This window comes from Lycorma delicatula, chromosome 8 (assembly GCF_047948215.1).
Source record: "Lycorma delicatula isolate Av1 chromosome 8, ASM4794821v1, whole genome shotgun sequence".
Taxonomy (NCBI): Eukaryota; Metazoa; Arthropoda; class Insecta; order Hemiptera; family Fulgoridae; genus Lycorma; species Lycorma delicatula.
The window spans coordinates 82,765,279-83,053,636 of NC_134462.1; the positions used below are offsets into that span (position 1 = coordinate 82,765,279).

At 27.7% G+C, this 288,358-nt stretch overlaps 1 protein-coding gene across 1 annotated transcript; it reads left to right on the forward strand.

The window, feature by feature from the left end:
• Positions 1-8,721: 8,721 nt before the first annotated feature.
• On the forward strand, positions 8,722-236,006 carry mirr (iroquois-class homeodomain protein mirror). Its single transcript, XM_075372815.1, has 5 exons — positions 8,722-9,383; positions 84,093-84,395; positions 111,176-111,279; positions 220,969-221,270; positions 235,169-236,006. Exons 1-5 carry the CDS (start codon positions 9,345-9,347, stop codon positions 235,705-235,707), a joined length of 1,287 nt encoding a protein of 428 aa, XP_075228930.1. The 5' UTR covers positions 8,722-9,344; the 3' UTR covers positions 235,708-236,006.
• The last annotated feature ends 52,352 nt before the right edge of the window (positions 236,007-288,358 follow it).

The window sequence follows — 288,358 nt, forward strand, 5'->3', positions numbered from 1 at the left end:
GTATCATCTTCACGAAAGACATGTTCAACGATAAAAATGAGTTCCTCTACCGAAAGAACGATTACGTTTCTCACAACTACTGATTCTGATAAAGGAAACAACACGAAACGGAACGAAGCACGTTCAACCACAAATCAACAATTGACGCCTTGGGTTTATTGTTGAGCAACGCCCAACGAACCCGCAGAGCAACAAACCTAACGCCGAAAGAACAGAATGCAGCACATAATTCTAAAGCATATTGCTCAGCGACTTTCCGAACGTACTGTATGTATGGTAATAATATTTCGTTGTTACAGAAAAAAGATCTATGTAAAAATGTATAATAAAAAAGTATTATTCTTGTAATTAATGGAGAATTATATATTAAAAACATATTAGAATTAATGATAATTATAAAATATTAACAAAATGTTAATATCACTTTAATATGATAAGAAAAAATCCACTATGACCCAATAAAGAGATGATATTAACAGGTAGGAACAAATATAAAGCCAATTCAACTTAAGAAATTAATTAAGTTAAAAAAAAAATCATGTACTTCGTAGTTCAGACAGTTTGTCTAAATAGCGACAAAAATAAAATTTGTCGAATAAATATAAAATTAACATCATTTCCTAATGTAATAACAAATACATATGTTTTACACAAATCATTACATAGTAATCATTTCTTGATAAAGTAAAGTATCCATCGGTCGTTAGGTTATCCGCAGAAATTACTGTGAAGAGTTTTTATGGTTAAATGAATATTTTAATTTATTTAATTTTTGTAACGTAACATTTTTTAATTTTAAAAACTAGCTTATTAGTTTATATTAAAAAAAAATATTTTTTTCAAACCTTGCTTTACTGGAAGTGTTACATTTTTTCCGATGAGTTTAAAACCTACAATTCGCTTCCTATTAAATATTTAAAAAAACTGAGGATTTTTTTAATTTAATACTCCAATAAATTATCGGTTAATTCAGACTATTTCATTTTATTATTATATTTTTTTTTTAATTTAAGAAAAATTAAAGTATCTTTTTATAAATTCAGTAATTTTATTGGATTTAACATCCGTGAAAAACGTGAAAAAGTTTTAATATTTCTTATTCATCACTCTCATTAATATTCTTTTTCATTGAGTTCACCAAATTTAAGTGTTTTGCAATAAATTATTTTCCACCTGTAAGGCATTTAACTACACGAAGTTATTACAATCTGGACATCAATTGTTACATTAAAACAACAAATTCACATGTTTTGGTAAGCTGAATAATAAAATCTATTTAGTAATTAAATAACCCATTATTGTAATCGGAATAAATAGGCATTTGTAAATAAAAAAATGCTGTGGAGAGGAGAAAGTACTGTAACAATGATGTAATAATATAGATTATACTATGAAAACTACTCATAAAATAATTTACCGGCTAATAGTTTTCTTATGCGAATTTATATCCTTATTGGTGCAAATTATTTAAAAATATTTTATTAATAGGAAATTAATTCATTCTCTATGTAAGGATTATTTTTCATTATTACATAAGTATTTTTACTAATTTATTAGTTGTTTTTCTTAGTGAAATATCTAAATAATGGAAAATGCCTAATAAATGAAATACAATTAATTCAAATGTTACATTTTATGATAATAATAAGAGAAGATTAGTTATTAGCATAAATAAATAAATTACCAAACAAAGATAACAAAAAAAAAAGATATATTAGCAGGATATATTTTAAAACTATTTTGGTAGCACATTTACACATATAAAAAGTTAAGTTAGTTTTTTAACCATACAAAAAAGATAAGAAAACCTTAGTTTTATTTTATTGAAAAAGATAAATTAAATAATAAATAAAAGCCCACCTCCGTGGCTGAGTAGGTAGCGTCTCAGCATTTCGTGCGGAGGTCCCGGCTTCGAATCCCAGTGGAGATGGGATTTCTTCATACGCTACCAATTTCACCGGGATAATTACTGTAGCTGTTGATGCCTGATCTTTCATAAAAAATAAATAAATAAGTTGTTATAGATTAACCGAAAAGTGATTTAGGAATAACCAACCTTTTTTACAGTTATCATAAATCTTCAAAATTATCGGCAAAGATATCACATTTAAAAAAACTTTTGCCCATTTTTCATACTTGAGACAAAAAAATTTATTATTTTTCCAATTATTTTTCATGAAAGAATAAAAGTTTGCAACTTCTATATGTAAATAAAACAATAATAATCATGTGGAATCTTTCTTTTTTCTGTTATTACATTTGATAATTTATTTCTTATTTTAATCATTTCGGACTTGAATTGTGGAGTACAGCATACAACTCCAGTATTAACATAGTTGAACGCTACCAGACAAAAACATTGCAAAAACTGCTAAATATATCTTGGTACATAAGCATTAGCATCATATGTAACGATTTTAAATTGTGAACTGTTCAGCAGGAAATCTCTCTCGTCACTCTACAGTATGAAAATCGTTTGGATCGGTACGCGAATTATTTGACGGTCAATTTATTGGATAACACGATCACTGAATTTTTAGGATTGCTAAGGAACAATATTCTTGGTTAGCCTTATCGTTTAAATTAGGTTACTTTATGGTTGGCTGTACGAGTGCTCTTTTGTTTTATTTCTTTCATTTCGTTGTTATCGTCAAGCCACAAGCCGCTGGGTCTGTGATTACTTAATGTTAGTTCAAATATAAATAATATTTATTTTTTGTTCAATTATCTTTCAGAACAGATTGTAAAGTTGTGTCGTTATAATTATAAAAAAAAATTAATCATAATAATTTATCATTAATATTTGACTATTAGATTAATTGTACGTACGCAAATATAAATACGAGTACGATTTTTATTTATCTTATTGTAGAATTAATAACGGTAAAAAAAGAAAATTAGTAAAAGTAACAAATTAACACCTGTGACTCTCTGCGTAAGCACGCATGAAAAATATAAAACTACGCAGTCAACACAATCTCACATTTTTTTCGACCTTAAAAATTAACGTAACTTAAGAAGGACTCAACCAATCTTCATAAAATTTTCACTTGAACAACTTCAAATACAATAGTACAGCATATCTAAATTTCAATGAAATTGTTCGCCTAGTTTTTTATATTTTCTTCTTTTTCTTAAAAAAAAAATGAGTTTCTAATAGAGAAAAAATGAATTAATTTACAATGAGGTACCTATTATAATGAATTAAGTTGCTTTTTTAAGAAAATATTAATGAAATCTTAAAATACAAGAATTTCTAATAAGAAAGAAGTGTTGAAGAATGTCGTATAATTTTTTAACTTCTATACTATATATCTGAACAAAAGAAATGAATGAAATAAAGCAAAACTTTGACAATAAAAAATCCAATGAGATAAAAATAATAAAAACTTAATGATTTAATTCTTTTAACTGAAAATAAAAATCAGTAAATAATCCAAGCAAGAAAATAGTAAAGAAAGGTAGATTTATTATTAGGAGAGAAATTAATTTTTAAATAATAGTAATAGTAAAAGAGCTGATTAATTAAGTAATAAGTTAGAAGAACAAATACTGTAATTTAAATAAAATAATCTTCTTATTAAAATTTAAAAAAAAATAATAACAGTAATATAATATGGAAGATATGTTAAGAGGTTCAGTAAAAAAAAGAAAATCTTACATTCGATATCAAAAAATGGATTTTGATAAGGAAATTATTATTTTTTAAATAACGTAATTCGTAGTAGTATGGCTTACTATTTAATAGTAAAACATTGAATGGTAGGAAGGTTGAAAAACAAAGATAAATAGGGACTTTTAAAAATTATATTTCAGAAGAATTTAAAAAATTAAAAGACCTGATAGTATGTAATGAAGAGGTTTTTAAGATTAATTAGAAAATAGAGTTGTTTGTGGTAGAATAGTGTTAAAAAAAGAACCGGGTTGGTGGGCCGTATATATATATATATATATATATACATTAGGCATCCAAATTAATTTTTTAGATATTATATAATTGAAAGAGATAAAAACGTTAAGGGAATGAAAAAGATTAATCAGATAATTAAAATTGAGGATGTAGTCAAAAAAAAATAAAATAGTTGTATTATATGATAAATAAATTATTCATTTCTATTTCCCGTAATATTAAAAAGATAAAACCTATTTATTTATAAGTTATCTTACTATGTTATAACCATTAAATTATTAAAACTTTTAAGCCGTACAATTAAAATTAAAAAAATTAACCCACCGGGTTGGTATAGTGGTAGAACTTGTCACCGTAAAACAGCTTATTTCGAATCGAGAGTTCTAAGGATCACATTCTAATAAATGTAGTTGCTTTTATACGGATTTGAATACTAGATCGTTGATACCGGTGTTCTTTGGTGATTGGGTTTTGAAGTAATCACTCGTCACAGGAACGGTCGGCCTGAGACTGTTCAAGACTACACGTTTACACCGGTCCACTCACACACATATTGATGAGTCGCTAATGATTTTTAATTGTTGATGCTACTATAAAATAAAAATAAAAAACAAAAATTAAAAATATTTTCTTTTTATTCATCTAAATAATCGTTGCAAAGATAAATCTAGACCGTTGCAGTGAATTTAACATAGGATTTTATATATATAAATAATTTTTGACGTAATAAACATAATTCAAATTTTACACGATATTATTTGATAATTATAATTAATAATTAAAAGGTTGGTCTAGTGATAAATTCGTCGTCGTAAATCAGCTGATTTCGAAGTCGACAGTTCTCCGATTCAAATCCTAATAAAGGTAGTTAGTTGCTTTTACACGGATTTGTATACTAGATACACCGATGTTCTTTGGTGGTTGGGTTTAGATTAACCACACACCTCAGGACTGATCAGCCTAAGTTTATTCAAGACTACACATTTACCGGTACAGTTACGTTTCACTAATGACTTTAATTGTTAATACGACTTACAAAAAAAAAAAAATTATAAACACGTTAGAATCATTCTATAATTTTATACTTTATTATAATAAACACTATTAAATATTACTCACAACTTTTTAAACTAGTTCAACGACAATTCACACGTTGAAAATTGTTTAATAAGAAATATTATTTTAAATGGTACGGCGTAGGATATTAAAAATATAAATGTATTTACAAAATGTTGGAAAATGAATTAGAAAAAAAATCGGTTAAAAGATAACTCAATATTCATTTTAAACTTCTAAAAGTTCTATTAAAAATATAAAATTAAACGATAACGGGATTTTCTAGCGAGATAACGACAGCAGAATAAAAACATTAACAAGTATTAAATTATGTTTATAAAATTTTCAAAAATGTTCCGTTATTGAAAAAATTAATGAAACTTAAAATAAAAGAAAATAATTAAGAATTAAACAATAAAAAAAGGAAAAGCAGTTTACTTATTATGTAACATAATTAAGTGTAATAGTATTTTAGTGTTCATGCAGTAAGGTATACAAGAAAAACAAATTATCTCATGGAAGGAGATATTTTATCTAAGAATTAAAAATAAATTTTTGAAAATATTTCTGCGGGAGCAAAATGTTTTGTTATAATAAAACAAAAAAGAAGAAAATAATACAGGCTTTTTAAATGTAATATGACAAGAGGATGATGGAAATCTCTTCATTTCAAGGAGAAAAATTTGAGACAATATCTTGCAAGGAAATTTACTAGATTTGTAAATCGTACATTAAAACTTATACTTTTAGTTAATTTTATAATATTAAAGATGTCTAGAAGGTAAACCTAAAGATAAAAAGTGGAATATATATATATAAAACATTCAAGAATGTTAGGATTTAGTAAATATTAAACGAATATCATTGAATAAAAGGGAATAAAGATTAACTTTTAGTTAAACGACCGATGACTATAAAAAAAAAAATGTGTTTATTTTTTATCAAAATTGGCACGTACCTAGGGACAGGTATGGGACAATTAAGAATTGATAGTTAATATAATTCATAAAAAATTATATATTTCGAAATCATTAGAATATAAAATTGTTAAATTTTTTTTATATCTTTTTATCGTTAATTTTAAATTATTTAGCTAAAGAATTTTCAAAGATTAAATTTTTAATTTAAACTAAATATTATTCATTTAAACAACAAATCGTTTAATATATATTTCATAAAAATAGATGAAATCATTCTACAGTTACAAAAAGATTAACAGACAAACCTTTTATTGAAATTTATCATTCCTCTTCATCTAAAGTATTCGGATAAAATTAATTAAACTGATAGTAAGAATGAATTTTAAATATTTTAAAAATAAACTTAAGTAATACGTTTATATTTTGTAACTTAGATATATTCTGAACAAATTTACAATTAAAAAACAACAAATTTAAAAAAAAAGCAATGTAAACTAACAATAATTATAAGAAAAAAAGTTTTTTTGTTTGTTTTTTTTTGTACTACGCTAAACTTGATTTAATTTAATTTTTGATTAATCATCTACATAGATTATTAATTTTCTTGATTTAAAAAAATTAACAAGTAGTCAATAATACCTTATTTTTAATCATAATAGCCTAATATCTGGATATTTTACATGCAATAAAACATAAAATATATATATATATAAAACCGTTCCAACACTAACAATATGTAGTACCTGTTTTAATACTGATAAAAAAAAGATATGAATATTTTCTTTCATGAATTTTATATTATATAGATCTTTGAAAAATATAATTAATTTAATAAATATTTATATTCTATTTATAGAATTTATTCTATAAATTTCAAATAATAGAAAACATTATAAAACGATTTTAAAATAAATCTTATCGACTGACCTAATATTTAGATTTATCGGGCACGTACAACTACACTGAAGATTATTATTTTCTTGGCATTTATAACGAACTTTTTTCAAATACTTTAAATCATAAAAACCATAATAGAAACTAATATTTAAATCAAATGTACGCCAAATGTCACGATTATGTAGACAAAATTAGTTATTTAAAGAAAAAAAAAAATTTTTTTTATTTTTATTTATTACAAACTGAATTCTAATTTAGTCTACCGTAAACATTTTTCATCTTCTGAAATTTTGTTTTAGATCTTTTTAATAATATTTTTACAAAAAAATTAAATATATATAAGCCTAAATGTACCAATTTAGTAACATTTTATATTAATTCATGAAATAATCTTAATATGTTGTTACTTATAAAATAAATAAGACTTAAAGTAGGCTCTAATTAGATCTAAATAATCACGATGCCTTTATAAATAAATAAATAATACAGATTTTATACTTGGATGACTTAACGATGAATAATTATTACAGGTCTAGTTGAGTTGTAAATCGATTAGACTATTTCTAACTTGCGATATATTTTAAATTCATATTTTAAAAAGTATAAGAAAAATTGAGTTTCTTTTTAAACTATACTCAAAATTGATTAGAAATATTAATACTCAGAAATTTTTACGGTATAAAATATAATTACTTAAATATTTCAACGACCCAAAAAATTTATATACCATTAATTTAATATAAAAATTATTTAGTATTAATATTTTATTAAAAAATAATGTAATTAAATGATTTTTTTTTAGTTTTACATGTTAGATTGGTAAAAATCATAATCTTCTATTTCTCTTAAAAAACAAAACAAAAAAAAATACAGAGTAAAACCCAAATATAAGCTAAAGTTTGAAAAAATTACATGTAGCTTTTTTTATTTACGTTTTTTCCTTAAACTAGAACTATAAAAAAAAGTATTTAGTTCTGTTAAAAGTATTAAGACATTCAAATTTAAATAAAGTATCATACGCATTTTATTGTGTGAATCTTAATGTAATTAAATCCAAAATTTTTGGTTTTGTTTATTTACTAATTTAAAATATTCAAAGTAAAATCATATTTAAAAAAAAGAACAAATTTAAAAACAAAAAAAACAATTTAAATTAACAGTGATTATGAGAATAATTGCATTTAGTTTGACAATGTTGAAGGTACTGTAGTTAAACGTTTCACTTAACAGTAATAAAGAATATATAATGTAAAGGGTTGTTAATAATAGTTGTAAGAAGTACGTGTAATAAAAGGAACTAGGCCTTAAGTAAGAAAACTTTCCGAGTCGCAACGAACGAGTGCGATAAAGATAGTAAATAAGATAGAAGAAAGAGGTGAAGACGGGTATTGAAGGAGAAGGTACGAGTGTGTGCAAGTAGGTGTGTTTGTGTGCGGTAGAGCGAGGCGGTGTGGATATTTGTAAAAAGGATGTCGGCAATTATAATTAAGCGCGATAGAACGAGATAGAACGACCAGGGATAGGCGAGAGGTGTAGCGGTAGATCAATAGCCGGAGGTCAAAGCTCACAGTCGAGTACACATCACAGGCGGAGGGATGTAACACGGTGTGGACATATTGCCGCAAGAAGATCCATCTGAGACGTGATGCAGCCGCCGCGCGGGACGCCCTGACACGATTGGAGCGCCGTCAGAGTAGGCGGGGCGAGATACGATCGCATAACCTATCAGCCGCCGCTCCCCGCGTTGAAAAAAGGGAGGGAATGAGGGGAAGAGAATCGGAAAAAAGGGAGTAGTAGTACGCGCCACCGTTTAGAGGAGAATTTTTGAGAGACGTGGTAGGGAGTAGAACGTCGAGTGGGGCGATGGGTGAAGCGGAGAGTCCGACCGCCGGTGTCCTCGTGTTTATAGTCGCGTTTTGTAACGGCTTAGAACTCGGCGCGGTCGCTAGTACCAGCAAGACGCGGTGACATGCGTGTCCGGCAGAGGTTCGGGTTAAAACCGCAACGACAAGAAGAAAGGGGGACTCACCGCGTGGTGGGAGTGGGGCGGGCGTAACGATCTGACCTGGTGGAGGGGATCTACAAACTGAGGACAACACCGACTCACACTAACAACCCGGCTCGGTTCTCCTCCTACCCGAAAAATATCGTTTTTTCGGCGGTGTTATCACCGAGTGTTATCCCTCCTACCCCACTACGTTACCGCCGCCGGGTCGGGCGGCTATCACATCGCACCGCGAAAAAATCTCGCTCGTCGTCGTGTGCCAGTGATTGCGTGGGTGTGCGGACATGCAGGTGGGGGCGCTTCTGTCACGTGTCTAAACCACCGTCGATGAACAACCGTCGGTGATCGACTGGGACGTTGAACCTACTTCTTATATTCCGTTCGCTTATTACTACGAAAAGAAGAAAATATGAAGATTTAATAGTTACATGAAACGATTCGTAACGAAAAAAAGTTTATGAAAGTATCAGTGATTATAATTAATAACGATAATGGTTTTAGTAATAATATTATCAGTGTTAAATCGGTGAGTTATTAGGGGGTGGCGATACCTGCCATGTCCACGTTTACATTTAGAGGCTCGCCGACTAGCCAGGTACATAATTAACTAATTAATTAACTTAGCGACTAAACTAGTGAGTAGCGTACATAATAGTTTGTAGTAGCCGTTTCCATTACGTTACAAAACATCCCGTGGGGACTTAACTACCAAACTGAGTAGCTAAGTAATGTAACTTAAGTTAAACAAAGTACTTACAGACAGTTTTAAGTCTATTATTATTTAACCGGATTATTATTATATATCCTTGTTATAATCTATTTCACTTCTTTATTATAACAAGGTGTACAATTTTTTTATAATTATACAGTTTTGTTAATTGTATTTAATAAATCCAAAATAATTTTTAAAAAAAGAAGAAAGATCATTAAAAATTGAATTTTTATGTTAAGTTTATTTATTTTCTGACAGGATTGTAAAAACTGTGTTCATAATTTCTTTCGCCTAAAAAAAATTAAGGTTGGATATATTCGATTACATTCAGCTAATTATAATACATTTATCTTATAAAGCAGTAATCTTTTTAAACAGTAACTTGAATAACATTAAAAAAAAAAATACACAGAAAATATTTTATTACATTTTTTATTTTTTTATTATTATTATTTTGTCAGATGTAAAACAAATAATTTAAGACGCAATACTTAATATAAATATGAGATAAAATATAAATACTTGTCATGTTTAATGTACTATTGGTATTTAAAGTTAAAGCCTAACCTCAAAAATTGAATGTTTTGTTTCCATTCCTTTTGTAAAGTCCATACTTTATAGTATATTTTTTTTGTATAAAACTTTTAAATATTTCTCAGTACTTCTTCAGTTATACAGAGACAAATATAGTTTGATTTAATAGGCCAATATAAAGAATAGAGTATAAATTATTTTCCTGAAATAAACAGCTGGTAAAATTAATAAAAAAATGATATAAACAGATAAAAAATTAGAAATATTTAGAAGTATATAAATCGTACGTTTTATTCTCTTATAATACAATAAAATATTTTTAAAAATTACCATATTTAAGTGTAAATAACTAATACTTAAATACTAAATAATTTTCAATTAAACTTTTTTTAAACTTCAATAAAAAGTTATAAGATAATATATTTCTTTTTTCAATAAATTAATTAAAAGCTTAAAAATTTACACGTTTTTTCATTTGTTCAAACAATTATATAATTCATTATTTTTTACTTTTAAATTATTGAGATATCAATCATAAAATGCTATTTTAAGTAATCACAATCATAGGTAACTAGGCCAAACACGTTTAGTAAATAAATTATTCAGTTATTTAAGGAAAACCTTTCGGAATAAGTTAATTTAATTAATGATACAAAGACTATATAAATTTAATTTAAGGATTACCTCTATTATACATATAATTATATAATTCAAAATATAACCAATCAGATATAAGCTAAAAAATAAATAAAATGATAAATATTTTATTAAAAATAATAAGTTGACGACACAAAAAAATAAAAATAAATAAGGCTGTAAAAATTCCGAAAATAATTTTTTAAAGGTTATTCTTAGTAACACAACAAAAGATTTTAAAGTTATGGGATACATGCTAAAAAAAAAAATCATCATTATTATTTCAATTATAGCATAATTTTAAATTAAGTACATAACCCAGTAATATCATCAAAAGTTCAATCAATAAACATATAGGTTCGTATCAGCTAATAAGTTTACCAAAGAACTTAACTTCACAACTTAACTTGTTGATAGAGATCTGTTCCATAATATTTTTATTTAACGGTCAGTTTTATTTATAATATATTTTATAATATTATTATGATTTAGAATTAAAATTGTCGATTTAAAATACTTATGAAACTATTATGCGAAAAAAAGAGAAGAAGGAAACAGGTTATATTAAAACAAAATTTAACTATCGGTTATATATATATAAAATTATTTACCAAAGTAGGTCCGCATATAATTATGACAATATTTTAATGGGATATGACGTATATCTAAAACAGAAACATCCGTGATTTTCTAAATATAACTTCTATTAACAAAACGCTGTCTCAATTTAACATCATATATAGGAATTTAGATCAATGGACGTATGCAAATATGTTACTGACATAATAAATGACACGTAAGGAACTTGGAGAAATAACGTTTCCATGTTTTGTTTTGTTTTTTAAATCAATAATTACTTTTTTTTTGAGTTAGAGAGCATTATTTAATAAGTAGAGAAAAGCATTTTTGAATAATTAAATTTTTTTAGAATATTTTATCTACGCGTATATTGTGAAATAAGTACAACATAAAGTTATGTAGAAATTCTTTACATTTGGTTGTTTATATTATTAAATCAATTTTAATTGAAAAATATAAAAACTAGATTTCCGTAGGAATAACTAATTAATTTTATACTTTTACGTTACCTTTAAAATGTAAATCTTTAAACGTTAAACTTTAAAAGTAAAAATATTTAGAGATTTTTCATTTTTATTCATATTTTTTTTTTTTTTTTTTTTTAACACTCGTAGATTAAAATTAATTTACATTTATATATATATTATTTTTTTTATTTTTTTCTTATATTAGATAATTCTGATCATTACACAAATTCAGTAGGCCTATAATGAACTATAATATATATTTTACACATTATTAGCACAATAAAAAAATTTAATTGGTTGAATATTTTATACCTATATAAAACTTTTATTGCTGTATAAAATTAATTAAAGAGATCTGAATAGAAACGACACATTAAGTAATGAAAAATAAAACTATAATTAATTTTAATGAAGTAAATCGAAAATTAAAAGCTAACCTGATCTGATTACACTAGTACAAGTTTTTTTTAATAAAAAGATTTAATAAAATATGATATTCAAATAAAATTTCGATTATAGCAAACTGCAATAATAAATTAATAAAAATTAAACCAAAAATTTATGTATTGCCCCAATTTGAAGAACTATAAATTGGTATTACAATAAATAATATCTAAAATTTATTTTTAAAATCTATATTTCTTATTTAAGACTAATATTTATGACCCGCATTTTATAAAGATATGTAATAAATTTTTCCCTTAAAAATCCATTTACGTATATACGGCTGAACATTTATTTAAAATAATATATGTATAATTATAAAATGGGATATTATAAGCTATGTTTTTTATGTGTGCATGTTGATCAGAATTATAAATAAAATAAAAAAATCACTTGTAAGTTAATTCTGTAACAGAATAATTTGAGTTATTTAGAATGACACACTTACTAAAAAATATATTGGAATGATTATTTATATTCTATTTGAAAAAAAAAACGTGAAATTAAATACTAAAAATAACTTAAGTTTCATAATGATATAAAAATATTTTTAAAAAACTTATTGTATTTATGTATAACTAATCAGTACCTGATACACAAAACATGTATATATATAGTGGTCACTTCTTTAACAGATATTTAGTAACATTTAATCTGTTGGAAAAATAATTAGATGAGATTGAAGATAAAATTATTGGTTAATCCAAAATAGTTTTTTACTTTATTATTATTTTTGACTACAATCATTTAATAGGGTAATTATTTAATAGAATAATAGAATAATTAAAAATTATTATGCTTTCATTAAATTAGTTAAATGACAATTAGCATTCATTGAATAGAGGATAAAGGCTTGAAAATAAAATAAGACGTAAGAATGTTAATTATTTACTGTTAAATAGCCTAATTTAATAAAATACTAAACATCTATTTGGTTTTTTGAATTTAATAAAAAAAGTTATTTTAGTTACTATATCAAGAAAAAAATGACTGCTAGAAACTTCTAGAATAATATACGAACAGAAGTTATAACTTAAACTTAAAGTATATATATACTTTATCTATACAGAATGATTAACAAAACATTAATTCTATATTTCTTGAAAATTATATATTTTTATTATGTTTTATATAAATTTATATGACCTATTTATTTATTTAATAATTATAATGAAATAAATATGTAAAATATAATAAAGCTATTATATAAAGTAACTTTTATAAAAACTTTTTATAAAATCTAAAACAGAAAAAAATGTTAGGCCTAATTAATAAAACAAATTAAAATAATTAAACAATAATATAATTAAAAAATAAAGTAAACAGAGCAAGACAAATGATTTTACAATAATTATAATTTTTTTTTGAATTTATTTTACGTATGTAATTATCAATATATTGCAATTACGTATGACATTGGCGACAGAGAGGCGGCAGAATTTTGACAGTATTTTAATAGACAGACGCCGACTAGCTAATAATTAGACTATTTTAATTTTAAAATTATTGAAAATTTTATTAAATGAATTTTAATTATATTCTGATTATAATTAGCCCGAGACTAATAAGAATAAGGTTATATAAGATTAAGGGCGCTATTCTTTGTTAAAACATATATATTTATAAGACGGCGGCAATTCTTTGTAATTACAGTCGGTATTTTTTTCTTTGTACAAAATTAACAAAATCAATCGGTTAATTTTTTTTTCTTATTCAACTACCAAAATATTATTAGAGAAAAAAAAAAGAAATAGATAAATTAAGTAAAAAAAAAAAAGAAAAGAACAAATCTTAATTTAGATATGTATATACAAATTAAATAAAAATATTTGACAAATATGTTTTAATAGAAAAACAAAGTCGATGAAATATTTTGATAATAAAAAATCAACCATTAATATCTGGGTGAAATAATTTCGAACAACTTTTCTTTAAAAAAAAAAAGAAAGTTAAAGAAAAAAAAGAACAATAGAACAATTTTGAACACCTTTTATGAAAGAATACAAAAGAACAATTTTTTCGTATCGATTCATATTATTCGGCATAATAAACGTCAAACATTTTAAAAATAAGTTGCTTTTTTATATAAGTTAGGTTGTTAGATAAAAAAAATAAATAAAAAAAGAAATAAGTAATGTCATAAAATAAAAAACAATATTTATGGCCTCCTATATTAACAATAAATAAAACTGTGCGTTGGCATATATATTTCTTATAAAAAGAGAAAACTGTATTTAAAATAAAAACTGGTTAAATTTATTTTAGATATTATATAAACTTTGGTTAATCATGGGACAATTTTTTTTCAAACAAGTAACCAACATAATTTTTTTATATATGTAAAATTAACTTAAAAGATTATTCGCTTGTTACTTTTTTTATAGTTTTTGTTGAGCGCTTCCGCAGAGATCTCTGCTTCTTCAGAACTGATTTTATTTTTTTATTTTCGTTCCGACCACTATGGATTACATTTAATAATTTTGACTTCTTTAACCAGAATATTTTGATTCTTTTACTCTAAAATGATTTTGCTTCTTGATTTGATTAAAAGAACAAAAATTTAAAAAGTTTATTATTTAAGGTATATATATATGCATTATTTTTTTCTTTTTTTTATAAAACATTTATATAATAAAATTATATTTTCAACAAATTTGAGATAACAAATATTTATCAACTCTGCTAATTAAAAATTTCAATTAAATTATTATATAAAAAAAAAATCATTCTGAAAAAGCAAAGATGTTTACAAAAAATACTCAAAAAGAACATTAAAAATATAATAACTAGTAAAGGAATTAATTTTAGCAAAATTATTATATTTTTTAGTTAGTATTCAGTTTGTTAAACTAAAAAAAAATATTAAATACACATTGCCAAAACCTCTGTAAATCTTTGCAAGAGAAATATATAACAGATTATTTTTTTATTTTAGTAACATACACTGATGAAAAATTCATATAATTAATTATAAGTTGTATAAATATTTATAGCCTGTATTGCACGTACACGAAATAAATCAGAAATATACATTTAAAATGCTGCCTTTTCAGTTTTATTTTTTTAATGAAGCAATTTCGTAGTGTACATTGCATCATCTGAAGTAATATTAATAATAATACGGTTATTTTATAAAATATTAAAATTTATAAAAATAAGTCAAAGCTCATTACATTGAAATCACTCCATATATATAATTCATCTATTGAGATATAAAGCCTCATTTCAAAAACATAAAAACAATTTTAACATAGGCTAAGAATACTTATAAAATATATTGAAGTATTTCTATAATATTCAAAATTCTACAATATGTATTCTTATATAAAAAAGAAACACGGTGTGTTGGCTTGTTTGCTATATGTGCGCACATTTTTAATTTGAATTGAAGTATAAACTTTAATGAACTGTGAACTGTGACTCTATCTCTGTGTGAGCTGGGTTTGAACTGAATGATTCAAATAAATCGAATGAATAATATTAAAAAAATATGTTTTATTATTTTGGAAAATTTATTTTTTTCTGTTGAAAAAAAATAAAGGAAATATATTGAAATTTTTTTTATTATCTTTTCATTGCCTTTGCAATTTTTTTTAAAGATTACTGAAACTGTATACTTCATGCTTATAAATATTTATCTAAAATTATATTTTTGTTTTGGGTATAAAAAATGAAAACATTGGGGGTTAGAGCTGTGTTAAAAAATCACAACTCAAGAAATAGCTAAAAATATTAACTGATTTTGAAACTTTTCGTTGTAAAGGTTTTTTTGTTGTTGTTAGTAAGCTACATTCATGACGTTGTTTAGTTACAATTGGCAAAAAATTTAACAAAATTACGTGTAATGAAACAAAAACTATAATAGTTTTTTTGCGGCGGGCCGTACTCCCGCCTTTTTTCTAGTAAATTACAAAATAATTTTATTTTAAGCATGCAGTTTATTTTAATATTACCGATGATTTTACCCTGTGGTTAGAAAATAAAAAAGATAATCTTTACACATAATGACACTTCTTATCTTTCTGAACGCTACAATTTGCTTATACAAAACTAAAAATCTCTAATCTTAAGAAAAAACGGCGTAGCTTATTATATAAATTTCTTAAACATCCTATTTCAGAAAATATAAAAATTTGTCTAAATAAAAATACTCTCAATAGATTTTTGATGGAATTCACACTGCTGTGTTGTTTATTTCAATATATTGCATCTTATGATATTACTTTAATATTTTAACCCGCATATCTTTATGATATATTGGTAAATAGTCTTAAAAAAATTTTATAACTCTCCATCAATCAGATGTATAGTGTTCATAGTTTCTAATGTTTTATTTTAAATTCTAAAGGCAATAAGTTTTAGATATAAGTAACAAAAACGTAAATAATATATCTGTTATCCTAACAAAAAATTATAAAAATTTATAATTTTTATTTTATATAAAAATATCAAAATCTTATATTTAATTGAAGAAAAAAGTAATAATAACTTTAAGGTTGTTCAAATTAATCCTAAATTTTAAAGTTAATAATAAATGAATAATTTTTGACTAAAAATAAACATTTCAAAAAATTAATTAAAATTTCGAAAAAATTAAATTATTCATTTATACATAAAATACATCGAAGTACTTTTTTATGTACATAATATTTGTTTTTAAAAAAAAATTAAACTTTCATTTGACTATTATAAATTGTTATTTTTATTTTTATCAGCTTCCTTGTAAACCTGACGATAATTTTTTTTTTTTAATTTAATATTACGTAAATTTATTAAATATATTTTTAATTAAAAATAAATATATTAGACTACAAATAATTATTTAATCAGTATGATTTTTTATTATAAAATAATGGCGTTACAATTTTTGACAAGGAAAAAAATTAAATTTTTATATGAAATGTATGGCGACAGTATTATCTACTAAAGTCTCTGTTAGGCAGCAATATTCAAATTTTAATGCTATTTTTATATATAAATCATTATCTGTATTTTGTTGGAAATGATGTTAATTTAAATTCACGAACCAAAGAGCTGATGTAAATCATACTTTTGTAGTTGTAGTTGTATTTATAAAACTTCGAAAAAAGGTATAAATTTATACAGATAATTCATTAATGAATAAGTATTATGTCTTGAATTGACAATTTATTTTTTGAGTATTAATATATTTAGTTGGTATTTAAAATTTTAATTTATTTTGGTAATTCATTTATCAAAATTACGTAACTTTTCTCATCAAAAATTTTAATGGACGTCTTTTAATTCCAAAGTTTTTATGGTACAAAAAACTTATTTTTTGTAATTTGTTCAACAAAACATAAAAATTATTTTTTTACAGATTAATAGAAGTCGTATTTTTTTTTTAATGATGAAACTTTTCAAAGTATTATGTGAGATGAAAAACTTTCTCAGATTACACTGAAAAAGATATAAATGTAATCCACAATACCTTCTTGATCTACTGTGAAATAGATTTTCAAGAAAACTATTTTACAGAATAAATTTTGTATATTGAAATTTAGAGTTCTGACAAGTTGTAGATTGTTCCGGAATTTCACATGAGTAAAACTTGAAAGACAGAGTAAATATTTTTTGAAATTGTTATTAAAACCAATCAATCTGTTCTGTAGATAAAAAAAAAGTAAAAATTTTTTTCTTTCACTTTTTTTCATACTTGGCGAGTGACGAATTTTTTTGTAGGGCCGAACTATATTGCTATCTAAATACTTTATACATAATTGAAGTAAAAACTATTAATTCGATTTTTGTTTTTTTTTACACCAAAATGGGATTACACAAAAAGAGAAAAAAATTATTTTAACGAAACTTGCAAAATAAACTAGTTATTTACGCAACTGAAATTTTAGTTAAAATCGCGACAACTTCAGTTGATATATTTTCTAAAGGATCCCTTTCTTTTATTGAAAAAAACTATTTTTATCATTTTTTTAAAGATACATTTAACAAAATAGAAAAGCACACAGAACTAAAAGGGTAAATCTGTAAAGATTTACACTAATTTGGTGAAATTTTTTTCCTAATTTACAGGTTCAGAATGAACTTTATAAAAAAAAGTTAAAAAAGAAATAGCTCTCAAACGCTTTTTTTTATTTCGATCAGAGTTACTCGCTAATTTTTTTTTTAACTATTGAAAACGTTCAAGAGTAATTAAATAAAATTTTACATAATATTCACAAATATATCTGAAATTTCAATACAGGATTCCTTCCTTCATATCTAGAGGGAAGCATTCTTTTATTATTTTTTTTCCAAAGGATGTATTTTAAATAAAACATTGAAGGACAACAAGAAATAAAGCAACATTTTTTTGGAATTTGACTTGTGGTTTCCTTTTAGATTAATTAATTGACGAAGTTAGTACTCAAGAAACACAGAATCATTCGGTTTGGTTTATTTTTATTTTATTTATTTGATTCTTCGTCGATTATTTCATTTTGTAATCTTACTGGAAATTTATATTTATATATATGAAATATAAATTTTAATTATTAATGTATAATTTATATAATATCAACATCATTGTTTTGTTATTATTAATTTTTTTGTCCTTAATATTACAAACATAAAATAATATACAAAAAAAAGGAATTTAAAATAGGAGGGTAAAATAATGGTTATATGATACTATTACATAGTTACCGTGAATAAACATAATATTGTAAGTAACACTTTTAAAAAGTTGTAGATAGCACACAGCTAGTTAAAAAATCTAATCTTATATACTGCAGTTTGCCACCTTAAGTCACGCACATTACTTTAGATTGTCCGGTAAGTCTGTTTCTTTGTAACATTTGTTTATTTAACTTATTTACCCTTCGTTATTCTCTTGCGATTAATATAAAGAAAATTTATTCATAATGTGTGGTGGTTTTTTGTCGTATTTTTCTTTTGTTTAAAAAAAAAAAATAAGAGCATGTTAAATAACTTAATTCGGTTGTATGTACGAGTAGTAAAATAATAAATACATGGTATATAGAAGCGACATTATCTAAAAAACATGGTCTATATAAAATTATATTATACTGATAATATTTTTACAACGTATATTTACGTGTTAAATTTGTTTTTCTTTGTTATTTCGTTTTTTATTTGATTAACTTAAAAATTGATAAAAATAATATGAAATATTAACATAATTGTTAAAACATAATAGCTTTGCTTTACCTTTTTTTAAAATAAAAAAAAGATATACGAAATGAATTATTATTTACATTCTTAAAAAATAGTTAATTAAAATAATTTATCACAGTTATATTTTATTTATAAAATTATATTACAATTGTTACATTCAAAGCTGAATCATTTTCAAATTGCAGACATTTTTAAATGTATTTCAATTAATTATGAAATTTTTTGTTGAATATTTCATTAAATATTCATTTAACTCTATCAAATAAGTCAGCTGATTTAATTAAAATTATGTAGTAGCTTAATTTTTCATGTAAGTTTTAATAACAGTAAAGAATTAGATAGGATAAAGAATTTAATAAAGAATTACTATTAAAAAAAAACCTAAAATAAATACAAAAAATTAAGCAGTATGCTACAAATGCGTACATAAAAGTATTAAAATAGATTAGAAAAGAATAAAGGAAAGGAAACCTTTTCTAAGAAGTTACGAAAATTAAAAAAAAAATCCACTAATATCCCCAGGCTAAAATATTAAAATAACTTTTTTTTTTATGAAAGAGCGGACATCAGTAGCTAACCCATTGGAAATTAACCCATTGGAAATTCATACCGTATGAAAAGATGCCAAGCCTGACCGGGATTCGAACTCAGGACCTCCACAAGAAAAGGAGAAACGCTACTTTCTCAGCCACAGATGGAGGTTGATACTATAAATTTTAAATAATTCATTCAAACAATTTATATATGTAACTAGAACACAAAATATTAAGATTTAAATAAGTCACTATGCAAATAATAGAAATAAATATAAATATGCAGATAAAATATTCAGGCTACAAATATTCCATACACAATTCTTCAGTTAAAACCAACCTTTTTACAATATTATGATATAATTTAAAATAAAATACAAAAAATAAAAAATAAATACAAAACAATAACACTTGCTGTTTTGTATTTTGTTTTAGTTTGTTATAATATCATAATATTGTAAAATGGTTGTTCTTCCACGAAAAATTATAATATGGAATATTTATAATCTAAATATCTTATCTGCATATATACTTATTTCTATTATTTCCGTAGAGACTTATTTGGATTTGAATATTTTGTGTTCTTGTAACTTTAACATCCAACCGAGAATTTATCATTTATTATTTATATATATTTATTTATTTATTTATTTACCACCTCTTATTAAAATTAAATTTTAAAGAGTAAAACGCATAATAAGCATTTATAAAAATACAAATCTAAAACCGAAATTAGTCACAGATTTCGTTTATTAAACTACCATTACCACTTCAATACAAAAGAAATGAGAAATAAGATAACTAAGATTTCTTTTCTGAAAAATGTTCTTACATCAAAATTCAATCAGTTTTATTATTTTTAATATAGAATTATGTGTTATTTTTATTCGTTAAACTTGGTTTAATCTTGACTTTTTGCAAAATACATATTTTTTTAAAACTTCGTTAAGTACAGGCCAGAATTTATTTATGTGTATTTTATTATTATTATTATTATTATGCTTTTACGGCCAACATGGGATCACTTAAGTCAATTTTAGTTAGATCTTTTCTGAGAAAAGCGTGTTATTTTACTCTTCCGAGCTGCCCAGTATTTCTTCATCCGTTCAGATCTTGCTTTCTTTTCTTCATCTGTAAACACCCTCTTCGTTGTATTTTGTTGTTTGTCGGTCTTTTGTTTAAATCTAATGTTTTTGTCTTTTAGCTTTGTAATTAATTTTTCCAGTTTTATTCTGTAGTCAGTCAGGGAAATTCCCAATTCTTGCATATCGTCTCTAATTTCTGTGATCCATCCTACTTCTACTTCTACTACTTCTAGCTTTTGGAACCAGAGCTTTTCAATGATTTTTCTTGACAGTCTTGTTTCCGGTGTCCTTATGAGATGACCAAAGAAAGAGATTCTTTTTTTCCGCATAGTATCAGTAACAGGCTCTATTTCTCGATACATCACCGCATTTGGCACAATCCACCATTGGCTTTCTTTTTGGTGTTTTTTATTGATACACGTTCTGACAATTCTCCTCTCTATTTTCAGAATTTTATCAATTCGGTTTTTCTGAGTGATTTTGAAAAGGGTCTCGCTTCCGTAGGTGACTTCTGGCTGAACTACAGTCTTTATAATGTTTTTAAAACAGTCGAAAGGCATTTTTTGTTATATGTTGACCAAGTTAATTTTTGGGATTTAATCATTTTATTTGTCCTGTTTTGCCATGTCACTTTTTCATTTAAATTATAAGTTATTATTTCCCCTAGATATTTAAATTGTTTTACTATTTTAATTTTCTAATTGTTTACCGTAATGTGCTCTATTACCAGAGGATCTATGGCCATTAGTTCAGTTTTTTTCGAAAGAGATATGAAGCCCTATCTTTTGTGCTAGGTTTTGAAGGCTCATGATTTGTCTTTTGGCTTCTTGAATATTATTTCCTAAAAGGGCGAGGTCATCTGCAAATCCCAGGCAATTTAGTATGATGGAGTTTTTCTTAGTACCCATTTTATCTGTATTTTATTTATATTTATTTGGTTTTATTTATTCAACAATATTTTTTTATTTTTTTTTGTATACAGTTCTTAACGATTTTATTTTAATAAATATTTAGCAAAATAAGTACTTGGTTTTAATTCTAACTTAATCTTTAATCAAAAACTCCATTAAAATAAAATAAAATTTTGGTTGTTAATATTCTAAACTTTATCGCAGTAATTATTTTTAATAAAATATTTTTTTACGTAAATAACAACATGTTGCATTATTTTCTTATAATATAATTCACTGTAAATTATTTTTAATTCATTAAAAAGATACTAAACTAATTTTATGCTAACAAAAATTCATTTAGATTATTCCAAAACGATATTAATACTTTTATTTTCTGAAGAAAACCTAGTTCAAAATCATTAAAATCTTGTTTGGTAGTTTTCAGTCTATCCTTCTTAAGTTCATAATATTTTTTTTTTGTTTAACCTCCGGGACCACTGTTAGATATTACTACAGATGATGAGATAAATGATTTGTGTAGCTTGAGTGAAAATGACTTGCCTGACCGGGATTCGAACCCGAGACCACCGGATGAAAGGCCGAAACGCTAATTCCTTCTTAAGTTATCGAAGGTTGAAATCTTTGACGATAAATAGCAAATACTTTTAGATATAACCTTTTGTAAATCTTAAATCAATATAAACTATCATTTCACAGTATAATTGTATAAAATCCAGAAAGCTAACAAAAAAAAAACTATAGTAGATAAAAACTACTAACTGTGAGTGAAACGTAATTGAATGAAAATATTATTAATTATTTTAAATTAAAATATTTAACTAATAATAAAATATAAAATTATGAGATAATTTTGGGGAAATGTTTTTTTATCATAGACATAATTTTTTAAATTCTAGGCCACACGATATAATTTATTTATCTACATAAATTTGATACTATTTTTGTAATTTTTTACTAATATTATTAATACAGTTCAATGAATTTATAGATATCTGTTTCCAAATTTAGTTAAAACAATATTTCAGCCGCGATATATTACATTATTTAAAAAAAAAAAACTGAATGCAGAGGAAACATAATCATTAAACATTAATTTTTTTGTTAAAAAATAATAATCATATAATTATGGTTATTAATAGACAATAGTAACCTAATAACAAAAATATTAGTTTACATTTAAATGTAATAAATAAAAGTAATATTTACAATTTTTAAGTTAAAATTTGTTTGTGTTTTTTGTTTTTAGTTAGTTACTGCCTTAATAATAGCATAATTGAAGCAGAATATTAGAAACAAATCAATTAAAATTTAAAAAAAAAATCAGGAATTTTAAGCAAAATATTATTACACAAGTTATTTTTTTATTAATTATTTATGTCGTATATTTTTGTACAGTGCTTTTGTTAGATTAAATAAAGCCAAAAATCTGTTTACATGATAATCAATTCGATTGTATAGTACAATAGCCATCAACTCTTTATACAATTTCCAATTATAAACAAGGTAAGAAATTTATTAACTTTATTTAGTAAAGTAAATGAAATGAATAACAACCTAAGCGAAAAAGTGTAAAAATTTATTAAATCAAATGATTAAGCGTAACTGAAATATTTTTATTTTTAATTCGAATTACGAAATACCTTTATTTTTCGATTAGGCCTCTAGATACCATGCACCCATAGTCAAACAAAATAATTTTTTTTGTTCTTCCAGTATTCTCTCATTCTGCTACTTTATTCTCGTTTTCTTTCTTCAATCCATTTTACGCCTAATCTTTTGGTTTTCTCTGGGGATCCACCATTTTTTATAATATTTTTAATTTACTCGGTCTTGTAGTGTGTTTTCATTTGTGTTTAATATTTTAATGTCTTTATCGACTTCCGGGAACAGTAATGCAGCAGTTTTTTGCTGCATTTATCAAAGATACGTTTTGTAGGATTCGCTTTGAGGATCCATTCTGTACAAGTGGCCGTAAAATAAATTGTAACCTTCTTTTTCTTAATGTGTTGTAGATCTTATCTATGTTTCTGAAAATTTCGTTTCCTCTTTTAAGTTTGTGGATATCGTTTTTAAATTTTGTGTCATAAATGGTTCCTTAGGATTCTTTTTTCCACTTTAGAAATTTCTTTATATGAAAATGTTTGGAGGCATTCGGCTGAAAATATAGACGTCTTCGACTAAAATGACGTAGTGTTTTAGTTTAGTTTTGTAAGATAGTGATTTTTTAGTGTAGATGTTTCTTGTTAACTCAAAGGCGAGATTCATTTTCTTCACTCTTTCTCTTATTGCATCGTTTTCTAAAACGTTAGGAGGTATGATTTCACCGAGGTATTTAAATTTTGGGACTCTTGGATTATCGTCTATTGTAAAACCATTTATTTTATATATATATATATATAAATATGAAGAAATAATGTACGACCCAAGACCTTAAAGATAGAAAACGGTTTTATATTAATAATACATAAATATTTATTTATATTTATTCACTGAAACTGTTGAATATACGTTGTTTGATTACTGTAATGCAAATAAAACTGATTAAAGATTAACATTTCTTAATGAGGAAGAAGAAAACTTTTATACGTTTTTAGCAAAGTTAAAATTTAAAAAACTGATAAAAATATGAATCTGCCGGAAAAAATGAACATTTTATTAAAATGAAGCAAACGTTCTGTATTAGAACGCGTTAAAAAAACATAATGAGATACCTTTATCTTTTATGGTATCTTCCCTTTTTTATTTTATGTTCGGACACAGCTTTATGTTACTATACTCAATTAAACTAAATATGTTTGTTAAAACCCACTGCGGAAAGCTAAGATTAATTCAAGATAAAACGCTAAATATAATATAACGTTTTTGTTAATATATTTAAAATAATATTTTATAAGTAAATAAACAAGTATAGTTTTTTTTCATTCTGAGCTAGAGAAGGAGCATTAAATTCAAAACATAAACGTATATATGTCGTTCAGGCCAAAACGTTCCTAAGCATGCTTCAATTAAAATGGTAAAAGTCAAGAGCCTTACCGACATTTATACCGACATTTATTTATAAACAAAATGAAATTTAAGAACCCTAATTTTTTTTCACTATTTTGGCTGTATATCGTTAAATACTGGTTTTACAGAAAAGATTATCCTTATTAAAAATGTATAGCGGAAAATTCTACAAAAAAAAGTGTACGGACAAGTTAAGATCATATCAAAAATAAACGAGCAAGCGCAAAAAACAGTAATGCTAGCTTAATACTGCCAATGCGGAGAGATATGAGGTACCCGGCGGCACCGATTCAAACACGCGTGCGCGAAAAACAAATACTTTTTGATCTACTATAGACAATGCAAGAAATCAAAATGTCATCGATAAATGATACTAAAGGAATAACTTTTGGTAAATTTAAAAGAATTTGATACATTTAGGAATAACAAACATATTATACCATAATGTTTCAGGTCGAAGTATTTAAAATTTTTTTAAATACATGCAAACAAAAACTAAATTCCAAAAATTGAAAAAATATGTGAATATATTCTTAAGGAGATTATATATGTGTGAATGCAATAAATTTCGTATAAAAATATATTGTTGTTTTTCAAACAGTAGTAATTTTAAAATCATATTTCAAAAAAAATATTTTGGTACTTTCACTAAGTACAAAAAAAACCAATCATAACTTACTAAAATTTTACGAAATGAAATATTAAACGATAGCAAATTTTAGAGAAAAATATTTACGTTTAGACTGTAATATCAGTTTTACGTAAATTTTAATTTCTGAATTTTGTGAGCGCAATATTTCTAAAATGCGTCAGTGCGCACCAAACAGTGAAAATACCAATAAAAATAAATATTTGTAAAAGTTAATAAAAACAGATTTTTATATTAAACTTTCTAAAGTTATCCAGAAATGTGTACTTATTGATTTTTAACCTTTTGATATTATTATTTTTCAAAAATTTTAATTGTTTAAGATAAAAAACCAGTTTGTTTTTGTTTTTGATATAAGTAACAAATCATTCTCACGTTTATTTAAGATATTATGTAAATGTTACTAGAAGTTTTTTAATGTAAAATTCTCCTTTCTACAACGTATATTTGTAATATTTTTCGATAAATTCAATATTTAACTAGTTACAACTTCAAGATGGGACTACGACACGTTTAAATAGATAGAGAGTGGGCCATTTTACTAGATCCACCTGGATATGTCAAAATGTTTTTGGTAATTTTTTTTTTTTTTTTGGTAAGGGTTTCGGCTTTTAGTATGTTAATTGAGTCATGCGGGAACCTTTTCCACCTGGTCTGATCGATATCTAAATTCATGTTTTGAATCTAACGTTCCTGCTCTAAGCAATATTCTGCTTACGCTGTAAAGAAAACTAATGCATAAATTTACTGTCAATTTGTCCTATTCTTCAATCTTAATTTTTTTATAATCTTTATTTTAACTTAGCACATAGGAATAGTAGAATAAAAAAAGAAGATATTTAATTTAAGTTATTTTTAAAACTGTCATTCCTATAAAAGAATTGTCTATTACAGAATTTTTTAATTCTTTTCATATGGTCTGATGATCTCAATTAGAACTCATCATCGCTTGATTTATAGAAAAAAAACAAACGGAAAAATTCTTGAAAATTTCAGAACACTATAATATATTTATAAAAATAATTCAACTATATTAAATTTTAAGTTTTATCGTAAAAATATTAATTAAAAAAAACTGATAATATATCAATATAAATAGGTTATAAAACAGTTGAACTTTTTTAAAAAAACCTAATGAATTTAATAAAATATTATTAACGAAATATAATCTAAATCATAAATCATATTTATAGACCTTTTTATAAAACAACTGAACAAGAATTTTATTACAAATTAAATAATTATCATACACGGAGCAAACACTTTTTCGTTTACAGAAAAAAAAAAATTCCAAATAAAGATTATAATTACAATAACATACTACGTTATCGGTCAAAGTTTCAGTTTAGAAAATAAATCATAACATTAACAATATTTAAAACCATATATGTCTTGTTTAATAATTAGATAATAATTATATTTTTAATTAATAATTTTTGAACAATAATTTACTCAGTTTATTTTAAATATTATAAGTTGTTTAGTGTTAATTTTCGATTATGATATAATTAAAACTAAATTGAAATCATCTGAAAAACCAATAATTTTAAAAACTTTTTATCAGGTATTTTTTTTTCCCTTAGGTATACATTTCTAAAGAAAATTTTTTTTTGCAATGGAGTATATGGTTGAGTCATTTATCGTAAAATTTCGTAATTATATTACGCCTAAAACCAAATAAGAATTATTAACGCTCATATAATTGTTGATTAGTTATATAATTAAAATAAATTATAAAAAATTTCATTAAAAATAGCTCAGAATTTTAGTTTTAAAGGTTAATCTACTGTTTGATTTAAAACACATGATACCATCCCCGCTTTACTTCTATTGGATGAACACATGATTCACAATTATAGAAAAGTAATAACAACCAGTGGCAGCTCGTAGCTAAAATTAGTGGGGATTCTGGGCCAGAAAATCTTTTTCTGGGCCTTTTCAAGACCATGGTTAAAGTTTTCTGTAAAATAAAAGAACCGAAAAAATGAATCAAATAGAATAGCTGGAAGCAGGATAATAATCTAATTCTACACTATTACATTTAAGAATAGTACACGGTTTTATGTGCTTAAAAACCGTTTTCGGTTTAACCGAATAAATAATAAAAAATCAATACAGATAACAATTTTTAGTATTATTAGATAATAACAAAATAAAATTTCTGCTTAAAACACTATAGCCCATAATAACAAAATAAAATTTCTGCTTAAAACACTATAGCCCAACGGTTCTTAATTTAAATTTCTATGTACACAGAAACAAATGTATGATTAGTTTTACTAATCAGATTTGGCAGTCAAAAAATCCTTGCTTTCCGCCATCTTCTGATCACTGCTGAAAAAAGAACTAAACTTTTTTTATATTTTTTCCACCGAATAAACTAGAAAAGGGGACGAACAAGGAACGTTCCATACACACGTGGAGCAAAAAAACTACCTTCCGCCAGCATACCAGGGTCGGCACTGCAAGAGCGACAGTGATCTCTCTCCGTCGTATGCAGCTTCCTATGTGCACATGCGCACAACAGCCAAACACCACACCACTGGAACTGTGAAGCGCACAGTTCCGTACAAAGATTTTTGTATCTTTTTCCTAAACTGGGGGATGACTACTGACATTATGCTTAAGGATTACATATTGTACAAGTATAAACAAAGAATTAAAGAAATAAGGACTCATATTAAATGGTATAGATAATATCAAGTGGCAATAGCGGTTGCTGCAGTTCCACAGTGCCTATACACTAACCGCCATTGAAATTACAGTGGTGAAAACATAAATCCAGCAGTGTTGAAAATATGTTTCGCATTTCTCTTGAAAGATTAAGACTAAATAAAGGTATTTAGACCCCTGGTATAACAATGGTATTTTTCCTTTATCGGGGTTTTTACACATCCATTGAAAGTATAGGAATATTTCAATCTTACTGTTTGGACACACCATAGTATTATTATCAAAAATTACAAAATTTAAAGAAGGTAGCTTTAAGAATTATTTTATTTACAGGAGTTATAGATTTTTAATGTTCGGGATTTTTTGCTTGAATAAAGCTCAAAGACAAGCATCCCCGTCGAGGCTTTCGACGGGGATGTTAATGTTTCTTTTATTTTATGTTTTTTAATCAAGTAACCTGCAGGTACAGCCAGTCGTATTGAACATACAGTGACAGTGGCAGTGGCTATGTTGGTTGATCTACCATGCTATTCACTGTTACATCCCTTAAAAAATCGAAATTCATAAAGACCTGAAAATAGTTTTTAGGTATTTATCTGTCGAGTTTTTAGGTATAAGTCCAAATCAAATGAATATTTCATTTAGTACAATCGGAGATGGGAAAATTTGCAATCATTATTGAAAATTATTTTACCTTTTAAAATCGAATTTCAGAAAATTTAGAAAATGGTTTTTAGAACAAAAATCCGTTTTAAATCTTCAATCTTGGAATTAAAAAAAAAAATCTAAAAATTCGATTTTACGTATTCAAATTAAAATTACACACTCCAAAAATCAAGTTGATATTTACTGAGAAATTCAAGAAATAGTAAATTTCATTGTTACTCCATTTTAACCCTTACACTCAAAATTTCAAAAAAATGCTTTCATAGTGTGCACTTACATTATAAAAAGATGTATACTTATTTTCATCAATTTATCTTCAGTTGGTTTTGCTGGGCGATGATGAATCAGTCAGTCAGTCAGAAAAAGTTGCTTTACAGGTACAGATATCTTTATCAAACGGAAAAATAAATAAAGTTTAAACTGTTTCTGTTGTAACAGAAACAGTTAAACAGTTTTCTGCTTACGAAAAATAACTTTAACATGATAGTTTTAGCATTTTTAATAAATACCGAACCGTTTAAAAGAACTTCTCACCAATTTATTTAGAATAAAGTAAATGATTTTCTCGATTTATGGAACAAAAACAATGTTTCATGTTCGATTAGTTTCTAAATATAACTAATTAAACAAAAAACTTAATTTTCTGTTTCTTTATTTCAAAATCTATTTTAACCCTTTAAACCCGGAATTTCAAAAAGATCAAGAAAATAATTTTTGGATATTCATATGAATATTAAACCAAAAATAAAGTTGATATTTATACATTTACTGAGAAATTCAAGAAATAGTAAATTTCATTTTTAATCCATTTTAATCCTTAAAACTCAGAATTTAAAAAATTCAAATCAAAACAAATTTTCATGAATTTATCTTCTGTAGTTTTTGTTGGACGTTGACAATGAATGATTTACGACATGTTGTTATTTATATATATATATAAATCTTATTTTTTAATTAAAACCCCGGAATTTGTTTTATCTTCAACCATCTTGACAATTCATAATTGCACATATATTTTAACGGATCTAATTTTTAATGTATTTCTGAAACATTTTGTTTTAATAATTAAAAATAAAAATAACAGATTACGATCTATGTTTACGTGGTAAAAATATTTCATAATTTATTTGCTTTACAGTAAATATTTATGAAGTAGCAGAAGTTAATAGTGTCTAATTAACTACAAAATAATAATAACGGTTAATTGCTATGACATTCAAAAAGATGTTTTATTTTAAAATATGATTTTTTTTGTTTTTTAATGGAAAAAAAGAACAATTTTTTTTAGAATTTGAGTAACTAGATTTTAACTAGGTTAAATTTATTTAATGAACAAGAAAAAAACAATCTAAAAATAAATATAACCCAAAAATTATTTAATTAAATACCTAAAAATTGTTATAACCATTATTATTAATAGATGATACCATTACGTAATATAGGATTTAATAATTTATTATAAAAGGCTAAAAGGTTTAAGAATTAAAATTGAACTTAATAATATAATTTCCATGGTTAAAATAATAAAATACAGCAATTAAATTTATACTAAAAATACTATTAAATTTTTATTAAAAAAACCATAAAATTCTTTTTATTGTCTTACTTAAAGGAAAAACATTTTTCGAATCTAAAAAACGTTATCTAATTGGTAGATTATTAATGAATAGCTACATGCAGCATGCCTATTAGCAAAACTAAATTTAAAAAATTGGCTCAGATGTTGAACTTTCACGCTATTTTATAAAATTTTAAATTTCCTTTTCTGATAAATGTGAAATACAATTAATATTCTTATTATTTTAGGTTTTTCTAAATTTATTTAATCATTTTTTAAATTAGAGAAAAAAAATATATTTAGTAATTAGATAAACTTTAATCCCGTGTATTTTACTTTAGCTATCATTAAATATTGTAAAAAAACAAACCTAATTACAATATTATTTTGGCTACTTTCAAAAAAAGAAAAAACTATTTAATAAGTTAAAATTTACTTTTTAAATTTATCATAAAATTTGGAAAATATATTTCCCCCTTCAATAACAACTCATTTAAAAAAATTTCTAGTCAATATTCTAAAACTATAAAAAATTATAAAAATAAAAATATAAGGTGGTATTACGGTTTTCCGACTGAAAAATTTAACAATGATTTTATTCCCGATGGCATTTACAAATGATATTAAAATTTGATCATCTAAAAATTACATCAGAATAAAATTATCACAAACTAAAAATCTCTTCTAGTGTTATGCTTTTTTGAAATTTCTTCATTCATCCATGTTTTTTTAAAAATAATATTCTATTAGTATTAAACTACTAAAATACATAAAGTCAATCAGAGGAAAACACACATACAAATATATACATAATTTTATAATACAGATTTTATTGCATTGGAATACCTGTCATAGGAAGTCATTTCCTGTGGTCAAAAAATAAAATATTTTGGAGAGGTATTTTTTTCATATATAGCCAATATTTATATAAATAAACATTTAAAATATTTTTATCGAGCGTAGTATTTTATAAAAACAATTTATGAAATAGGAAAAACGTAAAGTGTTACGATTTTAAAGCTTCTGAAATTTGAAGTTAAAATACAATAAAAAAAATTGAGTAGCATGATAAAATACAAAATATAAAAAGAGAGAGAAACTCGTAGATAAATTTAAATGAAGGAAAGATATATAAAAAGCACCTGCAATTAGTTAATTTATTAATGAAAGAGCGTAGAGAGAAAAAACTTTTCGCGAAGCAAAAGGTAATACGAACAAACAACTAAAGATACGGATGTATAAAATATTATGAAATAAAATTATTAATTAATAAAGTAAAGGAAAAAAAGCGCATCAAACTATTTTTGAAGTGATTGGAAAAAAGTTTCTTAATGATTATTTTTTTGAAAATAACTTTTTTATTCAGAAATTGTAATTTATATACTTATTATAAAATAAAATATTAAACAAGTATATGTACTTTTAAGTTATTTCTTAATCGATATTAAAAATTTTTAGTTAATAATATTAAAGATAATCCTTTAAATCTCATGTAAAGTACCTGTTTAATATGTTAAAATGTGTTTAGATACACACAGCACCGTTTTGTATGTAAAATGTGGTATATGAGTAGAGTGGGACATCGGTAACGTTTGTAAACCATCGGGTCATTCGGCTGGTTTGTAATAGCGTGTTAATTTATCCAAAACATAAATAATGCACGCCCACTCCGTTACGGCACGTGCTAGTGTACGACGACACAAAACCAAATTACAGGCCTTGACTGACCCATCTAAAATGAGATAGAAAAACGACGTTGCAATGAACTTATTTTTCTTTTTTTAATTTGTTTATAAACAGTTTTAGAATTTAGAGAGAAAAATGATAATATATTAAAACAACAAATTAATACTTTAACTTCATTTTTATCTTATCGTATCCTCACATTAATTTTATGGAATAAAGAAGAAATTGCTTAATTGTAAAGACTTGGATTTTTTATATACAACGATCGTTGGTTCGAATCTATGCCAATTATTATTATTATTATTATTAAAAACTATAAATCCACCTTACCAGCAATTAATTTTGAACTTCTCAAGATCTTTCAGTACTTAGACTATAATAAAGTTACTTTATTTTATAATGTATTTTAATCTCCTGACGATGCTCTAAGGTCTGAAAGATCTTGAGAAGTTCAAAATGAATTGCTGGTACGGTGAATTTGTAGTTTTTAATAATATTTAATAATCTATTAATATCTCAGTAGTAACCATGTTTGACAAATCAATTATTGTTATTATTAATAAGGCCTAAAGTAAACGTTTCTCCTTCTTTAATCTTGAGTACAAGATGGCTTTGCATAACAGCTGTTAGAAATCTTGGTAATTTTTTAGATTCTAACCTGTATTATTTTGATTACACTTTAAATATTGTCAGAAATACCCGTAGAGTTCTCGGTTTAATAAACGAGATTACATAAAAATTAAAAATACTTCAATTTTTTAATAACATCAGCACGTGTACTATTATTTAAACTTCTTGACAGAAGTTTTAAGAATATTGCTTAGCATATCAAGCGTGTCTAAAACAAACCACTTGTTGAGACTATTTAAAATAGGCTTCTAAATCGGTTATATTTCAAATTTAATGTTTTTCATAATTTTTATAAATTTTTAATCGGCGAACAATTTATTTTATTTTATCTAAAAAGAGGAAAACTTATTTTGACCTGCTGTTCTTTTACAGAAATCATTATAATAATAAAAATAAAAGAAAAAACTAAAAAACAATGTAAGTTTAAACTTGGTCACCCTCTATGATATTAAAAATTCATAAAATAGTCAATGGGATCTCTATTGATTCAATAATTGCACCGGTATACGCCGTAACTTACTAAAATAAATTCAACTTTTTGTAGATGGGCAAAAAAATTAAAAACAAAGAACATAAGGAATTATTTAGGAATTAGTCTCAGCCTCCCATATCGGTGAGACCCATAACATGCATTTTATACCAGGCTTATTATGTAAATAAGGAATAATGTAACTATTATATATAATTTTTAAAAAAACAGCTTGCCAAATTTCAGTTTAGATTCGTCAAACGCTTCCGGATATTCTCCCATCTTCAATAGGAATATAATTATGATTAAAATTATAAAACTACCACAATTGAATTATATATATAAGAATTGATCGTCATTTTATTATTCTTAAATAACAATAACTATTACAATACGGACGTAGTCATTTACACTTTAACTTTTGATGAATAATAAAATGACGATCAATTGTTATATATATAATTCAATTATGGTAGTTTTGTAATTTTAATTATAATTAAATTCCTCTTGAAGATGGCAGAATAGCGCTCGAGGAAATTAAAATGGAATTTGGTAAGCTGTTTTTTAAAATTATATGTAATAATTATTATACCAAACGGTGAATGTTTGGAAAACTAATAATGTAGTTTCCCTTTGCCGTTCATTGAGCCAAATATACTTCCGCACATCATCAGGCGACGCACCAAAATGCAAGTGATATTCTACAGTACAAATAATCGCTTTATTCCATAATGTTGACTGGGATAAAAATCTGCCTAGAACAAAGCCGGTAAAGTAAGCAAAATTTTTCCGGCGACAATTTTTTAGGCATTCTTTTTAAAATTCCAATTTTTGAAATCAGCACAAAAAGAATGGAGATAAATATTGTTATTACTTATTTTTAATTTGGCGCCCACTTATTAAAATCGAAATTTAATAAGAGTCGATAAAATGTCATTTTTTTATAAGCAGGATTTATTATTTTTTCAGTTTCTTTTAAATTTTGAAAATTGTTTTAACTTTAATATATAAGCTAAAGATACTAACCTAAATTAGTTTTACAGCATATAATATTAGTTAAAATATTTAATAATTTATTTTAGGTGATTATAATGTAATTATACGGGAGAAAGTTAAATATTTAAAAAATAAATAAAAAATAATAAAACATAATTTCATCCTAGTTTTTTCCCTTAATGTGTACGTTATCTGTTTAACAAGTGAAAAATAAGCAACACGGCCAATGAAATGAAAATGATATGTATGACATGTAAACGGAGTGTAGCTTGTACAAGCTACAATTGTATTGTCAGGCCGACCATTCCTGAGACGTGTGGTTAATTGAACCCCAGCCACCAAAGCACACCGGTATCAACTAAGGTAGTTGATAAGTATTCAACTATACTCAACTAAGCTAGTATTCAAATCCGAATAAAAGTGTCTAAAGTTTACTGTGATTTGAAGTCAGAACGTTCGAATTCGAAAATCAGATGTTGAAAAACTAATTTGCGACGCGAGTTAACCACCCGACCAATCCGGTGGAAGTTCTAATTTTTTATATTAATAAAATCGTAATGTCATAAATTATACATTTAATTTTTAAACAAACTTAAAAGATAGTAATATTCGATAATTAGAAGTTGCCTTCTAGCCCGGTTGAAATGAAAATATTTTTTTTTATATTATTTTGAAAGATTTATTTTTATTTTTGCTAAAGTACTTATTTATTTTATGAAAAGAATTTAACAAGATGTAAACTGTTATTCTTGAATAAATTAACAATTTTAACTAAAATTCTGTTCAAAAAACATATTGTAAAAAATGAAAACAAAAAAAAAACATACAACGAAAAGGAAAACTACAAGTTTCAAGATACATTATTGTATTTTATTAATTTATTTTTTTTTTTACCAGTCTTTTATACAAACTGCCCTTTAAGCTCACACTTTAAATCTGTTGCGATTTATTTATGACCATTTTTTTTTTTTTAATTTTAATCCGGTTTTTTAAGAAGGAATTCTAATATGCTAATAATACATGTAAACAGTAGAAAAAAAGACGATAATCAAACATTTAGCTTTCTGTACATTGAAGTTACAGATTAAATAAAAATAAAAATAAAATTATAATATTTCTACAGTCTAATTGTTTTTTTTTTTCAATAGAAAAATTATATAATTAAAGTCTAAGAAACAAGAAAAATGAAAATAATTAAATATAATTTTACGATTCACAGAATTCTTAAACTAAAAATTAAGAAACCAAATGTTAACAGGTCTGGTGAATAATACTTAATTGGTAACGTACAAACCATAGAAGTTTTAAACTAAAGAATGAATTTTTTGGTATAAAATTTAGGAGAAAGAAAAAACAATGTGAATTATGTTTCGTATTGGTTTTAATAAAAACGAATGGATCGACAATATGAAAAACCAAGAATAGTGATTTTATAAAGTTAAGACAGATTAGATTAATAGAAACTTTGAGGAAATTATTTTGTAAAAGAAGTAAGCAAATTATCTCTTTATTAAGATATCAAGCCTAGATTAATTTTTATTTACAATCGGTTACATTTTTGTAGGAACCTCAAGAAAATTATGTCACATATATCCACGTTACAAAGGATTTCTCGATGAAATTAATATAGAGTGACATAAAAAAGGGAATTTTGGAACTGCCTCTTTTTTTTGTCTTCAGTCATTTGACTGGTTTGATGCAGTTCTCCAAGATTCCCTATCTAGTGCTAGTCGTTTCATTTCGGTATACCCCCTACATCCTACATCCCTAAAATTTTTTTTTACATATTCCAAACGTTGCCTGCGTACACAATTTTTTCCTTCTACCTGTCCCTTCAATATTAAAGCGACTATTCCAGGATGCCTTAATATGTGGTCTATAAGTCTGCCTCTTCTTTTAGCTATATTTTTCCAAATGCTTCTTTCTTCATCTATTTGCCGCGCAACGCCTCTTCATTTGTCACTTTAACCACCCATCTGATTTTTAACATTCTCCTATAGCACCGCATTTCAAAAGCTTCTAATCTTTTCTTCTCAGATACTCCCATCGTCCAATTTTCACTTCCATATAAAGCGACGCTCCAAACATATACTTTCAAAAATCTTTTCTGACATTTAAATTAATTTTTTATGTAAACAAATTATATTTCTGACTGAAGGCTCGTTTCGCCTGTGTTATTTTATATTGCTCCTGCTTCATCCATCTTTAGTAATTCTACTTCCCAAATAACAAAATTCTTCCACCTCCATAATCTTTTCTTCTCCTATTTTCACATTCAGTGATCCATCTTTGTTATTTTTACTACATTTCATTACTTTCATTTAATTCTTGTTTATTTTCATGCGGTAGTTCTTGCGTAGGACTTAATCTTAGGCCTAAAATTGCTTCCCTTGTCCCTATACTTTTCCTGAAACCAAATTGGTCTTCTCCTAACACTTCGTCCACTCTCCTCTCAATTCTTCTGTATAGAATTCTAGTTAAGATTTTAGATGCACGACTAGTTGATGCATGACTAGAACTCCCTCTGTGAACTTTCAAAACTATTGTTGGTTTTGTAAAACAATTTTATGGCAAAAGCACGCTGTTGATCGTTCTACTGCTCCACGATGACCAAGTGGCAATGTTGTCTTTGCAAAAAGCAGTGTTGCCAATTGTACATGGCTGCTATACGCTTTCTAAACTTCCCGTTTTTTTCTGCCACTTTATATTATATAAAACGTCTTAGGGTAGAACGTAGTACGTACATAACGCAATTTTGAAGAACTGTTCAGTGATTAGAATAGTAGAAAACAATAACAAGAATTATATAAATAGCAGATTGATAAAACACAGAGAAGAAAAAGTAAACCAAAAAATAAATAAATGAAAAATGAAAGTGAAAACAAAAATAGAAAAGAAGATAATAAAGGACTAATTAATTCACAACACTCAGCGGGTGTAATTACAGTATGGAGTTAGTTAGTAATGTTCTAGACGTGTAGCCGCTTAAGTCTTCTAACATCCTCACCATTATCTAGGAGGTTTACCGCCAAGTGGTTAACGTGGTCATTAAACCGCAGTTCACATCCCAAATTAAAATGTATTTCTTCTTTGACGTACTGTAGAACCAAATATTCGTGGATTTCGCTGTTTTTAGCAAACTACGGTGCTTCAGCTATACACCTCGCTAGATTGTTCTGAAACCGGTGTATTATTTCAACCTTTGACTTGCTTGCCGTGCCGTGTAGTTGTACACCGTATACCTACATTGGTTTCAAAATAGCTAAGTGTAAAAGTAGTTTATTAGACAAAAATAACTAAGACCTCCTGCACAGAAATCAGTACACCTCCTCCAATACTAGTGTAGAATCGAAAATAACGGGGAAAAATTCTATTAAACTATTTAAATTATCTGTAACGTAAAATATAAACTTTTATTACTGGAAAAAATAGTTTTACCATAAAAAGAATCCATTAATATAATCAACTGCTTCATCGTTTTTTTTTTATTCGAAATGTGTGGAAGTACTCCGCAACGTGTTGTGTATTTCTTTTGTCTAAAAATATTCTGTTTTATTTTCAATAATTTTTAATTTTAGATGTTAATAAAATGACCGAGAAGAACAATACGATTAGTGTCACGTTGATAGAAGATTACAAAAATATTAATGAGAATATTACAAGAATATGTAAATAATGCAGTATTTAACCGAAAAAAAAAACAAATTATTATGTAGTCAGCGGGAGTTGGAATTCTGAAATGTTATGTTTTGTCTTTTAAACTGAAGTGAAATATATGAACACAAGAAAAACAAAAAAATAATGGCTGAAGGTATTTGAAATATGTGTATAATGAAGATTAAAAAAGAAAAAGAAAAAATGAAATGAGGTAAAGTAAAAAATGAAATAACGAAACGAGTGAACAAGAATAACAGCTTAATCAGAATAAGAAAATTAACTGCCGGTATTACTGTAAGAGAATTGAATAATAAAAAGTTGCAAAAAGGAGTAGAAGATACAAAATTGGAAAAAATTAAAAATTATATACACCATCTAAAACGAAATTGAAGCATTAGGATCTTGAAAGTTTATCTAGGATTATAGCAAATTGAAACAGACATAATGTAAGGAACTATTTTCGGATAGATAAGCATATGATAGTGATATGTTTGTTAGTTTTCAAAAGTTTTTTTTTCATTTTTTTTTGTTAATGTTATCGCCATATTTGCTTGAACTTTATGAGTGAGATATAAAAACGGAATTTTTTAACGAATGAAAAAAGTTATGCCTGACCAGGATTCAAACCTGGGACCTCCGGATGAAAATTAATAAAAAAAAAATTGCTATATTAATAGAAATAAATATTTCCGTTTTATAAAATGATCAATTTATATTCTTTTGTAAGTCGATAAGGTATTTAAAAGTAATCTGACTAACCTATATCAATTCTTCTTTTAATTAAAAAAATAATAATTTCTTTACGTACAATGCATACATTCACAAAGCTAAAATACTCGTTTCTTTTTTTCAATTACATGTTTTAATATAAATTTCGTTTTCATTTTAACTGAAGTGATTAAAAATTGTTCAATTTTACTATATTCTCAAAAGAATAACGAAAGAAATTGTAATTGTGTCACTTGCAATGTATAATTTGTGCAATGTTGTAATTATAATATATTTTATCTTTAGTTTCTTTACGTAGAAAAGAAATCGAAATAATTATATATGCGTACTTTACAGAAGTCTTATTAGTTTAAACTGTTAGAAAAACAGATTGGTGTTAATTGTAACTTTGTACTTGTTTACGCTGTGGTATGTATTTGTTTTATACGTTTACTTAAGGTATAATTATGTAATTGTAACATGTATGCCCCGTTTTGTATTGTGTAAACGTTATTAAACAACTATACTTAAAGTAAAACGGGTTAACAAATCATGCATTAAGAATGACAGCTAATATGATATAAATAAAAAATTGTGATTGTATGTAGATATCTATTTTGTTATATGCGGGTATGTTTATTGTAATCGTTACTTAACAGAAAAACAGTACATAATGCAGACAAATTAGATTCTATGTTAATGTAGGTAATGAAATAGTAGCCGTTTTGTAAAAATTACACCTCCTTTATTTCTTACTTTAAAATAAAAATTGAGCTTTACAACCTAATTCAATTAATAAAATAAAAATATAAATAAAAAATAAACGGGAATTTCATATCATAATTTGAGGATTTAGCCAGTACAAAAAAAATTATTGTATTAACAATAAGTAATTATCCGGGACGCAAGATATTACTGACCGATAATTATTACTAAGGTATTTAAAAACAAATAGTTATAACGGGTCCTTCAAATTGAGTGCAAAAATTGATAAATTGAGTCGACGACGTTGATTTTTTAAAAATTGTTCAAACGTCATTTGTTTTCAGTAGTTTAAAAACAAATCATAATGGAACGCTACACGTCTCAACAACGTTTAAAAATAATAAAAGTTTATTATTGAAATATGGAATCGGTTATAGCAACATATCGTGCACTTTATTTATGTTGAGTATAAACGTCCTTTTCATCCGGAGGTCCCGGGTTCGAATCCCGGTCAGGTATGGTATTTTCACACACTCTATAAATCATTCATCTCATCCTCTGAAGCAATACCTAACATCCCGGAGGTTAAACAAAAAAAAAAAAAAAGAAAAAAAAAGAGTATAAACGTCCATCCACCGGGTTGGTCTAAAGGTGAACGCGATTTCCAAAATCAGCTGATTTGGAGGTCGAGAGTTCCAGTGTTCAAGTCCTAATAAAGGCAGTTACTTTATACAGATTTGAATACTAGATCGTGGATACCGGTGTTCTTTGTTGGTTGGGCTTCAATTAACCACACGTCTCAGGAATGATAGAACTAAAACTATACAAGGCTTCATTTCGTTTACACTCATATATATCATCCTCATTCATCCTCTGAAGTAATATCTGAACGGTAATTCCCGGAGGCTAAACAGGAAAAAAGAAAAAAAGTTTAAACGTCCCAATAAAAGCATGCATAATTCATAGTTTGGTTAAAAAATTCAAAGAGTTTGTTTATTACTTGATGTTGAAACACCAATTCATGAAAGGAATGTAAGGTGTCAAGAGATTATTACTGTTATAAGTGCAAATGTTAATGGCATCGAAATTTATCGGTTTCACATGGTTCACAAAAATTGTGAACCTTTCTTCTATTAAAACGTGGTGAATTATTATGCGTCAAGATTTTGATCTACATCCATAAAATATTCAACTAAGTCATGAATTAAAGCCACGGGATCATTCTTTGCCTAGACGATTTGTTGATTGGACTCGAAGCAAATCGAAGTGAAAACAATTTTTTTATAAAAAAAAAAAAAAAAAAAAAATTCAGATGAGGCTCATTTTTAGCTTGATGGTTTTGTAAACAAGCAAAATTGCCGTACATACGATGATTCCAATTTACAAATGATTCAACAGCGACCACTGCATCTGAAAAGATCACTATTTGGTGTAGATTATAAGCTGGTGGCTTCATTGGGCCATTTTTTTTTATTAAAAAAATGTGCAAGGAGATGCTTTTATAGTAAATGGTGAACGCTATCAAGCTGTGATTCATGATTTTTTGTTTTTGCAAATTTCTAAAATTTTGATTTGAATGATATGCGATTTCAGTAGGATAGTGCCATATTCCATGCAGGTGCTGAAAATTTAGTTGGTGGATCAAAAGTTTGGCGATTCGATAATATCAATAAATTGTAATGTTAACTGGCCACCAAGATCGTGTGATTTGACTCCCTCAGACTTTTATTTTCTAAGGAATTTTTTTGTCCCAAGTCTACAGAAACAAGCACTAACGACTGATTTATTGAAAGCAAATAATCGATTCGTTATTAGTGGAATTCAACCTGATTTGTGCGAAAGAATCGTGAAAAACTTTGTTGATAGATGTATCTATGTCAAGCAAAGCTGTGGGAACCATATGAATGGTAATGATGTAAGCTCAAAGTGAAAAAAAGTTGGTTGATATTAGTAATACTTTTTGTTTTATTACATTTTTACTTTATCTATTGAAAATTAGAGATCCTTTGTGTTAATTTTCTTTGTTTTTATTTTTTATGTATCTTTCGATTTATTTAAATAATACATATATAAAATGTACAACAAAATTACAAAATAGTACATACAAAGTGTAACCGTCCGATTGTAGATAGAATCTCAAGCTGGAAACTTCTCAACAATTATGTCCAATTTTGAAAAAAGTTTAAAAAAAGACGCTATACTTAAATCGTTCCACCCAATTTTTTTTAGAAAAGGAACCTTACTGGAAAATTTCAAATAAAACCAACAACGCATTTGGTTATAATTACGTTACAAATACACACAAACAAATTAAATCCCAATAGGTCAAATTAGTTTCCCTCTTTTGTTAAGAATGATAATTTTAAAATTTCCCATTTAACATAAATATTTTTATAAAATCAACTGTAATTTTACTTTTAATTTGAAATTTGAGGGTGTAAAAGAAAGTAAATAATTAAAAATTATCGTTAGTAGTTTTCTCCTTTTAACAGTTAACTAACAGTTAAGTTACTCATGCTTGTGATAATAATAATGATAAATAAAAATTAAACGTATTCAGTTTATAATAAATATCAGTGCATTGGAATTTCATCAGAACAGTTTGGTCAGTACAGGACTGAAACTTTGAATAATGTGAAGAATGCGGGATTCAAAATAGTCGACCTTGATCTTAAAAGTAGTAGTTAGAGCTGGCTAATTGTCCTTTGTACGGGTAAAAATGTATTTTACCCGATTCTTAGGGCAAAACAACAGTAGAAAGTGACCGTAGTTCGTTTCTCATTTTTTTTTAAATTTAAACATTTTTTCTATTTTTTTGTTTTTTTAATCAAGCAGCCAGTCAAGCAGGCAGGTGCAGCCAGTCGCGTTGGATGTAAAGTAACAATAGCAGTAGCTGTGGTGGTTGAGACGCCGCGCCGTACACCGTCGCCCCTGTTATAAAATCGAAATTAAAAAAAAACCGAAAATCTTTTTCAGATATTTATCTGAAGAATATTTGAAAGCCCAAATCTAGTGAACATCTCGTTTAGTATAATCGAAAACGGGAAAAATTTGCAATCATTATTCAAATTCTATTTACCTTTCTCCATCCAATTTACAGTCGAACTTCCGAAAAGCTAGAACCTTGTTTTTAGATATTTACATGAAAATTACAACCTCCAAAAATAAAGTTGTTGTCTTTATTTGTTACCGAAAAATTAAAAAAAAAAAAATACCCGGGTTTAAAAAAAACATTCAAAATCCATTTTAACTCGGAATTAAAAAAAAAATCCTTTCTTAGTGTGCACTTAACCGTAAGAAAATCACGTATACAAGTTTTTATCAATTTATCTTTAATAGTTTTTGCTGTGTGTTGATGAATCAGTCAATAAGTCAGGACAAGTTGCTTTATAGGTACAGACAAATATATATATATCAAACAAAACGTGCTGTGCATGTCTTTGTTGCGAAAGAGGCCATTTACACTAAATAATGGGTTTATATTAATCAATTATTCTTTCGATAAACTATAGAATAACTCTACTTATAATTATTACTATTTGCACGGAAACATAATACATATGTATGAAGCGAGTTTTATATAAAAATATGTTTAATATAATGACAGCAGTAATTCCAAATTAAAATATATTCACCTATTTTATTTATTTATTTTTGTTAAAAAAAAATCCACCACGAATTATTTTTATTATTCTGTTTAGGTTAAAGTAAAAATGATTAATATTTATACGTACATAAGTAAAATAATTACGCATTTAAATATCATATAAAACAAGGTGTGCATTATTTCTTGTATAATTGTAATACCACTGTACGAACGTCGTTAAACTAAACGAGCGATAAGTTGAAAAAAAAATCAATTTCTTACTGTTTTTTTATGAATAAATAAATAAATTTAATTTGCTAATGTTATATTACAAGGACGGGCATTTTTATCTGGAAAAATACACTTTTTATTATAACATTAATGTATAATTATATAGAATAAAAGTAGTGACATGACCCTAAAACAGTAAAAAAAATAAGAATAAAATTTGTTTCGTGTTAGAAGGTCAATTTAAAGTAAACTTACAAATCAACTTATGACTACTTCCCCGCAATAACCGGAGAATTCACATTGACTGTAACAGGACATATAAATAATAATAATGTACGTACATAAAAAGCAAAATAATAACAGGCAACATTAGGTTTATTCGTTCAAGGGAAATATTTTAATAATTTAAACATTGAAAAATGTATTAGACTAGTAATTAAATATCAGGTTTTTTTAAAAATGTCAACTATTACTCATTTTAACAGATAATAATAAACAGAAATTTAGTAAATGAATAAAGAATACAGGTTATTATAATAATAAATGATAATTAATAGTTATGTTTAAAATTTTGTAGTAAAAAAACGAAAGGTTAATTTTAAATTTTTTTAAAAGTTCCAAAATTTAAATACCTCGGTGAATACATAACTCCTAACGTTTTAGAAAAAGAAGCGATGAGAGAAAGCGTCAAAATAATGAATCTCGCTTTTAACTTAACTAGAAACATCTACAATAAAATATCACAATCTTATAACACTAAACTAAAACACTACAAAACACTAGCTGAAGCCCTAAATACAGCTGAATGCCTCCAAACATTCTCAGGTAAAGAAATTTTCAAAGTGCAAAAAAGAATCCTAAAAAATGTTTCTTAGGATTCTATGGAACAAATTTAAAAACGGAATCCACCAACTCCAAAGGGAAAACGAGATTATAGTAACAGATAAAATCTGCAACATAGCAAGAAAAAGAAGGTTATAACAATTTTACGGCCACTTGTAAAGATTTGATCTACAAAGAGTTACAAAATGAACCTTTGATTGATTTAATGCAACAAAAACTAAACTCACATGATTCTCGGAAATCGATGAAAACATTAAAAAATTAAACATAAACGAAAACGCAGTACAAAATCGAGATCAATTTAGAAAATTTATAAAAAACGGTAAACTCTCAGAGAAAGCCAAAAGACCAGGCATAAAATAGACTGAAGAAAGAAAACGAGAACAAAATAGCAGAATGAGAGAATATTGGAAGAACAAAAAAAAAATTGTTTGACATTATGTATGCGTAGTTCCTACAGACCTAAAGGAAAAAAAAGATCAATATTAATCAAAGACAAAATACGACGTTACAATACTACAATAAAGATCTGTTTGCATCTAAGTGTTTTTATCATTGAACAAGAAGGTTGAATTGGAAGAAATGAAAAATAATGAAGAAATCTTTTAAGGAAAATGTTAGGCTCAGCGAAGAGAGAAGATGTATGTAGGACAATACCGTAGACATAACCAAAAATAACATCACAAGTGGAAAACTAAACAATGACATTCGAAAGAAACGAGTAATGTTCTATGGACACCTGGTCTACATGAACAATAGACTAACAAAGAGAATATTTGACAATTTAAATAGCAATGTAAAGATAAGTAACAACTGGTTTAGCCGGCCTCCTTAACGTGAGTGGTAGTGTCTTGGCCTTTCATATGGAGGTCCTGGGTTCGAATCCCGGTCAGGCATGGCATTTTCACTGACGCTTCAAATCATTCATCTCATCCTCTCAAGTAATACCTTACGGTGGTCCCGGAGTTTAAACAAAAAAAATAAAAAAGTAACAACTGATTTTAAATGTCAGGAGTAGATGAAAATTACGAAGGTTCTAATAAAAGATAAAAATAAATTTAAAAAAAAGTTAAATTTTGTAAGGGTTTCTAGGAGAGAAAGAAAATATAATCACTCTAGAAAACATCTAGAATGTGGATTGAGGAACAAAAGGAATTGCACAGTAAGAAAATAACAGAATACTGGAAAAAAAGGACGGAAATAAGAACATGAAAAGTTATTTTACGTGGTCCGGAGTGACAAAAATCAAGGAGAAAGAAAAATAATTGTGAATTTAGGTTGTAAGAAATAAGTTGAAAATTAGCAAAACAAATAGTAATGGGGAATAGCATCAGACGTGAAAAATTATTGATAAAAAAAACCAAAAAAAACATAATTGCAGAATTAAATTATTTTAATCTTTAATAAGTCGAAAGTACATCAACTAAATTTTTTTTTGCTTCATAATATTACCACGTAAGCTTGATGCTTTTGCGTGGGATATGGAAATGTAAATGATATGAGACGCCTTTTTTTTATTTATTAAAACTAAAATTTAATTTTTTCAATTTTCTTACTCCGATTTAATTTCTATCGAAAAACAAAAGAAAATAAACAATCTAATAAACCTAAACTAGTCAATATCAAATGTCAGTCATTAAGTTATTAAAATAATGACTCTTAGTTTTAAAAGTTGTTAATATGTTCAACACGAAAATGATTTTTTTTTTATTTTTAAATCATTAGTCTTATAGTAAAACATGTAGCGTAGGTTATGAATAATATTATAATATGCCTAGTAGCGTGTAAGAAAAATACAGTATTTTGTAGATATTATCAGAAACCGACCGTAAATATTATATATAAAGGAAAATATTATATAGAATTATTAATTGTAAACTGACTTATACATTAATTACATGTAAGCTTAGTTTCAGCGCCTATATTTTAACTAACTAGTGTAATTTTTCTTTTATTAATATACATCTGAAATAAAATTATTTCTCTTAAAAGATAATTCATTAATTATTATAAGTGTAAGAATAAAGGCACACCTAAAAGACACCTCATTATCTTGGAACGAACAAAATTAGATAAAAAAATCTACTCTGTTGTAGTATTTATTTTTCAGAATGTTTGGATTATGAGGTTTGACTACCATTAGGCATTTTAGCAATTACGATTATTATAATATACAAAATAAATTTTTTCCACAAAAGTTTTTTGCTGAATTCTTTATTTACAGTCAGTTTCTATATTGAAGCTATAAGTCGTTTGAAAGACTTTAAATAAGATCACCAGTGATAATCCTCAACGAGTAGAAAAACAATTAATTTCAATAAATACATGATAAATACTATGAATAAATATTAGAAACTATGAAATAAGATAATATTTGATAGTGTATTTGAATATTGTTAAATATCTTCACGCCATTAATCAAGTCAGGTACGTAAATAAAACATTAACTTTGATAATAAACGTAACCATTTAATAAACAATAAACGTAAGCATCCATAAATATGAATATCCGAAAATAAAACAAAAATAATTATAAAAAAAGTTATCTCCAACAGTCATAACGGTTTATCAAGCAGATCAATTACATGGAGTCTTTTCAGTCTCCTAACGTCCTCACTGTTCTCAAGTAAATTTAATGCTAGATGATTAACATACTTCTCCGTATGAGAATGCCTCGTTGAATGCCAAACTAGGCATTCAACGAGGTTAAACTAAGTTGAATGCCTAGTTTCGAGATATCGAAGATATCTCGAAATTTTCTCGAACGAATGGAATTCCTATATAATCGTGGATCTCAGTACTCCTCGCGGACCACGGTGCTTGGAAGGCGGAGGTAGATTTCACCGGTGCTAAGCAGGGGATAAAAAATATTTCCACCTTAAGGTTAAGAAAAACTTCAAATTTACTCAATACGACAATGGATACGTGTGAAAAGAGTTTCACATATTTAGCATATGACAAGCCCCATCTTCTTACAATTCTAGCAAACTTTTGCTCATCCCGTAAGGTTTGGTCATACTAAGAATTGCTTCAGCTAAAAGTTTTAGATAATGTTTAGAGGACTAACGACCGCTTTAAACTGATTCGATACTGTGCCTATTAAGGGAGGTATGATTTTTTTGTCTTTGAAACCTCATTTTTTCACCCCCTGGGTCAATGGTTGGTGATATCAAAAAACTTTATGTCGATAAGTTTTAGGCCCTTATCCAAAGAATATTATGAACTTTAAAAAAAATTCGATATTTTACTAAATAAGAAAATTATAGTGATATTTTGTTTTTTTTTCGAAAAAGTTCTCCCGTTTCCACCCCTATGGTCTGATTTTGCCCAGTAACGAACTCGACAGAGATTTTGGGACAGAGATAATGTGTATCAATTTGAAGGTGATTGGCACAAAAATACGGCAGTTATCATGTCCACAAGAAAGTGAAATATATATATACTTAAATATATATATATATATATACTTTTAAACTGACGGTGGTTTTGGGGTCTGGGGTATGTGAAACGCGAAGATATGTCGTAAGTTTCTGGAAATCGAATCATGATATCCATTACAATAGGTAGCTTTCATATGAAATCCACTTAAACCGGAGAGATGAAAATTTTTGAAAGACGTAGTAAGCATAACAGGAATAAAACAGTTATAAAATTCAGAGGCCGTAGTGCCGTTGGCTGTTGCTGCTTACAATTTGATAACCATTGTATTATATTAAAATAAAAAAAATAAGTTTGATTAAATTGGTAGACCTATACTGTACATTCTGTCATAAATTAGATTAATTAAAGTTCTATTTATTAATTAACTAAAACAAAAAAAAATCTAGGTAAAATATTAATTATAGTTTAATGGTTAAAGAATCTCCCACAACATTAAAAGCCAAATATATAAGTAAATAAATAAATAAAACAAACAAAATATAAAAATTAAATTTAATAAAAACATGAGATCTCACGCAAAGTAACATAACTACTAACAAAGTGAAAAACAAGGATACGTACATATATAAAAACGTAGTTAAGTTTTACGAGATACTTGATGGTTCACGCAACTATGAGAACAGAAAGTCTGTGTAAATTTAAAATAAATATTGTTAAATTATGTTTATCTAGGCTATATTATTTAATAAGCCTAAATAATAAAAAAAAAAAAAAAATCATACAAATTACAACTGAATATATGAGTAAATTATGTTCTCTTGTTATAACAAAATTATGGATTTAATTAAAAATTATTATCAACAGAATTTATGTAAAATTAAAAAAAAAAAAAATAATAATTTCAACCTTAATTGTTTGTAAAATAAAAAAAAAGAAAACGAATTATATGTTGCACAGGATATACATAGTCGACAGTAATTAAGCTACATGCAAGAAGATAAATATTAAATATGTAGAAGGCCTATAACTTACGTATTATAATAACAATAATTTTACATACTAAGAGCAATTAGCTAGTATATAAATAATCAACGGACGGAAAGCAAAATTGTTAATAAAAATATAAAAAAGAAAAATATAAGCATATATAGAAAGAAAAATGAATAATTATCAGATTAGATTAACAACTGATAATTTACAACAAAACTTGTTTTGTGTCAAAATTAAAACAATGGGCGTGTAAGCGTAATACGCAAGACAAGTTATATTTTTTAAAGTAAAGAAAACAAGACTTGTTTTAATTTCAATAATAATTTTAAACATTTAATATTTTATATATATATATATATATATATAATTATAATTATGAATATTTTTAATAAGACAAACTAATTTGTTAATTCACAATCGTTTTTAATTGTTGACAAACGAGTTTCTTAAACATGCCATAAAATTAATAATACCCTACAAAACGTAATAGAGACTAATTTTGTAGTAAACATTACTGAAACTCTGTAAATTGTAAGGAAAAACACATTATACACTTATGAAATCATGAAATTCAAAAACAATTATTTTATATTTAGAGATTAAACGATTTTACAGAGTTTATAAGTTACTGCCATCTTTCTTTTTCTGTTTAACCTCCGGAACTTCAAATTAATTAATTTTCATGTTAGCAATTTATTTGGAGTGTGATGAAGTTGAAACTTGGACGATGAGAAAGATATAAAGAAAACAAACGAATGTAGGCATTTAAGATGCCAGTGTGGTGCAGAATGATAATTGTTAGATGGCAAGACCATGTAACAAATGAAGAAGTATTAAGGAGAATCAGATAGAACATATAAATGCTAACGTGATTGAATATAGGAAAAGGAATTGGCTAGGACATTGTATGTGAAGAAGATATTGATAAATTGGTGCAATAGAATGCTTGGTGAATGGAAGATAAAGAAGAGGAAAAAAGAGATTTCAAATGATGAATTGGATTAGAGAAAAACGAAAATATATTGAAACAAAGAGGTGAGAAAAGGATAGAACAAGTGGGAAAGCAGAAGCCTGCAGAACCTGCTGTAATTGCAGAACACTATGAATTAATGATTATCATTGAAATGGGAAACATAACTCTCTACAGGTATTAGTATTTTGATTAATTTTTAACATAAAAAATAACTTTCAGCTGAAGGAGAATTATTAAACCTGGAGGAAAAATAAATATAATAAATAGATAAATTTTATAGATAAGAATAAATTGTTAGATAGACTTCGTGATTTGGAAAAAGTTTGTTAAAATTTAGAGCGTTAGTTTTCTTTTAATTCCCGATCACCTTGTCTAAAGGAAATATTATGCGAGTATATCAATAAATTAATACTTGAAAAAAACCGCTGATCGATGGTAAATAAGTACAAGGAAAAATGCTGATCAACGTGAACAAATGTCCTATATTCAATTAAAAATATCGATTACACCAATATTGATTTAGACGGTTGGACTTGCCAAAATCATATTTTCACTTACAAATCTTCTTGAAAATTAGAAAAGAAAAATTTATTTGATATTAAAACATTTTGACTATATAGAAGTATATTTATTAAATGAATCGAAAACATTTCATAAATGGTTCAGAACTGTCTGTCAGCATAAGTTTAAAGCATAGATTTAAAATATGAAGATGTAGTATATAAAGGTAAATTGTGAGAGTTACCCATTTCCTTAGAAAATCCTTTAAATTTCATTATTATCATCATCATTCAGTACAATCAGAAAGTAGCATTTTATTTAATATTAAATGTAAATTTATCCAAGTAATTGTCGGACCTATACTATGATTATAAATCATAATTAAAGTAATTTATGTTTTGAAAACGTATCCACCGGGTTGGTTTAGTTCAAATCGAGAGCTCCAACGTTCAAGTCCTAGTTAATTTTATACGGATTTGAATACTAGATCGTGGGATACCGGTGTTTTTTGGTGGTTGGGTTTCAATTAACCGCACATCACAGAAATGATCGACCTGATACTATACAAGACTACAATTCATTTACATTCATATATATCATCCTCATTCATCCTCTGAAGTAATACCTGACGGTGATTCCTGTAGGCTAAATAGAAAAAAAATGTTTTGAAATCGTACACTATATTTCATTATTTTTACTTATCTTTCCAAAGATATTCCTTACATAATTTTTATTGGTTAATTTTAATTTTCGAAATGATGAACAAGATCTGGACTTTTTTAATTTTAATTTTTTTTAATATTATTATTTATTTAAATTATCTTTTTTGTAATAAATAACGCTGATATACGGCTCAGTGTATTGAGCCGTAAACTTAAAATCTGTTGTTCGCTTTTATTCCAGTCAATGTAAACAGGATAATCGAATTAAAACTGGTTTAGGTTAACAATAATCCAAAAAGATTCTTGTTTAATGTTTCTATAAGATCTGCTTTTACAGTTGGTAAAATGATATTTAGATTTAAAAAAAAAAAATCAACAAAACTATGTCGTTGTGAATTTTGAAAATAACTTGGATGAAACAGACGGAGGTTATTAACTTGTAGATTCCCATACGATCCGGCAGCATGTAAGTTAAATAAGAGTCAGTCAATTAAGTTATATTAACTTTCATAAAAATCTTGTACATAGTAAAACCTTTTGAAATAATGGTTATAAACATGAGACTAACATTTTAAAAATAATAATTGCTTTTCATGTTTTATTAGTGGTCACCTTCAAATGTTCACCATTAGAGAGGTCTATTGTAAGTTTATTACAACTATTATTGTACTATCTCTTTCTACTTTATTTTCGGTACATTACCTTTTGAAAAAAAAAATGTAGTATTTTCTTTTCTGTTTCAAATCTATTAAAACAAACTTCTTTTTTAACGGGTTCATTACATTCCAATGAACATAAAATGAATTTATTGTTTTATATATATATATATATATATATATATATATATATATATATCTTTATCCTAAAGTTACACAATAATAATAATTAAGAAAAAAAATATCTTTTAACTATTTTCAGTCATTATATTATAAAGAAAAATATTTTGTTAAAATTTCAGCATTTCTTGAAGCTTTAAGATCCCATGAATCCAAAAAGTTAAAAAGAAAAAGAAAATAATGTTGCAATTCTGCATTCATCAATATGAGTATATTAGTTGTGTTTTTACATGTGTAGGCGTCTGTTTTGCTTAATATCTGTAGAACAAGTGAACATATGTAGTCATGAAATTTAATACTGCAAACTGTATGGTAAATTAAATGTAACGTGTTAAATAATCTTTTTTACTTCCTTGTACGAAGTAAAGAAAGTACTGTGATCGCGAAAAATTTCGGTTTTCAGATTCCAACGGAAATAATCATTATCACCATCCCTGAATCCATTTTGACTAGTTTCGGCAAGACTTATGTACGTACGTGTGTGTGTATGTGTACCGCATAATTAAAAAAGAATTAGCCGTAGAATGAGATTTTGGATTTAGGACTGCTGTATCATCTAGTTGTGCACCTTCCCTTTTGATTGCAGTCGACTGGACTAAGAGTGTTTTCAAAAGCTCAAAATCCAAAACATTTGGATTTTGGACATTTTCTTAATTGTAGTAATAAGTACTCATTGTGAGCTTTTCAAGGATATATCATAAGTACTTATTTAAAATGTTTCATAGTTATAGGAAAATAAAATTTATAATTAATGAAATATTTGGGTCTTACAAGGAGAAGGCAGATAGGTTCATATCCGACTTTATCTCCTTTTTTTAACTTTCTTTTTTTTAATTGAAATATATTGATTTATTAATAATTATTAACCTCTGATAGTAAAAGTAATATTTACAATAAATAATAACAATAAGAAAAAAAATCATAAGTTATTAATAAAACAAAAGTTTATGTACTTTTCAATTAAAAAAAAAAGAAAAAAGTATATGTAATTTAATAGGCGTACAAGGAAGTCATATGGTGTCCAAATCAGATTTTTTATTAATTTTAAATACTTTTTTATTTTATTAAAAAATTATTATTATCCAAGTTAAAGTAATGTTTATTACATAATAAACGAATACGTTCTATTTCCTTAAATCTACATAATAATTTAAGAAAATTACTATATTAATTTCATTTTTTTATATTTCTTAAGGTAAACATAAATAAAATGATTAACCTGGGTTATCTAAAAGACTTGGGGTTATTCTTTCAACCTAACTGAAAGGTTGAAAACGTGTCAAATTTTTCAAATAGTGACGGAAATGAAACAGCCTTTAAACAACTTCTGTTAATGTAATATTAATACGATTAAATTTTTCATGAATCCTGTTGAAATCCTTACTGAATTCATTCCTGTTCTTTCTGTCCTACGGCAATGAATTTTAGGCATATACCTAGTTTTAAAAAATGGGGGTGGATTTAACATAAACAGCCTATATAGCTTAAAGGAAAATACATGTTTAAAAAAAAAAGACGATTATCATTATGGCCTGAAGTTACATACAGTAAGATGATTGGCCAGAGATATTCTCTACGGTAGGCGTCTCTCATCATGCTATTATAGAGATTACCACTTGACAAAGTTTAGCAAGATTAGTTGAAGAGCAGGATGGGATAAAATTTGGACGGGCGTCGGTTTTTAGCTAGCTACAACGTCATGCGATGTTATGATATCTGTATTATATTTCCTCTTCTTTTTTTTGTTAAGTTTCCGGAACCACCGTTAGGTACGGAAGATGATGAAGCTACAGAGGATGAATGAAGATGATATGTATGAATGAAAATGAAGTGCAGTCTTGTACAGTCTCAGGTCGACCATTTCTGGGATGTGTAGTAAATCGAAACCCAACCACCAAACAACACCGGTATACGCGATCTAGTATTCAAATCCGTGTAAAAGTAACTGCCTTTACTAGGCCTTCAAAATAAGCTGATTTGCGATGACCAGTTCATCACCAGACCAACCTGATAGGTCCTTCTATTAAATTACCATATACTATTTCACACACTCCAGTTATAACTACTGCGCATCTACGTTTTTACGCTTTCTTAATTTTGACGAGTAACATTTTTTTATACATCTTGAATAAAAAGATAGGATAACTTCACTTTAATCCATATTAGAATTTAAAAAAGCAACCGGACAAATTTCATAATCACTTTCCAGTGTTTTTTTCTTTAATAATAATTTTCTTTTTAGATCTCGATACGTTAGAGATTGAAAACCCTTCAAAAATATATAATTATAATACATAATTTTGTTATAAGTAAATTCACGTTAAAAAAAAAAATATATATATATATATATATATAGAATAATTTATAGTTCGTTAGGATAAAAATGAACAAAATAAGTTAGTGCTAATATTTTAATACTATATTAGTCAAAATTAATCAACCAACATAAAATTAAAAAAAAAAATTAAACCGGATGAATGTAACTCATCAATATAAATAATTAATTTAATAAATTTGACATATTATGACAGAAGCAGGTGGTAGTATAATCAATATGAATTAACTTGTCTCCAGTTATCTCGATGTGTATCAAAAAAGATAAAATATTTTTATATGGAAACTTCTATAGTAGTCTAATAAAAACTAGTCTTGCTATGTGATATCAGACTTTTGAAATCTGTATCTCTTTATTAGTTATTATTGTCTATATCTATATCTATATTAACAAAAATTCAAAGGTAGCTATTAAATTATTGGTAAGGTCTAATAAAATGACAATTTATTATGTTTAAAATAACATACTATATAAAAGCAATAAATTCTTGTAATTTAAAGCTTCTTTCAGAAGCTGGAAATATTATAACATTTTAATTAAAAAAAAAAAACTTTGCTTGTAAATTTTTTCGAATTAATTTATTGATGAATAATACAGTAAAAAAAATAATAAACTTTAAAATCTTATTCATAGGATATTTTAAAGTTAAGGACTATTTTTCGAAGTTATCATTTTTCAATTGTCAATAAATATGTAAACGAGCCAATACAAAACATGTCACTTCTGAAATTGAATAGTCTTTCTTAAAAAAAAAAAAAACATCTAATATCAGAGATAAATCTCTATTATCGAATGAAGAACGCTGGACTAAAGACTGAAAAAATACTTTCTTGATGTGAAACAAACTCCGTAGTGTGACTCGGAGCGTCGACCCTTTCGTCCGGAGGTCCCGGGTTCGAATCCCGGTCAGACACAGAATTTTCACACGCTGAAAAACTGTCAAGAAAGCAATACCTAACGGTGGTCCTGGAGGTTAAAAATACATGTATAAATAAAAAGTGATTTTTTTCGATACTATCACATGTTATAAATTGAGGAGATTCTTATATCGACATCCGAACGTATATAAGGAAATTAAATGTTCATCGAAATAATATTTTATTAACTTCATTATGACATCGGTTAATTATGTTAACCACTTTAAATTTGTTTTCGTTTGATGCAATGATTATATATTTTTATTATTTATAAACTATTGAACAAGATAGTTTAAAAATACCATAACTGTTTATGTTAAGTAATATTTATGATTGTGTAATTTGTAATCATCATTAATTAGATGTAAACTTTTTTGAATATTATTGTCAATCACAGAATAAATTAAATGACTTTTCATTTTATATTTAACGAAATTAATTTAAAGTATAATAAAAATTAGTGTTGCTAAGTGTAAATAAGAATAAATAAATTTTCAAAAAGGAATTTCCAAATTTTTAATTAAAATTGTTACGTTTCTTTTATAATATTAAATATTTAATATTACACGGAAAGTATTAAAAACTAATGGTCCGGTGAGGCATATAAGCGTTTACTAATAAGTGCGTTTGCTCAAACCAGCGCTCTTAGCAATTCAGTCAACCTGAAAGACTAGTAAAAAAAAAGTGATTTTCCATTACCTTCTTCATTGAGCCGAATATATAGTGTGTGCTGTTTGTCTATTTTAGTAAGCCAATCCTAACGAATTGGAGGTAAAATTTAGCCACACAAATAATGTGGTAAATAATTTTTAGCACAACATCATTACTCTCGGAGAAAGCAAATTAATATACCCTTTTTGTGGTCTTACACCATCTCTATTAAGTAGGAGAGAATATTATTTGTATAAACTGTAAAAAAAAGTTGTATTATGTTTATGAGGTAATTCATTTTTTGTTTATCATTATCACACGATAGAACTAAACATATTAAAGACAGAACAAGTTCTTTCTAAAAATTTCTAAAGAAATTCATTTTTCCAAAAAAAAAATCTTTTATTGAAAAATAAAGGAAATTTAGTTCTTCCTATTAAATTACATATTAATGATTACAACTGAGCATAATCTTTAGTTTTGTAATTATTTACTGAACTGACCATTAATAATAACTCAATTAAATAATTTTAAAAGGAGTTCTATCCTTTTCTGACTAAAAGACTGGTGTTTTTTTTATGATAATTTGCAAAATTATAGTAAAAAAAATAATTATACAAGCGTGAAACTATTAAAAGGTCTCGATTAACAACAAAAATCTGATCTGGACATCACATGACTTCCTTGTACGCGTATCAAATTACAAATGCACATTTTTTTAAAGTAAAAAGTACATAAAATTTTATTTCACTAATAACTTCTGATTTTTTTCATATCATTCTTTTATTGTTATTGAATTATTTATTGTAAAATGTTTTTAATAAATTTTTAAATTTATTATTATAAAATCAATATATTTAAAAAAAAAGAAAATGAAATCTGATTCGAACCTATGTGCCTTCTCCTTTCAACATCCAAATATCTCATTAATTAAAACTTTATTTAGCTATAACTCTGGAAAAAATGAAAATAAATAACACTTATAAATATCGTTGAAAAGCTCGCATTGCAGGTTATTACTGCAGTTAAGAAAAAGTTAAAAATCAATTTTTTAGATTTAGGGTTTTATTGAGCACTTTTGGTCCAGTCGATTGCAATCAAAAGGGGACATACACAACTAGATGTTATAACAGTCCTAATTTCAAAATTTCAACATTCTACGACTAATTGTTTTTGAGTTATACATACTTAAGTACAGACGTCACTACGAAACTAGTCAAAATGAATTCAGGAATGGTTAAAATGGATATTTCCGTTGAAATCTGAAAACCGCAATTTTTCCCGATTAAAATACTTCCTTTATTTCGTACACGGAAGTAAAAATGAGTCAGTACTTCATTATACTGTAATTCAAAAAATAAATTAAATAATTTTCCTTATAAAATAACTGGAATTACTTTCTATATTAATACAAAAATTATCTCAAGTGTTAAAAATTTACTAATTAAAAGCTGATAATTAACGTTTCATCAGTAAAGTAAAATAATATAAAATTATAAAAGAAAATATATTGATAATTTTTTTTAAGTAATCAAATAATCTTATTTTTATATTTTTTAAAGTCGTTTTTAATGAATTTATTGATCCGTGAATAGACCTTAGTTTTTTAACGTTTACGGAAATACAAAAAACAAAGATAAATTTTAACTTTCAAATTATTTTTATTAAATAAAACCTTTTTCATACATATAATATTATTTATAAATAATAAATTATTTTAAATAAATGAAATTCCTAAAATTTTAAACTAATAATAAAACTTAAATAATTTTTTAAAGGTTTATTTTAAATAAAATTGATTTTTTCTGTCTATATAGTATTCAGCATATATTCATATATAATTTTTTCTCTCTTTAATCTACATTTTCTTGTCTGTTCATGGATCAGATTGCAACGATAAATTTTAACGACTTTGTAGAATAAATTAGAATCTATGATCGAAATCTGGCCTATATAAGCTACTAAAATTTTATATCTCGTGATAAACGTTAAAAAATAAATAGTCAAGATATTTTTATTTTCCCCTCTAGATAGCGCTATAGCTCTAGAAGGAAAGTATTGTAATCGGTCCAATTCGGGAAAATGCGGTTTTTCTCCGAATCTGAATGTTTTGACACCTAAGGAACCCAAAAACCGGAAGGAAATTTTCCAGATATATGTACATGTATGAGTTCGGTCATGTAATCATTATATATCCAGAATGGATATATAATGATTATCTTATTGGATATATAATGATTAAATTTAAATTAGACCGATTTTAACCAAACTTTGTCAGATTACATATATATATATATATATATATATATATATATGAAGCATTGATGCCATTAAATTTTCAACTTAAAAGTCAAGTGGGTGAGGCTGTAGAGCAAGTTCCAGATCCAGTATCTCAAGATTTCGCCTGATTAAGGTCATATTTATCTTAGCTACATTTGTTAACAATTAAAAAGTAACAATATTCCAAAAAAAATGTTTTTGCAAAATCGTACCCCCACCCCAAAACAGAGTCTAAACTAGTGGCTAAGTGGACATATTGCATCAACAGTACCTTATGTCACCATAATAAGCACTAGCGTCGCAGTCCGCCATCTTGGAAATTACCTTTTCCCTCATCCTCTTGAACCGGGAAATTAAAAATTCCACAGGTTTGCCAACCAAATTATTTTTTACTCTTTAAATGTTAATTATTTGTGTAATTCAATTAACATTTCAAAGGTTGGTAACAATGACGTAGAGCTCCTGTAGTCGTCTGATGTGTTGTGACAACACAAATGAGCTGTAGAAATAAATAAATGAATAATATTTAAAGTGTTAAAAGTAACTCTGTCTGGCTGGGTCTCAAACTCGATCGCCCGGTTGACTCGGTACCTGGTGCGATAAGCCTCGCGGTTATACCAGTCTGCTGACCGTACAAGCGAAATTTTTTCTATGTAAGTTGTAAAATTACATTAATTTAGTTGATGACAACCGGTCGCCGTTAGTATCGCCACACCCGTGCGAATTAAATACGATATGCGTGCCGCGAGCTTTAGTTAGAATTATTGAATTAAATAAACGGAAAAATATTATATTTAAATAAAATTATAAATATTTTTAATTAAGTTATGAATGTATGTGTGTGTAAGCCGTGCATCAGAAAAAAACCCACAGTCGTGGGGCTTTTTTGGAACGCGGCTTTAACCGCGTGTCAGGAAAGTTCTACTTATGTTATCGGCTATTTTTTTTGTTGAAAACGGAAGTTCGCATCTTTTTTGGAAAGCAGTATGTTGATATTTGTGGTTGCTTATTTTATAACTGTTCGAGAAGAAATTTAAAGTAAATAAAATTTACCATAATTTTTAAAAAAATAGCCTTTTGATGTTACGACTCAAACTTTACGTTCACGATTTATTTAGTCAAATAATATTAAATTATATTTCTATCATCATTTTTTTACCCTCCTAAATTGAGGAAGTTTATAAACAACATTTTTTTCTTGAAATTACAATAGCAGTCTTCTGCATTATTACTATAATAAAGAATTCTTTCTTTGAAAGTAATGATGTTAATCATACAATCAGTCCCTTTGTTGAAGGTATAATTTGCTTCATCTTGATGAGTTTGACATAATGTATAAGAGATTTTTATTTTATATTAGGTCGCCTACAAAAAAAAAAGAAGGGTTATAACATGTAATATTGAAGCTACTTTATACCTGAAAAGGATTTACTTATTTTTTAATTCTTCACTACCAGTGTAAAAATCTGGAATTTTTTTTCTACAGTAGAGGTGAACCAGTTTAATTTAAAAAGTTATAATACTATTAAGCATCAGCAATTTTTTTTGTTGTGTTTGCTTGATGAATAATTTACTACACGAGTTTGAAGCTTGCGCGTGGGATTTTATAATGGAAATTTTTTAGCGTACAATAAAAACTATGTCTGATCAGAATTCGGACCCAGTACCTCCAAATGAAAGGCTACCATTACTCCATGGAAATCAACTTATCATTTATCATGGAAATCAATTTATTATTTCTATAAAAACTAGTCTGATTGAGCAAATGAGAAAAAGAATCTATTTTCAGTTAGTCTCGTAGCGTATCTTGTGTATTACACTCGTACGTTAAATTATAACGTAGATTTTAAATAACTATACGAAAAATTTTTAGTATATTTTACTGAAATCACTTTATGTGGGATTTACAGAAGTAGAAAAGGCAAATCTAAAACAATGTATGATCAACTTGGTTTTTATATTAAACAGTTTAAATATCACAAAAATATTCCAACCAAGGGAAATATCAATCATTTTTTCGTGAACAAAAGATAAAAATAAAAATTTATAATTTTAATGGCAAAAGTTCAAAATAGATTATTATTTACTTATAGACAGATTATAAAACCCTAATAATAACCGAATAAGAAGAAGATGAAGAAGAAAATAAGAAAAAGAAATGGTAACATGTCGGTCTTCTTAAAAAACTAGCCGACGTTGCGGCTTAGACTATATAGGCCTGACTATATGCAAATGGATTCTATTGTATTCAGATTATTCATTGACAGCCGTGTTTATGATAATGTATTTGCTACAATCATTTGATTGTATAACCTTTTAGGTCAAACTTCCAGGCTTCCAGTTATTCTTTTTATTATTATTACTATTATTATTATTGTTATTATTATTATTATTATTATTACACCCCCGCACAATTCCTTTGGATATTTAATACATTACATTTGCCTGCGGTCATATTACTTCCACCACAGAGAAATTCATACAATATATTTTATATCTTCTATAATATGTGTTAAAAAAAAAACATCCTCACAGCCTGTTAGATTTATTTGCAAGTACTTTAATATGTTAGTGGTAAATTACATTCTTATAAATCGTGACTGTGTACAAACGATTATAAGAAACTGACCGTTAAATGACCTAAGGGGATTCCATAAATCACAATGCATCTTAAATAATATTTTTTGAGAAATAAAAAAAAAAATTAAATGGGATTTTCACAGTTTTAATTCGAAGATTCATTTTTAATTTTTTACGATCTTAAAAAAATATATTATCTTGTTTTATTTACTCTTCTTGCTATTTCCAAATACGTTAATTTTTTAAAAATGTAAAATAAATATTCTTAAAAGGTACCATAATTCCCAAACTGATATTTTTTTTTGTTTTCTTTTTCTTTTATTGTTATGAGTCAGGGTTCTTAAACTATAATCTGTACTGTTATAAATTTTTGTAACTTTTACTGTTGCCTTGATTTTCCTTTTCCAGTCCTTCCTTTTGCTTTTGCCTCCATTACCCATTTTTGGATTTTTTTATCTTTAATTCTAATAATGATAATATCATTTAAATCCTATTTACTTTGTCACCATCTACCAGTTCTTATTTCTTTTGCTTTTATATTATGTTATCGAGTATTTCCCTCCTCCCGAACTAATATATATTAATTAATTAAGATTATATCAGACATATGTTTTCAAATTAAAATCAGGGTCTGCGTAACAGTTTGGAATCTATCACTGTCAAGTTTAGTGGTGTCGTATCTAATTTCTTGTTACTTCTCTTTCTTTTTCTTTTTTATTTGTTATTAATGTTTGTTTTGTGGACTATATGGTGCTGAAATTAATGGATTGTGATTTATGACTGAGCTTAAAATTTCATATTTGACTTTAAGTTTGTTTGCAACTATTTATTGTGTATTATTTTTTTGGGGGGTTCCTTAAGGACCTTCTTATCACGTGCTTTTGTCAGGAAACTTACTAATGGCTCCGCAGGAAAGTCGATTGTAATTATAATTGTTACTGAGCAAAAAAAAAAAAATTAAAATCAAATGATACTTGGTATTAAAACACATGATTTTTTTTGTGAATAATTTTTCCCTTACTAATCAGAATTGTAAATTATAATTTTTCTTTTATGATAGACTTATCTATTTCTATTAATGGTATTTTAGAGTTAGTATATACAATAATTTGCCTTATAATTTCGTTATTAACAACTCCATCTATTTTTCTAATATAAATTTACACACATACTAATAATCAGCAACTATCAAAATGATTTTATCTCTTTCCATAAAAATTTTAATAATAAATACTTTAATATATATATATATATATATATATATATATATATATATATATATATATATATATATAAATAAATAAAAGGAAATAATCTACTTATTGGTTAAATATTACATGTTTTAAAATATTAAAATTTTTTTTTAATAAATGATTGTGAGGAAAGTTTTATCAACATAAGAAAATCTGCTGATGACATCATGAAGGGAAGACAATTTAATTTTTATTCCGTTTCCGTTGTAGTTGGAACAAAGAGTTTTAGTAGGCGCTTTCGTAATTTTCTTTCCTTATTTAATATACTACGGGTTTTAAAGGATAGAGTAAAACATAAAAAAATAAAATATCTAACAGCTAGTTAGAGGACAAAAATGAAAATAGTATTTGATATCACGATTGGGGAGAAACTAAAGGTATCTATTACTCAATTTCAAGCAGCGGTGGCCTGAAAACGGAAACTTCCTCTCCGCCCCACTTCTCCATTATTCAAAGATAACAACTGCCATTTTAAAACTGAAAATTTTATAAAAAAGTAATTATATATGTACGTCGTCTTGATTAATAACAAGGAACTTTACAGTATAATTTCATAAACATCGCAAAAGTCGTTTGACCGTAATTACTTCATAAGCAGACAGACGAAGTATCAATTAGGTCGAGTTGCAACAGGAGGACTTTACTTCGCTCCCGAAAGGGTGTACTTTTTTTGCAAGGGCTACAGAGTGATTCCTATTACTCGATGGCCGTACAAAAGATTAACCTGGGTTAGTAGTGTTTGTCGGTTAAACCCGTGCGTCCTAATCGCTTCTAGTGCAGGCATATAACTTTTATACTTATTATAGGCAATTAAAAATTCTATTATCGTTCAATTACAGAGAAAATCTTTATTGAAAATAACTTGAGAAATTTAAGAAGGTATCTTTGAGAATTTTGTATGCTGTTGAAAGCTTTGAGAAAAGATGATAAATTTCTTGATGATACATATAAAAGTTGAATTTAAATTAAATAATTTGTTTAATAGGCAAACAAATACATAAAAGTTAAGTGACCGACTGATTTAGTGAACTATTAATAAAGAGCTGAAGTAGAGGTAGTTGTAAAGGATTTGATGATAGGGGGATAAGTAGATGTAAGTGAGTTGATGACAGGTCAGCCTAACACAGACAGAGAACTTCCTCTTCTTATAACAGTGAACAGTCATAAGAAAAAACGATTGATCATGACGAACGTGAGGGTTTTGATGCCAAGCCAGGCACGGGCCAACACCAAGGAAATGAGTCACTTACAATATCTTTATTCACGGAGTGGTCTACCTCAGGACAATGCCAAGGAAGTGATTATACGTCCTGTAATGTCTCTCTCTTTTTTCTTTAATATTCTTTTTTCCTGTTTTATTATTATTTTTTTAAAACGTGTTTTACTTTTATTTCTTTTTATCATCCATCGTCTCTTTAAATGCTTGTAAACATTTATCAGATTATTCTTTTGGAATATATTTTAGCGTTAGCTATTTTTCTTATTCTTTATTATACATCAGATTTACGTTATACGTCAACTGAAATAATTTTCAACTCAGAAAGAGAGAGATAATGTTAAGAGATAAGATTAAAAGAGGTAATGAAATAATATTAGTAACTAAATTATCACACGTTACACAAATAATAGGTTACTTAAAAATGTGAATCACTTATCTAAATGAGTAAATTAGTTAAAGAGAGATTGATCTAATTAAATAAACTATTACAGGCTAAAATTTAATTCTGAATATATTACAAAATCCACCTACTAAAATTAAGGGATAGTTTACACGGTTAATTCTTTTTTTATTATTTGAAAATTACACTGCCTTATAAATAAAATGTAAGTCGAGTTGTATAATCTGGATTTTGTCTTTGTTTTAGATCGTAATACAATGCAATTAATTAAACCCCATCGATTAAAGTTTAAGGGATGCTTTTATTTTTAAGTGATTAGATTAAGGAAACAAAATCATTGTGTAACTATATCAATTGTGAACAATATGCTCAATGAGATGGCCCAGTGAGAGATAACGTCAGATAAGCCCATGGTATAATATGTAAATGAGTTGAAGTCTTGTACAGACTCAGGCCGACTATTCTTGAGATGTGTGGTTAATTTAACCCCAACCACCAAAATGGGCCGGTATTCAAATCAAAGTTATCATGTCTTTACTAGGATTTAAATCTCAAAACCTTTCTCTTCGAAAGTCAGATGTTCAATAGCTGACGACGATTTTACCACTTAACCAATTCGATGGGTTTTTAAACATGTAATTACACATTTACTGAAAAAAAGTGTAATTTGAAAAAAGTTTTAAAAGATGGTATGTCTTAAATTTTCATTAATTCCGCTGTTATAATCCTGTACATTTTTTTTTTCAAAACTGCACCTTCATAAGCAATAAATCTCTTAAATTATGTTAAATTTTCATATTTAAACTTTTAATGAAAATTTCTTCTTGGATAGACACTCAAAAGTGTCGAGTCGAATAACCCCAAAAAAATCTTTCTGTTGAATTAAAAAATATCTGACAACACAGTTGTAGGATTTTCCTGACACGCGGCTTTTTTCTGATGCTCGTCTTACACACAAAACTTAATTTAAAATATTTATCATTTTATTTAAATACAATATTCTTCTTTATTAAATTCAATGATTCTAACTAAAGCGCAGGCGCATCCTACTTCATTCGCGGGAGTGTGGCGGTACTAGCGACCAGTTTGAATAGATTTTTACACTTTAAATATTATTCATTTACTTAATTCTACCGCTCATCTGTGTTTCACAACATAGCGATGACTACAGCAGTAGTTCAGCCGGTAAGTGTGATGTGGGGGGTTAGTAGGGGGAGGTGGCTGGGTTAAGATCGCACTTTGATGGGAAACAAATTTGTGGATCCAAACGAGATGATAATAGAAAAACTGAACGAAAAAGACCCACTGTACTGCCTTCTACAACGTTTCAAAATTATTACTATTTTTTGGAGTGAGGGTGCAATTTAGTAAAAAACGTTTTACACAAAAAATATTTTCGGTACTTACGTAATAACGCCACCGCAGCTTCAGCTTTATTTAAAAACAAAGTAGTCAATCGGATTTCGGTGGAAAATGAACAGTCTCTTAATTAATTTTAATAAATGGTTATTTATATTTATTTATTTTATAAATATAATTTAACCAAACTTAACCTACGCTCGCGAACCTTGACTAATTAACACCGTAATTTTTTGAGTATTTATTTAATAAATTCAGTAATTATTGCAATTATTTATTATTTAAATAATCAAAACAATCCTGTTAATTAGTCAAGATTAGCGAGCGAAGCGAGCGTAGGTTAAGTTTGGTTAAACTATATTTATAAAGTAAATAAATATAAATAACCATTTATTAAAATTAATAAAGAGACTGTTCATTTTCCACCGAAATCCGATTGGCTACTTTGTTTTTAAATAAAACAAAGTAGCCACCGCAGCTGCGGTGGCGTTAATACGTAAGTACCATATTTTCTTTATAATTGTTCACAAAAATATTTTTTTTTTTAAATGCAACGAAAATCACCCCTTTGTACTGCCTTCTCTAATTCTTCAAAATTAAAACCATTTTTAGGGGTGGGGGTGAAATTTGGGAAACGTTTTATTTACAGAAGTTGTTTATTAATATTCACAATATTATTGAAAAAAATATATATTTTTTTTATATGCATATAAAAACCTACACGTTTTATATCGTATAAAAGGTTATATACGTATATATAACCTTAATATGCAAAATCTGGAGAAGATTTCGTTTTTCTCCTGTATCCCTCAGCCCCTGACCTTTTGAACTAATTAACACCTATTAAAGAATTTATTAGCATCAATACCCCATATACAAAACTAATCTGACCAAGTTTGGTCAAAATCGATCAAGTATTTTTGGAGATATAAGGCGATTTACACCCCAACACAAGTATGCAAATTTTGTTGCAGAAATTTCGATGCCATTTTTTGGTTTTCTGGAGTCCTTAAGGGTCAATTCGTCAAGATTTGGTGAAATCCAAATATGCCAAATTTTGTCCGATCACCATACATCTCTTCTATATATCTATAACTGCTATTTAGACGGGAAAGTAAAAATAATAATTAAAAAATTTTTTAAAAATAAGAAATTGAAAGAACGCATCAAAATTCATATTCAAAAATATAATTAATTTTACTTGTTATAATAAAACAGAAGTAATAGATAAAAAAAGTATGTGAAAATTATTTACGTATATCCAACGGTACATAATAATTTAGTTTAAACAAGCGAAACTACGTGTTATTAGAATGATGCCTCCTCACAAATAAATTAAATAAAATCAACGGAATAAATTAAAAATTAATAAAAAGAAATTAAAAAAAACTTAATTAAAGATACAATAAAGGAATTAAAACACAGCCCGCATTTCTAAAATGCGGGCGGATTCTGAAAAAGAGCCAAAAATTAAAATAAATGTAAAAACATAATATTAATGAAATAAAAAAGAGATGAATGTAATTAAAAACAATAATAAAAAAAAAATGAATTGTAACAAGAGCTGACGATTGCGCTGTTGAACTTTGTATGACGTATAATTCTAAGAATATCAACTAAATGTTTGCATTCGAATATTGTTATTGATAAAAAAAATGCTGCCTTTTAACAGAAAAGTTTCTAAAAAGTAATTTAATTATAATGAAATTTTAAAAGAGTAATTTTGCATTCTTTTAAAAATCATTCTATAATCTCAATCGAGTATTGTATTCTTAATTTTTTTTTTTTCAAATCAGCCGAATTCTTTCTTCACGTGTCTATTATCTACTAATTCATTCAATAAATTTTTATAAACGTGAATTACATTACAAAAAATTAAATGTTTAACGGAAACTAAAATATATTTAATCTTCGTTACAGTATTTATGTGAATGTAAAAAAAGACGACAAACATAATGGATTTTAATTTATAATAAAGTTTCCCTTCGTTATTAATGATATTTCTTGATATGTTTTTAAGATATCTTATCGAAAAAAGATTTTTATCTTGATGTCAAATGTTTGTTAAAAATAATCTTTTACGCTTGGTAGACAAGATGATAAATGACCAAAGTGTTGAGAGAGCTCTACTCCATCCGAACACGCCTACGTAACACAAAGTAAGGGTAAAAGTCTGAGTGTGACCATAATTTGTGGCTGTCGACGGACCAACACAGCTCCCGCCTAACCTATGTAGTTGTTAGCGAGGTATATACTTCTACTGTCTTTACCGAGGGATCGGTGCAAGAACACGAACGTTGGACGATGTTTGTTGTCTATACTCTCTGACTAAACTCTTTTTTCTAAACTCTATATATGTCGATAGTCGTGTTTTTTAAGCTAAAGGTCTTTAGGGCATTTGCCAAAAAAAAGAAACATCTCACACCATCGAAATAGAGGGAGAGAAAAAATAATAATACCTAACACTAGTTGTATCTAACTAAAAAGGACCTACAACAAGAGCTAAAATATATCCTTTTTTTCTAAAATAATAAATCTAACACTGCACAGCAGATGTTTATAGTCCTTTTTCTTGTTTAGCATTTTTAACAGGTTCTGGACAAAGCAATTTATCTAAATTGAGAATGAGACACCACTGTTCAAATCGTAAAATTGTCAATAACATTTTCTTTCGTTTTTTTTCCTATAATAACTTTTATTTTACGATCCGTTTATTGACGTAACTTTATACCCGGATGGATTTTTATGAATCATTCTATTTTTGTTACTAATCTATTAATTGATAATAAAATATTTTATAAGCACAACGATAAATTCTTGTTATTGTATGCCTTTGTATACCTACTCAAGCGCGCGCGCACGTACACACCCACACACACACACACACACACACACACACACACACACACACACACACACATATATATATATATATATATGCAGACAAGAAAGAATTGTATTAAATTGCACTAATCATCTCACTATAATATGTATTTTTACCTAAATTATATTCAATTGTCATAAATTATGACAAATTTATTTTTCAGTAAAATACGTATAAAAAAAGTAAAGTAAATTGAACAGGACCCCAAATGACAACTTCTAATAATTCTACACAATTGTACATATACATATGTACTTACATCATATACACACAACATAACATATGTAACCTCTAATGAGTTACAGGTTAACATTAGACACAAGTCACAACTCCCAAAAATGACGGCAATTTTTTAAAAAAATATCCCTTGCCAGATTTACTTAGTCTGCTACTGATATTAAACCTGCAAAACAACTTAATTGAGAATTGAAACCACTTTCCGTTTGACATCTTTACTGAGCTAAATATGATTTTATTAGCAGTTGTAGTAGATGTGAATACCATTCCTACACATGTGTTATCTTCATTCTATACCCCACACAGAAAATTCAGGAAGAAGATCATTATTTTCACTGAAAGTACTACTAGAGAATTAATTACAATCCATATGTTTTACTTAACAACGATTAAAAAAAAAAGTATTAAAAAGTAAATTAATATACTTATTTACTTTTCAAAATAGTGTGTTATATTAACTGCAACTCAGCAGTGGAAGGTAGCTATTATGTTATTTAGTTTTCGTAGCATCAAAATGTATAAATTATTTTAATAAAACAAAGAAAATAAGTGATATTCATATAAGTAATAAATATACATATATATATTTAAGTAAAACATGACAAGAAAAATCGTGCTATTTTTTATACATTTCATCTTCAGGATAATTCATTTAGAAATTGAATCATGATTTGTTTATAACAGATTCATCTGTAACATATTGTCCCACCAGTGTAAAATACAATTAAAAGTAACATAAAATGAAGAAAAGTTTATTTCTTACTATAAATATTAACCAATTCTATTCTTTATTTTATAAGTAAATAAATAAATAAATGGTAAATAGATAAATGTTCTTTAAAAAATAATAGGGAGTGCAGGAAATTATTTGGGTGCGTAATGAAGATTGTGATTTAAAATATGAACTATATAAAAAATACATAAATTTACCTGCATACACAATGATTAAGTTACCCTTTAATAATATTTTTCAGTATTAGTACGATGATGCACTAAACGTATACACTAATACACATAATAGTAACATAAATAATTACACGTACACTGAAAAACAATTATAAGAGTGTTTAATGTTAAACGAAACACAACCAAGCACATAAGCCACGTGCAACTGACCGTTTCTCTCTCGCTCGTACAATCTCGGCTCTCCCGAATTTAACCGAATAAACGTATCACAACCAAGCCTTACGGATCTTATTTGTTCACTACGCAGCTGACTTTCTCTCTCGCTCGTCTAGGCTCGGCTCCCCCGACTTTATCCGAATGAGCGTTTCTTCTCGTAGCATAACAATTCTTTTTCAATGCGCATCCAAAGGTGTACGGCGCGCCTAGAGAAGTCTTCGCTTCAAAAATATTTTAAAATTTAAGAATTTTTAAATGACAATTTGAACCAACTTTTATTTAACTTAACATTTATTTAAAAAAACGTACTTCAAAACATTTTCATTTTTTTTAAATCATCTTCAACATTATAGAAAAACAAAGATATTTGAAAACTTTTATCTTTGTTTTTTTAATGAAATTTGATTCGGTTTGTTAGAAAATTTTTATTTTATCCCCTAACATCAGGAACAAAATCACAGTAAGCAATTACCCCATAGTGTGCTTTATTATAACACGTAAAGTTATAGTATATATGTGTAGTGTTGTTGTAGTTATGTAGTCTATAGTGTTATAGTCTATGACAGATAGCCGGGCCTCTGTTGCGCGCGTTGTAGCGTCTCGACCTTTCATCCAGAGGCCCCCGGTTCGAATACCAGTAAGGCTTGGCATTCATACGCTACAAATTTGTAATTTCATATGATGGTCTGAAGCAATATTTAATGGTGGTTCCGAAGGCTAAAAAAAAATTATATGACTGATATGTCATTTAAATATATAAACTGTATATTTAATAATAGAAGATAGGAATCAGTATTTTCTTTACCCTTAGACCAATGTAAACATTTTTTCTAATTCCAGGATTAAATTTTATTTTCGATTTGGTCAATAGACCAATTATTTTTGCATCCCAAAATAAAATAATGTTGATCTCTCTAATTAAAAAGACAAAAAAATGATGATTTTCACGTAAAATAAAAAGAATTATTTTATATTAAAAAAAATCAACTGTTTTATATATTTTAACTTCATATTTATTTTATTCTAATTGCAAATATAATTGCAGACTTCTTGTGTTTTATTTTGATAATTCTTTATATGTTTTGATATGTTTTTTATTATATTTCTAATAAATTTTAATTTATATTTATGTATGAATATTTATCAATTTTTAGACGAATATTCTTTGTATAAATCTGATATCTGTTATAAAAACATATCTCAAAACATTGTGATATTAAAAAAAAGAATTGCGTTAGTTCATCTTCTCGTTGGTTGCTTCAATCCACTGATTATTCTTTCCGAAATTGATTCTTATTTTTTAAAAAATAAATAACAGAGACGGTTACAAAAAGTATAGTTATGTAACTAAGCTGCGTTAAAACTAAAAGTTATGAAAACGACCTCGTAAGGAGCTTTACAATTAATGGAAGAACACAGTGAATGAACTATCTCAAGGAGATACTCAGTCACTACTTTTTATCTGCATGAAATTCACGATTACTTTTATAAACAAAAAGTAAGTTTATATATAACCTGTTGCACCTTTTATAAAGGTAAGTTCAAAAGATTATTTATTAAATTGGTGTGTTCACTAAAACTTACATAATCTTTTGGTTTAATTTCTTTTAAATTGATTTATTCCTTTAATGATGGTACGTTATCTTTGATTAAGAATTTGCGAATTCGCAAACTCTTTATTTCCTCCATTTTAATTTTTATTGACGACAATTTTCAAGTCTATATTTTCTTATAATATGAATACGAAGTGTTTAATGTATTCATTGAGAATTAAATCACGGGATTTTTAATTATTAATAAATTCTTATTGTTTTTTTTTTTACTAGGTTGTCAATTTTTACTATCCGGTTACGATCGATAGACTGTTAAATAATACCACTTATTTAATAAAATTGAATTCAAAATTTCCCCGATTCGTTTCCCGACAAATAAGTCAATTTAACATGAAATTTATTGAAATCTTTAAAAAAATGCGGAGAAGAATAATTGGAGTACATAAGGATGATAGAAGATAAATTTTTAAAATATTTATTTGTATTATATATTGGTTTAAGTAACACATATGATACAAGTCGGTGTTAGAAATTAATCGATTCGAACAGGGATATCATCGAATAAAGTAATTAATTATTTATAGATACCTTACATAATAAGGCTTTTCATCACGATACATTCCATCATATCAAATTTTTAATAATTTGATATTATTTATTTTTTTTATGTTTTGAAAAATAAGGTTTATAAGTGATCTCTTCTCAAAGGTTATTGAATTATTCACACTGCTTTTAAATATATATTTATTTGTTGTATCAAATCGCCGTTAGGCAACCATATCGAATAATACAACAAGAGAAAAGGAGACATTGGCAGAGGTTGGTTATATACACGTAGTGTCGTCGGTGGCTCTGGCGGTGTGGCAAAGGGCAACGCTATGTAAACACGGAGCAGCTGCCTGGCCAGCCAAACCTGTCTGTTTCCGCTTTATTCTAATGCCACACGTCGTCCCCTGACCTTGCCGGTTAGGTTTGACTCTAATACCACATACAAGGCGCCAACTTTACCACCACGTACAGTCGCACTACATCGAATACCAGTTTGATCGCACTTAAATTTTCATACGTCTACATTGTATAAACATTCACTCGAACACATACATATAAGTCTATGAAATTGCAAATGATTCTTTTTGGTAAAAGAATGTTTAGAATGTTGATGTGTTGATGTTAGATTTTAAATGAAATGCCTCTACTTATTTTATCGTTTATGTTCTAAGAAATTCATACAATCAATCCATGTTAGTTAATGCAGAAATAATTACGTTTATAATAATGTCAAACGAATCTGCAGGATAATCTTATTTCTAAGAACTAAAAAAATAGCAAATAAACCACATTCTATTATGTTTTAAAACAGTTACAGATTTAATAAAAAAAATGATTACAACTCAAAAGGTTTAATTATAGTCGGTTTAGTTCTCAAATTACTCCCTACGAGTGGGCTTCAGTGTTTTTTATTAAATGTTATCTATCCTTTGGAATCACAAATCTCTTAAGAGTGGGATCATTGAGAGGGACATCCTTAGATGCTGGTGGATCTTTCTGGCATAAATCTTGATAAAACCATGTCAATTACCACCAATCTAACCGTCAATCTTGCTATCAAATGCCGTCAATCTTAGTATATGGTCCGTGTATTTAGAAAACTATTAGAGAAATCGATATGTTTATTGTAGGGTCCTTGAAGACATTCTTAGATATATTTTTAATGGATTATTAGAAGCTAAAGAATTTAGATTCAGATTCTAAAGGTTTTCATCTTTAGAAATTAACTTTCAAAAAATGAAGATGCAATTATCAAATCTATTATCCGGATTTTGGAATTCCAAAGGAATAGTAAACTGGGTCGAAATCGTGGAGCAAAAAATTCAGAATGGAACAAAACAGCCTTGTGGTTTAACTGCTTATTCCCCTTCCAAAAAAAACAACGGGTAACTATACCCAATAGACGTTTTTTTTTGTTTAACCTCCGGGTCCACAGGTAAACAATTTTTTTTCGGCAAAGGATGATATGAATGCTTTGTAGCGTGTGTGAAAAATGCCATGCCTGACCGGGATTCGAAACGAGGACCTCCAGGTAAAAGGCCGAGACGCTACCACTCACGCCACGGAGGCCGGCACCCAACAATAGACTTGCCATTTTGTAATTTCGACAAGTGCTGCCACTTTGTAGTTTCATTCTCTTATTATTAATATTCCAAAAATCTCTAACCTACGCCCTTCCTTTTCTTAGCCACCACTGTTATGGAATCATTGATACGCCTGCTGTGTCAACGCGTCTAAAACAACTTGAATTGATCATAATTTTTACTTCCTTGTACGAAGTAAAGGAAGTATTGTGATCGTGAAAAATTTCGGTTTTCAGATATCGACGGAAATATCCATTTTGACTATCTCTCAATCCATTTTGTTTAGTTTGGCGTGACGTCTGTATGAACGTATGTATTTATCTCACATAACTCAAAAACGATTAGCCGTAGGATGTTAAAATTTTTGATTTAGGACTGTTGTAACATCTAGTTGTACATCTTTCTTTTGACTGTAATCGACTGCACAAAAGTGTTCAAAAAAGCCAAAATTCCAAAACATTTGGATTTTGGATTTTTTCCTAATTGGAGTTATAAGCCCTCATTGAGAGTTTCTCAACGATATATCATAAGTGGTATTTATTTTTATTAGTTCCAAAGTTACAGCCAAATTAAATTTTACTTAATGAAATATTTGGATCTTTGAACGGGAAGGCATATCGGTTCGAATCAGACTTCATCTCCTTTTTTCTTAATTTTTTTTTTAAAACTTAAATGAATTGATTTATTAATAATTATTAACTTCTGATTGTAAAAATATTTTTACGATAAATAGTAATCAATAATAAAAATAAAAAAATATATATGAAGATATTAATGAAATAAGATTTTATGTAGTTTTTATTTTTTTTAAATGTGAATATGTAATGCAATAGGCGTACAAGGAAGTTATGTGGTGTCCATATCAGATTTTTCGTAACGGAAAAAGTGAACGCTGGTGACATTAATTGTTGAGTAAAGCCTATATGTTGAAACTTTTAATCGAAAGGTTTAATGCATCAGATTTTGGTAAATCGAATATTGAGGAAAGATTTCGCACTGGTCGACCGGTTTCTATGACTAATGAGAATCTCCAAAAACATTCCAAAACACCTTAGGAGGCGTATGTCTCCTAAGGTGTTGAATACTAGATTGTGGATATTGGTGTTCTTTGATGGTTTAGTTTCAATTAACCACACTTCTCAGAAATGATCGACCTGAGACTATACAAGACTACACTTCATTTACACTCATACATATCATTCTCATTCATCCTCTGAGTAATACCTGACGGTAATTCCCGGAGGCTAAACAGGAAAAAAAAGGAAGGAGACGTATGTTTCGTGTTTGACAATCAAAGAAACTGGTTATTCTGTAACACGATAATACTCGGCCACAAACAGCTCTTGTAACCGTCGAGTATCTTTAAAGTTGAATTTAAACCTGTTCTTCACCCTCTACACTTACCAGATTTGGCGCCCTGTGATTTACAATTAAGGGTATTCATTTTTTTTTTTGTTTAATGATATCGCCACATAAGCTTGAAGCTTTGCGTGGATTATGGAAATGGAATTTTTTGCCCATGATTACCATGCCTGACAGGATTTCGGGACCTCCAGATGAAAGGTCGAGACACAACTTCCGCACGGACGATGAACTACATTTCACCACGGATGATGATGACCTGAAGGAGGCAGTGAGGTCGTGAATCAAGGAATCACTACAAACATTCTTCAATGATTGAATGAGAGAAGTGTGTAACTAAATGAAACACATTAAATAATACATTTTTATAGCAAATGAAAAATGTACTTGTATACCGTATTTCTTTCATTTGACTATATATTTTCAGTTGCGAATTATGAGAGAGTGTATTACATTTTAACTACTCTGCACGTACCATACAAAACTTACTTACTTTTTCTGTTTAGCCTCCAGGAATTAACTTTCCTCCAGGTATTACTTCAGAGGATGATATGTACGAGTGTAAATGAAGTGTAGTCTTGTACAGTCTCAGGTTGACCATTCCTGAGATGTGTGGTTAATTAAAACTCAGCAAACAAAGAACACCGGTATCCACGATCTAGTATTCAAGTCCGTATATAAATACCTGACATTACTAGAACTTGTACGCTGAAACTCTTGACTTCCAAATCAGCTGATTTGGAAAGACGCGTTCACCAGTACCAAACAAAACTTTAAAATAAATTATTTATCCTAAAACAGTATAACCCTAGATTTATATGAAGAAATTAAAAAAAAAAAAAAAAAACTGGGGTAATTAACAAATATTTTTTATTCTTTAAAGAGCTAAAACTCAATTTCTAATAGCTTACGAGAATTATTTTTCAGTTGTAAAATACAAAGCCTGACTGGAATTTGAACACATGACTTTCCGTATCCGGATAAAAGATAAAAAAAACGACCATAATTCGTCATGGAAAATTAGCGGAGCTCGGAATATTGATTCTTTAATGATACAATTTAAAATTACAATAATAACATTTTTAATTAGCAAATATATTTATTAGATTAATAGATAGGCTAAAAGTATGTTGTAATATAAAATTTTGTATTTTACATAACACAAAACATAATAACTCTATTGATAGATCTATCATTACGAGATTAAATCATCATAATTTTACATCCGTCAATCTTTTAAACGGCAAAAATTCAAACAGATTATAACGTAAAAATAAGCTATTCAGATAGGATTTATAGACGTGAAATAGAACATTATATATATATATATATATATATATATATATATATATATATATAATATCTTATCTTATTTAGAAAATACTGTAAACATGTCTCTTTATGTGTTTACAGATTCAATGGTTTATGCTGTGTCTGTCTGTAAAAGCTAAGTGGTTGGTAAACAAACTCTAGGTTTAACTACAATTTAATCATCTGTCACCGTGAATGTCTATAGTGTTGTATGTTAAACAAATCATGAAAACAAATAATGTATCTATCGTTCCGCAACGTAAATAAACGGAATTAGTTTTAAACGTATTAAAAAATATATATAGGTTTACTATATTACTACGGATATTGATTAGATACAAAAATTAATAAAATAATTTTTTTAAGTTATATTTAAATTATTTATTTTTATTAAAAAAATAATAAAAATAAATAAATTTCCCAGTTTCTGTTTAGGAAAATCATTTTTAAATCCACACATAAAGAAACATGGATTATTAAGTAAGATAGATTAGATAATATTAAACCAAATTTTTTGAACTAATAAATGATAAGCATTATAATTATTAAAAAAATATATAACAAAACATTACTTACTGTTCTTGATTTTTTTTCTATAAATGAATTTTTGGTTGCTATAATTAAACTCTGTCGAATTATACAAGGTTGACTATGACATAGTTCGAGCACTCACAAAAATTGGCAAAAATTATGAAAAATCATAAAATAATATTTAAAAAAAATTATTATAGGAAAAACACATACAGAAAGACCAAGAAAGAGATGGTTTGATTGAATTTGAAAAATAAAAAAAGAGCAGAGATGGAGGAGATTTTTGAGAAGTAATGATGTAGAAATAGAGTTAAGCATTGATCCAAGTACTGCAATCCGAATCAATAAAAAGTTTTGGTTAAAAAGAAACGGATGATAAATGTAGTGGTGTCGTTAATTAGAAAAAAAGAGAATTTCTACAAATATTTTGTTAACTTTCACGATCTATGTAAATTGGTTGATTAAACATAGTTTTCATCATTGAAACTGTTTCATTTAATTCCATATTTTCCAAAAATTTATTATCTGAAACTTTCCGACATAAAACTATCTATTAATATTATAATTATTACATTGATTTGTAATAACCTTAGTTTAAATCTAATGAATTTATAGCTTAATTTAAATTACTACTACGTGGGATTTATTGTAAGCCACTTGTGAAATTAGCTGTAAAAAACGTCATTACCATCATTTACCATCATTATGGTTAGGGATATCGTAAACCGTTGGATTATACATCAAACTGTTTGTTTTTTTGTTTTTTAAAACCACCGGGTTGGTCTAGTATTGATCTCGTCATCCCAAATCGAGTTTAACCACTAGACTAACCCGACGGCTTAATGCATATAAAACATAATTTATGTACCTTAAGACTATGCGTATAAATACATAAATTATTTATATAATTATAATTTCCACTTCCCAACATTCATTAATAGTAATCTATGTTCGGGCGCTTTCGGAGATTATCACACCATCCTCAGGAACAGTGATGTAATATATATTATAAATATTTACTTCACATATTAATAATTGTAATAAAATAAAGACAACAATTGATCTTCAAGGAGGTAAAATAAAGCCAACGTTATGTCAGTAAAAAGGCCGCAATTTTTACTAACAATTGTGACCTTAGACGATCAATTGTTGTATTTATTTTATTACATTTACTGATATGTGAAGTAAATATTTATAATATATATATTACAATTTTTTTCCTGAGGATGGAGTAATAATCTCCGAAAGCGCTCACATGTAATTACTATTAAAAAATGTTGGTAAGTTGAAATTATAAAATTATTTAAATAATTTATATATTATTACCAACAGGGTTTATCAAAATTAAAATTATATATATATATATATACATACCTTAATAATGTCACAATAATTAATGAAATAAAAATTTGATGCGTTACTAGAATTACTGCAGAATATTTGTAGTATTTAATCCCGGATATTCTAACATTATTAATTCAAAAAACTTACTCCCTAACTTCTTTCATTTTTAAAATTTACTAATTTTTTAAGATTTTTATTGACTATTTGAAGAAAATTTTAATAAATTAGATAATTTTATAATCTTATTTACAATTAATTAATAATAATAACTCAAATAATTACTTGAAATACAATAAGTGAAATAATATTTGCTGCAGTAAAACTGTAATGTAGGAGATTCCGGGTTCGAATCCCAGTCAGGCATGGGATTTTTCATACGCTACAAAATTCCATTTCCATATCCCACGCATAAGCTTATGTGGCGATATGATCAAGCAAAATAAAAAAATTAAAAAAATACAATGTAACAAACATATAATAATAATAATAATAATAATAAAACTACATGTTTAATTTGAAAGCACGCGAACAAATTTACATCTTATTTTTCTCATTATCAGTTTTAAAATAAAAAGGAAATAGTTTTTTTTTTTATTATTATGAGTGTTATTTGTAATATTTATTATTATTAAAACATAAATCAGAACAAACTTGATTCGTGTTTACGAGAGTCTTAATATGAAGGTTTCAAGCTAAACAAAACGGCGTAGTTATGGTCATACAAAATAATGGAACATTGTTTTGTCAGTGTGTTTGTGTGTATATATATATATATATATATATATATAACACTTTAAAACTTTACTAGATGGATGTAAGTAAGGTGAGTTTTAGTTTGAACTGAAGAGGTAGTAATAAGTGAGGTTGAAGTAAACGGGTGCAGGCAAGCAGGAGTAAGAAAACAGCAGCTTATTAAAGTTTATTGCGCACTCACACGAAAGGTCTCTATGAATGCAATGTTAGCTAACATAACATAACACATAACGCCATCCCGTTTCTCGGTATAGTTTTTTCCCTTGAAGGTATACGTACTTATAACAAGGCAACAATTGTTTGTTCGGCCAACTATACCGGGCTTAATTACAACTCCGCGCTAACAAGCCCAACAAGTCATAAATTAAAAGAAGGGTGTATTAAAGTCGCGATTGTAATCGACAAAGTTAAACACTTCCTGTACAGGTTACATTACCAGCATACAGGTTGTATACTCGTAAATACATTGGAAAGATCTTGATAGATACCTGGACGCTGCGCGTACTTAAGCCAATTATTATCTTTAAAGGGTTCAACCCAGCCTCTATATAATACATCATACGTGTTTATATATATATATATATATATATATATATATATATATATATATATATATAAATGCGTGTGGTTATTTTTTTTTTGTGATGATATCTTATATCATTTTATATAACTAGTCTATAAATTAGATATCTATCTTTTTTACAAATATTATCACTTTAGGGGTTATTTACCATCCCTAAAAACCGTATCTTTATCATTTTTTATTAGAAGGTGTTACATTACACTCAGGGATTATTTTAATTAATTTATGGATGACTTTATTTTCAATTTATAAAGATAAAGATAACTGCATTAGACAAAGAAGATAAGAACTCTTGTAATCATCACAATTACTATTACTTTAAGTTAAATTTTTAGAAGATTCTAAGGTAAGTGAGGGGAAGATTATCTTTCTATATTCACATATCAACCCACCTATTGGTCTTTTGGTTAACTCGACGCAAATCAGTTGTTTAACAGCTGATTTTTGAATTCAATTCCTAGTAAAAGTTACTTGCTTTTTACGGATTTGAATACCCGTATTAGAAAGTGGACACCGATGTACTTTGGTGGTTGGGGTTCAATCAACACACGTCTCAGAATGGTCGGCCTAAGTATTACAACACTAAACCTCATTTATATTCATATACATCATCCTCTCCTCATTGGGCCGTGAGAGGGGTTGCTTATTGCTCACTAGTTGACCAGATTGCAACGTACACGCTAAAAAAAATAAAATAATTATTTACTCTCCTGTAAATCTATATAAATAAAAGACAGTTTTCGTTTTGTGAGTGCCCTAACCTAAAAACTACTAAACCGATTTCGCTGAAAAATTCACAATTTATTATTTTTCCCGGAACTGTTTACATGTTATTAGTTCCAATATTTAACATGTAATAATTTAATAACATAATAACTGTCTCAGGAATTCGATATTGACATAGAAAACAATCGGTATAGACGATTTCTCTCGATATGTACGACATTAAATTTAATAAAGGAAGTTTTAGGTTATTCATTTATACGTTTTTTTTTTACTTCCTTGTACGAAGTAAAGGAATTGAGATTGAGAAAAATTTTGGTTTTCAAATTTCCACGGAAATATCAATTTTCACCATCCCTGAATACATTTTGACTAGTTTTGCCGTGACGTCTATACGTACGTATGTGCGTATGTATCTCGCATAACTAAAAAACGAATAGCCGTAAGATGTTTTTAATTTTGGATTTAGGACTGTTGTAACATCTAGTTTTAAACCTCCCCGTTTGATAATAAACGACTGGACCAAAAGTGTCCAAAAAAGCTCAAATTTCCAAAAACTTTGGATTTTGGACATTTTCTTAACTGCAGTAATAAGCCCTCACTGACAGAATTTCAACGATATATCCATAAGTGGTACTTATTTTCACTGGTTCCAGAGATATAACCAAATAAAATTTTAATTAATGAAATATTTGGATCTTACAAGGAAAAGTCACATCGATTCGAATCAGATTTGACCTACTTTTTTATCCTTTTTTTTAATTTAAATAATTATTAATTTTTTTTATATAATTATTAACCTCTGATTGTAAAAAAAAAATTATGATAAATAATAATTCAATAATAACAATAAAAAAAAATATCAGAAGTTATTAATGAAATAAAATCTTATGTACGTTTCATTTAAAAAATATGTGTTTACGTAATTTAATAGGCGTACAAGGAAGTCATGTGGTGCCCACATCAGATTTTTTTATGATTTAAATAGTAGTAAGATTGGCGAGGTTTGAACTGTGGTAAATATTCTGGTAATAGCGAACCTCTGCCGGGCCCACTAATTTTTTAATTATAAATCTGTAAATTATACACATCTAAATACGTATAAAAACTTAGCAAAATCTAATTGAAAAACGAGAAAGTGTCAAATTTTCTCTGATAATTTTCTTAAAAGCATCAAAAAATAATATTTTCTTAAAAATAAATTATTTATTTAGTTTTCCAATAAAAATACTAATTCTTTTTTTTAATATTAACACTTCTGTTGTAAGCAATACAGCCATGACATGAAAAAATACTGCCATGAACACGGCTGTTTTTAGTGATTACGAATGATATATATGCATAATTATCAGATAGTTTGGTTTTGTGCAAATTAACTTAAAAAATTCTTAGGCTTTGTTAACCTTTAAGACGCTGTATAGTTTTCACTAAATTTATAGTCTAGTTTAAATTAAGTATAATAAATGTAATAAACTGCTTACTTATACTGCAAATATTCTGCAGTAAGAAGTCCGAGTCATAATTTCTGGAATTTTACTCACTTCATACACAGACAATTTACATGTAAATGAGCCAATTCATGGTTTTGTAAATCTAGAACTTGTCAATAAATAAATAGTGGTATTAGACAATTAGTGATAAAATATGATAATTCTATTAAAAAAAATGTTAATCAACCGGTTTTAGTTTTTATTTATTTATTCTCGATGCAACAAAAGATCTACGCCTATTAAGTCTATTTATTAATAAATTGATTTTTTATCTTATTAAAAATTTCATGCCTAACCGCCTGACCGAGATTCGAATTAAGAAACTTCAATTAAAGGCTTCAACACTAGACCACTACGAAGATAAAATATAATTTATATACGTATTAAAAAGCTTTACAAAACTCCCATTCACCTACTTCATATTGATCATATAGATGTTTACATCATTGAAGATGACAGTTCAATTTTTGAGAAAGTAAGGAAAATATTTAACTTAAATATAAATAAAAGTATTCATAACGTTCCTAAACGTTTCAATATCGACAACTATTCAAAATCTATACGCAATATAGACAAAAAAGTAAGCAGAAAAAGAACTTTGAAAGACTACTTACCTGATAAATATAAGAGTTAAAATAACTGATGTGGATACCACATGATTTCCTTGTACGCCTATTAAATTACGTATACACATTTTTTTTTAAAATGAAAAGTACATAAGATTTTATTTCATTATTGACTTCTGATATTTTTTCATATTTTTTGTAATTGTTATTATTGAAGAATTATTATTTATCATAAAAATGTTTTATTATATTATATTTATTTATTTTATTTATTTATTATATATATTTATTTATTTATTTTTATTATAAAAATGTTTGGCTTATTACTACAGTTCAGAAAAAGTCCAACACCCAAATTTTTTTGAACTTTGGATCAAACTTTTTTTGATTTTAGATCAATCAAAAGGGTAGGTGCACAACTAGATCTTACAACAGTCCTAAATCTGAAATTTCAATATACTTGTTTTTGATTTATACGAGATACGTTATACTTCATTTTTTACTTCCTAAAAGGAACTTTTTTACTTCCATTACTTCGTACAAGGAAGTAAAAAACGTAATAAAATACAGAATATGTATACTTCCTATTAAAATACAATGCTTTAAGAATTAAAAAACCTGTGCTTTAACTGCATAAATTTCTACATTGGACAAACAGGTGGCAGTTTTAAACAAGAATATAAAAGATCTCATCTCAGCACATACTTCAGCTGAAATTGCAATGTCATATCTATACTGAAAATAAATTATATTGAAATATAAATTGGGATTATTAAATTAAAAATTAAAAACTGTTTTTGCTTTTTTTCAGCATAGGTGAAAAAATTGATTTAAGTAAAAATATCTTGATATTCTAAAATCTGGTTTATTTTTTTAAGCTTGTTATAAAACTAAGTAGTCTATTTAAAATTTGATCAATCGATTATTTCAATGTATAACCGGTTTATTTTCATTGTTTTGTATGTTTTCATCATCATAACGCGACCAATCAGAATGAAATATCCAGTCTCCGTGGCGCGAGTGGTATCGTCTCGGTCTTTCATCCCGAGATCCCAGTACGATTTCCAATCAAGCATAGAATTTTCACACGCTTAAAAAATTGCTTTTTCATCTCGTCCTCTATAAGGCATTACTCAACGGTGATCAGAATGAAATGAAATTTCTATTTTGAGTTTCCGATTTACAGAATATTGAAGAATTAATTATTTTTGAATTTTAAGAAAATATTTCACTCATTACTTGTAAATTATGATACATTTTATAATTATTATATGTTATAGAACAGTCATAAATTTATTATAGCAGATATATATCAGTAAATTGCTTTAATATAGACGTTATTTAGAAGAAAAACCGTTTGATATGAAAATAATACAGAAAATTCTAATAAATGATTTTGATGTTTTGGTTAAAATCATTGATATTAGTGGTAATCCGCAGTTAAACAGACCTAATAATTCAGTATAAAGTGGATTGGAGGAAAATCAGTGGACGGCTAACTAACTATTGGGGTAACAAACTGCCAAGAGGAGGCGAGAAAATGAATTATGAGGCGTGGGGAGGTTTGATTCAACAGGGCTCACCTCAACTGAAACCGCAAGTCCATTTATAAACTAACTCTATATATATATACACACACACACACATTCAAATAGATACTTATCACATATTACTTAACCCCACTTACGTATATTAAATCGAATTACAAGATAACAGATTTTTATAAATTTATGTAATGTACGTTAAAATTCATTTAATTTTTAAATTTACTGGTAAAAAATTATTATTAAAATATCAAGTATATTTCTTTTTTCATACTTTTGATTTGGTTAACGTATGAGTGTTATTTAATACATATCTTGTTATAGTTGATCATAAATATTATTGATTAGAACATACCGGAAAAGTAGAATATAAAAATAACATATTTTATTTTATGGTATAACCTTTTTACACCCCTAATTATTCATTATTTTCTTATATCATTATGAATTAGGAAAATAAGAAGAAATTCTGTTTATCTTGAACAAATACGCCACAAAAGAGCTATATAGACTTAATATACTAACTGAAAAATTTTATTTGTGAATATCAACCAACCATTGAGACTGTAATCATACGTCTGTATGATATGCTTTATTATAAAGCATATCTAACGTAATGAATATACTGAAAATTACTAAAAATTAACAGTAATTATTACTAATTAACTCAATTACATTTTATCAGCATCAATAAAATTCCGTTAAAGTTTTCTTAATTCTGGATAATTAAAGAAAATATTTTTGTCAAAGTAATGTTCAACTTAGATGTTGAGTTAACGTACGTAGACTTTCATTTCAATTAAATTCCTTAAAACTGTTTGGAATACAATTACTATGTTAATAAAGTTGGATTAAAATTTAATTAAGTTATAAAAAAAGTAGTTAAGATCTGATAAAAATTTTAGTCCTAATAGAAAATAATATGGAAGTCTCTCATCCTAATTTATCTAGGTCAATTTTTTTGATTCATAGGCAGCTGCGTCCTTCATTTAGGTAATTAATATACATTAAACATTTTATATCTATAGAATTTCCAGGTAAGAATATGTTGTTAATTAAAACCTAACAGCAAAGTGAGTTTCAGGGGTGTGCTAAGGTACCGTTAAATTTAAAATAGAATCGTTCGATCGGTTCTCGAATTATCAAATTCTTGCATGCAAACGATATTTTTTGTTTCGACATTTTGATGATCGTTTAATAATCGAGTGAATTATAGAATATTGTAATTGGTATCAGTTGTTCTTTTGTTATATCTAATTTTTTTTAATATTAATATTAAAATCTTTGGTATTTTTTTCCCAATTTATTAATTAAAAAAAAAAAAAAAAATTACGTATGTATAAAAATAACGTAATATTATTTAAAAAGATAAAAATGTTTTATGATGATGTAAATTACTAATAAAGAAATGATATATTAATGTATTTTTACAGCATATAACAATTCTTTATTGTTTTACATAACAAACGGAAACATTGATTCAAGACTATAATTTATCACTGTCTTCACATAGTGTTTATTACAACGAATATGTGAAGCAAATTATCATTGTATATACCAGCATGAAGGTGATGATTTAATTATGATTTCAATAAATAATTACAACTTGTATTCATTAAATTATGTTTTTATTAACTATAAAACTGTAATTCAGATTTTTCATGATTACATTAACAACAATAATAAAATTTTTTATTTTTTCTGTTTCAGTCCAACGCACCGCCAGGAAGCCCGCCGAGTTCCCGGCCACCCGGTTCTCCGGCCTCTCCGAGTCCTCCGGGACCACCGCCGGCTCCTGGTCGCTGCTGTGACACCGGAAGACCATTATTTACAGACCCTTTGACCGGTCAATCGGTCTGTTCTTGTCAATACGATTTATTAGGATATCAAAGACTTGCACAAGGTGCAGCAACACTACCTGGCTTATCGATGTACAGTGCACCTTATCCAGAAGGTATGGCCGCCTACTTTCCGGCATTAGGCGCAGACCAACCACCTTTCTACACCTCACCGGTAAGTCGTAATCTTTTATAATAAATTTATAACAAAATTTTCAATAAAATTCTATAAAAAAATTATGTTAAAATCTTCGGTACGTAAAAAAAAATATTTTATAAAAAGCTCTTTTTTCTAAATCTGTATTTTAAAAGGCAGATTATGAATTACTATCCGATTAAATATTAAAGGGGAAAGAATTTGAAGATAAATTATTTCGAAAGCTAATTATTATAAATAAAAATTTAGGCTGTTTAGTTTGAGTTTGTTGATTATCTTTAAAAAGTTTCAGATACTTTATTTGATATGTGCAAACCTTTTACTATAATTAATTACACTGAGTGAGCTAAACGTTTGCCCCTATCTTTGTCAACCGTACTGTCAGCTGGTTTTTGCGGGACGGGTGAGTAGGGTTTGTTGTACTATCTAAACAAATAACATCATCCGATTACTAATAACATGACATATCTGTATATAAAATGCAAACGCAACAGACTAGTACAATACAATGACTAGTACAATAGACACAGCACCTGGTGAAGAGCAAACTTTCAGCTCACGCATTGTGCAACTAGCAATTTATGTTACCGAGTTGTTTCAAAGTTTGAACCCAATATTCTTTTGTCTGTTTGACATCCGGAACCTACGTAAGGTTTACTTCAGAGGATGAATGAGGATGATATGTGTGAATGTAAATGAAGTGTAGTCTTGTACGGTCGACCATTCCTAAGATGTGTGGTTAATTAAAACCCAACCACCAAAGAACATCAGTATACACGATCTAGTATTCAAATCCGAATAAAAGTAACTGTCTTTACTAGGATTTGAACCTTAGAACTCTCGACTTTGAAATCAGCTAATTTGCGATGATGAGATCACCACTAGACCAACCCGATGGATTATGAAACAATTATTGAACAACCTTTATACCAATGAAAAATCTATTTAATTTTATATCGGAAAATGAAAATCCTCTCAAATAATGTGTCTCAAAAAGATTTTAAGACAACAAATAGAAAATACTAATAGTTTACAATGTTATAGATGCTTTAAGAAAATCTGACTTATTTTCGAAATTATGTTCAAGCGTAATATTTAAACGGAGAGTAGGTGACCAGCACTTCCCTTCGCCAGAGGTTCTTGTTTCATTTCTTTATTAATTTCTTTCTTTCTTGACAACTTCTATCATTCAACATCACTTTTTTCTTGTATCTCTTTTGTTCCTTATCTTTATAATTCTTGGAAGGTTCCTAGGTAGTATTTGACCAATTCCTTTGTAATTTTTATTAACTACATTTTCTTATCTTATCCTATTTAATCTCTTTTATTCATTATCCTCTATATTCGGAAATACTACGTTTTTTTATCTACGTTCAGTTTCAAAACAAAAACAACGGTCCTATGAAATATTTGTCAAACCAAGTTTTTTTTTGGTCAATTGAAATTTTTTTGACTTCGTTTATAAAACTTTTTCTCATCACCATAGTGGTTATTTAACTTTCTTTAACCATTGACAAGGTTAAATTTATCATAATTTACGGGAGATTTTATTTTAATAAATATTTCTGGTAGCAAAAGGGAATTAATAAAAGGAAATATTTTTTTAAACATTCAACATTAAGAAAAAAGAATTTCAAGGGATAAATTTTAAAATAATAAATATTTTAATCAATTTATAAAATCATTTTTTTATACCCTCCTTGTAATAAGTAATTAGAATACTTTGTCATATTGTCCTATGAAATAATAATGAAATTTTATGAAATATAAATTAATATTTATATTAGATCTAAAATACAGTTATAAGTCCTAAATAAAGTAAAATCTATATGAATATTTACAGGTCAATAAACTTATTGTAATATATGATTATACGATTGCTGATATGAATACTTGATAGAATATACTGCACAATTATAATAAAAATTACGAAAGTTTATGAACCTGAAAAAATAAAAATTGTAATAATTGAATATTTATAATAGATATTGGTGATTCATAATTCATATACTGTTATAAGATAACGGCCTTAAATGATTAATTTTCGTTGACAAGTGAAGGACATAGTCCACATATTAAAAAAATTAATTCAAAAAATTCATTTGGAGCGGTTTGGATGCTACTGATGATATAACAAAAACCGACAAATAAGTTACGAATTCGATTATACCACAAAATTATTCTGAAAATAAGAATATGTGTTTTGATTAAATGTTTTATAATTATTACTTTTTTTTGTCTTCAGTCATTTGAATGGTTTGATGCAGCTCTCCAAGATTCCCTACCTAGTGCTAGTCGTTTCATTTCGGTATATCCCTTACATCTTACATCCTTAACAATTTGTTTTACCTATTCCAAACGTTACCTGCCTCCACAATTTGTTCCTTCTACCTGTCCCTACAATATTAAAGCGACTATTCCAGGATGCCTTAATATGTATTCTATAAGTCTGTCTCTTCTTTTAACTATATTTTTCCAAATGCTTCTTTCTTCATCGATTTGCTGCAACACCTCTACATTTGTCACTTTAACTAACCATGTGATTTTTAAAAATTCTCCTGTAGCACCACATTTCAAAAGCTTCTTATATTTTTTTCTCAGGTACTCCGATCGTCCAAGTTTCACTCCGTGTAATGCTACGCTCCAAACATATACTTTCTATCTTTTCCTGGTGTTTCATTTAACTTTTGATGTAAACAAATTATATTTCTGACTGAAGACTCGTTTCGCCTGTGCTATTCGGCATTTTATATCACTCCTGCTCGTCCATCTTTAGTAATTCTACTTCCCAAATAACAAAATTGTTCTATAATCTTTTCTCTTTCTATTTTTACATTCAGTAGTCCATCTTCGTTATTTCTACTACATTTCATTACTTTCGTTTTATTCTTGTTTATTTTCATGCGGTAGTTCTTGCGTAGGGCTTCATCCATGCGTTCATTGTTCCTTCTAAATCTTTTTTACTCTCAGCTAGAATTACTATATCATCAGCAAATTGTAGCATCTTTTTCTTTTCTCCTTGTACTGTTACTCTGGATCTAAATTGTTCTTTAACATCATTAACTGCTAGTTCTATGTAAAGATTAAAAAGAAAACTGGGATAGGGAACATCCTTATCGGACTCCCATTCTTTTTACGGCTTCTTTCTTCTGTTCTTCCATTACTACTGTTGCTGTTTTGTTCCTGTAAATTATAGAAATCGTTCTTCTATCTCTGTATTTAAACCCTAATTTTTTTTTTTTAATTCTGAGCATGCTATTCCAGTCTCCGTTATCGAATGCCTTTTCTAAGTCTATAAGTGCCAAGTATGTTGGTTTGTTTTTCTTTAATCTTCCTTCTACTATTAACCTGAGCCCTAAAATTGCTTCCCCTGTTTCTATACATTTCCTAAAACCAAATTGGTCTTCTCCTAACACTTGTTCCACTCTCCTCTCACTTCTTCTGTACAGAATTCTAGTTAAGATTTTTGATGCATGGCTAGTTCAGCTTATTGTTCTGTATTCTTCACATTTATCTGCTCCTGCTTTCTTTAGTATCATGACTATAACACTCTTTTTGAAGTCTGACGGAACTTCCGCTTTTTCGTAAATATTACACACCAGTTTGTATAATCTATTAATCTCTTCCTCCCCTGCATTGCGCAGTAATTCTACAGGTATTCCGTCTATTTCAGGAGCCTTTCTGCCATTCAAATCTTACTTTTATTACTTTTTAAATGTCCTAAAATACTATTCATAATTAATTTAACTTCAACAATAAATCTACATTTTTATCACTACACCTAATTCGCTCGTTTTTTACAGTTTTCAAAAGTAACAACTTTAAAGATTTGTATTGAATCTTGTTCGAAGATTTCACCAAATAAAATACTATTTTAAACCATTATTTAAACTTGACATAGCCCATTAAAACCTGTAAAACAACTGTCGATTAGACGATGAAAAATTAATAATTACTTTATCCGTAAATATTCTTTTCAAAAATAATTCATTATATTTATGTAATACAAATTAGGTTTATCATTTATATAATATAAATAATACAAATTTACACTTGCAAAAATATGACGAAGATGGTAATAGTCTAAGTAAAATTTATTTATGACAACTCTTTGTCCTATATAAATAAACGTCACAAACTTGTCAGATCTAAAATGACTTTCATGTTAGATATGTACAGAGAATGATTATAATACTAAATTACCCAACGGGCCTATAATGATAGCCATTGATATACGAGTGCAAAATAAGTTAACGACACGAGCTTTGGCGAATGTATAAACTTCGCAAAAGTGCATTAATGGTCATTATAGAGAGTTGCTTACCGTTTTTTTCCGTTGAGAAAATATTGGAAGTATTGATTTAAATCAATGATAGAATACATTGTTTACGGATTATTTTTTTTTTTAATTCAAAAAATACATTAAACAATTCATTTCTTTGGCAATAGGTAAATTAGTCAGGTTCTGCTTTTACTTTAATATCGAATTCTTTCTCAGAATCCGACATAATTAAAAAAAAGGATAAAAAGTGTAATATAGAAACTGGGTTACTTATAAGTGTACTTTAAAATTAACCTCTGCTTGCTAACTACTAAATCGGATTAAAATCAAAGACAAAAAAAAACACCTCATACATGAAACAATATCCGCTTCTGACAGGTCATTGGTTGAAAAGAGCAGGCTTTTGATTGGTTCAACACCTGCATCATAATGAAAATCTGTTTCATAATGACTAAAGACCGGATTATAAGCAACATAAAAAGCTTGAAATATGCATGAAAAATGCTTAAAATATGCATGAAAAGTGTCAAAATATGCAACTATAATTAAAAAAAAAATAGTAATTTTAGTTTTTTTATTTCAAAATTAGCATACAATTAGTAAGTAGTTGAATATCACATCGATAAATTCGATAATTAACAATTATTTAACATTTTGTTACTGTAACATTTTGTCAGAGGTACTGTTACGCGGCTGCTAAGTGCGCTCTAAGAGCCGTGCAGCTAATAGGTTTGGCCGGCTACAACGTAAGATTTCATTTAACAAGATACTCTACCGAATACTATTGTAAATATAGCGAAAATATGCTTCATCACTAGATTTTAAGGAAAATATGCAGTAACCGGTGAGAATGGGCTTAATTTGCAAATGTATATAATCCGGTCTCTAATAATGACCCTAATTATGATACAGGTTTCAGCCGGGTAATTCAAACGTTATAATGCACCCGTAGAAAGAAACCCTTATTAAGTAAACATCATGTTAATAATTAAAATAAAACTAAAAATTTATAATATACATGTTAAACATCATGACATTCGTTAGGGTTTTTTTTATGACATTTGTATTGCATAAATCATGTAGAAAAATTTTAGTTTAAAAATTTAAGTCTATTCATAAATATAAAATCTACAAATTTATATATATAAAAAAAGAATCCTAATGAACTAGGTAAGGAAGAGTTAAAACGCTATGAATTAAAGTCTATACAACTTATAATTGTATTTAAAGACTGTACGCATAGACTTCCCCTTCTCAAATCGAAAGGGTAAATAAAACATTACTTCTTATCTGAAACGGATACATTAACTTATCGCTTTAAACAATCCGTCCATTATGGTAGTGTGGTATATAAAACACCTGAGATATACCGAGTTGTTTTCTTTGAGAGTAATGATGTAAAATATACAGCCAGTTCTTATTGTGAATAAAATGCGTCACTTTTAGTGGGAAATATTATCTACATTTCAGTGAGGTTAGCTTGCTGATCTGAAAAAATATATTTGTCTCGATGAAAGAATTAAAGGGAAATCACTTCGCCCTTCATTTTCTTTAATAAGTCCGATTTAGAATATCGTTATTCTTGTGAGTGGCTTCTCCCAATTTTGAGAACAAGTAGAATCTTTTATCAGATCAAAATAACAAATCTACACACAGACTAATTCCAATATATTTTGTCATTCCTCGATCGTAAAGTAGGGAAAAAAAGTGGTCCACCCCACATAAAAGAAAAGGCCTCAAAACCTGTACTTTCTTTCAACTTGACCGTACATCGCTAAAAATAAAAACTCTTGAGGGTATTATATAATATTATAATTTTCACTGTTTATAATTTTAAAACTTCAAATAAAGTCTAATATGAATTCAGGTAAATCAAAATCTACATAATACTAAAAAAACAAATAAATATAAAAGAAATAATCTATATAAGTAATCTTTTTCAGCGCTTAATTAGGATTAAAATTTAGCTAAATAAATTGATTTCATTTTTTATAAGTGTATTTAAAAGTAGATTCTCAAAAAAATGTTATTACAAAACGCAATTTTTTCACAAAATCAAAAAAATATCAAGCTTTTTTTTAGCAAATGTTTTAAAATTTTTCTCGTCTAAACTACGCTTTAAATCGCTAATTTTACGTAATTATTCATGTCAAAAAACATTAAATATCAACTAATTTAAATCTGGAGAATTTATTTAAGTATTATTTTACTGAAGAATAACTAAAAAAGAAAAAACAAATAATTTCCCAGTGTATTTTTATGAGAACATCTTTTTATATATTTTGACCAGTACTATTCCTGAACGACTTCCGTTTCCTGAAAAGACATTTGTATAATTATTCAGTACGTTTCTTCTTATTTATAAACCAGTTCATCGTTTATTAAAAACTAATTTTTTTTTTAAATTAAATTTAACTGTCATAATACCTCAGTAGTACAGAATTGACTTTGAAATCTCAAGTTCGAATTCGATAAAACAAATTATTAAAAGTAATATTGTAACAGGTAATGGGGTTCAACCGACCTAACTTATGTACGTTTTATGCACCTCTTTATCACTGAGAGGAGTATTCAAGGTGTGGTGCTAACCATTTTACGTCCCTTGTTAAAATCAATTAGTTTTAATTTCTACACCGCAACGTCTTCTCTTAAAGCATTTAATTAAGAAGTTAACATTAATACAACGGTAATAGATAGTTACTACTTTCAATAAAATATTATAACCATTAGAAGGTTCATCGCATAAACGATTCCAAAAAAAACATTTATTATCTTACAACAAGCTATTACCCTATACTAATAAATTGATTTATACGGAATCTTCTGAAATATTGGTTATGTATATTCTGAAATATTGGAAATATTCTGATCAGTTTTCTGAAATGGGAATATGATTCTAAAATACTGCTGAGTATTTGCATTATTAATACAAACCAACGAGTAAAGTAAAATAGACATAAAAAACCTCCTTTTTTTTCTCTTTAGTTTTCGGAACCATCGGAAGGATTACTGTAGAAGATCAACGAGGATGATTTGTATGAATGTAAATAAAGTGTAGTCTTGTACAGTCTCAGGTCGACCGTTCCTGAGATGTGTGATTAATTGAAATCCAACCACCAAAGAACACCGGTATCCGTATCAGTATCCGGTATCCGATCTAGTATTCAAAACAGTATAAAATTAACTGTCCTTACTAATATTTGAACTTTATAACTCTCGGACTTCGAAATCAGCTGATTTACGGTGACGAGTTCACCTAGACCAACCCAATGGGTAGACATATGAACCCAAACAAAATTTTTATAGATTTATTTCAACTTGAACTTGAATTTTTAAATATCAGTAATAGTTGATCGGTGTAATTAAAAAAAAATGTAAATTTTAAAAAAACTTTTAAAATGCAATTATTATTTAAATTTATTATTATAGTTGTTAGAATTTAATACAATGACAAATTTTACATCAAACGGAAATAGAACAAAAAAAATACTTTCTTATAATTTTAAAAAAATAAATAATATTTATACAATTAAAAAAAAAAAACTCTTATTGAATAAACTTGAAAATACCAGGTATATATTTTTTAAGTTTTATTTTTATAGTATTATTATTATTATTATAACAATAAATACTTGTACATCTTGTAATGTAGTATATGTAATTTACGATGGTATAAATGGAAATTTAAATTAAATTAATAAAACTTAATTGTAAACATGATTAGAAATTGGCAATGAAACAAGTTTGTTAAATGCATTTACAAGTAACGACTATAACATTAATAATAATAAAAATAAATAATAATATAAAATGTTATAAAATAATTGTATACAACTATAAACGTGTCTTAGTGTTATATTGCTTGTTTTAATATCAATAATATAAAAAAAAACAAGGGATGATTATATAAGAAACGGGTAAGTGTAACTGAACAAATTCTACAAAACGCGCGTACAAGAATGCTACAAAACCGGCTGATAACTTAAAAAAGAAAATGTTGTTTCTTTAAAAGCAATACATCGTAAAATAAAACAACTAAGCGGAAAAAAAAACATTTATGTTTAATTTTATATATGAAAATATAGCCTGCTATTTTTTAAGATAAATAGTAAAACAACAATTTTTAAATAGTTTTTTCTTATTGATTTTCTTATTGACATAAACTTATGGCTAACTAAGGTTTATTTAGTAGCAAATCATAATTGTATTTTTAATTTTTATGAGGTTACTATACTAATCATTAACTAGTAATTTGTATTAAATAAATGGAAAAGAACTGACAACTGTTTTATAGAATTAAGCCGAGAAACTTCAGTAGAGCTACTTTAATTTTCTATTGGAATAGACGATTGTAAATGGATAGTCAAATTAGCCTTCCTAACCTCTCATTTTTGATTAACACAGACATATTTAACAATTATGAATGGTACAATATATGATCTGTTTAGATATATGAACTGTTCTCGTGTAACTCAGCACACTACTCCAAATTAAAATACCGACCTTATTATGCTCCCGTCATCATTTTACTTTCCCGATGAATAAATTACTATTACTTAAAAAATGGGGTTTTTGCAAATCTTTACGTTTTAGGATCAACTAGTTCATCTAGATCAGAAAAAACGTATGTATGTGAGGCGTGCTCACATACATACATAAACAATAAAATATTTATGTCAATAAATAATAAAATATAATTTTTTACACTTAGTTAATTTTTTACCCTATAAATATTATTCATTTATTTAATTCTACCGCTCACCTGTGACGTCACAATATAGCAGAAGACTACAACAGAATTTTCTGGGGTGGGGGTGCGATTTTGCAAAACTCTTTTCAAATGTTACTTTTTAATTAGTAACAAATGTAGTTAAGAAAAATATGGCCTTATTTAGGCGAAATCTCGAGATACTGAGGGTGACCTTGCTCTACAGCCTCACCCCTTTGACCTTTTATGTTGAAAATTTAATGTCACCAATGCCCCATATATGCAAGTAATCTGACCAAGTAAGATCAAAATAGGTCTAGTAGTTCTGGAAATGAAAAATGATTTATAGGCCAACACCGAACACACGCACATGTGAACATTAAAATTCGGAAAATTTCCATCCGGTTTTTTGGGTTCCTTAGGTGTCAAAACGTCGAGATCCGGTGAAAAACGCATGATGCCGAAACTCGACTATTACAATACTTTCCCTTCTAGAGCTATAGTGCTAGACGGGAAAGTATAATTAAAAAAAAACTTCATTTTCGGCAATCTCTATACGTAAATATTCGACCAAATTATTTTTAGCAGTACAGTAGTAGGACCGGAACAGTCATAACTGTTAAAAACTGTAAAATTTTAACTATGATTTTTTAAACTTTTGACTTTAAATGTATTAATTTTACCTCCTGATGATGGCTTCCACGTATGCCGAAAGATCTAGAGTTGGTAAGGTGGATTATATTAATTGTTAATTTATTCATTTAACATATCAACGGTACCATGTTTGAGAAATCAAATTATATTTCTTATCACTTTCTAAATTATTATTTATTTTATAATTATTTTATTTATGTAGTATATTCACATACTTAATTTATTACTATATTTCATATATATATTTTTAAGTATGAAAATAAGCCCACCAGGCTGGTCGAGTGGTTAACTCGTCGCCGCAAATCAGTTGTATAATTGCTGATTTTCGTATCTGAAGATTCTGAGATTCAAATCCTAGTATAGGTTAGTTGCTTTTATATGAATTTGTATACTAGACAATGGATATTGATGTATTTTGATGGTTGGGGTTCAATTAACCACGCATCTAAGGAATGATTGGCCTTACATGACACTCTTGTCTCTCAAAAGAGCTGACACCGGCGAACCGACCTGCCATGCCGGACGTTCAGCCGGTAGGCGGAGAGGCTCGTTAGAGTTTACCAGACACTCCCCTGGGTGGCGCAATACCAACCAGTCGGACCGACCCAGGGAAGTGAAAAAAAAAGAAAAAAAAAAAAAAAGGCTTTGAAGCTATCCAAAGGGTATGTTTGTTTGTTTCCTGTTCCAATTTTTCTAGAGGTAAATCATCCCTTATTTTTAAGTTAAGTCTTTTTGGTGTAAATTAGACACATATTAAGGATGCTACAGCTCCAGATTAAGGTTGTAGAGTTTGTAAAATTTACGTATTCTAGTTCTGATCTTATAGTTAGCGGTTTTAGGTAAGAGTAATCCGGTAATTATAATGTAATAACAGTTGTAGTCACTATCCGGTAAAGTTGCTTCTCCAAAATCATTTATAATGCAAATTTTTGTCTACTGATGTACTATTATGCAAATAAAAAAAAGTGATTGCAATTTTTAAAAAAAAAGATTAATTCAGCCAGGTGGCGGCTCGCGTACAGGCATTATGGAACTGCAGCAACTCCTATTTCCGTTTGATATTATCGATAACATTTAATATAATGAGTCCTTTTTTATTTAATTCTTTCTTTATAATTGTACAATATATAATCCTTAAGCTTAATGTCAGTAGCCATCTCCCAGTTTATGAAAAAGATACAAAAGTCTTTGTATGGAACTGTGCTCTTTACAGTTCCAGCGACGTGTTGTTTAGCTGTTTAGTGCATGCGCACATAGAAAGCTGCACACGAGGGTGTGAGGGAGAGAGAGCACTATCGCTCCCTCAGAGCCAATCCTGGCGTGCTTGCGGAAGGTAGTTTTTTTTTTTACTTCGCGTGCGTATGGAACGTTCCTTGTTCGTCACCTTCTCTAGTTTAGTCGGTGAAAGGAATACGAAAAAGGTTTAGTTGTTTTTTCAATAATGATCAAAAGATGATGGAAAGCAAAGGCTCTTTGTCAAATCTGTCCACAAATACGCTGGAAAGGCGAAAGAGAAGGTAATTAGTAAAAAGTAATTATGTATTTCTTTCTGTGTACAAAGAAATTTAATTAAGTACCGTTGGACTATAGTGCTTTTTTTAAGCGGCCACAGAGTCGGGGGCGGACATACCCCGGCGAAATCCATACTGATTCGCAGAGAGCCAACAGCCCATCGCCTTGGCGCAGTCCTGTTTTGATCTGAAATGGTTCCGACAGCTTGCCTCTGAATTTTACTTTCGAATTAGTGTTCTACTATCTATTAAAAAAATATTAAAAACATTTTTAAATAAAATATATAATCCTGTCAATAATTTAAACAACCCTAATTAAAAAAATAAATTTAATGAACTTCAGTTTTCTGTATATTAGTTAAACTTAAAAAGAGTAATATGATCTCAAATAATTTTATAATTGTACATTTTGTGATGCTACAATCATCAGGGTTTTACCAAGGCTTCCCTCTCATTCGTCCAGGTAATATCCTTGGAATAATACGCTTATCCTATCTAAATTTGATCTATATTATGTTTTATTATGTACAGATTAGAATAAAATATTTATTTATTAAATTATTTTCTTTATTATTTAGTTATATTGTAATATATATGAAAAAATAATCTTCTTTTTAAAGAAATCACAAAAAAGGTAATAATTCATCATCATAATCACAATACATTTTAAAGCAAACTACTTATAAATATAAATTGCATTACGTTAAGGTTGTATAAAATATATTATGAATAATTTAAATAAAATAAAATAAGTACATACGTATATAAAAAATAAAAATAAAACAATCTTATTAAAATATATAAGGAGAAAAAAATAAAAGAAAATGTGAAATATGGAGTGAAAGAAATATGAAAAGAAGTTTTTTATTCATTTGTTGTTGATTTACATTTATTAAACTGTAAAAGAAAATGTAATATTACGTTAAAATTATAATAAATTCTTAAAGGAAATAAAATAGCAGTCATAGTATTGTATAAGTAAACAGTAATAAAGTCATTTAAATGTTTATAAATGATTTAAAACTAAGGTAAAATTGTTTTGTTCAAATTATAAGATTCCGTGACATTTATACCTATTAAAGTATACTTAAAAACACTGATAAAATTTTACTGCGGAATTCTTTATCGTATATAATAAAAAATATTCTTATATATAAATAACAGAATTCAAATATTAAGAATGTGTTGATCGAAGAATAAAACATTTTCACAAAAATTTTAAAGAGTAAAAAGTTAAATAAAGAAGGTGAAAAAAAATTTTCTTTTCTATTTTTAAATCGAGAATAAATGGTAAATTAGTTGAGAGAAGTAAAGATTAGAAAGAATAGATATATAAATAGGAATTAAAAACAAAAAGAAATAATGAATAAATTGAAGGGAGATAAAGATAAAAAAGTTGGTAGAGAGAGAATCGAAAATAATGAAGGGAAGAAAAGAGAATGTTTTAAATAAACATGAGCGTAGTTGACTGCAATGTTGCATGTATTAGACCTATATACTTAATCTAGTCTAAGCTTTTCTCAATTATGCTACTGAAACCTTGCTTATCGCCTTGTCTTGGATTATTTATTTAAAAATTATTATAAACTGATTTATGTGCTAACTTCATGAACTTTTTATAATACGTATTAACTTATTTGGCTGTATATAATGTAATATTATACACTAAAATTTTATATTAAATAATATTCTGTTTATAATAATGAAAATTAAATGTTACCATAATAAATCTTGCTGTTAACAAAGTATTTAATTTGGGACAGGATATATTTATTTAGAAATGAGATTTTGTTTTTAAATTTTTTATTTACAATAGGTAAAATAAATTATATCATATAAGTTCACATAAAAACGGAATCCTTAATGAAATTCCTAAAAAATGATATACCAGTACTATATAGAACTTTGCGGGTAGGGTATTATATGAACGTCTGAGGGTAGAACGTAGTTCATATACAAGGTAGTTTTGAAGAACTGTACTTTCAGAAATGTAGTAGAAAACAGTAACAAGAATTATAAAAATGGCAGATTGATGGAAAACAGAATTACATATAGTTACTAAGGTCCAGAGCGTATAGCCGATTAGGTCTTCTAACATGTTCACCGTTTTTCAGAAGATTTACTTACGGTCTAGTAGTTAACGTGATAATTTACCCAAAGTTCATATTTCAGACCGAAAAGTTGTATTTCTTCCTTGACGTATCGTAGACCTAAATATTTGTGGATTTACGGTCTTTATCAAACCACGGCACCCAGCTTCACATTTCGCTAGTTTGTTCTGAAACCGCTGTATGATTTCAACATTTGACTTATTTGTTGCCGTGCCCTATAGTTTGATGCCAAACGTCCATATTGGTTTTAAAATTGCTGAATATAAAAGTAGCTTATTAGACAAAGATAACTCAAACCTCCTGCCCAACAACCAGTTAGTTCATTTCCTTGAACTTCATGTTAAGTTAATTTCTCTTCTCCCTCATATGAACCTTCCACGTCAAACGTCGATCTGGATGAAGACCCAAGTACCTTAGACTTGTTTTAATTTATGGAATACAGTTTATAAGAAAAAAATAAGTTGTGTATTTTTTTTTTGACCTGAATAAAAATAGTTCTCATAACTATGTTTCAAACAGTTTTTTAAAAAAATTATTGTAAAGCTAAGCTAAAATTGGAAACGTAAAAAATTTGTTTTTAAATTTGATAAATAATTTTTAAGAAATTGTTTATAAACAAATAGAATTATGTATAAAATTTGGAGGGAATTAAATTATAAATATATTTATATAAGTAAGACAACTGAAAAAAAAATGTGCAGGTCAGGGGGTGATAAATTTGAAATTAGTCGGTGTAAAGTAAATAAGCCTCACTCATAAAATGTCATATGATATACGAATAAAATTAATATATTTAATTAACTAAACTAGTTACATAAATAAATACTTCAAAATAATCTAAAAATTCTTATTTAATTAATTTTGGTGAAATATTCGATGAAAAATCTCATCTCATACAATATACTCTTATACTCTAAAGTTTGATGGCTTAACCAGTCGAAAAAACTTCCTTTTTCTTTATTTATCAGTGACTTCCGTTCTACCCTATTAAGTAATAGGCATTATGTTAATCAGCTACATATCTGATGATGATCAATATTTTTTTAATGAGGCACCTGCTGGGTGGAACATCTAATAAATAATACGTTGATTCTAATAAACTGACACGACAACCTTATTATAGCAAACACTTTTATTACATAGGTATAGCTATTTACGTGTATATTGTTTTTTTTCAAAAAATGTTGACCGTTAGAATATGGATTATTGTAATCGATATTGATATTAATATTCTAAAAAAGGGAAAGTTTTTTCTTATCTAATAATTGATTAAAAGGAAAAGGATTATATATAAAGAATTTTTTTTTAAATTTAATAAAATGCGTTAAAATTTTTATGAAAACAAACAATTATTACAGTTAATTAATAGTACAATAAAAAAAAATTCAACCCTTACACTAAAACTTAATAATTATGTGCTACAATTTTAAAAATCAAATTACTTCGTACTTATTCCTCTTTATTGAAATAATAACATAATAAATATAAACAATAACAGATTGACTTGTTAAATTAGTCTGAAGTTACAAAAAATTTACTCAACGTCAATACTGTATCAAAATAATTAGTTTCTAAAGTATTAGAAAAAGCAGTTAAAAGAAGTTTAATATGTAATACTTCAAACTGTTTACATAAAATAATAATTTTTATTAATTAAAAATTGATCTTTAACCCAACAATAAATTATAAAACATATTCTCAATTTCATAACGACATATTTTTTTTTAAAAAAGTAGTAAACATTTTTTTTTTAAGATAATTGGGTGAAATTCTATGAATTAAAGATATATATATATATATATATATATATATATATATATCTTTATATCTTTATATCTCTATATATATATATATATATATATATATATATATAGAGAGAGAGAGAGAGAGAGAGAGAGAAAGATAGAGGATAGGTTTTAATATTTAACGTTAAAAAAAGATAAATATCATTTTTAGGTTGGAGGGCTGTTATTCATGTACTTCCTTGTACGAATTAAAGGAAGTACTGTGATCGCGAAAAATTTCGGTTTTCAGATTTTAACAGAAATATCCATTTTCACCATCACTGAATCCATTTTGACTAGTTTCGGCGTGACGTCTGTGCGTATGTATCTCGCATAACTCAAAAATGAATAGCCTTAGTATGTTGAAATTTTAGATTTAGGATTGTTGTAACATCTAGTTGTTACCTCCCCTTTTGATTGATCCAAAATGCAAAATCCAAAAAAGTTTGATCCAAAATAAAAAAAAAATTTAGATTTTGGACTTTTTCTGAAATTCAGTAATAAGCCCTCATTGAGAGCTCTTCAACGATATATCATAAATGATAGTTATTTTCATTGGTTCCAAAGTTATAGCCAAATGGAATTTTAATTAATGAAATATTTGGATCTTATAGCGGGAAGGCACACCGATTCGAATCAGACTTCATCACCCCTTTTTTTTTAATTTAAATATATTGATTTATTAATAATTATTAACTTCTGATTGTAAAAAAGTTTTACAATAAATAGAAGTTAAATAAAAACAATATAAAAAAATATTAAAAAATATCAGTTGTTAACGAAATAAAATTTGATGTACTTTTCATTTAAAAAAAATTTGGGTAAATAATTCAATAGGAGTAAGACATGTGATGTTCACATCTAACTTTGTGAAACATCTAATTATTCGTTTTTGTTTTCATTTTATTGGTTATACCATAATAATTTAAAAAAACATAATATTAGATAGATATAAGACTTATATTTACTTAAAGAGTAATAAAGGGACTTTTACTCTATCCTAATATTTCAGGTAAGATAGTTAAATTAATAATTGTATAAATATCTGATGATAATAAAATAAAAACTAATATTTTAGGAATAATATTTAACAGTCTACTTTATTACAGAGTTGGAGGATCGCATCTCACTTTCAAATGAAATAATTTTAAATGAAGTGAAATAATGTGTATATGTAATTTAATAGGCGCAAAAGGAAGTCATGCGGTGTTCACATCACATTTTTTTAAATATTTTAATGATATTATTTCAAAAAGGTATTTTATATATATCTTGATATTATTTTATTACAGCCTATAAACATACAATTAAATAAATACAAGTATTTCATAAAGTTTGAACCGCTTACTGATTATAACACTTCCTCATTATTTCCCCACCTACTGATTAGTTTAATTAAGAAATACAAAAGAATAACTAAATATATAGAATTTTGATATTTTAAGTAAACTTATTTCTGAGATATGATGTTAACTATTTTTTTGACACAAGAACTTCATTACGTCATTATACATTACAAAAAATTCGTGAATAAAGAATTATTTCATCATAAGTACATTTTTTCCAGGAGTCTATATATATATATATATATATATATATATATATAACATTCCATAGATTGTCAGAATCTAGAAATTAAGAAAATCATTTATTCTAAAATAAAAATTCAATAATGATAATAATACTATAAATGATGTGTTAAATAGATATACCAAAGACAGACGAATTTAATCCAAAACAATAAACACAGATATAAGCTACTATTGAACCTATGTGGTATGAAAAAAGGACAACGTAAGTCAATGGAATAGGACGAAAAAAATAAGAAAAGAAGTGGTGGCGTATGAGTTGAGGTACGGGCACTGTATGGAAGGACTATTATTCCAGAGCACAAAGGAAAAGCGTGCGAGAGAGATAGTTTAGTACAACGGTGAAGTCTGTGCAAGAGAGAGAGGAGACCGGTAGACGGATAGCCGACGAGGCCAGTCAGGGATTTAACTGAAGCCGGTATAACGTGATGCGGTAGGAAAGGAGATGTCAGAAAAGGGGAGAAGTTAAGAGATAGAATACGATAAAGAGAGAGAAAGTGAAAGGAGAGAGAACAAGCGAGATAGAACCATCAGTTGCATCAATTGAGACATTCTCTCGGTCTGACAAGAGAGTACGGCTCAGAGGCGGATAAAATATGATGCCTGTACATTAATAATTAGTTGCATAATGTGCGTGCCCGCTGGCGGGCTACCTGGCTGCCATTAATTACAGCCTATTATGGCATACTGACGGACAGAGTCAAAAGATGAGATACTTCTACAGACAAACACACAACACCCTTTCACGCGGGTTATTAGGGCTCCGTGGTAGAACGGCTGGATAGATGGATGGATTGGATTATTTATTTTGTTGTAGTGAAATGTGAAAAGGCTCGTTAGTATTGTAAAGCTTAGCTCTGCTTTAACTGTCTACTTTATACATATACATAGTCATCCTTTACTGCTAAGAATGCCTCCATCATATTATTATTGTAGACTACTTTTGTAAGCAAATGCAGCTTACACGCTTTTTTGCCATCTTTATTTAATTGTATTATTATTATTATTAGAGTAGACCGAATACAATGTTACTATATACCTAGCACATCCTGTTTTCTTTCAATATTATTATTATTTTTCCTTCTTTTTTTAGTGTTAATAAAATTAATGAATCAGTTTTAATATATATATATATATATTTTTTTTTATTAAAGTTTGTGCTTATATTTTTAAAATTTATTTTATAATACAATTATTATTTTAATAATACTCGTTTTTGGTTTAAACCATCAATTACACAAAATTTTGTGTTTATGAAATTTTTTGATTAACACACTTTCTAGTACGGTTAAATATATTTGGCTAACAAATGATAACAATTTTTTTTTTTTAATTTTATTATTATTTTAAAATATTAATCAATTAGAAATATATATATATATATTCAAAAATAAATTAATGCCTGTTCCTTTTAATTTTATTTTATTAATAACTAGAAAAAAAAACTGTCAATATTTTCAAAAGAAAAGAAGAGAAAATAAGTAAATTTTTTAAAATACTTAAAAAACCTTTGTCTTTATAAAAGAAATAGAAAAAATAATAACTGTAATAAAAATCACATTTTTCCAGTGATGACAGCTAAAACAGAATTTTGCAGCAAAGATATATTTATATATGGGTATAATTAGAATCACATTTATCAAGAAAAGAAAATGAAAAATATATTTTTTATACAAATCTTGTGATTTTCTAAAGCGTGAAAGAGAATACATTGTGATACTATGATACTTACTACAAAGATGGCAACGAAATTTTTTTAATTAGTTTTTAACAAATTTACTAGCAACCGTAATACCTATCTAATACGTAAGTGAGGGTTTCTGTTGTAGTGTAGTTTTAAATTAATTAATTTCTCATTGTCATTTACCTTTCTTACTGTTATCATCTACTTGTCTTGATTATATATTCAAATTTTTGTTTAAATAGATTTATTTTTATCTTTTTTATCGTCACCGGTTACTGTAGTACCACGATAAAGAGTTTCACTTCTTGGAATCTTCTTTTTTTGTTCTCAGATACTTTTTTTTCTGAGTGAGTGTTCTCGCCTAGTTGGATCTATTCTGGTTTTTTTTTCCTTTTTGTTCAAAAATCTCCCTCGCATTAAAATTATTTTTTATTGTCAAAAAATATTTTCGATATGATAATCCCAGAGGGAGTTAGAATTAAATCAAAACATCACTGAAATAAGAGGGAAAATTATTTAACATTTGAGAATGATATTCATAATTTAATAAAGAAAAACGTAATTTTTTTGAAATTTTTTATCAAAATTTTGAAGTTGTAAAAACAACACGTTACATTTACTACATAAATGATTAATAAATAACCTTTTATCTGAAAAATAATTCTATGAGAATTCTCTGCAAATTCTTTTAAATTATTAAAAAAATGATTAGTTCAAATATGTAATTTTTTTTTCCAAATATACACTTCCCTTTGGAATGAAAAGTCTCAGCTGACCATGATTCTAAAACCAGGTAAACCCTAACAGGAAGTTTCTTTTTATAGGCCGATTAGTCTCCTGTCAATTTTGTCTAAAATCTTCGAGAGGCTTTTTCTTCGAAGACCTATTTTAATAAATGAGAATGTAATACCTGATCATCAGTTTGGTTTTAGAAGTGGACATTCAACTGTAGAGCAAACCGATAGAATATATAATGTTAATATCGAGTGTCTCGAGTGAAAGAAGTACTGCTCCGCGGCGTTTTTAGACGTACTGTAGAAAATGGTTTGGTAACCAGGTCTGCTCTTCAGATAGAAAACTTGCCTTCCTCATCCTTATTATTTGATTCTTCCAAGTTACTTAGATGGTAGCTTTTCGCAAGTTAGGTACATACAAAATCAATCTAACTTTAAAAATGCCTCGGGAGTGCCTCAGGACTCGGTATTGAAACCGGTTTTATTCCTAGTCTATACTTTTGATCTTTCTTGTCAGGATCTGTTGCAAATTCATCTAAACGAACGATCTGTTGCAACTGCGGCGAACTTAGGATTTGACGATGATCGGACTGTAGCCTTGAAGAAACCTGGCGTTGGATGGATTCTAAGTATGTGAGTCTGCATATATTGAATTATTCTTTAAATTTTGCGTTTACGTCTAAGAGAGGACTCTCCAGTCTACTTATATTACGTTGAAATTTCTCATTCAACTAGTGTGATGTACCTTAGCTTACACCTAGATCGACGTATGACGTGAAGACGTTATGTACTGGAGTAGAAAAAACTGACTGATCAAAAATTCAAACGTATGTATTAGCTATGTGTAGTTTTGTCTCTCTCTAAATGTCCTTCGTAATGTATAAGACCTTCTGTAATCGATATGGACGTATGGGATTCAGCTCCTAGGAGGCGACTAGTGACAGCAATATTAAAGAGATTTAAAGGTCACATCACAAGATATTGAGGAAAGTAACTCAACTGCTTTGGTTCGTGAGGAATTCTGAAATACGTCAATACTTGGGGATCCCGTATGTTCGGAATGAAATTGACAGTTTCATTCTAAATACATGGTTAGGTTAAATAGACATGTAAGTCCCCTTGCTTTGAACTTGCTAGACAACGATGGTGACATTCGATGATTAAAAAGGGTTAATCTGGTCCTTTTTGTACCTTGTGCATTTACCTGTTTCATTTACTTTTCCATTATTGCAACCTATTTCCTGTTGTTGTTTTAATGTTATTGCTCTTTGTCGTATTCTTGCTTTTCATTTACTTATATTTGCTTATTTTATCAGCCTTTTATTTATATCTGTTTAATTTTTCATTCTTTCGTTTATCTACATGTGTTCATATATGTATTAGGATTTTCTATTTGATAAAAAACATCACGTACGAACTGCATCTGTTGGACACATGCGGTCCATAGATTGGATAACTCTAGAGCTCGGTGATGATACTGCTTATGATATTATGAGTGTTTACTAGATCTTAGTTATTACTATATTTATTAATACGTTTACTGTTATTATAATCCAAATATACAAAAATTAAAGAAATATTTCTAATAACTCATTTACGTTAAAAAGTGTTCTCTTTGTATTTTTTTTTTTTTTTAATTATAACATTGTTTCTAATGAGTAGTAGAAAATAGTTTAAAATTTCTTAAATAACATTATATCTAAATAAAAAAGCTTTTATTAAGGAAAAAGTATTACTTAACACTTTATGAGATTACTATATTAAAAATTAATAGCTATTGATATTTTTTACTTTTTCAATGAGACCAAATTTCAATAAATATTCTTTTTGGTAAATAGAAATATTATGAAACATTAATCAAGGAATGTAACTATAATTTTAACGTAATTACATATATTTTCCATAAAACCTAGTTAAATAAATAAGATAATTAAAAACAAAAAAAAAACAACTAGTAAACCTTGTATAAAATAGTAATACTTACATTCTTTAGTAAATATATAGCTCAACACAAATAAATATTTAAAAAAAATTTTAAATAAAAGTTACATAATAAGTAAAGTATATATTTTATCTTTTTACAAAGAATAAGAAAAAAAATAGTTCAAGAAAGGAAAAAACATAGTTTCATAGATTTAAATTGTTAACTGATGAAATTTTACATGTAATATTTTCTTAAAAAATTCTTATTCAAACAACTATTTTGTTTTATATTGCAATCAGCAATAAAATTGAAGGAAAAAATAATACTATATTAAAAAAGAAATAATAGCATTTCACTTTCTGCACATCAATACAAGATATATTTAAAAATTTTATGCTGCAATTCGTTTTAAAACCAAACTGGTTACTATATATAAGTGTGTGCGTGTGTTTTTTTCCATTAAATGTCTACTTTTAAACCGGTTTTAATAAATGTGCCCATGGATGTCAAGGGAAAAGAAACATTGAGAGTTCTTTTTTTTGTATGTGTATATGAGTGTGACAAAGAAAGGAAAAGTTAATGGTGTGAACAGCTGATCCAGTCGAATGTTGCCTATACTTGGGAATAATATAAAACTTCGTGTTTTTACACTCCTTTTAAAAATTTTAATTATTTGATTAAAACCAATTTAGAATGCTAGAACGTTATTGAAATGTATATATAATAAAAAGTATGAAATTTTAAATTGATAAAATTAAATGAAAGAAATGAGAAGATTCTCTCTCTCTCTCTCTCTCTCAGTGTGTGTGTGAGTATATATATATATATATATATATATATATATATATACGTATGTGTGTGTGTGTGTGTGTGTGTGTGTACATATATCTTTTAATAAGCAACGTTTTTCCGTTGTATATGTAGTTAGAAACTAGTTTAAGAAAATTCAGCTCAAAGTAAATTATAAAAAATAATAAATACAGAAAATATTTAAGAATGATATAGGTACATGTTTGTATTCCCTACTAAGTTGAGACAATGCTTAATATTAGAAACCCTACACAAACAAAAAATATATATACAAAATATTATACCGAAACATAAATGTTAACATTAAACAAAAGCATTACGGGTTACTAAAATTTGCCATTTTATAGATCACTTCAAGCCTTATTATAGCTGATATATGTAGAACACCGACATTTTTAAACAGGAATTTTGCACGCACCCAGCATTTTTCATATCTTTATCTATTTTTCTGAATCATGTGGCTTTGGGTTTGTTAACTGCTTATCAAATCAAAAATTTCATTGATTAGTCTCCAAGGCTAGATCTTAGCTATCAGAATAATAGTAGAAGGAAGATTAAAGAAAAACAAACCAACATACTTGGCATTTATAGGCCTAGAAAAGGCATTAGATAACGTACACTGGAATAAAATGTTCAGAATTTTAAAAAAAGTTGGGTTCAAAAACAGAGATAGTGAACAATTGCTAACATTTACAGGAATCAAACACCAACAATAATAATTAAAGAACATAAGAAAGAAGCCTTAATAAAAAAGGGAGTCAGACAAGGATGTTCCCTTTCCCCGTTACTTTTTAATCTTTACATAGAACTAGCAGTTAATGATGTTAAAGAACAATTTAGATCCGGAGTAACAGTACAAGGTGAAAAGATAAAGATGCTATGATTTGCTGATGATATAGTAATTCTAGCCGAGAGTAAAAATGATTTAGAAGAAACAATGAACGGCATGGATGAAGCCATACGCAAGAACTACCGCATGAAAATAAACAAGAACAAAACGAAAGTAATGAAATGCAGTAGAAATAACGAAGATGGACCACTGAATGTAAAAATAGGAAGAGAAAAATTATAGAAGAATTTTATTATTTGGGAAGTAGAATTACTAAAGATGGACGAAGCAGGAGCGATATAAAAATGCCGAAAAGCAAGGCGAAACAAGCCTTCATCAGAAATATAATTTGTTTACACCAAAAATTAAATTAAATGTCAGGAAATGATTTTTGAAAGTATATGTTTGGAGCGTAGGTTTATATGGAAGCGAAACTTGGACGATCGGAGTACCCGAGAAGAAAAGATTAGAAGCTTCTGAAATGTGGTGCTACAGAAGAATGTTAAAATCAGGTGGGTGAATAAAGTGACAAATGAAGAGATGTTGCGGCAAATTGATTTTGAAAAATGCAGTTAAAAGAAGAGAAAGACTTATAGGACACATATTAAGGCATCCTGGAATAGTCGCTTTAATATCGCAGGGACAATTAGAAGGAAACAACTGTGCAGGCAGGCAACGTTTTCGAATATGTAAAACAAATTGTTAGGGATGTAGGATGTAGAGGGTATACTGAAATGAAATGACTAGTACTAAATAGGGAATCTTGGAGAGCTGCATCAAACCAGTCAAATGACAGAAGACAAAAAAAAATTAGATCTTAATTTATACTCTGAATTATTGTTACATTCTATGATTTATTAATCGATTTTTACAAGTTAATTTAGAAAGAATATCCATATAAAAATTGCATTATTTTTTGGAATAAAAACTAAACTTGATTTTAAAGACTTTATTTGAAATCCTTAATATCTTCTTTTTTTTTACTTCTTAATAAAATCCTCATATTTTTCGTAACTATATTTTTGTCAAGGATAACCTCATTTGTTAAATATTTAGGAGCTGTTCTTTTTAAAATTATATCGATATTACAACATGTATTTAAAGTGAACGTAAATTAAATTATTAGAATAGGTCGTGCTATTCTTTAAATTTGTATCATTTCATAAAATCATAATCATTTAAGCGTGAAAAAAATAATAACAGGATTCTTTTATTAATCTTTCGACTATAACTATTGAAATATGTCAAATCGATGAAACTACTCTCTCAAAAGTAATAACATTAATCTTCCAAGTAAATAAATAATATACTAAATTGTTATAATAATTATAGTTAATTACGTAGACTTTTATAGATTAAATTTACTGTGGCTATATACATAAAGGTAAAAAAAAAGTCCAATGATAACTTATATAACTACACATTATAATTAATTCTACAACGTACGACGTACATTATAAGACATTTATTGTCATTGTTGATTATTAAGACGTTTTAAAGGTAGGAAGTATTGTAACGTTTTGTGAAGATGAATAATAATAATAATAATAATAATAATACTGGTAAACGAAGAAAGAAGCCGAATCGAATAATATAATATAATAGGTAGAAAGATAGAAAGAAAGAGTGAGAGAGAGAGGAGTTCGAGGAAGAATATAAGACCGGGTATTGGTTGGAGGAGTTAAGGCTGTTAGTTCAAAGAAGACGGGCAAGAACGTGATTTGAAAAGTGAATAGTCTTGTAACAAATAGCCTCTGCTCTGAGAGTTTCATCTAAATAATCGAAGGATAACTGTCAGGCAGCTGGTGATGAACTATCATCTGACTGACAACTCTATATATATGTATTATTTCTAAACCTAAACGAAAAAAAAATTAGGCTACAAATGATTAAATATGTCTTAAAACATTATGAATTTAATTAATTCAAAACTTCGTAGTAGGTTTTTGATAATAATTAAAATTTTTATAACGTTATTTAAATAATATAAGAGCAGTTCAATTTATTTTACTGTATTGAACGCATAAAATGCTGATGTATCAAGGAATACATAATATCAAAGCTAATACAAACAGTATCACTTTAGTATTCTGGGAAATTTAGAGCTGATATTCTAGGTATCCAAAAAAAAGCAAGGAATGTTGTATTATTATTTGGATAATGAAACCATTATACAAGTATTAGTTATTTAGGATAATAATTTAATTTTTATTTTTTGTGTATATACACATCTTATGTATAAATTTATCTGTTGTCTTATGCGAAAATTTATCTGTTTGTTTGCAACAGCATCACGCGAGAACCAATCCACCGATTGGTTTCAGATTTTTGGGATACATTTTTATTATACTAGGAAAGGTTTTAAGCTATGGATCCAGGCCCTAGGTCCTTTGGGAGTGAACTTGTGAATTAAAGTTATTCATTAAAGAAACAAAGATTAATCCTTTTTCCCCATTATATTTCTGTCACCAAGATAACAGAGATTTAATGAAGTGAAGTGGCTATTCATTATTCTTTAATTAATATCTGTAAAATATTTAATATTCACAATACCATAGTTACTGATACTCTGTCTTTTGTAATTTAATTTTTTTTTCAAGCATCTTGAAGTATGTATACCTCATTTTCCGTCATTTCCTTTTCTTTTTTTGTATATAATATTCCCTTTCATTATCAATTCTTCTTCTTTTTCCTTACATGTAATTTTTCAATCTTTTTCATTGTGCTCTCTAAGAAGAGATCGAATTTAGGATGACCATCTAGTACCGTTAAGAGTAACCGGATCTCACGAGAACAAGAAACCAAAGAGGAAAGAGTTCAGCGCTTGAAGATTGAAAGAGAATATAAATTCGGCGGTTTCTCACAATCATGAGGATGACGAACGCGTCATGATCTAGGGAGTAGAGCCCCATGATTAGACCGGCTTGAAGAGTAATAAATATGCTAGGTGCATAAATTAGTCTAAAATCATTGTAATGCATTTTATTTAATATTAGACTATTTGTATTGAAGTTTCTAAATCATTCTCAAATATAATTCTGTAAATAATAGGCTTACACTACAAAAAAAATATTAACTAATAAAATTAATTGTAAAATGTGTTTTGTGCACGGATAGAAATTTAAATAATGTTAATTTCCTTAATTTAGACTATGTACGAAGACAAAGATTAAAAAATAAAATTTGGATTTTATAACTTAAACACAATATTATATTCGAATTGTACGTAGATACGTACAATTCGAAGTTATAATTTATAAATGAAATTATTAACTACTAACAGATAACCGGTAATGGTTCGCTATTGCTAAATTTGAGTTTATATATGTAGATTAAATGAACACAATTGAAAGTTTGATAAAACATTAAAAAAATGAACATTACGGAACTGCAAAAAATTTTGTAGTTCCGTAATGCTTGCTTTTTGCTTACATGCTTGCTTTCTCTTTACCGTTTCTCCCGCACCCTTTTCCTTTCCCCCTTCCCCTTTCCCCTTTCCCCTTTTAATTTCCCCATTCACCGTTTCTTTTTACCTTTTTCATTTTTACTATATTCTCTTTCCTTTATTTCCCGATTCTCTTTTCTCCATTTACCCCTTTCCTTACCCTATTTCTCTTCCCCAATTTCCCTTTCCCCCTTCCTCTTTCTCCCTTTTCTCTTTTATTTTTCTCTTTTCTATTTCCATTTCATTTTCCCGTTTTCCTTTTCCCCGTTTCTCCTTTTTTCCATTTCCCCTTCTTCCCTTTTACCTTTTTCGATTTTTCCCTTTCTCCCCTTTTCCCCGCAAGTAAATCGGTCCAGTAGTTTTTTAGTCTGTAGCGGATATACGTATCGGAAACATTGAAATGGAATATTTAGTATAGCGTGTTTTGCTTTTACTTCCACCAGATAGTGCTGTTTTTAAAAATAAAGCATGTTTTTATCTGTTAAAGGTGTGACATCCTAGGTGTATAAATAGTAGGTATATGAAAATACGCGCGTATTCGAGTGCAACGTTGTGTCAAAATTTCAAAGCAATCGGTGAAGAACTTTCAGAGATTTAAGATTTTGAACAAATGAACATTTAACATTTATATTTTTATTTACATTGATTTAGAAATGTTTATTATCTTAAAATACTCTACGTAATCATAATAATACATTAATTTTTTAAACTTAATTTTTTTTGTCTGTTTCAGGCGGGTTTGGAATTAAAAGATAACCTTGGAGGAGGTGCTGCATGGCCGTATCCTTCAGTATATCACCCTTATGATGCCGCGTTTGCCGGTTATCCATTCAACGGGTAAGTTAATTATTTTTTTATTTATTAATTTTTATTTCTATTATATGTAAATATTTTACTAATTCCTTAAATTATATTTTTAATTCAAATAACTACCACGACTATTTTAAAATTATAATTTAATCTATGACTTTTTAAAACTTAACTTTCTTAAAAACGTTAAGGATATTTTATAACTAATACTGAATAAGGTACGAAGAAAAAAAAAATGTTAATAAAATAATTCACGTCTCTTCATCCTAATAAAATTACTAATCGTTAAAAAAATAACATGAACTGTTTAAAACGTTAGTCACTGACAATGTTTTACAACAACGTGCAAGAGTGTGAGTGGGCAGTTAGCCAAAAATACAGGTGTGTCACTTCCACACAGACAATGCATCCAAATCAAGGTATACTATCAACTTATGATCTATTGTTCTTTTTATTTATTTATTACTTTTTTTCGGCTTTTATACTTATATGTATATGTGCGACTTTTTATTCGTATGATTATGTCGTGTGCATATATTTACAATTTATTCTACTGTAATACTATTTCCAATGAAATTAACATAATAATTTGTCACAATATATCTTAAAATGAAAAAAAAAGTAATTAAATATAACATCATACAAAAAAAAAACACATGTGAAGAAATGTGTTAGTTATATTACTTAAATAATTTTTTATCAGAAAAAAGGTTACAAAAAATAAATCTTGTAACAGAATAATAAATTACCGAAAATAAATATTTTAAAGTTGTAACCGAGTAACACATTAAACAAAAGTAAATAGCACAAGTAGGTGTTTACAGATATATTTTACGTAAAGAGTAGTCATATATTATTAATATTGAAATTAATAAATTATCATAAATTTATAATAGAAATAGATAAGTTGAATATTACAATTTAATAAATTAATAAATCAGACTACGGAAAAGATAAAAACACAAATGACCTTTAATTAAAATTATGTCGGTATTTTTTATAAACAATAAATACAGTATTAATGAATAAGAAGGGGAAAACGTTACATGATTCTTATTATCAGATTGAAGGCTACATAAATAAAATTAAAAAATTTTCAATAATAAGAAAGGTAATAAAAAAAAAAATAATAAATAAAGTTTTAGGTAGATTTCATAAGAAAACTATCTTTTGTAATGGGTAACATAATTCAACTTCCAGAAAATTTCAACATATCTTCGCGTTTCATATCCCCAGACTCCAAAACCACCGTCAGTTCAAAAATTTTAACATATATTTAACTTTCTTGTAGGCACGATAACTGCCGTAATTTTCGGCCAGTCACTTTTAAAATGATACAAAAAATATAAGGACCCAAAATCTCGGTCGAGTTCGTTGGCAAATTCGGACTATGGGGTTAAAAATGGGAGAGCTTTTTCGAAAAAACAAAATATCGCTATAACTTTCCTATTAAGTAAAATATCGAATTCGTTTAAAGTTCCTACTATTTTTTGGAAAAGGGCCTAAAATTTATTAAAGTAAAGCTTTTTGATATCACCAACCATTGGCCAAGGGAGTGGAAAAAATGGGGTTTAGAAAAGAAAAAAAAATTCATACCTCCCTTAATAGGCACAGTATCGAATCGATTAAAAGTGGTTGTTAGTCCTCTAAACATTATCTAAAACTTTTAGCTGAAGCAATATTTAATATGACCAAACCTTTCGGCAAGGTATGAGCAAAATTTTGCTGGAATTGTAAGAAGATGGGGCTTGTCATATGCTAAACATATGAAACTCTTTTCACACGTATCCATTGTCGTATTGAGTAAATTTGAAGTTTTTCTTTACCTTAAGGTGGAAATATTTTTTATCCCCTGCTTAGCACCGGTGAAATCTACCTCCGCCTTCCGACGTGCCGAAAGAGATTTTTTTTTGGTGTATTCGTTTATTTACAATCAGCTTTCATATTGAAGCTAATAGTCGTATAACAGACTATAACTTGAAGTAGGATCATCCAATGATAATCTTCAACGAGTATAAAAACAATTAATATGAATAAATACAAGATAAATACTAGTAACTATGAAATAACTTGATATTATTTGATAGTGTCTGAATGTAGTTAGATATCTTCTAACCATTAATCAAGTCGGGTACGTAAATATAACAAAATAAATAAAAAATTAACTTTGATAAATAAACGTAAGCATCCATAAATTTGAATAACCGAAAATAAAACAGAAACAATTATAAGTAGTGGTATCTCTAACAAATCGGATCATCCTAACGGCCCATCAACCAGATCAAGCACATGGAATCTTTTCAGCCTCCTAACGCCCTCACAGTTGTCAAGTAAATTTAAAGCTAGATGATTAAAATGCTTCTCAAACTTAGACACATATCTCGAAACTAGGCGTTCAACTTCTCGAACGTATGGAACGCCTATATAATCGTGAATCTTAGTATTTCTCGCGAACCACGGTGCTTGTGTCATCTTCCGTAGTATTTTATTCTGGAACCGTTGAATTATCTCCACATTGTTGTTTCTGGTTGTGCCTCAGAGTTCAATTCTGTAAATCCATATCGGTTTCAAGAAAGCCTTGTAAAGCAGAATCTTGTTGGATAAAGAAAGTTGAGATCCCTTATCCAATATCCAGTACATCTTTTTAAAGTTATTGTCGAGCAACTTCATTTTCTCCCTTACATGATCTTTCCAAGTTAAACGACGTTAAAGGTAAAAGCCCAGATGCTTTTCCTTACTGGCATACGGTTTTCTGATACCGTTTAAACGAATTGCAGAGCAATATTTTCTTCTCATTGTGAATGTTACGTGGCGGTACGTTGTCGGATTTTCTTTTATTCTTCATTATTCTTCAAATAAATAAAAAAATAAAATACTTTTAAGAAATTTTAGGTGAATTAATATAATTTATAATTATGTTAAGTTAAATTTTTAAAAGATTTTAAAAAAAACGTTTTTTTTTTTAATTTTTTTATCTATAGAACTACGTGTATCAATTTTTTTTAAAAACCGTTAAGTTATTATTTAAGCTAATATTTTTATAATATAATATTATGTATTTATAATATAATATTTTTATTTTAACCTTTTGCAATTTGATAAGGTATTGAAAAAATATTATATATATCTAAATTGTTTTTTTTTGTTTGTTTAAAATGGATGACTTTTAATCAAAAATACAAACTGTTATAATATGTAAAACATTACTGTTTAATTATTTCGATTTTAACGTTTATATTTAACATAGCACATCACTTGATAATAATTAAAAGTTTGGACAATGGTAACTTCAGCGGTAAACTTTTATTTTTACCATTTCTTTATATGCCGCTGTTGAATTCATTTTGTTGAACAAAACTCAAGATAAATATAACTAAATTAATAAATAAGATTACAAATATTAAAATAATTTAAATTTCAAAAATTATACGTTCATTAAAATTGGACGTTACGAATGATTATGCTAATATAAATCATAAAAAAATTCCGTTTTCTAATCTTATTATTAATGTTAAGGGAGATGTTAGATTACCCAACTTTAATAAAAAAGCCTTCCCTCTTAAATTACCGTAAACAATTAGGAAATATTTTCCAATAAAATCAGACGAAAATATTTATTATATTAAATTATGTCTCGGTGGTTTGAACCGGCATTAACAGGTATGAAAATTCAATTTTAGCAAAGTTGGATATAAATCGTTATGAATTAAATAAGCTTAATTCAATTAGTATTCAACACATTACATTATTTAGTTCAATTATTTTATATTACATTTTACATTAGTACATTAAATTATTTTAGTTTTTATATTAATTAGTTTAGTAAAATGCAGGTGATTACTTCGCAAAAACCTGAGAAAAATGAAGGTAAAAGAATTTTAAAACGTTGTGTGTGTGTGTGTGCATATTATATATATATATATATATATATATATATATATATATATATATATATATATACACAATATAAAAAAGAGATATTTAAAATTACTAAAAATATTGTCAATATTGTATTGATAATGTGTTAAGAATCATTTAAATTTGGTCGGGCACTTAGCTATAAAACTGCATATCTCGACATCATCTTCAAACAATAAATCGAATTGAATGTTACACCTATATTAAAAGTTACAAATACAGAAAACTGTTTCTGTTTAACAAATATTCTAGAAGTAAAAAGCAAATTAATTAAACACATGTAAATTTATAAAATATAAATTACATCTTACATATAAAAAACACCAACACTAACTTTTAAAAAAGTTATATATTAAATTATATTAATAAAAAAAAGATGACATATGAAATGAGTATATTAACTTTTACTTATGAAAATGACAACAAACGTTATGTGTTATTTGACATAACAACAACAACCAGTGACAGCAGAACAGAGTAGCTGCGTGGGTATAAAGAAAGAGCAGAGCATAAGGTGGCAGCATCGTCTGCACGGTGTGAAATTAATTGTAATCCTTTGAGAGGTAAAGGATAGAGAAGTAACAAAGAGGGTGTTAGGAGAGAACAGGAGGAGGTTTGAAGAGTAGAATGAGGTTGAGGTAGGAGGGGGTAGATGCGGTGAGGTCCCTTTCAAGGCCTGTATCCCGGGGGAGCTCCTCCATTACGGGACACTGTTATCCCTGTGCATTATGTACATCCCTCAGGGTGCATTACCGGCGCCCTACGTCTAATAGTGGGTAAACTCCGGAGTACATTTAACCAATTATACATCCGATATCTACATTAGCACTTACCTCCCTTCTACTACACGCAATTTCTGCTAAAACATCTCCCCTCATTTACCCCCTTATTATACCTCCACCCAAAAACCCCACTACTGCACCCCCTTTCATCGTATACATACTCTACGACAACTGCTATACGTACACTATTTCATGACAACAAAATCATTGATCATTAACTATTTTAACGTACTTTTATATAAAATATAAATGCAGTATTTTTACAATTTATTTTTTCACGGAAAATTATTATATTTTTAATAGAATTCAATTAAGAATAAATTATCTTTTTACATTATTATTTAGGCTCAAATGTTTTATTTTAGAAAATGTTAAAGGATTCAAAATTATTTACCAATAAATTCAGAAAAGATTTAATAATTTATATAGTATTAAAAAAAGTCTGCGCAAGGAGCCCGTCTTTTCGTTTCCGACGCCCTCATACTTTACAACCAGAAAAGCATTGATTTTCAGAGTATAATGCATTAAATATGATTGTTTAACTAGTAGACCCTATACACAAGCAACAATTTTCAACTCGCTCACTACTGTGACTCACTGCACAAGCACATATTGCATATGAAAAATACATCACTACACAGCCAATATAACCTCACATTTTTCCACCTTAAATTGAGCGTAACTCAAGAATGACTCGAACAATCCTCATTAAATTTTCATATATATATATAAAAGGAAATTACATTTTAACTGAATAATATTTTTATACTTCGCCTACCTCAAAACGTAAAAAGATTTATTTTCATCCCCTCAATCTCTTTTTTGAAAATTCGGTAAAATATACTTTAAATTACTCCCCCGGATTTGTGACACATACATAAATGAAAATATTGTAAATTTATAATATTATTTTAGTAAATATTTTTAATTTGTAAATGTAACAAATTTAAAAAAAAGAATGTTATTTTAAAATTGAAAAATATTTTTAATATGGGAATCGCAGCCGTCTCAAATCGAAGACATGCGTATACTAAATCATGAGTTTAGTGTAATAAAAACCTTGTTAGATTAAAAAGTAATAGAAAGAGCATTCATTAGTATTTTTTTTCTTCTTATTAATTATTAATAAACAAACTGGGAAAAAAATAACACAGTTATAATAGATTATATATTACAATTTGTTTTTTACGTCGTTATATTAGGCTTATGAAGATTCATTGTAGAAAATAGTATAGGATAATAAGAAAGATAAGCAGAATAATTTTAAACAGGAAAATGTGATACAAGTTACGTTATTTTTTTTAACATTTTGATTAGAATATCAATATAGATACAATTATAAAGAGTATATTTATTTAACTAGTCTTTTGCATCGTTTCTAATTACCATAAACATGCAATTAGCCTGCTAGGACATTACGTCGACGTAACTAGCGGCGCTGATTGAAGTGGAATATAACCGAACTAAAAAAAATAATTTATATTGATAAGTTCTGCAGTGATAAGTTCATAAAAAAATGAACTCTATGACAATTATATTATTTATGGATTTATGATAAGAAAATTCAAAGTTAAATATTACATTGTTCCGATAACATTTCTTAAATATATATATAAAAAAAAATTAAAAAAAATGGCGACTAGGAATAACAATATTTAGTCTTTTGTTATATAAACAGAAAACGTTTTTAAAAATTAACAATGCTAACTTAAAAAAAACTCGCTCTTTTATTTATATAATAATGGTTTTTCATCAACTTATTACTTAATTTTGACACGAAAAATAAGTTTTTTTAAATTAAGAGCTATGGTTAAATTATCAATAACAAATTTTTGTTGTTATGTATTACCTTCTTGGCATCTCTAAATCTAAAGCAGCCTTTCTTAACCTGGGGGTGATAGGAAAACAGGGTCGCGAAATTAGCTGACAACTTTAAAAGTAAACAATAATGAAATTATTTTATGATAAAAAGAATCAATTACAAATATTTTATTTACACTTGTACAATGTAAAGAAAATAAATTAATCAGATGGTTACACTTGTTTTTCATTTAAAAGATTCTCCGTACGTGGTTCTATGTTAAAAACACACAAAAATAAATTGTTTATCAAGTGGTAAAAGACGATTCCTATACTTAGTTTTTAGTGCAACCATAGACAAAAAGACGTTTTCTAAATCGTACATTTCTAAATCTTCAGATGTGAATTGTAGTTGTATCGTTTTATCGGTAGATATTTCGATGAGCTGGTCGTGAATCTCAACTGGTAATTTAACAACTGCAACAACGTTTTCACTAAATGGATTTAGTATCCATCTCTTCGAGAAATTATTTTTATCTTCCGGGAAATACTCCTCCAACTGAATTTTTAGTTAATCCAAATTAGCATTTTTATCCTATCCAAACTGTGGTGAATAATAATAACTTCTTCATCCAAATCTTTCTCAATATGATCGGAAGTTAAGTGGAAACATACTAAAACGTTTACTTTGAAGGCAAATAATTCGTATATCAAGCTTCTTAAGGAAAGCGTGAATATTGTCTATTATGAATAGAATATTTGTTCTTGTAAATTCACATTCAGGTCGTTGAAATGCGAAACTACATCAGCTAAGTAAACCAACAGCAATATATACAAATTATTCTGTAAAAACACGGAGATTGACGTTTGTTTTTCCTGAAAAAATATTATTAATTCATCGCGCAATTCCAATAACCGGGTTAACACTTTTCCCTGCGATAACCACCGATTTCTGTATGGAAAAGAAGAGATTTATTTCTGTTCGCCCATTTTATCTTTTAGTTTAACAAACAAAATTCTGTGATGGTCGCCTTTTAATATAATCAACCTTTTTTACAGCTTTACGAAGAATTTGTTGGAGATTTTGTGATATATTTTTGTAGCATGTCTGTGAAGGAAGCAGTGCGTCAATTTCGCGCTTGTTATAAGACGATCTTTTATTTTTTTTTCAGAAATCCACTGTTATTCTTGTTATTGCCTTTGCACCATCACTATATACTGTCATAAACTTTGCCCAGTTTATGTTATAGTTTTTAGTAGCTTCATAATAAACATCAAAAAGATATTGTCCTGTTGCATGACCAGGTGGCTGCATTTGCAAAACAAGATACATTCTTTGATTGATCTGTCCCTATCGCATTCATATTTTACTAAACATTACAACTAAATCATCGAATCTACTTCCAATACAAAGTAAAAAACGTCAGCAAAGAGTTGAAAGTTGTGCAATCCTGTTTAGTGAGGGTTTCGTTTCCAACAGATTGTTACTTAAAATGAAAATTAAGTGGAAAATTCAAACATGTATGCAAATTAAAAAATTAAATTACTCTTTAAGTAAAATTTTAAGGTACAGAATTCATGATGACTGCACCTCCTTACACACCTGACCGATAAAAGTCCCAAAAATTAGGCTTATTATCTGTCAGCTCTGAATGAAATTGGACAAATGCATAACCAAAGTGACAAAATAATATAATAAAATCATATTATTAATACAAAAATGTCTTTCACAAGAACATACCTAATTAAATCCAGAAATGTGAAAATGAAGGAAGAGTTTCTTACTCCCACTCCTTTATGGAGATTTGAATAAAATTAAATTCCATTAGAACTTACCTTAGCTGCTTAACGGACAATAAATTAAGTGAAATAATTGACATATTCTTTGAGTAAAATTTTGAGGTATGAAACTCACAATGGCCATATAATCCTGCCCCCTTAATCCTTTATACAACAATTAAATGCTATCTACTTCTTATATTTAACAATAATCTTGAAGAATTTTATCCATCTCTGTCCATTCACTCTGGAGATATCAAGAAAAATCAGGCCAATTTATATAGATCCTTCTTCTCGTGTTTTTAGTTAGGGGATCGTGAAATATCAACTTCGTATAGACTCTGTATGCAAAATTTTATTCGATTAGCATACTTAACTGTTATTTAGTATTTTTTTTAGCTAGATATCGTAACTCATACAGACGGGAAATTAAAAGAATCATTGCAATTACTCCGTTTTGTAAACTGGAAAAAATATTTCTAAAAAAGAGGTGAAATTACGAAATTGTTTCTTTTATTGAAACCGATTAAAAATATTATTCTTCTGATTACAACAACGGGTAAATATCATATCCTTTTTGTTTAGTTATCAATCCGGAATTTTCCTTCACTCGTTGTTATAAATATTTCAAATTCCTTAAAAAGAAAATATAAGGAAAATAGTATATTTATTCACCTTATATTTTTTTTAAATCTGTTAATTATAAAATATAAATAATTTATGATTTAATTTTGAAATGTATAAATTCCATAATAGACTATAATAAAAATTCCATAAAAATAGACTGTTAAAAAAATATTTCAGTCAAAGTGTAAGATAGAACTAAAATTTCAATTCAGTGAAGTAAACAACTTGTAATTTTTCATGTAATAAAAAATACCACAATATGATGATTTATTTTACTGTCAGAACACCATTAGTTGTGATAATTTGCTTTTAAATAACATAAAATTGCGTTAAACAACATAAAATTGAGGTTAAACAAGCAATAAAATTTTTTTAAATTTCTTTCTATAAAAAAAAAAATCAAAAGGTATTTTTTGTAACGAAAAAATAAAAACATATTATTTATTAAAGATTTCACAAAAAGATTAAAATTTACTACTGCAATCTATACAAAATTTAACATTTCATTTATCTATAAATATATTCTTTTATGAAGTAACATTATCATTTTGTTAATAAAAGAAATATTAATTAAAAATAACTATAAATTATAATAAGTTTAACATTTATATTATATTATCATTTAACTACGTTATTCCCCTATCTGTTTGAAGAAGGGTGCATTAAAACATTGTTTAATAATTGAAAAGGGTACATTAACTTGTTGCTATTTACTATTAACCCCAGTTTTTCGATGGTTGTAACGAATACAAAAAGTGCAAAGTACGTGACACCAAATCAGAAATGTTTCAAATGTTCACTATATAATCAATCCTTTTGATGATATTTGTAAAGCTCTGTATTACCTAGATTACAGTAAGCTTGCCATCATAATATATCAGAGTAAATTCAACGTAGTAAAAATTTTAAAAGAAAATTTAAATTTCTTAAATAGACTTGGCATGGAATTCTTGTTATTATTGAGGATGGCTGATATATTTTTTTGTTTTTTCTTTTTGTGATTCTTGCTTGATTCATGTCACGTTAATTACAATTCATATTGTCACGTTGTCTCATGTAAGGTTAATTACAATCATTACGTTGTAATGTTTGTAATGGTTTATAATAGTTATAATGTTTAAAATCGATTAAGAAGTATCAATCAAATTTAATACTTTATGTATGTAGAATATCATTAAATATTAATTATTCTGTTCTAAAGAAAAACAAAAAAAAAAACAATGAGTCAAGATTTATTTTCCAAACTAGTAGTATATGTGTTTAGAATGAATTACAATAATTTCTTTGTTAACCAGATTCACTTGTAGTGATTCACTCATTTTTCTAGAGAGACATTTAAAAATAATCAATACTAAATAAATTCTATTGGCTTTATTTATTTAACTCTTGATAAATAGAAAATAAAAAAATAGTTCATATATTTTGCACATAAATGGCTGACTATATTTAAATTATTATTAATTTTTTTTTTAAATTAAAATTCTAATTAAAGTAAATTTTAGTTTATAATCTAAACATAATGGAAAAATACCAGCTTTTCTGCATATTCAAAGAATATATTCAGAACTATATATTATATTGTAATCACATAACACTTTTATAAATAACAAACGAAAGAAATAATGATATAAAAAACCTAAGTCTGTATTTATGTAATTTAAGTTCTAAGATAAATTCTAGAACTAAAAAGTCTTGTAAAATTAAGTACTCAACTATTAGTTAATTCTTTACGAAAGGGTTTTGTAAATGGTAAATACTCAATAGAATACAAAAATATTAATAGATGAAACGATTAATTATTAAAAAGGCAGAGTATAATAAACCATTTTTAGGTTAATAGATTATTGCAGAATTAAACAGGATTAAAAATGAGACCAAACCAGGTTAAACAAAAATAAAATAAAAAAAAAAAAAATAAATGAATGTATATGATATACCACATAACTTTTTTTATAATTAAAGTTTGACTCCGCCAAGATTTTCAAAATATATTATTTATGAGGAAATAAAATTAGTTTGCCTTACATTATTACAATGTAGCATATTTATTATAAACTTGTATCCGGTTAATTACATTAACAATTTTATGAATAACAATCTGATGCTCATTGATATTTAAGATATCTGAATTTTATTGAAACAAAAGTTATTTTTAACTGTTAATAGTATTACACTAATCTAAGAAGACATAACTAAAAGTATTGCGAAACGGTTTGAAATACCGTATTCGTACATTATCTTTTTTCATTAATGGATATATTATCACCTACCAATAAAAGGTACATACTTTTTTTTTGTATACAGGTTAAAAAAAACAGAATATAATGTAACTTATCGATATTGAATTAAAAAAAAAAAAAAAATTGGGTAAATAATGATTTGTTTGCAATCTTTAATTAGAACAAAACTTTTATTCATCTATTACACAATTTTTATAAAACGCAATTAAATAATTAAAAAAAAAAAACAAACACTGTTATTGAAAAATATTTTCCTTTATAAAATTTTAAACAAAAAAATAGTTTTGAACTTAAGATATCGATTGTCTTACCAACATTTAATTAGGAGTAGGTTATTATCTATTGAATGTAACAAGTCAAATTTTTCTTCATAAGTTGCTTTATATTTAGGTAACGTCATATGCAATCACATGGAAATTACTATAAATATTTTTTTTTCTAACATAAAAGAGGAATTTAATGAAACTTCAAATACTTATATAGTTGTATTTTTTTTTTGTAATAAGTTTAAAAAATCATTTTATACAAAAAGACGAGATGAAAATAAGGGTGTCTAGAATGGAACTTGCATATCGTGCGATAGCACAGATCTGTAACAAAAAAATGTTTTCGAGAAACGAAAACATTTTATATAAGACTGTAATTCTACAAGCGGCCTTATACGGTTCAAAACTGGTAGACGCGATTTAAAAATTAAAACCAATAAAAGAAATTTATCAAGATTTGGAAAAATAGAACGTACAATTCAAATTTATTCCAATAATAATTTTAAAAATACTCGTAGATATATAAAGTTCCATTCTCTAGAATACATAGAGCAACATAAAACATCGAGTGCCAAAGATAATACATAGATGAGTGTTAAAATTATCCTAATCTGAATATAATTAATCTTACCGTTCAGTTATTACTTCAGAGGATGAATGAGGATGATATATGTAAGTGTAAATGAAGTGTAGTCTTGCACAGTCTCAGGTCAACCATTTTTTTTATGGGTGGTTAATTGAAACCCAACCACCAAAGAACATCGGTATCCACGATATAGTACTCAAATCCGTATAAAAATAACTCACTTTACTAGGACTTGAACTCTCGACTTCCAAATCAGCTGATTTGGGAAGACACCTTCACCACTAGACCAACCCGGTGGGTCAGTCCCAAGAAGTCAGTGTGACGCCTACCTAGCCAGTCTCGTCTCTCCGTCGGTATTCACAAGGCATCTCGCAAATGAATTCGGACAGAATTCGTATTGTTCACGAGTTTTTACCTGCAGACACTGGAAAGAATGTATCTTTTTGTCATTTATTACGCCAAATAAGGAACACTTCAATGATTGGTTTCTGCTTGATGAGGCATGGTTAACCCTTGATGGATACGTGAATGTACGTACAGAATTAACGCATTTGGTGTACGGAAAATCCATATCAGCTGCACGGATAAAAAAGTGATGTATAGTGTGAAATTTCACGTAGGCGAATGTTCGTGATATTTTTTCATGGCACAGCGAACAGTGAGCGTAACATACAGATGGTGCAACAATTTGAAAACACTATATCTCCAGACCGAGAAGAGTACACGTGGTTTAATCAGTTCAGTACTACCGCTCATATAGCCAACAACACTATCACTTTCTTGGAACAATCATTCATGGATAAGTGATTTCTAAGGGGTTGTGTCTCCCTCGGTCTCCAGATGTATTCCCTCCTGACTTTTTCTTGTGAAGATACCTTAATGTTGCTGCTTACAAAACTCACCCTCATACCGTTCCCGAATTAAAGAGCGAAATTGAACGATCTGCAATTCCTCAATAAACGTTACAACATGTGTTTAAGAGCATGCAACGTCGAATTCAATTATGTGAATTGCATAATGGAGACCACTTTCAATAACTATTGTAATTTACTCATTTTCCCGTTACCTTTTGAACATTGTGTAGTATCTCAGTACTTTTATTAAATCCATATAAAATTATTTGTAGTGGATGATCTAAACAAAAAACTAAAGAGATACAAAAAGGACAACACGAGAAAGCTATATTATTAAATTTCGGTCATGAAAAGTTATAATTATTATAGCACTGCATTTAAAAAAAATAAACTTATATAAAGAAATCTGAAGTAAAAATTGCTTATTTCAATTTATGTTAAGATCAATTTTAAATTTTAATTTACGATAAAATACGAAATGTAATAAATATAAAAAATAAATTATTTAAAATAGGTAATATGCAGTAAACATTTCATTTTTAATTAATTTATAGCTTAAGTAAATAAAAAAAAAAAAAAAAAAAAAAAAAAAAAAAAAAAAAAAAAAACTTGTAGAAAATCCCAGTAATATTATTGCTGAAGTAAAACTTATATAACGATCTAATGTCAGGTAGCAAAAAAAATGTTCGTGCATTATGTATAAATATATATATATATATATGTATATAACATTACGCTTGTATAAACTGGCGTCTAGCCAGTGAATGACTAGTTTGTCTTCGAAACAGGTTGGTAGTTGGTTGTGTTCGAATCGGTAAAAACAAGCATTCGGCTTTCCTACCCAGCTATTAATCGGAGAAATTATTAGCCAGTTAACATTCACTCAATGGTAATGTGTTGATAGCATAACATATAAACGTATATATTTCTTTACACTCGACATGCAGATGTTGATTTGAGAATTGATTCTAATATGTAAAATTTATAGTACAGTCTAAGAAAAAATCTTTTATATATATATATATATATAATTTCTTGATTCCGTGGTAAATCAAAGTTAATATTTTAATGTAAAATGTACAATATACACAAAATTTTCAATTAATCATAAAGACTTTACAGCATAAAAATATAATACATGATAATATACGGAAAAATATTATAATTATAATTTTAGTAAATATAAAAAATTGTAAAAAGAAATATCAACAATGATCTATGAAAATTATTTGCATACTTTCTTTACTTTAAAAAGTAAATTTTACCTTTTTTGCAGATTTTTTTTAATTTAGCTATTTTTTAACGCGCTAAAAGTTTAGAGGTTAACTAGTTTTGCTTTCAGTATCTAAAGTGGTCATTACCTCTCTTCTAACTTCCATTCTGAAGTTTCCCAGGTATTATGTTAAGATGTTTCTAAAAATCTTGTTTAATTAAATTACACGTTACTACTTCCCGAATACTTAATAAGGAATTAAAAAAGTTGGGTGATTATACCACCCAAATTATTTTGTAAAAAAAATCCTGCTTTCTACAAAATTTCCAATGTAACTTGGAAATTAATAAACTTACTATTAATTTGCATGAAGAAATAATTAAAATTAAATATTAATTTTTTTTTTAAATTTTCAACTTTTCTATTTCATCACAATAGTTAGGTAATAACTTATTGTACTCGTATTATAACTAACATATAAATTAACCTTGATCGATTTTCAATTCAAGCTTATTATATCTTAAAATAATTCGGTCTTATAAAAACCACTAACTTAATAAACAGATATGTAAACCAAAAGGCACCACTGATAAAATTGATTTTACCAAATAGATTTTTCATATTTCTGAGCCTTAGTTAGGTTTCTTATCTTTTCAAAAGATAATTCATCAAATATCGCTAGTGTTGTATCTCATCCAATTATATCAAGTTATGGGCAAAAATATTGTTTCTATAATGTGTAAAAAAATCTGACGTGGACACCACATGACTTCCTTTACTTCTATTAAATTACATATACACATTTTTAAAAAAATGAAAACTACATCAAATTTTATTTCATTAGTAACTTCTGATATTTTTTTCTTTTTTTTAAATTATTGATGTTTGCATTACTTTAAATATCCTTTGTAATTTTATTATTTAAACATAAAAATTCTCCAAACACTTATATATATTGTGATTTATTCTCCTTTGTGACACATTTCATTGCATGTTTTACTTTTATTTATTTTCAAACTGAATTTCTCTCCTAGTAACAAATCCAATGTATTAAATGTATTGATAAAATTAGAAATGAAATCTTTAAAAACGAATAGAAGAAAATGTGGGTCAGAATCTTTAATATAGAAATGAATAAGCATTGCTTCTTACTCATTTATTATTTCCATCAAAATAACAAAAAAATCAACAAATGTTACCTCTTTTTTATTTTTTTCTTAGAAAAATTATTCCATTCTCAAACATTTCTTTTAATTCCTGTATTACTTCTAAACATGTATTAGGAAACAAGCTAGATCAATTTTATCCCATTATTTTCTGAATCCGAGTTAATCTCTTTTCATATTTTACTCTTAAAAGGTCATATTGCTTACCTATTTTCTAATTCAGTTCTATAAATTTAGTACGGCATTAAGTTCTAGAACCAGATCTAACAAACGAAACCAATGTTTATATTAATGCATTTATAAAAATTTGTTTGTTTTAATTCGGAATCCATGCTGGAAGTTGGTGATTGTACCAGCTCATTTGATTATAGGTATTAGTTACCTATCTATTAATCTATTAATTAGTTTAAAGAAAAACATCTGATGTGGGAACCACATGACTTCCTTGTACGCCTATTAAATTACATATACATGTTTTTTTTTAAATGAAAAGTACATAAACTTTTATTTCATTAATAACTACTGAAATTTTTTCATATATATATATATATATCAATTTTTTTTTATTGTTATTATTGAATATTATTGTAAAACTTTTGTACAATCAGAGGTTAATAATTATTAATAAATCAATACATTTAAATTAAATATAAAGTTAAAAACAAAAAGGAGATAGGTCTGATTCGAACCGATGTGCCTTCCCCTTGACCCATATATTCAATAATTAATTTTCTTTGGCTATAACTCTGGAATTAATGAAAGTAAGTACCACTTATGATATATCATTGAAAAGCTCTGAGTGAGAGCTTATTACTACAGTTAAGAAAAAGTGCAAAATCTAGCTTTTTTGAACACTTTTTGTTCGGCCGATTGCATTTCAAAGGAGAAGTGCACAACTAGATGTTACAACAGACCTAAATCCAAAATTTCAACATCCTGCAACTAATCGTTTTTGAGTTATGCGAGATATATACATACGTATATATATACGTACAGACGTCACGCCGAAACTAGTCAAAATGGATTCAGGGATGGTCAAAATGGATATTTCCGTTGAAATCTGAAATTTTTCGCGATCTCAATACTTCCTTTACTTCGTACAAGGACTATAATTTTAAAAATATTAGTTATCTTTTGATTTATACTTGTATGAGACTTATTAAAGGTACTACTGGCCAGCTCTCACTTCTCTTTGAATCCAATTTAATTAAAATCAAATATCATCTGTTGTTGAGATACTGATAAAATAATTCAGATTGTAAAAGACTTAATTCAACTGATGATTCATTAATTAAATCCATGATGGTTCACGAAGATTTTAATATTTGAGACTAAAACAAAATAAGAAACTTTTATGATTTACTGTAAAAATTTTAATATTAAATTAATTTAAACGTTTTGTCATTTTTTGTGATTATTAATGTTAAGAAAACATGAAAACTTTAGTAAAATAAACGAAAAACTTAAGTTTCTTTGTGAATAAAATAGAGGGGGGGGGGAGAATATCGCTTCTGTTTCGTGTCAAGAAACTAGCAAGCTCGTTTGATCCGACCAAAAAAGAACTAAGAAAAAAGATAACTCATGTACATGGTGTGGCTCAGCTTGCATCGCGTGCCTCATCATACTAACATATTTCTAGCCGAGACAAGCTTTCATTCGGGAGCATGTATTGTCGTGTATCTCCCGCTACTGTTCTCCTAAGCTTATATCTTAAATACAAAATACAACAACCGAGCGTACACCGGTGATTCTATTTATTATTGACCACGACCATATTAATTACAACATAAACTTGGCACAACTAATTAGTTACAATGTTACAGGCAACAAATTTAAATTCAACTTACTTACTGCCTGACAACAACAAAGCACACAACATGAGCACAGGTTACCTTTCAGTAACTTTAGTTGTAAATCCTTCCTTTTAAACCATCTTCATTTCATTCAAGCATGCACGTTTTAAAATTTATGTTATAATATTTATTTTAGTATAACATACGATTTTATTCTTTTATTTTTCTTTGGCTTTTGCTCAGCTAAAACATAAGTTCTACTAAAATATAAGTCCTTTACTTTTTGTTAAGATTTGTTTATCTAAAAACTATATTACATTACTATAAATATACTACGTTATCTTAAAAATATCTGTGTTCATCTACATTTATATAAAGTGATAAAATATTATTTTACGAAATAAAAAAAATTATAAAACATATTTAACAGAGGAAGACGGAGCAAAAAGCGAGAGTAGCAATAATTTTATTATTAACGATTTACCAGTAAATATAAAGAATTAACAAATATATACCTACATATATGTAAGCCTACAGAGAATCGCGTGAGTTGAAAAGTGAAATATGATCAACATATCTTTTACATAACATATATATATATATATATATATATATATGTGTCTATATATATATATATATATATATAGACACACACAAATACTACTGTACGGCCTACATTATACTGGTAACCTATCATAAGGCTAAACATCTAAACGTGTTTCAAGTACGTGACCTATAACTTATTGTATTTATATTCTGAGAATATAGTTTTGTAAACGATATCAGGTTGACTAAATCGAATAAAAATATAACAAGTTTTTGAACCGTTTGTACTGATAATCCCAATATTATTTTAAATGAACATAAAAAGGTATGATCAATAAAAATTACACTGAGGAGAAATAAACTGCAACTTTACAAAGAGACGATCTAATAAAAGAGTGGTACAGTCACTTTTACTGCCTGTATACGATTAGATTAATATTAATCATTATTATTCACCAATATTCTTGCAATATATTTTTTATTTTAATTTAAAATAGCCTGTGTAATAATAATTGTTTGTATAAGGTAATAATTAATTGCACGTAATTTTTTGTTCTATAGTAACAAAAATACATTGTATACAGTGTTATCATTCGTTATATGTCGTTAATCTATCCAGAAACAAATCGCAAACAAGTCCGTTTCCATTCTCCTGTATTCACAGCTAAATTTTAAAGATCTAGGTTGATCTCATTTCCTTTTACTTCGCAATAATCTTTACACTTTTCTGATCTCACTGTTTTGTACCTCTTATTGAACTTTCTAGCACTATTTTATTCAGTGCTCATTCTCTCATAATATTTTCAGTTTTCTTATTCTGAATTGTTCTGATTAGGTTCCATTTTCAAAAATTATCCTCATTACTACTTTTATAATTTTTTTATGAATATTATTTTCCCAATCTCTTCCATAATTACTTTTTAAGGCTTCCCGCCTCTTTCTTTCTTATTTTTGTTAGTAACCATATTTTACATCCGTATAAAGTATACTTCAAATCTAATATTTTACTAAACACTTCTTTATTACTATCTTCGTAACAGTTACATAATAATATCTTACTGTTAAATGTTTCGTTAGTCATAGTTATTTTTGTTTTTATTTGTTCACATTTTTCAATCTTCCATTAATATGTACTTAAGTATATTTAATCTTTTTACTTGTTTAATTCTTCCTTCTTTTTTAGACACATTCATCGGCTTATTGTTTTTTATCCTAATTGCTTTAGTTTTAAAATTTCATTTGTTTCAGATTTCATTAATTTTCATTCAATTTCTATCATAATATCAATTAGTTTTGAAATCAACACAAATTTTAAAATAATGTAAAGGGATAATATTAAATAAAATTATATTTAATATAATTAATTTTGAAAATAAATGTAATTCGAAATTACTTTTTTTTTAAATACATAATTAAATTCAGAATGACTAGATAGTTCTAAAATATATAATGTAAAAAATAACAGAATTTATTGTGGTGCATTTTATCACGAAAAAATATTGTACATGTATGGTTAAATACACATAAACAAGTTTAGTTAACCGAACAGTCGACATATTAGTTGGCTTTGTCACCAAATACGATAATAGAATATATAAATTGCATTGAATTCAATTCCAATTAGTAATCTACAGTCAGATATAGTTTTTTTTTTTTTGAAACAAATATATAGGAGAAACATATTACTATTAAAACGATTGTTAGTAATCCAAGAAAATATTTTTAGATTATATTATTTTAAATAGAAGCAATTTAATTAGCTAAGAATAAAATATATGATTGTAAATAAAACATAAAACAATGGAAACTTTTTTTTTACAGTAGCAATAAAAACTACGAGTATGTGGCCTATTTATGTAGCCTACTGATAAAGATTATAGCGTTAAAGAGATACCGCATTATAAAGGTAGCAAATAATTAATCTTTAATTTATTGCAATTCAATTGATAACCAGTTTTATTGATAATTACTACTTACGGATAAATAAATAAAGTAATTGAATACTTATGTACTGTTGATAGTGTATTTTTGCCGATGTATGACAAAGATCATAGACGGCGACTTTAATTCAGTATTTACTTATTCATTTAGTTCATACTTACTCTTGACTCGTTTTAAATACTTTTATTATCTATAGATACAAATTTAACATAATTATATATATAAATATTAAAAAAAAGAAAAGCTATATACTTCAGTACCATTTATAAATGTTGCGACATGTATTATATACATCGATTAGTTAAATGCATAATAAAAATGCTTGTGTGATATATAAAATATAATATATATGTTTGTATGTTTTGTAATTTCCTTGTTATTAATATGTCCTTGTTTACAACATAATACGATTTATAATAATATATATGTAACAAACAGTAGGCACTACTATCTATCATTAATAGTATATATATTTTATATTTTAAAAAATTGATAAGACTTAAATTAATATGATCACTTAATAGAAGTTCTTTTAACAATTAAACCTATTTTAACCTAAATTAGTTGTCAACGAGTTTGTTATAATTTCCTGTTATTTCTGTAAAGTTTAAAATTACTCTGCCCTTTCATTAATATTAATACACTTAACAATTATTATTAATTATGCTCATGAGTTTGCTCATTCATTTCCTATATAGTTTTTTTATTTCGATGAACAGCGACATCACGATGAACTCAATACAAAAAGAGTAGCCTTCTGAAGGCCACCTCAGAAGTGATGGTGGCAGATAGCGGGCTGTGTTTTTGCGGGCCTGCTTGACGGATCGGTAGCTATATGCGCCGACTGGTAGAATACTTTGGCAGGAGGTATGAACGTAAACTCCAGGTGTTCTTTGATGGCAGCGCGTCGGATAAGTAGGTGCTGAAGAGTCGTCTCCCACAGAAGACCGGTGGGGTCGTCTACAGCGACCCTGATGAGCCCCACCGGAGCTCGTCAGGGTCAAGGAAATGACTTCCTCCCTCGAGTACGTTCCCAGGGGGACGCCGCCGAACGGCTCCGTATGGAGATTGCAGAAAGGGTAGAAGGCGTAACAACGGTATTGGGAGGAATAGAAGGTAGAGGGGCCCACAACCTCATCAAGGATAGATGTGGATGTATTAACCGCCGAAGAAGAATTTTTGAGACCTTCGTCGTGTTACAGGGGACTCCATAACATTGGATGTGTTATCGATAAGGCCAGCCTACAAGGCTATTCAGATGGTAAAGCTCGCTCTGCCATCCATCGTGGCGGATAAACTATTGAATGACGGCCGGGTGCGGATCGGATGGATGGCCTGTCGAGTAGTGTGACGGTCACTGAAAGAACGGTGCTTCCGCTATTGGTACACAGGACATCGACCCAAGTTTTGCGGTGGCCCGGACAGGACCGGCCAATGTTTTATCTGTGGGGAGGTCGGCTATATCAAGAAGGGATTGTCAGAAGGAGGTCTGCTGTACCTCCTGCAATATATTCGACTACGCTCAGGGGGGCCGAGACTGCATTATTGCTTCCCCTCGGAGATGAGAAGTAGACGCCGGTGTGTGTATGTAAGTGGAGCTACGGTGGCTCCGGTACGGAACAGACTCGTCCAGGAGGGGTGGGACGCTCCGGCGTCTCATTGCCGATGATTGGACGAGGACTCCTTGCGGTGTCACTAGGGGGAAAAGTAAGACCGAAGTCCCGGTAGGAGAACCTTTCGGGGTTACTCCATTACAGGCGAGGCAAAGTAAGACCTATGGAGAGCCTTTCGGGGTTCCTCATTTGAGGTGTGGCAATGTAAGACCGCAGTCCCGTTGATGGGATTCCTTCGCGGGTCCCCTCATTAAAGGCATGGCACGAGAAGACTGAGTCCCGACTGCTTGGGTGTGGTGCTTTGGAACGACATAGCCGGGATCAGGGTTACTGCCCAGATGGTTTGAGGCAATAGCAACTCCCGGGGCTGTGTTTGTGCTTAAGTGCGGGTTCCGCTCTGGGGAGCGGTTTAACTACAGAAGAAAAAACACAAAAATTGTAAATAAATAAAAATTAATTATGATTAAAAATAACAATTTTAATGAATAAAAATTTTCACTAATAATATAAGATTTTTAACAAGAATTCATTTTGATAATTTTCTCACTAAATTAACGAATAATTTAAAAACATCTACTAAATATTACATTTAGAAAGTTTTGAGAAAAATGATAATCATCTTCTAGTACATTCACCTACCACTTTTTGTTAATAATATCTTAATTTTACAATATTATGTGTAAATTGATAAATTATCTTCTTACTAATGAATCCAGGTATATTTAATAATGTATATTAAGAATTAGTTTTTTAATGAAATATTTCTATAATTTCAATATTTAATTTTTTTATCTTAGTAGAAAACGAAATATATTTATATAAATAGATCGATTTTAAGTTAATACTAATATATAAACATGTTATTTAACTTATGAAATACAAGTCAATATATTCTTCTAATTTTCTAATCCATTTATTTTTTCATAATGATAAATATAATTACGCTGTTTGTGAGACATCGATTCAATTTTATAATATTTATCTCATATCAAAATATGAGTTTTTTAAATTAAAAAAAAATGTTCGCCAATAAAATATTAAGTTAATCTGTATTAAGCTATACATTTTTTTTAAAAACAATTCCATAATTAATATTCAAGACAGTTTTGATTAAAAAAATACGTTAGATCACCCTTCAGTAATATTGAAAAGTTATTTTAACCTGAGAATATTTCTTGTTGATAAAATAATTTTATAAAATTCTCAAACCAATGTGTTAATATACAGAAATTTATAAAATTAAAATTTTTATGAATAGGAATGTTTTTTTGGATTTTCTTAAAGAGTAATCCTCTTTCTTGGCTTATACATGGATCGTCACTTTACGTGGAAATGCCACGTGATAGAAAAGAGGTAACAGCTTAACATCAAGTGTAGAGAACTAGACTGGTTGCTGGGTAGAAACTCACCGTTATCGTTATCAATAAACTGCAGATCTACAGAATTAACGTTTAACTTATCTGGAAGTATGCAACAGCAATATTGAGATAACTAAAAGATTCAAAAATAAATTGATGAGAACTTTAACAGAAGCGCTGTGGTTTTTTTGGGGTAGAGAAATTCATGACTATCTAGGATTACTTACTGTTTACGAAGAGATCCAAAAACTTAGCTCGCGGTACAGAGGTTAGATAAATATGGATTTAGGACTGTTGTAACATCTAGTTGTGCACCTCCCTTTTGATTGTAATCGACTGAGTTAAAAGTGTTCAAAAAGTTCAAAATCCAACAAATTTGGACTTTTTCTTAACTGTAATAATAAGTCCTTATTGAGAGCTTTTCAACGATATATCATAAGTGGTACTTATTTTTATTGGTTCAGATTTATAGCCAAATAAAAGTTTAATTAGTTAAATATTTGGATCTTAAAAAGGGAAGGCATCGGTTAGAATCCGACTTCATCTCCTTTTTTTAACTTTTTTTTTTTAATTTAAATATCTTGATTTATTAATAATTATTAACCTCTGATTGTATAAAAAGTTTTACGATATATAAGAATTCAATAATAACAATAACAAAAAATATGAAAAAATATCAGAAGTTATTACTGAAATAAAATTTTATGTAATTTTTATTTAAAAAAAAACTGTGTGTATATGTAATTTAATAGGTGTAAAGGAAGTCATGTAGTGTCTATATCAGGTTTTTTTATAATATTTTTTTACTTTCAATCCTTTATTTTACAACGAAATTTATTAATAATAATATATGATTTTAAATAAAACGCAAGCAACTTCGTTCTTATTTATTAAAGATTCTCATCCCCAAATTCGTCTTAGAATCGCTACATTCTGTTCTATATCAAGTTGTATAAATTTAAAAACTCTTCTCTAAAACCTAATGTTATAGCCTTTTTTTTCCCATAGATTGAAACATTTTGCAAAAGAAACAGATTTAAAAAAAATAATTTAAAATCTCTGCTGGATTGTTTTTAAATGAAAGTTTTCCACCTTTTGTGCTAGTCTGTTTTAGAGTTCTTTGTTTAGTACGTATATCTTTTATTATTTTACTTTAAAGAAACCAAAATTTTGCTAGAGTTGTTAATCTACATAAATCATATTTTCACAGTCGATCATCCATCCCATAATGCATTTTTATAGCTTTGATTAAATAATCGTAAGTAGATGGTTTTTCGTCAGCACAATTAATATTATTGACATTGTTGTATATTAGTTAACTAATGTTTTATTTAAATTCAACGCCAAGGTAGTAGACAAATAGTTTTATATATGATACATAGAACAAATATTAGGCCTAGTAAACTATTTATATATTCCATGTAGTGAATTGTGAAGGGCAAAACTTACTTGGTTTGATATCCGGTGTAATGTATAGTCTTGAGGCACCATAGGATCACAAGTTTTTCCAAATAAGTCCAATGTATCCGGCCACGCGCGAGGGCAACGCACTAAAGTCGTAACCGTCTATCAAACAAGGAATAACACATTTATTATAGATATTTTTTCTTCTATATACATACACATACACACAATCAACAACCGTAGAAATAAATTAAACATAAGACATATACATAACTTATTTGAATTGTTTACAGGACTACCTACAATGTAACACGTAGACAATGCCAAATCATAATCAATTCAATAAAAGAATATCGTATTTTATTATTAACATAGAAAATATCTAATTTACAAAATTTTGTACCATATTTGTAATCTATTAGTTTACACTATAATACAATAACTAATTTTATTACTATTTTATCGATTTATTATAGATTAAATTAATATAAGTTACCAAATATGGTTAACATATCCGGTCAAATAATACTTATTAATCAATAAAAAACATTTTATAAATTCAATTTGTGATTTTAAAAAAAAAATTGAGAATAATTTACGGAAGTAGATTATATAAATATAAAATATAAACTGGTTTGTGTATGCTACATAATAAACATTTTTCATTTACATCGAAAGAAATCGAAGCACGTCTCGTTCACCATTTTTAAGGAACACTGTCCTCCTGCTTCTATCGTCAATGTTTCTATTCCAAGATCTCAGGACTGTAAATATTTGGGTTTTCATCTTGATCGGCGACTTACTTGGACGAAGCATATTAAATCGTAGCGGAAACAGTTGGATCTCAAGTTTAAAAACATGTACTGGCTGACAGGACATAGATCTCGGCTTTCAGTAGAAAGTAAATTATTTGATTTATAAATCAGTTTTGAAGCCTGTTTTGACTTACGGGCTTGAATTATAGGATACAGCATACTGAAACTTGTAAAACTTATTAAAACCTATTATTTCATTACTTTTATCAATGTTAGTTATATATTGTACTTATTTAAATATGTATCTTTTCAAGTCTTTAATAATAAGTAGGATTGGTATTACTACTAAATATTATGTTCCATTATGTTGAAAGTTTAATATAAAATATTGTGAAATTTTTTTTCTCATTTCTTTTGTTAAAAGTTTCTTTCTTGTTTTTTTCCCTTTTCATTGCCTTCATGTGCAACCATACTGATTATTTTGATGCAACTCCAGTATTGATATACTTGAACTTTACCAGACAAAAACATTACGATAAATGCTAAACATGCCCTGGTAATATAAGTAATAGCCTCATATATAATGATCTTAAGTTGCGAACCATTCGGCAGGAAATCTCTCTGGTCAGCCTGCGGTATCAATATTATTTGGATCGGCACCCGAATTATTTGGCGGTCAATTTATTGGAGAACATACTCAGTAATTTTTCAAGATTGCTAAGGAACAATATTCTTGGTTTGCCTTATCGCTTCAATTAGGTAACTTTATGGTCTGGCTGTATACTATTTCACTTCTTTCATTTATTTGTTATCATTAAATCACCAGCCGCTGGGTTTGTGAATACTTAATCTTAGTTCAAATATAGATCTTATTTACTTATTGTTCAATTATCTTGCTGAACAGATTGTAAAGTTGCTGCGTCGTTATAATAATAAAAAAATCTACATCTATCTATACACTTTTTTGTAAACAAAACAGAAGGACCAATAGCCAATAAAATAATTAATATATTTATATGAAATACATTTATAATTGATTTCCCGAGTAAGGATTTATACCATGACGTAATATTTCAGTTTAGTTAAGATATCGTTAATAAATATTAATTAATTTAAACTGTTAATTACATTTTAAATATTTTTGTGTTAATATATTGCGTATAAGTAAAGAGAAATTTTTATTCATTACCAAAAAATTCATTATTTTAAATTTAATACACGATATATTTTAAAATATGTTTTTTCTTAAATTTATTTATTTAAAATATACGTCTTAAATAGTTATTTTAGATGTTTAAAGTGAAAAAATATATCCAATTTGTAATTGAATAGTCAGTATTATTTTTTAAATACATTATTATTTAAATCTGGCATTCGATCACAATTTAATTAATTAAAAACAATAAAAACAAAAACCACCAGCAATAACATTAATGACTTCAGGATGACATAACCAGCTACTGCAGGTAGTCGAAAATAAATAGTTGAAAATAAGATTTAAAAAACGTTTTGCTAAAAAATTGGCATTTTTATTATAAATTTATAGTTAAAAAAAGTTAACATTTTAAAATTACCATTCCGACTTCTTGTGCAATTTTCAATGTCAAAGTTTACATTAAGTATTATATAAGTATGTTAGAAACCCTTTAGCATTCTAGAGTACTACGTAAAAAATCTTAGAAACAAAATAGCTGTTTGATTATATAAATTTGATAATACTAGAACGGTAACTTTTCTTGATATATCGTTCAGTACAGAATATTTCGTTCGTTAAGTCTTTCAATACTAATACGTAAATTTATAAAATAAATAACTTATAGCTAATTTATTTATTTTTATCAATTTTTCGAAGAAAGGTCGATAAAAATACGGTCGATAAAACAATTATCGATAAATCGATTAAAAAATCGAAAAGAATCGATAAAAAATTACGGTATTACTTTCGGTCGAATGGGTTGATTGAAGGGGAGGGGTGAAAATGGATTCTCTTTACGTTTTGAGGTATGAGGAGTACGAAAATACCAATCAATTAAATTGGATATATAAACAACAATAAATATGTATATATATGCCTATGTATAAAATATTATCGCAATTCTATTCAAAGTTATTTGCTCAATAATCTGATATTAAAATTAATTTTATAATTTTCTTTTTATACATAACAATAAATTATTCTCTCAGCCAAACTTTAATAGATGAATGTTTTAAAAAATATTTTGTACGTTACAATAATGTTTTAAAATGCATGTTAACAAGCATTTATTAAATTTGACAAGGAATTGCTTTGCATTTAAGGATTGATCCAGGATAAATAAATGCATGCTGAGCTAACGTCCATGATTTTTATAATTCACTGTCAATTTAACTGATATTTCTACTTTTCTTTTTTAGATTTTAAATACTGAAACAGTAGACATATTGCAGACAGTATAAAAAAAAAACAACAGTCAAAATATTGTTTTACGAAATGGACTACATAATGCGTAATAAAAGGTTATGACCTTTTTTTTAACTTATAGCAATCGTGTGAACAGTTTGTCCATAATAATATTCGTGGATTACATTGTAGTGAATTAGGGAATTGTATAATAATTAACATAAACAGGTGGACATCTTTTTTTAATGGCGGAAGACAGAGGTCACATGTTACGACTTTTTTTGGGGTTAAATTTTTATTTTCTATTCTTTAAAATTAATCTAATAATTCATGTAGGATATTAAATGCATTAATGAAAGTTTATAAGTGAGGTAAACATTTTTTTTTTTTTTTTGTTAATGAATTTATGATTTGATAATGAGCAATCATTTTTAAAATTGATTCGAGGAATTTTAAGCTAACAAGAGTTAAAAATTTAGAAATAATTATATTGAAAGGAGGAACACTGATTTCAAATACGGCTTTATTATTATTATTATTACATTTCTCCCACACTTTACCAAATTGCAATTCATAATTTTGTCAAGAACACTTATAGTGTAATAAAAAAATTTAAGTGATGTTCAAAATCGAGACTTATTAAAGTATAAGTTCTCGTATGAAATCAATACTTTTGTTTCATTTTCTTATTTGTAACAAATTAAAGTTGTGTAAAAAGTTAAGAAAGCTAATAGTTCAAACAGTTGGGTAATAATTTCCCTAACCGTTAAATCAATTAAATTTTATTGTATGATTGTTGTCATAAGCGATACTTTTCATTAAAACAAAAATTTTATTTGTTTATATATAGAGTTTATCAATTATTTTAACATGAGTGTTCTATATCAATAAAAAAGCAAAAAAAAAGAAAATTGAGTTCACCGATAAGTAGAGTGGGGATTTTTTACGTAGTGTACTATTTTGTCAAGTTCTTCCAAGCTTAAATGATTAAACATTATCACAAAAAAAAATAAAAGTTTTATCAAGTTTTGATTAATTATTCTATAAACCTGAAAATTATTACACGATAAAAAAGAACAGTAACTTTTTAGTTGAATACGACAGTAAACCGTCAAAATAATTTCCGAATAGATTTTGGACTATTGTTATATATTTTTAAACAAAACTTCTACGTAGAATTGAAAAAATGTATAAAATAATATAAGTAATTTTTTGGGTTTGTAGTGCCTAGATAAGGAATGTACTCTAAAATATATGTTAATTTAATTGTTCATCAAAGATTATCTGAAATAGTAAAGCGTGAAGATGAGATTACAAACCTAATTGGTTGATACGAGAAGTTTCTATAGAAACGTAAGGCATCGGCCAATAAGGTGAACTGAATTCGTGTGTTCCAATAGTAACAAAAACTGCACCAATAAAGTGAATTTTTCATGATAATAATCTAAACGACGAAATTAGTTTAAAAGAGTTAAATTTCGTTAACATAATACTTATGATAAAATTAATTCTATATATTCAATTTTAGGAAATTTGTTGGTTTGATAACTAATTAAATATAACAGAGGTCTTTACGAAAATTTTAAATGAAATAACGTAAAATACACGTTAAAAATAAAACCGATGGTTTCCTTGATAAAAATATAACAAAAAAAGGGTAATAGAGGAATACAAAATGTTTTCCGTAAAGTTATGAAACCAGAAACAAGTAAAAAACAACCATTGTCCAATAAAATATAACAGTTAGGGCGGGCATGTTATTTCTATTATGCATGAATGTACTACGTATACGTACAATGTGTATGTAGGGCTGTCTGTGTGTAGAAGTACATTAGATTTCATGACAGAAAAACAGCAGTAATTTCATAAACCCGACTAGTATTGTACTGTAGTATTGTGTCATAGGTTATACGAACGCATGCATCATCATCCATTCTCTATCTTTATCGCACGTATACGTTTTCCCCATCCCTTTTCTCTTGTTATCAACCTCTCATTGCCTCTTACTCATAGCGTACTTCATCGTCTACCACCCGTCTCTCTTTGACTCCTTCAACCCCCTTTAAACATATATATATGTTCTCTGCATATTCTTAGCCCCCGGAGAACATGCCATTGCTGGCTTTATTGATTTCCCAATATAATCGAACTATCTTTTACTGTATTCATGTCTACTAATATAAAGCTTAATAAATGATTTCGGTTTTAGTAATTAATTAACGCTTCAACTGAACAAAAAAATTAAATAAATTAATAAATAATGAACCCCCTCTTTTTTTGAAGAATAATATATCTATACTATTATATAAAGAGGAAGAGTGTTTTTGTTTGTTCGGAATAAACAAAAAAACTACTCGATCAATCGCAACCAAATTTTTACCCTTGTTTCTTGGCATAACTGAGAAGGTTTTTATATATATTTAATTTCGAAAAAAAAAAATATATATGTAGTAGTGGAAATCTGGCGATAAAAGCACAAACTTTAATGAACTGAATAAGTCACCTGCGAACTGTGAGTCTATGACTGTGTGAGCTGAATGATTCGGATCAATGGAATGAAAAATATTATAAAAATAATATAATAAAATTTACGTTAAATAAAGAAATATAAAATAAATTTAAAAAAAATCTGTTTAACAATAATGGGCTTCTCGTATGAACTGAGTGTAAGGCTAAAGTGGTGAGTTATACGAGCACCTCGTGGGAGGCTAAACCAATCACCATCAATTGGTAACAAACGGTATGCCCCTGGGGTGCTGTTTTAGGAAATGCAATGGGGTGATCTCTGCAAACAATCTCCGATTTTCAAAATTCAAACGGGGTATTTGTTAGTAGGTTGAAGGCTAGCTTTTTCATGCATCAGGTACACTTTTGATTTAAAAAATCGCGGTTATTCGGAAATGTATATAAATATAATTTGTATGTTATCGCAACACGCAAGAACCACCCAGCTGATTACTATACAATTTGCAGGATAAATTTTTGTTATCCCAGAGAAAGTTTTTACCATAGATAAGATATTTAAAATATTCATTATTTCTTCGTCCCCATGGAGGGGTGAAGTTGTGAATTAAGATATTATTAAGGAAAAAATAGATTAATCTTTTTACTTCATATTATATTTCTGCCACCACGGCAAAGAAATAAGTTATGAATTTTCGTCGTCAAAGTTGTGCGTACTTTAATTACCACAGCTACTATTATTCCATCTTTGTAATTTACTTTATTTTTTAGGTTTCTACAAAGCCTGAATACTATAATTAATATTTATCATTATTATTCTGACAACAATGAGGATAACGTAAAGTGCAGGGGTCCAAACGGTGGAGGTCTCTGTGTAGATGGAAACAAATTCTGCGGTTGTCCAGGCAACCGATTTCCCTGGCAAATTGAGAATGGCAAGCGAAGCGAGCTCTGCGGTCATAGGGTAGGTCCCTTGGTCTCATGAAGCCCCGAGGTGCCTCTGAGTTGGTTCCCGGATTTTCCTGGGCTGATCTGAGCCCTGAGAACCCAGGTTCTGGCTAGACGGGAGGCTAGTAAGGTTATAAATTTGCAAGAAAAAAATTGTAAATTCCATCAAATTTTACAAGAGAAACCAATTCAGTTAATAAAAATAATATAAATAAAAACATTCTTTTTATTTATTTAAAGCAATAAAGAAGAATCTATTTATTATTTATTTAACATAACTTAGTTAAGTTAAAAATTATTCAAGAGAGATCAATGATCTTAATTTTAATAATTTTGCATAGAGAAATGACCTATACCTTTTACTATATATGATTTAATACTGGTGGTTATGAATATAAAATACAATAAACTACTATTTAAAATAAGCAGCAAGATAAGACTGTAAAAATATATTCACGTATCTAGAGAGGATATCCACAACATAAATTATTAATATAATTATAAAAAATAGAAAATATTTATTTGCATGTATAAAAAAAATATATAATATATATGCTTTGGTTACTGAATAGAACAGAAAAAGTAAAAAAAAGAATAATAAACACAAAATAAGTAAATAAATAAATTTCTAATTCTATAAATGGAACCGTAAACAAACCAAAAAAAAATCTGTGGAAATTGTAATTATATTAATTTTTCAGTAAATTGGATCTAAACATGTAAATTAAAGTATTATCATTTATTTAATGAGAGAAATTATTAAAAGGGGATAAGAATATTAATAATAATCATAAAAAATTAATAAAATTTTTTTTGTCCAGTTTTGTTCCTTCGTCCAAAAAAATGTTTCATTTTGTTTTGAAAAAATAAAATGATAAAATAAATAAAATAAAAATAAAATAAAATAAAATCGATGGGTTTCCCTCGATCAATCAATTAAACGTACATATAAATTGATATATTTATATATATTAAATTAACATATAAACATCCATATACATAAACACAAAAAATTAATATTAATATTATGCTCATAAATCATGAAATTTTTACCCCCTGCTAAATATAATTTCACATGGAATAAGATATGTAATCTAAAATTTCCGTTAGTCATGGTTCGTTTACTAGTAGGCTTAGCAATACTTAGTATATGTTGAACACCAACTATTGCCGTTAGTCTTTACTTAATTATATTAATAATTTTACTCTATGAAAAATTTTAGCCGGAATTAAGAGAGATTTTTGAACAGAGAATATGCCGAAAAAATTTAAACAGAAAGTAGGCCGCCTAAATTTTAGGTTATGTAAATAATGTAAAATATATTATGATAATAGTTTATCTTGCTATATAAATTGTTCTTTATAAAAAACAAGTTTATTAAATCTACATTCATCTCGCATAATACAAAACTGAGGATACATTAGAATCCTTATCATTCTGATGATTATTTATGTCACATTATGATTATTATATGTCCCTCCCAGTAGAATAAATGGTCTCCCAGTAGAATTAACATGTGTGATCGACTTCATAAAAACAGTCATGTTAATCTACGTTCTCAGTGGAATATTTCTCCCACAGCTAAAATTCCTCCCACAGCTTTACATACCATCCGGGAGAATGTGCTCGAGAAAGATTTTCTCCCAAGCAACAGAAAGGACCAAATCATTCGAACTAAGGTGAGATTGAATACACTAGGCTTACCCACGCCCATCTATTGGATTTCCTCAGCAGAACTATAAGGAGTCCAATGTATAGTGATCCGTACACCACTTGCTCATAGATTGCTCAATCTTCGGAATTATTCGACAAAACTTAGACCTGGGTTCAGATGAGAAGTCTTTACTAAACTGGAAGGAACGCATAAAAAGACTGTTGCGGTTTCTCTCTGATAATGGGATGGAGAATGTAATTTAGCGGTTTTGCTTTGTTTAGAGTTTATTGTTTATTATTTGCGATGATGTAGTTATATTTAAGAAGCTGATGGCTATAACTGTTGATGTGACAATAATAAAAGTATTAAAACAACAGATTAAACATTGAATAAAACATTTCATATAAATTATAATTAGGAGATCTAATAGATTCATCGGAGAACAACACATTGTTTACCCTATTTAGAATTGCAAAAGATAGAATGGCTAGGATATTTACAATGAATGGACAATAATAGATTTCTAGGAAACCTATGATAGCAAAATTAAAGGAAAACGCAAAAGAGAATGATCAAGAAAAAAATTGTAAGGATTAGCACATAATGGATAAGAATGGAGGTGGATTTTGGGGTGGTAAGGTCTACTGTAAACTACAATTCAACGAATAAAAATAAACAGTATGGTAATGATGAAAGCTATAATTAAGCTAGTATATTGGTGTAGTATAATATATTAGGAAGTATTCTGGGAAAAGAGAATATTGATGAATTTTCTGATAAAACCAGTTGTTTATATTTTTATAAGATGTACTATCCAAAACTCCTTTCATGCTATGGCTCTGTACTTCAATCATTCCCTTACACAAATTAGTGAACAATAAATGAAAATGAGCATATAATTTTAAATAATGGATCATTTTATTTATTGTTAAATTGTTTTCTAAGAAAAATTACAGGTTTCATGTACAACTATCTAAAAGAACATTTTTTAAACTTTTTTTTTAAAGTCAGAAGGTAGATCTGCCATTCGACTTATACTCATTTAAGTTTGATAAATGTAATTTATATCTTTTGTACTTTTACCTCTTTTGAACCAAGTATGCAATGCATTTTTTTTTTCAACAGTAGTAAGTTTTCCATACATTACATTATCTATCAGATGCCTGTAATGCATCTAAAGTGATTATAAAATTCTGACTAATACAAGAAACACCAATAAGAGTTGCTTTTTCTGATAGTAATGTTGTCTTTTACTATACCATTTCTTCTTTTGAACGAATGTAATTATCATATGAAGGGTTAAATGTCATTTAAATTTTAAAAATTAGCATGGTATGTTGATATGAATTATATATATTCGGCAGAGGAAAGAAAAAAGTAGAAAAATAATTAATTCACTACTCATCTTATTTAGTAAGATTTGTGTCATAGTATTTTGATTATTCTTAAGAGTGGTTTAACCGTTTTCAAAAGTTTCTAACTCAGATCATCTACAACCATTATTGGTTATAGCAATTAACAACTTTTTTTTTCTCCGTGGTTAGGTCTTCAAGGACCATGCAAATATTTCATTTATTCTTTCCGATTTAGAAAGTCATTTTCTGCCATATTGAACTTTTTGATCTCTTCTTTCATCCTTTTAACATAGGCAGCTTGGCGTTCATAATTCCAGAGTTTATTGAAAATCTATTTGTTTAACTTTCATTCGTTCTTTCGGACCAAGGGTCTGTAGAATTTTAGTCCTCGTTTCTTATTACTTTCAGTTCTTCAATCTTATTCCACATCTCTTTATTTTATCTAAGTCTGTGGCCTTCTTGTGTTCTTCTTGGACCATAAATTTTTCTTTAAAATTCCTCTTTCTATCTTGAGTAGATTAAAAAAAAAATAATACGTCCACAATTTTATTGACAACGAAGTAATTAAATTATTACATTAAAATCTAAACAACAACAATTATATAACAATCAACACTGAGTACGTAAATAGTTCTACGATGCGCTTTGATTCATTATCCAATTAATTCTTCTTATTAAAATAATTTCTAATGTTATTTTAATATTATTTTGAAAATTTTTCATTATTTTACCAAAGAATTTCTCCAAATCAAAATTAAATCCTATTTTAATTCATTTATTTCATTAAAATTTTGTAAAAAAAAATCTATTTAAATTCTTATAATGATCAGTTTTACTTTTACTCTTCTTCTTCAGTGGAACTATCTTTTGAGTATCAAGAAATAGCATATTCTCCATGATGATCTGTCCTGAGCTTTTTTTTTTAATTGTATTATGCTTGTTTCCCTTGAAAATCATCCAATAATCCTATCCTCCTTTTTCCTCTTTCCCTCACCCCTCACACCCGCAATCTTTTCTTCAATTATTACTTTGTGAATACAGTATTGTCTTAGGATTGGCCTACCCAATTAGCTTTTATTCTTTCTATTGTCTTAATCATAATCTCATTTGGATCTGATCATTAGTTACTCTCTCTCACCAGTTGATACTTAGCATTTTCCTCTATAGCCACATCTCAAAAATTTCCTGATATGGATTTTCTGGTTTTTTATTGTCCATACAATACCATTGTGTTCTGTAACATACAATACCACATTTCAAACAAAACATCTTGCAAATCTCTTTCTCAAATCAAAAGAAGTAAATATACTTTTTGTTGCTAGCATATTTCTAACCTTTCTGAACCCCATTTTACCATCCGCAATTTTGCTTCTAATTTTCTCCGTGAAACATCCATTAACTTTTGTTGTAGCTTCTCTTCAGTTGTAGCCATTATTATCAGGTCATCTGCATATTTAATTGCCTTTATCTTTCTCTTCCTACTGTCACAAAATCACCATCGTTTTTCCAAAGCTTCCTCAATTAGGTGCTCTTCATAAATGTTAAAAAGGATTGGTGATATTTTTTTACAAGGTTTAAATTAAACATAACTTTGATGTACTCGTATTTATTTTTTTGTTTATATTCAGAAAGTTATGAACGATTTGTTACAAGATTTTCTTTTGTGATAGTATAAACAACAAACATGATGCTCTGTGGCGGAATGGTAACCTCTCAGCCTTTTATCCGGGAGATCCTGGGTTCGAATTCCGGTCAGGCATGGAATTTTTTGTACGTTACACATTTCCATTTTCATAGGGCAAAATGAATAAAGGCAGTCGATTCCAGTCATCTAAATATATATATATATATATATTTGTCTTTGCTTATTAGTTAAAAGATTATAACATAATGTTACGTATACAATGTGTGTCTTTTTTAAGATATATATATATATATATATATACACCACTAGAAATAAAAAAAATAAAAAACATTTGTTCTAATATAATTTATATATTACTTTTTAAACAAAAAAAAACAACACGTAACATAACTCAAGATAGATAGATATATTGTCGAGGTATGGTAAATTCTAAACAGGAAATGTCTTACAAGTTAAATTATTATTGGTTGCCGTTAAGGGTAGATGAGTTGGATAAATAACGACTCAGGCAGAGGGGTAGTTTTTGTCAGGATAGTCGGGGGACATAACATCAGTTTGAGATAGAATAGGTTAGTATTGTTGGATGAAAGGAGGGGAGAGTAGTGGTTATACAGACATTCGTCACATTCCTGTCTGCTTTTCAGAATGCTATTAAAACACCATACATCATGCTTTTTAATACTTGTTCACCATCAGTTCAGCTGCTCAAATGTCGTCTCTTCATCCCCCTTCCATTGACTAACACACGAATTAAGCTTAAAAACTCTCGTCAATATTTCAGTCAACGATATAGGGGTTTATACATCTAAGGGTGAATTTTTAAATGGTTTTTTTATTTTGTTCTTTTTTTAATACTAGAACACGAGAGACAAATTTGGGACGTGTCTCTCGGTTAGAACATTAATATATTCTTTTTTATTTTTATATTTTGTTGTAAAAACAAAACAAAAAAAACAACGAGTTTTACAATATTTCACTAAAAAACATTGCTTGTCTTAGATGTGATACATTGTGTGTAGGCCATAACCTTACATAATTTTGACGCTTCTCTAATGGCTTGCCTGTTCTTCTACTGTTGTGCACGAAGAATTTATTTTTCATTTGAACCATTGCCAAATTCCGAAAATATTTCTTTAAATTTATTTCTATTTTTTATTTTTACTATCAGATGAAGAAGAAATAGACGCTACGGTTTTTAACAAAACAATTAAGAAGTTTAGCTTAAAAAATAATAAATTTATTTATACAATTATTTTTTTTTTTCACTTTAATCTAGTAATAATTTTTAAATAAAACGCTGAATAATATGAATTCATTGATAGTAAATAATGAGATTTAAATTTGTGAAATATGGAAAAATATAATAATAATTGTAAAAGTAAGATAACGAAGAGAAGCTGAATATAACCAGAATTTTGAAGCATTTAGCAGACTTAAAATATACAACAGTACATTTAAGATAAAGAAGGCAATTAAAATCTACCTCTTTCCTTTGTTTTAAAAGTAAACAATCTACCTCCAAAAATAAAAATTATTCCAAAGTTTTATAAGAAAACTTTGAAAACTGCGAAGAAATCTGCTCAAATAAACGGTTATAAGAATTCTTAAAACCTAATAAAATAATAAAGAGAAGAAGAAAAATATAAAATTAAGAGTAAAGGAAGGATAAAAATCTGTAAAACTTCTTTGACACACACACACACACACACACACACACACACACACACACACACACACACACACACACACACACACACACACACACACACACACACACACACACACACACACACACACACACACACATACACACACACACACATATATATATATATATATATATATATAAAAGAACATCTCGTGACTGATACAAAATTACGCCTAGAAAAAATTAAAAATTATCGAAGATAAATCGATGAAAATTGTTATATACTTTCTTTTTACGGTGTAAGTGCAACTAAGAAACTAGTTTTTGAACTTTCGAGTTTAAAGGATTAAACTGGAAAAAAATTAAATTTACTATTTTTTGAAATAAATTTTTTTGTATATATAACTAGTGATCGTTATGTATGTTAAAATGACGTCAACATAGTACGTCTTGTCCGTATGGTGGTTTCAGTTGTTATATTATAGATATACGTTATATATAGATATAACAACCGATAGCACCGTACGAACAAGACGTACTACGTTGACATCATTTTAACATGCTTGACGATCAATTGTTGTATATACAAAAAAAAAAAATATATAATTAATATGGGGAGTTTTATTTATTATTACATAAATAATAACTTAGTTTGTTCCTGATGATGGAAATTACTTTCTGAAACCGCTTGGACGTGTTAAATAATAATTGCTGGTAAGCGGTTTATTATATATTTATTATAATTCTACATTATACCAACGGGCCATGTTAAACAAAATCAATCTGGATTGTTATAGAGATGTGTATTTTAATTAATTAATAAACTAATTATTATTAAAAAACTGATTGATTTTATCATTGTTTTATTCAATTTATTATTTAATAAAACATTAATATTTATCAACGATTGTTTAAAATTGAAGAAAGAATAAATTACATTTTTATTTTCAATTTGCCTTAATTAAAAAAGTGTTTGGCTTTTTTTAACTTTATTTTATTTTAGAGATAATTCAAAAGTTAGCTGCTGTAATTTGAATACGTAATAATTTTTCAGTTTTATTTAACTTGTTTAAAAAGTAAAAAAAAAAAATAATAAAAAAAGAGATGGCGAGATACGTATACAGAATAAAGTACAGAGTTGAGTGGTACGAATGAAGTGTTTTCATGCATTTATATTTTAAATAGAAGGGTAGACATGTATTTAAGCGTAGACAGATAGTAACTGGATGGTTCAAGTCCACTTTTTATTAACGAGTTAAAAACTCTCGCTTGTGGGTGGTTTTTTTTTAAGTAGGGGTGGTCAAATGGAATGAGAGAATAGAGTATTGTGGTGTGAGTCGATACGGGTTTGTGTCTACCATATACTCTCGTTCGTGATATTACAAGAGAAGAGAAAAGGTATGCCAAAACTTAAACAGGGAAAAAAGCGGACTGAGTGTTGACACGAAATCAATAAACGTAGTTGTGTGATGACCACTGCAAAACACGGTTCTCGCATTTGACCCCCCTCTCACAGCGACTGGGATTCTATATTATTCACACATGTCACAGAGAAATTGTAACTTTTAGAGTAGGGGGAAACCGTTTCTCTCTTTACAAGTACACATATACACACACAAAAGCAGATCGGTACCTACACCGCCGGAGACAGGCAAGATTTTTTCTGATTTATTTATATACTTTTTTTTTGCGAATTCAACGAACCGCGAAATCCAACTCTAACAAAAAACAACAACCTGCATCGTTAAAAAAAATACAAAAACAAAAAAAAAACATAAATGTATGTATACTGCTCTGCACCCCTTTTTTCGAGTGACGAATTTTGTTTTTTTAATTACGCGGCTCTAGTATTGTCGGTATAATAATAACAATAATAATAATATGATTCAGACGTGAAGAGTACAGAGTTTACTGAGCGTCCAACGAACGGCGTCAATCACAGCGGTCGCTCACTTATGGCGCCATCTGTCAACCACTCTTGTCGTCGTCGTCGTCCCCTGACTGATATCGTAGTATATATATATATATATATATATATATATATATATTAACTAAACCATCCCTAAAAACTCAACCCATTTTATCCACCTACAACACGTACCTACGTAGTTTTCCCTTTCGTATAAAGTGTTTTCATCGTTTTCATTACTTTTAAAATTCTCACATAATCAAATAATATTAATAATATTTTTACACACATTTCTTGTAATACTTTTTTTAAACTTTTTTAATCATTAACTTCTATGTAAAAGCTTTTCATTTTATTTTTATTTTTTTAATGAAACTACTACTGAGTTACATTATATTGTTTATTATTTGTTGCTTTTAATTAATCGCCGTATTTTTCTTCTCAAAAAAAAAAAGAACAAAAATGATGAAATAAAATAATTTATCAATAAAGAGCTAATTATTTATAAACTAGTCCCCGTCACAGCTTCACCCGCGCTATTTGGTTTCCGCTAACTTGCGTTTCCCGTCGCGTTCATTTTTATTTTTTATTTTATTTTTTTTAGTCAAGTAACCGGAGGCAAGTTCAATCGTACATACAGAACTGTGGCAGTAGTTGTATTGGTTGAGCCGCCACGCCGCATATCCTTAAAATAATATGAATTCAAAAAACCCAAAAATGGTCTTTGGATATTTTAAGAGTATTTGCAAGCCCAAATTTACTAAATATTTTGTTTAGTATAATCGGAATTGGGGAAAATTTTCAATCATTGTTAAATTTTTTTTTTACCTTTCTTCACCCCCTTTTAAGGTTAAAGTTAAAAAAATCTAGCAATTGATGAAGACTTCACTCACAAAAAAATTCAGATTGATATATTTTTTTTACCGAAAAATTGAACAAAAAGCCGGGTTTCAAAACAAATTACAAAATTCGTTTTAATCCTTTAAACTGGGAATTTCAAAAGATATAGAATCTAGGTTTTATATATTCACATAAAATTTATACATATCAAAAAATCAAGCTGATATCTTCATTTGTTAACGAGCAGAACAAAAAATAGTAAATTTCTTTTTTTTTTCAATTTTACCCCTTTAAACTCGAAATTTCAAAAAGTTCCTTTCTTTGAATGCACTATTACTGTAAGAAGAAAATGTATAAAAATTTTCATCAATAGTTTTTGTTTGACGTTGATTATGAATCGCTCACGAAATATTGTTGTCTTCAATTTCAATAATTTAAAAATATCTTGGGAGCGAGTTGCCATAACAAAAGATCTTGAGAATTTAGAAGTACGCCACCTTTTTTTTCTTTTTTCTGTTTAGCCTCTGGGAATTACCGTTCAGGTATTACTTCAGAGGATGAATGAGGATAATATATATGAGTGTAAATGAAGTGTATTCTTGTACAGTCTCAGTTCGACCGTTCCTGAGATGTGTGATTAATTGAAACCCAACAAATAAAGAACACCGGTATCCACGATCTAGTATTTAAATCCGTATAAAAATAACTGTTTTTACTAGAACTTGAACGCCTGAACTCTCGACTTCCAAATCAGCTGATTTGGGAAGAGGCGTTCACCACAACCCGGTGGGTAGCGATTCGCCAACTAGCGGCCCGAACCGTATCGTGCAGAACCGTTACGGATTATTTATTATTTACTCGTTTTAATAAATAAATGTTTATCTTAATATAGCCTATGACACTACGCTTTACATAATGAAGCTCTATTAAAATTTGGTAGTGATTAGTTTAGAGGTTCTTGAAATTTTTACTAAAATACAAACAAATTTTTTCTCTTTCTTCAATAAAGGGATTACATTTAATAAATTTACCATTTATTTTCCCAACTATAATTCATTTTTGCTATGCTTATACGTAGTAGCTAAGCTATGTTACATAATAGGTGACTAAATACATATTTTTTAACCTGTTAGTTTGCATATATAATCCATAGTGTTTAGTTGTTCATACTATTTATAAATAATTTTTAAAAGTATTTTATTTTTTATTAATTATCGAATACTAAATGAATGTTAATTTATTTATTGTAGGTTCAGAACATATATTAAAATATTCACTGTTTAAAAAGCAAATGATTTAAGATATTATCAATTACACAGCCGATTCAATGCTAGATCTCAATCTCATTTTACAATATTGTTTCATAATTAAAAAAATAAAGTATTAAATCGTTACAACAGCATAGATTTCTTTCCTTCACATCAACCTAATGACATCTGTTCCAGCCTTTTTTTCTAGTTAGTTGAATGAACTTAGCCGTTTATAAAAATAATGCTAAAATATATTTTTAATTAATATCTTTTTTTCTTAGTTTTATTCAAAACTATCTTTAGTATGACCTTTCAGTTAAATGCTTTTTCTCATTTATGATTTTACTATTAATTACATTATTCATCTTTTATTGTAAAATAATATTCAAAAGTATGTAAGTAATATACACGGACGGTTGAAATCATAATTGTAATGCATTTTTGAACTGTTTTAATCTAATTTTGTTTTGGAAAAATCTAAAAATTAATAAATAAAAATATTCTTTGTACGTTAACAAAAATTATAATTTAAATTTTTACGTATTCGTATTGCATAAATGTGAACAAGGCCGTTCACTTTTTTAGCATAACATAAAACACGTGTTTAGTTGAACATAACTTGAATAAAATAAGGTGCGAACACACATGGATCAAGCAAATTATATTCTGTAAACAGTAGTAATAACTCTTGCATACTTGTTAGTAATCTATCTGTGTCTAATTTGTAATTTAATTTTCTTCATGTAAAGGATAATTGACTACTATCTATAAAGTGGTCTCTAGTGCAGTAAAAATTAATTATTAACTGTCTTTGAACCAGAAAGTACATCACAGAATAGAAATAGTACAACATCACAGAACAGAAATAGTAACAACTTTCTCGATAGAAAATGGTAAACCTTTTCTCGATATGGTAATCAAGTTTTTAACAAATTATCTTTATATAAATATGATTAAGAACGAATAAATAAACATTTTACTATTTCTTAGTATTTACTATATTTGGTCATTAGGCTTTGTATGCAGCTTTTTACGTGTTGCTATTTCTCAACTGGTTCACAAACCCTTTTACCAGATTACACAAAAAATTCACTGGCTTAACAATCCCGACTTATTCAGTATGAACCAATAAGAGATCGGTAAAGTCTTACATAACCAAAAAAGGGGAAAGTAGCGATCAGTTATAAAATAGGGGTAAGCAGAAGAATAACCTACACCACGAATTAACCATAATATGATACAAAACCCACCCGCATATTGCCATTACATGACAATTTATAGGTTTGGGAACCAATTTATTTCATTAAATCTAGGAAGAATAAAGAATCGTTTTAGGAAGAATAAACGACGGGGCAGCACATTTCATCAAAATTCTACATTGAAAAACTTAAAAAAATAAGCTGAAATAAAATCTGTTTTTGCTTGAGAATTTAAACTGGTATTCGATAACAAGTTCCTTTTTACCTGAAGTTAACAACTTGTCCCATCAGTGAAAATGAGTGTAGATATACCTTGCAAAATTTCTACGTAAGTAGAGAAATCCAACAGAGAGTTGGACCTTACTTTATTTTGTTTAGATAATATCTAATAAGAATTTTTTACTATAAATTTTTTAAAAATATTTCTCGTCAAATTTCAATAAGAAATAAAAAAAAAAACTCCTTTGAAAAATAGGAAATTGGGAAATGTGGAAAAGAAAGGGGAATATGATAAAAAATAAAATGGGAAAAGTGAAAATGAGAAAGGGAAATGGGAAAAGAAAGGGGAAACAGAGAAAAGGAAGAAAAGGTAAAACAGAAAGGTTAAATTTTGTGAAGTTCCGTAATGTTCATTTTTTAAATGTTTTATCAAACTTTCAATTGTGTTATTTAATAACTTATATAATTATTTAATAACTATATACTAAAATCTAGCAATAGCAAAGCATTGCCGGGTCTGCTAGTAATTTAATAATTTTTTATTTATTTTAATTGTGCAACAGAACAGTTACAAAACCTTTGTATGCCACACAATATCACATAAAGTCACAAAAGAACAGCCACAAGTCACAACCCACATATAAATTAAAAATACAATATTCAAAACACAATAATAATAATAATAATAACAATTATGCAGTCAAATACAAAAAATAATTAGAACTCTAAAAACGGTAGCTACGGAGTGATAATAAAAACAGATAGATGAAAACATACAAAAACAAAAAGACAACATTACTAATACATTCCAAATAAAACAAGTTATAAGCAATAATCCTTAAAAAAACAACAATAATTTTAAAATCATGAAAGTGAGCATCACACCAAGGACAATGATCCATCGCCACGTAACCCTCTCAAATTTTTAACGAAGGTTGCCTCATCTTCCCAAAAGCTTAGCTTATCCTGGAACTCCACTGCAACACTGGTACACCGCTCAATCGGAGACACGGTGGAACCAACCGGCGTCACAAATTGCCTAAAAGACCTCACTGACCTGGCCTGGTTCCGCAAGACAACATGATAACGCGTCGGAAGTCTGTTGTGCAGAGCTTTATAAAAGAAAACCAAGTCAAAGTACGTTCTTCTTTCAGATAACCTGGAAAGGCCTAATCGCCTCAACATATCCTCTCTACTAGCACCAACAAAACAATCTCCAAACTTAAAACGCATCCAGTTCAAGAACCTATCCTGAACACCCTCAACCAGATCAGAGGCAAAACGTCGTGTACTATTCCACACCACGGTCGAGTACTACAAGCGACTCCTCACCAAAGACTTGTACAGCAGGTTACAAGTGGAAATATTGCTAAACCGTCCACAAATCCAAAGGACAAGACCAAGGTCCCGGCGTGCTTTACTGACAATCCGAGCAACATATTCGTGAAAATACAACTTCGTGTCAAATAAAACCCCGAGGTCCTCAACCAATGTCTCAGCGACAATAACGTGCGTACCAATCCTATAGCTGAAAACAGAGCTCGACGTCTTACGAGACAAAGTCAAATGTTTGGTCTTCCGAAAATTCAAGGGCATACAATTGCGGTCAGCCCACTCAACAACCTTGTTAATATTCAATTGTAGCAACAGGTGATCCATACTATTTCTGATCGGACAATATATTTTGACGTCATCCGCAAACATCTGAAAATTGCACGTCAAAAGATGCCCGATATCATTTATAAAAATAATAAAAAGAAGGGGACCCAAAACAGAGCTTTGGGGCACTCCAGACTTAGCCAAGAAGGATTCCTCAGACATCTGTCCACCAAAACGAACCGAAAAATGCCTGTCACGAAGATAAGAGGATAGCCAATCATTAAAACGATCGCTGAAGCCGAAGCCCTTGGTCTTTGTTAACAACAAATGATGGGGTATCTTGTCAAAAGCTTTGGTAAAATCAAAATATATCACATCTACTTGACCCCTATGCTCAATTGCATTAACTGAATCCTGCAAAAAGGCGGCCAAATTAGAAGCTGGTGAACGACCTCTAATAAATCCATGCTGAAATGACGACAACATCGGGAGAACATGGTCATAAACATGTCTAAATAGAATCCTCTCGAAGACTTTGGAAAAAGTACCGATGATAGAAATAGGCCTGAAATTAGACAGGGAAGGGACACCAGGCCTAGGTATAGGAGTAACAACTGCGTGTTTCCATAGGGACGGAAAAGAAGAAGACGACAAGCTCCAATTAAACAGGGAAGCAAAGATAGGAGAAACAATCTCATTCAAACCTTTGATAACAAACGCAGGAATCCGATCCAAGCCGACCGCCGATCTATCGTTAAGAATAATAATAATAATAATAATAATAATAAAAAAACATACGAAAAAAAATCAGAAGTTATTAGTGAAATAAAATTTTATGTACTTTTCATTTTAATTCCAAAATGTTTACAGAGATTAATAATTATTAATAAATCAATATACTAAAATAAAAAAAAAAGAAAGATATGAAGTCGGATTCGAACCGATGTGTGCATGATTTCTCACTTACACCACATAACGACGTGAAACATAATTAATATTTAAACTAATATAAAATATTAGTATTATTGCATTGTGGTGTCCACCACAATGCAATTGTGTAACTGTCCATTTTGTTAAAGAATTGGAGGATCGTATCTCACTTTCAAATGTAATAAGTTTAAATGAAGTGCAGCAAAAAATGTATATATGAAATTAATAAGCATACAAGGAAGTCATGTGATGTCCACATCAGATTTTTTAAATTAAGTGTTTGAAAGACAAATAAATTTTATGTTTCGTTTGATTACGAAAGATATACATTTTTCGTAACAGGTTACTTTCCGATCATAAACAAAAATGGAATCACCAGAAACTAGAGAGCTGTTTTGGAAATCATGTATTATAAACCACTAGGATATATTTAAAACAAAAAACATGATTATTATTAAATTTAACAAGCAAAAAGAACAAACGTTTTACAAAAAAAAAACACTTAGTCTTTCGTTAACAAATACACTTTATGCTATCCATTTTCCTTTATACCGTTGCCAAAAACAGAGTTATAACTACCTAGTTATATCTTTTATTTTAATTTAAAATGTCGTTAGAACACAAATTTGTCTTTTTTGAGAGCATACAATGATATATTTCCATCATAAAAAATAAGGTACATAGTATTTCACTAACTCTGGTAAACAACTGTAACAACTTTTAGTATTATAACACTGTTTTAAGTGGTTTCTCGTAAGTTATTTTTATTTTAATGAATTTTTTTTCTTTCTTTAAAGTTGTTCAACGTTTTCTTTGATGAAAGAAGAAACCAGATTATTACTTTATGTTATGTTATTTATGTATTTACTGTTATTGTAAACGCAAATATTAATTTAAAAAATATTACGAGGACAACTATTCATGTAGCAGTGCGAATCTTTTTATAAACTTAGGCAAACTTAATCGTAGACTTACAAATATATACCTTTCTGTTTAAGTTATTAAAAAATTTGCTGATCTTTAAAACAATGTATAATTTAACTTAATGTATTCATTACACATGTAAATATAGACTGGTAATTACCATTTCTCTGGCATTCTATATTCTGCGACATCTTATCCTGGTTAAAAAGGTCTTAATCAGATATAATAGAAATTTTATATTTTGTAAACATATTATTATGTATCTGAACAGGTACAAAAAAGTCTTAAAAACTTTTAATAAAGCATACAAAATTTTGTATTAATTAAACATTATGTATTAATTATTTATTATTAATGTTTTTTTTTTTTTTTTGTATTTTGTGAAGCTATTCTGAGCATGGTTTCTCTTGATCCTTCCAGGCGATTACTTTACTGGGAATTTTCTTTTTTATCTACATACAAGCAACATAACGTATTTTGTAATATTTTATTTCTTCTACGTTCTCACATTATAAATGGTAAATTAAAAAATAAAATACTTATTTATTTTCGTATAAATATTTCTGTTTACTTTCGCTTATACAATGAAAAGCTAGAGCTTCACACTATGTTCAATAATATAGATCTAATGAAGGAGGGGTTAAAATACAATGAAATGATTTTTGTATAAACTATGTGGGAACTTTACAAACCTAATAAACATTTTGTCCCGGTTATTGATTTTTATTTAATTTATAAATTGTTCTTTAAAAATAATTTTAAAATAAATTTTATTATCTTTTAAAAAATTATACAACAATAGAAATTACGTTAAACGGTAAGTTTATACCATAGGCTAAGTTAGGGTAAACAGAATCATATATATACATATAACATTTTTAAAAGTCAGATTATATGGAACAGTCAATCAAACTGGTTGGTTGCTTTTAAAGGGGTTAATATAATAGACTAAACTTCTTTAATAGTAAACCTTAAATAATTCTTTACATAATTTTTAATTATGTAACAATGAGGAGTTGATTATGGTCGTCCTACTTTTGAAATAACAGAGTGTATTATTTCGTTGAACCTGACATGTATTGATGATTAACTGAAAATAAATACAAATCATTTTAAAAAAAAATATATATATATATATAAACAGGTCATGAATGTACACAATAACCTATGTAGTTAAAAAATATATTAACAAAACGTAACATAACAAAACATGTTCCCAGGTTCTCTTTGCTAAAATAAAATAAATAAATACAAATAAAATAAATTTTCATAAAAATAAAATAAATTTTCATAAAAATTTACAAGGAATAGATCTCGATTATCCAAAAAGAAATAAAGTAGACTATATAAGGTTTCTTGCTGGAATAACGGAAATTTAAAAAAAAACAAAAATATCTCGAAATTATTCCCGGATTTAAATTAATCACAACTATATTACAATTAATTAATTAATTTGAATGTAATATCTAATAATTATTATGGAAAAAATATTAAATAACTATTATTTAGTCCTACCTAAGCTTGATATTCTTTTGAAGTCAACTTTTTATATAATTTCAAAGAAAAACAAGATGAAAAAAAAAATGTTTACTTGCAATTTAAAATAAGATGGTCATTTTGAATCTCAAAAAATTGACACTAAAGAAACCTCTTTTGAAAATTAGTATATTAAAAAATCTAAATAATACTGACAAATAGACTTTTGAAAATAGTTAAAATGTTATAGTTAAAATGTAATTTTCAAATAGTTAAAATGTAATTCTTAGAATAACCCGTACGTTCATAGATGCAAGTAAGATGACTTGCAACATAAAACAAGAGGTGGTAAAGCAATGCAGTGTAATGTTAATGCAAACAGATTTAATTGATAATATATTTATTATTGATGAAATAGAGAGAAAGATAAAGGTTTGATAGTTTTGTTTTGTAGCAGTAAGCTTGTTATAATCAGACTGATTACGTGTACAAGCAAAGTAACAGAATCAAGTTTGTTGTACTTTTAGCACTATTGGTTGGCTTATAGGTTAAAGAGACTTGGAATAAGAGAGATTTTATTTAACAAGAACAACATTTTATCTACCTACATACATGTAGCTTACTCTCAAATACAAATAAATTAGAAAAGACATGTTAATATTTATACTTAGGTCTATGTATTATTTCGGTGTACAACATTTTGTTAAGCTATTTGTGATAACAATTTATTGGTTACCGATTAATCGAACGAATAAACTACAGTATTTGTTTATATATATTGTATTTAATTATAACTAATTAGTACTGATTATATTCCATTTTTATTTTCCTCTTAAAATTTGTCTAAGCCTGTAGATTGCTTAGCCTGTTAAGCGGTTTTATTGGAATATTTATTACGCTCAAATACGGTCATATATTTCTAAAGTATCAAGTGAAAAGAGAAACTTGGAATTTTCTATTATCTTTATAAATTAAAAAAAAAAAAAAAATTGAATAGAAATTGAACATGACCACATATATTTTATGAGAATATATTATATATATTCTTTAATAAGCAGTAAAGGTCTGATTTCTATTTTTTTTTTTTTTTTGTTTTTTTAATATTAAATTAAGAAAAATTTGATTCCATCAAATAAGAAAACGAGCTCGATCCGCTACCGCTAAAAATTCATTTTATTTTGATTAAATTATAAAATTCCTATAAGTATAAGATATTTTTTTAGAAAAATACATTACAATAATGTAATATAATTAACGAAAAAGATTTCAAGGAAACATTATCTGTATGTTTACACAAATATGAAGTAATAAATTATTAGTCGATGTCGACCAGCTATCTCTCCTTTTTTATAGTTTTTACTATTTTTTAAAGAGTCAAAAAATATTACATCATTTTGTTTTTTAAATAAAAATTTCCATAAATTTCTGCTTTCAATTAAATTTAACTCTAAATCATGCAGTTGTAGTTAGTACACTAATTAAAGTGATAAAAACTGTAGGTAATTACTAGATACTGTAGAAAAATAACTACAATATAAGAAGATAACATTTAAAATTTTTTTTATTAGATAAAACATTTATAATTTTACATCGCAACTAAAATAGATAAATAAAAATTTAAAGTGATCACTACAAAACTATTAAAAATGTAACGTTAATGCAATCATAGATTCACGGATTTATCCAATCGTTTGATTAATAAACAGCCGATATTCGAAGTAGAACGTTCTAAGATTCAAATCCTAGTAAATTTGAGTTACTTTTATACGGATTTGAATACTAGATAGAGGATTTCGGTGTAATTTGGTAGTTCGGGTTCAGTTAAATACACATCTCAGGAATGGTCTGACCTGAGATTGTACAAAACTATATTTCACTTATATATCAAACATATCATCCTCATCTCTTTGTGCGGCGAGGATGTTTAACTGTTCACAAATTAAAAAGATTGTAACACACATATTAGGAATAGAACAAAATTAACAGTTATTTACTTTTTTCAAGCAATTTTTAAGAAGTTATTTTTTTCATGCAATTACCTTAATAGATTATTTAGATTTAATTTTCTAATCATTTAGTACCGTTGGTTTTAATACAATTGTATAAATTAAATTTCTACTTACCAACAATTTAAAAAGTGTAAATCCTAGTACTTTTAGAGCTGTTACTCCATTTTCAGGGATTTTCAAGGATGTTAATTTAAACTCAAATCAGTAATCGGTTTTAAATTAAACTGTTATGTTTATAATAGTTGGTAGACTATTAATAGTCGCAAACATCTCAGAAACATGACGTTATTGTCTTATTGACGTACGAAATAATTTTATTCTTGACGACCGACTATTACAAACATAACTGTTTAATTTAAAACCGATTATTGATTTGCAATTAAATTAACATCCCTGAAAATTCCTGAAGATGGAGTAACAGCTCCGAAAGTACTAGAATTTACACTTTTTAAATTGTTGGTAAGTGGAAATTTAATTTATATAATTAATAGGTCTTGCAGTAATAGATTTATATAATAGATTCAGTTATAAAGTTCGTTTTGTAGAAAATGCTATAAATCAATTAAATTTAGAAATTTATTTTGCATTACTTGTTTATAAGAATCAGCTGATCAGATTGGTTAATTCAGTAAATTTTATTGGATAGTTAAAAAGAAATTAACCCGGAGTCATCTTTATTAACAATATTATTTTAAACGTTTATTCAACATATGAACTCAAGACTTGTAGATAGTAATATTATGTGAAATCTTTGCGGCGAGTGAAAAATTGCAAGACTGACCTGGATTCGAATCCAGGGCCTTTCGAATGAAAGATGAAGACATTATCGTTTGTATATATTTAAAGGTAATACCTTTTTAATCTTTCTACTAAATTTTATTCTTATAAAAACATTACTAAATATTTATTTTATTACCATGCCATACGTGTTTGTATTTTTTAGTTTTTTCATATGTTGTACGCTACAGCACTGTGAAAAATTGAGAATAAAAAAATCAGGTTGACTAAATTTTTATAAAATAAATTCATTTATGGGTGAATAAATTATTTGTCCTGTTGGCTAATAGAAAATCAGGAAAATAAATTTGGTGAATACATATAAGTATTAGGCTTAATAAGTATTACGCTTAGAATACTGGAAAAACAGATCCGGCTTAGTTTCTGATTCTACAAATTAAATTAAAATGGTTTATTAGATCTTTTAAGAATAATTTATTAATTACCTAATACCTTATACCCAAAATAAAAACCGGAATGGAATGAACTCCTTTTTTAAATTCGATCTGAAGTTTAGTATATTTTAAGAATCATTAATGAATTTTGATTTTTTTATGTAAAAAAAAAAAAAACATATTTATAAAAACTGTACATATTATAATAATACATTTAATACGTATATAATTAATTCTTAGAGTAAAATTTACCTAAAGCCAATATTTTTTACAGTGACTGCTCCGAGAAAATTCATTATGTAAAAAATGTATGAAAAGTAGAGAACTCACTTATACGTTATTTAGAATATTTTGCTATGTTAATACTGAACAAAAAAATGTAATACATTTTTTCGTTAAAAAAATTTAGTCCGGGTTTAACTATTACCCTAAATTAAAATAAAATTAGATTATTTTGAATATCACGCGATAAGTGGTATGTAGAACGCATGTTTAGACTAAAGAAACATTCAGTTTAGCAGCCTGAATTTAATACTTTTAATAAATAAAAAAAGATTTTATAAATATGTATATATATATATATATATATATACATTTTTTATGTATTATATATATACAATTTTAAATCAACACTGCGTAAAAATAAATATCGTAAAACCTTTTATTCTGATATTAAAAAAAAACGTCAATTATAACAAGTAATACTATAACAACATTAAAAAGAAAACATTTTTAAATATCAAAAATATTTAAATTCTAAAGTCAATAAACTCGGATTGCTTTGTAAGGTAGCCCATATAAAAATATTATTATTATTTTTATACGAGTAATCATTTATAAGCGTGCAAAAATAATATAATTTAAAAATACCTGAAATTAATTAATATTAAAAAAATATATACTAAAGAAAAACAAAGACTACAAAACCTAACTTAATCGGATTTTTTACGACTTAACAAAAAATATATCTGTTTATAAATAAATATAAAAATTTGAAAAAAGAATATAAAAGTGAAAATAAAAGTTAATAGTTTAAAAAAATTCAGTTCATTGGCCGATAAAAATTTATTTGTCCTAAATAAATCAAATTTTATGACAGTAAAATTTATTTTATAACTAAAAAAAGTGGGCTATATAGTATAGGATATTTGTATCAATTTTTATTTTATTACATCCGAAATTATATTTTGATTCAACATCAAAGAATTATGCAACCGCTTTATTATTTTTATTAGGTTTATTTATTAAAAAAAAAATCAAAGCAGATGTGCAATTTCTAAAAAAAAAAAAACTATTAAAAATTCCAAACTTAAAAGCACTTTTAAATGGTTCAATTTTTTCAGTTAATGAATTTATTTTATCATAATTTCGTAAATAAGATTTTTTTAAATAAGTTTATTCTTAAATGATTAATATTTATAAAACATAATAATAAAGAATGCCTAATTAAAAAAAATGGATAATCCAAATTTTTGTAATTTCTCTTCAGTTATTTTAATTACATACGTTGATTATAAGCTATTAAGTAAACTTTTAAGATTGATGAACTACTTTTATATCAATTAACTCTAATAAAATATTATAATACTTTTAAATCTTATTTTATATGTAACTATAAAAAATCTATTATAATTATTTAAAATACTACATATGTATACTAAATTCTGTATCTTTTATATGGTATCATTTCTAATCTTACTTATGTTTTTTTTTTTTTATATTTTTACCAATTATTTTTTGCGAATAAGTTCAGCTAGCCCTTTAATATATAAATAATAAAGCCGAACATTATTATAAAACAGATTTAAATTTTACAAAAAAAAAGAAGATTAATTGGATGAACAGCATGAGGAAACTTTATTACTTATTCTCTATTAACCAAAAAAACAATCAAAACGGTAATTATCCCAGAGCTAGAATAGCAAAACCATTCGGTTTGAGTATCTACACTCGATTATTTTTTTCATTTGTTAACGGTGTTGTGGAGAAATACCATTTACGTACCCCTCGCAAGTGGGGGCGTTTCGGACTCGCACTGGTTCGGCTAGATGTTGATATTAGGAGCCAATGTGTGCCAGCAACCTCCCGACTAAAACTCCTATTTCACTGTTCCTCCCCACCCGAGGTAGGATCCACAGTTAAGCAGTACGCGACTCCAGGAGTGCCTTTGAGCTCGGGAGTCAAGAGTCCTCGTTCTTCATCCCATCTCCTATCCACGCAAGCGCTACGAACGACTGCTCCGCAGAGGGCTGTCTATCGCCCTTCGCTCTTCGGTTAATTCTCTACTAACCAGGATGAAGATATTATTTTGTATTTTGTTGATCGGAAAGTAATTATGGAAAAAAATTTTAAGAACCTTGTTTGAAATCGATAGTAGATTAATTTTCTCTATTATACTTCTGCCTGAATAAATTTAAAGCTTAACTTGTTTCATAAAAATTATAAAAATTGAGACGATAATAACGTGACTCCCATCACGTTTTGGTGAATCTGCACGATCTCAATCTGTTATGGAAACATTTCTTCAAAAAAACTAAAGAAAAAGTTTTAAATCTTAAGCTAAATAATTATTTAGCTTATAAAAACGAATATACATTTAATTATACAAAACTTATTTATACATTTAATTAAATGTACCATTTAAAAGCAACAATTGTCAATAAAAGAATGCTGTGGTATTAAACATATTTTTTGTTTAAATAACTCTTGCATTAACTACTGTGGAGAAGAAAAGTAGGATAACCGTCACGTAAATAACTATGAGTTAGACTGCTTTCTTTCTTTTTTTCTGTTTAGCTACCGTTTAGCTACCTGGTAACTACCGTTTTAGATAATACTTCAGCGGATGAATGAGGATGATATGTATGAGTGTGAGTGAAGTATAGTCTTGTAACATTCTCAGTTCGACCATACCTGAGATGTGTGGTTAATTGAAACCCAACCACCAAAGAACACCGGTATCCACGATCTAGTATTCAAGTCCGTGTAAAAATAGCTGGCTTTACTAGGACTTGAACGCTGGAACTCTCGACTTCCAAATCAGCTGATTTGGGAAGACGCGTTCACCGCTAGACTAACCCGGTGGGTTATGAGTTAGACTGCTACTCTTAAGAAAATGCACCAGCTAATGGTTTTTTGGAGATATTTTACGCACGCGCATTGAGTGAATTTTAAATTATATTTATTTAAAAAACATCAACTTGTCAGTAATTTATTTTCATTGTTATACAATTTTTAATCAGTTTTACAAAGCAAACCAATCATTTTTTAATTAAAATAAACAATTACTGATTTAAATGACTATTAATAAAAAAAAACTAACCTATAACTGGAAAATCTATGGTCTAAAAATACTAGAATTTGATTAGTTTTTAATAAAACTAAAAGGCCTACTTAAATTTTTATTTGTTTTTCAGAAAGAGTAAATCTATGTTAATTAAAAATTAGTTGTTCAAAAACTGTTACCTTTTCTTTTTTAGTTATTTATCAGGTTTTTGAAGATGAATTAAATAAAATTTCATAGGAAGAATAGAAACGTTAACCCCTTAGTAAGAGAATGAAAGGGGATGAGTAAAGATTAAGAATCATTGCACTATACTTTAATAATACATAATACATAATATTAATTAAAACTAAAGAATTTAAAAAACTATTCGGAATAGGAATTATTCAGAATTTTTTAAAAGATTTTCAAATGAAAATTAATCAAAAGGAAAATTTTTTTTAAGTAAATGATAAATATAAAAAATAAAAGCTTAGTTTTCAGCAGTAACTTTATCTCACAACACCTATTTTCCGCAATCCCAAACTCCGTCACATAAAAATCGAATAAATATAATCTATAACCGCCACAAAAAATAACTTACCCACTGTCTAATTAAAAGGACCCAACAGCACGGGACTACTATCCAGGCTCTGCGATAAATAGAGGGAAAAAACAACCCCTGATACATTTTATGTTCCGCTCCGTTTTACCGCTACTCAAACAAACAATATTCAAAGTAAAAATGTATGAATCAATTATAAAAAAAAAAAATATCTCGTTAAATTGAACATTTCAATGATATCATGAAATAAGGATTTTTTTTTAAAGAATAGGCTAGACTAAAATTAAAAAAAAAAAAAAACAAAAAAAATGCTGAAATTGAGCCAAAATTTCTTTAAAAAAATCTGTTTTGGAGAACACATGACTTCCTTGTACGCCTATAAATTACATTTACACATTTTTTTTTAGTATGAAAAGTACATAATATCTTATTTCATTAAAAACTTCTGATATTTTTTTTTATTATTATTGTTGAATTACTATTCACCGTAAAACCTTTTTTACAATGGGAGGTTAATAAATCAATATATTTAAATAAAAAAAAGGAGATGAAGTGTGATTCGAACCGATGTGCCTTCCCCTAAGATCCAAATATTTCATTAATTAAAATTTTATTTGGCTATAACTCTGAAACCAATGAAAATAAGTACCACTCGTGATATATAGTTGAAAATCTCTCCATGAGAGATATTACTGCAGTTACGAAAAAGTCCAAAATCCACATTTTGTTGTATTTTGGGCTTTTTTGATCCAGTCGATTGCGATCAAAAGGGTAGGCGCACAATTAGATGTTACAGCAGTTGTAAATTTCAACATTCTACGTCTAATCATTTTTGAGTTATACGAGATACATACATATGTACGTACAGACGTCACACTGAAACTAGTCAAAATGGATATTTCCGTTGAAATATGAAAACCTATATTTTCTGCGATCACAATACTTCCTTTACTTCGTACAAGAAAGTAAAAATTATATAACAACAGTTTACAAAATTAACCTAACTTATCCAGAAAAACTAATAATACTAAACTTATGGAAAAATAAATTATTTTGATAGAATTTATGTAAAATAATAGTGAAAAAATATCGCAATATCCCGAAGTGTTACAAAATTTGATTAAAAGGAAAATAGACGTAGTATTAAATTCAAAATGTAGAAATAATTACAATATATTTCGGTTCCTAAATTTGAAATGTTAATTGAATATAATGAAATCATAATATTATGATATTTACAAGGTTTTTTTTTTAATAACATAAAAAGGAAAACATTACCAGAAATAAAACTGTGATTCCGCTACAAGAATTATAAGAAATATTAAGTACTCAATATATATATATTTCTTCATATAAATATATACCAAGAAAAAAAAACAGAAGTAAAAATATGATAATTATTTCTGTTATTTCATAATCATAATAATAACAACCTAAGCTTATATTGTATGTTTCCTTAATTTTTAACGTTAAATAAAATTCAAGATGTAATTATAAAAATAATACTTGAATTTTATTTCACACTTTATGATTTGAAATAAAACACAAACGTATATATTTTATATACAATTCCAACTGTTATTTCATTTGTAGTTATAAAATATAAAAATTAAAATTATTAAAAAAACTAGGTTAAATGAATAAATATTAATAATAAAAATATTGTTTCGAGTTAACTGAACAATAACCGGATGTAGATTTTGTAAAAAAAATAATAAATTAATACAGCAATAATTTTGCATTACACTATAATTTTATTATTAATAACGCAATATGATTGCAATTACACATACATTTACTTTACTCGAAATTAAAACTACGTTTTAATTTCATATTTTGTCCATGTGTAATATTATTTTTCAGTGAAAACTATTAGTTAACTTTTTTTCTTTTTTTTTAATTATAAGAGTAAAATTTATTGAACAATTGGATAACCATTTATTATTTATATGTCTTCAGTAATATATACATGATAATTTGAAAATAAATTAACATTTATTCCTAGGTAACGTGTTTTGATAGATTAATTCATTATCGGTTAAGTTTTGTTATTATTAAATTATTTTACATCGTAATACATACAATCTTATGTAATTTATAGAAATTTGTAAAATTTCTTAAAAATTGTTAATCTACGCAGTTACATCATTTCAATTCGAAACATATTTGAAAAAAGTTGTGCTAAACGTTATTTAAAAAAAAGAAAAAAATTATGAACCGCTTTACGACTGTTGGTCGAAAACATCATTATAAATGTTGAATTATTGTATGTTTTTACTGTAATATTACATAAATATTTAAAAAAGAGATATTAATTATTTCTAAAAAAAAGAATAAAGAAACGTTTTTATGTACGTAAATACGGGTGATTCATAAAGAACTTCGCAAATTTAAAAGTACATAAAAATTTATTTAGATAATTTACAGATTTGGTTGAGGTTACATTCCTTAGCAAAATACATCAAATTTTAAGTCACATAGTTCATTAGAACTTAATTTTACTATTTTACCAGCGCTTACATAAATATTGTTAAAAATGGATGCATTTATTGGTACGGAACAAGTTCGCTGTGTGTTTTGGTTTTAAAATTTGCAGTCAGCAACAACAGTTGAACGTAATTTTCATAGAGTACGGTAGGTTCCATCCTAACCCACCGAATCTAGTGGTGAACCCGTCTTTCCAAATCATCTGATTTGGAAGTCGAGAGTTCCAGCGTTCAAGTTTTAGTAAAGTTAGTTATTTTTGCACGGATTTGAATACTAAATCGTGGATACCGGTGTTCTTTGGTGATTGGTTTTCAATTAATCACACATCTCAGGAATGGTCGAATTGAGACTGTACAAGACTACACTCATGCATATCATCCTTATTCGTCCTCTGAAGTATTATCTGAACAGTAATTACCGGAGGCTAAACAGAAAAAAGAAAGGGAGGGAGCGTCCTGGTATACAATTTACTCTCGGCACCAAACCTTCGTTGAGACAGCTTGTTCTGTTAAATATAAAAAATCGCTAGGACGCCCACGCGTTCCTGAAGCTGCTGTGGTACAACTCAGAGAAAGATTTGCACTAGTCCGTAGAAATCAACTTGATATGCGTCACGTTAGACTGGTATTCTACAAACGACTTTTGATACGTATTACGTAAACAATTGCACTTGAAACCATACAAATTAACCGTAGTTCAACGCATTACAGATAACGACGAAGTTGCTCGGCTGCAGTTTTGTCTGGAAATGATTGATAGATATGCAGATAACGATATATTTTTAGACAATGTAATTTTTAGAGGCGAGTCAAAGTTTCACATCGGTGGCAAGGTGAACACCCATAACTGCTGAAAATTGGGTTGCAAAAACCCTCATGAATCTATACAGCACATTTGTAGTAGCCCTAAGGCTAGTGATTATTATACCTAAAAAAAAATGCTGTACGGTCTCTTATTCTTCCAGGAGGAAAACGTAAATGATATCGTTTATCTAGACACACTTAAAAATATTCTGATACCTCAGTTAGATGATGATGACCAAGATTGACGCCATTATTATCAGCAAGATAGGGAACCACCTCACTACCGCTTAGAAGTCCAAATTTTCCTGAAACTCGATTCCCAGGTCGGTGGATTTGTCGTGAAGGTCCAATTGCATGGTCACCTCTTTCCCCAGATTAGACCTCGCTAGATATTTTCTTGTGAGGCTTCATTAAAAATCAAGTTTATGTACTACCTTTGTCTGCTGAAATTGTTAAGCTAAGAGTTCGAATTAACGCCGCGCTGCAGAGGTAACGCCCGACTTGCTAGCTACAGTCTGGAATGAAATCAACTTCAGATGGGATCTGTGTCGCGTTAGAAATGGAAAGCTTATCGAACCAAAGTGAATATAGAATGACAAATGTAATGTGTTTTTGTATGAAATGAGATCTCAACCGAATCTGTAAGTTATCTCAATAAATGTTTACATGCTTTTAAAGTTGGAAAGTCCTTTCTTAATCATCCGGAATTTACTTGAATTATAAGAAAAATTCATTACGTATTTTATTACGTTAAATTTATTTTAAATTCAATCATAAATAAACAGCTTAAAACCTGCTATTTAATCTCACTACTTTTCTGTTTTATTTATTGAATATAAAGATCAAATAAAACGGAAAATATTATAATGCTAGTGATGAATTTAAAAAAAAAAACACTACCATTTCTTTTTTTTCTTTTTATAAATAATCTGTATATTAAAAAAAATATATATAATACAATTTAAAATAAATTTCATTTAATATAATAAAATTGTTACTTCTGGTAAATATATTTTTATTAAATAGAATAAAAAAATCCAAGCTTTTAATGAAAATAAACACAGTTTTTTTATATTTATACATAGAATACAAATATAAAAACGTATATACTATTTATATATATATGTTAAATGGAATGGGAAATATACGAAAAGAATTTTCTGTAAAGATGAAAACACGATCGTAAAAGTTTCATATGTAATGAGTATTATTATTATTACTTTTTTCTGGAATGTTAAATAAATTTTTATTAAACTATCTTATAAAAATTTTAATGTTTTAAACTAATAATAATTTACGCAAAAATTTAAGCAGCAATTTAAAGTTTTTTTAAACATTTAATATAATAGAAAAAGTACGCAGGTCATATAAAATTATCAATAAAATTTAATTAAATAAATAAATAGCAAATATTTTTATGCTGAATAAATAAAAATGTACTACTTAATTTTTTAATGGTAAATCTATAATAATTTTATGTTAAAATAATAAATTCATAAATTGTGATAAGTAAATCGGATATAATATAAAAAAATAATAAAATTGGAGAGATGTTTTAGCAAAACTAATGTATTCTTATAACTTTTGAAAAATATAGAATTGATATAAGCTACTGAGAAAATATAATTCTCTTTATCGCCGATACCTTCGTGGCGAAATGGTTATATCTTTGCCTTTCATCTGGAAATTCTGGGTTCAAGTCCTCCTGCCATGGGATTTTTTCACACGTTGCGAAAAATTAATTTCAAATATCGACAGTTATTAAAGGGTGCCAGCCAAAATAGAAAGAAATATAGAGGAGTTAACTGTTGCTTGGCTTTCTTCCTTTTATGTCAATTATAGATATTCATCACACCTATTTATTTTTCCGAAGAAATACATTGTGTCAAACAATTTATTTAGCTGCTAATGTAAATATTTTGTATCATATTTAGTTATGTATTTTTTATTTAAAATTTTATTTACAAACGTTTACATTTTTGTAGGAACCTTAAGTAAATTATATCACATATAAACACGTTAAAAATGAATTCCCATTGAAATTCCTCAAAATTGGTATATTAGTATTACAGAAGTTCTACGGATAGAACGGTAGTATGAACACAACGTAATTTTAAAAAAAACTGCTCTATGCGTTAGTAGAGAACAGTAATAATAACATGAATCATAAAATAGCAGATTGATGAAAAAGTTAAAAAAGAAAAAATAAAGCAAAGAGAATAAATTAAAAATAAAATTGAAAACAGAAACAGAAAGGAAGGGAATTCAGAAAGGAAAGGATTGATTCATTAATGCACAACACTCATCGGGTGTAACTACACTATGGAGTTACTAAGGTCCAGAACATGTAGCCTCTTAAGTCTTCTAACATCCTCACGTTATCTAAGAGGTTTACCGCAAAGTGGTTAACGTGGTCATTTAGCCGAAGTTCATATTTCAAACTAATTGTTATATTTCTTCCGACGTACCGTAGACCCTAACATTCGTGAATTTCACTGTTTTTAGCAAACCACGGCGCCTCAGCTATACACCTCGCTAGTTTGTTTTGAAACCGCTCAATTATTTAAAAATTTGACTTGCTTTCCGTGCCCTATAGTTAAATGACGAAAGAATAATGTTTAAATTGATGAAGGAATAATTTATATTTGAAGGTGTATGTAATAAATCAGAGTGTCTTTGTGTTTTTACTGATCTTTACTTAAACTTTAGAAACATCTTGATTGGTTTCTTTTACAACTTATTTAGTGATTTTTTAAAAAAGTGTTAAATGAAAACCTTTTGAATATAACTCTATAAACGAATGAGTTTAAATCAAGGGCATGTAGTATTTTTCGTGCTGTAAATCGTTGTTGAGTTGCTGATTCAGTAACGTAATTTAATAGATAGAACTATCTAGGTATTTAAAATAAATTTTAGCATATTATTTTTGTTTTAAATCTATAATAATCGGTTAAATCTTTTACTGGAAATCAAAGATTTAGTAGATTAATTTTTTTATTTTTCATAGCTTGTAACAAATTTGTGCACACACAAAAATTTTGTGTGTGAATAGAAGATTAAAGAAAAAAGAATAACATTATTCTTTCGTCATTTAACTATAGGGCACGGAAAGCAAGTCAAATGTTGAACAAATTCAACGGTTTCAAAACAAACTAGCAAGCTGTATATCTGGGGCGCCGTGGTTTGCTAAAAACAGTGAAATTCACGAATATTTGGATCTACGGTACGTCGGAAGAAATATAAAAAAAAAGGAAGAATAAATATATGCACAAAATAAAATAAAATAAAAGTTAGTGTATGCCGACACACTAACGGTTCGGCTCACCTAAGAAGTACAAGACTCGCACGCTGTCGAGGGTGTAGAAGAACCGCGGAAGAGAAAGGGGAAAGGCAGATTGAACTATGAAGCATCAAGGAATGGAAGGAAACAGAAAACTTTTTTTAAACTGGGTGAAATCAGTTATCAGAAATTTAGATAAAGAAATCAATTTTACCATAAATTATAACATACATTTACATTTTAACAAAATCGAGATAAAAAAAGGAAAAAGATACTAAATTAAAAATTATTCTCTTAGAAATAGTAAAAAAAGGTATATAAAAAAATACAGTTTTACAATTACAGTTTATAAGAGTTTTTTAGAAAATTTAAAAAATGATAAAATCTGTAGTAAGTTGGAAGATACACGTATAAAAAAAAATCACTTTAAAAATTGGCAAAGGTATTGTTAAATTTCCCGGACAATGTACGTGTGATAAATTTAAACAAAAATAACAAATATGAAGAAAATAGAAAACTTTGACTAAAGTACTTTAATTTTGGGGGAAAATCTAAGAAAGTCTTTATCTTGTTAGAAAATCACAAAACGCGTAAGAGTAAAATTTTCATTAATTCCGGAACCAGTTATTTCATGACCCTAACTCATTTATCTCATGACTCTTTTGAATTTCCGTTTCAAAACTAATAGAATCAATATTCACCACATATTTAGAACTCGTCTTAAAACCTGCTGGTCCAGCCAAACTTGATTTATTAATCCAAACAGATACCAACATACATTTACGTATTAACGAATATAATTTACCCATACATTTACTCATTTTTCGATGTTTAATTATTCCCTCGTAACAACAAAGGAACAAAAAACCAAGGGGAAAAGTGATTTTTGGCACGAATCTTACCATACTACCCCTAATTTGAATCTATCGAAACTATAACTGTTAGGTCATAAAAATATAACAAGAGTATACCAAAAGACTAATCACTGCGTCGACTTTCGTGGTGGAATCATAGCATCAATAAGTCTTATATGTAAAATATTCTGGGTGCGAATTTAATCCACTTCAATGTTTTTCATACACTAAAAAAATCATTTTTCATTTTAAAATTTAACTATATTTAAGATAACACTGGTAATTAATAACAAAAAGATTGAAATAAAACGATTAATAACAAATTTACATCATATTATATATAAAAGTCTGATGTGAACACTACACGACTACTTTGTACACCTATTAAATTATATATACACATTTTTTTTTAGAATCAGAGGTTAATAATTATTAATAAATCAATATATTTAAATTAAAAGGTAAAAAGAAAAAAAGGAAATGAAGTCGGATTCGAACCGATATCTCTTCGCCTTGTACGATCCAAGTATTTCATTATATAAATTTTACTTGGCTATAATTCTGGAACCAATAAAAATAATTGCCATTTATGATATCGTTGAAAATCTCTCAATGAAGGCTGATTACTACAGTTAAGAAAAAGTCCAAATTCCAATTTTTTTGTTGTATTTTGGCCTTTTATGGACACTTTTGGTTCAATCGATTGCAATAAAAAGGGGAGGTGCAGAACTAGATGTTATAACAGCCCTAAATCCAAAATTTCAACACTCTACGGCTGATCATTTTTGAGTTGTGTGAGATATACGTACGTATGTGTCGTACATAGGTATACAGACGTCACGTTGAAACTAGTCAAAATTGATTCAGGATGGTCAAAATGGATATTTCCTTTGAAATCTGAAAAATGAAATTTTTCAGGATCACAATACTTCCTTTACTTCGTACAAGGAAGTAAAAATTATAAATTGTTCGAAAAATGGGTTTTCATAAAATTTCTACAATGTACATATAAAAGTTCGAAAAATGGGTAAAGAGGAGATGAATAAAATCATATGTGTATAAACAGAAAAAAACTAAAAAAGAGAACCAAAAGAAATATATTTTTTTTTATAAAAATATTTTTTTTCTTTTCTTGCTTTGATTGAATCTTCCGCACCATATTAAATAAACTATAAATTTATTATTAAAACCGACATAATTTATAAGATACAGGCGTAATATAATTAATATAAGCTCATATTTTCTATAACACTTTATGTGTGTATAGAAGATTAAAGAAAAAAAAATAGGAAGAATGAATATATAAATAAAATAAAATAAAAGTGAGTGTGTGCCGACTGAATGTCGAAGACGACGACTGCCCGGCTCACCTAAGAAGTATAAAGCTCATTCACGCTGTCGAGGGTGTAGAAAAACCGCGGAAGGGAAAGGGGAAAGGCAGATTGATAAATTGAATGGTTAAATCAGATACGGCGAGACAAAGAGATGGCCGTGGCGCTGGCGTGATGATCAGCCTCTATAATACAGTGAATATACTTAATTGAATTACTGAGAGCAGAGGTAAGCTATATACGAGTGTCCAGTAGCGGATGTGGCTCAGCGGGAACTCTAAAACATGGGACGTATCCACGCCACACTCCCGGCTTTATCCATTCCTCTTTTTCTAAATATTTCTTTCTTTTTCTTTTCTTTCTTATTTAGTTACGTTTAAACACTACCCATATCTTCTCTTCTTTCTAATGGACCACTACGTAGCACGGTTTAACTTGGCGTGGCAATCAGCATCTACCTATCTGTCTATCTACAATTTATATAGACTGTATCTTGACCATCCATCTAAATGTTATTACCTAACTTAATTCAATAATGAATTTCATTGTTGATATTCTTTAAAAAATAATTTATTGTTTCCTTCAGTAACTTTGATAGTATTTTTTTTTTTTTTTTTATAACTAATACCTCAGTAAATCATAATTAACTTCCAGAACCAAGTGGATTCTTCGGAAGCTATCGACGTTATTACTGTTCAAGTTTGTAATAAAATAACTGTAAATGACAAAACAATTTTTAACTACACCTAGCGATTTTATTAATTACAGAATGATTAAGAAGTTATCATAAATTTACTACTAAAAAAATTACTTTTTATTAGAAAGAAAATTAATTATTATAATACACAATAATAATATTTTAAATAAAAAGAAGTTTACACATGAAAAAAATAACATTTTATATTTTATTGGATTTATCAATATCAAATGAAAATTTATTTTTACTACATTTATTTCATCTAATGAAATTTCTTCCTGCTTAAGATAACATTAATTGAGATTTTTTAATTTATACATCTTCGTGGTGGAGTGGTACCGTCTCGGTCTTTTATCCAGAGGTCTCGGATTCAAATCCTGGTCACGCATGGCATTTTTCACACGATACAATATTCATTTATCTAGTAGCTGTTAGAAGACGTAATCCTTTTGTTACTATGTAAATAAATATAATAAGTTCTTGTATTGGTTATAGAAACCTTTATTTTTTTTAATATAAATTTCACATCTGATTATCTTTAATAATTTATGCTAACTCATGTTTTTTAGATCGCAATTTTACGTATATATCATTCATTGTAGCAAATATAGTTTGCTACTTAATATAGTTTGCTAATTAATTTAATATTCAAATTAAAATGTATAATAATAAAAAATTTTCTTAAACTGTTAACTACACCGGCCTCCGTGGGTGGCGCGAGTGATAGCGTCTCGGCCTTTCATCCGGAGGTCCCGGGTTCGAATCCCGGTCAGGCATGGCATTTTTACACGCTACAAACATTTTCATTCATCTCATCCTCTGAATCAATACCTATTGGTAGTCCCGGAGGTTAGAAAAACAACAAAAAACTATTATCTACATATTCCTAATGGATAAGCTATCTGGTGAGAGATTATTTAGCAATTAGTTTTGTTAACAAGCAAAGCAACAACCTAGGAAATGTTGAAAACGTTGTAGTAAACCTTCGCCAAAATTTTAACATTGTACAAAATAAAAAAATTAGAGTTTTTTTTTTCATTATCTTACCAAACAAAAACTTACGCCGTGTTAATAAATTACGAAGAGAATTCAAATTTTCTAGAATATTATTTTATTGACTTCTAAAAATTAATTTTTTTTTTTGCTTAGTCCTGGTGGAGAGTTTGGTTAATTAATCCCGCTATTAATAGACTGATAATGATTGTTTAAAATTTGAAATGCTTATTTCTTCTTTATTTTTACTTTAACTAAAATAAAATATAAGAGTAGTAATAAAAGAGCCTTCTATAATTGTAAGTCTTTAAAAGATTTACTAAAGGTTTCATAATTTCTTATGAAACCTTAGTACACGGTTCCTTCGTAACCGTGTAGTCCATTCCGTCTTATTTAAGACTTGGTATGATGTGTTTTGTTAATGAATTCACGATAGCAGTACACCGTTGGGAAAGTTACTTCTGGTATTCGCATCGGTGTCATCCTGGTTGAGGCTAGACTAAGAGATGTCGGTGCCGAGGAATTGAAGATGACCTCCGGTAAAACCCATAAGGGCTACATACGGAGAGGGTGGCGTGGCGACCAAAACCGTTACACGGAGGGAGTCTTCCCCTACGGGTTCAGTAATATTTTAAAACTTTTCACAATACATCTCTGCGGTAATAGACTAGTCATAAGTACTGCATTTTTTTTAATATCGATCGGTGTTAAAGGTATTTCTTCCTCATAATCTGACATAATTAACAAAAGGATGAACTGTCCTTTTAGATTTTAGTATTAAGTATAAAAACTTGATTACCTATTTATTTTCAAATTAACCTCTGCTTGCTAACTACTAAATCGGATTAAAATCAAGGTTAAAAAAACAACAAAAAAACAGCTATTACATCAAACAATACCCGCTTTTGATTGGTTAGTGGTTGAAAAGAGTAAGTTCTTCATTGGTTGAACAGCTTATCATAATGAAAATCTGTTTCATTATGATACAAGTTCCAGCCGCGTAATTCAAACGTTAAAATACAGCCCTAAAAAAATATCTTACTGGAACCCCATATTTGAAAGTTTTCCATTTTATGTTTCTTTTAATGATTTTATTTTATTTTATTTTTTAAAATGGTATTAAGTTCTACACTGCATGTAATTGGTAATACTAGTGATAATATCATGTTATTAGGTATATCTTTTTGAATTAAAGCTTATCTAACTAGTTACCAGTGTACTTTTGATGATTCCTAAAATTTTAAGCATTTTTTTAGTCTGTGTAAGTTACCGCTTAAGTAAAAACATTTGAGTATTATTCATTTTTAATATTTAAATATTTATTTATTTTAATTTTAACTATAAAAAGAGAAAAAATGTTTTTAGATAAATTAAGAATATTTTTTAATTTTTATACTACATTTTAAACTAATTTTTAAAAAAACCTTGCAGAATAATTAATATTTTATACATAAAATTTATTTTAATACCGGAAAAATATAATAAAGTTAGATTAAAAATGATGATAATGTTTAATATTGCATCAATAATATAGAATGTTTAAACAACGACAAAAGTAGTAATAATAATATTAAAAATAAAATCATTTCCTACTACAACAAACCACAAAAATGATCTTCTGGTATAGATGTGTATACAAGTAAAAAAAAAAAAAATACGGTATATAATCTCACGTACATTCAAATACAAACACATAAGCCGTAGGCCTAGCCCATATATACAAAATATTCACTCAAATTTGCATTTAAATACATTAGATTGTCCTTTGACTTCAGCAACAGTAATATTAAATTCGGTGTAATTATTCTATACTGGACTAAACACAAATAACACAACATATATATACATAATGAAAAAAAAAAGAACATAACCATTGTTGTCACTCAAAGCTTCTGTTTAAATATTGTAGGTGTAAAATCCATTCATTCGTTCATTCATTCATTCATTAATTCATCCAGTAATTAATTAATTCAATTAGAGAATTCTTTTGTTAATTATATTACAACAACAGTTGGCAACAAACTATAAAATTTCATTAATATTATATTAACCAAAATTAATTCTAATTTTAACAATGATTTCACTACTTTAGTTTGTTAAATTAAATTTGAATTATAATTAGATTAACCTCGCTATTGTTACATGTTCTCCATTCAATAAAATTTAAATAACTATTATTTTTATTCGCTTTAATAATAACAACAACAAAAAAACCGAAATCAAACTGTTATTATGATACGCTACATAATGTTGTACAAGCTTTAAATAACAAAGAAAAAAACAATAAATAGAATTTCATTGAACATCATTTTCCTGAATTACGGGTAATGTTTTTCTCGATGTAGTTCCTGAATCAAGTACAAAAGTTAGTATGCTTGTACGATCAGAAATACAAAATGAACTTTTTTTCTTTATTTACTTACGAAATTGTTTAAAAAAAGACTTGGTTGCATTTATAAACAGCGGATGGCTGATACAATTTTTTTTTTTATGTTCAATTAATAAGGTATTAATTACAGTATTGATAAATAGAGATCATATCGTTTTTTTACTTCTACTAATAATAATTTAATACAGTAGATAAAATCAATAAAATAAGGTTGTACTAATCATCAGGGTGAATTTAGAAATAGAATATGATATTCTGTATTATTCAAGAAATATGACAACGAAACGATGTATAGATGCTAACAGTTCTGAAAATAAAGAGACATAACTAATTTTATATTGGATTTAATAAATTGAGCTCTAAAACAAAACTAAGTTATTCAAGTGGAATTAAGTTACGGCAAGGTAGAAAACGGAACAGTCCTTCGTAACTTATGATAGAAGGTTAAGAAAGTACGTTTAATAAACTTACTGTATTATCAACAACGTCATCACTATTCTCAGACTACGGACGTTACTGACTGATAAATATTGATCATACAATACATGAAGTGTCAAAAAGTAAAAATTAAAATATCTCGTTTCGCTTGATCAATAAAATGTATTGGAAAAACTATATCAGAACTTTAAATTTAAAAAAAAAATTATGATCTCACGTCTATGGAATCAGTTCAATATTATAAAAGATAAGAAATCTCTCTGGTCATCCGACGGTATTAAAATCGTTTGGATTGGCATCCGAATTATTTGGCGGTTACTTTATTAGATAACACGATCAATGATTTTTCAAGATTGCTGAGGAACAATATTCTTGGTTTGCCTTATCGTTTCAATTAAGTGACTTTATGGTCTGGCAGTACCGAGTGCTCATCTATTCCATTATTAAGTCACAAGCTGCTGGGTTTGTGGCAACTTAATGTTAGTTCAAATACATCTTATTTACTTATTGTTCAATTATCTTGCTGAACAGATTGTAAATTTGCTGTGTCGTTATAAAAAAAAATTTAAATAAGTTAATGAAAGATGAGAGAAAATGATAAAAATTAAGTTTAGAGAAAACTTGAGTATGATAAAGTACCTAAGACATTGAGAAAGTAAGAATACTTTACAGTAGTAGAAAATGGTTTCAGAGACAAATTTTAAGTTTACGAGTAAAATAGGAAATAGTAAACAAGGAAAGAGTATATCTTATGCGTAGGCAGTAATAAGAGGCAGAAAATAAATGGTTGTAATGTCAGAAGTGACATCACCAACCCAAGAACCAAATATCAGTCATTTCTCTACTTTTAGTTTTACAAATTCACGTCTTTCAGCCTAAAAGCTAAACCCACCGTGTTTGGTCTAGTGGTGATCGTGTCCTTCCAAATCAGCTGATTTGGAAGTCGAGAGTTACAGCATTCAAGTTCTAGTAAAGGTTTTAGAGTCTTAGTTAGGTTTTAAAGTCTTAGTAAAACTTTTATGCGTATTTAAATACTAGATCGTGGATACCAGTGTTCTTTGTTGGGTTGGGTTTCAATTAACCATACTTCTCAGGAATGGTCGAACTGAGATTGTACAAAATAACACTTTATTTACACTCATACATATCATCCTCTGAAGTAATACCTGAACAATAATTCCAGGAGGCTAAACAGAAAAAATGTAAATGAGTTCTTACATTCACACAATGGATAAATTAAAAAATATTATAGTATAAAATAAAAGTTTTTTAAAAGTTAAATATTAAAAAACTATTCCCCATATTTTAGGAAAATGATGTTGATTGAAAATCTATTAATTTTTTTTTCTTTGTTGTTTAAAGCTTGTACATTATGTAGCGTATGAAAATAACATTTTGATTTCGGTTTTTCTTTCCTTGTACGAAGTAAAGGAAGTGTTGTGATCGCATAGAATTCGGTTTCAGATTGCAATGGAAATATCTATTTTGACCATCCCTGAATCCATTTTGACTAGTTTCGGCGAGACGTCTGTACGTACGTATGTATCTCGCATAACTAAAAAACGATTAGCCGTAGAATGTTAAAATTTTGGATTTAGGACTGTTGTAACATCTAGTTGTGCATCTCCCTTTCTTTTGGTTGCAATCGAGTAGACAAAAAGTGTCCAAAAAAGCCCGAAATCCAAAACAATTTTTCTTAACTGCAGTAGTAAGCCCTCATTGAGAGCTTCTTAATGATATATCATAAGTGGTACTTATTTTCATTGGTTCCAGAGTTTTAGGCAAATAAAATTTTAATTAATGATGTATTTGGATCAAGGGGAAGGCACATGGTTCGAATCAGACTTATCTCCTTTTGTTTTTAACCTTCTTTTAATTTAAATGTATTGATTTATTAATAATTATTAACCTTTGATTGTACAAAAAGTTTTGCAATAAATAATAATTCAATAATAACAATAAAAAAAAAATGAAGAAATATCATAGATTATTAATGAAATAAAACATTATGTACTTTTCAAATTAAAAAAATGTGTATATTTAATTATAGGCGTGCAAGTGGATCATGTGGTGTCTACATGAGGCATCATTCTTTTTATTTTATTATTATTATTATTATTATTATCAAACCGATTAAAAATAATAGTAATTTAATTTTTATTGAATGTAAAACAAGTAAAAAGTAACTTTTCAACAAAAAAAATAAAGTAAAGTATTGCGGTTGGTAAGAAAGTAATCTCGGTTTTAACAAATAGATAGTTTTATGTTTATTTTCAAGGATGTCTGTCAATATTTTGATTTTTTGCTTTTGGAATTTGATAGCTGTAATTTTTACCATAATTTAGAAGAAAATTTCGCGTAAATTTATACGCATCTGTTTGTTTATCGTCAATTTTAACGTGGAATGCAAATACAAACATTTTCGAAATAATTTACTTTTTATTTCCGTAAAGGTAAGAGAGCTGCTGAGGATCACAAACAGATATACGAAGTGTATAGTGTTCATTGCCTAATACGTATTAGAAACAGTTTAAAAATTTTCATTCTGGAGATTTTTCAGTCAAAGATGATCAAAAAGATGGTCGACCTAGTGAAGTTAATGAAGAAAAAATCAAAGCCGTAATTAAATTGGATCGTCATATAACTGTACGAAAAATTGATTACACACAACTGAAAATAACATCAAGTGTGTTGGACTAGTTAAAAAGTTCAATATTTGGGTCCCTCATGAACTGAAAGAGATTCACTTAAACAACGAATCAATATTTGCGATATTAAGCTCAAACGCAATGAAGTCAACTGTTTTTTGAAACGAATCATTACCGGTGATGAAAAATGGATCGTCTATACGTCTACAACAATATTAATCGAAAGCGATCAAAGTCTAAACGTGACAAACCGCCACGTCAAAAGCTGAATCGCATCAAAAAAAATCATGCTGTTAATTCGGCAGGATTACAAAGGTGTTGTGTACTTTCAGCTGCTTCGAAGAACCAAACGATGAATTCAAATGTTTACTGTTAACAACTAATGAAACTGGAGGAAGCAATAACAGACCAGGATTGGCAAATTACAAAGGAATCATGTTCAACCAAGACAATGCAATAACACATATTTTGGGTAACTTGTGGAAAATTATTATTAAAGCTTGAGTGGGAAGTACTTACCAACCGTATATAGCCTTGGTAATCTGATCTTACATGAGCAAATTACCATTTATTTATTTTAAGTTTTCAAAATCTTTTGAATGGTAAAACATACAGTAATGATGATGACCTGAAATCGCACTCGGTTCAGTTTTTTCTGAAAGGACCAGAAGTTCTATGAGCTTAGAATCATAAATTTAACTCACCGGGTTGGTCTAGTAAACTCGTCATCGCAAATCAGCTGATTTTGAAGTCGAAATTTGTAAGGTTCAAATCCTAATAAAGATAGTTTGTTACTTTTATACGGATTTGATTACTAGAGCGTGGATACCGGTGTTCTTTGGTGGTTGGGTTTCAATTAACCACACATCTCAGGAATTGAAACTGTACAAGACTACACATAATTTACATTCATACATTTCATCCTCAATCATTATCTAAAGTAATACCTTACGGTGGTTCCGGTGACTAAACAGAAAAAAAAAAAAGAATCATAAAGTTGTCAGAAAGTTGGCAAAAGATTATCGAACAAAATGGAAACTACATAATAAATTATCGTTCATTCTTTGTAGAAAAAAAATGAGTTTTATTTCACACTACAAAACCAAAATTACTTTCTTGTCAAGCCATTAATATTTCGCTTTCTCAGTCAATAAAAATTTACTGAAAAAACTGTCAACGTTAAATTAATTTAAGATAAATTTATGATCTAATTTATATGGAATTAGTTTAATATCTTAAAATACAAGCAATAATAATAGTAATAATACATTTTATATAAAAATAAGTAAAATAAATACATTATAATAGCTTTAACAAAACAATAACAATATTAAAACAATAAAGGGGACATACTGATATCGTTATAAGTTATTAACTGTAATCATATGTTATTAGTACAGTAGTCAGGTAATATTGATAAATTAGAAACAGTCGGTTCTTTTGATGCTGTAAAGACTGTCGCGTCTATTTCTTTTATCGTATTGATAAATTAAAGTGGTTAACATGGAAAAGAAATTAACAGTTATCTTCTTAGTAGTGCTCACATGTGTTATGACAAGGATAGGGACGAAGTGTAAACTTGTAATGTATTTAAAATCAAGTATGTAAAGGAGAAGTCGTATTATATATATATGTAGGTTGCTTGCTAGAATGCACATTTTAATATTGATAACGCTTTAAGAGGCTGAGTGGTTGGTTAGTAAGCTAGTCTTTGAAGATAACAGAATATACCGAACCTCCACCTTTTTAACTGTGGAGTAGGACTGTAGACCTATAATACTACGTGTAAATACATGATAGCCGACTCACTTTTACCGCTGATATTTCATATATATAAAACTCTTTTATTATTATTTATTTTAAATTCTTCTTTTTTTTTACTAATTTACCTGTTTTATTTCTTTTAGAATAATACATATGTTTCAATTCATGTTTAACAAGAACTTAATGGATTGTTATCAGCATATCTTTGGTTAATGGTACATTTATTCATACTTATAAAAGATATGTAAAATTAAAACTACAAAAAACTACTTTATACATACGAATGGAATAAATACAAATAAATAAAAAATCAAATTATATACAGCCAGCTATTATAGCCGACATTCCAAGTAACATATAAATAAAATTAAATATTAAAAAAAACTCGTTTTCATTAATTAAAAAAACCATAAGTAGGTTAACAACTTAAAGAAATTGTTTAATAGAATAATTTATTTATCTCAGAATAGTTATACCAAGAAAAAAATCCCTTTCGGCATGCTGGAAGGCGGACATGGGTTTCACCAGTGCTAAGTAGGTGATAAAAAAATGTCCACCTTAAAGTTAAGAAAACTTCAAATTTACTCAATACAACAATGGTTGCATGTGGAAAAAAGATTCATATGTTTAGCATACGACAAGCCCCATCTTACAATTCCAGCAACATTTTGATCATCCCTTGACGTAAGGGTTGGTCATATCAAAAATTGTTTCAGACAGAAACAACCTCCACCAGTGGTTGGTGGTAACAAAAAACTTTACTTACATAGGTTTTAGGCTCTTATTCAAAGAACGGTAGAAACTATACACATATTTGACACCTAATAAAAAAGTTACAGCAATATTTTGTTTTTTTTTCGAAAAAGCCACCCCATTTCCACTCTCATGGTCCGATTTTGGTCGTTAACCAACTTGACCGAGATTTTTGGTTGAGTTATTTTTAGGGAACAATTTGAAAGTGATGGGTGCAAAATAACGGCAGTTATCGTGTCCACAAAAAAGTGAAATATACGTAAATGTAGATATAAACTTTTGACTTGACGGTGATTTTGGGGTCTAGGGGATGTGAAACGTGAAGATATGTCTAAATTTTCCGGAAGTCAGATCATGGTACCATTACAATAAATAGCTTTTTCTTATGAAATCTACCTAAAATGTATATGCAGTATTGACTGTATATACATCTTTTTTTACCTCCAGGACCACCGTTAGGTATTGCTTCAGAGGATGAGATATATGACAATCTTTGTAGCGTGTAAAAATGCCATGCCTGACCGGGATTCGAACCCGGGACTGTATATACATTTAAACATACATAAATCCACACACAAATATTTATGGGATGTTAAACATTTAATTACAATAAAAAATAGTTTCATATAAACATAATCATTCTGTGTAAATAAAAGCATTTGAAACACAAAAAATAAATACTGTAGTGGGCGGATTAAAAGTTTTAATTGCATAAAAATCAAAATAATATAATACACGGATTATTTAATTAGATAAAGTAGATTCCTAAACGTTCTCTCCATCCTGTAACATGTTATATTTAAAAATTGTATATGCGTATTCAATAATCATCTTGATTATTCAAATTGTAATTTAAATATTTGTTTCAATTAGAAAAGCAATTCAAATGTCTTCAGATTAATTTTAATACCCGTGCCTAAAAAGAATAAAGCCATAGAAAAGACATTTTTAGATCTGAAGAAACTACTTGATAATCTATAACGGAATAAAATGTTTGATACTTTAAGAAAATTTGAACTTAAATTTAGGAAATCAAATTTTTATTTATAATCTGCATAATTATAAGGTAAGCGTTAATAAGAATAAAAGGGCTAAAAATATATCAAAAGGGAGTTATAGTAGTACATTCATTGTTTTTAAATTTATATATCGAATAAAAAAAGCAATATCAGAATTTAAGGAAAAGTTTTAGAAAAATTAGTTAACAAAGTAGAAAAAATAAACATTATATTTTGCTGAAGATATAGTGAATAGTATCGATTAATTAATGGGAGAAAGTTGGGAGCCCTCATTCAGAAAAGAGTGAGACAAGGATGTAATCTGATCCCCGTTACTTTTCAACTTGTAAAGCGGAAAACCAATATAGGGATCGAAAGGAAATTTCGAGAGTGGAATAATTACATTAATTTTCTTGGACAGTTATCTAAGAAAACTTAATAAGAGAATTTCAATTTTTTTTTTGATTCAAAATTAACAATTTTCTTATTGGTTTTTTTAATGAAATATCTATTTTCTTAACCTTTGATGAAATATCTTTATTTTCATTGTTTTTTTATCCTAATTTTTTATTTTTAGTTTTTTCTCATCTCAATTCGTGTGAATCTCAGAACGAAATATCTAATTAATTTTAGGACTTGTTTTTAAAGAATAATCCTAATAAATATTTATGTGTTTAGTCCAGTATAAAGGAAAAGATTATAAAATATGTAGATAAAATTAATTATGCGTATAAATTTATTATATAATTTTTTATAACAATATTTTTTCTTGCAAAATATCGAATGTTTTAAATGAAATATCCTTAGTTTACTTTAGGTATATAAATTCGAAATAGATTTTATTCAAAAGATCAATCTAAAAAGATGCAGCAACTAGATCGATATAAATTTCTTCATAACTTTTATTTTATATTATACCGCAATGAAAATGATTTAAAAATTTACCGGTCGTGTAATATTAAATTATTGCTCACTTAAAAACTTTTCCCAATAATCTAAAAATTATTTCAATTATTTTTAAATGCAGATTGTATATTTTAAAATCAATTAAAAAGTGATCCCAAGCTTTTTTATACAAAAAAAAGGTGTATAATTTATATAAATAATTTTTTTTTCATTTTTATATTTATTTTTTTTTTTTAATTTTAAATATTTAATAATTAAAAATTAATTATCATAATAACTTATTTTCTAAAAGAATAAAAGAAAGTGAATAAAAAGAGAAAGGAACAAGAAAAAAAACAATTACATGTTACTGATAATAGTTAAAATGTTGTTAAGTTATTAATCAAAAAGTGTATTTGTTTAACATGGAATAGATGACAAGTATTGCCTAAAAACAAAAACATTTGAATATAAATCAATGATAACGTTATACTGGCCCTGTTAAATAAATTATAGCCTATGTCAAGAAAAACAAGGCAGTAAAACGAAAATTGTATGTAAATCAGGTAAAAAAAAGAAGTATGCAGACACAATCTACCTTCTGTCAACTTTTTTCAAGAATGACTATACTATCCTACGCTTTCATATTGTCTTTATACCGTTAAAATGTTAAATTTCTAAAAAAAACATGGCATGTTTTGTTCATTTTAACATTTATATACTAATCTTTTTTATGTTATATAGCCTGTTTATAGTCTTTATATAACGTATAATATATTTAAAAACTTCACGTTAAAATTTAGTTGTATTTAATAAAACAGATTGAGCAATAATCTACGGAATTATTATTTAGATACAAAATATATAAATTTATGACAATTTGAAATATTATACAGAATAATGTTTCCAAGGTCAATGCTTAAAAAAAAAATCACACCTGGATAAAACCGGTTTTCTGTTTTAAATTAAGTGGTTAAAATACTTTGAATTAATACAAATAAAAGTACTAAGATTTTTTTTTATATTTAAGTCAATAGAAATATGTTTAACTTGTTTAAGTAATTTGATCATTATTTAATGATCAGTAGAAGGAGAATATGAATTATATGGAAAGATTTATAAAATAACTCCAAAATCATAACAAAATCTATATATATAGATATAAGATAAATAAGTATTTTTAAATAGAATTAAATTCCTTTAATAAAAAGAAGAAATATTTTCTTATAGGTAAATCTGTAAGAAATATACGAGGACTGTAAATAAAGTAATGAGACTAGCTTTTTTTTTTTGGCAGTCAAAAGGGGAACACTGTAAACTTATGGTTTCCCTGTAAAGTAAACATATGGGTATATGAACAGCTGACTTATATTAGATATTAATATTTTTAGTCTATTGTTGCCACGTGAGACGAGTTTTTGTTGTGCATTACAAAAATGAGTGATACTAATTATGAGCAACGTTATGCAATCAAGTTTTGTGTTAAACTCAGTGAGAATGCTACTGAAACATTTTAAAAATTGAAAAGGGCGTATGGAGATGACGCTCTGCCACGAGCCAAAGTTTTTAGGTGGTTTAAAGCATTTTGAGATGGCCGGGAATCAGTTGCGAAAGATCCACGATCTGGAAGACCGTTAACGTCAAAAAGTGATGAAAATGTTGAGCGAATTAGAGACTTGACCGGCGATTAACTGTCAGAATGATTGCAGAACAATTCCCAATTTGAACCGTACCACAGTCCGTCAAATTTTGACAAACGAATTGGACATGAAAAAAGTTTGTGATAAATTGGTCCCAAAAAACCACACTGTTGAACTGAAAAACAACAGGGTGTAAATGTGCCGCCATCATCTAGGACAAATTAAAAACTGATCATGATTTTTTAAAAAAATGTTATTACTGGTGATGAATCTTGGATATTTGAGTACAACCTAGAAACAAAACGTCAGAGCAAGGAGAAGCACACTTCAAACTCAACAAGTCCCAACAAGCAAAAATGAGCAAATCAAAAATCAAAACCATGCTAACTTGTTTCTTCGATAGTAATGGCATTATCCATAAGGGATTTTTGCCTACAGTACAGAATGTAAATCAATATGTTTACCGTGAAATTCTTGAAAGACTACGGAAAAGAGTTGTCCGCGTGAGACCAGCCATCAAAGACAACTGGATGCTGCATTAAGACAAAGCATTTTTGTCACGCTGCACTTTCAATTAATGAGTTTTTAGCTAAGTAAAACATTCCTGTTGTTCCTGAACCACCTTATTCACCTGACTTGTGTCCCTGCTTCTTTCTCCTGTTCCCGACTTTAAAAAAAAACTCCTCAAAGTACACCATTTTGGAACAGTAGAAAAAATAAAAAAAATGTAACCGACCATCTGTCGAATATTCCGGTTTCTAAGTTCCAACACTGCAATGAAAAGTGAGAAAACCATATGAAGCGTTGCGTGGCTTCCCAAGGGAACTATTTCGAAGGTGATAGAGTCCATGTATAATTGGATTGTAGATAAAAAGTTTTTCGGAACCAATTTTATTACTTTATTTACAGACCTCGTATTTCACAATATAGAAATTTAATTTTTTGTTAATCAGTGCAGGAAGACAAAGAAGCAACTAAATTTGCTTCTTTATCTTTCTAATTTTGCTTTTATTTATTGTTGCATACTTTTATTGTGTATAAAAAATAATTAAATTATGCAGAAAAATCAACTTGATATATAGACAGAGCGATTCATGAAATATTTTTGTAGGTTGTTATTATTATTCCTAATGTGTACGTTGCAACTTGTTCAACTAGTAAACTATAAGCAACCTCCCCATCGCCCAATGAGACGAGAATGACATGTAATTGAGGAGTAATCTTGTACAGAGTCAGGACGACCAATCCTGAGATTTGTGGTTAATTTAACCCTAATCACCAAAGTACATCGGTGGTATCCACTGCCTAGTATTTAAAACCGTATAATAATAGCTAACTTTTACTAGAATTTGAAATTTAGAACCTTCGACTACAAAAATAGCTGTTAAAAAAGTGATTTGCAACGATAAATTTACCACAAATAAAACCCGGTGGGCTTTTAGTAAATTAGCAGAAATACTATGTATGTAACATCGATTACGCTTCTGTAAGAAACAACTTTATATCTATCAATATTACACCATTCTAGCAATGTATAAGAGTATATATACGAGTACATATCTACTTTGATGACTGTTGTAAATGTGTTTGTCTACCATTAATTTATTATTTCATATTAAAAATAGTCATACAGATGAAAAAAACATCTGAAAGACTGATTCAGTTTCAGAAAGAGTACGAATATAACTAACCAAGACAATTCTAGCTTTCAGAATAACTTTATATATCAGACTTAAGAGTTAAGTCAAATAAAGGAATTTATTAGTACAGAACTAAAAAGTTCTTTTAAGTTTTTTTTTTACGTATTATGTATTTTTAATATTACGTATTATTAAACGTTTATTACTTTCATTATTACGTGTTTTTAAAACTATTATAAAATGCATTTTTAAATGTGATAAGGGTAGAAGAAAACAAGAGAAGAATACTATACCAAAAAAAGGAATGATATAAGGGGATACATGCCCTTATATCATTTTACTGTATCTCCAATGCTTTTTGAGTAATCCATAAAATAGAAAAAGGAATATGGTTATTTAAGGAAAAATTCGGGGTGGAATAATTACCCAAGTAGAAAAAAATAACTATATCATGATTCTTTATTGATCTACTGGAAGACTTCGATTTATTTCTGGAAGAATTTTGAAAATACTAAAAAATATAGTTTTTCACAATTAATTATGATAGAAAGAAGGATAATAAAATTATATATTAAAATAATGAAAAAATAGAAAATAATGAATAAATTTTATTACAAAAAAAAAAAGATAAAAAAACAGATAAATTATGGCAAATATCAAAACTAGATTAGTATACGAAAAGAGAGATTTAATGGAAAAAAAGGAGTCTATTAATATAAAACATTCAACAGCAACAGGAAGTTGAAAAAAATCATAATGAAAGAAAATGTAATTCCTTTTAAAATAATAAAGATAGGCCATTTTCATTTACTAAGGACAAAATATAATTTAAAATCAATTTAATAAAATTAATTTTTTAATAAAAACTGAAAAATTAATAATTTTAAACAAATAATATACATTATTTTTATTGAATTTTAAAATATAATAAGAAAGCAAACCATTCAAGGAATATTTGAAATGGCATATAATTATAACCTAATAATTAAATGCTAAGGGTAAGATAAATTAAAACAGTTAATAAAGAGGAAGTTTTAAGATAAATCATATAAAATAGAATTACTGTTTTAATTTTCTCAACAGAAAAACACATAGAATACGAAAGTGTTTTTCAGACGTTAAGTCATTAAGTGTTTATTCCGTTTATATTAGAATAAAATTTATTGTGTTAAGAATTTATATTAAGCAAATAAAAAAAGACTACTAAAACACTTCAAAATGTAAGAAGCAAGAAATAAAGGATAAATAAACACACACACATATATATATTTAAAGGCGTTCGAGTAGTATTACTACATAAAGAGGGATCGTGCATTAATTTGAACGCGGTTGCCGTGCGGTGGCGATTGCAAGAAGACCTAGAATACAAACTCACGACTCTCTCTGGTTGGAATTATTGCTGTTCAAATAAAATATAATGATACAAGATGGCGGGACAATGGAAGACTGTCAGAGTCTTGTTCAAGTAATGGACCGGAATGAATGGCTGGCGCCAAGGTGACAGCAACATGGCGGCAGATGCCGAAAAGGCATCAAGATGGAGACCAGCTCGGATTACTCTGCTATTCTGTAATCCGGCCTGGTTGTTGAATGCCTGCTTTGCTCGCCTGCCCAGAGATTCTTGTTCAAACCCGATGATAAAGAACAAAAAGAAGATGAAGAAGGAGTAAAAAAAAAACGAGAAAAATAAACATTCTTTGTATCTAGTTACAGACGAATCAAAATTAAAAAAGAATTAAACAATAATAGCCATACTTCAATACTATTATTACTTTTAAACAAGCATTGTTCAAAACATTTTTTTTTTCTCTTTCTTTATCATTTTTAAATCAACGTACATGCGGCTTGTAATATATAAACCGTCTACATAATTATATAACACCATTAATTATAATTAAAAAGGTACTGTATGCGATAGAAAAGAATACCTCAACGATTTACTGAAACATCAATTTAAAATTTTAGTCATGTCTTGAATCTATAACAATGAATGACACTTCAAACAGTTCTTAGTTGCATTCTTAAAATTTGGTAAAAATCTTTTAAAAGTAAGAAAATGAGTTGATTTTTTTTTTATTAGAATAAAATTAAAAATTGAAATTAAATTTCTTCGGAAGAATAATTAATAAAATATTTTTATATTATTTTGAAAAGTCGTACAAACTATTCAAATTTCATAATTTTTTGTTTTATCAATAAATATTTTAAGTAATAATAAATGTTAATTTAAATCAATTTATACAATAAAAAAATTGAAGGAAAATAAAGACTCCAATGAAAAATTTCTAAACTTTATTAACATCGATTTATTTGCCATAATAATTCCAACTAGGTAGCTGCGCTCCCTGGCCTCTTCTCAGCCAGTATTTTTAGCATTTTTCTTACCTAGTTATAATATGAAGAACCAATGTTCTCCTATTACTCAAGAGTTGAGAAAAAATTTTGGGTGGAGCCTCATTAAGTTTGTTTTGATTCTCCCAGTTTTAATCCATTGCCTGTCCCAGCAGATCAATTAGGTCTCGAGGTATTGTAGTTTTCGTGTTTTCAGCATTTCTTTACCATTTTACAATATAGGGAGAATTATATAATACAAATAAAATAGTGTAGGTATTAATTTAAGATATTAAGTTTTTAATTTGGAATCAACAGCATGAGAAAACTTATGGCCAGGTGGGAATTAGTAAAATGAATTATTCCCATTAGTTCTATCATTAAAGCCGTAATATTAAAATAGAAATAATACAACAAAATTAAGAATAAACATTAAATAATAAAAATATACAAATTTATAAGACTGGATTAAGAAAGATAAAAAGAAAATATAAGTAAAAATTATTAATTATTTAATATAATTAGGTGCCTAATAAATTATAAAATAATAAAAAATGATATTATAACAGTTCATACCATAAAATTTAATTTAAAATAAAATTTTTCTTTCACTCATTTCATTCAACAAATTCCTATTCACTCGTCAGTTCATGAAACGTTTAATTAGGTATTTTTGTATTGTTATCAACTTCAGTACTTACATAGTGAAATTTTCCATGGCAAACAGTTGGATTTTAGAACAATTTATAACTTGTAAATATAAAAAAAAATTTTAGATGTTAATTCATTATATGAGCTTAAATGTTTGTTGTTTCGATATGTGAAATGGAAGTTTTGCAGTTTAATTAAAAGTGCTAAAACTGAACGATTGAAATAAAGAAATTATTATTTAATAAACCAACTTTCACGAAGTGGCTATAAGACACGTTAAATAATTTTATCTCATTACTATATCCTAGGTTCGACTCTTGACAAAGACACCTGCTTTAATCCATTCGTTTAAAAAGGAAAACCTTTACTGCTAATTTTATGGGATTAAAATTAAAACAAAATTAAACAAAGCGTTAGATTCCGTAGCAGAAAGAATAAAATTTATTAGCAATGTCGAAGGTAATATTAGGCAAACATTTTATTTAAAATGAACCTTTCTCTATCCTTGCAGTAAAATAGTGTAGGAAGCCAATGAAATTTTATATGTATTTTTGTTTTCTACAAAAAAAAAAGGACGTAGACACTGAATAGTCCGTTCCTTTAACTTAATTAGTAAGATTAAATTACCATTCTATTAATATGTCTACTTTTAAATAAAATTAATTACAAAAGAAATTACATTACGTTACTATGATTTACTTGTAACACAAAATAAATCATGGTATGTTTAAAAATATCAAATGTAATTTTTAAATTTGTAAAGTTATTCAACTTGTAATAAAATTTAGATTACATACAAATAGAAAAAAAAGAGTTTTGGAAGCAACAGGTGGGTCCCATAAGCTCACTTAAAAAAAAAAAAAAAATAGTTAAAAAATCTCCCATGAAGATTCTTATATACTTTAATTTTATTAATGATTCTTTTGAAAATGTTAAGACGCATTGAGAGTGTTTGAATCATAAAGGAACTCTAAAAGGGATGGATCAATAATGCTGTTATTATTATTTTTTTTTTAAGAAAGTTATTTCTGCTTTTATTTTTTATAACTTTTAACCTATTTTTTAAAATACTTCCTTAATAATAAAAAAAAAAAAAAAATTTTATATATATGTAATACAATGAACGTATATAATGGACATTGCAGTATCCGTTTAAATAAGGAAATTTAAAAAATGGATAACCAAATATACAGTTTTACAAGATATATTGGACATATAAATTTCTATACAAATAACCAAACATATTTTTTTCTGTTGGTGTACGAGTAAAATGTACAAAGTGATAAAATGTTAGGAAAAATTAGGAAATGATGAAAAGTCTATTTAAATATTTTAAATTAAAAAAACATATCCTACCTTGCATTATAATCTACTCAGTATTTTAGTTTACGTAAATATATAGAATAAAGCATAGATTAAAAACATTTTTTAAAAATATAATCTATTACTTTAAAAATAAACAAATTATTAATTTATTAAAGAAATAACTTATTTAATTTTAAAAAAATAATAAAGAACTTTTAAATTAATATAGTAATTACAAATCGTTATATAAAATTAAAAGTAACAATTAAATACGTTCATTTAATACGAAAAAAAATACGTACGAGTAGAATATTAATTAATTAACTGTAATCTATAATTGGTAACATAAAGCCTAGTCTAACATTAATTGACACGAAACCGTAGAGGTATTTACAAGTAACTATAGTTTATATATATAAATTAAAAACAAAAAACTTAAATGAAAATCTTTGGGAAATTTTTTTATCGTATAACATAAGAATATTATACAAGAGCGAATGAATAATTATCATTTAATTTCATTTGGCTATTATTAAAGTACATAAACTATACATCTCGTTGCCATACACTTTATTTCTTTTAATAAAATTGACCTTAAGAAATGGTATTTAAATTATTATTAAAACATATAAAATAAATTATAAAGAAATTAATTAATTACAAGCTTATATATATATATAAAATAAATCAAACACGATTAAATTGTAGTTTATATTTAACACACACAATAACAGACATTAAATAAATGAAACGACAACAAATAAATTGTAAATTACATTTTAACCAAGAGTAAACCAGTGAATACATTTATTTTTTGTAATAATTAATTATTATATACGTGTACGTGAATTAGTATTAATATTATTAATGATAAAAGAAACTTATGCTCACTCTAAGAAATGATTTATGATATATAATTAAGGTTAGCAATAAAGTATTAGGAAATTTATGTTTTATGAACAATGTATATTAGAATAATTAATAATAATTTACTAATTATTTTATAGCAGGATTAATGAGAAGTTTTAAGACCTAAATAATTCATTTATTTTAATATTATCTTTATCCAAAATTAGACTATTATGTGTCGTGCATATCCGTGTAAAATATTAATTATATTAATGTCGTTCCTTCTTTAACAGTTTTTTTTCTTTTTAATTCTCCATTTCATTGGCAAGACTGATAAAAATTTCTAAAAATATTTTCTGTAAAATTTTCTTATTTTAGTTAATAGTAATAAAAAAAATCCTTAAAAATATATTCTGAATGAAAAGAAAATACAAAAAAAATTAATTTAGATAAAAGGGAGTTGGAATATTCAACTCGTAAAATATCAAGTATTTTAATAAAGACGTTGTTATAGTATGAGTTACAATTTTTATTAAAATTATTTGTTGTTTAAAAAAACTAGGATAACTTTTTTTTATAAAAATGGAGAATTTGTCTTTTTTAATTTTTATTATTTTTTAATAACGATTGTGACAAATTTATCCCCTTTATTTACATTAAAATCAGTTTAGTTATTCTATGTAGTACTGGACAAATAATTATAAGTGACTAATGAATAATTATTTTTTCTTTAACCTTATTTGAAAAATATCAATATAAAGAAAAAAAGCGGGCAAAGTATTTCATGACATTTTTTCTGGCTACTAATAATAAAAATTAAATAAAAAGTTAGAGAAAAAAAATATATATATATATTTTAGAGGTAGGGAATAAATTAAAAATTTTTTTTTTTTTTTAATGTTTCATACACGATATATAATACCGTTTAAGCTTAATGAAATGGATTATGTAAAGTTTTTCTCTAAATTTACACCCCCTTCTATAGAGCATAAATAAAACAAAAAAAAAAAAACATTTTTCTGTAATTTAGGTCACGGATCTATAATTTAAAAAAATTGCGGATGTTTCGTGATAGCTAAATTTCCACAATTTAAAAAAAAAAATTTTAACTGAAGGGTGATAGAGTAAAACAACAAAAAAAGTTTCAATTTTAACAGGTGGGGTTCATTTTTTGAAATTTTTTTTAATATGTATTTTCATTGTAGGTAACGAATTTTTTTTAATAAAGTTTTCTTTAAAATGCCTCTGAAAAAATCGAAATGGTTTTTGTCGCGTTATCCACCCACCCCTGTAACGGATAAAAAAAAATTAATCTTAACCTCCATACATAGAGCTAAATTTTAAGAAAATTTGTTTGGTCCATCCTAAGATTTAAGGCAAAAAACAGTGCGACAGACATACGTATAAATGTTTTTTTTTGGTCAGATGAACTTGTTCGATCCTTAAAGATAAAGATTACAAAACCCAGGTACCCATTTTTGATACGATCACCTTATTTTCTCCTTTAATATAGATGAGAAATAAGGTGAATATAGCTAGAATAGTTATTCTAGCTATATTCGCCGGTTAGGAAAAAACGAACGATTCCATGTAGTAAATGAAAAAAATCGAAATTGTTTATTTTGCGATATCTCCCTTAACAAATTTTTTTTTTTTTGTTCAACTAGTATAATTACAATCGGCTCCCCAAGTAGAGCCATAAGTAAGTCTCTTGATATAAATCACGTGATAAGGGGGTCCCTAAGGAACTCGTAAAATAAGTAATTCACAAAAGTAGTTACAAGTAATCTTAAAAGTCCAATATGGAATTTTAAGTCAAGTCTTAAATCTTTTTTTTCTTTGTAACCTCCAGGACCACCGTTAGGTATTGCTCAGAGATGAGACGAATGATTTTTATCGTGTGAAAATGCCATACCTGACCGGGATTCGAACTCGGGATCTCCGGATGAAAGGCCGAGACGTTACCACTCGCGCCACGGAGGCCGGCCAGTCTTAATTTTTGGAAATATTTATCTCAACACCTAATAGTCCACAGAAACCAAACATTAATAATAAAGAATAAAAATGAAAACAATACTACTAGAGTTGGCGTTGTCAAATTTCAGACTGTCATGCAGTAGTCCCTATCTCGATTATATGGAAAAGTTTCAATTGTCGGACGTTCCTGCTGTTATCGAGCAAATTAATTGCAAAGTGGTTAACGTGATTTTCTAGTCTCTGCTTATCTTGTTTATCTTAACTAACCGATCATAATAGAGTGATATTTAATGAACAAAAACGACTAGATATATATATATATATTTGGAAATTTAAATTCAACTAACGATAATTATACCTTTATTTGTTTTTTCTCGTTTATGTAGCATCATGTAATAATAACAGTTTGTCGATAATTATGATAACCGACGGATCAGATAACTGATCAAGAAAAAACAACATAATATTTCGTAAAAATTTAAAAATTCGACATTCTATGTTAATTAAATTTAATTATAGGGTATGTGTTAGAGCGTATGTTTCTGATTTCTGATTATAATTTTGGAATTGGTCAAAAAGCATTAAAAATTAAATTATATGCAATCAAAATTATATATATATATATATACACCCAAGCTTGTTTGCGATAAAGCCTGTAAAGAAACTAATTTCCATAGATGGAGGAGAAAATTAATTTGAAGTGAAACACCAATGCGTTATCTCCTATTTATTTTAATTTGTAATTTAATTTCTAGTTACAATTAATTACACTGTTTCAGAAGTACTCAATCTAATATTAGAAAAGTCTCAACGAAATCATAAAATTTTAACTTAAATTATAGGGCCGATTTTGTTCCAGACATTCTTTTGTACACTAAAAACCTCTACAAGTATCATTTATTTCAATTTTATCAGTTTTAAATATTTTATAATATATATATATATATATGTATGTGTGTTGGTTGCAATATTAATGTTAATTTTATAAACACCTAACTTCTTATAAACAAGGATGCTACATAGATTAAATCTATAAGTAGTACTAGGATACGTAAAATCTCATAATCTATGCTGTTTTAAAAAAGAATGATGTAATGTGAAACAAGAATTCTTATGGTAATTATCAAACATAAACAATAACACGTATATTTTTTTAAAAATATAGACCGTTTAATTAAAGAAGTAGCTTGAGTAAGTATAATCACAATCAAAAAGACGAATATGAGAATTAAATAATAAATATTTGAGCTTATTGCATATGAAAGTATCTTTCAAATAAACTTAAGAACTAATTTATTTAAATGTTAAGATATTTTTCAATAGTATTTAAATATTTTTGTATTTCCACCAAAAACATATACTAACTATATCAATTAAATGTCAAGGTCAAGTTTCTTGTTGTAATAAACACATTTTACATTTCTAACAATAACCTTAACATATAACAATGGACTAGATTATGAAATATATTTGTTTAACCATTTATCTGAATTTATTGCAGGTGACTTTTACTGAGAAATGTTATGAAATCGAACTGCTTAAGTCACACAGTAATATTAAAATAATTTTAAATGTAAATATGTAGTATTTAATTTTTCGAAATAAAATTGTAACAGATAAAATAAATAAATAGTAAATAAGTACTAAGAAATAAGTATTATTTACAGCTGACTTAATACTACATTAATCTAATAATGTTTATGCATTGCGATGTTGAATTTACAATGCGGAATAAATTATTCAAACTTTTGCTAATTTTTATTCAGTACCATACTTACTCCGGTGTACAATTCTCATTTGTACGTGTTCATAAAATATAATATTGTAAGAGTTTATATTATAAACTAGTACAAGTGGTGTGCTATATAGTATTAAGTTGTTATAAGTCAAGATACACCTATATAATATGTATTTGTTTTTACATAAATGCAATAGATATAACTTAGTAATTGTGATTGCAATAATAATTACATACCAAAGGAATATCGACATGTGTAATAATAATATATGAATGAAGTCAGTCTTATGATGTATACAGCTTTTTTATAGATTTTTATTAATGAGTACCATTCATATATATATATATACGTAAATATTTAATAATGTATATATATATATATATATATATATATATATGTGTGTGTGTGTGTGTGTGTGTGTGTGTGTGTGTGTGTGTGTGTGTGTGTGTGTGTGTGTGTGTGTGTGTGTGTAGGGAATAGGAACCATTTCTGGAGAATTCTAAAGGAGACTGGATTACCCGATTTTCCTTTGTAGCTTTTTTCTTGTTGTAGTCATAAAATAGTTTGTTTTTCAAAAATATGAATTCTTATTTTTAAATTAAAAAAGATAGGATTGAGAAAACAAATTTTTCTGTAAAGAAATATCTATTTATCTGAATGAACGGAAATTTTAACAAAAAACATTTAACATCTCTGGTATTAGATACTGTGTATTTTTAAATTTCATAAGCTACATTGATAAACGATGCATTGTAATGATCTACATACAATGAAAATTATTAGGTTTATAGATTAATTTGATAATTGAAATTTGAAAACTACAGTTTTATATTAAGAAAGATATTTGGTTATGCTTATAAATTTATTTTGCTGTAGTTTATCCTACCATACTAAAGGGTTTTTTCATGTGTGTCTGTGAATGGGTCCGTCCCCCTTAGCTTAGCCCCGGAATGTACCGATCACTAGCGGAAAATCCCGATTCATTAGTACATGTCTCTTGTTGGTCAGGTGTATACTTGTTATATTATTATATATCGATATATCGCATATATAAATATATATCGATATATATGCAAAACATATAAAAATAATATATTTTTTTATTTATGTGATTGTTTTTCTTCATAAAATATGAACTATAACGAAAACGTAGGCACCGGAATGTACCGATCACTAGCGGAAAATACCAAAAACAAAAACAAATATCAAAATATATAACTGTATATATATATATATACAGTATTAAATATTTACGTATATATATATATATATACATTAATCCAAAGAGACTAGATTGCCGGATTTTTTTAAGGTTTAATCTTTGTGAATATTTTTAAAAAAATATCTATGTGTGTTTGTGTTTGTGTCTCTAAGAAAATGTCCTTCCGACTATATATTTCTAAAACAATTAGTTACTATAAATATTTTGAAACGAAAATTCGATATCGAAGCTCTTTTTTTAATAAATCTTAAATGGAGATCTTTTTTAAAAATTAAAAAAAAAATTACCATCAATAACTTTTCTAGAAATTTAGTAATTTTTACATACTATTTTTCTGGAGTATTTTAAGAAATTTCACACTTATTATCTAATAATAAGCAACCGTTTTCATTTATTTTCATGTACACTCAACCATGGTGGAACTCTTCCTCTTTCTCACATGAAAGAACTTTAATCGGTTACGATAATCACAGATTAACTGCTATATAAATTAATTTATTATTTATCAGTTGACTTATCCATCGTTACTTTGGCTGCCTAAATTTCTACCCCTAGACTTATGTTTATAAAATCGTTTAGCAAATAGTTCATTGCCCCGTTCTGCTAACATGTTTTCTTACACTTCTTCACCTAGAGTTTTATTAATCTATTTTGATTTTATTGATTTTATTAATCTATTTTGGTTAAATTGATCTAGTTTCTAATCTTCTCGTTTCTTTTCCTAATATTCGGACACTCTTATAAGATAATTTATTTCAAATACTCTTGCAAATCACTTTACCTTGGTTTATATTTTATTGGTTACCAGTTAATATACTAATTATCATAACAAAAAAATGTAATTGTATGAAATGAAAAGGGATGGTTCCTGATGAAAACGGTCTATTTAAATTTTAAAAGCAATTATATAATTTCTTCTAGAACGCAACTTAATCTTTAAAAAAATTTACAAAATACATTACAGCACGTGCATAATATAACACATAAAACGATGAATTAAACATATTTTTAGTTATTGTTTTATAACTAATAATGTTGTTGTTAGTGTTTTATTACATAATGCTACAGAAACATTTATTATATTAAGATTTTTATTTATTTATTGTCACATAATTCATTATTTTCTAATTTTTATCGATCGTAACAAAAAATATGAATATTTTTACCACTTTAATTTTACTATATTCTATTTACACTAATCTAATTGAAAAATATATTTTATAGCATTTAATTTCATACAGTTTCAACACAGTTAAGCAAATTTAGAGTTAAGTGATTTGAGTAGTTTACCAGTTACGACTGATAAATAGTATTGGAACTTATATCATGTATATGAATGCTTTTAAAAAATTGAACAACTTTATTAATAAATTGAACGAACAAATCATTTTTTTTTTTTTTAGGAAATTTTTGACTTAATATTTTATTCATCAAAAGTTGGACGCTGATTTTCCATAAAATACTTACTCGTACAAGAATAATAAATCATCTAATCCATTCGTTAGGACACACGCTACATTGAAAATTAGAAAAAAAGTATTGCTTGTACATTGTATACAGAAATATGATGATAGTAGCTATTAATATGTACTCGTATATATATCCATTACGCTGGACGACTACAGTTGAAACTATGCAAATGTCAGTCGTCATCGTTGGCGACGACCGACAGAAGCAAGCAGCCGGTTTGCTTTAATTCCAATTAATTTTGGACGGGAATTAAAATCCTGGTGAGTGGTAGAGGTTTTAAAATTTGCATCGAGCGTGTCAATTAACGGTAGAGATGGGATGGTCGGAGAGGAAACAAAGCTTTTTTGAAAAACTTTAAATGGAAGGTCGAATGTGTAGTAGGAGTAGCGGTGTAGTTCATCAGAGGGGGTAGGGGTTCGGGAGAGAGGTTAAAGTGAGAGGAGCGAGTGAGACGGTAATAGTGAAGAGTATATATAATGGTTATGGAGAGGGGTGAAGAGGAGGAGCACAAAGTGAGATAAAGCGTTGATCGCGTTATGTTTCGTTGCCATGGAGATTGTTAATCGGACCGTTAGTGAGCGGTGGATGGGAAAGGGGGTACGAGAGAAGAGCGAGTCGCGAGAGGGGATATCACTTCGCTTATCACCGACTCGTAACACACCGCCTCGTGCCTGATAACATTTAACCCACCCCCTCCACTAAACTCTACGACACATTTTGTTGCCATATTAATAGTTCTCCGCTCACTCTCTGAGTCTCTTTTAACTGAGTGTTCTTTAATTTAATAAACTTTTGCCGCTGTTTCTGCTACTGGCATTCTCGTTTCTCGTTGTCCTGTTTATTGCGACCTAACGGCGTGTTTATTACAAATGCCGACCCGTTCTTCGACGCCATTTGCAAGACTGACTTGTCATTATAGATGCTTTGTACGCTGTTCACTTGCATACTTACATACATACATATACTACATACAAGCATAAAACGCTTTTTACTAAACGTAGTGATATAATTCTATCCCACCTCCTCCTTTATTAACCCCATAAAAAGATAGGGTAAAAAACAAGTAAACTATTTTAATAATTTATTCATTAAACCAACTTAAATGAAAAATAATTTTATTTTTTCTGGTCGTAAATTTCATTCATTTTATTTTCACTTAGTTGACGTACATCCGTATCTACTTTGCTAAAGAATGTACATCCTATAAATTTGAATCACGACCACATCTGCTTTCTTCCTCTTCTTTTTTAAATTTACTTTTATAAAATACTTTTTAACTGAGTATAAGGAAACCTGCATACTAAGCAAGTATTATGTTAAGAATAACATAAAATAACGAAGCGTTTATCTAATAAGTTTGTTTTTATTTTACGCTATAAACATAGGAATTCTCCCGTACACTTGATTAGTATAGAAATACAAACTTGATGTTTGATCCATAACAAGTAGTATTAGGTATTAAATATTTTAAAATTTACTTAGTACTCATATTTTTTTAAAGAAATTAGCGTTCAAAACGAGCACAATGTAATAAATTTTTGTAGCTAAGTAATCTGAGAGGAATTATTTATTACCGAAACTACATTTCCTACTAAATTTTTCCTTGAAAAAGTTTTATAAACATAATGAAACAATATCAATTTAGAAATCACTTTACTCTTCTTGCATAAAAATATTAATTTTTCTTTCTTTCTATAAAAATAGTTTTTATAAATATGTCATACACATATTTTTTCTAATCGAAAATCTCATTCATTTAATTTTCACTTAAATGACGTACAACCCTATCTATTTTGCTAAAGAATGTATTAATTTTAATCACGACCATAATTCCTTTCTTCTTTTTCTTTTGTTTTTTTTTAATTTACTTTTATAAAATAATTTTTTATTTTATTAGGCATTAGTACAGCACTCTTTATCCAGAAAAAAAACTTCAATCATTAGGATTATTTTCGTGTTACAAAGAAATTTGCCAGCTTTTAAATCATACATAGGATAAAAAAAATATCTTATATAGGATATAAGAAATACATAGGATTATTGAAGCACCGAATCCTGAACAAGACCTAATAAGCTTAAAAGAATCCAATACCGAAAAATTTAAATATGATTAATTAAAACATAACCACCAAAAACACTAGATCGTGGATACCGGTGTTCTTTGGTGGTTGGGTTTCAATAAACCACACCAAAGAACGGTCAAACTGAGACTATACGAGATTACACTTCACTCACTCATACATATGATCCTCCACTCACACTCTAAAGTAATAATACCTGACTGTGATTCCCGGAGGCTAAACAGGAAAAAAAATACGGAAAAATTGTATTTATTAAGGATTAAGTGGTGAGTGATAAGAAGAAACAATATAGCCATGTAAGAAATTCAGAATTTAATAAATAACGCCCACAGGAATTAAAAATCCCCTTCGAATAATGGGTGCCGATGATCCAAAAACACTCATGAATTCAAAGCATTTTTATCAAAGATGGAAAATTGTATTACGTTAAAAAATCTATGATGATTAGTATAAATCTATCATTTGATAATCAGTATAAACAAATGATGAAAGTAATAATTGTTTACCTTCAGAAAATAAAAAAAATGATGGAGAATAGATTTAGATTTCCTAAAGGAAATCCACATCTAACTCCAGAATTATGTGACGTGAGGAATCATCCAGTTGAATTATAAATTATTTATTCTTACCCACTTCTGGAGGATAAATATGCATGCAAGATACATGTATTAATATAAACCGATGAATCAATGTGTTTTCTGAACTTCCTCTGTAAAATATGTAGTATTTATGGAGTTGAATCAAATATCTTAGTAATGTAACAAGTATCATTTTTTAATATTTACCTATTTACCACAAAAAAATTAAAAAAACAATTTGTTTAGGCTTCTTAAAAACTACTCTCGATAAATAAAATAATCATTAGGTAACAGGTTTATTTTTAATTTAAAATTTGTTAATATTATAAATTACAAACTTTTACAGTTATTAAGCTAAAAATATACAATTTTCAATAAGTAATAACAATGATAAATATGATTTAAAATATAATATTTAATGGTTGAATTGATTTTTTAAGAATCTATTTCGAGCTCTACAAACCATTGTTAGTAGGTTGTATAAAATTTCTTATACTTGTGCGTGAATTCAAATTTATATCACACACATGATTACAGTAAACCAACATAATATGAGTTTAATAATTATCAACAAGGGTCTAGGATATTTTCCCCGCTAATTACTTAATTCATCAATATTCCTGACGCGATTGATTTGTTACGTATATAAATGCGTACGCGAGAATTGCACACAAGTCAGCATAAATAGGGGGTTTTATAAACACAAGAGAGCTTAAACGTTTCTGAAATATTTATTTTTTATTTCAACTGTATAAGTTATGAAAAAATAATGCAAATATAATAGTAAAGTCGACTAAATACACCAGTAGACATATTATGCTAAGCGGAATTATCATACAATATCCTATATACGTATTATATATATATATATATGCATATATGATTTTATTCGTTGTTAGTAAATGAGTCATACGGCGTGCTTAGTACTAAGTATTCTTCACTTTGCTATTGTCTCTCTTTCTAATTTACGTACATTTTAACAACAATCCATCTGCAAATTCATGTTTGAGATTGTAAAAGAGATAATAATAATAATAATAATAATGATATATATATATATATATATATATGTATGTATATGAAATAAAATAATAAAAAAATTCTAAATAAAACGAAATAATTTTTTTCTTTTTTTGCGTATTGTTTTGTTTACAATCAGTTTTCTGAGCAATGAAACTATAAGTAAATTGAACATTGTAATAATGACGGGAAAGGAGGCATCCAGTAATAACTTCCAAGACAATATAAGGTTTAAACAGAGTACAATAAAAAGTATGACAAATAAAAATATAACTAAGCATAACAAAGTACAAACAATTCGACATTTAAATGTTAAGAACAAAAATAACACTATTTATAAATTATTTTAATTTAGTAAGATGAATTCTTTTATTTTGTTATTTATGAATTATTCATGTTTCGCGAAATGATTTGAAAAATAAATATTGCAATAAAATGCAAAAGTAAATTTCAAGGTATAATTTTAAAAATAAACGAAAAAAGAAAAAAAAGATGGATCAAATAGATCGCAACGAAAACTTTATTACATCAATTAACTTTTATAACACACATAATTTATACATAAAAAATAAAAATCTTACATTTTACAGATTTGTAGGCTATTATTTTGGCTTTAAAGCAAAAATATTACTTAAATGTTCCTTTTAATTTTATGAAAAGTTTAACTAATCAAATATAACATTAAATTAAGTAATTAGACATTAATTGATAAACGAGGGCAGAAATAATAAATACTTACGTGGAAGCTAAAAAATTGCTGTTTAATACTACTCTAATTCTACTAAGCATGACCCATTGGTATTAATAAATAAATTATTTATATAATAGTTTCCACTTACCAACAATCTTTAATAGTAATGTTCGAGCGCTTCCGGATTATTAATCCATCCTCAGGAATAATGATGCGTTACACATTATAATTATTTACTTCACATATCATTAATTATACTAAATCGAATTTTATAAAAAATATAAATATAACAATTGATCGTCAAATAGTAAAATAAAGTTGAAGTTATCCGTCATGTCAATATGAAGATCTCAATTGCTCCTGAGGATGGATTAATAATCCGAAAACGCTCGAAAATTAATATTAAAGATTGTTGGTAAGTGGAATCTATTATATAAGTAATCACTCTTTTAGGTCATTATTTCTTATACTTTTGTAAACTATTAGATAATCAGAGAAAATGTTACAACTATTTTTAGGTATATTAACAAATTAATTGTTTACAACATAGACAAACAATTAACGTTTATATACCTAAATGATAACATGGCCCAATAACATGTTAAGCAACAACAGTCTTGCTTGTCTGTAAACATGAGGTATTTCGGTGGTCAGTGTACTATCCTATTAAACTGACCAAAGAGCTATGAATTATGTTATATAAGGGGGGAATAAGGTACCATAATTCTGGTTAATGGTGTGGCAGCCCGCTAAGTGATTTTTAAACTGCCACACTGGCCTCCGCCTGGTCATTTCCTCCTCCCTAGCCAGCCCTTTTCCCTTAAACAGTCTATCTCTCTTCCTGATTATCCCTAATCTATTACCGCACACTATACAACCCTCCATTTAGGTAACTAACTGATGGTTGTGGTAGTGGTTGTGTAATAAGCGAGGATGTGATGATGATGATGATGATACTATGATATTAGTTCTATCGGTGATGCGGTCCGTTACCAAATATCAGTTTGACTAACATCTCTCTATCGTATATATGTAATCCATTACAAGTTAACCTATCAAAAGTGTTATAGACATACTGTATCTTCTATAACCTCAAGGGCTTGCTAAATTAAGTTAAACCTATCAGTTTTAACACGAACTTTAACAAAAATTAAAAAAAAAATTTTTTTTTTAAATAATTAAATATTCTAGTAAAATAGACAATTAATATTTTTAAATAATCTTAAAAAATATAAATAATTTCGAAAAAGATCCGTGTTAACTGATATCGATATTTTTTATTGAGTTTGTAAATGTAATTTCTTCGGCAACTAGGGAAGTTTCTTCCCTATAATTTACAAAGAAAAACATTTTCAACAAAAAATTAGTTATTATACACAATTTTTGTTTGTTAGTTTATCTTTATTACAACTTAGTATAAGATAGTTCCATATTATTGATAAACAACCTTATCTTATCTTCAGCTATTAAAATTATATTCATGCAAAATATAAGAAAATTAGTTACAGCCTTATGTAGATAAGGCAAGTAGTCTTTCATACATAAGACGTAAGGTCTAGTGCCCTTAACGTTATTTCTGTTGATTGTATTTCTACTTCCTTGTACAATGTAAAGGAAGTATTGTGATCGCGAAAAATTTCGGTTTTCAGATTTCAAAGGAAATAACCATTTTGACCATATTTGAATGCATTTTGACTAGTTTCTGCGAGACGTCTGTACGTACGTATGTATCTCGCATAACTCAAAAACGATTAGCCGTAGGATGTTGAAATTTTGGATTTAGGACTGTTGTATCATCTAGTTGTGCACCTCCGCTTTTAATTGCAATCGACTGGACAAAAACTGTTAAAAACAGCCAAAAACAAAAAAAAATTGTATTTTGGACTTTTTCTTAACTGCAGTAGTAAGCCTTCATTAAGAACTTTTCAACGATATACCAAAACTGGTACTTATTTTCATTGGTTCCAGACTTATAACCAAATAATATTTTAATTAATGAAATATTTGGATCTTACAAGGCACATTGGTTTGAATCGGACTTCATGTACTTTTTTTATTTTATTTTTATTTTTGTAATTTAAATATATTGATCTATTAATAATTCTAATTGTAAAAAAAATTACGATAAATAATAATTTAATAATAACAATAAAAAAAATATCAGAAGTTATTAATGAAATAAAATTTTATGTACTTTTCATTTAAAAAAAATACGACTATATTTATGTAATTTAGTAGGCGTACAAGGAAGTCATCTGCTGTCAAATCAGATTTTTAATTTTATTGATATAAACTTTACCATTACTTTATATAAAAAAATTACAATAAGTGCCATTTTCAAAGTAATAAATGAAATATCTTCAAAAAAAGTATAAAAAATATAACTATTCAAGTTTTTTAAAATTCATTTATTATAAAGTGTTCCTCAATCTCTATATTTGAACCCGTGTTATGTAATCTATCTTTACTGCAGACCTTCCGACTATAGGCGATGTAACTGTGTTAGTCTTCCTTTACGGATGACACGGCTGTATGTAGCAGTTGATTCTAGCCCAACTTAGCATCGAATAGCCTGCAATTTGAGTTAGATTTAACTAACAGATGATTGAGTATACGGAGAATACGCGTTAACCAAGCAAAATCAAACCATATGATATTCATTATGAGGCGGGTTGGCGAGTTGACTGCCCCCGACGGTCCACATTGATGGCGTTGTAATTCACAAACTCAGAGTGTAAGGTACCTGGATTTACTCCTCGATCGTAGACTAACGTGGAAAATTCATATAAGAGAGAAGCCAACTTGAGATAAAGTTAAAGGAAATTTTCAGGTTGTTGGGCAATCGTTCTGGTTTGGTTCATCTAATAATCTGCTGGTATACCAAACAATTCTAAAACCTACGGGGGGTACCGCAAGAAGCAATATTAATAACTTGCATCAGTTTCAAATTAGGTAGCTAGTTGTACAAAAGAGGCAGCTAGATTTACATTATTTAGGATCACGGTCCGTGCGGGAGAAATACAACATATCAATTCAAAGTACGAACTTCGGTTTAACCACCACACAAATCACGTGGCATTGAACCTATTAATTGGGAAGATATTTGAAGGTTGAACTGACTGCACGTTCTATACTAAGTGTCCTTATAGTGTCTTAATGTGTCTTTAGTTATGAGTACCGTCTACCTTGCTTGGCGATTACCGGACCACTCAGCGTAGAGAAAATTATCGCCACCATGTTGCAGAGACGCAAGACTTTTGATAGCATTGCAAGGTTCGTGGCAAGGGTTCTTCAGAAGAAGGATTCGGGGGGCTCGGGAATGAGGGACATCCTCTGCGGAGCTGCCGTTCGCACGTGCTTGCACGAGTGGGGGGTAGCGATGAGGCACGCGTGACTCTCGCACCCCTGAGCGAAAAAGACCGAATCCGGCCGGGGATGCCCCGTTCGAGGTGTCCTCATTAGAGACATTGGCATAAAGACCGAGTACCGGCTTCCGGAGTGGGGACCCAGGGACGGCATAGCCGGACCTGGTGGATCTTATTCTTTTTGGGTTTGAGATGGGCGCAAAGTGAGATCTAATCGGCGAGCCGAGATGTGGATGCCCGTTAGAGTAAAGGACACTCCCCTGGGCTGTGTAGTACTTAACTGCAGGATGCGGCCTGCGGGTGAAGAAGAAAAAATATATCTTTAGTAAACTCGAATTTGAGTATTATGTATTATCTACTCGACTCTTAATTTCAAATTTATTACATATACTTTTCTTTTTTCTTTACATTGCTTATAGTTTTTCCTGCCAGTTAGGATACCTTATTCTGCTTTCTATTGCCCTTATGATGTTGAGTGTAATTCATAAGTATTTTATGCTTGGCATCAAATTTTTTATTATAATAGTGTGTAATTTCTGAGGAGTTTCGTTGAGGACTTCTTATCATGTAATATGCGATATGATGATAGTATTTACTAAAGGTTTATGTAAATGTAAGCGATTGAAAATAAGGTTTAAAACAATAAAAAAAATAAATATATATATTTTAAAGTCCGAAACAAATAAATTACAAATAAGTTGATATCAATATTTGTGTCTAATTTGACCCCGAGTTAAATAAGATGAATTAAAAAAGTGTTGTGTTATTCTCAGCTAATATATATTAAGTTTCATTTAAGTTTTAAGTTTATGTAAAAGAAAACAAAATATAATGAAAAAAGCCAAAAAAAAAACTTTAATTATATACGTTGTTTTAAATTTATTTAAAAAAAATCATTATTCATACAAATGCAATTCTCTTAATCTAGTAAAAAATACTAATTATATATGAAAATAATGGTGTGTGAAAAATTTTGATGAGAAAACACTATCAATCATCGGTAATATAAAGCCAATTTAGCTATAAATAAATACATATTTTCTGTTTCATCGTTAGTTTAGATATCTTATCGGATAATCAAAGATTTTTAAATGTATATCTATCTAGTAGCTTTGTAACAGAAATAACAACTAGTGAGTTATAATAACTCGTTAATTTATCTAAAAGAAATTTACTTTCAATAAAATATGATTTAAGATAATAATAGATTATTCATTTGTAAATATTTTTTTTCTGCACATTGGTACATTTATAAATGTAGTAGGACGATTTTAATAGAAGATTTCGTTTTTAATTAATTTATTTTTTATTCAATAAAATATAAGCTGACTGTACATTAAAATGAAATTTAAATTAAAAAAAAGAAATAAATTTTACTTAATCTTTTCTCATCATCGAAGCATTTTACATTTAAATAAATTATGAATGGGGAAATTAATTAAGAACATCTTACAATTTGATAAAAAATAGAACTGTTAAGATTCAACTGATGATATAACCTATATTTTTTTGGTCGAAACTAAGAAACAATTAGAAGAAAAATTGTCAGTATTAGTTTATAATAATCGGAGAGAATTATATATATATTTTAAAAAACAAAAGTAAATCAAATATAATAAACAAGATAATAATGAATTAAATACCAAAGTAGGAGAACAAAACAAAACGCCATTAGTTGCTTCATTTTTACCATTTGAGAAAAGAATAGATAAAAAATTTTGAGTAAAGATGAAAAACAGAATCGCTCAAATAAGAAGAGCTCTTATACTGTAAAGAAATCGTGCTACTATTCTATTAAATATAAATTCTAAACAAATTGTAGGAGATGAGTATTGAGTGAAAGCCTACTTCGTCCTTTGGTTATTGATTTATTAAAGAAAAAGGAATATACGTTTTCAAAAAAATAGTTCCGGCATACCGAAAAACAGATCCAGATGATCATTATCTATTATTATTGTGCATTATCTATCGACTCTAATTTCAAATTTGTAACATATATTTTTATTTTTTTCTTTACATTGCTTCATAGTTACTATAAGTAAGTTGACATCAGTGTTTGTTTCTACTTTGACCCCGAATTAAATAAGAAGAATTAAAAAAACTCAAGACTAAAGTGTGCAGAATAATAATAACTATAACTTTTTTATTCAAAACATTTCATCTTATTTTATTCTACTGTTAATGTTAAATGAGAAGAATATACAAAAAAATATGATTTTCTGCGATTTTTCGAGTATTTTTACTAAGAAATAAAATTTAAAACATATTAACAAAAAGTATGTTTCCAATTGTGATTAAAAACAATGAGTGATAAGTTTATAATGAAAATAATGGAAAAAGTTCATATAAAATGTCCTAAAATGCTTCGATGGCGAGTTGCAACTAGTGAAAGATTTCACTCGGATTTCAGCTACCCCGGTATAGATAAGGTCGTACTGAAATTTATAATACATGAAATTTTTAGTACAACATTTTTTGGCGTTAATTAAGAGATAAAATTAGCGATTTCTTATGGTTTTTGACCTGAGAAATCGAATAAAGCAGGTCCAAGAACCGTATTGCAGTAATTTTTGAGAAATCTGGGGGTGAAAATCAATAATTGAGATAAAAAACCCTGCTTTTTACGTTTGATGTACAATAAATTTGTTAAATGGGTAATAAATACATAAAAATCTGAAACATAAAACTTATAAAGAATTTAATTCTGAATAAATTAGTATAATTTAAATAAAACAAAGAAAATTTAAAAAAAATAAAAACAGTAAAAAACTTATAGGCCTTTGATCTAACTCGATAAGACATTATATAATAATGTAATCGTACGGTTAAATTAATATATATTTAATTCTGAATTCATTTAAACTAATATTAAGAAAAAAGATATGTTAAATTGTTATGTATAAGATCCATCGATTATTAATTCTGTTCTTGATTTTGTTTCCTTTTTATTAATTAAATTCAACAAGTAGTGTATGAAAAATGCAATTCAGTTCAGTAATAGATTTTTTTTTTATTCGGTGCAAAATAACCCTTTCATATTACTATGAAAAAGCTTAACGCTTATGCGTTGAATTAATCGTTTAAAAAAAAACAGTTTTTTAAGATTTTTACTAAAATAAAAAGAATGATCAAAATAAAAATTCACAGTATTAAATCAATAAATTTTGGAATCTAAATAATTTTAATAAAACGTAAGATATTCAATTAGAAAAACTTTCTTCATTTAAATTATTAGCTGAATTTTTTTATACGTTAAAAGACAAACAGAATATGGAAAACTTAAACGAAATATTATTATTTTTGATTTTAATGATAGAAAGTAAGTATATACACTTGTTTTTCAAAAAAAAAACTCACTCCTGAAGGTATTCTAATAAAATCACTTCGAATTTTTCGTTGCGATATGTAAAAATATAATAGCAACTCAGAAAGAGATGAGATACGATTAAGAAACAATTTTCCTTAATATATATAAAACAAGTGCGCGCACACACATACACACACTCACAGACTTAATATGTATCAATTACTGGTAATTGAAGATTAAAATAAAAAATAGATGAATGAAAAAGAACGATAATAAGTATGAAATATTTGAACAAAATAATATTATGTAGAAAATAAAACTGATAAATAGGAAAAGTATAAAAACTCAAATAGAATTGCATGAAATAGTAATAATAATGATAATAACGAAGTATAATCTTAAAATAAGCTTGCATATCAGTAAGTAAAGAAAGGTATAAAATAAGTTAAAAATGGATTGCAACCGACGTAAGAATACGGCTTCGAATGAACGAGCTTTATCTGCAAAAGGCAAGCAAATAATACACACACACGCACACAAGCATACATATACATTTAAAATATATACATATATATAAGAGCAATAGGAACGAATGAAAGAGTGTACGAAAAATTTAATTTGAAAAGTGGTCGATTCAGCAAGTTATAAAACTTGAGGCCTACCGAGAAGCAACCGACTTAGGGTTTAATCTAAGGCATGTTGGAAAGAAAGAAAGGAAGAAGAATAATAATAAAGAAAGAATGAGAAAGAAACATTGAAGGAAAAAAAAGGACGTAGAAAGATGAAGGGAGAGGATGTTTTACTTCCCCTAACGTATTTTCCAGTGGGACGAATGTAATAATGGCCGACACTGCTGGTTTACTGCATCACATGAAGGGGGGACAATTTTTTCGTGCTATTCGCGTCGCTTTCACTGTGAACTTTGAGAGGGGGTTTAAAGGGTGTCTGTTGCTGTTTAAGAGGGTGAGGTACGGGTTGAAAAAAGAGGAGGAGGAGGAGTAGTCGGGAGGGTAGAAGAAGGAACGGATCAGGATCAGCTCAACGTTATTATTATTATTACTGTTATTATCCTGATGCAGTGACGGAAGCGAATTCAAATCTCGATCAGAATATTATTCTATTAGGTAGCCTACAGTAGTAGGTTACAACCCTGAATATCCTGAATTCCTATTGGTCGATTCTTGCAGATGTTCATCATAATATTATATCTATTATTAACCACCCTGTTTATATATATGCCTTTTAATAACAACAATACCCTCTAAAATTGTTTACTGGTTTCATATTACACGGTGTTCATCATATATACGTATACAAAATATAATATATTGAAAATATTAATAAATGACATACATAAATGGAAATTTGAAAAATTGATTCGATTTTTTACTCTAAGAATATATTTTGTTTTAGTATAGTCTTGTCTTAGTACAATCCCGAGATCATACTGGGAAAAAAATTTTAAAACCGTCAAATTTTGTAAGCCGTACTTTTAAGTTATTAGAAACTTTCACTGGATACTCCATTATATAAAAATTCCCTATTTAGCATCGATTAGCTGTAACACATCTTTTTTTTACTAGTTTTAATCTTTCACATAATTTTTTTTTAAATAATATAAACTTCATATAATAAAATTTAATAATTTATATAAAAGCTATAATCCAATAAAAATAAAAAATAATAGAATTTAATGAATAATTGTAATGCAATTTAAAACAATAAATCTGTATTTTAGCAGATTTTTTTTTCATAGGTTGTTGTAAATTATAGTTTTGTCGAAGTTATAGAGCTGACAAATATCATACATACACATGGGGCATAAAAAAATGGAGATAAAAAAAGGTTTTATATAGTTTTCTATTAACTTAAACAAACACTTCTTTTTAATAAACGAGTTTTTAATAAAATAAAATAAAATATTAATTAAAATTAATCTTTTTTCCTGCTACGCATTATAATGGCTTAAACTCGTGTACAATCTTCCGTTAACTATAACCAACGGTTTAAAATATAAAAAAGTTAGGTTTTTCTACTTTACTAATTTTATTAAACTTGAACTTTGTGTTTAAAGTATATGAAAACATTTAGTACCCTTCATATTAAAATGAATTTAAAAAAAAGTTTTATAAATATTTTTCGAAATGTCTTTAAAAAAATTCAGTATTGTAATTACTTTGGCAAAAATCATAAATACTATTCGTTTTATCGTTCGCATACTTTTCATTTAAGTTGATAAGAGTTTTAAAAAGCATTAGCTGCATATTATTTGTAAATCTATTTCAACGCGTGGAACCTTCTAGAGATCAAAAAATTAAAATTATAATTTCTGGTGGTATAATATGAAATTTTTTTGCGGGGAATAAAATTTACTTTAAAATCTGAAAAAGAAAATTTAATTCATCTTTATATTGCCAATGATATAATTACTTCGAGAGCTCGTTAAAACATATATTTTACGTATAGTACTTTGTTTTTCTTTTTATTAGATTTTTCTTACTTTTTAAAGGATGGATTGATCAATTTGAATTTATATTCGAATTTACCAGATTTTTAGATATTTATGGATATTGATATCGAAATATTTAAATTTAACTATTATTTATTTATCATCCTGAACCCGTAGGGGAAGACACCCTTATGGGTTGTCATGTGACGGTTTCGGTTGCAACGCCACCCCTACCGTTCCTAGCTCTTATGGGCTTTACCAGACGTCTATTTCAGTCCTCGGCAATGACATCTTTCAGTCAAGTCTCAGCCAGGATGCCACCAACATGAATGCCACAAGTGACATTCCCATCTGTGTACTATTATCTAACAAAACTCCAAAAAAATACATCCAGCCAAGTCTCAAACAAGACTGAATGACTTTCTAACAAAGAAGGAACTGAAATCTATCTACCTGAAACGTAAAAATGAGTTCAATACACAACGAATCATAAAACGTAACACAAAAACAGTAACAAAACATAATATAGCCAACGAAAAATAAAATCTAAAGAAACAAAAACAACAACGAAATAATAAAACCAAACATAAACAGAACGAAGAAAAGTCCAAGAGAACATCACACCCCTTCAACGATCCTCTCTTTCGCCAAATATCTAATAAAACTTTCTACGATCACCCATTCGGCCCGGCTTTTCCAATTACCACGGAGATCAAGTATCGATCCGCTAATATCAAGCCAAAAAATGATCTCTGTGCTGTCATACCTAGCACATTCATACATCACACGATAAGCATCGTCTAACAATCCGAATTGCGGATACATACCAGAGTCCGAATAGCGTCATGCCCTGAAAGAAATTGTATCACATACTTGTTCTTGTGCATACAAGAGGCGTCCCGCAAATTAACAACATTAAGGAAAAGATCATGTATTTAACGCCCACACACGGGCACACCGTGCTGTTCTATCTCCTTTATTTTCTCTGAAGTCAATAAACCTGACTTCTTAGCAACATAATGGTCCAATATTTTGCCATTTTCAGATTGTTTACCATAGTTCAAACCTCACCAATCTCAGTGCTATATATTTCACCCGCCGAGTTATTGTAATGATTAAACTCGTCATCCCAAAACACCTGATTTTCTAAGTCGAGAGGTTTAACGTTTGAATCCTTGTAAAGGCAGTTGCTTTTAAATGGATTTGAATGCTAGCCTGTGGGTACCGTTTTCTTTGATGGTTGTGTTTCAAGTAACCATACGTCTCAGGAGTGGTCGGCCTGAGACTGTTCAAAAACAAAAATTTATCGGTACATTAACACTTATATGCCATACTACGCACAGACGCCTTGATATATTTTTAGAGTACTGTTGACATCATGTCACTGTGCTGTTTCTCTGTAACCTGGTGTTCATAAAATAAATAAATATAAATAATAAAAAAAAAACTTATAAACATTCCCGGACGAATAATAATAAATTGTGAAATTTTCAGCGAAATCGTTAAGTAGTTTTTGAGTTATTAGGGCACACACAAAGCGAAGATTCTCTTTTAGAATGATCCTTTTATACGTCAACCAAACGAAGTTCAAAGGATGATTATTTCTCTTATACAACTACACGTATAATTTTTTTCACTACTGAATTTTTTAGTGTATTTTAAGCTAATAGAAAAGAAAAATGTTGTAGCAGTTAATTTCATATCATAATAGTAATCATTATCATATTTTTATGGCGAAAAAGCGAAATACATGCAATTTTATATAGATTAAATCATTAAAAAAATAATTGCAGTAACGCGTAAATTACTTATGGTTATTTATATATTAAAATTTATTCCACATCATACGGTATTTTTGTCGCAATTTTATTAAATGAAAAAAATCCATCACTAAGAAATACTTTACTTAAATCAAGCAATATATATATAATTTTAATATTTAATTCTATTATATTATTTTAATTTATTTATCGAGTGGTTAACAATTAAATCCAATTGATAACGTATAACTAGAAAATTTTATAATATATATACACATCGTGATTTGTTTCTATAAATTTTAAACAGATGTAACCATAAATTGTATTAAAATACCAGGTTAAAGTAATTTATTTTTGTATTATTATTATTTTTATATTATGATTTATTAAAATATCCTGATGATAGAATTATAATGTAGAAACATCAGTATATTTTATTATTATTATTGTTATTTCTACTACTAAAACTACAACCAAGAGGCGTGAAACGTTTTATTCATAAAACGAATACACCCAGTGACTTAAAAATATGAATTATGATGTAAACGAATCCCATAGTATAATTCACGGTCTCATAAATTTAAGAAATAGCTACGACAACACAGCGGTCATGTGGACTACTCTTTGTGCTTCTATAACGCAAAAAGAAGAAAAAAAACAACCAGACATAAAAACAAAACTAAGAAAGCAAGTAAACGTTCTAATAATAATTTACTACATAAAGCAATTTCTATGTAATACTTTTTATGAGTATGATTTTAACGGTTTTTATTTTAGAAATAAATAAAATTAAACTAAAGAATATAATTAAAATTTAACAAATCAATTTATTCATGTGACCTATGGAATTATTTTAATATTGTAAAAGCTTATTATTTTGAATTTCATTAATTTGTAAACTTCCGCACTTTGCAGTTTGTTTTTTCGAAGCCCGTTCATAAAAACTGTTAAACAATTTTAACTTGTTTCTACAATAAAATAATTCTTTGGTAAAATGTGGTTTATTAATTTAAAACGTCGGAAATAGAATATAAGTTACATTTTTTTTTTTTTTTTTATGTAACATGTTTAACACAAGCTTGGATCTAAATTTATTTATGCACAGATTATAGAAGACCATAAGACATATCGTACCGATAAGTTTGAAACATAATAATTTGGATTGTTATCACTGCAAACATAGTTGGATATATATATATTTTATATTTTAATCTCCTATCTTTTAATCGAAGAAATTTCTAATTCATTTATAAATATCATCTTAAAAAAACTAGGGGAAAACTGAAAAAAAATCCTCTTTATTAAGTTCTTCTTTTAATCTTAATTTATGGTAATGAGAAAAACTTCCATATGTTTAATGTGGGTTATTAAAATATTGGAAACCAAAATATTTTTCATTTCTCTCGTTCACTTAATTTTTAACAATAATTTTTTACTCATGATACCTCACAGCAAAATGTAATAACTGAATTGCATAAATATACAATATTAATTACATTAAATAAAAAATAGAAGAAACATTAGGCTCAATAGGCATCTTTTAAATCTCTCTGAAACTAATTTAAAAAAAAATATATATATATAAAAATAACTCATATTTGGTAATAATGAATTGATTTTTACAAAAAATAAATAAATAAAATATTTCCCGAAGTACTGAATTACTTACAGGCGCGTATTTCAGACAGCAGACCACAATTACAGTTTTATAAGCCAGCGATGTTAAGTATTTTTGGTATTTTATTTATACGATTCCTGCGGGTGTAAAATTAATTGAAATAAACAAAAATGAAAAAAGATAAAAACATTCTTCAATTGTACTTTATATAATTTTTTTTATTAAAAAATATTTTTGCAAATAAATGAAATTGTGTAGGTGAAAGGTAAAATATTTGGGAAATAGAAAATGACCAGTCTCAACATTTTACCGTTATTATTATATGTCCATACTCATCGATAGATATAAAGAAATAGATAGTATTTTAAGACGAATTTTAATACGAAACTATTTGTAAATTCCATTTTAATGACAATTTTTATAAATAACCACCAGACCTGGCAATGCTTCGCTATTTCTAGATTTGAGTATATATATATATATATATATATATATATATATATATATATATATATATATTGATTAAATGAACACAATTAAAAGTTTGAAAATTAGAAAAATGAACATTACGGAACTTCACAAAATTTAATCTTTCACGTTATCTCTTTTTCCCTTCTTCCCTTCTTCCCTTTTCCCTATTACCCTTTTTACCTATTTTCCTTCTTCCTATCTCATTTTCCCTATCTTTTCTCCCTTTTTCCTATTTCCTCTTTTTCCCTTTCCCTTCCCCTGTTCCATTTTATTTTTTCCTCTGGTTGCCTTTTCCCCTTTTACCTATTTCCCCCTTTTCCCGCGCATAAATTGGTCCAGTAGTTTTCTAGTCTATAGCGAACACACATGCGAACATTGCGTTATATATATATATAACGCAATATACGTTATATATATAACGTTATATATTGAAGAAGAAAGTCTATATATTTTTTTTTGTTTCGTAAATATATCGACAACGGCGCTACCTAGCAGGTGTAGTTTTTGCAAAACATTTTCTTTTCACGTAACTAATATATATTCAGAATATGAGCCAAATCGGACCATAAATAGAATTTTTCGAAATGTCTCGACCCCTAGCGCCATCTAGCCGTCCAAACAAATTCATAAACCTTCGCGGGTGTGCGCACAACTCACCAAAGTTTCATCGCAATCGGATGAATAGTATAAGAACGCATATACAAACAAACATAATTTCATTTATATATATATATAAAAGATTCAAGAGAAGTTTTTACACAACAAATGAACTACACAGAACAGAAACCAACCAATATTCTAAGCTAAATTTTATTTATGAAATAAAAAGATATTGTAATTCCATAATTTTTTAAGAATGCACCAAGTATTAGTATCATCAAATCATCTCAAAGAAAAATAAAAACAGATGACGTAATTTTACGTCTCTCTTTCTTTAAAAAATAACTAATAACATAACAGGTTTAGATCCTAAATAATAAGCATATACATTACAACATATTATTTTTTTAAGTGAATATAATCAGTTATCACCTTGTATTATGTACTTAATTACTTGTCATACTGTATTAATAAAATATTTGTATATTAAACAACCATCCATGTTGTGCTTAATTTATTTATCATGTCATAAGTTACACGATATTCCACTTTAATGGATAAGTGTTTAATTAATATAATCACATCTTTATTAACATAATATTATGTTTACCATAAACATGACATATTACCAAAGCCTGTATTATAATTTTAATGTGCTAACGTGTCATGATTACATGAAAAATTAAGCTATAATTTTTTTATGACATATTACACCGATATTGTTTAGGTTTTGATATGATTAGTAAAGAGGACAAAATTTTAGTATTGTCAGCAAGAAACAAACTACATCTAATGAATATTTATGTCCTAAATTATTGTAAAATAACGTAATATCATTTTCAAAATCCTTTTGAAAATGAGGAAGACTCTACTTCCTTCTTTTTTGCTTTAACACAGATATAGAAAATTTATTTTAAATTAGCTTCTAATAAATAAAAAAAAAAAAAAAAAAATTATATATATTTCTTCAAAATGCAAAGATTTTATGTATAAAAGAAATATAAAAGTATACTTAGAAATTAAAAAGTAATTATCGAAAATATTTATGCGTAAAGTATCGCTTAAAGAAACATGTTCGATAGAAAAACCAGAAAAAAAGAATGACTTTTAAAATATATTACAGAAAAATGTTAAAATTAGGTGGATTGATCTGTTACATAAAAGGGATTATAAAATGTGATGAAAGTACAGGAACCGTTTGAAAAATTTTCAAAAACAAAAATAATAAAATTGTAACACAGCATCGTAGGATTAGTTAATTTAAGAAAGAAAGATGTGTAGAGGGTAAAGAATTATAATGAACAACTACAAGATGATAATTTGTAACAGTCTCTTTTAAGATTTTTATAGACAGAATTTATTTAAAAGTTATAATTCTTTATGAAAAAAAACGAAACTTCGTTTCGAATCATTTTAACTAATCAAGAAATACTAATCTATTCGAAGTACAAATTTAGAACTAATGTTATAACGTGAGATATACCAAAAAGGAAACAATATGATGAATTTTAAAATTAATTTTTTTTGATTTTAGATTTGTATATGGCAGATCAAACTTTGCCAGTAGTTAGTTTCTTTCTAAACACTTAGTCAATATTTTCTGATCTTTGATAATGCATCTAATTCTATGTAGTTTTTGCTACATTTTAATCAACAAATCTATTTTCTTCTGTATGTAAAACTTTTTCAACATCTTTATTTTCATCACGTTTGATATTTATATTTATAAAACAACATGTCGTAAGTGATTCGTAATCAACTCCCAGCAAAAACTACTGAACATAAATTAATAAAATTTTATATACACTTTCTTCAGTGTGTAAGGACACTAAGAAATGATTTTTTGAAATTTTGAGTTTACAGAGTTAAAAAGGAGTAAATGTGAAAATTGCTATTGTTTTTTTTTTAATTTTTCGGCAAATGAAGATATCAGCTTGATTTTTGTTTTCTGTAATCTTCATATGAATATTTAGAGACAAATTTCTAGGTTTTTTGAAACTCCAAGTTTAAATCTTTTTTAAAACCAACTATTTCTTTTTTATTTCTCGGTAACGAATGAAGATATTCATTCCCTCAATTCATAGTGTAATTTTCATATGAATATCTAAAAAACAAATTTTTCGAAATTCGACCTTTTAAGTGGTGGAAATGAAAAAATTAAAAAAAAATGATTGCATGTTTTCCCCATTTTCGACAACATTAAAAAATTCAGTTTCTTTGGGCTTGAAAATACTAATCAGATAAATATCTAAAAACGTTTCTTTTTCGAGTGTTTTTGAATTTCGATTTTTTAAGAGCGGCGCAGTGGCATACGGCACGGCGGCTCGACCAATACAACCACTGTCATTGTTACTGTATGTGCGACACGACTACAGTTGTACCTGCCTCCGGTTACTTAACTATAAAAAATAAATAAAAAACATTAGCCGTGACGGAAAACGCAAGTAACCATATACCGCAGACCATATACCGTGTGTTTATACATAAAAACAAAAAAAATAAAATTTATTTTAAATAATTAAAATTTACTTTTCTTTTTACAGATACGGAATGGATCTGAACGGAGCACGACGGAAGAATGCGACGAGAGAAACGACATCAACGTTGAAGGCGTGGTTGAATGAACACAAAAAGAATCCATATCCGACAAAAGGGGAAAAAATAATGTTAGCAATAATAACAAAAATGACATTAACACAAGTTTCCACCTGGTTTGCTAATGCAAGACGGAGGCTTAAAAAGGAAAATAAAATGACGTGGGAACCAAGAAATAGAGTAGAAGATGAAGATAATAATAATGATGATAATAGTGGAAGAAAAAGTGCGGACGGTAAAGATAATATCGGTAAGTTAAATTTTATTAGTATATATATATATTTTTTTTTTAAATAAAAAACTAGCTTAATAGGTTTTAAAATTAATCACACTTATTCACACGACTAGATAAACAATAGAAATAATATAATAAATAAATGTAATGCAAAGAAATTTTAACTTGGTTCATTTAAAATCATTTCATGATTTTATCCTACCCTGCTAAACGGCATTTGTATGCCGTTACAAAATTTAGTTAAAAAAAAATTTACTTAAACATTTCATGATTTTATCCTTCCCTACTAAACGGTATTTTTATTTGTCTGTCCGTCCCCCTTAGCTTACCACCAGAATGTACCGATCATTAGCGGAAAATCCCGATTCGTTAGCATACGTCTCGCGGTGGTCAGGTCTATACTTGTTATATTATTATATATCGATATATGTGTGAAATAAATATTAATAATTTTTTATTTATTTGATTGTTTTATTTCATAAAATAATGAATTATAACCAAAAATTAGGCACCGGAATTTACCGATCACTAGCAGAAAATCCCGATTGGTTAGTTTCAATTTCTAGAGTTAAATTTCTAATTTAACTTTCGTTATATCAATTTTCATCACTCAAAGAAGAATATTTTTACAGAGGTAATCAATTTTGGACACCTAATATTTTTGGACACCATTCCGAGACGCCGCCCGCCAGGGCAACCCGCCCAGAGGACCTAGCGGCGGAGGGCGTGTCTACGGTACGCCTCTGCAGCTAGTAATTTAAATAATACAATAAATAATCTGTTAACTTTAAAATGAAATGAAAGTACTTCATATTAGTTTATTCATAAAATTCCATGAACAGTTGTAAGTAATTACCATATAACGGTTGTAAGAAGACTGATGTACCTATAAATTATCTAGGAATAAATAAATACAGAATTAATTCAATTGAAAATAGGGAATTATCACCTTTATAAAAACATGTTCAATTGTGTCGATGATAATAGTAATAATACATCCTGTAAGTGTTACATTCAATGTTCACAACTAAAGATGAAAGTTAAATGGAAGGGGGGATTTTATTTGAGGGTATCCCTCTAGTTAAATACTATACCGCCTACTCTCTGATAGGTCTGTAGAACGGTAAAAGTCCCCTCTTTTATAAAGAATAATGCAGAGAGAGCATCCAGGTGTACCCTCTTTCGTATGTAACCTTTATATATATATATATATATATTCTATGTATAATATTTATTCTCCTCCCCTTTTTCCAACAAGCGTAGTAGTAAAAGCAAACCGCACGAAATAAATAAATCGTGATTATTTATTTCTTGTATTAATTTTGCCTGATGGTATAACATCTGTCCATACACTGCTAGTTACATCAGCAATAAATAAGACCATTACGCGTTGAACTAAAAGTTCTACCACTTTTTGTCAATATCTCAGAAGGGGGTCGTTTAAACGATCGCATATGGCCTACGATTTTTAGTCCCCATCATTTTTTTATGCGTATTAACCTTGCACACACGCACACACACGCACACACACACACACACACACACACACACAAACACACACGAATAGTACACGTATAATATTTTAGGATCAATTTAATGTTGTAAATGTTCTGAGGGGCAACAAGAAAAATACTTTTCCGAATCTGATCGAACGTGTTTGAATAAAAGGAAAAAAAACGAAAGAATTCAATCTCTAACTACAACATAAATTCAATTCAATCCAATCATTTTCATATCCCTTATAGTTTTCTTTTCACTTCATCTTACGATAGCGTAAAATATTATATAGATTTCTTCCCCTATAATGTCACGTTATATTTGACATATTGTTTTAATAATAGGTCTAATATACTTATAAGTTACTGCATTGAACGTGAGTTTACATTCAATTTTTTGATTTTTTTTTCTTGAACGAAAAATATTATATAACGGTATACATACAAATGGTCAATAAAATTATGGGTGCAATAAAAAGAGCAATAAATTTACTTTTATAACTTTATGTATTATACTCGTGTATATAAACAATAAACTAGAAAAGTGATAAAAACATTTGTATTAATGCTCTTTTATATATATATATTTTTTTTCATGTTTTGTTGATCGCTAGGAAGATAGAAACAAGATTATATTTAGGTTTTCACTTTTGATTCATTTTTTCTTTATTATAGTTATTAATAAATAAGCCACTAGTTGAACTAAAATATATATATATATATATATTAAAAAGAAATACTAGTTACTATCAAATAAAATCTAAGCGTATGTGTACAAAATAACTGCAGTTAAACTTTTTCCTTTTGTATTATAATATTTAAAAAAATATAAGTGAAGAAGACATCTTTTCAATGTTAATTTTATTTTTCTACTTTCAAACCAATATGTACGAGTAGAATACGAAATAATAATTATTTAAAAAAAAAAAAAATGGAACCGACAACAAAACCATGTAAACTGATGCACGTATATAAAATTATAAGATTCCCATTTTCCCTATCGATGTTGTATGTTATACAAAATGTACATTGACGATTCTATTAACGTTGTTATAAATCTTGTGCAGAAACTCACATTACCTGCCCTACAAAAGACCATATAACATCACCTAACATAATGCATGTATGTAGAATATCAGGATTATCACTACCTCGACCTACCAATTAGACTTTTATGTCTAGAAAATATTTTCTACATCATGGTACCACCGCAAAAAGCAGCTGCGTTGATTGCAACAAGATTAATTTAAATCGGATTAATAGGATTTATGCGCAAACATAAAAAAAATTATTCCGAAGAAAAAAATAACCTCCTTTTTTGAAGTCAATTAAAAACTACACGAAGACCAAAAAGTGAGATTTTATGGAAATTAATAAAAGTAAAACGAAAATAAAATAAAAATTTAATAATTAACATGAAGTTTTGCTTAAAATCCTTTTTCTTTTTCTTTTTCCTGTTTAGCCTCCGGTAACTACTGTTTAGATAATACTTCAGAGGATGAATGAGGATGATGTGTATGAGTGAGAATGAAGTGTAGTCTTGTCCAGTCTCAGTTCGACCATATCTGAGATGTGTGGTTAATTGAAACCCAACCAACAAAGAACACCGGTATCCAAGATCTAGTATTCAAATCCGTGTAAAAATAACTGGCTTTACTAGGACTTGAACGCTGGAACTCTCGACTTCCAAATCAGCTGATTTGGGAAGACGCGTTCACCACTAAACCAACCCGGTGGCTTAAAGTCCTAGAAGTTTTCAAGTGTATCACCCCCCCCACACACTAACGTGCGCGCACAACACCCTCAAACACACACATACACACACAATTTTAACAACCAAACTGAACTGAAAAAAACTCTGGATGGAATAATCAACTTTTGTTGTTGAAATGTGTTAAATATTTAAAACATTTTTGGAAAAATTTAAGAATTTTAGGAGAAACTTAGAAAAATCTTGATACTTAGCCATTTTTCCAATTTTTTGTTTGGTTTTATTATTATTTATTTAATTTCAACTTTTTTTTGGTGTTTGTGTATTTTTTGTTTTTTTAATATGTATATCATTTGATAACCTAGGAAATAAAAGTAAAGAAAATAGTTATATATATTTGTTTAATTATTGTATAATTGAAACCTGTTAATATGAATCGGTTGGAAGATCTGATATATGGACCTTTATTCTGTCATTATGAATAAAAATAAATAAATAAATAAATTATTGGGGTGTTATTCAAGCTTAGTTAGAATAATTTTGTTATAAACCGTAAAACAAAATATATTACTGTTATAAATAATAAACAGAAAGAATATTATTAAAATAAAAAATAGCTTCATTATAAAATAGATACAACTAGTTCAGTAAATTTAAATGTACAGTCATGTTAAGAACAAAAGACCAAAATGTTGTGAAAAAGCTTGTGAAAATGTAAATATCTATTATTATGATTATTAGACCTGAATATTTTTTTTGCTTAAAATTATGTTACCTTAACTAAAGTACCGATATATTTTTTATATAAAAAAAATCTGATGTGGACACCACGTGACTTCCTTGTAAGCCTATTAAATTACATATAACATTTTTAAAATTACATAAAAGTTTATTTCACTAATAACTTCTGTTTTTTTCATTTTTTTACTGTTATAATTAAATTAATATTTATTGCAACAATCAAAGGTTATTAATTATTAATAAATCAATATATTTAAATTAAAAAAAATGGAAATGAAATAAAATTGGAACAGATGTTTAACAGTTTTTGTCCAGTCGATTGCAATTAAAAGCGGAGGTACACAACTAGATGTTACAACATTCCTAAATTCATAATTTCAACATTCTACGGCTAATGGTTTTTGAGTTATGCGAGATACATACGTACCTATGTCACACCGAAATAAATTCAAAGTGGATATTTCCGTTAAAATCTGAAAACTGAAATTTTTCGCGATCACATTACTTCCTTTATTTCGTATAAAGAAGTAAAAAGGTGTGTGTAAAAACGAAACAAACATAATTTAACTTTCAGCGGTAACAAAGATCGGTTACTTTACGAAACCGCTTCCCGAAATTTATAAATTTACACCAATAAAAAGAAAAAAAAACAGGAGGTATATAAACTTAACATAAAATCTATTTTATGTATTATTTGAAATACAGTGAATTTATGTCATTCTGAAAAAAAATAAACTCATTTATCATTGTTATGAAAACTATGTTTTAGTGATGTATATACCAGTATATTACAGTAATCCAAAATAAAGTCCATCCTAAATACCTGTCTACCTACATTTTAATTTATAATGTTGATCATCAATACCTACGCAAGTGTTCGGATAGAAAGGTTTTATGCCCACGTAAAATTATTTGAAATTCAAAAAAAAAATTAATAAAAAACAATTATCACAAGACGCCATTTAATTTAACTTACCGTTTAATATAATTTTTACTTTCAACAAGGCCGAACACTTTTGCAAATATCTTTACCCAATAAATATTCTATTCAATGTTAATAGTTATAAAACATTCATAAAATTAAATACATATATATTATTTTCATAAATTAAACTTTAATTCTAAATTTATTTTAACATAAATCAAAAAAGCTTATTTTTAATTGATTTATTAAACTAAAATTAAGTCATTAGATAATTAAAACTAAAACATAATATTAACGCAAAACAACATCATTAATGCATAACATAATCAACGTAGTTTATAATAGCCATCCGAGAGTCGTCTTATTCATCTTTACATTAATACGTACATCTATCAATTAAGGAATTATATACTGATCTAAATTTGTAAAATTAAATAATTAATTATTTAAATTTATTATGAAATAATAAATTGAAATATACTTTTTCAATTAAAATTTATAATATAATTTACTGTAGCTGAAATTTAAACAAAATTAAATATATTTCTTTAAATCATACCAACCTAGTATTCTCTTTTATCAGTGAATAGTTATAGGTAAAACAATAACGTGATAATTCATCGTATGAGATATTTTTGCAATAGTAAGTAGAAAATCCCTCCGTTTGGAAATATCAATAATTTTAAATTTACGGCCTAACAAAAATATGTTTATTAAATTTATTAATAACCATAATATGTTTACAAATAAATAAAATTTTCTAGCAAAAAAGATTAATATTGTCTTATAACAATAGTTAAACGATAATTAAAATTATAAAAATTTCTGTTTCAAGTTTTTTCAGTCGTTTTTAAGTTTTATTAGCATAAAACTAGAAAAATAATGTTTGTTTTTTCTGTTGCGTTTCGTAATAGTTTACCTGATGGTTGCCTATAATCAGATTATTTATTCAAAATAATGAAGCAACCAATTAATGATTACATGCAACAGGTTAACCGTTTAAACGGTAGCATTCATTTAAGAGAAAACTTTCATTATTCCTTCAGCAAGTAGTACAAACAGTGATTCATTAATAAATATTAATATATTTTCAAACATAATCAACAGACATTTGATATATATATATATATATATATATATATATATATATGTAGAGAGAGAGCGAGAGAGAGTGAGAGAGAGTCATCGAAATACATGGAAAAAAATTGAAAATAAATCTCATCGTAAAAACCTTGATTAAGTTACAAAAAATAATTTAAAAAAATAATAAATGTACATAATAAATACATTAATTTTTAACGATACATGGGTAGTTATTTTTGGGACTTTAAATTCTACTTAAAATTAATAACCATTTGCGCAATTTTACGCAAGAAGACATACATTTCGTTCTGACGCTCTGACTATTTCGCAGTCAGAAACGCACTGATTTTCAGAGTATATACGTTCGACTAACTAGTAGACCTCACACATCAAGTTTCACTGCATAAGCGCGTATAAAAATACATCAGTACACAGTCAATACAACCTCAATTTTTTTTTCGATCTGTATCGAGCGTACCTCAAGAACGACTCTAGATTTTTGAGCCACAAAACGTTATCCATAGGCCTATGGATATATATATATATATATATATATATATATATATATATATATCCATACGCCTATGGATATATATATATATATAACCCCAATATAAGTACATATAAACCCCAATTTAAGTATTTTCATACTCTTCAAATTTCAAGATGTAAAGAAAATACAATTTCTCAATTCCCTACTCCTCCCTTGTGATCTAAATACCGTACTTTTCTTCGAAATATCGGTAAAAAAAACAGTAAGCTTTAATAAAAAAATTATTTTGCAAATAAAATTTATTAAAAATTCTGAACTTTTTATTCCTAATTTAAAAATTATAAATAATTATTTGAATTCTCTTAATAAAAATTTATTTAAAAATAACTTGCATAGCTCAGTGGAAGAAAATTTAATAATTAATAAATAAACGTAATAAAATATCGAAAAAAAAAATAATAAAACGTAAAAAAAAAAAAGTATAAATGTATATAAAGTTGAAATATTCACAGAAAAATGAATTGAGAATTTATGTGGTTACCATCAGTTTTACATCTTTTAATATTATTTCATATAATCTCATAGTCTGATTTAGTTTCTGAATTTAAGCACTTTATTAAGGTAATATAAGAGCCAAATCTAAATTGACTGTTCTATATTTCAATATTTTTTTTTTAAATGGTTTTTGAAAGATACTCTTGATTACGGTGAATTGCCACCTAAGTAAAACTTTGAAATGCTTAGATTAAATAAAAAGAAAAAAAATTTGTTGTATTTTTATATAGAATAATCAAAAAAGAAAAGAATGTATATACAGGTATCTTATATACAAATTAATATAATTATATTTTGAAAATCTTTTTATTTATTAATACGTTTAACTTGTTTATTAATGATTGAATTGATAACTAATGATGATGAATAAATTTTAAAAATAATTGAAACGCGTATATAATACTAAAATTTACATAACGTGTATTTTTAATTAATTTCTTATTTATATATAAAAGAATTTTAATGAATCGATTCAAGAAGAAATCTGATTAAAATTCATTTTTTTATTGTTTGTTTGGGACTATAAAGTCCTACCAACGATAAGAGTCATTAATGATTTTAAAAAATCTAAGTGTTCATATGTAATCCACCGGGATGGTCTAGTGGTGAATTCGTCATTCCAAACCAGCTGATTTCGAAGTCAAGAGTTCAAGGTTCAAATCCTAGTAAAGGTACTTTTATACGGATTTGAATACTAGGTCGTGGATACCGGTGTTCTTTCATGGTTGGGTTTCAATTAACCACACACCTCAGGAATGGTTAACCTGAGACTGTACAAGACTACATTTCATTTACATTCATACATATTATCCTCATTCATCCTCTAAAGGAATACCTTACGGGGGTACCGGAGGCTAAACAGAAAAAGAAAAAGTGTTCATGAGTATTAGGCAATAAACACCAAACACTGGATAACAGATATCGAAACAGGAACATGACCAAAGGACTATTTTCACTAGATACACAGTACTTCATCAGGAATCTCTAGTAAGCAAAACTGCTAAATTGAGTTCTTCAATCCACTATCACAGAGAAACAGTTGCAGTTCTTTGATGCATTTCATCCGTTGAATAAACCCTTCACATCTATCTGAACCCAGGTTTAATTGACGACAAATAGTCCCGAACATTGAAAAATATAGGGTAGAAGTGGTTTACGAATCATTTTACATTACACGTCTCCCAGTTCTGATTAGGATAGTCAAACAGATAAGCGTGGGTTAGCTTTGTGTGCCCAGTCCTCAGCCGTGTTAGGATGATTTGATTTTTTTTGTTGTTTGAGGTAAAGTTTTCTTGAAGACGTTTTCCCGGATATCATGTAAGACTGTAGAAGAATTGAGCAGCCAGAACTTATTCCATTGAGTACGTAGTTTGACGTGGACTTCTTCATAAAATCGAACTCATTTGTTAATTCTAATTGGAGGCCATTTGTTGCCGCTCTCTTGGCAGCCTCTTCAGCCCGCTCGCTTTCGAGGATGCCGCAATGGAGCGGAACCCATACGAATTGAGTCCATCATTAAAATTGTCTATGATACTCTTTCAAGAATAAATAAGACACTGGTTATAACTTTATTTTAAAGAAAGATTTAAAAATGTGTAAAAGAATTTTTTTCTCGAATACAAACATTAAGAAACTAATTATACGCCTCACAGCGTAATTATGCTAAATAAAATTTTATGAAACATATGCGATAAATGTTAAAAATATATTATCAAACTGATAATGAAAAGCATATAAACTACAACACAATAAACAGACTAAATCTAATATAGATAAATGTAATATAGATACTATTACGTAATTATGTTACATTAATACTAAAAATAATAATAATTTTTATAGATGTTACAAGCAAATATATTAATAATTTATAAAATTAACAAAGACAAAAATAATCATTATAATCAATACAAAAGATAAAATTTTACAGATTCAGCTTATATATTATAACCAATAAAAATATTTTATAGTAATAAAAAATAAAACAAAAATTAAAAAAGGAATAGTTGTGATTTTAAAAAAATTTAGCGATAAAATTAGATAACATCTGTAATTGTTATATTTATACTCCATACTCACGTTATGGGTCTATAAAATATTTTATAACTAGTGAAAAGATATAATATTTATTGTTCATACAAGTGTTTCCTTTAAAATGAAACTGAATTTGTCACACATTTATTTTTTTAAACATATTTTTAATGTCAATCATTTTTACAACTGAGTATACTAAATTTTTATTTTTTGTTTTAATTTGAACAGATATTTTGTTAAAATATAAACTAGATATTTTAAGATGAAATTTTACGATCCATAATAAAAACAATTTTAAATTAATTTTATTACTAATTTTAAACGGCCATTATAACATTGTAAATTGACTTTGTAGATTGAATATATAAAATGAAACTACAACCAAATATTGTAGTGGATAATTTTTCCCTACATTACAATATTGCAGTAAATCCATTCTAGAAATAAAATTTTGAATATACTGTGTGACGTCAATACCCTTATTGTGGTATGAATATGAGTCATAAGTATTTAACAGAGCTTAATTAAAGCAGGTAGAGATAGCTGCAACAAACTTTCTAACATCTTTTAAAGAGTGCATTTTCAAGAACTAAATTCGTGGTGGTAACATTACCAAACAAATTGGGAAGAAAGTAACGAATCCTCAAGAATATAAAAAAATATATATAGATGAAGGGGGGTACAAAATATTGAATAAAAAGACCAGTAATATATTTACATTGTTGTTCTGCAAAGAAAGATTTCTGAAGAAGCCTAACAAGAGTTAATGTGAAAAAGTTGGAACAAGCATGCTGTTAAATTCATAATTACTTCAACAAGAAGAAGAAAATAAAAAGATTCACTTATTTCAGATCGACATTGAAGAATATTTATCAAGTATTTCATTATCATAAAAGAGATTATTAAATCTGAACAAGTAAAGAACCTAAATATTTTTAAACACTCATTTGATTTTATAAGATTTTTGTTCTAAAAAATAAAATAGATCAGTTGTCGTTATTCATCATTGCTACATCAGCGGGTTTTTAAGCACTACTAATTATATTATGACAACTAAAAAATTGTTCAAATAGTTTTGTTTCTAGCATTAAAATATAGCTTCATTCTGTATACAAACTATGGGCACAACGATAACTTGAAAAAAAATGTTGGTAACCCTGCTGTTTTTTTAATTAATTGTTTTGTTGCAAAGGACGCAACAGTGTTCAAAAATTTATAATTTTTTTACATATTAATGAGTTATGTTTTAAGGTTTCCTATTGTTTTTAATAAACAGATTACAAACCAAATTATAATAAATAAATAGATATTATGGTATTGAAAAATATTAAGAGCAATAATAAATTGATTAGGTTAATTTATATAATTTCAAAAATTATTTTATTTGTATACCTAATCGTCTGATTAATTGGAAACTGTATAATAAAATCGTTTAATTTAAGAATCTTAAAATATATATATAAAAATGCTAGCATCCTCGTCGCGGCTTCGCCCGTGCTATGTGGTTACTTGCGTTTCCTGAAGCGATCATGAGATGTTTAGCCGGTCAGGGTTTGCTTCGCTCGCCGTTCACGTCTACCCAATAGTAGGACCTGTTCCCCTTTGTTCATTTAATGTTTGTGAGAATATAATAATAATAAATAAAATTAAAATCTGTTCAATTTATAAAAATATTTACGTATTATAATTTCTTCAGAGCAGCAGCATGGTCAATAAGACCCGTAACTTTGAGAGGTCTAAGGATGTGGGTTTCAAAAAGTATGCCTCCATCTTAAAAATAGTTTATAGCTGGTTACCCGTCCTTCAGGTAAAAATGTATTTTGCCCGGTTCTTACGGTTACCCGACAAACACCACCAAGAGAAGACCGTACTTCCTTTCTCGTTTTTAACATTGTTTATTTTATTTCATCTTTTTTAATCAGTCGCGTCGCACATACGCACATACAGTAGCAGTGGCAGTATTGGTTAAGCGGCCGCGCCGTACACCGACGCACTCCCTAAAAAAACTGGAAATTCAAAAAAAATCCAAGTAACTGTAAAGATAAATATCTAAAAACTATTTTCGTATTTCTGAATTTCGATTTTTTAAGCGGTGCGACGGATTACGGCGTGGCAACTTAACAAACACAGCCACTATTTCTGTATGTGCGACGCGACTGGCTGTACCTGCCTCCGGTTACATGATTAAAAACATAAAATAGAAAAAAATTAGAAAAATGAGAAACGAAGCACGGTTACCTCCAAGTTTGTCGAGTAAAGCTTAACACCGGGAAAAATACATTTTTAGCGAGTTATAACTAATATTTTTAAGGCGAAGGCTGACTGTTTTGAAACCCCATCCTTTGATCATTCAAGTTTCAGGTCCTGTACTGACCAAACTGTTACTCTGAAGAAATTACAATACACTGGCATTTTTTATAGATTGAACAGACTTTAATTTTTATTCATCATTATTATTTTCACAAGCCTTAATTTAATGAATACGGCGGGGTCCAAGGGGGGGGGGGAAATATACCCTGATTTCGGCGGAGAACAAGTAATCATAGAGTGCGAGCGAAGCCGCGACGGGGATACTAGATTGGGGATTCTAATACATTTCTTCTTTACCTTTATTGGGGTTTACTTATCAGATTATATTGGATTATATCAATTCATTAATAAGATGGTGTGAGAGATTGTTCAGTTTTCTTATTTTCCATTTTTGTTTTTCTTTATTTAAGCGCTGGACAACAATTCGTTGTTTATCGTATATTTCTTCTATATTTTTAATAAATGTTTTTATTTGCTGTTTTATCAGGATTAAATCTAAAAATACTATTCTTGATTAAATAATTTTTATTTATAAATAATACGTTTGCTAACAAAAAAAAGATGTAGTTGAAGCACGTCATGGGGAAACGTTGGTTTATATATTTAGATATTTAGGCTCAACAGTTAGGAATATAAATGGCCTGCTTACTTCTAAGATTTATATTTAGATTTTAGTTTTATTGCATTCAAACTATCTTTGTAAATTTTATAATTACTATTTTTAATGTTACATTATACCAAGCAAAGCTAATTCATATATTAAACAATTTTTGCTAATTGTATTTAACCTTGAATTAAAAACAAAAATTATATTCACATAAAAAATAAATAGAATTTTTTTTTCATTATTAATAATATTTAAATATAAGCCTACTAAAGGTTGCTAAATTTCAATTGACTGATCGTATATTATAATAGAAACAATGAAAAAAATGTTTGTAAAGGTTACAAATTTCTCAGGAGATTCTTTACTATTCTTTTATTTTATTTTAACTAGTATAATTGTCTTTTTTAACGTGACATGGCAGTGAAGAAATCATAAATGGCCATTTGTATGTCTTTTATAATTCATAGAAAACAATCGTGATGTCACGTTTCGTGACAACCGAATATTTTAATGGGTTAATCCACAACACACAATTATTTGTAAAGCTACGTTTATTTTGTGTGTGCCCGTGTATACAACAATGTACATATGTATATTACAATCATGCGATGCAATTGCAAAATCGGGTTATAGTAGGCTAAAATATTGTATTTAAAATGACAAAATACAATTTTTATTAAACTTGAAAAATACAATGAAGTGACATTTACTAATGTCTATTTAGAAAATAAGGAAATAATGAAGCGTAATAGGAACATGAATAACAATAAAAACAAACTATACTTGTTGAAAGAAAAATAATTATTTCTAATTGTTAAAAATAAAAATTTAATAAACTAATAATACTTCAGCGTAGCGGATTAGACAACATATCTGTTTATTATTATGTTAGTAAACGCGTTATATTTTTACCGATGAGTGAGAAACTTAATAAATCGCTTCACTTCCAAATAGACAAATTAAAATAAGAGAGATTTCATTTAATTAATTGATTTCCTACTAATTTGTTAATTTAATTAAACAAAAATATTTTTGATATTGAAAAAAATTGGAGAACAAAAAATGATTAGTGTAGAGGTTAATTGGAAAGTTTTTAAATACACATTAATTCGAGATGGGTCTAAGTTTTAGCACAAGAAATCCGATAAAATTTTCATAAATTTTTTTTCTCGATTTCCAACTTTAGGAATGGATTAAAAATGAATCTAAATAAAACAAAAATATGATATAATTATTTTTTTTTTTTTAATTTTAGTGTAAATGTGATACGAGTTATAAAATTACTGAGACATTATCGTAGATATAAAGTTTATTTATTACAGCCCAGATAAAGCTAAAGTAAACGTAAACAAAGGAGGCTTATTATCCCTGGCTAATGTACAGTTAAAGTATTTTGAAATATAATAATCTTCACAACCGAAAAAACTAGTTCTATATTCTAAAATTAATATAATTTTTTTATTATAATAAAAGAAATATAACTTTCCATACATTAAATTATTTAATTAACTATAAATATAATGAATTAATACAACAAAGGATGCGATGAAAAAATTTAATAATAAGCATTTAGATTTTTTACATTGAATATGTTTCTTGTTATTTATATTCAGTTTGATCGAGTTGCATTATGTTAGTGTAAAATTAAAGTAAAGTAAGTTAGGCTTTTTATACTTACTGTGAATCCGGCAGGGGGAAAAGGGGAAAAAACTTAGGCTTTTTAATTTTTCCTACTTATCTATACGTGTTTGCCATATTTCACCCAACAGACTAATACTTTAAAGAAAACTATGATTCAGTGTTATGAGTCCATTTAAATCAAATGAGTTCACGATTTGATTATTACTTGAAAAATTAATTTTAAAAAAATTGTTGTTTTTAATAACTAATTAAACAATTCTGTTATATTAAGTTAATTAAAAGAAGGCTGAAATCTAATGTCTAAAAATATTTTTCAGATTCAAAAGACAGCGGTACGGGTAGCAGTGAAGACGGAGATAGACCACCACATCATAGATTGGAATTGGTGGAAAGAGGAGGAAGCGAATGGAGCGATCGTAGTTCGCGGCCCGAATCACCGGAATGCTTACAACATTTCCTACTTCCGAATTATCAATCGTCACCACCTACAGCTCCAGGAAGCAGTAGCGCTGTAAAACCGAGAATATGGTCGCTAGCGGATATGGCCAGCAAAGAAACGGATAGAAGTGTTGTAGCAGCAGGTAGACTGATGTCACCGTTAATGCATCCAGCGGCAGCAAATTACTACCGTGGTTTTTATCCTCCCTTACCAGGACAAGACTCAATCCTATTTCCCGGTGCTCCGAGTTCCGTTGCAGCGGTCGTAGCAGCGGCCGCAGCTGCATCATCCGGACAAGGACATGCGACGACACCTTTTGGTTTGAATGTCACTACAGGTGCTTCGTCATCATCGTCATCGTCAGGCTCCGAAAATGCTAAAATAAACTCGACGGAAAATTCCGTTCAGAGAGCTTGACCTCCGGTTTCAGTCAATGGTGCTCCGCGATAAACTAATTAAACTATCTTTTTCGATTATTATACATTTAAAGTAAGTTGTATAAACATAATAAAGACAAAACAGAATTGTAGATACGATTACACTACAATCATTCGAATAATGAATACTTAATGTGGAAAAATCCATTAAAACCTAAACCAGGTTTAAAATAATTTTAATTTAACCTGAAAACAATCGATTCTTGTTCGTTTTATGCACTTCTGTCAACAAAATATTATAAATATAATTTAAAAAATGAATAAATAGATCTGTGTGTATTTTTTCTATGATTAATAGCCTATAAATTTTTTCATTAACTATTAGGCTTTAAAAAAATATATTACAATTAATTTTGTAATATTATAATTATTATTATTTAAAATCAAACGCACATACAACAAATGTTAATTTAAAAAAACTTATAGTCAATGTTAATATTTTATACGAACATCTAAGTACAATATATTTATATATATATAATTATTATATTATTACATTTTTACAAAATATATTATCGTTTTTTTCTAATCTATTTTTAAACTTTTTTCCATTTCTTTTTTAACATTTTAATTAAAATCTTTAACTACCGGTCACAATTTACGATTTGGATGAAATACATACTAGATTATACCGGAATCTATTTGGCTTAATTTTACCATAGGCTAATAACTGCAAATAAAACTGATTACATTCTTTAAAAAAAAACAAAAAAAAAAACATTATATTGTCTTAATATATATATTGTCCCAGCTATTTATTGTTTTATTATTTGGTTTCAATTTTAGATAAAATAAAGATTTATTAATACTCAAACAATTCACTAAAATGATAAATAATAAAATATATATATTATTTAATAATATAAATTCTAATAAGATTTAAGTATTTTTATTTTTAATATATTTTATATTTGTATAAATTTTCGTTAAAACTATAAGCAATAAATAGTAAAAATTTTTGATTGACAGTTTTGTGTTTACACATCTTCAGCACAAATGATAAATTCTTTAAAAATCATCGTGTTGAAGAAAAAAAAAAGATTTAGCTATAATTTATACATATATAGATATATGAATGTATAGAAATAGAATTAAAATAATGAAAAAAAATTATTCATTACTCAAATTTCTAAGTTTGTGAAATAAAATTATTATCATTGTAGACAAGAGGTGTGTAAAAACAAAAACAACAAAAAAGAGTTAAAATATACCAAAAATTACGTAGAAATATAAAAAATATATTATGTGTACATGACCAAAGGAATTACATTTTTATTTTTTTTTAAAAAAAGCTAATTTATTAGAATTATAATTTTCTTAAATAAATTTTAAGAAAAATTCAATTAATTAACTTATAATTAATTTTAAATTTGACCGGTGATATAAATTTTATTTCACATAAATTAATAATAAAAATAAAAACGTTTATTGTTGCTTTATTTTCGGTAAGGAAAAAATTTTAAATATTTTTTTTAAGTCATTATTACATTACATAATGTACCTAATACTTTTTTTAATGTTATTAATAAAAAAAAATCAATCATAGAAATTAATAAATTAAGTGTTAATAAAATAAATATATAGTTATGTTACCAGATAAAGGACTGGACAATGTTCAGATATTTAAACGGAATATTAAAATCAAGATGTTTAATATCCGAACGATAAGAAATATGAAAAAAAAATGGATTATAGGGAAAAAAAGAATTATTAAGTGAAAAAACTGGTTTCGGAATAAGCAGAGATTTATAGACTGTTAAAAAATGTATTCCGAAAGTGTGGTGGACAATAATAATATAAAATTTAAATAAAATTTAATAAAATTAATTAATATTATAATTTAATTAATTATTATTTATATAAAATATGTTTATAAATGTGATTTAATTTATGGTTCCCTTATTTGTGATAAAGAATAATTCATATTTGGAAAAAAATAATAAAAACAATGTTTAATCGTAATTGGTACTTCATCTATAGTTTATGATATTAATTTTAATTTTATTTGTATAGGCCTCTAATTATTATTATTATTGTTGTAATTATTATTATTATTGTAACAAAAAATAAAAATAATAAATTCGGCGACTGTACAACTGTATTATTAAATAATTAATTATTTAATTATAATATGTAAATTGGTAAATATAGAAATAATAATAATTTTTAAATGTGATATAAGTTATGTTAGTAATGGACTGTGTAATAATTATTATATGTCATTATAGTTAATTTATATAAATATATATATATTTTTTTTCAATTTATTTTTAATTTTAATGGATACATTAAATGTTTTCAATTGTTGTATTATTATTATTACTATTAATTCAGTTTATCAAATATTATTAATTAAAAAATAAAATAAATAGAAATACTTTTCAAAATTTTATTATTTCTACATAAATAACTTCGTAATATAAATGTGGTACAATATTGAACAATTAATTCAAAAGTATGTCTAATATTTCTTATTATTACATTTCCATGAATATGTAGTTGTATAACATTAAAAATGTATAAATAGATATTTTGTTTATTATAAAAAATAGCCTCTGATTAGAAAAAAAAATTACCTTTAATTAAAAGGTGTTTACGATTTTTACCGGGGTAATTTTAACAATAACATTTTAATTTATATTTTAAATATATTTTTATTTTTCTTATGATAAAGGAATGACGATATTAAAAACAAAATTCTGAAAAAGAAATGCAGTTCTTTAATGATTTTTTAGTAATATAATAATAAAAAACTAAGTTTATTGTATTTAAGGGTTGATATTTTTCGCTCTATATCTGTATGGTTACCGTATAAAAATATGCACTAAATTAATCATTATTTTATTAAGTCATACTTTATAGAATGAACCGGATTTCTTTCAACAATAAATCTCCTTTCCCATAAAAAAAAGGATGGTACATTGTTTGTTTGTTGTATGTGCTCATATTTTTATTTTAGCTGCTATTGGCTCAGAGCGGACCAATGCGGTGTGCAGAACAGCTGCACACGAATGATTTATTCGTTCAAAGATTTATACTTCTCAAACAACTTATTTTTCTTGATACAATTATTTATCTAAAATTATATTTGTGTTTTGGGGATAAAAAAGAAAAACATTGGGGTTAGAACTGTGTTAAAAAATCACAACTCAAGAAACACATAAAGGTGTTTTGGATTTTGAAGCTTTTCGTTGTAAAAGTTTTTGTAATTGTTAGTAATCTAAATTCATGAACATAATTTAGTTACAATTGGTAAAAACATTTAACAAAATCACGTGTAATGAAACATAAACCATGTAACATTTTCGCGGCGGACCGTAGGCCAGCTTTTTTTCTTGTAATAGCAATAATAAATATATTCTATTTACTATTGGTTACTCAAAAAACAATACATTTTGTTTATTATTTTATAGCTCTAAGCTGTTACAATATTATGCTTTTTCAACTTCTTTGAAAGAAAATTAAACTTAATTATTTTTTATCCGGTTCAAATACTAAAATTTGAACCGTTTAAATTTTAGAAGGTTTAAACTTCAGTCAATTTCTAGAACGGTTTTTTAGTTTTATTTCCAATCAAAAAGAAATTCATATGTGTATAGATTTAATTTTTAACAGGTAACGATTAAATACAATTAAAAGCTTTAAAACAACCACTTTACTAATTAAATTTATAACAATTTTATATCTTAATTAAATTCTTTTTTAGTTAACATCATTTCAATAGAGCATTTAATTAATTTAGATAAATTCCTTAATGCTTTATCATCTAATCAATCGGTTTTTAAACCAGGCAAATAAAAAAAAAATGTAAAAACTTCGATGCATAAATTTAAAGGAATATTAAAACAAATCACAATTATTACAGTCCGTTTAAAAAACTATGTCTTATTTTGAAATTATTATTACAGTTTAAAAAATGTATTTATTTTATAAGATAATTAAATAGAAATCTTTTAATAATTAATTATATTTCCAATCTATCTTACGATAGCACTGATAGCTAAAGTGATAGACACAATAATTTTATATAATTGGATTATTCAAGGAGTAATCATAAAAAAAATATGATATAAAACCTATCCTACGTAATTATCTTTATTATACTTTTTTAAACGTTTAACTATATTTAAAGAAAAAATATAAATATATATTCTATGAAACTGTTACGAAAAGTAAGTTATATAAAGTGTTACGCGCGCGCGCGCGCACACACTCACACACACACACACACACACAAACTAAAAATACCATTTTAATAATAATTTTATTTTTAAACTAACACAAAAAAATTTTTTTTTGTAGTTTAAATATATACGTACATAATTTATACACTTTTTTCTTCAATTAAAAAGTAGTACAAAATAATTTATTTTTTAAAATTATATTTTAAATAATTAAAATCAAATTCTTATTAATTAATCCTACTAGATCTATTATATTCTACAAAAATTGATATGATGCAATACCCAATTAATTATGTTTTTCCATCGTGTGATTATCATTACATATATATTTTTTTCGAAGCACAATGGATGTGGTCTTCGTTTTTCACCCAGAAAGTTCAGAGAGTTAATCTCGTTCAAGTTTAAGCATTTTGTCATACGCTATAATCTTCGAACTTAATGTGTAGCATTAAATTCAGTATAATATTATTATTATTATATGAAACACGGAGTAATTCTTTTATTTTTTTAAGATCAAGGTTAGGAGGCCACTTCGTAAGAAAAAGTATTTACTGAAATGTTTTAAGACTGTATTACAAAAAAGAAAATACATAGTATGTTTATTTGTATTTATTAGTATATAATATTTAATTAAACATAATGTTTATATTTATATACACTGTTATTATTAAGCGTAGTTCTAATTTAAATAAATAAAGAATTAAAAATAAAAAAAAATAAATAATTGAATGGATTTTGTAAAACCACTTAATTTATTATTATTTCGACGCTTCTTAGCGATAAAGTAATCGTTTGCAGACGCTTTAATTTATTTTTTGATAATTATAATTATATATCCATCAAAGAGTCATTGTTTTAAATTAAAATTATAAAAAAAATATATAACAATATTATAATATTTTTAATTTTATCTTACTAAAGAAAATTGCTACACAAAGTGAATCGTTTAATGTTGTTTTATGTATATTCTCGTCTCATAGTAACAAAAAATAATAAAGTATAAAACCTAAATTTACTTTCTTGTTTGAAAATATATTTAATAGAACATTTTTAAATAGCTTACAACAATTTGGAAAATTTTCTGATGAGTTAATATTCTTTGAAAAATTATAAAAATATTTTTCTTAAATTAAGTAAACGGTAACATTATATTAATGCAATTTTATTTCTAATTATTGATATACACAAATCGTTGCCTAAAAAAAAAAAAAATAATAAAATTAATAATTATTATTGATTTACGTTTTATATTTTACCTAGGAATTAAAATATAACTTTTATTTGTACCGCAAAAATACAAAAAAATCTACAATTCATCTTTAACAACTCTTCTTTTTGTATTTTAAGTTAATTTGTAGAACCATTGACCAAATGAATTTTCTTTTTTTCTTTTTTTTTTTTACCTCCGAGACCACCGTTACGTATTGCTTCAGAGGATCAGATGAATGATTTGTAGCGTATGTAAAAATACCATGCCTGACCGGGATTCGAACCCGGGACCTCCGGATGAAAGGCCGACACGCTTACAGTCGCGCCACGAAGGTCGGCTAACCAAATGAATTTAGTTTTATATATATTATATCACTAAAAAAGCTCGATAGAAGAATTAGAAATTAGTAGAACTTCTAAAATATTGTTTATTACTTTATTTAATCATCATCATCATTCACTAAACGCTACGCCTTGTCCATTTTAGCTACGTCATCTCATCTTCGCTTCTCTCTTCAAGTATTATATGAACCAAGGCCCATCTCTTCTTTAACATTATTGATGATGGTTTCTCTCGGTCTACCTCTAGGTTTTTTACCCAAAACCTTGCGCTCAAATACATTCGTCAAGAACTGGTCATGTTGTGGTACATTTTCTATCAATTTCGCTCTTCTTCTTCTTCGTATAACATTTAGCAAGGATCTCTTCTCACTCACGTTTGCTAACACTTGATCATCTCTTTCCTATCAACCCAGCTTACTCTTGTTATTCTCCTCCAAATCCGCATTTCCATGCTTTCAGTTTTCTTTTTTCTGCTTTCCCAAGCGTCCATGTTTCACACCCATAAGTTAGAACGTTCCAGACATAAGTTTTAGCGAACTGTTTCCTTATTTGCATACTCATACGATTATCAGTCAGTATATTCTTTTTTTCTGGAAAACTGGTTTTGCTAGCGCTATTCTTCTTCTTACTTCTGTGGCACATTTATTATCGCTTTATTTAATATATAGAAAATAAAAAAAAGAAATACTTAAAGCCATTATTTCCGTAATTCGGTTTATCTTTCTTTTAATAACTTCTAAATCACTCGAAACTTTTATAATAATTTACATCGGCCTAATCATAATTTATATAATAAATCAATTCTTTTATCACTTATTATTATTATTACTATTATTTTAATTATACCATAAAGAACGTTTTTAAAACTTTCATTATTTTGATATTATACTACTTTCCAATTGACTATATACCTAGTTAGAGTTCCATATTTCATCTAGTTGTTTATGGATTGACAGTACGTGGTACACAATTATGTTAATTAAGCTTTAAAAAACTTATCTATGTATAACTTATGTTATACATAAGTTATTGTGTGTAGTGTATTGAGTTTCAACTGTTTACATAACAGTTGAAACTCCTTTAAAGACAAGAAACATATACGTATGACTTGATTTTACGTACTAGACGATCAATTGTTATGTTTTATATAAATTTTATTTTAATTTAACTCAGTTTAATATTTGAAGTGAATTTATAATATATATTTAATTAACATATGTCCTGAAGATGGAAATATTATTTTCCGAAAGCGATAGAACACTACTAATAATTGTTGGTTAGCGGAATTTATAATTTATAAAAAAATTGTTATATATTATATATACCAACGGGCCATGCTAAATAAAATTAATCTAAATTATAAGTTATGTATTTTATAAATAAAATGAATTAAAAACCATTCTTTTACTCAAAATGTACGTATATTAATCCAATTAACAATAAAATAAAATAAAATTATGAAAATATCTAAAATTATATAAAGATCTAGTTTTATTTTTTTTAAATGTTTCAATATTTGTACCAAAAATGTTTTATAAATTTTTTATTTATAAAAAATTTTCAATCTTATTAAATGTATTAATTTTCAATAAATTTTTAAAGTAATAATTATAATATCATATATATATATTATATATTTGGAGGGTATTTATTTTGTAAAAAAAAAAAAATATAAATAAATAAAGTGTATTGTATTATTGTAATATAGTTTAATTGCGCAGTCCTTGTGTATAGTTAGTTATAAATAAATAAAGTAATGAGTTAAAAAAAAGCTTACAAAAAAATAATAAAAATCACCTCCATGTACGCATAACAATCCTTGTAGATTCTTAGCATTTATGACAAAAAAATAATAAATCAGATTTTGTTACAAAAAAAAGCTGTTGTTCAATTATTTTATTTTTGTTTTACAACCTTATAAAACTATTTAGTCTTTCTTTTTCTGCTTTAGTTCCATGAAAGAATTTCTAGTATCACTGTATATTTTAACTCCAGAAACTTACTGGAGTCATGTAGACCCACAAAGATTGTTATTTTTAAAAATAATTTCTTGCTAATTTTAATGTGTAATAAAAAAGTTTTGTATTTTTTTATTCAGAAAATTATGATAAATGTTTCTAACCGTGCTAGATTATTTTTTGTTCAGTTTTCCTACAGGAACAGAGAAATGTATGTGAAAAGATTTTTTTTCTGTTTTCCTAGTCCTATAATAAGATTTACATACAGTTCTTACGCAGTGAATATCTTCAAATTCAGTTATGTTATTTATTTATTACTTACTTTTATGTAATGCATAAATATAGATTTTACGAAAATAAACAATTTATATATATATATATTATTTGTTGAGTAATCAGTCCAATTGATTGGTACAATACAATTTATTTTCTATACTGTTTACTTCAGCAATTTCTGATAATCTTCACTAGAATTTCCATCTAAAAATCCGATTGGGAGACTATTTTATCTCCTAAATAGTTCATCCAAACACCAAATTGATTTAACTTAAAAAATTTTAAAAAAAAAGTTGAAAACAGTTTTTCAACTGATCTGAAAAAAATTGTTCAGGCTGATCTAATAGTTAACTGGTCATCAAAAATCAGTTGTTTAAAAGCTTATTTTTGAATTCGAAGGTTCTGAAGTTCAAATCCTAGTAAAAATTAGTTGTTCTTATACGGATTTGAATTCTAGACAGTGGATTCCGTTGTATTTTGGTGGTTGGGGGTTTAATTAACCTCACATCTAAAGGAATGGTCGGCCTGAGTCTGTACAAGACTATCTCTCATTTAATTGGCATATATTTTATCCTCATCTCATTGGGCCATGGGAGGGGGTGCTTATTATTCTCTAGTTAAACAGATTGCAACGTACACATTAGGAAAATAGAGTTTATTGTTTAGACGGTATCAATGATCAATTAATTGGAACTCTAAAAAATTATTGAAATCCTTACTCTGACATATCTACGAATATTACGCCTACCTGTTATAATAATATCTGTTGATGTTACTATAACAAATAACCAGATAAAAGTCCAGCTATCTAAGTCATAAAGATACGTAATCTTCTTCATAACGGAGTGCTGGCTTATCTACAACGTCCTTATAGGATTTGAGTCACTTTTAAGGTGTACTATACTGCATATTAGACAGTGGTGCGACCAATCCGCGACAACTTGTTCGAATTATTCCTTATGAACTTACTACAATCTTTCTACTATCTGGAGACGCATCCGTTTGCTAGAAACTAAGTTCTCGATCCATGTACAATGACCTTTCCTTTTCTTTTTCCTGTTTAGCTTCCGGGAATTACCGTTTAGGTATTACTTCAGAGAATGAATGAGGATGACATGTATGAGTGTAAATGAAGTGAAGTCTTGTACAGTCTCAGTTCGACCATTCCTGAGATGTGTGGTTAATTGAAACCCAATCACCAAAGAACTCCAAAGAATCACATGAAATACACCGTATAAAAGTAACTGCCTTTACTAGGACTTGAATGCTGGATCTCTCAACTTCCAAATCAACTGATTTGGAAACACGCGTTCACCACTAGACCAACCCGGTGAGTTATATAGAATGACCTAGATATACATAAGTTACGATAATGTATTTGTGTATATAAAGTCATAAAACGTTTGTAATTTACCGATAATGTTGTTAAAATAGTCGTTTCCAACATTCCGAATAAAAATGTAGATGAATTGTTATCAACCTAAGCTCAGGGAAATCGCTGATGGTAGGGGATTATAATAAAACTCAAAACATCATTAGATATCTGTGTGTAATTCTGTCATTAGTATACTGTTGAGCAAAGTAAAGGATGACCAATGAGAATTCTTTTTGCAATGTTGGTCCAAGAAATTGATAAAACTTATATGCTACTTAAAAATGCAAATCAAGAATAAAAATCACCGGAAGATTTTTTTCTTCAATTTACAGAAATTGTTGGAACCACATTTGTAAATCAGAAAAACAACCAAGAAACTTGGAGGAAATTCGAGGGGGAAATCTGAAAAACAGCTCAGAGGTCATTATAGATTTCTCAACAAAACTCGAAAATTAAGCTCAATATTTTATATAAGACAAAAAGATGGAAGTTATTATTTTTTTAATTCTACGACCACATAATTTAGAATAGGAAAGATAGTTTCAGATTTTAAGGTACAGTTGAATGGTAAATAAGAACAATCTAAAGGAGGAACTATAGCACGATACAAAAAACCTTGCCCAGAGGCTAGCTTTGAGGTACTCTCCACGCAGTGGGTGTAATAACCGTATGAGTTTCTTCCTAAGGTAAATTCTTTGTACCATGACCGTCTCCATTCTCTTCTGTTTCAAACAGAAACTTTGCGTTCTTCATAGCTGCCGTCTCCTTACATCCTTACTTTTTTTGTATCTCTTTCTTGTTCTTATTCACACTATTTTTGTTTTTTTTAACATTCTTTTTCAAGCAATATTCTTTGTTAATGTTTTAAAATTTTAAAATATTCTTTTGATTATTCTGAGTTTTACCTTCTAAAAAGACCTGTCATTTTTAAATTGTGCAATTCCAGTATTGACGTATCTGAACGCTACCAGACAAAAACACACTGCGAAAAATGCTACACATACCCTGATACATAAGCAAGAACCTCATTTATAATGATGTTATAATATCTATAAGATCTATAAATTTTATAGATCGGCACCCAAATTATTTGGAGGTCAATTTATTGGATAACACATTAGTGATTTTTCATGATTGCTAAGGAACAATATTCTTGGTTTGCCTTATCGTTTCAATTAAGTGGTTTTATGGTCTGGCTGTACGGAGTGCTCTTCTATTTCATTTCTTTCGTTTCCCTGTTATCGTTAACTCACCAGCTGCTGGGTCTGTCTCTACTCAATGTTAGTCCAAATATAGATATTTACTTATTGTTCAATTATCACTGAACAGATTGTAAAATTACTGTGTCGTTATAATAAAAAGAAACTTTCAAATCTTATACAATTTATTTTTCTTCCTCCTACGGTTTTCTCTTGATTTGCTGCACAGAATTTTTTTTACCACATTTTCGATATGCATAATAAACAAGTTATAGGATAAACAAACGTTACCGTACCGTACTTCTCTTCCTAGGTCAAACGACTCAGTTTGGGAAAATTCTATTTTCATAATTGTTTTTGATTCAGCTTAACTAATCTTCTATCTTTCCAGTCTACTCCTTCACATTTTAATAATTCCAGTATTTTATCCTAATTAAAACGATCGAATTTTTTCCGTATCCAGAAAGCATATACCTATAATTTTATTTGTTTGAATATACCTCTTAGCAACAAATCTTTTAAGAACAATTTCGATTTTTTATGCTTGTTTCCACATCGTTTTTCTGTAATCACTTAAGGAAATTGCAGCATTTTTATCCAAGAGTGGATCAATATCATCAGTAAAGAATTAACCGGGAACAAGATCATTTTTCTTAAAGTACTCGACATTTATGCCATGAATTTTTTGGTGTATGGAAAAATCCGACTGGACTACAAACAAATCAGCCATGTTACCGGTTGGAATCTATGAAACACCATTTAAGTATTACAAACTATAAAAATCATTGTATCATTGAAATATAATAATGAGAGGTTATTAGTCATACTAAAATTGATAAAAATACTGCATAAATATTACGTATATTCTTTATTCGACGTAATTATTTTAAATTGCTTCTAGAAGACAAGTATAAAAGATCAAAACAGTTGCACCAAAGTTTCAAATAGATATCCAAATGTAAGCTAGTAACCGAGTTTTCATAATTTAGGCTTAAATTATTATTTTTTTTTATTTTAGCGATTACTTTTCTTTATGGAATTAGCAGGAAGAATTTTATGTTCGTATATATTTTCCGGCGTTAATTTACAAAACAATATTATAAGTATTTGACAAAATCAATCGATAATAACCGATCATCATTATTAAAAAATTTTATAAAAAATATTTAAAATTCTACAACGTATTCCAAAGTAAAAATTTATCAGTTTTACTTTCCACACGGGTAATGTAAATAAGAACAATATTCTTTGTTATGAATTGTATTCTCTATTTTTATAGGCTTAGGGGATGTATGAAATGATTGACATTAAAGTGGGAAAAGAAAGTAAAGGAAGAAAAGGTTTTTGTTACAGATTCATACAAAAGGTTAGCCCACACTTGAACAAATCGTATTATTTTCAAATACCTCGTATTGTTGACACCTTTCAGTGACATCAGGTAGGCCTATCATGAGAGGACTTCCTACCAATTCTAAAAATATTTCGAATAGACCAAAGAATTGTAAAAGTAATTCTTTTTATCATCTGAACAAATTCCATATTAAAGAAAAGATATGAAAAAATATTTTTAGTATAGTTTTCAAAAAGATTCGTAAATAATACATTTTCCATAATCCGATTTATAATATAAATTCTGGAGTTTTGTTAGTGGAGTTTCTGAAGTTTTATATTTATATTTTTTTTCAATTTTGAAATTTTTTAAATTATTTGTTCCAATTTTTTAATTCTAACAATCAGTAGAAAAATGTTATCAAGAGATAAATATTTCATTACTCCCGAAAGAGAATATCAGGTGACAAGCTTACTAAGAAAAGGATGAGAAGTGAACTGGTTTCCCGTAGCCTTCATTGAGCTCAATTTACTGTTATGGTTCAGCAGCCAAGTTCACTGAAATATTAATGATATAAATCTTACAAGTGATATCTTCATTCTGCTCACTACAGAGCCTGACTGTGTAATGAACATATTTATTATTATCACAAATAGGAATTTTTAGTACTTCAGGTGCTTATCACGTTCATCCTGAAGAAAGATTGGGGCAGACAGTAATTTTTTTAATAACAGACACTTAGAAGTTTTATTATTATCAAGGAATAAGAATGAATATATCTATAAAAACTTGAATAGCTCATATTCTAACCACCACCTAATGTAAACGAGCAAATGAACATGATACATCAACTTTAAATATAGTGTCACAGAAAATTTTGTATATTTTATACCCATTAGGGTATAAAGCTTCACGCTTCATAATGCCTTAGAAATATTTTAGATTATAGTATTTTAAATAATTACTTTCTCTAAAAGTAATGATGTTAAACATAAAATTACACTTTGCAGGTAACAAAATGTTGCCGGCCTTCGTGGCGCGAGTGGTAGCGTCTCAGCCTTTCATCCAGAGGTCCCGGGTTCGAATCCCGGTCTCAGGCATAGTATTTTCACACACGCTACAAATCATTCATCTCATCCTTTGAAGCAGTACTTTTAACGTTAGTCCCAGAGGGTAAAAAAGAAAGACTGTTAATTTGGTTATATTTTCCCATATTATGTGAATGTAAATCATATTTCACTAATAATTATACCATATCATATGTTATGTTAAACTGGCGCACGGCGAAGCTATTTTTTAGTATAGCAGGCTGATAACAATCGTTCTGATTATAGTTGTAAATGATAATTAAAAAATTATAGTTTTCAATGTAGGTTAAATAACAAATATTTAAATATAATATTAGAAATAATTTTCCATCTCTAACAACAATGTAAAAAGTTACTATGCGGAGAGATTTTGGAAGGCTTGAAAAAGATGAAACTAAAAAAAAAAGTTAGATCATTTCTTAGAAGAGCAAAAAAGAGTTTTCAAACTATTTTTAATATTTAATTATTCTAAAAGCATAAAAATTGTCGATTTCATGACAATTTTTGACTAACATAATGAAGAAAAACAAAAAACATCATGAAGAAATTTACGAAATCAAACCGAAGTATGAATATAGGATTTACTGAATCTTATTTAGTAACAGTAATTAAAGTGATTTTAAAAAAGTTATTTTTGAGAGTAAAAAAATTCGGTAAGACCAGGGGTAGATCCAGGGAGAGCAAAGGCCCGCCTCCCCAAGAGCCTTATATTTTGAAAACCCAGTAGAAAAAAATTGAAATATTTTACCAATACTGCATTGACAAATTAACCAGTTGCAACTAATTAAAGTGAATATATATTTATTTTTAATAAGTAATTAAGATAGTCTGACGTCACTTGCTCTAAAGCATAATCATACCGACCTGCAAATTGATATAGTTAGCGTTATCAATCTTTGTGCTAAGATGCGTAATCATCAAGATAAATTTATTTTGTAAATAAATTATTGTATTTTTATTATTATTGTATGAAATAAAACGTGTAAAATTTTTCATTGTAATGGATTAATTATAAATATTGAAATGAATGAATAAATAAAATATCAGTTTAATTCTTCGTCTTATTATTAGGTAGAATTCATAAGAAAGCTACCACCTATTGCAATGCGTACCATGATTTGACTCCAAAATTTCGACCTATATTCGCGTTTCACATCATCCAGACTCCAAAACCAACGTCACCTCAAAAGTTAATATATTTCAATTTCTTGTTGACACGATAACTACCGTAATTTTGCGCCAATCACTTTCAAATTGTTACTTAAAAATAACTCTTCCCAAAATCTCGATCGAGTTCATTAATGACCAAAATCGGACCATGAGGATGGAAATGGGGCTTTTTCGAAAAAAAACAATATGTTGTTATAACTTTCTTATTAAGTAAAATATCGAATTCGTTTAAAGTTCCTACTATTCTTTGTATAAGGCCCTAAAACTTATTTCAGTAAAGATTTTTGACATCACCAACTATTAGCCCAGAGGGTGGAAAAAATGGGAATTTGAAGCCAAAAAAAAATCATACCTCCCTTAATAGGCACACTATCGAATCGGTTTAAAGTGGTTGTTAGTCCTCTAAACATTACATAAAACCTTTGACTGAAACAATTTTTGATGAGACCAACCTTTACTGCAAGGGATGACCAAAATGTTGCTGGAATTGTAAGAAGGCGGGGCTTCAGCTATGCTAAACATGTGAAACATTTTTTCACATGCAACCATTGTCGTAAATATATTGAGTAAAATAAATGTCGTAAATTAATAATAATTGTGGTAATAATAATAATTGTCGTAAATAAATGTATTGATTAAATATGAAGTTTTTTTTAACTTTAAGGGGGAAATCTTTTTTATCCCCTACTTAGCACCGGTGAACTGGTGAAACTACTAGCACCTCCTTCCGGCGCGTCAAAAGGGATTTTTTTCCATCATATATTATTATTAATTTTGATTGTTTGCATGGTAGTTTTGAATAAAGTTGTTAAAACTATACAAAAACCGAGCTTAAATTAAATTAGCTTCTGAAGTCCCGTGAGGTTCACTTCGAATAACTTACAGCGCTTAATTTTTATCAATCGAAATAAAATTGAAAGAACTTAAGCATTTTTTGGTTCTGTAGAAACCGTCCTTTTTTGCCTCTTCTACAACAATACTAACGATTGTTTAAACGACTTTTCTTATTTAAAAATAGCTCAGGATACACTATTTATAAAATAAAAGTGTATGAACTATTATATGCCCAACCTAATTAGAAGGGAGTACGAAAATATGACCCCCTTCCCACCAAACGCCCCCCCCCCCCCCGCCCAAATTCAGTTGCTGGATCCAACGCTGGTTAAATCTAAAATTACGATAATATATATTTTGGCACTACGACAATAAAAAAGGTAGAAAAGTTTAATTATTAAAAACAAAAAAACTGCAAATTAGTTCATACTAAAACTAATTGCGTCTATAAGTGTATATTCATGACCCAATTATTCACCTTCAGTTATCAGAGATTTTGGTAGAAATTTAGTTTCAGAATTTAATAGGCATGAATAATAATATATTTTTTTAATAAATCTAAGAATAATGTGGTATTTTTGGAAAAAAATTTAGTTTTAAAAATTAATTTGCCAATTTTTAATGCACTTTTGAAAATATTAAATGTAAAGTAGTTTTTCCAATTCGTTATTTTAATTTGCTGTTTTTTATTTTATTTATCTCAATCGAATAATTGGTTAAATAATTTTTTTTAATATCCTAAACTAAAATATTTAGTATAACTTCTGTTTTTTAATAATTCTATTCAAGTTAATATTACGAGACATCATGGCATACTTTATCTTAAGATACGTGAAAAAGTACAAGGTTACGAGAGAGGGCGTTAAATTTTATTTTAAATCTTTCTCACTGTTCTTTAATTCTGTTTCCACACACATTCTCTCTCTCACGTCTATGTAGGTGTTTATATAGATGTTCATTATACACACCTCGTCCCACGTATCTGTAACTATGATGCGTGTAAAATATGATGCGTAAAAATCAGTCAGTAGGTCAGAAAGAAGATTGTATTATTACTTAATCGAATAATATTACGAGAAAGGAACCTTTAGTAAGAATTGCACAGCACAATCGACCGTTATTCTATGTTAGACGTGAGGATATACAGAAAGTATCGGAAAGACTAGAAGACGGGACAGGACTAATCTAAGCGGGTGGTCCAAGATATCCTTAGAGACCACCCCGTCTTGACATCACAATGCTCTCTGCGTACATTCATCTATAGATATTAATATTTAATATCAAATGTCGTAGTTTGTACTCCGTGTAATTTGTTGGTAAATTTATAGTCGATACAGGTAAAAACATCAGACACACTCACATATTGTTAGTTACAATGTCCAACATTGCATAGCTTATGAATGTCTCTGTTCTTATATATATATATATATATATTTCCAATCTTTCTTTGGCCTTCAATATATAACTTTCTGTTAACATCAATTATGGTAAGTCCTTTTTTTCATAATGGATTCAGCATTATCTTTTGCATATAAATTTATTTTTGTTCATGAAATACAAAAAAAAGAACAACATGTATTACAACAAAGTAATCTTTATTTTTGTCATTGTTAAGACGAGATATATTTATTTAATATGTCGTTATTTTTCATTAAAAAATAAAATCATGTCATATTAATGCAGCAATTTGGTTCCATATTTTAAAAATACAAAATGTCATACATATATATGTATGAAATTTTATTAGATTATTTTTAATATTATTCATTTAGAAAATAAAGTTATTATTCATTAGATATACATTAAATTTCGTTTGAACCAAGGTATGTAGATTTTAATTAAGTTAAATAATCAGTAATAGAATGCATCATGTTCGTTTGAAATTATGCAATATAAGTCATGTTTTTATATTTTTATTGATAAATTAATTTATTCTGTATTTAGCCTACTTACATTTAATATTAGTTTAACCGTGCATTAGTTCATTACTTATTTCAATTACAAAATTATTATTAAACAAGAAAAATATTTGTATTATTACACGACTGCCTAAAAAGGAGTGTAATGTATTTAGGTTGTATGTATGCATGTTTGTTTGTTGCACTACAGCACCTCAATGGCTGAACCGATTTAGATGTATGACCCCGCAGTGGAATCCTTACGTCACCGGGAGTGTCATGGGTTATATATATATTTAAACAAATTTAAAACATTTGAAAAAAAATATGTATACAAATACCGCAACAGAACTGTCACCTGCACGCTCTTTAATTAATCCTATATATGTAATTATCCTAGATTAAAGAACAAGGTTTTTTTTTGGCAATCGTGTTCTATGTAGATTTCATAATAAAGCATAATGAGTACCATGATTCCACTTCCGGAAAATTTCGACATATCTTCGCGTTTCATATCCACCAGATTCCAAAACCACCGTCAGTTCGAAAGTTTATATATACATTTATATATATATTTCACTTTGTTGTGGACACGATAACTGCCGTAATTTTGCATCAATCACTTTCAAATTGTTCCTTAAAAATAACTCGTCCCAAAATCTCGGTCTAGTTCGTTAATGGCCAAAATCGAACCATGGGAGAGGAAATGGGGGGGCTTTTTGAAAAAACAAAATATTGCTATAACTTTCTTATCAAGTAAAATATCGGTTTCGTTTAAAGTTTCTACTATTCTTTGGATAAGGTCCTAAAACTTATTTCAGTAAATTTTCTAGATATCACCAACCATTGGCCCAAGAGATGGAAGAAATGGGGTTTTGAAGACAAAAAACATCATACCTCCCTTAATAGGCACAGTATCGAATCGGTTTAAAGTGGTCGTATATCCTCTAAACATTACATAAAACTTTTGTCCTGAAATAATTTTTGATATGACCAACCCTTTTGGCAAGGGATGACCAAAATTTTGCTGGAATTGTGAGAAGATGTGCTTGTCATATGCTAAACATGTGAAAACTTTTTCACATGCAACCATTGTATTGAGTAAATTTGAAGTTTTCTTAACTTTAAGGTGAAAATCTTTTTTATTCCCTACTTATCACCGGTTAAATCTAACTCCGTCTTCCGTGATTTTTTTAAATTTTGATTTCTTGTTTTTATTCAATTATTAAATGTAAAATATTACTATCCTAATTAATTAGAATGGTTTTATTCATATTTAATATAATTAAACCTTTAGTTATTTACAATATTATTGACAAAAAATACTAGAGAACAAATAAAATTTATATATATAGATAAAATTATTTTAATCTCTTTTTTCATTCGAGATTAAACAATTGAAAATTAAATATAACAGTTTGTTTCTTCAAGTTACAGGACGAACAGTTCTGAATTTGCTGTTTTATTTTTTTTTATTTTGTTGATATTTCCGCATAATCTTGAAGCTTGTGCATGGGATATGAAAGTTCAATTTTTTGGGATATGAAAAACGCCTGAAATATACAAAAATGCCTGAAGGGATCCGAAGCTGGGACCTCCGGTTGAAAGGCCGACTGACTCCGCCACTGAGATCGGCAACTCAGCCCAATATAAATTAATATATGTACAATTAAAATCAACAATATTTGATGAGATGAAGACCTTTAATAGCCGTTGATCGTAATAATTCTTGAAAAAAAATCCATTATATTTGTTTAACGAATTCAGTAAGCCAATTATTTTTATAAAATTTCTATATTCGCTTTAAGTGAAAAAAAATAAATGGCTTTTGGCATATTATTTTAAAAGGTATGCGAATAGTTTCCATGCAATTATTAATTAACAAAAACTAACAGTTGAAGAAATGTCACATCAAATCTTTTTTAATCCAGAACCTTGATGATTAAGATAGTAAATAATAATTATGTACAAATAATCAGATGTAGTAGTAAACGGTTATTGAAATTAAGTAGCACATAAAAATTCTCAAGAACCAGTTTAAAAAGAAGTAAAATAATATAAATACAAAAAAAAACATTAAGTTTTAAATAAAAAAATAAGAATCAAAAACTTAAATTTACCAAAGACTAAATACATTTATATCTACATATGCATAAGGTGAAACAAAATTATAAGATAACGAATTATACATCTTTTCTATGAATAGCCATAGTTAAAAACCAAAGGTTAACTTAAAATATAGTCATTCAAGGGAAAAAGTGTAACCGCTGCTTGCAAAAGTACCCGTTCTGTAAAAGCTCTCTCTGTTTGGGCACGATAGATTTCAGTCGTTTCTTTTTAAGTAATGTAAGTTAATATTATTTCAAAGAAAATCAGTTGTACAAACTTTGGACATCTGAAACTTTAGAGACTAAAAATTTAGACAAGGTAAATTAAAAAAAAAATTTGTAATAGAATAACTTTTACAAAAATGTTTTAAAAATTCCTTTATTCTTAAAGATATACGGATATCAGAAGCTTATTATACTGTAATGTAGAAAAACTTTAAAACGTTAATAAATACATTTCTTATGACAAGTTTTTAACTAATGTTATTCACGGCAAATTACTTTGGTTTTATGTACTGACAATGATACAAATTTCCTTTATTTCAGTTTAACTTTTCTTTTAGTTTCCCCTACGAAAACTTTGTTCTGTAAACTCGGATTTTTCGCAAAGAGGTTGCGTTGTTGTTGGGTTGTAGTTATAAATTTTTTTCCATTTATATATATATATATATATATATATATATATATATATAGAAATGTAATTAATAGTATTTATTTTTGGAATATTTTTTGTTTAATATTTAGTACTTATCTATTTATTATATTCTATTTTTATATTAATTTTTGTTAATTATTTTCTAAATAACTGATGGCTATTGTTTAATAATCAAAATACGTATCCAGTTATTTTTTTTTATCTTTGTAAACATTTCTTTGATTATCACATACATTATTTTAATTATTATAGGTGTACCAAACTAAAGTTGGAGCTCTCCTAATAAAAAAATCTGATGTGGACACCGCATGATTTCCTTGTACGCCTATTAAATTACATATACACATTTTTTGCTACACATCATTTAAACTTATTTCATTTGAAAGTGAGATATGATCCTCCAATTCTTTAATAAAGTGAACAGTTACACAATTGCAATGTGGTGTACATCGCATTGCATCACAGTTTTTGTGGTGTCCGAATCAGCATTTTATATTAACTTATAAATTATTTTTTTGTTTCACGTCGGTAGTCATGTGATGTAAGTAAGAACATGTCGGATCCGTAACCATGCACACATCGGCTCAAATCTGACTTCACATATATATATACTTTTTTTTTAATTTAAATACATTGACTTATTAATAATTATTATTAACCTCAGTAAAGATTTTTGAATTAAAATGAAAAGTACATAAAATTTTATTTCACTAATAATTTCTGATTTTTTTTATTTTTTTTGAGGTTTTTAGGGGCATCGACTAATTTGGTCATTAGCCCCATCCCACTTCAAGAAAAAATAAAAAAGAGGTTCAATAATTCACATTCTCATGAAAAAAAGTTCAAAATTTCACATTCGTCAATAATTTCAAATCCAAAAATTACCGTCTAGGTTTTCCTTTTGGCTATCCTTTCTTGCGTTTTTCCATTCTGAGAACGGCCTCAACTTCCGATGACAGTGTGTCTGAGGCTTCGGACATGGCATTGTCTTCTCTTTCTGATGCCAATGACGTTCGCCGGCTTACATCAGGTGATGAAAGCTTCATTGGTGCTGTAAGCATCGTTGCAATTGAATCTAAACTTGCAAGCGATGCACTTTCGGCGGCTGATGAACTTGATTCAATGTCGGTGCTTGGGCCGGCTGATACAGATGCTCTCGCCACAGTTGTTCTCTGAGCTTTTGGAGCCTCTGTACGTACAGTTTTATTATCGTCTGTGTCTGGTGCTTTTTCAGTAATTACTTGCACCTCCATTTTGGTTGACTCAGATTTTTCCTGTACTCTTGTCACAGTATCCTTAGCTTTATGACTCGTCGTCGGAGTGATCTTTTGGTCTTTGTCAGATAAATCAAGACTTTTCTTCATTACGTCTATTGATGGCGTTATAAACGAAGGTTTTGCCGGTTTTTTAAACTGCGCTAGTACGGGTCTTATGTCAACGACGTCAGTCCGGGAATGAGCCTTCTTATGTTTACTTTGTTGTGTCTGATGAGTCGACTCGATCTTGGAATCAATGATTCTTTCTATCATTGTCGCGAGACTTGGTGCCATCGTATTAAGCAACTGCTCCACGTTGATTTTAGATGTGGGGGGAGCAACAGCTGCTTCTGCGTATGTAGTCGATGGTCTAGGTGTACGTAGATTGACAATCTTCTTCGCTTCAGGGTAGCTAACTTTTTGAAGCGTTTTAACTTCCTGAATGGCTGTTTCTAATTTGTATACTGGGCAGTTCCTAGATCGACAGATCTAGGAACTGCTCATAGATCGTGGTGCCCTTTACAATTAATGCAGACTGGAGGGTCTTTACATGGATCACCTTCATGTATCTTCATTCCGCATATGCAAATTTCCTGCGCTTCACATCTAGCTTCAGTGTGTCCGAAACGTTGACACTTAAAACATCTCATCGGCTGCGGAATAAATGCCCGTACATCAAGCCGATGGATGCCAGCTCGTACCTTTTCAGGAAGATTCGGCCTATTGAATGTCAAAACATGCGAGGCCGAAGGAAGATTCTCACCATTTCGTCTCATAGTAAGTCTGCGACAATGTGTCACTCCCTGACTAGACATTTCCTGCACTATTTCTTCTTCAGTACAGTTAAGAAGATCACGGCAAACAACAACTCCTCTGGGTGTATTAAGTGTACTATGCGGTTGGACAGTAACCGCAAATTCACCGATCTTCTTCAACGCCTGGACTTTCTGGCTTTGCATGTCGTTGATAGTTTCGACATGTAATCCATTAAACGTCTTACGGATTTCCTTGACAGGACCACCAGCACAATTAGTAATCTGATTATTTTCATATATATATATATATATATATATATATATATATACATATTTTATAGTTATTATTGAATTATTATTTATTGTAATTTTTTTTACGATCACAGGTTAATAATTATTAATAAATCAATGTATTTAAATTTAAAAAAATATATATATATTTATGAATTCGGATTCGAACCGATGTGCCTTTCCCTTATAAGATCCAAATATTTCATTTATTAAACTTTTATTGGGTTGTAACTCTGGAACCAATGAAAATAAGCACCACATATATCGTTGAAAAGCTCTCAATGAGGGCTTATTACTGCAGTTAAGAAAAATTCAATAATCCAAATTTGTTAGGATTTTGGACTATTTTGGCACTTTTTTTCAGTCGATTGTAATCAAAAAGAGAGGAACACAACTAGATGTTACAACAGTCCTAAATCCAAAATTACAACATCTTTGGTGTGACTAAGCCGGGAGCAGCAAGGGTCCTTGTCAAGTCTCCCAAGAGAACGGGTTCTTTGGACCGGATGCTATGGAACAGGAAAGAAGAGGAGGAGAAGGTTCTGGTGTCGTCGGAGCCGTGTGCCTATGAGCAGTTTTTGGATGAAGTCGGTGTGCAGATTAAGAAATTAGCTAAGCTAGTAGCGGCCAATACAAACATGATGGGGACTGCAGCCCCCATCGTCCTCATCATGTGCGTGATCATCCAAGAAACAATGTTCATAAATTTACATCTTTTATTTAAGATGAAATTATCAAGAAAAGATTGCAAATATTTTCAAAATGTTATGACTAGATAAACACGAGAAATTAATTCAAAAACAGAAAAATTTAATCAAAAGAGAAATTTCATTTGATTGGTAGATAAAAATTGTTATGTAGGATTAATATTAAAAAAAAAACAAACAAAAAACTAGTGTATCAGGTGTCAGATTTAACTATTTCTGTAATTATTTAAAAATTCACCAAAACGAATTGAAAGAAAATCACACGAAAAAATGTAACCGATTTTGTGATTAAAAAAGAGTGATATTAAAGTATGAAAACAGCTTCATATTTAGAAACCGAGGGATATGACGATGTAGAAACAGATGTATATATTTATTATTGAAAAGGCTATTATTATTAGTGTTTTGGCTATTAATTGCAACATTACCTGTTTACACTTTGTTATTTATTTAATTATGAACGATTTTTAAAGGTTTTTGGAACGTTTTACCCTTTTTATTAATACCGCAGTTTTTCCGGTTTTTGAAAAATTGATTAATTCGAAAATCAAGGCATTTGTCAAGAAATGATTTTCTCCATCCTTTTCTCGTAAAACTTTAAATTTAAAACATGTTTAAAAGAACAGTTTAATTCAATGAAGTTGAACCAACATGACGGACAAAAATTTCCAACACACCACAAAGTAATAATTCTGAATTTGGGTTGGGAAGAAAGTACTTTCGTTTTTGTAGTGTGAAATAAAATTCAATTTTTCTTATACAAATAATGAGCATTAATCAATTATAGGAGTATATTTTCCATTTTTCCTAACAACCTTTAGTCACCTTTCTGACAAATTCACTATTCCGCGCTCATAGAACTTCTCCTTATCAGCAAAAAAATGAACAGAGTTCGATTTCAGGTCATCATCATTAGTGAAAGTTTTACCATACAATAAGTTTTGCAAACATCGAAATAAATGGTAATCTGATATTACAAGCCCAGGACTGTATGGGTGATGAGATATTATTTCCCACCCAAGCTCCAATAATAATTATCTACGAGTTACCAAAAATTTGGCGAGACCTTGGATTGTCTTCTAGGAAAAAATTTCTTTGCGCTTTGCCAATCCTAGCTGCTTTTCTTTGATTGCTTCCTCCATTTTCATTAGTTGTTAACAGTAAACAACTGAATTGATCGTCTGGTTCCTGAAAGCAGCTCAAAATGTACATCTTTATAATCCCATCACACATTTGATCATAGCATGATCTTTTGTTCTGATGCGATTCAACTTTCGATGTGGCTTTTGCCGATTCATCATCCTTGGACCGTGATCGTTTTTGCTTAATGTTGTTGCAGACTATCCATTTTTCATTACCAATGATGATTCGCTTCAAAAAAGGGTCGACTTCATTGATTTTGAGTTGAATACCCCAAATATCGATTCGTTGAGTTAAGTAAACTTCTTTTAGTTCATGCTGAATCCTAAAATCGAGCTTCTTAAGTAGTCCAAGGCATTTGATGTTATTTTCAACATGCGCGATCAATTTCTCGCACAGTATATGATGGTAATTTTTGACTGAAAAACCTCTAGAGCGGAATATTTTGAACCGATTCATTCTGACACGTTTGTTCTGTTATTCAATGAAATACCAAAAACTACAATTATTTCTCTGTGAGCCATAGCAGGTTTCTTGCTTTTACAGAATTAAGAAATCTGATGTGGACACCACATGACTTCCTTGTACGTCTATTAAATTACATATACACATTTTTTAAAATGAAAATTGCATAAAATTTTATTTCATTAATAACTTCAATACTTTTTTCTTTTTTATTGTTATTATTGAATTATTACTTATCGTAAATTTGTTTTTAGAATCAAAGGTTAATAATTATTAATAAATCAGTATATTTAAATAAAAAAAAAAAAAGTTTAAAAAATGGAGATGAAGTCTGATTCGGTTCGAATCAGACTTGATGTTATAACAGTCAAATCCAAGATTTCAACATCTTACGGCTAAGCGTTTATGAATTATGCGAAATACACACGTACATATAGACGTCACGCCGGAACTAATCAAAATGGATTCAGGGATGGTCAAAATGTATATTTCGTTGAAATCTGAAAACTAACATTTTTCGCGATCACAATAATTCCTTTGCTTCGTACAAGGAAATTAAAAGTAATATTTTTCAAAAATGTTCGTTTGGCACTCCATGTTAAAATTGACCATAAATTAACACGTACAAACAAAATCACGTGTAATTTGCTGAAGTATGATAAATGTGATATCTATCAAATGTCAAAAAAGAAAATTCATAACATTGACAGATAGCTAGCTACATTCAAAACAACCATAAAGCTATCTATTTGTGAAAATCGAGATTACTTTCTTGCCAACCCCATAAAGATCCCTACTTGTTTCTACCTCCTTGTAATATCCCTTACTTATGAAATTTTAAATCGTTTTCATACTTTAATATCAATCTCTGTATATATATATATAGAAAAAGAGAGAAAATAAACAGTTAGTAAAAATCTATCTTCCTTCAGAAAAACAAAATTCATTTTAATTTTATTTTATTTCATGAATATATATATATATATATATATATATATATATATATAAAATTATAAATAATATTCAATTACTTATAATTTTCATTTGAATTTTATTAAATTTATTTCATTTAATTTTTTTTTTTATGAACAAAATAGAAAAACAGGTGAAACCAGTAAACAAAGCAAAAAAATATTGACAATAATATTACAAGTTATAAAATCAATTATGTTTTTTATCCACCCAAACAGCCACTGACACCTGGACATATAAAATACAAGCTGCCGTATATTAAAGAAAAAATAATAATTACAAAATAATTTAAAAAAACAAGAAACCGTTTCTCTTATGTACATATACAATATAAAGAGCGACGTATAAAAAGAGAAACATACTTTAAAATGTTTAGTTAACAATAAATACACTTAACATTTTATATGCTGGTATTTATCTTAAGCAAAATGTCGAATTCTTGTTTAAAGCAAGGTCATCGTATCTTATTTCATAACTATTACTTTTATCTAATATTTATTACATTGGTTTTCGTTTTCAGAGAAATTTAATACCAACATATCGATATAAATAACAAAATTTACAACACAATCACACGCATAAAAAAAAATTGGATTGCTCTATTTTCTTTTTACAACAGAATTGGAAAAAGCAGATGCATGAGGGTCAACGATTTTTTTCATCTAAACTTACGCGACTTTGTTTAACAGAGTTTTATGAACTTTTTCCGGGAAAAATTATTTACGACCAGCATCCAGAATATTTATTATTAAAAACAGAAGGTTTTTATTCCATCAAAAAAATTGGTATAGATTTTTTTTATTTTATGGGAGATTAATAAATAAAAAAAAGAATATTTTTCTGAGTCATTAGTCAGTTGACTGGTTTAATACTGTTCCCTATTCCTTCTATTCTGTGCTAATAGATAGCACAGAATATATAGCATAATAGATAGCACAGGAATAGGCTGGAGTAACATATTTACTCCAGCCTGTTCCCTCAATTGTCTATTTTATAAATGTCAGTCTCTGTCTTCCTGTATAGTTTTTTACGTTCTATACGTCCATCTACAAGGTTTACCAAGTAATAAAAATTCTAATTAATACATAGCCGGCTTAACTAGTTCATCTCTACAAGATTCTGTCAAAAATTGGTATTTTTATATTCGCCTTAAAAATCTCTTCATCGAGTATTTTACCAACCAACGTTCCAATTTTCTTTCATCACTATATTTCAAAGGTCTCCATTTTTTCTTTCTTTTTTCCTTTCATAATTCACTTATATATAAAATATGATAAATAAATGCAATGCAAATATAGTTAAAAATAGCTTTCTATTTTTAGATCTATACCTTCATTTAATAACTGAGAAGTCTGGTAAGACTTCTTCTCAGTATGAAAGCTTTCCTTATTTGTGGTAATATTCTGATTTTTATAACTCCATTACTTTGTCGGTCCTTTTTAATCCTACAATCTAAATAACATATTGTCCTTCTCTCTTATAGTTACTACCAAATTCTTGTACACGTTATCAATAAATCTTTCTTCCCTACATTTTAACACAAATTTTATTTCACCTTATCAGTCTTCTACATGACTTCACAAAATTTCAATTTAAGATTAATACTTTCATAAATATCCGGTATATTTTTAAGTTGCGTACAACTATTCTATTAACCGATGATAGATAATTGGGGTTAAATAATCTCAAATATTGGGGTCCCTATGTTTATGGATTTTGTGATTTCATGTAATAAGATTTTCCTTCCAAATGAGAATATAAAAGATTTTTGTTTATCTATATAAATAAAAATGTAAATGATCGTTTGTTCAAAATCTTAAATAACCTAAAGTTCTTCACCGATTACTTTGAAATTTTGACACAACGTTGCATTCAAATACGAGCTTTTGTTTTTATATACCTACTATTTATGTATCTAAGATGTCACACCTTTTTCTTTCTTTTTTTTATTTTTCCTGTTTAGCCTCCGGTAATTACCGTTCAGATAATAATTCAGAGGATGAACGAGGATGATATGTATGAGTGTAAATGAAGTGCAGTCTTGTACAGTCTCAGTTTGACCATTCCTGAGATGTGAGGTTAATTGAAACCAACCACCAAAGAACACCGGTATCCACGATCTACCATTCAAATCCGTGTAAAAATAACGTGGAAAGGGGGGAGTGAAAAGGAAAAGGGTAAAAGGGAAAGGTTAAATTTTGTGAAGTTCCGTAATGTTCATTTTGTTAATGTTTAATCAAACTTTCAATAGTGTTCATTTAATCTAAATATACTCAAATCTAGCAATAGCGAAGCATTGCCGGGGTCCAAGTATGTAATAAATTTCATAATATTGTAAACGATTAAAATTTTGAAGAGTATCTATATTCTCAATTTGTTTTAATTTATTGAAATTATATATTCTGTAAGAACACTCTTTATCCAATTCCGGACTATTTATTTTTAAATACTATATGGTAAAGACTAGAAGATGAAATTTCCTGAAACCGCTATTAATTAAGCATGTTTCTTTATCAGTTATTAAGTTAACAAATACATACGTAAGTTTTATTCAAATATGTAGTGTTTAAAACAATTTCATTAGCTTAATTTTTTACGTATGTTTTACCCTAGGATAATAATATACAGAATGTGATTGACTCTTAAATAGAGATTAAAATTTAAATTAATGAATATTTAAATTCATTATATTTTAATTCTTTTATTTAATAGGAAGCTTAATATAGTTGTTTTTATACGTCCATTATCTTTTCATTTTAGATTTGTTATTTCTACGAGAGTTTTAAGGTTGTTCAGTAACTTGGTACTTAATTTCTTGTCTCAAATTCATTTGTCACAAAATAAATTTAGTTAGAAACGATCAAAATTGTTTTTAATAAAATTTAAACATTTTTCGCTGATTAATTTCAGTAAGCACGGCGAACTCTCAGTTCATCGACATTTAAAAAAATAGTTGTCTGTTTTTAGGTTCATCTATTAATTCTCTCTCAATGGATTATTAAATTTTAAAAAATTATACGATAACTTAACCTTATTTATAGAATGGAAGTGTATTCTACAAATAAGGTTGATTATACCTCCTGGAGGTATAATCAACTAATGAATTTTTTTTAATATTTGATTTTTCAATTAAATTTAGGACAAAAGTATGTTTTCCAAATGTCATTCACTTTTTCAAAATTTCTCAATTTACCATAAGTTTTTATTTTTTGTAACGAAGATTAAGTAAAAATATATGTATGTAAAAACTTATATATTAGCCAATATTTCCAGTATCTTTTTTTGTGTTTAAGCTCCACCGTTAGCCGGCTTCAAAGGATAAGATAAATGATTTGTAGCATACTAACCATTCTTTCAAGCGAGTATAGGAAACATCCACGCTTAATTACGAAAGAAAACAGGAGTCATTTTCATTTGTCTTCTTCAATAAGCCGAATATTGTTCCGCATCAACATGCAAAGCCAAACTAAAATACAGACTATATGTAGCCCTACAAGTCACACTTTCATTCTGTGCATAAGAGCGGCTGGCTGTGTAGTGTACTTAATTATTCTTAAAGAAAGTAACTGTTATAAGTATTTCTTGTACATCAGGTGCTTTAGATATGTTTCAATCATAAGTAAAACTGAGGTAAAAGGTGTAAAGAAACAAATTAATGCATCACTTTTTGTTACGAAAAAGAACCCTAAATATACAATGTTTTAGTTAAATAAGAAAAATAAAAAATTGAACGTAGTACAACAAAAAAAAAATTACAACATAGTTGTAGGACTTTTCCGTCACGCGGCTAAGGCCAGGTTCTGGAAAAGTCCTGCAACTGTGAGTTGTTTCCGACGCACGGCCTACACACACAACTTAATTTAAGATATTTATCATTTTATTTAAATATAATTTTATTTCGTTTATTTAATTCAGTGATTCTAACTAAAGCGCGCGTATTTAATTTGCGCGAGTGTAGCGGTACTAGCGGTGACGGTCAGCATTAACTAAACTAATATAATTTCAAAACTTTTGCTTGTAACAGAACAAATTTTGCTTGTAAGGTCAGTAAGGTCAGTAGTCTGATGAAGTCTTGAGGCTGGTAATGCACCAGGTACCGAGTCAATCGGGCGATCAATTTCGAGATCCAGACAAATCGAGTTACTTTTTTAAACTTTAAATAATACTCATTTATTTAATTTTACCGCTCACTCGTGACGTCAAAATATAGCAGACTACAACAATTGTACATCAATGCTACCAAACATTGAAATATTAACAAAATAAAATATATAATTAATATTTAAGTGTAAAAAATAATTTGGTTAGCAATCCTGTAGATTTTAAAATTTCCCGGTCCATGAGGACGAGGGAAAATAGAATTTCCCACAAGAAAAAGGGAAATTCCAAAATGGTGGACTGCGACATTAGCACTCCTTGTGGTAACAAGGGGTACTATTGACGCTATATACTCACTTAGCTAATAGTTTAGAGAATTTGTCAGGATGGGGTGCTACTTAGCACCCCAAATTTCAATCAAAATCAGTCCAGTAATTGTGGAGCTATAAGGTGATTAAGAGGTCAAAACCGAACTCTCACACACACGCACGCGCGTATACGTACATACGAACATTAAAATACGAAATTTTCCACCCGGTTTTTAGGATTCCTTAGGTGTCAAAACGTCAAGATCCGTTGGAAAATTGCATAAAACCAAATTTTTTTTCCCCCCGGGTCGGATCCTGCAGTTATGTATTACACAGTCCAGAGGAGTGTACTTAACTATGACGAGCCTCCACGTCAAGACTTGCCAATCGGATCTTACTTTGCGCCCGCCTCAAACTCCCAGAGTAGGATCCACCAGGCACGGGTATGCCGTCCTTTGGTCTCCACTTCGGGAGCCGGGACTCGGTCTTTATGCCAATTCCTCTAACGAGGACACCCCGAGTGAGGCATCTCCGTCGGAACTCGGTCTTCTTCGCTCAGGGGTGCGCTAGAGTTCCCCGTGCCTCTCGCTACCGCCCATTTGTGCAAGCACGTGTATATACCCAAATTGGATCGATTACAATAATTTACCTTTTAGATCTATTGCTCTGCTATAGCGCTGTCTAGACGGGAAAGTAATATAGTGTAGCAACCAAAAAAAAGTAACCGTATCAGGATTACTACAAAAAGTTAAAAATACCAAGTACTTTCTTCCCCGAACTAAATATATTATTGCATACCAGTATCCATTCCAATGAAATATAAATGATATTTAGCCCTATGAATTAATCCTTAATTCTGTTTACGATTCATTATCTATGTAGTAAAGTAACTAATCTTGAGAAAAAGAAACTCGATTATTACTTTAATTTATAGAAAAACAGAATAAAGGTAAGGTAAATTAATAAACTAATATATCCATTTTCAACAGAAATTATTCGTAATATTTACTGCCTCTAATCAGAAGGGGAGATATATTTTTATATGCAATTCATAAAAATGGATTATATGGATTAACCACGTAATGGATACTGGAAATTAACAAAATAATTACAATGTAACTTGTAGATTAATTAATATTTATAATAAAATAAAATAATAGCTTTACTTTTTTTAAATGAACCAAGTTTTGTATAAAATAAATAAATGTATAATGTTATTTTTTTAAACGATACTCGTATTTTGTTATAATAAAAAAATTGATTTAAAAGCTTAATCGTAAGCATTATATTAAAAAAGAAGAAAAAAAATAGATTAGGGTCCACAGCTATAAAATATTAGTTAAAAAATATCTGACATGATAATGTTACAGAAGGCCTAAGAGATCACGTATATATGAAAACATGGCAATACACAATGCGCCCTGCCGTTAACAACATCCTGGACCGACAATCCTTAAATCTGTAGATAAATGTACGCGGTACATACGTAACCGTTCATTCATTCATAAAATTAAAAATATAAATAAATAAATAAAATAATAATCACAACAACAAAAGAATAGTCGCTTCAAATTTTACAAGACATAATACAAGAGACTGGCTCGTGCTCGGTTAAAAAAACATTTCATGCTTGTTTGTGTTGTTTCATAGTATTAGGTATAAATAAAATAAATTTATGGTGGCTGTTTAAAAGCATGTGATTTCTATCTGTAGAGATGTTTAATATGCGGGCGTGCGAGCAGATGATGGCCAACATTTCACATGTCTTATACATATATAAAAAGCAGCAGAGGTATAGAGCTATAGCTCTGTGTAGATAATATTATAGCCCGATGTAAGCTAAGACGATCTATAGTAAGCGCCTACATGAATACATGACCCCTGCTGTTCGTTCCCCAAAACTACATATCAGTTAAAAAGATTCTTTTTCGTATAAGCTACAAGTAAAAGTATTATACAAGCTTGGCAAACAATCTTATGTATTTGATAACAAGAACAAGTCACTATAAACAGTTGTTTCAAATATTTTATTTGTACCGGTAATAAAATAGAACTTCTATTAACTAGATTAACCTGTGGTATTCGGATATCTTATTACTATTTATACAAAACATACAAAGACTATAAATCTATTAATAGTTAACAAAAAAATAATCAGCTGAAACGATTAAATTTTTTTATACGATTTAATTAAATTATTGAAGTTAACGTTGTCTGAGATTACAATATTTTAAATAAAGTTCAAATTTAAATAACTTTTAATAACTGCTCTTGATCTGGAGATAATAATTAAAAGAATAATGCATTGAAAAGAAAAAAGCTCTAAAAATATCTACAAAACAATTTATTTTAATATATAACTACTCGTAGATGGTTACTTTAATTATTTCAAAATTACTATCATCGCAAAATAACTGGTCATTGCAAATCAGCTGATTTCGCAATCGAGAGTTCTAAGGTTCAAATCCTAGTTCGTACGTCACACCTAAAATAGTCGTAATGAATTCAGAGATGGTCAAATGGAAATTTCCGTTGAAATCTGAAAACCGAAATTTTTCGCGATCATAATACTTCTTTTACTTCGAACAAGGATATAAAAATCGTTATTTATAAATAGCACTTAATTATTTTAATTGGTCGCAAATTATTTTTATTGGTAACTAGCCTTGGTTATTGAATTCACTGCTGTAACAATTCGATTTCGCAGATCTTGAAGAGTAGCAGGCTTAATTTGTAAACCCACCGGGTTAGTCTAGTGGTTAACACGTCATCGCAAATCAGCTGATTTCGAAGTAGAAAGTTCTAAGTTTCAAATCGTAACAAGGGCAAAAATAAATTTTTTACGGATTTGAATACTAGATAGTGGATACCGGTGTTTTTTGGTGGTTGGGATTCAATTAACCACACATCTCAGGAATGGTCGACCTGAGACTGTACAAGACTTCATTTACATTCATACATATTATCCTCATTCATCCTCTGAAGTAATACCTTACGGTAGTTCCGGAGGCTAAACAGAAAAAAGATAATAACCCTGAAGTAAAAGGTTACACACACATATATATATATATATATATTTGTTGTTTATATTCTAATGTCGACATATTACAAAATAGAATTATAAAAGAGTATTCTGGTCTAAAGTAATAAAATATATTTTTATATTTGCTATTTAAAAATTCAAGTGATAAAACATTTCATTTAATATAACGTAATGATATTAAAATTGCCTCTTATAAAAAAAAAAAATTATAAAAATATATGAATAATACACATGTAACCACACGTTTATAATAAATTATATTATATTATAATGAAATACATACAGGATAGGTAAGCCTACACTTTAATATCAAGCATCACTTTATATTTAAATGACTTGAAAATAATGAAGTGAGATATAATTAAAGGTCCGATATTTAATATAAACGAAATCATGATTTTTAGATGGACTTTTATTCAAAATCAATAAAGATCTTTAATAATTAAAAATAAATTGTTTTTATTTTTACGTAAAATATCTATTTTTCAAACCGAATGAATTATCCAATTTTAAGGGGTTGTAAATGAATAAAACCCCCTAAATTACAAAATAGTTTATTTCATTATATTTTTGGACCATCTGTTGTTTTAGGTAAATTTCATAAAAAAGCTATCTATTGTAATGGGTACCATGATTCGACTTCCGGAAAATTTTGACGTATCTTCAGGTTTCACATCCCCTCATATCCAAAACCACCGTCAGCTCAAAAGTTTATGTATGCATTTATATATATATATATTTCACTTTTTTGTGAACACGATAATTGCCGTAATTTTGCGCCAATAGCTTTCAAATTGTTGATTAAAAATAACTCGTCAGAAAATCTCGGTTGAGTTCATTAACGGCCAAAATCGGACCATGGGAATGGAAATGGAGGGTGGGGCATTTTCGAAAAAAACAAAATATCGCTATAACTTTCTTATTAAGTAAAATATCGAATTCGTTTAAAGTTCATACTATTCTTTGGATAAGGACCTAAAACCTATTTCGGTAAAGTTTTTTGATATCATCAACTATTGACCTGGGGGGTGGAAAAAGATAAAAAAAAATCATACCTACCTTAATATGCACAGTATCGAATCGGTTTAAAGTGGTCGTTAGTCCTCTAAACATTACCTGAAACCTTTTTCTGAAACAGTTTTTGATATGATCAACCCTTACGGCAAGGGATGACCAAAACTTTGCTGGAATTGTAAGATGAGCTTGTCGTATGCTAAACATGTGTAATTTTTTTCACATGCAAACATTGTCGTATTGAGTAAATTTGAAGTTTTTCTAAATTTTAAGATGGAAATCTTTTTTATCCCCTACTTAGGACCAATGAATTCTACCTCCGCCTTTTGGCGTACCGAAAGGGATTTTTTATTACAAATTCCTCATTATTTACTGTTGATGATGACTATTATAAAAAAAAACTAAAGAACCATCTAATTTTAAATTATGTCACTTTTTTTTTGAAAATAATCTTTTGAGTGTAATTTTTGTTAAATTTATTTCAATTATAGTTTATAAAAGTAGTTCCTTGGTAAAAAAAAAAAAAACTATTATATCTTTCATTTTAACCCCAACAATCGTAGTATAATATTTAAGGAATATACTCAAAAATTCATAGGGATTTGATTGGGTACTAATAAATAATATGCTCCAAGATGTATTCATTACAGGAGGAGAAAGAGGAGACATTGCTGTGAAAGTAATAATTTATCATTACTGACTAAAAAATGACCCAAAATTTATAGCTAACAAATAATAAACATCTACTGCTATAGAATTTAATCTGAAAATGAAAAGGAGAGTTAAATATAAAAATATGTCTTTAAAAGCCAGATTAACCTATAATAACTTAATCTTTGGAATAAGACATACAGACGTATAAACATATAAATAAAAAAATTTAAACATTTCATTTCACTCTACCTTATCAATCATACACATGACTTCATAAATTTTCAATTGAAGATTGATTCGTTTCATAAATATTCCCGTATATTTTTAACTTTAAACTCTATATAATCACCCTGGTTTGGATTTTTATATATATATATATATATATATATATATATATACCTAAAACAATAATAATGTTTTTATATACATAAAACATTAAACAACCTGAAATACCTGTAGCAATGATTTGTTTCTTTAATTACTAAATCTTATCTATCAGCCAAAAGGAAAGGGCTACTCGTAATTTAAATTAAAAAAATTTCTCAAGAAAATTGGTTCAAATTATTATTTCTTTACTTCTAGAACTGTCAAATCTTATATAAGAACAATAGCATGTAATAATAAAAAAATATAAGAAATATTTATAACTTTTTGAATTAAGCAATTCTTAAATTAGACTTTAGCTAAAATAAATTTCTAGCAAATAAATAATAAAAATCTGTACGAACATAATAAAAAATGAAAAAATTCCAAGAAAATGTTATTTTCCTCACGGAAATATTCTTAATGTGTATTCATGCATGTGAAAAATCTTTTGCAAAATTGGGAAAGGTAACGTTATACTTTTTTTTTTTTTATATATAAGTGCGGTTGTTTAATATTCTGTTTACTTTAATTTTCATTACATACAATTTATGCTAAAATTTGTCCCAAGCTAACCATCGTAAAAATAATTTTGTCGAAAGAAAGGCGTACACAGTTTGAATGCAAACAAAAAATTACAACAAAAATATTTTTTAAGTAAAAATTAAAAAATGATTCACCAAAATTGGAACAAGTTTAATTTTTATTTTATACAGCGTGGCAAACGAAATAATCCAACATTTGGTTTTGTTAAAAAATATTTATTCGAATCGCAATGTAGAAAAGTAAAATACAACGTGATTACTATATATCTGTAGATTATGTTCTGTTTCTCAAACGTTCAATATGACCACCATCACGTCTAGCAACTTCTTTAACATGAACTCCTATGTTATTAATAACTCGATGACACATATCCTCGGTTGCAAGCCTCGATGATCAACTCTCGCAGTTCTATCACTGTACGAGGGTGTTTAAGAAAAAGTTTTTCTTTAGAAACCCCCAAAGAAACTAATCACACGGATTCAAATCAGGACTGTTTGGGAGCCAGTTTCGTCCACGCGCAAAACTATTAGGAAAACGGTTTGAAGTGACATTTCCGTTAAAAATTTCACGCAGTCTAAAATAATATTAGCTACGTGTTGTCTGGGTCTATCCTACATGAACCATTCGTTTTCTAATATAAACCCTTTGCAAGTTGAGGAACAAAGTTATTATGCAGCAAGTTTAGATAACGTTCACTGTTCACAGTCTGTTAAAATAAGAATGTCCCTATTACTCCATGACTTCAGATAACGGTCCGTACCGTAATTTTTGGAGCGTGATGCACCTTTTCATGAAGCATATTTTTTCGGAACCAAAAAACGCACATTTTGTCTTTTGACAACCCCGTCTAAGTGAAAATATGCCTCATCTGAAAACCAAACATTGTTCAACAATATGTCTCGGTTCACAGCCCTTCAGCGAATGTCATTCTTTAATGTTTGTTGTCAACCGCTAATTTAGACAACACTGTTATTCTGTAGGGATTCAAATGGAAATCAGTTTTAAAAATTCGCAGCACCGATCGCCTAAAAATCCCAAATTGTGCTAATGCACAACTTGGTTCTTGTTCATCTGCCCGGGCTTCTCAGCAACGCTGCTCTGGCAGCTTCAACATCTGTGCAGAACGAACATCGGCAGGCCGTTCGCGCTTACTCTCAAATGCTGAACCATCACTATTAAATTTTTCTTACAGTCTACGTATCGTTTTAAATGAGGGCGACCACCGAGTTTGAAAATGTGCAAGAAACCGTCTTTGTGTAAGCACTACACTTTTCGTTTCGTTAAAAACAACACAGTCTTTACGCGCTGTTCACAGTCCGTCTTCCTTTGTCACCATCTTGGAACGACAATAAATACCGCTCTTGGAAATTAGTATTCATGAACTGCACTCAATTCTGCCAGCATGAAACACATTAATAATTATTAACCTAAACAATAACTACCAAAACAAATGTTGGATCATTTTCTGGTCACTATATATATATATATGTTTAAGTTTTCTCTGAGTAAATAAATTTAAAAATTTTATTTTCTTAAACAATGGGCGTTCAATTAGAAAAATTACAACTGAAAGCATTACAAATAGCTAAAATTACATTAATATAGAATATTATTTCCGCTTAATATATGTCCATTGTGAAAGTATCGCCAAAACATGTCCGCATGTCGTAAGTAAGCCAAAAAAAAAAAAAATTATAAAATTCAAGAAATAAGTATATAAATGGAGAAAAGTTTAAATAATATGTCTTAGTTTGCCTCAGTTTTATAATAGGGAAAAATAAAATTAAAATGTAACGCAATTTATAGATAAAAATTTATTTTAAACTTTACTCCTTATTGCAGTGATATGTATTTTTATTCCCGTCGTAGATTACATTGGTATTTTTAGACTTAGGACTACTGAATTAAAGTCCATTTAGGACTAAAATGTTAAAATTACAAATGATTGCAGTAGCTGCAAACTGTGCCAATTAACTTATTTACAGTAATTATAATTTTTCAACTAATTACTAGATGCCTAGTTGTAAAAATATATTTTATTAAAAATGATGACAGTAACAATTTTTAATGTTACACTTTTACATATAGTTGATTTTTTTAATGATTAACAGTAGTTGTTTTTAATTTATTATTACTATTGGTATTATTTATGTAATTTTATTTTGTGTTAATTTGGTAATAATATATGCTGTTAAGAATTATTGAAAAATAAATACGCTTTAAAAATAGAACTTGCTATTACATTACGTCACTAACGTAAACATTGTGAAACAATAAATTTTCTATTATTATCTGATAGTTCGAGAACAATTTGCTAGATTTTGATAGACGAAATAATAAAATAACAAAATAAACGTTTTGAATTTCATAACTTAATAAAATATTTTCGAAATTTATAAAATTTCAAAGGCGATCGAAAGGGTACGTTTCGAAATAAGTTTTTAAAACAAGGTTTTAATATTTAAATTAACGTCATCACTGACCATTATAGAGACAAAATTCCATTTGGGGTAACCATAGAACTAAACCTAAATTTTTCTTTTGTTCAGATTTTATTTATAACCGTTTACATCTTAGAGAGAGACCATAAAATCTGATCATACACAAATACTTAAAACGAAGTTCCTATCGACAATAATTGTAAATTAGTATTATAACTTATGTGGAAAGTTCATACAATTTAAACTTGAAGAATAGGTCCATCAGTAACACAAGTCGATAACCAAAAATCAAACAAGAAGGAAGAGATGAATTCCGAGAAAGAAAAAAATTAAATGTAAATTAAGCGAAAAAGTATAAAAATAAAGCACTCAGAGGATGAGTTACCATATACCACACAAGATTCAATAAGGTCCAGCACGTGGAGACATTTATATCTCCTAACATTCTCCCCATTACCTAGGAGATTCATTGAAGTGGTTATTCAGGAGCAGTTCATATCTAAAACTGAAAAATTTATTTCTTCCCCGTCGCAGCATAATCCCAAATAGTCATGGATCTCACTTTTTTTCGCAAACCAAGCGGCCTTTGTGATACACCTTACCAATCTTTTCTGGAACCGCTGCAAAATCACGACATTGCTCTTGCTTTGTTTTTCAGTTCAATTCCTTAAGTCCAAATCGATTTCAGGACTGTTGAGTACAATAACAGCTTATTGGATAATGATAATGCTCTTGACGGGTCTTTCTGCCGAGCAAGCAGTACATTTCCATAAGCTTTACGATAATTTGCTTTCTCGTTTCCCTTACATGAACCTTCCATGTTATATGACGATCCAAGTGAATAGATACCTTACGCTTTCGGTACGCTGGATTAAAAGGCCATCTAGGTTCACCCGCGAACAGTCTCCTCTCCTCATAGTGAATGTCATATAACTCGACTTCGCTTGGTTAACAATTATATTTCATTTTCCCAGCCACCTCTTGATTTCGTCTAACACAGATTGCAGAATAGTTGAAGCTACAGTTAGGTCCACATCAACAGCAAGATTAGCTGTGACATCAGTAAAAGAAGCAACGATGATGTTGTCCGCAGTCGGAAGGTACACAATGAAGATGGAGTATAGAACAGAATCTATAACTGAGCTTTCGGTTACGCCCGACTTAATGTCGAAGAACATAGACAGCTCCTGATTATACTTAACCTGGGAAAATCGTCCGTCTAGATAGTTAAATAGAACTAGGTAATACGAAAGATAATCCGCTGGTCCGCGCTTGCGTATACCGGGGATGGTGATGACGCACGGGGAATTTGATTCCCCTGAGTCCGAAGGCTCCCGCCAGGGCCGTGGTAATGCTTCAATGCCGGTCTGGTCCTTGACGGGGGGAGTTGGTGAGGGGGTTTAGGTTTAGTAGGTAGGGCGCAGGAAAACATACGCACTTTAATTAACACCTTGCGGAACCTGTGGCGAGTCCGACACTGCCCCTTATTGGGCGTACGTAACAGATATTCCCCTTCCTCACCAGAAAAAAAGGAAGGTAATACGAATGAGGGAGAGACACTTCTTTAATTTATATACTAGGTCAGGCAGCCATACCTTATAAAAGGCTTGAGGACATTTAAAATATAAACGCCTAAAACTAATACGAGAAGGACAATAATTCCGTTAATAAGTAAATAGATATTCTATTTTAATTGAAATTATATACATGTATATATATATCATATAAACAAAGTCAGGGATGAATAAATCTACTATTTTATTGATTAAAAAAAGGAACTGCTCAAATATTTAGTTGTATTTAGTTGTTTCTCAAGAGAAACCGTGGTATATTTTTATCTATTATTGATATTATTATATGTTTATTTATTTAACTACAAAGAAATAAAAAATAAAGGAACAGAAAACTAAGTATTTGTTTAATTACGTAGTAATATTTCAAAACTAATCGACCAAGAAGCATTGTTTCTATTGCATAAATCATTTAATCTATTTTAAATAAATTGATGAGATGTTTTAAGCGGCAGAGTATTTTAATAAAAGTGCTAAAACCTTCATGTTAAGGTCCTTTTTCAGAAAAAATTTTATTTATTTTTTCGTTTGATAAAGATATACCTGTAATAAAGAAACAGGTATATCTTGATTGTTTTCTGATTGTATTCCTGATTGATTGATTCAACAACGTACAGCAAAAGCTTCTTAAGATAAATTTATGAAAATTTGTATCCATGTTCTGCTTATGGTGTAAGTGCACATTAAGAAAGCATTTTTTTTTAAATTCCGAGTTTTAAAGGATAAAATATAGTATCAATGAACTTTACTATTTCTTGAATTTCTCGATAACAAATTAAGAAATTGACTTGAATTTTGGTGTATGTAATATTCATATTAATATCTAAAATTTACTTTCTAGATTTTTTGAAAATCCTAATTTTTTAAAACCCGATTATTTTTTTAAATTTCTCTATTACAAATGAAGATATCGACTTGATTTTTGGTTTGTGTAATTTTCATGTAACTATCTAAAAACGAATTTCTAGATTTTTCAAAATTCGACGTTGAAAAGGGTAAAGAAAGGTAAAAAAAATTTGAATAGTTATTGCAAATTTTATACATTTCCGACTAAACTAAACAATTCAGTAAATTTAGGCTTGCATATTCTCTTCAAATAAATATCATTTTGGATATTTCGAACTTCAATTTTTTTTTAAGTGTGACTTGGTTTGGCGCCGCGGCTCAACCAACACAACCACTGGTATTGTATGTGCAATACGACTGCCTGGACCTGCCTCCAGTTACTTGACTAAAAACCAAAATCTGACGTGGACACAACATGACTTCCTTATACGCCTATATTACATATACACATTTTTTTTTAAAATGAAAAGTATATAAAATTTTATTTCATTAATAACTTCAGATATTTTTTAATTTTTTTATTGTTGTTATTATTGAATTATTATTTAACGTAAAAGTCTTTTTACAATCAGAGGTTAATAATTAATTATTAATAAATCAATATATTTAAATTAAGAAAACAAAAAAAAAAATGTATATGAAATCGGATTCGAACCGATGTGCCTTGTAATAAACTACGCTTGTAATATCCAAATAATTAAAATTTTATTTGGCTGTAACTCTGGAACCAATGAAAATAACTACCACTTATGATTGAAAAGCTCTCAATGAGGGCTTATTACTGCAGTTAAAAAAGATTCCAAAATAAAATTGTTCTGAATTTTGGGATTTTTTTGATACTTTTGGTTCAGTCATTGCAATCTAAAGGGGAGGTGCACAACTAGAAGTTACAACAAAATCCTAAAACCAAAATTCAACATCTTAAGGCTAATCGTTTTTAAGTTATACGTACGTTTGTAAGTAAACATCACGTCGAAACTAATCAAAATGGATTCAGGGATAGTCAAAATGGATATTTCCGTTGAAATCTGGAAACCGAAATTTTTCGCGATCACAATACTTCCTTTACTTCGTGCAAGGAAGTAATAAAATAAAGAAAGATTTACCGCGTTGAGAAACGCAAGTAACCACATAGAGCGAGCGAAGCCTCGACGGTGGGTGCTAATATATATATGACAATCGATTTTATCACAGTTGTACATTCATAAATATATACGCTCATAGATAAATTAATGTTTTTGATTTACTAAATATCATTTCATATTTATGTTATCACACAGTATGATATTTTTGAATCTACTTACGAAAGCCCTAAACATATACGTATAAATGATGTACACATAATAAACATTTAATAATGATGAAAAGCGGAGTTTTTTTAAAAAAAAAGCAAAACATTACGGTTTAATTTTGTTACAAACCAAATAAATTCCCAGGTGAATTATCTTCAACATATCACCCAAACATTTCCTACTTCTCCAGAACATTGTCGTTATAATTCTATTGTCGTTAATAGTAATTCTATCCATGCGATTAGCAATTTTACGTCTAAAAAGCAAAGCGCAATGGGTTTTTTTTCTGTATTCCAAGTTTTGTAGTTGCAAGCCATTCAGTCAATAACTTTTAAACTCATAGAGTAGAATTTTCTAGTTATTTAAATAATTTTTTCCGATATATTTATATTTCCCCAACCAGTTTTCCAGCTGTTGTCGGTTCTTGGCGCGCGCGCGTTTGTGTGATCGCACACGCGTAGGAAAATGAAATTACTACTACCACCGGTTTGCTAGGCCTGATTTAGCTGAAAATGTAGAACAATGTAAGTATAAACGTACCGGTAAACATCTAAACATGTAATAAACGTACACAGATTGACTACTTCTGAGACGTACAGTTAACTGAAACCCAATCACCAAAGAACACCGGTATCCATGTCAAGCACTCAAATTCAAAAAATTTCAACTGGCTTTTAACATGGACTCGAACCTCTGGACTTTCGAATTTAAAATTCAACTGAACTTGCGATGACGAGTTTAACCATTAGACAACAATCTCTCGGCTTATGCTACCTTGATAAGTTTACTACTTAAATCTACTCTCAAGGTTTAACTACAACATTAAAACAATGATTTATATTGATAGAAAGGTTTCTTAATTTTAATTTAACATTTCCGTACAATCAATACGTAATTTTTTTTAAATTTACATTTTAAGATACATAGCCCATACATAAATAATTATGATAACTAAAACTAGAGAATTTACATTAATTTAACTGTTAAAGTAATAGTCGATATTAGTTTTAATGAATAAAAGATCTAAACAAAAGAAAAAAACAATATTTGTTTAATAAGTCTTATCGTATTAAACATATAATTATGAAAAACTTACAAAAATAAATAATTATATTATAATGTAGTGTTAAATTATAATTGATAAATTATTTAATTAATCAAGCTTATTTAAAAGGAAGAATAAGATAATACAGAAGAAGTAGATGCATTAGTAGTTAGATAATAAGATTTAAATCTCTTTGCTAGTGGTGCTGAATTGTAAAGGAAGAAATAAGAGAGACGTCGACAAGAGCAGCAACTGTAACAACGAGACTAACAAACAAGAAAAGGCAGTAAAGTACTTAAAAACAGAAGATAAATACAGCTGTGCTTTAACTTATTTGGGATAAACACGGTGCAGTTTGTTAAGTAACACTGAAATAATTACTAAACTTAATCCCTTCCAATCCACTTATACTTGGCTATACACTGCACATTTATATATAGGTGAAGAACTCTGATATAACGTATAATATTTAAAACAAATAAGAATACATAGATTAAAATTATTTATTTTTATAAAGATAATTAATTTATTGAAAAAAGAAGTTCTATTAATAAAACCATTAATTATGTTAATTAACAATAAATTTATTTAAAATATAATAAAATAGTTGAATTCGTGGAAAGGTTTTAACAGTAACTCTTTTTATAATATTATATCTATATATTTTCCAAGAAGATTTATTTGATGAATAGCTGATCAATCTAAAGAAAAATTTACAAAGGATATTTAAGTGTCCATTGTATTGATTTATTTTTTTTGTATTGCCGATCAATATAACTTATGAACCAACAGTTATGCAAACGAATTAAAATTGTATCAAATCGAATCGCTCACTTTAAGGGGACATTAAATCAATTACTTCTTCGTTTTTCCATTACGCTCTGGTTATTCTTTTTTTATCCAGTAAGCTTTAATTCTTTCAATATGATTTTTCTTTTGTTTTTGTATTTCGGTGTTGGTCCATGTTTTGACTTTGGTTTCTATTGGTTTTCATTTTTTAATAATTTCTTTAATTTGTTTCTGTATTTAATGACTTTTCTGTAATTTATTTGTTAATAAAATAAAACTAATATAGCTATATAAAATTGCTAATTAATTAGTTTTAATTTACTTAACAAGTCTTCAATGGATTCACTAATCATCAGACAAATAATCTGAAAGTGAATATTAAAAAATTTAGAATGTTTCTTGTCATTCAGATAAATAAAAAATTTTACTTTTCTTCTGTTTTTAAATTTGAAAAAAATTATTTCGCGTACGATAAATTAAACTAAAAATACGTTTATACATATGAATGAAATTATTTATACATGAATATTTATTTATTTTAATAATTTTCTGAAAATTACCCGCAGTTACTTAATTAAACAACATGAAAATTTTGTAAAAATTGCACGAAACTTCTTGAAGAATTCAGCTTTAAAATTATCGATATTAACTTCTACATATTTTTTACATTTTGTTCATTTTTTTAATATTTAAGGAACGATTTAAATTACAGTAAACCTTTAATTCTTTACAATATAATTTTGTTGGAAAAATCAACCAGGTTTTAAAAACCCAACTTGAAAAACTTTTACATAATTGTGGTAACACATATCAGTTTTTGCATTCGCCTTACACTTAAATATTAATTTTTATAAATTAAAATTAACAATAAAAACAAAAAAACAATAAAATCAACAATAAAAACAAATTTGAAATACGAATCTATTTTTTTAAATTTTATATCATTTGATTGATTTTATGTTCTACTTCATTCTACTTAACTCTTTGCTAATATTTTAACCTCAACATATTTTCTTTATATCACATTTATGATCTCGATTATCTATTTTTATGTAATTTAATTTTTGACATTAAAGTAAACTTTAACCTATTACTTTACAGTTATTGAGCTGTAAATGTAGTTTGCTTTACATTTCCTTTTAAAATCACCTTACTACTTTTTTCTTTTTTTTATATAGAACTGTCGCAAACTTTTCATCCAATATTCTGTTAATTTTAAAATATAAAAAAATTATTTTTACTTATTCATTTTTTAATACCCATAATCTGAGTCTTTAAGACTTTTAAAATATTTTTTCTACATCGACATTTTTATGTAGTTATCACTTCATTAAAATGTTATAGGGAAGAGAGTATAATATTTCAAAACGCATAGCAATAGAATCATTGTAATAAGGATAAAATCAAAACCTTAACCGACAACGATTGTTAACTTCTATATCCCTACAAGCGCCCATGATGATGATGAGGCAGAGTGTGTATACGAAGAGATTGATGAAGCAATCAAACACGTAAAAGGAGATGAAAATTTAATAATAGTTGGAGATTGGAATGCAAGCATTGGAAAGGGCAAGGAAGGAAATATAGTAGGTCAATACGGGCTGGGCAAAAGGAATGAAAGAGGGGACAGACTTATAGAGTTTTGCATAAAGTATAATTTAGTAATTACCAACACCAATTTAAAAATCATAATAGAAGAATATACACTTGGAAAAAGCCAGGCGATACTGCAAGGTATCAGATAGATTATATCATGGTTAAGCAAAGATTTAGGAATCAACTCGTTGACTGCAAAACTTACTCTGGAGCAGACATTGATAGCGACCATAATTTGGCGATGAAATGTAAATTGGGATTTAAAAACCTGAAGAAAAGGTGTCAGATGAATCGGTGGAATTTAGAAAAGCTTGAGGAAGAGGAGGTAAAGAAGATTTTTGAGGAGGACATCGCAAGAGGTCTGAGTAAAAAAGATAAGGTAGAAAATGTAGAAGAAGAATGGGAGAATGTTAAAAAGGAAATTATTAAATCAGCAGAAGCGAACTTAGGCGGAACAAAGAGAACTGGTAGAAAACCTTGTGTTTCAGACGATATATTGCAGCTGATGGATGAACGTAGAAAATATAAGAATGCTAATGATGAAGAAAGTAAAAGGAACTACCGGCAATTAAGAAATCCTATAAACAGGAATTGCAAACTAGCGAAAGAAGAATGGATTAAAGAAAAGTGTTTGAAGTGGAAAGAGAAATGAACATTGGTAAAATAGACGGAGCATACAGTAAGTTAAGGAAAATTTTGGGGTACATAAATTAAAATCTAATAATGTGTTAAACAAAGATGGTACACCAATATGTAATACGAAAGGTAAAGTCGATAGATGGGTGGAATATATTGAAGACTTATACGGAGGAAATGAATTAGATAATGGTGTTATAGAGGAAGAAGAGGAAGTTGAGGAGGATGAAATGGGAGACACAATACTGAGATCTGAATTTAAGAGAGCATTATAAGATTTAAATGGCAGAAAGGCTCCTGGAATAGACGGAATACCTGTAGAATTACTGCGCAGTGCAGGTGAGGAAGCGATTGATAGATTATACAAGCTGGTGTGTAATATTTATGAAAAAGGGGAAGTTCCGACAGACTTCAAAAAAAGTGTTATAGTCATGATACCAAAGAAAGCAGTGGCAGATAAATGTGAAGAATACAGAACAATTAGTTTAACTAGTCATGCATCAAAAATCTTAACTAGAATTCTAACTCAGCAGAACTGAGAGGAGAGTGGAAGAAGTGTTAGGAGAAGACCAATTTGGTTTCAGGAAAAGTATAGGGACAAGGGAAGCAATTTTAGGCCGCAGATTAATAGTAGAAGAAAGATTAAAGAAAAACAAACCAACATACTTGGCGTTTATAGACCTAGAAAAGGCATTCTATAACGTAGACTGGAATAAAATGTTTAGCATTTAAAAAAAATTAGGGTTCAAATACAGAGATAGAAGAACAATTGCTAACACGTACAGGAACCAAACAGCAACAGTAATAATCGAAGAACATAAGAAAGAAGCCGTAATAAGAAAGGGAGTCCGACAAGGATGTTCCCTATCCCCGTTACTTTTTAATCTTTACATGGAACTAGCAGTTAATGATGTTAAAGAACAATTTAGATTCGGAGTAGCAGTACAAGGTGAAAAGATAAAGATGCTATGATTAGCTGATGATATAGTAATTCTAGCCGAGAGTATAAAGGATTTAGAAGAAACAATGAATGGCATAGATGAAGTCCTACGCAAGAACTATCGCATGAAAATAAAAAAATGCAAAACAAAAGTAATAAAATGTATTAGAAATAACAAAGATGGACCAATGAATGTGAAAATAGGAGGAGAAAAGATTATGGAGGTAGAAGAATTACTAAAGATGGACGAAGCAGGAGCGATATAAAATGCCGAATAGCACAAACAAAACGAGCCTTCAGTCAGAAATATAATTTGTTAACATCAAAAATTAATTTAAATGTCAGGAAAAATTTTTTGAAAGTATACGTTTGGAGTGTCACTTTATATGGAAGTGAAGCTTGGACAATCGGAGTATCTTAGAAGAAACGTTTAGAAGCTTTTGAAATGTGGTGCTATAGGAGAATGTTAAAAATCAGATGGGTGGATAAAGTGACAAATGAAGAAGTATTGCGGCAAATAAATGAAGAAAGAAGCATTTGGAAAAATATAGTTAAAAGAAGAGACAGACTTATAGGCCACATACTAAGGTATCCTGGAATAGTCGCTTTAATAATGGAAGGACAGGTAGAAGGAAAAAATTGTGTAGGCAGGCCACGTTTGGAATATGTAAAACAAATTTTTAGGGATGTAGGATGTAGGGGGTATACTGAAATGAAACGACTAGCACTAGATAGGGAATCTTGGAGAGCTGCATCAAACCAGTCAAATGACTGAAGACAAAAAAAAAAAGAACTGTCGCAAACTTTTCATCCAATATTCTGTTAATTTTAAAACATAAAAAAATTATTTTTACTTATTCTTTTTTTAATACCCATAATCTGAGTCTTTAAGACTTTTAAAAGATCTTTTCTATATCGACATTTTAATGTAGTTATTCACTTCATTAAAATGTTATAAAGAATTTTTTTTAATTAATAAATTTAGAAACTGAAAAATAAAGTAATTTTCAAATATCGTTAAAAAAATTTTTTTTTTTAATTATCCTAGCACAGGCGTGGCCAACAGTTTTTCCTCCGGGCCGAATTGGAAAAAAAACTTTTTTCACGGGCCGAACGAAATATTAAAACATGTTAAATACAAAAACGATTCATTTAAGTAAATAAAATTTTATTATGGAATTTGTTGTACTTTTATTTAGATTCATCAAAGAAAACGTTTATTCACAAATATAAATTGAGCTGAAGATTACAAAATATTTCTTGAAAGTTTTCTTAAATTTCCGTATTTTCCATTATTCAATTGCTTATAAAAAAAAAGCTAATATTGAAAAAACTTTCGCGGGCCGCATAAATTCATTACACGGGCAGTGTGTTGGCCATTCCTGTCCTAGCATATTCAAGTCGAATCTTCATATATATTTTTTGTAGCATACATAATTTAAAATTAAGTTTATGATTTTATTTTTACAAAAAATAAAAAACGCAATAATTCTAGAACTTCCATCAAGGGGGTTTTCAAAATTAAATTTCCTTTAGAATTTTATTTCTAATTTTCGGATTAGTCAAGTTCTGAATTAGTTAAAATTTTGAAAAAAAAGATTGATTTATACAAATTATAACGCGGTAAAAAAATTATTTTCTTTACTAGTTAAGATTTTTTCAGATTTTATTTTATTATAAAATTATTTAACAAAACTCTTACATCCCCAAATACTTATTTCATATATTCTGAAGTATAATTTTTACATTTTTACTCATCACTCTTATTCTATTATTTAAATCATATTAGGATACTGAGTTCTTTAAGCCTTAAAAAAAACATTAGATTAAAAACATTTTGATAGGCCCAAAATATTAGAATACCTAATAAATTTTTAGTCTTTTTTTTAGATGATTTTATTAGCTACAAAGTATATTTATTGTTGTTTTTACTGATTACGATTTTATGAATTTGACACATTATAAAACACTAATTCACAAACAAGTAGGCGGAATATACATTATTTAGTAAGTTATTAACGACTGTGTATTCAATGATTATAAAATTACCCATGTATGAATGTAACAAAGAAATGGACATGCACAACGACAACGGTTGACAGAAAACGGGTGGACGGACAAACTAACTAACTGATACAACGACTGATAAGAATATAAGGAAAGGTCAAGTCGAGTTTAGTGAAGAGGGCCGGGCCAGGTGTTTTAATGACTTCCTGTGATGGTACTATTTCTTAACTCGTTTTTATTCGTATCCTCTTTCTCTTTTCCTTTAATGAATGGAATATATATTACAGACATTAGTAGACACCAACAAAACTGCTACTTCTACCTGTTGTCGGTTTTTAAAAACGATGAAATGAGATCTGTCGGGACAAAGTGTGTTTTCCGATCGAAAACCTACCTGTCGAACAGGTTTCAGTCAATTAACGTAATCCTTTCTTTTCCCGTCTTCTACCTTATACCATTCAAATGAAACATTCACACATATATACTAGTAGTCCTGCATAACAAAAACAATACAACTTCTTATTACGTTATTACAACCTATAAATTTTACATTCTTTGACCGATCTACCTATCTTTTTGTCCGTTACTTAAGCCGCTCACGAAGGATGGGCTGTAGAAAAGACAAAGGTTCTTTCTATTATTCTTTAAAACAATCACAGAGATCTGATTGTCCTTTATATTTTCATCAAATCTTCTCCTTTTCTCATTAGGGTTTTTTTTTATTACTATTTTTATTTATTTTAACTTTATTGTTTTTTTCTTATAATGGTTTAGATAGAACAAAACCAAAATGACAAACAATATTCTTTTAGTCAACCAGACCTGATCATCTTTTTTTCTTTTTTGTTTTAATTACAACGCCGACCCTAATAAAAAGGAAAAAAAACGTTTGTAATTAAAAATGTAAACAATCTTTCCGAAAAGGATTCGTATTTCTTTTACAATTGTATTCTCTAATGGTGTAATGTAAAATACAAAGAGAAACAAGTCTTTAAAGACCCCTTATTTTATTCAGACTATTAAGGTTTATATTAAAGCTTTATTTTTATGTATTTGTGTGTGTCCTCGCGCTCGCTCGCGTGTGTGATAGATGTGAGTTTATTTCTTATTTATTTAAAACTGAAATTAAGGAATAAACTGTTCTCTTTAATTTTACGTCAAAGTAGAAAGTTTAGTAATACGTTCAAATAATATTCCATCTCTTTCTCTGAAATTATAGCAATTAATTGTACTATACAATGGATTCAATTATTGAAAAATTTATTAAAAGAAAGAGAATTGATAGGAAAAGGAAAGAACGTAGAAATCTTTCCTACATTCAAAAACCGACAAGAAAGCGTCATTCATCATCAGCCGACTTGGGTCAAATAATTTTCTCTATCTTTTGCTTTCCAATACAAATGTACAGTTATAACTGTTCGTTCAATTGCTAAATTAATCGTTAATTTTTTATCATGATATTACAGTACAGTCTTATTTAAAACGAAAAAAGTTTTAAATCTAACAATTTACTACGGATAAATACTAAATTTTAAACAAACATTTTTATAATTTGAAATATGTAATTTTTTTTCTTTTGCGTCAAATCAATGTAAGTTTAAAATTTGAATCCTTTTTTTTATTTTTTAAAATTAATTTTTATATTTCGTTTATTAATGATCTTCAAATTTAATATTTTAATATAATATTATATTATATTAACATATCTTCAAATTTACCGTAACATTTTAAAACTTTTACTACATCTATTGTTGCAGAAATCTTTTATTATGTATGTTTAAATTGCTTCTAAGAATAATTTTCAATAGATTATTTATGAGTTTCATATAAATCTAGTTTTAATGTTTGAAAAATAAAATGTTTCAATCACCGGACATTTCTTTGGTACGGTTCTAATATAATTTCAATATTACATGACTAGTTGAAAAGAATTATCTAATAAGTATTTTTTAAAAATTCGGTGAAGATATTCCAGAGTTAAATAGCACAAAAATAATAATTAAACTAATATATCCGAGTATCCAAACATGTTATATTCCTTAAAACAAATATTTTACATGCATATACTAGTAGATTTTCAATCAAATATCTTTCAAATAAGAGTTAAAGAGATAAAGTTCTTTGCAATGTCCTCTAAATAAAACATAGTATTTTATAAAATCTCCTTTAATTACAGTAAAAGTAACGCTCAGTGATTTTCAATAATTTATTTTATGAAATTCGTATTTCTACGGGTACCAGTTTTAATGTGTTAATTGAGATTAAATCCTCCATCAAAATCTCCCTAAAAAACCTATTATAAAAATATTTTCACACATTATTTCTAATTTTTGTCTTCTGAAATCTTTAATTGAAATATGTTCCCAACAAATATATTATAAAAAAATAAAAAAAACTGTTTCCGCAAGATGAAAAAAATAAAGGTTTTAAACATTAAACTGTTTCTATGAAAGTTTTTTAAAAAAATCTTGATTTAATTTTTATCAAATGAAACATTATACTAAAATGTATATTCAGCTTGTAAATCATAAAAATAGTTTTATTCAAAGGATTAAAATTCAAATTCATGAAAACCTGCAATCCAACCTAATAAAGGATAAATAGGATATGTAAGGATAAATAATTTCCATATGTAAGATTTCAATCGCGTAAATATCTAAGACTGAAAAGTAACGTTTGTTTTGTAATTTCGTTAAAACCGAACAGGCGTACAACCAGAAATTATTGAAATCCAGAAACTAATTCAGTAAATAAGTAACTATGATCCAGACGACTACTATGGTAATAATCAAAAATTGTAAACTAGATGGTCTTTGTAAACAATGACAATCTAGAAGACCGTATAGAATACAATATATTAATATCGATTTACAAACAGAACTAAAAACTATATATATTAATAAACACATACATTATTCACCAAGCCATGAAAAATACGAGAAATGAAAATTTCTAATAAATCTCTGATATCCACAGAATGTATAATCAAATTTCAAAAATGAAAAATCAAATAAAAGGACATATTGGTCTGAAATTTTTTTCCAAGCAGCTATTTATAAAATATTACGTGACTTATATATCAATACCCAGAAAATGGCTTTGTAAAATACAGAACCTTATTGATTTAGTTCAACAAAATATTTATGGAAATTTCTTGAAAAAATAAACTTAAGTTATAACTTTCACAGTAGATAATCTAAAAAACAAAGTTTTTAATTAGTAGCCTAAAGCATATATAATATTTAACACATAAGAAAACAGTGCCAGTATAGCTAACATATAGACGAATAAAAAAATAAAAAAATTGAACATTTTTTTTCAAGACCACTGAGGATGGTTCAACAGTAACACATTGCAAATTCTCAGTGGTTGCCTGACCTCTAACCTCCCGGGACCCCACAGGATTCGGCAATACCGTGCCCTGCGAGGATCACTCACCCAGTAGCCCAGGACTCGGTCTTTTATTTGTGCCGTGCCTCAAACCAGTTTCCCTCCAAGGAGGGGATCTAGCCGGGTCTCCGGTCTTTTCAATTTTCCCTGAACTCAAGGGGTTCCCGGTCTATTATCGAGAGCGGTCTATTTCAGCGAACCGCCCTCTCATGAACAGAGTTGCCCTTGTATTTCCCTATCTCCAGAATCTGTTCCCATCTCACTTCCTAGCGTTTCTTTCCTTGATTTTTATTATTCTGGTTACCATAGAGACTACGTTATCCCATTTATATTTTCCTTTTAGCATGTACTTCAGCGTGTTTTCCGGATGCAATTGACTTATTCCAAATGAGTTCCCAATCTCGTCCCGTCTATTACATCTGTATATCGAGATGAAGTTAAATACAGTAATTTCAATATCAATTTTTTTTTTTTTTAATATCAATTTCGTTACAGTATCGACAGTCTAGGAAATTGAAAATCTTAGGTCTTGGGAAATGAGCTCTGAATGAACTGGACCGAATCATTTACTGAAGTCAAATAATAACCATAATGTCGTACAACTGTCATATAATTAGCACTTATCATCCATAGTATAGTCTAAGTAATACGATGGTTTATCATTAAAAAGGTAGCTTGTTATTCTGTCGGCTTGAATACCAAACGTGTTGAATCAATGTTAGAAAAAAATTTCAGATTTCATGATAGTAGTATTAATATGAATGTGTTTATGTTTGGAATCGTCAATGTATCGAATAACTGTACAAAAGAAAAACCACTTTTTAAATTAATTCAAAATCT

Excerpts from the sequence above, each read along its gene's own strand:
- mirr (XM_075372815.1), top strand. The coding sequence starts at position 9,345 with ATGTCCACGTTTACATTTAGAGGCTCGCCGACTAGCCAG. Across the intron at positions 111,280-220,968 it reads GCCGGTTATCCATTCAACGG|ATACGGAATGGATCTGAACG; the intron begins GTAAGTTAATTA and ends TTCTTTTTACAG. Across the intron at positions 221,271-235,168 it reads GGACGGTAAAGATAATATCG|ATTCAAAAGACAGCGGTACG; the intron begins GTAAGTTAAATT and ends AATATTTTTCAG.